Source organism: Equus asinus, chromosome 2 (assembly GCF_041296235.1).
Source record: "Equus asinus isolate D_3611 breed Donkey chromosome 2, EquAss-T2T_v2, whole genome shotgun sequence".
Lineage (NCBI taxonomy): Eukaryota > Metazoa > Chordata > Mammalia > Perissodactyla > Equidae > Equus > Equus asinus.
The window spans coordinates 10999101-11287458 of NC_091791.1; the positions used below are offsets into that span (position 1 = coordinate 10999101).

Genomic DNA, 288358 nt, shown 5'->3' on the forward strand with positions numbered 1-288358 from the left:
CTTTCGAAGGTATTTTACCATTTTTTAGTTTGAGAACCGGTAAAATGCCACGGTGTAGATAGAACAGATGGTTAACAGAGAGTTCATTAGGAGAAAGTCAAGGAACCTTGTTGATTTTTGTTTGTCCTCTGTCCTCACCAAGAGTGGGATTGCCAGATGCGCATAAACCCCATTTGATCCCCCAATGATGGCTCAGGGAAACTAAGGCCGCAGATGGTGAGTGGCAGAACCACATCTCTCGTCTCCAAGTCCAGGGCTCGTCCTGCTCAATCAACCGCCCGAGCCTCTATCAAAAAACGCACTGCGTGCCCATGACGTTGCCAGCCCGTGATTGTGTGCTGGGGAACCAGAGACCCCGGGAAGGGGAAGGACCCCGGGGGACCAGACAACCAAGATTCTAACCCCTGTATAGTGTGAGTAGGGGGATCTTACTCCTGTCTACCAGCAGTCAGGGCCCCGCGGGGTCTCCCGTGCCGGCCCGCTCCGCCGCCCCGCCGCCGGCCTCCCGCCACAGGCGTCGCTGTGCGCTCGCGCGGCCCGGAGCCGCGTTCCGCCGGGAGCAGGCGCTCGCGCCGAGCAGGGCTTTCAGTTTCTGGCGCGAACTTCCGCCGTTCCGAAGTTGCGCGGCGAATTGGCGCGATGTCGGGGGACAGCAACGGCCGTCGGTCCGAGGGCGGGGGCCGGGGCCGGGGCCGCGACCCGCACCGGGATCGCACGCGCTCCCGCTCTCGCTCGCGGTCCCCGCTGTCGCCCGTGTCCCGCCGCGGCGCCGCGCCCGAGCGCAGGGAGGCCCCGAGCTTGGAGGACGCAGAGCCGTCGGATTCCGGGGACGAGCTGGTGGACCCCGCGAGCTTGGAGGCGGAGACCGACCACGGCCTGTGCCGCCAGATCCGCCATCAGTACCGGGCGCTCATCAACTCGGTCCAACGTAAGGCGGGGCGCGGGCCGGGCGGCGGGGCGGGGGCAGGGCGCAGGCCCCGCGCGGCCGGGTGGTCAGCGGCGCCCGAGGGCAGCCGCGCGCTGCCCGGCCCCGCCTCGGTTGGCTCGCTGAGTGCTCCCGCCTCCGTCGTGTCGATCGAGCTGCGCGACCTTGGCGGGGCGCGCAGGTTCCCGAGGGGCAGGACGGCACGGCTGGAGGACAGGCGCGGTCGGCGACTCACCGGAGCCTGGACGGCAGGAAAGGGGAGAGGCGGGACGCAGACCCCTGGCTCCTGTCCTTGCTGTCAGCGGGTGCCAGCCTGTGGTCGCCGGCCCAGCAGCCGCAGCGTCACCCGATAACTAAGAAATGTAAATCCCCGGACTGCACCCCAGACCTACCCACTCTGAAACTGTGAGGGTGGCCCGCCCATCTGTTGTTGGGGGGCTTCTGTGGCTTGCAGAGTTTGAGGACCCCTCTGTTAGGAGTGGAGCCCTTTGGGTGAAGGTTCCAGGGAGTCTGGTCGCCTTTTAAAGTTCATGCTACTTAAGGGGTGCAGTCACCTTTCTCTTCCCTTGCGGTTTAGTTAAAAAGATAAAGGTGTTTGAAGTAATGACCCAGGGAGCAGGGGGCGGGGCTTGCCTTTCCTGCAGGTGGTCGCTTTGTCAACGACTTGTCCGTGAATGATGCGCGCATTCCCCAAAGCTCCTATTTTTTAAATAGAAAACCGAGAGGATATACTGAATGCCAGCGACAAATTAACGGAGGTTCTTGAAGAGGCCAACACTCTGTTTAATGGAGGTAATTCTTTATTTTATGCATGGAAGCTTTTTGTTATAAGTTTTAGAATAATTTTAATTAGTTTTATGTAAGAGCCAAGTTACTGGCATCAAACAATTCCCACGTTTATAAGAGTGCTTTACTAGTTTTGGAAGCTTTTTCTTTGTAGCGATAATCCTGCATATAAGCATATGATGAGAGCTTTACGGGAAATTCTGGGGGTGGGGCTTGCACTCTGTTTTCACAAGCCCCCCGGGTGTTTCTGTTGCTTCTTCAGGTTAGGGAATTGTCAGGTGTTATTTTTTGTATTTACTGCTGTATCCCCAGGATATACGTGTTGAATGGATGAGTTGAAGAACTGAGCTGCTCTCTGACATCCTGTTTCTTTGCCTGTCCTCCTCCCAGTCACCCCTGCCCCCACGCCCCAGCTCCTTGCTGTTGGTCCACCTGTAACCCAGTGGGGGCGGCCATGTCTACAGGTGGACCTGTGTGTGTGTGTGAGAGAGAGAGAAATCTCAGAGCCCTGAGCTCTAGACCTTGGTGGGGAGGCTTTAAAGAATCATCTTGGTTTGAATTAAAAGCAGCAGCCGTGTTGCTGGTGGCAGTCTGTTCCATGACGGAGGATAAGTCAGGGGTACCACCTGATGTGGGCACTGGGTCACAGAGCCGTAGGACAAGTCTCCAGACCACTTTCCCCTCTGGGCCCCTCCCTAACAGTTGTGTGGGAACAGAAGCCGGGAATGCAGACAAATGCGGCAGTACGGAATCAACAGGACTTGCACTGCCGGACTGCAATTCCTCGCGTTCTTCCAGGACCAGAATATTTATTTCTAGTCATTCCCTAGTGTGGCTACTGGTTTAAATGTTGTCCCCTTTTAGCATTTTTCTGTCTGTCTGCTGTCAGGTTTGGGTCTGTCTTGCTCTGGCCGCAGCTTCCTGATCATTCCCCGACGTGGTCTGCCACATTCGATAAGTCCCATCAAACGCTTCCTGAACGGAGCCCTTCCTTTCACCGGGTTCCAGTCTTCCTCTCCCCGCTTCTGCTTTTTCTTCTCTCCCACGCCTGCGTCCCCAGCCAGTCTCCCCAAGGTTACTCTTGACTCATTCACTCCCATGATGTCTTACTGTGCATCTTATTCCTTCTGGATGTACAGATCGTTTCCCCCTCAGCTTTTTCCCCTGGGCTGACTGGGTCACCTCTTGAAGGCAGAATTATTCACTCAGCTGGGCTGTAAGAGGTGGTCAGCAGACACAGGATTCTAGGTCCTTGGCATTCATGGATTTGATGGTCTCAGTTTTAACTCGTTAGAGGCCTTAAAGCCATCCGTGACAGGTTTGCACTTTCTCACAGTTCGTGCTGTGAGGCTAATAAGTGACGGAGACCGAGGACACCCCGGGAGGGAGTCGTCAGCATCTGCCTCTGCTCCATTCGCTCACGCAGTGTCACTTCCGCAGTTACTCCTCCAAAATGAAATTGAGGAAAAAAATAGTGTCTAAAAACAAAACCTGGAGTCAACAAGTTCACCAGCCTGAAGAGTGTTCAGGAAATTGATGATTCAAATAAAATGGCTTCAAGGAGCAAGCCAGCGTTGGCGTTTCTGTACTTGAACTTTGCCGTGTTGGTCTCTTCTTGGCTTCCTTTTCACCTTTGCAGGTGTTCCCAGAGCACTCTTTCACACTCTCTGTTCCCTACTGGGTCTGATTGAGCCCCGTCCCCTTAGCCCTGCTGTTTCCTCCAGTGGGCCCTTCCCTCATCTTCCCAAACTTCATCCTCGGTTTTTCTGCCCCATTCTCTTCTTGTCTCTTATTTAAATCTTGTTCTCTTTATAGCTTCTCTTAAATCCCATGTCCTCTGTCAAACCTGTTTTTTTTTAAAGATTGGCACCTGAGCTAACAACTGTTGCCAGTCTTTTTTTTTTCCGCCTTTTTCTCCCCAAATCCCCCTAGTACGTAGTTGCATACTTTTCAGTTGTGGGTCCTTCTAGTTGTGGCACGTGGGACGCCACCTCAGCATGGCCTGATGAGCGGTGTCATGTCCGTGCCCAGGATCCAAACTGGTGAAACCCTGAGCCACTGAAGCGGAGCCCACGAACTTACCCACTCGGCCATGGGGCCGGCTCCTCAAACCTGTTTGGATCATCCATCCTCGGAGGTCACTTTCCTGCTGCCTGGAGACTGCTGATTTCGTGGTTTGTGCTGCCATGTGGAGGTGTGGACCTCCTGCTGCCTGCCTAGCGCATGACCAGCATTTCACTTGAGGCTCCTTGACAGCTGACCTATTGCTGGTCAACAAACCACCAGGCCAGGCACAGTGCCTTACACCGCGTGGCATTCAGTTTGACTTACCGTCAGCCCAGGTGATAATAGTGACTAGGATGGGTGACAGGAGTCAAGGGCAAAGCCAGTGTTCGAGGTGATAGAGGTTTTGTTAAACTGGGGTTAGAAGAGATTGTGGTTTGGTTCACAGGGTAGGAAAGCTGGAGAGGGAGCTGGCTTGGAGGAAGACTGGTCAGCCTCGAGTCCAGGTTTTGGTAAGTTGGGCAGGGAGCCAGTTTTTAGAGGGAGACGGGAATGTTTGCAATTGTTTTTGGAAATTTAGGGAAAATATCTGTGGATAATGTGTGTTTTGTAATGCCTGGATTTTCCTGCTTTTTTGAATAGTGTCCCGAGCAAGAGAAGCAGTCCTAGATGCCCATTTTCTCGTTTTGGCGTCAGATTTGGGCAAAGAGAAAGCAAAGCAGCTGCGTTCTGATCTGAACTCGTTTGATATGTTAAGATATGTTGAAACTCTAGTAAGTTCAAAGCTACAGAATCTTAAAAAATGTTTCATCTGTCACGTATCGTATAATTATCTACTTTGCTTATATCCGAATGTCAATGGGTTTTTGATTCGCTTTTCCTTTTTTGTTGGTCTCAGATTCCTCCAAAGGGATTTTACCAAATTAAACAGACAGTAGAGCTGTGTGGGGAAAATAGGGGGGGAGCTCAGAGCACTTTGAAAATCTCAGTGTTCTGAGACTCTGGGTGCTATGTTTATTTACAAATGGCCAGGTTTTCCTGAACTGTCAGTTGATAAGTGTGCTGTGACCCGGGACCTTTGTCCTGGCTGGGCAAAAGCCCACACTGCAGGTGGCAGAGCTCAGCTGAAGATGAGTTGGGCCTGGTGGGGGGAGCATGTTTTGGTCTGCCTTTGAGAATATTTCAGAAATATACAGATATGATTGGGGTTTTACTTTTTTGGGTTTTTTGTTGTTGTTGTTTTATTTGCCTCTTCATAAGTTTGGTTGTTACCGGAAATTTTTAAAACTTTTCCTTGATGGATTTACCAAAAAAGTACCATGACACTGACCTCGTATCTTACTCTGTTGGCATTTTTTTTTCTTGGTTCTACACTGAGCCAACCTCTCTTCTAGCATTTCTGCTAGGACATTGAATTTCTGACTGGATGTTTGTTAAATGGTTACTAAAATGATTTAGTACCATGAGGTCTGACCAGATAAATTCATTATTTTGTAAAGGTATGAGGCTGATGAGATTTTTGTTGTTTTTAAAACCTTAAAAATTTTTTAATTTAAATTTAACACCTTAAAATTTTCTATCTTTTTAAAACTTTTTTATTGTGAAGTATAATGCATTTAGAAAAAGGCACACTAATGTACAGCTCAATAAATAAAGTGACTGTATATTGGGTTATCTTTTTTAAAATTACTTTTATTTATCAGGGTAAGTTCTGTACTTTAAATAGCATATCAAAATACATTCCAGAAGTCTTAAAGCATTCAGTGTAAAACCCTAAATTAAAAGCTGTCTAGTCTCTGGGTGGGAAGCCCTTTCCAGATGTAACACTAAATATAGAGACTATGGAGAAAAGATTGACAGTTTTGACCAGACAAAAACTGAAATAAGCATGTCGTAGGATGGGGCGGCCGGGGAACGGAGCGGGGCTGACCGCACCTCTGATTGGGATCTTGTAGCCTCTCTTTTCTTCAAAGTTTGATTACCTTTCATAGGGTTAAGTTCTCTGAGGGCTTTTTGATTATTGTTTATATGTGATACTCCCATTTTAATTTGCTAACTTGTAGGTATTGTATAGTTTTATAATGTAATAAAAGTGTACCTTCATAAAAGTAAATTTAATAGAATACATTTTCTGTGAGACAGTTTAAGAGAATTATTAGACTTCTGCCACCTCTTCCCAGGAAGGCAATTTTAAGATGAACGATTGTCTCACTGATGCCAGGCCACTGCTCCCTGGATATACTGAGACACAAGCTGACCAGCGGTCTCTGGGAAGTTGGCTGAAAATGGAAACCTGAAAGCTAGCTAAACTTCCCCATTCTGTCTGGAATTTTTGATTTGGGATGTGATTTTATATTTTTATGCTAGTACAGTTTTCCTAATACTTTAAAAATGAACTACTTGTGATCCAGAAATCCCCAGTGGGCTTGGTTCTTTTGGCATACCTAAACCCCTCAGCCTGCCGACGGGCTAGAGCAGGGTTTCCCAGCCTCGGCACTATGGACATTTTGGGCTGGGTGAGTCTTTGCTGTGGGGGCCTGTACTGTGTGTTGTAGGATGTCGAGCAGCATCCTGGCCTCTACCCACTAGAGGCCAGGAGCACCCTCCTAGCCAGTTGTGACAACCAAAATGTCCCCAGATGTTTCCAGAAGACCCTGGGGAGCAGAATTGGGCTGGATGAGAACCAGTGGTCTAGGTCATCTCAGTTTTTCACCAAAAGGTTCTAAGTGCATTGAGGAATATTTTCTGCCAGAAGAAGTTACCTTTGAAAATAGGAATTTATATATAAAATTATCTTTATAATAAGAAATTTAGCCAACATGTTAGGACACTGAAAACTGGCTTTGTCTCCGGTCTGTTAAAGTTTAGTGATACAAATTATTGGATGTGGTGAATGATTGCTTGTGGCTTAACTGGGGTTTTTTGTTTCCCTTCATTTTTGTAGCTGACACATATGGGTGTAAATCCGCTAGAAGCTGAAGAACTCATCCGTGATGAAGATAGTTCTGATTTTGAATTCATAGTCTATGACTCCTGGAAAATATCAGGCAAAACAGCAGAAAACACCTTTAATAAAACCCATACATTCCACTTTCTGTAAGATTATTTTAAAAATCTGACAGACCAGTCATTTGTAAACCTTAAATTGTTCTTTATTATAGGGACAAAAATTATTTGGTGTTGTCAAGGTGACAATCATGATGCCATTGTTTGGAGACTTTCTAAACTTTTAATTCAAAAGTTCATGAAATCTTGATGTAGATGGAACCTCATCCTGCTTAATTTAAGCAGGAAAGGCCATGGGCAAGAACCTCCCTACCAAGGCCCTCTGCTGGCTCCTTTGCTTTCTAGAATGTGAGACTTGGGTCTGTGGCATAAAGTTGGGCTTTGTTTTGTCATCTTTAAAATCCTTATCATGTAGGAGGATGATACCTCCTATGGATGGTATTGTAAGATTCTACCAATAGATGTAAAGTGCCATTTATTATAATTCCCTGTTGGATGGATGATCATTGACCTATATTTGAAGACTACTTGACTTCAAATATAGTCACATAAACTGCCAGTTCATTTTTTGGATACAACTCTAATTTTGAAAAGTTTTCCTTTATACTCAAATGAAACTGGCTTCTGTCTTAATTTCCAAGCTCAGTCCTATGGAGAAACTAAGAACAGCTCTTAGTGGTTCTTTTGTAAGACAGCCTCAAACACATTGGTCATATTCCCCAGAAGACTCTTTCTCTAGGGTGACCCCCCAGGTTACTTCCTCCTCTTCTGATTCGCCCTTCTAAACCTCCTGAGATTGGTGACATCTCGGTTAGAGGGCTTGGGAAATGCAGATATAGTAGGTCTGTGGCGTGGGGCCAGCCGTCTATTTTTAACAAGGCTTTGGGTAACTCAGATGCCCAGAACCACTAAATATAATACAGCATAGAGATCAGACTTCTTTATTATAGGATAAAGTCCAAATCTTTGTTTTTTTGCTGTTCTAGGCTCTATCATAAACCCTAGGATCTAAAGATAGCCTTTTGTGGTGTGACTTACTAAACTTTGTCTCATCATCCAGCTCCACTTCCAGCCACAGTGAATTACTCACAACTTTGTGCACTTGCACTTGCTGTTCCCTTGGCCTACAATGTCCTTTCCCCTACCTTTTTCCGTCTGGTAAGGGGTACTTGTACATAGGTTCCGACTTGGAAGCCCCCAGTAACTTCCCCAGACAGGTATCAGTGTCGGATCAGATTTCCCAACTAGATCACTCCTGTAGCCAGGTAGCTATCTCCGGCCGAGTCTCTCACAGCACTTGAGTAATACTCTTGGTGCAGCACTGTAGGATCTACCATGTTACGCTGAAATGGATCTGTCTGCATGAAAATATATCTGTCCCTCTGCACTGTAGACTTTGATCTCCACATGGGTCCATATTTTGGGGGGCCTTGATCTTTACATGATGCGTATATTACTGTAGCTTTAGTCTACATTAGGGCTTCTTATGAGGGGTGGGGTACAGGAGGTCCAAAAGGGAAAGGAATCCCATGGCCGCTGCTTGACCTGTAATCCTAAGACAGGTGTGTTCTGTGAGCCTCTGCCCTGGCTCCTCCGGTCAGAAGGCTGTTAACTCCAGTGGAGCTGTTTGTTCCCCTTCCCCACATGCTCATCCTTACTCTGATCTCTGAAGTTGGCTTTGCAAAATAGATAGTAGGCTAGCTGGGGAGACCACAGGCATATTCACTCGCTTACTGTTCAAAGCAAAATATGAAGGTGTTTGAGGAGGTATTTGTGGCTGAGTAAAGCTCCTAGGAGTTCTTTTAGAAACACAAAGGGAGCAGAAGCGATGTCACAAACCTGACAAGAGTCTTGGTCTGATGTCAGCTCACACCATAACTGAGGCTTGGTCTGAATTTGCCCATACTATGGTAACTGCTTTCAGATAGTGAAATTTGTTTAAAAAATAAACAAAGACATGAAAACATATTTTTCATTAGGTTGGGTTCAATACAAGGAGAGTTCCCTGTGCCAAAGCCACGAACCGATCGCCCAAGAAAAGTTCCTATGATAGAACAACGTCGGGAAATGCCTGCCCAGGTTTGTTTTTTTAATGTTGCTTTGTAAAACACCTCCAGTTAAAATAGCCATTAATGTAGCGTACATGCAATTTGGCCATCTTTTCTAAGCTGTAGGGTCTGGAGTCAGGATCGGCCACTTCATCATTTCATTTAAGCCTTTAAACATTTTATTGGATTGCCCACTTGTCTTGGTTTTAACTCATTTCTGTAGTTTGGATCAGTTCTCCTAAACCAGGGCTTCTCAGTGCCAGCACTGTCAGCGTTTGGGGCTGGATAACTTGGTTGTGATAGGCTGTCTGGTGCACTGTAGGATGTTTAGCAGCTGGCTTGGCCTCTTCTCACTAGATGCCAGTGGCATCCCCCCTCCCCAAGTTGTGAAAACCAAATATTGGCAGATGTCCCTGGGGGGCAAAATCATTCCCAGTTGAGAACTACTGTTCTAAACTTCCCTTTCTGTATTTTGCTATTTTATGTTTAACCTGAAAATGATTGGTTTGGTAATGTTGCTCTTCTGTTAAAAATTTAACGTAAAAATCTTACTGAAACTAGAATTTTTTTTAACTATAAATTGTTTTCTTTTTGGGGAAGATTAGCCTTGAGCTAACATCTGCCGATCCTCCTCTTTTTGCTGAGGAAGACTGGCCCTGAGCTAACATCCGTGCCCATCTTCCTCTACTTTCTATGTGGGACGCCTACCACAGCATGGCTTTTGCCAAGTGGTGCCATGTCCGCACCCGGGATCCGAACTGGCAAACCCCGGGCCGCTGAAGCGGAACGTGCGCACTTAACCGCTGTGCCACCGGCCGGCCCCTAACTATAAATTTTAAGATGAGGATAAAAACTGCTAGCAATCCCCAATAAAAGACTTTTAGAGGAGTTTGGGTGTGTAAGAGAGCAGAAAAGGTTAACAGGCAAGCAAGTAGGTCAGTCTGCTTGATGACTACTTTATATTTTCAGCTAAAAAGAATGGAAGAATCTCATCAAGAAGCAACAGAAAAAGAAGTAGAAAGAATCTTGGGATTGTTGCAAACATATTTTCGAGAAGATCGTAAGTATGATACCAAGTTCAAAATGGAGAAGTTTGTATTTATCAGTTAGACGTGTCACTTTCAATGATAAATTATTTCTATTTCAAAGGCATTTTCAGGTATATTTGGTGTTTGAATTATTTTGGTTCTTTCTTGGCATATGTATTTAGTGAGGCTTCTCCCCGTTAGAAATCCCATGTGAGAACATTGGTGAAGTAACTTTGCATTGTTAGTTTTAAAAGATGGGGTACTTTCTCTGTTACAAAATAAAACAAGCCATAGAAGTGAGAAAAGTAAAAAGTCAAGTACCTATTCCACCTCGCCTCACTCCCCAGAGGTAGCCACTTGTAAAACGTGTATATTTGCAGATTATCTTATGTTTATGTCAGTCGCATAAATATATAAGTACTTGGGATTCCTTGTTTTTTTAAATGCTTTTTTGGAAAGCTAATCATAATACACATTTAACAAATCCTCTATTAGTCGATGAGGAAGTTCTTTGTAGCATTTTACTCTCGTATAAACGGCTGAAGTGAAAAATCTCATACACAGCTTTGTGCACTTGTATCGATACTTCTGGAGGACAGCTTTTAGAAGAGGGTTGCAGGTCAGTGGGCACACGTATTTTTAATAGACATGCCAAATTGCCCTCCACAAGGGTTGTATTGGCTTACATTCCCACAACAGGATAAGTCCCATTACCTTTCTCTGGCTAACACTAGAGAGTATTGGTCTTATTGATAAGCAAAAATTGCTTTTCCCGTTTTGAAGAATTTCTTCCTCTTTCGTCCATAGCGGATACTCCTATGTCCTTCTTTGACTTTGTGATTGATCCACATTCTTTCCCCCGCACAGTGGAGAACATCTTTCATGTTTCCTTCATTATAAGGGTAAGATTTAAGATTATTTCTTTGTTTTTATATGCGTTTAAAAGGATAAATAATAAATCTATAGATGGGAGCTGGCAAAGGTGTTTGTCCTAACCAGTATATATTTTAGACCCATTGTGGCAAAACATTAATTGACGTGTAGGCAGAAGAAATGAGCTAAAACAAGAAACAAGCGAAAAAATTGTGTGCTTGCTTTTATGTTTTAGAAATTATTTAGTGAAAGAATTGGCAAAATTTGAATATGGAACTATAGATTAGCTAACTTTCTGGTAAAATGTTAAATTTCCTGGATTTAATAGTTGTCATGTTATGTAAGAGAATATCCCTGTTCTCAAGAAACAGACACTGAGGTATCAGGGGACAGGGACAGGTTGCCTGTGGTTACCCTCATACAAATTAATAGTATAATTTATTTATAGAGAGAGTGGTAAAGTAATGTGGCAAACTCGAACAATTGGTGAAGTTGGGTGAAGGATGTATAACAGGTCTTTACAGTAGTCTTGTAACTCTTGAAGTTTGAAATGATTTCTTAATAGAAGTTTCAGAAAAAATGTACTATGGAAATTTGCTCTGTCTTTAGTCATATATCAGGTTGCATTCCTGCACACGTAAGATGAATTTGATTTTACACTTAGGCAAAAATCTTATATTGACCGAAGTATTTTCCTAGAAATGATAAAAAGGCATATTTTGCCAACAGTAAATGATATAATTATGCATAATAAAATGTGGAGTATTCAGAAATATGTCTGAATCAGTTAAAGAGGCAAAACATTTAGAGATCTCAGGATGGAGGCTATGTCTGGGTGAAAAGCTGATTTAGAAACCTGATAGATAAAGAAAGTAAAGATGTTAGAGAAGTCTTGTCCTTGTAATCTCCTCATTATTGTTATGATACATCCTGATTGTCTGAAATATAGAATTTTCTAATTAAGTAATATGTTTCATCCCATGGCAATAGGTTTTGAATCTAAATTTTAGTCTTCTCCTAAAATCATGTCTGTGTTTTAGGATGGTTTTGCAAGAATAAGACTTGACCAAGACCGACTGCCAATCATAGGTAAATGATACTATGTTCAGAAAAATTACTTTTAGAGAAAATATATTTGTTTTTAGAGTTTCTGAAATGTTTTTTACTAAATGTAAATAACCTTTCATTTTAGGTAACAAACTTTTACAATGCTGTGCCTTGCTCAGCTGAAAATACTGAAAATGTGGTCATAGTTTAAAACCAATGGATTCATCTATGTCATTGACTCAACATCTACTGCTGTAAAGATTAATAAGAAATAATATAATTTCCCTCAAATGTTAATATAGAAAGTTTGTAATTGCAGTTATTTTTGTAGTTTCCTTCTTTCTGTTTTTCCTGAAGACAGCTCTGTCTCCTCTCCCTGAGAGAATCTTTAATTCTTAGTTAATAGTTTCACACTCTCCATCACTCTTTTCCTTCTAAGGTCTCCTGCAGAGAATGAAGTATTGCATTGCCATTCTTGTTACTTTAAAAATCCTTAATTTCATATTGGACTCACTAAGGCATAGCTAGTGCAGAGGTTTTCAAATGATTAGAATGTGTTACTCTCCTACAACAACTCAGTGATGCATGAAATCCTGATAAGTATGTCATATGATAAGTATCGTTTCGATACAGGTTTCATTCCTATTATCAGTTTCTGTTCAGATTACCTCTTCCGATTTGATAACCTTTGAAAATTTGTCTTTTAAACAGAGCCTGTTAATATTAACGAAGAAAGTGAGGGCATTGACCAAAACACCCAAATTAGGAATCAAGGAATTATAGCTTTGAGTTATCGAGACTGGGAGGTAAAGCTCTGCTTGTTGCTCCGGGCTAGTTCTGTCCCTGACGTCATTTGCTGTAACCCAGTGACCACATCTTCTTTGTTGTCTTCCAGGAGATTGTGAAGACCTTTGAGATCTCGGAGCCTGTGATTGCTTCAGGCCAGAGCCAGCAGAGGCTAAGTGCTTGACGCTAGCTGAAGGTAACATTTCCTATGGGACAGCTGCACATTTTTATTAAACTTGACTTGGCATTCCAAACCATCCTACTTTTTCACATTCTGGTGAAATTTGGATTTTGCCTCCCTCTAGTGCCCCATTCTTAGAACTGTGTGTACTGGTGATAAAGGCAGAGCAGGACCTAGTTGTTGCAAATTTCCTTCTTTGGATTAATTACCTTGGAGTTATTAAGATTTGCCGTTGATAGAGGCAGAGCAGGAGTTTGTTCTTGGTTTGGCTCCCCCCACCCAACAAAGTGATAAATTAGATAAGTGGAATATTGAATCCTCCCATCAATTTTGTTCTCTGTCCTATTAGATTTGCTTATTTTATAGGTACAAAGTGGAAAAGGAGGATTAGGACAGAATTACCTTGGAATGATGTTACTAAATGGGCAATTCCGAAACTTGAGTTATGCTATGAAATAATGCTTCATTTTTGTGAAGGAGAACATTGCTAAAAGAAAATCTTAGTAATGGTCTGACATTCTCTACTACACACAGCTATGGATGGGAATCAGGAGCCCTGGATTCTGTTGGCTCTGCCCCTGACTTTAAAACATTGGGCAAGGCACCTAATTTCACTTAGCTTCATTTTCTTTATCTATAAATCTACCTATAAAATGGGGGGCTTTTGAATTAGATTATTGCTAAGGGTTTTTTTCTTTTTCCTAGCTTAAATTTTCTATGATTTTGATATTAAAATTAGCTTTTTAGTACTTAATGTAAACGCTTAACGTGCCTCACTTAATTGAGCTTCTTTTGTCCCAAGATAATTGAGGGAAAGAGAACAGACATAAGATACGTAATGTGGGTTAACCTGGGCCCTACTCCCTAAGGAAGGACTAGTTAGATTTCATTTATGTATATTAAATGAACTTTTGATTTATCATTTATCAACTGTTAACCAGCTATTTTTTTTTCCCTTTTTAGGACTCAAAATGGATAGTGAGATCCAAAAAGGAAAGCAGCATGTATTGTATATATTGTATGATTAAACATTTTTAAAGACAGATTGTTTTTAGTAAAATGTAGCTTTTGATAGTTAATCAATTTGTCCTGGTTGTCTTTGATTAAAGGAAATTCACTGCCATATTCACAAATAATTGTAGTTACTCTTTATTTTCTGATCATGGGAGGGTTTCTCCTTTCCCTAGTCGTGTCCCATTGGAAGTTTTTTAGTTAGGTTGTTAATGGTTTATAGATTATCGTTCTTTTGACATCTCTTTAGTTGTAAAGTAGTCAAGTCAACAAATTATGGTTACGTTGAACCACATGAAATTGTTGTTTTTCTAAGTAAAACATCAAATATCAGCAATTTCCTATGACTCAGCCTGTGATTTACACACCGGAAAGTATTGAGTCCTCTGCCGAGCCAGGCTGGACTACTTTCCTAGCAGCGCCCCCTGGATCCATTTCACCAGCAGTCCTCTCTTTGCACACACAGCTGCTCATCGCCACAGAGGAAACCATATAACGGAGTGGAGCAATGCTACACCCATACTTCTCGTCTTTGCTGAGCCTTCAGGTCTGTCCTTGATGTTTTCTGAGTCCTTAGTTGCTTCCTTTTCCCATTCCGCAACTTTCTACATCCATCTTTTCTCACTTCTCCTCTCTGGGATCAAGAGGTGGAGATGTCTCTTGTGTGGAAGGCTCTGGATTCTAGCTCTTCCTGCATCCTCAGGTCTCTGCTCTGTCAGTCATCCCCCCTCCGTATCTATTGCTTTCCCTTCAACTATGCTCATTTCTCATCTGAAAAAAATCGTTGTGACCCTTCTCAAGTGACTGTTCTGTCTTTTCTTGAACAAAGAATCACATGCTATCTCCCCTTTTGTCAGTCCTGAAACCATGCAGTGCAGCACCTTCTTTGCCACCATTCTGCTGAGGCTGTTTTATGCCAAATTTATTAGCAGTTCTTTTGCGACCTGTTAAATCCAATGGATAAATGCTGTGCATTAGAAAATTTACTCCTTGAAAACTGTACATCCTGATGTCCTATGCTTTCCCTGGTTTGTCTTCCACCATCTTACTCTTATGATTTATGCTACATCTGTATCCTGAACATTCCTAAAACTTTGACTAAACTTCTCTAAAAGGCTCCAGATATATGGAACCAATGGCTTATTTGACAGCATATTAAACATATGTGTAACTCAGCCCCCAAATCTGTCCTCCCTGTAATCCCTATGCTGGTACTTTTACTACTTTATATTGCTCAGAAAGAAACCTAGGATTTCTTTTCTCTTTTCCCTTCAACAACCTCTACCTTAATCAGTCACTGATTCCTATTTGGTCTTGATTCTTTCCATTTTTCCTGGGTTTCTGCCACAGACCCATTTGGTGTCCCCACTTCCTGTGCTTCAGATGTCTTCCACATCTTCAACAGTTTCTCAGTGATTCCCCACTACCTTCGAGATTTGAAAAGCCTGAGCTCTTCAGTGATTCAAAGCCTTGCATGATCAGGCTCTTTGCTTACATTTCTAGGCTCACTTTGTCCCCTCTAAACTCCAGCCATTTCTTTCATTTTGGTTAAACAACTTTATTGAGATGTACTTCACAGACCATACTCTTCACCCATTTGCAGTGTACAACTCATTGTTTTTTAGTCTATTCACAGGGTTGTGCAACCGTCACCACAATCTAATCTTAGAACATTCTTGCCTCCCCCAACCCCATACCCAGTAGCAGCCACTCGCCCTTACCTACTCCCCTCACCCTTAGCCCTAACCAACCGATAACCTACTTTCTAAATTTGCCTGTTTCTATCTCTATAAATTGCCTCTTCTGGACATTTCACATAAATGGAATCACACAACATGTGGTCTTAACATTAAGTTTTCAAGCTTGTGTGTTTAACAGAGTGCCTTCCTCTTTCATTTGTCTACTTTCTTCTTGTGTCAGTTTCTCCTTATGTAAGAAACTTAAAAGTGGTTACCTTTTACAAACCAAGGTGACAAAGCTGTTACTTTGCATTTTGTACCTTTCTGTAATTATTTGAATTTTCTAATCGTGCACTTTTTCATTATTTTTAAAAATTGTCAACAGAAGTTATCTGGACAGGGAGATCATGGGCCACTTTTTCTTTAAACTTTTCCATAATAAAAAAAAGTACCTAATACATGTTATCTTTAAAAAATCAAACTCATGTCACATCCCCAAGCCTTTCTTCTCTTCCAAAACTTTGTGTTTTCATAGCACCTTGTTCTTACCACAGTCATCCTGTGTGTGCTCCTCACGTTGTTTACTTGCTCGTGTTTTCCTGTGGAGTCCCCCCAGGGCCAGGTTGTGCCTCATTTCCCGTGCTGATGGTGGCTGGCAGGAGGTAGGCATTAGTGTTGAGTTTGGGCCATGCTTTCCTTCTAACTGCTCTGCCTGCCTAAGGAGTTATCCTCTGAGGTGCCTCCTCGGGCTCCACATCCCCCATAAATTGCCACCCTGCTCTCTAGTCCGTACTCTCAATATTGCTTTTATCCTATGGAATTGGACATGTGCTGCTTTGTTTTATTTCTTCCATTGTTCTTTTCCCCTTGAGGGGCTACATGCTAGAGTCCTGGATCTCTAGCAGGGCTAGAGCTTAGGCTTAGGTCTCTGACGTCTGTTACATTTTAGGTGAACTGGAGACAACACAAGACAATGTGTTCTTTGCATAATAGTGGTAACAGGCTTTCACATCCTCTGTCTATGTTTACCTCTGCAGAGAGGCAGCCAGGCTCTGTAGACAAGATCAATTCAGGAGCTGTGAAACTGCAGGCTTTGTTCCTTATAAAAATACTTTAGTTTTTAAGAGCAGTTTTAACATAAAAGAACAATGAAAATTATAATGAAGGATAGAGGTGTGTGATAGACTTTTCAGAGTCTTGGAGTGCTAGATTAAAAAATGGCTGCAAACGTTTTTGAAAGGAAGAGTGTTGAATTTGCGCTGACTTGGTGACTTGTTTGAGCGATAGAATGTGGCAGCAGTGATGTTGGCTAGGGACTTCTGAGGCGAGGTCATAAGAAGCCTTGTGGTGTCTGACAGGTCTCTTGAAGCCCTGAGTCACCATGTAATAAGTCCAACTACCACATGGCTCTGAAACCACATGGGGAGGGGAGGCAGAGAGAGGGACCAGCTAAGTCCAGCCTTTAGTCGACGCTGTCAAGGGCATGTAGGGGAGGAGATCTTTGGACTCTCCAGAATAGCCCAGCCATCACCTGAATATCCCCAAGCAGCTCCACTGGTGCCATGTGGGGCAGAAAAATTGCCCAGCTGAGTTCTGCCTGAATTCCTGGCACAGAATTGTGAGATATAATAAAAAGGTGGTAGTTTTAAGCCACTAAGTTTTGAGGTAGTTACACAGGTAGGTGAAATACTTCTGAACGCTGTGCTTGTGGTTTAACTTTTTTTCTTTCCAGTTTGATGTACTGAGAAAGAAAATTAGGGGGTATAGGATTTTACTGCACTAACAACTATGAAAGTATGCTAAAAAAGAAATACAATAATCTAGAAAACAATTTAAACTTTATTTTTTTCTAGTTGACTTCTCAAAAACGGTGGCATACTCAAGACCTCTCTTCGGAGTGGTTTTTTAATTTGATCCTCTTCTTTTGACTTTTCCATCAGAACAGTCACTTCTAGAAGTTCTTCCTGGTAAGGCTGGGCAATTGGATAGGCTGTGACCCATTCAAATTCTTTCACTTCCTCTTTCTCTGCTTGAGATTTTCGGAAAGGAGGACCCCAGGTAGAGAGTTTCTGAGCGGCTCCTTTATCATTTCTTTGCTCTGTGAGTTCTCTCCCTCGAATCATTCGCTCTCGATGTCCCTTTATCTGTTTCTTTGCCCACGCTATCTTGTGCTTTTTGATTTTAGTTTTGGGTGTTTTCTGGATAGTTTCAGTCTTTTTGTCCTTCTCGAGTGTTAATATTTTGGGGAGAAGTGTTTCACTTGGAATTCTTTGAGGGAGTAGTCGATACTTGTGGTCCCTGAGGCCTCTGGCTCGTTCGGCTCGGTGTATGTGTTTCTCTATCTGGTTCAGCTCCCTCTCAGGCACTACACTGTCCCATTTTTTAGCATCTTTTGTTTTTTTACTTTGTGGTCTCTTTTCCTCTTTTTTAATTTCCCATTTTGGAATCATGTTGTATTTCCATGGGTTTTCCAGCATCATTTCTTGGTATCGTTGATAGTAGTATGCCTCTGCTCTGGCAAACCGGAAGTCAAAAGACATGGCCTTAAGTTTATGAAGTGTTTCATTCTCCTTTTGAAACTTTTGGGCTAACAGTTTCCTCACTTCTGAAGAATGGACACCACCTAAACTCTTGTCAAAGGAAAGTATTAGAACTTTTTAAGTTGGATGTCCTTTATTATATATAGTCCATGGCACAGATATCAAGTGGCTGTCAGCCCTGCCTGGCACCCCTGCACCATGCCCCACTTTGGGTCTCTTAACAGTGTTTCATGTCTTCCTTTTCAAACCTCCTGCAGTCCCCTCCCCCCAGCATTCCCTCCTTGTTGAAGACTTTGCCTTAGGTTTCCTTGAGAAAACAGAAGCAGTCACTCAGGAGCACCCTCCTCTTCCCACTGCCAGGACAACCACGGTGCATCATCCTGGACTCTGCCTTCCTGCCTTTAGGAGGGAAACGTTGCCCCTTCATCTGTCAAAAGCTGATTTTTCCACCTGTGCTTTTTGAGTTTTAAGAACGTCAGTTTGCAATTATCAGATTCCCTTTCCTGCTTCATCACAATTCCCTGTCTGCTGGATCCACTCCATCAGCATAAATATGTGCTTCAGTATATGTCATCTTTAAAGAGAAAAGGAAAACTCTTCCTTTACTGCACATCCCTCTCTAGCTTCTAGCCATTTTTCGCTCCCATTCACAGTGTAACTTGAAGCAGTTACCCATAACTCCACTCTACTTTCTCACCTCACATTTTCCCCTCAATCCTCTTCTATTGGGTTTCTGTCCCCCCTCCTTCTCTGAGTGCTCTCGTGTGGGTCATGAGTGATCTCCATAGTGACAGATGCAGTGGTCCCATCTCTGTCCCTGTCATACTTGACCTCTCAACATCCTACAGAGGTGACCACTCTCTCCTCTTTGAAATAACTTTCCTTCTGGCTTCCAGGCTATGGCCAGGGGCATGTGACTAAGGCTATCTTGGAACCCCTAGACTATTCCAGCCACTAGCTGAATATCCAAAGTGAATGAATATCCCCTCATTCTCTTCCTACCTCACGCCCACAACCTTCACCTGCTTTGCTGGTTCTGTCTTTTAAATATAATGCAGGAAAATATTGCAGAGAAATTGTCACTTAAGATAGAGTGCAGTTACATTTAGGCTTCCTTGGACACCGACAGTCTCAATCATTCAACAAGGTGACCTCCCATGTGCCAGCACTGCTCTAGAGAGTGGGAATAAGAGATGAGCAAGACAGTCGAGGCACACAAGGCTACCCTGTGCACACCTCTCAAATTCAGACCTAGATACTGTCTACCAGACAGCTCCACTTGGCTCTTGCTCCTAAGTGTTTTCTTCAGTTTCCTCCTTCTCAATCCTGTCACTTCTAACTTCAAAATGCCCCGACCCTAGGGGAGCAGCCTAACCAGCTTCCCTGAATCCACACTTTTCTCCCTTTGCCCTCAGCCCCATCAGACCAGTCACACAGCAGCCAGAGTGATCTTTGTATTACATAAATCTGAGCACATCACTTTCCTGTATGGAAACTTGGGATAGCATCCTATCGCTTTTAGAAGAAAATCCCAAATTCCAGTATGGCATACATAATGTGGTTCCTGATTGCCTCTTCAGATAACCTTCTCAGCTCCACTGCTTGCTCACCCTGCTGCAGCCACACTGACTTCTGTTCCTCAAAAACCATATTCTCTTCCCCACCTGAGTATTTTCATGTGCTCTTCCTTCAAATACTCCCAAACACACAATGTAGCAGCTCTATGGTCCTTATGTATATAATTTTTAGGTTTCAGCTTAAACATCACTTCCTCAGACCTTCCACATACTCATTAAAAAAAATCCCATCCTTTCATGACACTGTCACAATCTCTGGTAATTGTTTAATGTCCAGGTCCTTCAGTGGACTAAGCCCTGTGAGGGCACGGGCTGTGTTTATTTTGTTCAGTGCTATCCGGCCAGCACCACTGGTGGTCAGTGAACCAAATGCTGAACTAAACACAACAGGCAAAGCACTCTCCCTTGAAACACTCAGGCCCTTTACACCTTGGTGGTAAACTTTTTATGACTGTATTACTGGCTCCAAAGTTCATGGTAAATGTATTTCCTCACCTGAATCTTCTTTTCTAGTGGGGACTGGGAACCTACTGCAATCCGAGGGTCTTGAGTCTTTTTGGCCCAGGCCAGTCTGGAAGGTCAAAAAGAGAAATGATACTAGGATTTGGAGAAAAGTTGCAGGAAACATGCTCTGGTGTGAATTGTATTAGGGAGGTGCTTTGGGACTCACTTTTCATATGTAGAAAAGGCGTTTCTCTGTGCCAATTGGCAGGACCCTACGATGTGTTCAACGTCCTCCAACTTTCCTTGAAGCAAAGAAGGAATGCTCTCTGATACAAGTATAAACTAAGAGCCACACTGCGTTTGAGGTTGAGACTGTCAGAAGCACCTTTATTTTAACACTGGAGAGGGGAGGCTGAGTTGCTATTTCAAATTCCACAAACCGCTGTTTGTGTATATTGTTGGTAGAACAAAGAACTTTGATGAGAAAATAAGTTTTCAAAGTTGGTAAGTCCATTTTAAGTTGTTATCCATAAAATTATTAACAATAAATATAATTTATAAGCTATCAATTTCCAACAACTATAACATGTTTCATGATTCTTCTCAAAGGCTTACATTGTAGATAATGAAACAATTTGATAGCAAAAAAGTTCCTTTTTTGTGTGTGTATGAGGAAGACTGGCCTTGAGCTAACATCTATGGCCAATCTTTCTCTATTTTATGTGGGATGCCACCACAGCATTGCCTGATGAGTGGTACTAGGTCCGCACCTGGGATCTGAACTTGTGAACCCCAGGCCACCGAAGCGGAGCGTGCAAACTCAACCACTACAACACTGGGCCAGCCCCAAAAGTTTCTTTGTTATTTAACTTAGAGAAATTTGTCACTTAAGATAGAGCACATTCCCATTTAGGCATCCACAAAACTTCTTATTTCTTAACCTGCTTAGTTAGCAAATAGGTTCTATGTTTAGCAATTTAGGTTGTAAATACTCTTTCTCTGACTTTCCTTAGCAGCAAAAGAGAAGGATTTTTACAACAGAACTGGAAAAAACAAAACTATATTTGCCTTTTAAATAATTTTTAAGCTAATTTCTTTAAAAGACATTTCTGCTTTTATATTTTTCTTCCCTACAATGTTCTTACATTATTTCCATAGCAACATTTATTGAGTTTACTATCCACTAGGCACTGTGCTAGGAACTTAAATGGATTCTTTTACATAATCTTCTGAACAAGCATTTCAGGCAGTTACTCATTAGCTCCCATTTCTTGGCAAGAAGGACTGAGGCCAAGAGAGGTTCAGTGATTTGTCAAAGGTCCCAGGGTTAGTTTCAGCGGCAGGATATGTGCCTGCATGACTCCAAAGCACAGAGTTTTCATTCCTGTGCTACACTTGTTCCAGATACATGAACATTCTCCTGCCTTTACAAAAAATGGAAAGAAAATAATACCTACTGTTCTTCTGCACTCAGATCCAACCATTCTGAGTCTGTCACCGAAGGAGGGTGTGAGGGTGGGGTCTGGACTGCTGGTTGATCCTTCCATAGACCCCCACTGCCTCCTCTCCTCACAGCACTTTTGGTCACTTCCACTGTTCTTGTAGCCTCCTGCTGTTTCTCTTCGGTGTCTTTTGTTTTAGCCATTGCCCTATCTATTGCCAGCTTTATGAACAACATCGTTGCCGTTCACTCTTTTCCTTTGATCATCTGCTCTCAGTTCTACCCTCTAATCTCTCACTCTCAGAACTGCAAAGTACTGTTTTCCAGCCATTAAGCTTTCTGGCCTTCTTTCAGACTTTCAACTATCTACTGTTGAGCCTCTGGGATGCCTTGGTTGATTTCTAGGGCAACGAGAAGCAGTCACAAGCTTTTCTGTGTCATCACTGTCCTAGATTAAGACTACTGTGAGGTGGTAGGTGAAGACATCGTCTGGTTGGCAGGGAATGAACTTCAGTGTAAGCTCAGTTGAATGGCCACAGACAGAAGGTAGAAGGAGCTATGTTTCACAGACATAGGCATCCCATCTCAGTGCGGTTAGAAGCACCGTTCAAGGCAAAGGAGCATCTTTTTCATTTTTGTTCTTTTTTGGAATATATATTGAATATCTTCCATGGAAATGCAATCGGTGAACCTCACAGTGGACCCGGCACACACACTCACAGTAGTTGGTGGAGGTCTGACAAGTGTGTGGATGGCCCAGTCACGTGATCTCCTCCTCATTTAGCTGGTGTGTCATAGCTAAATACTGCTGCTGCTATGGAGGTATTGAGCTTTAATACTGTTCAATAGACTTTTAGTTACATATTGTTTAATTATGTTCATTACTGGTCATTAGTTAAAGAAGGAGAAAATACACCAAGGTTGAAATACAAATTAATGAAAATGATTCTGCATATTCACTTCAAGATACTCTTTACCCTATATGTAAGCTGCGTCCATCCGAAGTCCTCATGTAGCCCACTAAGATGTCTTGGGTTCTTTAAAAAAATGTGAAAAGGAGACAATATAATGATTAATTACAACCTGGCTTCTTATTTATTAGAAATAAAATCTATCCTTTCCAAAATGTGCTGTTTGTAAAGATGTGCTTGAAACTGTAGCCCCAAACATATTCAGAAATAAAACAGAATTATAAAAGTAAATACGGGTATTTTATGGTTAAAAAAAATCAGAATATCAAACAGCAAGTCGTGGTAGTTTCTATTTTCATAACAAAGCACTTAATTAAATTTCAGTCTACACTTTAATATTCATTTTCTTCCCAAACCAAACAAGATACCATTTTAAAACCAACAAAAAGTCACGCTGCTCAGATGTCAAACTCATGTGATATTAATTCAGGCAAAATTTTTATAGCATCTGTGACCTGACAGCATTGTATTACCACTACAAATTCCTAATATTTATTGAATATGAACCAGGCACTGTGTGAAGTGCTAAAAGGCAATATCTATTTATCCCACTGTGAAAAAAGAATAATAGAAGACTCTTTTTGGATAAAGAAAAATATGCAGTTCTTAATATGAGCCTCTCTTTAAGTAAGCAGTCAATTAAAATAAAACATAAAGACAATCACGTGGACCTAAAAGTACTTTTAATTTAAGTACTATGTTGTAAATTATTTCTCTTTCCTGATAAGAGAAACTGGGGGGATAAAGAATATTTATAAGCCAGGGAGATAGAACCTTTTTGATAGCAAATCATTTTGAAACAACCTATGAGCAAGACTATATTTTGCCCTAACATAAGCAAAAGATGGCCTGAGTTGTGTTTTTCTGTGATAAATATAAAAACAAAAGGACTTTGCTAATGAGTATTTTATCATATAGCTAAATTTTAATCCTTTGTCAAAATCATGAAATATGTTCAAATAGTTATGAGAATTCCTAGCTGGGGAAGGAGATGATGATGTTTCCTGAACCAAAATTATTGTTAACCACTTAGATTACTGAACTTGAAATAAACTTCATAGTGTTATCACAGGTCAACTTCTGGCATTGGAAACAGCACATTGCCTGCTGTCTCCATTTTGCAGGAGTTTGAAAACAAACAAATAACAAAGAAAAATGCCTCTGAGAGTATCTAAACATAGACCACTGACACTCCAACCACCCTATGAGGTATTGTTATTACTCTCCCCATTTTCCGTATGAGGCAATGGTGCTAAGAGAGTTAAGTGATTTGTTCAAGGTCACATAGCTGCCAAGTGGGAGACTGAAAATTGAACACGGATGTCTAAAAGCAAAGCTCGTGATCTTAAGCACGTGCCATCTCACCTAACCTTGGAATACTGGAGGAGTGGAAGCATTGTCCTTACCTTTGAGGAGCTTAGTACTACTAGGGAGACAAGAAATGTATGCAGGTGCACACATGACATAAAGGTACAAATGGGATGCTTAAGTATGGGGGCGGGGAAACAAAGGGCAGGAGTCATTAGTGTGAGGTGGGACTGAACAAGGAGGACATCTTGGGGAGCACATTTCGAGCAGAGTGGCAGAAACGTCAGAGACTCCCCTGAGACCAGCCAAACAAGAGGTGACTCAATCAGAGTAGTTGTTAAGTAGAGAAGTTGCACATGCGGAGTACTATACAGAGGGAGGGATGCTGGAGGCCAGAATATAGAGGACAGTATGTGAGGAAGGGCACTGGAGACAGAATGTGACCCAGAGGAATTTCTATGACTTCCCCAAACAAATAGAGAACCATGAAATGTTGTTAATAGGAAAGTGATTAAAAAGAAGTGGCACTAGAGAAAAGATCCCAAAACTGTAGGGCCTAGAAGAGAGATAAGTAGAGAACTGGAGTTGTAAGAATTTGGTTCTGGACCAGCATTGTTCCACAAAAGTATAGTGTGAGTCACAGATGTAATTTAAATTTTTCTAAGAGCTACATTTAAAAAACTAAAAAACAAATCAGGTCATATTAATTTTAGTGATATATTTTATCAGGACAAATTATATCCAGGATATACAAAATATTATCATTCCAACATGTAATCAATTAAAAAATTTCACACTTTTTAAATAATTTTTTAAGAGCAGCTATAGGTTTATAGAAATATTGATCAAAAAGTACTCTCTCCCTCAAAGTTCCCCTACTTATATTTTGTATTAGTGTGGTACATTTGTTATAATTGACGAACGAATATTAATACATTACTATTAACCAAAGTCCATAGTTTACATTGTTTCACTCTTTCATTGTTGTACATTCCATGGGTCTTCACAAATGTATGACAGGTGTTAATCATTACTACATCATACAGAATGGTATCACTGCCCTGAAAAACCCACATATTCTGGCTATTTGTCCCTCCCTCACTCTGTGCCCTAAACCCCTAGCAACCACTGCTCTTTTTACTGTCTCCATAGTTCTGCCATTTTCAGAATGTCATATGGTTGGAATCATACAGTATGGCTTTTTCATACTGAAAAGGCTTTTTCAGATTGGCTTACTTCACTCAGTAAATATGCTTTTAATGTTCCCTATGTCTTTTCATGGCTTAATAGGTCATTTCTCCTTATTGCTGAATAATACTCCATTGTCTGGATGTTCCACTATTGGTTTATCCATTCACCAATTCAAGGCCATCTTGGTTGCTTCCAACTTTTGGCAATTATGAATAAAGCTAGTATAAACATTTGTGTGCAGGTTTTTGTGTGGACCTAAGTTTTCAAGTCATTTGGGTATATACCAAGGAGCACAATTACTGGACAGTATGGTAAGAGATATTTAGTTTTGTTAAGAAACCACCAAACTGTCTTCCAAATCGGCTGTACATTTTGCATTCCCACTAGCAATGAATGAGTTCCTATTGTTCCACATCCTTGATAGTATTTTGTGTTGTCAGTGTTATAAATTTTAACCATCCTAATAGGTGTGTAACGGTATTTTATTATTGTTTTAATTTGCAATGCACTAATGACATATGATGCTGAGCATCTTTTTGTAGGCTTATTTGCCATCTGCTTATCTTATTTGGGAGGCATCTGTTCAGATTTTTTGCTCATTTTTACTGGGTTGTTTTTCTTATTGCTGAAAAATTTAAGAGTTCTGTGTATGTTTTAGATAGTAGTCCTTTATTAGATATGTTTTGCTAAGATTTTCTTCCAGTCTGTGTCTTGTCTTGTCTTTTCATTCTTGTAAGTGTCTTTTGCATAACAGAAGTTTTTTTTTGTTTCGGGTTTTTTTTTTGACCCTGAGCTAACATCTGTGCCAATCTTCCTGTATTTTATGTGGGATGCTGCCACAGCATGGCCCGACGAGCAGTGCTAGGTCCACACCTGGATCCGAACCTGCGAACCTCAGGCTACCAAAGTGGAGTGGGTGAACTTAACCACTATGCCAGTGGGCTGGCCCCAGAAGTTTTAAATTTCAATTAAGTACAACTCAATTTTTTATTTCATAGATCATGCTTTTAGTGTGCTACCTAAAAAGTCATTGCTAAACCCAAGATCATCTAGATTTTCTACATTATCTTCTCAGAGTTTTTAGTTTTGTGTTTTACATTTAGGCTTAGGATCCATTTTGAGTTAGTTTCTGTGAAAGGCATAAGGTCTGTGTCTAGATTTATGTGTTTTGAACGTGGATGCCCAGTTCCAGAACCCTTTGTTGAAAAGACTATCCTTTCTCCATTGAATTGCCTTTGTTCCTTTGTCAAAGGTCAGTTGACTGTATTTGTGTGAGTCTACTTCTGGGCTTTCTACTCTGTTCTATTGATCTTTTTGTTTGTTCTTTAGCCAATACCACGTTGTCTTGACTGCTGTAGCTTTATAGTAAGTCTGAAAGTCTAGGAGTGTCAGTGCTCTTTGTTGTTCTCCTTTAATACTGTTTAGGTTATTCTGAGTCTTTTGCCTTGCCATATAAACTTTAGAATTAGTTTGTTGATATCAACAAAACAACCTGCTGGGATTTTGACTGGGATTACGTTGAATCTAAAGTTGGGAAGAAATATCTTAAGAATATTCATCTTCCCATCAATGAACATGCATCATCTCTCCACTAACTTAGATCTTCTTTCATTTTTTTGATCTGAGGTTTGTTTTCCTCATATAGATCTTGAACATATTTTGTTAGATTTATACCTAAGTATTTCACTTTTTTTTTCATGGTGCTAATGTAAATGGTATTGTGTTTTTAACTTCAAATTCCAATTGTTCACTTCTTGTATATAGGAAAGCGATGGACTCTTGCCTAGTAATCTTATGTCCTGCAACCTTGCTACTATTGGTTATTAATTCCAGGAGATTTTTGTTGTTGTTATTGATTCTTTGGAATTTTCCATTTGGCCAATCACATCCTTTGAGAACAAAGACAGTTTTACTTATGCCTTCCCAATCTGTATACTTTTTATTCCTTTTCTTTTTTATTGCATTAGCTAGGATTTCCAGTATCATCTTGAATAGGAGTGGTGAGACGGGACATCCTTGCTTGTTGCTGATTTTATTGAGAAAGCATCTGGTTTCTCATCAAGTACAATGTTAGTTGTAAATTTTTTTAGACATTCTTTATCAAGTTGAGGAAGTTCTTCTCTACTCCTAGTCTGCTGAGTTTTTATCATGAGTGGGTGTTAGATTTTGTCAAATGCTTTTCCTGCATCTATTGATATGATCACCTGATTTTTCTTCTTTAGCCGGTTGATGTGATGAATTACATTAATTGCTTTTGTAATGTTGAACCAGCCTTGCATACTTGGAATAAATCTTAGTTGTTGGTGGTGTATAATTCTTTTTATACATTGTTGGATTCCATTTACTAGTAGTTTGTTCAGGATTTTCCCATCTATGTTTATTAGAGATGTTGATCTGTACTTTTCCTTTCTTGTAATGTCTTTGTCTGGTTTTGGTATATAGGTAATGCTGGCCTCATAGAATGAGTTACAAAATTCCCTTTGCTTCTATTTTCTGGAAGAGACTTTTGAGAGTTGGTATAATTTCTTCCTTAAACATTTGGTAAAATTCACCAGTAAACTCATCTGGGCCTGGTGCTTTCTAGTTTCAAAGCTCATTAATTATTGATTCCATTTCTTTACATATAGGCTTATTCAGATGATCTATTTCTTGAGTTTTGGTATTTGTGTCTTTCAAAGAATCAATGCATTTTCTCTAGGCTATCAGATTTGTTCACAACATTCCTTTATTATCCTTTTAATGTCCATGGGATCAGTAGTGATGATCCTTCTTTCATTTCTGATATTGGTAATTTGTCTTCTTTTTTTCTTAATTAGTCTCACTAGAGGTTTAGCTCTTTTATTAATCTTTTCAAAGAACTAGCTTTTAGGTTTGTTTTTTCTATTGATTTCTTATATTCAATTTATTTATTTTTGCTTTAATTTTTGTTATTCCCTCTTTCTCCTTATTGTGGATTTAATGTGCTCCTCTTTTTCTAGTTTCTTGAGGTAGCAGCTTAGATTATTGATTAAAGAGCTTTTTTCTAATATATGCATTCAATGCTATAAATTTCCCTCTAAGCACTGCTTTTGCTGCATCCCACAAATTTTAATAAACTGTATTTTCACTTAGTTCAAAATATTTCTAAATTTCTCTTAAAATGTCTTCTTTGACCCAAGTGCTATTTAGAAGTGTGTAGTTGGGGCTGGCCCAGAGGCACAGTGGTCAAGTTCAGCACACTTCACTTTGGCTGCCCAAGGTTCGCAGGTTTGGATCCAGGGCGTGGACCTAGACCACTCATCAAACCATGCTGTGGTGGTGTCCCACATACAAACTAGAGGAAGATGGGCACAGATGTTAGCTCAGGGCTGCTCTTCCTCAAACCAAAAAAAAAAAAAAAAAAAAAAGAGGAAGATTAGCAACAGGTGTTAGCTCAGGGCCAATATTCCTTACCAAGAAAATAAAATAGAAGTGTGATGTTTAATCTCTGAGTATTTTTAAATTCTCCAGCTACCTTTCTGTCATTGATTTCTAGTTTAATTCCACTGTGGTTTGAGAGAATACTTTGCATGACTCCTATTCTTTTAAATTTGTTAAGGTGTTCTTTTATGGCCCAAAATGTTGTCTGTTTTGTGAATGTTCCACGTGAGCTTCAAAGAATGTGTATTCTGCCACTGTTGAATGTATTCTATACATATCACTTAGATCCAGTTGATTGATGGTGTTGAGTTAAATTATGTCCTTTCTGATTTTCTGCCTGATGGATCTGTCAATTACTGATAAAGGGGTGTTGAAGTCTCTAACTATAATAGTTTATTCATCTATTTCTCTTTGCAGTTCTCAGTGTTTACCTCATATATTTTACCACTCTGTGCCAGATCCATACACATTAAGGACTATTATGTCTTCTTGGAGAACTGACCCTTTTATCACTAAGTAATGCCCCTCTTTATCCCTAATTTTCCTCACTCTGAAGTTTACTTTGTCTGAAATTAATGTAGCTACTCCAGCTTTCTTTTGATTAGTGCTATCAACAACACACCTTTCTCCATCCCTTTAATCTGTTTTTATATTTAAAGTGGGGTTTTGGGGTAGATAATATAAAGTTAGGTTTTATTTTTTTTATCCAGTCTGACAGTCTCTGTCCTTTAATTGGTATATTTAGACCACTGACACTTAAAGAGATTATTGATACAACTGGATGAATATCTACCATATTTGTTATTGCTTTCTAGTCATTGCTTATGTCTTTGTTTGTCTTCCACTCTTTTTCTGCCTTCTCTGGTTTTTTTTTTAATTGAGTTATTGATAGGTTACAATCTTGTGAAATTTCAATTGCACATTAACGTTTGTCAGTCATGTTGTAGGTGCACCACTTCACCCTTTGTGCCCACCCCCCACCCCACCTTTCCCCTGGTATCCACTAAACTGTTCTTAGTCCATAATTTTAAATTCCTCATATGAGTGGAGTCATACACAGATTATCTTTCTCTCGCTGGCTTATTTCACTTAACATAATTTTCTCAAGGTCCATCCATGTTATTGCAAATGGAATGATTTTGTTCTGTTTTGCAGCTGAGTAGTATTCCATTGTATATATGTACCACATCTTCTTCATCCATTCGTCTGTTGCTGGGCACTTAGGTTGCTTCCACATCTTGGCTATTGTAAACAGTGCTGCAATAAACATTGGGGTGCATAGGACTTTGGGGATTGCTGACTTCAAGCTCTTTGGATAGATACCCAGTAGTGGGATGGCTGGATTGTATGGTAGTTCTATTTTTAATTTTTTGAGGAATCTCCATACTGTTTTCCACAGTGGCTGCACCAGTTTGCATTCCCACCAGCAGTGTATGAGGGTTCCTTTTTCTCCGCAACCTCTCCAACATTTGTTGCTATTAGTTTTAGATATTTTTGTCATATACGGGTGTAAGGTGATATCTTAGTGTAGTTTTGACTTGCATTTCCCTGATGATCAGCAATAATGAGCATCTTTTCATGTGCCTATTGGCCATCAGTATATCTTCTTTGGAGAAATGTTTGTTCATGTCTCCAGCCCATTTTTTGATTGGGTTGCTTGATGTTTTGTTGTTGAGTTGAGAGAGTTCTTTATATATTATGGATATTAAGCCTTTCTCAGATATATGACTTGCAAATATTTTTTCCCAGTTAGTGGGTTGTTTTTTCGTTTCAATCCTGTTTTCATTTGCCCTGAAGAAGCTCTTTAATCTGATGAAGTCCCATTTGTTTATTCTTTCTATTGTTTCCCTTCTCTGAGAAGGCATGGTGTCTGAAAAGATCCTTTTAACACTGATGTCAAAGAGTGTACTGCCTACATTTTCTTCCAGAAGCCCTATGGTTTCAGGTCTCACCTTTAGGTCTTTAATCCATTTTGAGTTTATTTTGGTGAATGGTGAAAAAGAATGGTCAATTTTCATTCTTTTACATGTGGCTGTCCAGTTTTCCCAGCACCATTTGTTGAAAAGACTTTCTTTTCTCCATTGTATGCCCTCAGCTCCTTTGTCAAAGATAAGCTGTCCATAGATGTGTGGTTTTATTTCTGGGCTTTCAATTCTGTTCCATTGATATGTGCACCTGTTTTTGTACCAGTACCATGCTGTTTTGATTACTGTAGCTTTGTAGTATGTTTTGAAGTCAGGGATTGTGATGCCTCCCGTTTTGTTCTTTCTTCTCAGGATTGCTTTAGAAATTCGGGGTCTTTTGTTGCCCCAGATGAATTTTAGGATTCTTTGTTCTAATTCTGTAAAGAATGTCATTGGGATTCTGATTGGGATGGCGTTGAATCTGTAGATTGCTTTAGGTAGAATGGACATTTTAACTATGTTTATTCTTCTAATCCATATACATGGAATGTCTTTCCATCTCCTTATGTTGTCATCCAATTCTCTCAGAAAGGCCTTGTAATTTTCATTATATAGGTCCTTCACTTCCTTAGTTAAATTTACCCCAAGGTATTTTATTCTTTTTGTTGCGATTGCGAATGGTATTGTATTCTTGAGTTCTTTTTCTGTTGGTTCATTACTGGAGTATAGAAATGCTACTGATTTATGCAAATTGATTTTATACCCTGCAACTTTGCTGTAGTTGTTGATTACTTCTAACAGTTTTCCAATGGATTCTTTGGGGTTTTCTATATATAAGCTCATGTCGTCTGCAAACAGCGAGAGTTTCACTTCTTCCCTCCCTATTTGGATTCCTTTTATTCCTTTTTCTTGCCTGACTGCTCTGGCCAGGACCTCCAGTACTATGTTAAATAAGAGTGGTGATAGAGGGCATCCTTGTCTCGTTCCTGTTTTCAGGGGGATGGGGTTCAGTTTTTGCCCATTGAGTATGATGTTGGCTATGGGTTTGTCGTCTATGGCCTTTATTATGTTGAGGTAGTTTCCTTCTATGCCCATTTTCTTCCGAGTTTTTATCATAAATGGCTGTTGGATCTTGTCAAATGCCTTCTCTGCATCTATTGAGATGATCATGTGGTTTTTATTCCTCAGTTTGTTGATGTGGTGTATCGCGTTGATTGATTTGCGGATGTTGAACCATCCCTGTGTCCCTGGTATGAATCCCACCCGATCCTGATGTATGATTCTTTTGATGAATTGCTCAATTCTGGTTGCCAAAATTTTGTTTAGAATTTTTGCATCTATGTTCATCAGTGATACTGGCCTGTAGTTCTCTTTTTTCGTGGTGTCCTTGTCAGGTTTTGGGATCAGCATGATGTTGGCCTCATAGAATGTGTTAGGAAGTGTTCCATCTTCCCTAAATTTTTGGAATAGCTTGAAAAGGATAGGTATTAAATCTTCTCTGAAAGTTTGGTAGAATTCCCCAGGAAAGCCATCTGGTCCTGGGGTTTTATTCTTTGGGATGTTTTTGATTGCTGTTTCAATCTCTTTCCTTGTGATTGGTCTGTTCAAATTGTCTGCCTCTTCTTGAGTGAGCTTTGGGAGATCGTAGGAGTCCAAGAATTTATCCATTTCCTCTAGGTTATCCATTCTGTTGGCATATAGTTTTTTGTAGTATTCTCTTATAATCTGTTGTATTTCTGCAGAGTCTGTTGTTATTTCTCCTCGCTCATTTCTGATTTTGTTTATTTGAGCTTTCTCCCTCTTTTTCTTTGTACGTCTGGCTAGTGGTTTGTCAATTTTATTTATCTTCTCAAAAAACCAGCTCTTTGTCTCATTGATCCTTTCTACTGCCTTTTTCGTTTCAACAGTATTTATTTCTGCTCTGATTTTTATTATTTCTCTCCTTCTGCTGACTTTGGGCTTCATTTGTTCTTTTTTCTCTAGTTCAGTTAGGTGTGCTTTAAGGTTGCTTATTTGGGATTTTTCTTGTTTGTTAAGATGTGCCTGTATTGCAATGAATTTTCCTCTTAATACAGCTTTTGCTGTATCCCATATGAGTTGGTATGGCATGATATCATTTTCATTTGTTTCCAGGTATTTTTTTATTTCTTCTTTAATTTCTTCAATGATCCATTGCTTGTTCAGTAGTGTGTTGTTTCATCTCCACATCTTTGTGCCTTTCTCTTTTTTTTTTTTCTTGTAATTAACTACTAGCCTTATAGCACTATGATCTGAGAAGATGCTTGTTATTATTTCAATTTTTTTAAATTTGTAGAGGCTTGCCTTGTTTCCCAACATATGGTCTATCCTAGAGAATGTTCCATGTGCACTTGAGAAGAATGTGTATTCAGCTCTTTCAGGGTGGAGTGATCTATATATGTCTATTAAGTCCAATTGTTTTAGTTTTTCATTTAGCTCCACTATTTCCTTGTTGATTTTCTGTCTGGATGATCTGTCCATTGATGTGAGTGGGGTGTTGAGGTCCCCTACTATTATTGTGTTGTTTTCAACATCTTCCTTTAGGTCTGTTAATAGTTGCTTTATGAATCTTGGTGCTCCTGTGTTGGGTGCATAGATATTTATAAGCGTTATTTCTTCTTGATGAAGTGTCCCTTTGATCATTATATATTGTCCCTCTGTGTCTCTCTTGACCTGTCTTATTTTGAAATCCACTTGGTCTGATATGAGAATTGCAACATCTGCCTTTTTTTCCTTGCTATTTGCTTGAAGTATTGTCCTCCACCCCTTCACCCTGAGTCTGTGTTTGTCCTTGGGGCTGAGGTGTGTTTCCTGGAGGCAACAAATTGTTGGATCATGTTCTTTAATCCATTTTGCCACTCTGTGTCTTTTTATTGGAGAGTTCAATCCGTTCACATTGAGAGTTATTATTGATGCATGTGGACTTAATGCTGTTAATCTGTCACTCATTATCTTGTTTTCCCGTGTTTCTGTTCCTGTGTGCTTTAGACTACCCATTTAATACTGCAATTTCTTATGCTGGGTTTCTTAGATTTTTCCTTATTTATGATTTGTGACTCTGTTCTGTACTTTATTTTAGTGTCTACCTTGAAGTTTGTATTTAGAATCTCGTGTATAATATAGTCTATTCTCTGGTGGTCTCTTACCTACTTGACCAATACTGATTTAGACCCTTTGCTCTTCCCCTCCTAAATAATTATTTTCATTTTTTATTCCAACTCGTCTTATTCATTTATAGTTAAGAGTGCTAAGATCGTCCTTGTTTTGGTAGTTTCCTTACCTTTACCCTAATGCTATAATTGAATATTCGCTATCCTTTTCTGGTTCTATCCATTGGTCTCCCTAGTCTGTGGATTGTGTCCCCTTTCTCCCTTTTTTCTTTTTTCAAGTATGAGAGCCTTCTTGAGGATTTCTTGTAATGGAGGGCTTTTAGTTACAAATTCCCTTAACTTTTGTTTGTCTGGAAAATATTTAATTTCTCCCTCATATCTGAAGGAAATTCTTGCTGGATAGAGTATTCTTGGCTGAAGGTTTTTATCCTTTAAAGCTTTGAATATATCACTCCATTCTCTCCTAGCTTGTAGGGTTTCTGTAGAGAAATCTGCTGACAGTCTGATAGGGGCTCCTTTATAGGTTATTCTCTTTTTTTTCCTTACTTCCTTGAGTATTCTCTCCTTATCATTCCTACTTGCCAACTTTACTACTATGTGCCTTGCAGTAGGTCTTTTTACATTGACAAATCTAGGAGATCTAAAGCCCTCCTCTACACACATTTCTCCGTTGATCCCTAGATTTGGGAAGTTCTCTTCAATAATTTCATTAAGCACACTTTCTGCTCCATTTTCCTTTTCCATATTCTCGGGAATTCCTATGATCCTTATGTTCTTACTCCTCATTGAATCCATTATCTCTCGGAGATTTTCCTCATTTTTTTTTTTTAATAATGTTATGATAGATTACAACCTTGTGAGATTTCAGTTGTACATTATTGTTAGTCATGTTGTGGGTACACCACTTCCCCCTTTGTGCCCTCCCCCCACCCCCCCTTTCCCTGGTAACCACCGATCAGATCTCCTTGTCAATATATTAACTTCCACCTATGAGTGGAGTCATATAGAGTTCGTCTTTCTCTGACTGGCTTATTTCGCTTAACATAATACCCTCGAGGTCCATCCACGTTGCTGCGAATGGGCCAATTTTGTCTTTTTTTATGGCTGAGTAGTATTCCATTGTGTATATATACCATATCTTCTTTATCCAATCATCAGTTTCTGGGCATGTAGGCTGGTTCCACGTCTTGGCTATTGGAAATAATGCTGCGATGAACATAGGGGTGCAAGAGACTCTTGGGATTTCTGATTTCAGGTTCTTAGGATAGATTCCCAGTGATGGGATGGCTGGGTCATAGGGTATTTCTATTTTTAACTTTTTGAGAAATCTCCATACTGTTTTCCATAGTGGCTGTACCAGTTTGCATTCCCACCAACAGTGTATGAGGGTTCCTTTTTCTCCACAACCTCTCCAACATTTGTCGCTCTTGGTTTTGGATGTTTTTGCCAATTTAACAGGTGTAAGGTGATATCTTAGTGTAGTTTTGATTTTCATTTCCCTGATGATTAGTGATGATGAATATCTTTTCATGTGTCTATTGGCCATATTTATATCTTCTTTTGAGAAATGTCTGTTCATGTCCTCTGCCCATTTTTTGATCGGGTTGTTTGTTTTTTTTGTTGTTAAGCCGTGTGAGTTCTTTGTATATTATGGAGATTAACCCTTTGTCGGATAAGTGGCTTGTAAATATTTTTTCCCAATTAGTGAGCTGTTTTTTTGTTTCAATCCTGTTTTCCCTTGCCTTAAAGAAGCTCTTTAGTCTGATGAAGTCCCATTTGTTTATTCTTTCTATTGTTTCCCTCAACTGAGGAGATATAGTGTCCGAAAAGATTCTTTTGAAACTGATGTCAAAGAGTGTACTGCCTATATTCTCTTCTAGAAGACTTATTGTTTCAGGCCTAATCTTTAGGTCTTTGATCCATTTTGAGTTTATTTTGGTGTGTGGTGAAAAAGACTGGTCAATTTTCAATCTTTTGCATGTGGCTGTCCAGTTTTCCCAGCACCATTTGTTGAAGTGACTTTCTTTTCTCCATTATAGGCCCTCTGCTCCTTTGTCAAAGATTAGCTGTCCATAGATGTGTGGTTTTATCTCTGGGCTTTCAATTCTGTTCCATTGATCTGTGGACCTGTTTTTGTACCAGTACCATGCTCTTTTGATCACTGTGGCTTTGTAGTATGTTTTGAAATTGGGGATTGTGATTCCGCCGGCTTTGTTTTTCTTGCTCAGGATTGCTTTAGCAATTCGCGGTCTTTTGTTGCCCCATATGAATTTTAGGATTCTTTGTTCAATTTCTTTGAAGAATGTTCTGGGGATTCTGATTGGGATAGCATTGAATCTGTAGATTGCTTTAGGTAGTATGGACGTTTTAACTATGTTTATTCTTCCAATCCATGTGCATGGAATGTCTTTCCATCTCTTTACGTCGTCATCAATTTCTTTCAAGAAAGTCTTGTAGTTTTCATTGTATAGATCCTTCACTTCCTTGGTTAAGTTTATCCCAAGGTATTTTATTCTTTTCGTTGTGATTGTGAATGGGATTGAGTTCTTGAGTTCTTTTTCTGTTAGTTCATTGTTAGTGTATAGAAATGCTACTGATTTATGTATGTTGATTTTATACCCTTCTATTTTGCTGTAGCTGTTGATTATTTCTAATAGTTTTTCTATGGATTCTTTGGGGTTTTCTATATATAAGATCATGTCGTCTGCAAACAGCGAGAGTTTTACTTCTTCATTACCTATTTGGATTCCTTTTATTTCTTTTTCCTGCCGAATTGCTCTGGCCAACACCTCCAGTACTATGTTGAATAGGAGTGGTGAAAGTGCCTATTCAAGGCACCCTTGTCTTGTTCCTGTCCTCAGTGGGATGGCTTTCAGTTTTTGTCCATTGAGTATGATGTTGGCTGTAGGTCTGTCATATATGGCCTTTATTATGTTGAGGTACTTTCCTTCTATACCCATTTTATTGAGGGTTTTTATCATAAATGGGTTTTGGATCTTGTCGAATGCTTTCTCTGCATCTATTGAGATGATCATGTGGTTTCTGTTTTTCATTTTGATTTTCCTCATTTTTTTAAATTCTTAGTTCTCTTTCTTCCTCTGTCTGGCGCCATTCAGCCTGTCCGTCCTTGATTATGCTAATTTTCTCCTCTATGTTGTCTACACGGGCATTCAGGGAATCCGTATTCTGTTTTATCTGGTCCATTGTGTTTTTCATCTCAAGTGATTCTGTTTGATTCTTCTTTATGATTTTAATCTCTTTTGTGAAGTAACTCCAGAACTCAGCTTGTTTCTCTTTCTCTCTACCTCATTAAGTTTTTTGATTATAGCTGCTCTGAATTCATTATCACTTAGTTTACCTAATTCCAAGTCCTCAGGACTTAATTCTGTGTTTTTATTGTTTTCCTTCTGGTCTGGGGCTTTTATAAATTGCTGGATGGTAGAGGAGCGGTGTTTTCTCATGGTGGTAGAATTCAGTTGCAGTTACAGCCTGTCGCCACTAGATGGGGGTCGAGAGTGGCATGTTATGAGCTCTCCGCCTTGGGGCAAGATGGCTGCGCCCACTGGCTTTGCAGGGGGGAGGGGCTGTTACACATGCCGGTCTGGGTTCAGATCAGTTCTGTTCTCTGGTCTCCCAAGGCCCTTGATTTATGGGGTCCCCGCGGACGGAAGCTTTCCCCCAGTCAGCGGGTCTCCACTGAATCAGTGGCAGGAGTCCTGGATGATCCTCCGGTCACGCGGCCCCTCCCCCGCTCCTTCCCGACCCGCGCCGAAGCAATTGCAGACTCTAGGGGAGGGAGCGATGTTCTCTCCTACGTTCCAGCGCCTCCGAAGGTGTAAAGCTAGGTGTATGATCTCTGCCTTCTCGGTATTGTAGGTCTCTAACGAGCTGGCATTATGTTTGTTCTCTGAAATTCAGTTCTTCCAATCTTTTGTTGTATTTTGGAGGGGAGAGAATCCCGGGTCAGCTCACCCTGCCATTTTGCTCCGCCCCCTCTCCTGCCTTCTCTGGTTTTAATTAAGCATTTCATGATTCTACTTGTTTTCTCCTCTCTTAGCCCAGCAATTATACTTCTTTTTTTGCTTTTTTAAATGGTTGTTCTTCAGTTTGCAGTATACATATACAACTAACCCAAGTTCTTTCCAATAACACTATACCACTTCACAGGCAGTGCAAGTATCTTATAACAGAGAATTTCCAGCTCAGTTCCTCTCTCCCATCCCTTATAACATTGCTGTTATTCATGTCAATTATCCATAAACTATAATTACTCTATACAAGTTGCTATTATTATTTGGAACCATCTGTTATCTGTTAGATCAATTAAGACTTTAAAAAACAAAAAATTTGATTTTACCTCCATTTATTCCTTCTCTAACACTCTTCCTTCTTTATGCAGCTCTGAGTTACAGACCTATATTATTTTCCTTCTTTCTGAAGAATTTCTTTAACATTTCTTGAAAAGCAGAATTACTGGCAACAAATTCCCTCCGTTTTTATTTGTCTGAGTCCTCTCTTTCACTTTTGAAGGATAATTTAGCTGGATACAGAATTCCAGGTTGGTGGTTTTCTTCCTTGCAACACTTTAAATATTTCACTTCCGGGGCTGGCCTGGTGGCGCAGTGGTTAAGTTCACATGTTCTGCTTCTCAGTGGCCCGGGGTTCGCCAGTTCGGATCCTGGGTGTGGACATGGTACTGCTTGGCACACCATGCTGTGGTAGGCGTCCCACATATAAAGTAGAGGAAGATGGGCACAGATGTTAGCTCAGGGCCAGGATTCCTCAGCAAAAAGAGGAGGACTGGCAGTAGTTGGCTCAGGTCTAATCTTCCTCAAAAAAAAAAAAAAGTAAATATTTCACTTCCCTCTCTTGCTTGCATGGTTTTTAAAGAGAAATCTGATGTAATTCTTATCTTTGCTCCTCTATAGGTAGTGCTTTTTTTCCCCTCTGGCTTTTTCTCAAGATCTTCCTGTTGGTCTTTGATTTTCTGCAGGCTGAATATGATATGCCTACAAGTAGATTTTTTGGCATTTATCTTGCATGGTGTTCTATACTGCTGCAATTAAAAAATTCAAATACACTTAAAGAAAATAAAATAAAAAGTACAGCACCCCTGTAGCACTAACCACATTTTAGGTGCTCAATAGGTACATGTGGCTAGTGGCTACTAAATTGCAGAGTGCAGGTCTAGATGGTGGAAGGTAGGGGTCTAACCTGAGGCCTCTTGGCAGTGAGTGGCCCACCTTCTAGGAAAACATCTTCTAGGACTCCATCACCACCAGCACCTGAGAACACTGGTGTTCCTATCCACCTCCTTGCCTCTGCTCATACCATACCTCCTCTCTAAACTGCCCCTCTTCTCTGTATTTTACTTTTTTCCCTGGCTTAACTGAGGTCCTAGCTACTCACAACACTTTCTTTGGAAGGAAAGAATAATGTGTTTCACTTCATTCCCTTTAATTCAAGAAACATGACTGGGCATATCACCATACAGATTCTTTCACATCATCAGGGCCTAGTATTGAGCCTCACTCTTAGGCTTTGCAGATTGATTTCACATTCAGTGATACAAAAAGATGTTAATGGGACCAAACATGCTAGTGTTGTCAGCATTTTATTCCGTCAAGTAAGAAAATTAAAAAAGACAACTCTCTATTGTTGGCAATTTCACAACTAAAAGCACATTCTAATAGCGCCCTCCCTTCCATCTTCCTCACAAAGTGGGCAATTAAATGAAGCTTTGCATTATTTTTCTGATTTGGGCCTGGAACATGAAAACTTTGTCTCTGACCGTCAGCAAAGTAAAGACATCTAGGAACCACTGCCCTACATAAGTCCAAACCTGATCCAAACTTGTTGATCTCTTTTCCTCTTCAATTTATCTGATTTTTGTCACCTTTTCCTGTTCCTATATGTCTCTTACTAGTTGTGTGACCTTCGGCATGCTATTTAGCCTCTCTGGTCTTTGTTTCCTATGTTGTGAAGTTGCTGTAAGGATTAAATGAGTTAACCCATATGCCCAGAACTTTGGACATCCTCATTGTTGTTCAAGGCGGGTATGCCCTGGAGTGTCCTGGCTGCAGTTGGTGTAGGGCTTGGGATAGGGTTGGGGCTTCAAAGGGACAGAAGTGAAGTGTGACAAGGCTATAAGACTGAAAAGCCTCCTACTCTCTGTCCTGAGAATGGCATTCTGCTGTCTCATTTCACAGGCCCTTATTTTCATCCAAAATGAGAACCCGGCTGGGGTAAAGACCACGAACGGTCAAATCTGCCACAATGAACAAAATGGATGAAATCTGTCTTAAGGACATGAGTACTGAGATCTACCAAGGATTCTTCAGGTCTAAGGAGTTGGAGGAGCTGGAGAAACCTACAGGGGCCCTAAAAACCTCCTGCATGTTACATAGCTATCCTTTAGGTTCTTTCCCATCCTGTGAGGCACTTAACTAGGCACACCTCCAGAGCAGTCGACCTTGGGGTCAAGAATGTTGAACTTGACCACAAAAGTTTACCTCTGTTTCTCCAAGTTTCATGATTTCACTTTTTTTAAACACTGCAAAAAGATAATCAGCTTTATTGCTGCCTGGTAAAGACAGGCTTAAATTATGTGTGCACACAGAAGTAAAGGTTAAGGAATACTACCTTGATGCAGGTATCCATTTTTGTACTTTGCCTCAGACTATTACTCTTTAAGAAATCCTCTTAAAATTAGTGCTCACAAACTGGAGGCTCATGGGCTGAATTCAGCCTATATAAATGTTTTGTTTGGACTGTACATTAAAAAAGTTCTTTCAAAGTAACGTTTAAAAATGATACTTTAAAAAACAAGAGCTTCTCTTTAAAAGTTATAAGATATGACGGCACCGGGTTTACAGTGGCACGAGGCAGCAACTGGCTCTGACAGTTGTTTCGTTCAAAAGCGTTAAATGGTCTTCAATTCGCCAATGCCAGCCATGCACAGAGGACCTGCACGTGCACTTGAACCTCTGGGCACTTAAGTGAGCGCTTGCTGGTTTGGAAGAAACCTGAGCTGGCTACCCACAAGGGGGTCAGGGGCGGCCTGAGATGGTAACTTTTAAACTGAGACCTGCAGAAATGAGTGAGTGATCACAACCTCCGTGCCTCAGTTTCCTTGTCTGTAAAATGGGGCTGACAACATGCAGTTGAGGGAAGAGCTGGCCCTAACTCGGGGCCCGGGGGCACCATTACCATCCATGCTAACGTTCTGGGAAGCCCCCGACCCCAACGCGGCCCGGGCCCGAGCAGGGGCTGGGGGCTGGGGCCTCGCTCTCCACTCCTCCCATCCATGGGCCCCGCGCTCCGCCGAGGTCGGCCCCCGGGCGCCGAGAGGCGTGGCCGGCCCGCGCGGACCCGGCGGCGGCCATGGGCTCGGTGGTGGAGTACAAGGGGCTCAAGGCCGGCTACCACTGCGGCTACTGCGACTGCGAGGAGGGCAAGGCGTCCTGCGGTGAGTGTCCCGGTTGACGGGGCCGCCGCCGCCGCCCGCGTCCACCCCCAGCCCGTCCGCCCGCCCGGCACGGCCGGGCCAGCCACTCGCGGGAAGCCCCCAAGCCCTGCTCCCCTGCTCCCGCTTCCCTTTCCCACTCGTTTCTTCCCCGACCGTTTCCCTTCACGCTCCGTCTCGGCGCCTCCCCCTCACCGAACATGGTGGTCCCTCTTGGAGAAGGAGCGGAAATAGTGGAAGGCTGCCCTCGGTCAAGATGGCGCGGGCGGCGTCGGCGCCGGGGACTCGCGGCGAGGCCCGGCTGGCGGGCGCCGAGCGGCTTCGCGCGCGCCTCAGGGCGCCCGGGCGGCGCGGGGCATTGTGGGGTGGCGGCGGCGGCAGCGGCGCTGGTGGTCTCGGGCTGGGCCGCGTCGCTTTTAGGGCCGGGGCCATGGCTTTCTGGGCCGCTCTCTCGCCTAGCATCGTGGAGTATTTCGAGGGCGAGGACTTCTACCGCTGCGGCTACTGCAAGAACGAGTCGGGCAGTCGCTCCAATGGTGAGCGGGCCGGGCCGGGCCGGCGGGCGGGGAGGGCGCCGCGGCCTCGGGGGCTCCGCGCAGGGCCGGCTGCCTTGGGGGTCGCGGCGCCCGGCCCGGGCCGACCGGCTCGAGGGACCGCGGCGGCTGGAGCCCTTGCCCGGCCCCTGTCTCGCGGAGAGAGTGCGGAACGGGGCTCCCCCGCAGGGGCCGTGACTGACAGACTCAAAACGGACCTCACCTCTGATTCAGCAGGGAAGCTTCTAGGCGCTTATTCCTCACACAGGGGTAGAGAGGGTCCTGCAGTCGCTAAAGGTGTGGAAGCAGGTGTCCATCATCAATGGGAGACGATAAATAGATGATGGCATGCCGAGCCGGGGAGCACTGTAGTGTGGTCCTTCGCGCCTGGGGTTGATCTATAAGTGCTGATGGTGATGTAGGAGCATCCCCGATAAGAAGTACGGAACGAGGGCTGTAGGACTGAGTGTCGGGTGGTGTTATTTATGTAGGAAAAGGTAGGTGTGCACGTGGGCATGGGCATCCTTGGATAAACGTCTCTGAAAGAGTATACAAGAGCCTGGTGACCATAGTCGCTGCTGGCGAGGGAGCCTGTTTGTATTGATGTGTTTGAGAATTTTACCAGGTGCTTATATGCCCTGTCATTCCTCCACCCACCTCGATGACGACGACAACAAAGCCAGCCTACAGCCCCTCCTGCCCCCGCATCATGATTCAGGGTTCTTTCGGAAGATTTGTTGCTTTAAACAAAACTGTGTTTATTTTCTGCTGTCATTCATTGGCAAATGTAGAATTTCTTCTTTTAAAGAATAAGGCAGCATTGTGGAAAATGGGATATCCATTGAAGATATAAATTTAGGTAGTTTCCATTTAAAAAAAAATTTCACATGCCCTGTAGGGGAATGATTTGGACGATTATGGTGTGTCCATTTACTCGTTAATTAAAAGTGTTTATTAGGTGTTTTTGTGGCTAAGAGGGAGTAGAATGTAATATGCAATTACATTAGGAGTGAGGATTACAAAGATGAGGTAAGCGGAGAAATGTTCAGAGGGTAGAGTTAAAGGGAGAAAATAAAGAGGATGCAATTGACATTTGTGACATGATTACAGGTCTGGGAGGGAAAAAAAGCCTGGTGAAACACACCAGATGGTGACATTGGTTGCCTTAGGGTGGTAGATATTCCTCTCCTATTTTTGGAATTTTAGCATTGTGAAAAATGCTAATATGTAAGTAAGTAATAAATTATATTAAACATTTCTAAAATTAATATTTGCGTAGATCTGTAATTATTTTTTCCGGTAATTTTAGTAAGAGAAAATTGATTAATATAGATATCTTTTGTCTAAAGTCGTGTAAAAGAAACCTGTTTTCAACCTTTTCATCTAAAGAGAGAACTGAATTTCTATCATCTTGATTTTAATTCTAATAATAATCTTTGCTGTAGGGCACCCACCTATTGGGTGTGTAGGTTTTATTATGCCTATTGTACCGATGATGAAATTGAGTGTCATTGAGAAACTTGGTGTTAATGGCCCCCACCAGGCTTCTGGACTTTTCTATTGTACTCTAGTGTTTGTGCTTTTCTCACTACATCCTGCTCTGCCAAGCCCACCTCTAATCTTTACATACCTCTGCTGCAGTTTACTCTTTATCAGAGGAAGAAATCATTTTTCTTTTAACATTAACTCAAATATACCTTTTAATGTTTTCCCATAGGCTTCATTTTTTTCATGGTTGCATAATTATTCCATCATATTGATAAATGATAGTCCCTGTAATCACTTGTCTGTTCCTGAGTATTTGGGTAACTTTCAGTTTTTATGGGTAACTTTTAAAACTGAAAAGGAATATTGCTGTATACTTTTGTCCTATTTTCACTGTTCAAGACTATGCTGTAAACATATATTAAAATCAGGAGAATTTATATGCACAGGAAAACATGTGCTTCCTAATTCTGTTGAAGAGACTAACTTATTAAATTATTGGAGATATTATGGTTTAAAGATGCAATGTAATCCAATTGCAGCGAGGACCTAAATTTATGATGTCATGGAGACTATTGACTAATCCTGAATTAAATGTAATCACTTTGATGTGTTTGGTTTTCTGAACTAAGATAAATCTCTCTCTTCATTTGTGTTGTGTATTATGTGAAACTAACAAGTGTGAAGTGTGTGCAAACTTTCGTTTCTCCAATGTGAATTAAATTTTTTTTTGCCTCAAGATTCACATTTAAAAAATAATGCTTTGCGTTAAAAAAAAGTGAAAAGTTAAACCTGCTATAGTTAACATGGCAGTTATTTTTTCAGGCATGTGGGCACATTCCATGACAGTACAGGATTATCAGGATCTTATCGACCGAGGATGGCGAAGGTAAAGCTCTGATACAAAAGCACTTTTCTTATTACTCAGGTGCTGCTTATAATGGAAAAATATTATTTGCCTTTAAAATGTTTTCCTGTTGTTGGAAAGGGGTTTAAGAAATTTTTTATTATATTCTTTTGTATAGTGATTTTGCGCTCTCTCCTTTTAAAGATATTTACTAGGAAAACTTCAAATATGCACAAATGTAGAGAGTACATTATAATAAACCTCATGTACCTATTACTAAGCTTTAACAGTTGTTAACATTTCACCAGTCTTGTTTCATCAGTTCTCCTTGCTCCTTGTGATGGGTTGAATGTTGTGTCCCCCCAAAGTTCGTATGTTAAATCCTAATTCCCAGTATGATGGTATTTGGAAGGGGGGTCTTTAGGAGATGATTTAGTTATGAAGATGGAGCCTTGGTGAATGGGATTAGTGCCCTTATAAAAGAGACCATAGGGAGCTCCCTTGGCCCTTTTGCATGTGAGAATACAAGGAAGAGATGAACCAGGAACCTTGTCTTCACCCAACACCAAATCTGCCAGCGCCTTGATCTTGGACTCTCCAGCCTCCAGAACGAAGAGGAATAAGTTTCTGTTGTTTATAAGCCCCTTAGTCTATTGCCTTTTGTTATAGCAGCATGAACAGACTAAGATACTCCTTTTCTCCCCCCCAAAATAATTTAAAGCAAATTTCAGATATCATGTCAGTATACCTGTAATAAGTATATGTTTCTAAGAGAGAAGGATTCTTTTTTCCTTTTTAGCATATCCGTAATACCATCATCATACTTTACAAAATCAATAATAATTTTTTGATGTCACCTGTTACCTAGCTTTGATTAGGTTTTCTGTTTTTCTCAAAAAAAAGTCTTTGTCGTCTTGTTATTTTTATAGTTGGTTTATTTGAATCAGGATTCCATTAAGATTCATACGTAGCCTTTGATGGCTAAGTTTTTTTGGTAGTTATTTTTATGTAGATGATTTAAAAGTAACTATTGGGTAAAATTCCTTACGTAAATATAAGCATTGTTGAGTACCCTGTGCCAATACTCCCCGAAAGACATGGGATTGAGCATAGCAAATGAATCTTCATAACTTTCCTTAAACTTAATAATGAGGCCTGAGAGGTAGATAGAGGTGAGATGTTGAAGGACTTCGTATGCCATGATAGGGACTTCTGTTTTTTAAAGGCAGAGGCGAGCTGTTAAAGGCTTCTATGTTAGAGAGAAATGTGATGGAATTTGTGTTTTGGAAATAATCATTCAGGCAGCAGAGAGGTATTTGAGGGGGTGATCCTGGAGGCAGGAGCCTAGTTCCGGAGATTATTGCAGTGTCCGAACGTGAGGTGGTGAGGACTACTGTCATAGGCAGTAGCAGCGGTGGTAGGTTAGGCGATAGACAGGAGGGGACAGATTGAAGATACATTTTAGAAGTAGAAAGCTTGCTGACAGGATATGGATGTGCATTAGAGAGAGGAGTTTGAGAGGACTTCCAGGTTTCTGGCTTGGGAACTGAACTCGTGTATGTTTGCTTGGGTGCCATAAAATGCTATAGATTGGGTGGTTTAAACAACAGAAATGTGTTTTCTTACTGTCTGAGGCTGGAAATCCAAAATCAAGGTGTCGGCAGCTTTGGCTTCTTCTGAGGCCTCTCTCCTTGGCTTGCACGCAGCTGCCTTCTCACTTTGTCCTCACGTGGTCCTTCCCCTTTGTGTGCACATCCCTAGTGCCTAGTGTCTCATTGTGTGTATCATTTCCTTTTCTTATAAGGACACTGGTCAGATTTGATTAGGGCTCAACAGCTTCGTTTTAACTTAATCACCTCTTTAAAGGGCTTATTTCCAAATGTCACATCTTGAAGTACTGGGGATTAGGGCTTCAACATATGAATTTTGGGGGAACAAAATTCATCCCATAATATCATGTTCTGCCATTAACTGAGATCCAGAAAGCATGGAAAGGATCAGGTTAGTTTTGGGGTACTTTGTGCTGGTGCACGTGGAACTCCCAAGTGTGAATGTCTAGGCAGCAGCATACGTTAGTCCCACAGCATCGGGGCATTTTTTTCTGATTGTCTTTGTGGTATTGAGGATTGGTGGTAGGTTGAGGGATTGCAGATCCTGATGTGAGGATAATTGAGATGATTCACCTTGGGGTACATATGTAAAGGTTTAGGAGAGAAAGCTGGGCGCTGGTCCTTGGTACACCCCCATTTCAAGATTACTTAGTTTACGAAGAGTAGCTAAACCTGAATGCATTATTACACAATTGATTAGATTTTACTGTAATTAATTTTGTGCTCTTGTACTAATCTACTTTGGCACATGTGAAAAATGTGTAAGAAATTAACAAAACTATTTTATAATTTTAGAAGCGGGAAATATGTGTACAAACCTGTCATGAACCAAACATGTTGTCCTCAGTACACAATACGGTAAGAATTTTGATTTCTAGAAAGAGTTTTAGTATTTTAGAAAGAGTATTTAGTATTAATGTTTTAGTAGAAACTTGCTTTTCTTAAATGTTAATTTTTGTTCTAGGTCAACATGTTTTATAGGGAAGAGCAAATGAGTTATGTCTTTCTACATACTGATGCTAATTCGTTTGTTGACCGGTAGCTTTTTATAATGTTTAATTGGTTTGGATATAAATAGTGATATGAAAAAATGCCCTTTTTACTTAGCAGTCTAGTCAGTGATACCATGAAATGTTCAGAAAATATTGGAAAATACTCAAATTACTTTTAGATATCAAATTTTTATAAGTTTTAGCTTGGGGCTTTCCCCATTCTGGTGTGTTACTTGGCACAGTGCTTACATTCAGACAATGCTATAGGATCCTGTATGGGGAGGAGGAGGGCTGACACTTAACGGCTATGTGTATTGTGTCCAGTTTTCTTCATTGGAAAAACACGCTAAAAAGTCTATTTTCCTACAAAGTGTTTGCTTAATTTTTCATGATCTTTTCGGTTTCCCTTGTGCCCGGCTCACCCCGCCCTAACATGAAAGGATTTTCCCTCCTTCTTTGATTATAAAGGTTCTCCTCCCCTTCCCCTTGTCCTCTTCCTCCTCATTGTTCTCTTCCCCCCCTTCCCCTTCTTCTGGTAGAAAATAAGGAAATTAACATTGTGAAGCATTTGTCTACAGTTTCAATGTATATATATACTCTAGATAAAAAAGGAAACATCGCTTTTTGGCTGGTCCACACAGCTGTCTCCTTTAGTTGATCTTAACTTGTTTTTGGGTTGTAGACTCTTTTGAGAATTTGATGAAAGTTATAGATCCTCTCTGCAACAAAACAACACAACAAGGGAGGGGGCATATAGACAAAAATATGTAACATTTGACGTGTTAATTTTAGAATAATCACAGACTCCCAAAGTTGCACTGATTCCTGGTTAAGAGTCTCTTATGGAACTGGTCGTAGGACTGGGACAGTAAGGAGAAAAGATGGGTGTCTGGTTTGGTGACACCATCTTATTTATTATACAAAGAGTAAAATGACAGAGCAGCTGTGCTGTCCTCTTTCAACTTTAGTGGTTATGAAGTGGTGACATCTTCAAAGGCACAGGTCATTTTCCTTCAGATGGTAATTTATTATTGGATTATGGTCAGGATTCTGTTCAGATAAGTCTGAAGTTGATTGGCCTGAACCCTGAGAATCTCTGATCAGGAAAGACCTATTTGAGTGCGTTAAAGGAAAAGTTAAAGTATCTATAATTTATTGGATGCCTGTTACATGCAAAGCATTGTTCCAGGTATATTGCTTTGAAGAAAAGGGATTCAGTTAATACTGCAAATCAAAGTAATTATAAAATGTGGTTTTTTTGCATTTTGTAATTTTGCATGGAATCAAATGTTTCCTGAGTTGTTATTCTTTCCACAACTTCATTATATATATTGGTCTTAGGGAGTCATTTTGCATATATATACTCTTTTGGTTATTTCACTTTGTTTACTGTGGTAGTTATAATGAGACCTAATGTAAAGGCAGGGCAAGTATAGCCTACAGTTTAGCTTCTTGTTAGGCAGACGTTAGGGGCCGCCCAGTACATGAGTGTAAATGAGGATGAACTTCGCTGGCTATGAATTTTTTTTTTTTAGTTTTAATTTTTATATAGAATTATTTATGCTAATAATTTAAAGAACCAAAGAGTTGTGTAAAGCTTATTTTGCAAGATAGCAGTCTCCCGAACCCCCATCCCATTTCCTCATACCCGGTGCAGTCGCTTTCAAATCTTTTAACTGATTCTTTTGCTTTTTCATCTCCCTATCTTTAAGTAACATGCTTATATTATTATAATCCTTTTTGTTTGTTTGTTTTCTCCATTATCTCAGCTTCTTTCTTTGAAAGATAAAGATTTAGCTTTATTTCTCCCCAGTTCCCCCATCACATTCAAGTTCCTTTTTGTCCTCATTCTTAACTTTACAACTTAGTATTGTTATTTTGGATACATATAGCCGCATCATTATGACCATCTAACTGTGCTTCACAACTGAGTCATGTTGTAAAGCTTTTCTGCACAAGTTTTTGCTTTCCTTGGAGTTCATAACTGTCTTTTGTTTGCGTAGTTTTCTAAGTACCTATCACCACCTTATTTAGAAATGTTCCCCTAGCTGTGTAAATTTCCTCTTGGTATGTTTAGATGCTTCCGATACTCTTATCACTTTTATCTTCTTAATGAAGATCTCTTGTGGAGTCTTCTGACCTGCTCTCATCTGGACAGGTTGCCTCTAGACCTGATGCATCACTGTCATCCTGGGATCTCTTTTCATTGTCATCTTGGGGGTTTTCTTTGGCTCTCAAGTTGGATCGCTTTTCCTCTCTCCTTTGCCCTCTTTCTTGGATCATTCCCTCATTTTAGTGAAGCACATCTTCTAAGAGCTTCCTGAGAAAAAGTGCCTGAGAGGTAAATTTTTTGAGACTTTGTGTGTCTGAGAATGTTTTAATTCACTGCTCCAACTTAACTTATAGTTTGGCTGAGTATATAAGTGTAGATTGGAAATAATTTTCCTTTAGAATTTTGAAGGCTTTGCTCCATTGTTGTCTTATTGCTGTTGAGAAGTCCAGTGGCATTCTGATTCTAGTTCCCTTGTCTGAAACACGTTCTTTCTCTTTGGAAGCGTTTTTGTCCTTAGTGTTCTGATATTTCATAATACGTTTGGTGGAGTGTCTGTTTTCATCCACTGCATATGGACTTGAGGGGCCTGTCTTATCTGCGAGCACTTCCCATCGTATCCTTCAGTTCAGGGAAATTTTTGTAGTATTTTGATCTTTTCTCCATTTTCTTTCTTCTCTTCTTCTCTAATGCCTTTATTCAGATATTGGACCTTTTAGACTGGTCCTCTAATTTTTTCTTTTCTATTCAATTTTCCATCTCTTTTTGCAGAATCTTTTGGGAGATTTCCTCAATTTTATTTTCCATGTCTTCTATTTAATTTTTTATTTCTTCTATTATATTTTTACTTCTGATAGGGCTTTTTGTTCTTGAGCTGTTTTATTTTGTGACATCCTGTTACTGTATGGCTGTAATAATTTAAGAGAAATAAGAGAGTTCTCTGAGGATAATTTTATTTTTATTTTTTTAGATTCTCTTCTTCCTATTTACTTGATATCCTCCAAGTTACTTTCTGTAGTATTTTTGACACCTTTCTTTGTAGTAGAGGCCCTCCCCAAGTGTCTGGTGATTCCACTTTCCAGTGTTCCTTTGGAAGTTCTGTGTACCAGGGCAGGTCTTGTTTACTGTGGGCTTTGAGTCGGGTGATCTGGCTGGGCTGTTCTGTTGGGGAATCTCTGATGTGAGTATTTTTATGTCTGATCACATTCTGGGGAGAAAGTATCATCTGTTGGTGTTTTGGGGCTGGGTTGGGGAAGTGGGTTGCAGGTGTCAACATTCAGTCTGTAGACTTCCTTTAAGCTTCCTCTTTCCTGTGCGTTTCCATTGCCTTCACATGTGCCTGTATCCCTCACATAAGAGGCTCTGTTTTGGGCCCAGCCCTGTGGCCGAGTGGTTAAGTTCTTGGGCTCTACTCCAGTAGGCCAGGGTTTTGCCAGTTTGGATCCTGGGGACAGACATGGCACTGCTTGCTCATCAGGCCATGCTGAGGTGGTGTCCTGCATGCTACAACTAGAAGGACCCACAACTAAAAATATACAACTATGTATTGGGGGGTTTTGGGGAGAAAAAGGAAAAATAAAATTTAAAAAAAAGAGGCTCTGTTTTTGCCTCTTTCCTGAAAGTTTGCATTTTTCTGTTGGGTTGTGTGGGAGTCATCTTTGCAGAGTTGGGAAGGGTATCTGACATTCAACTGCTTCCAAAACAGACTTTCAAGGGATCTTGCTGTTTTTAGACCTGCCTTCACTCATATCTCTCGAGGTATCAGATATCACCAGTCCTTAAGACTTTTAGGGGGGATGTAGAGAAAGTTGGATTTCTTTTTGGCTTGTCTCACTGTTGGCTTAGGATTCAGCTTTCTTTGGTTGGTCTGCTAAGTCAGTTACCACTTGTACATCTGCTTTCTAGCTTCTAACATTTCTCCCATTCTCTTTTTCCAATTGGTTTATGTGTTTTTCTTTTTTTCTAATCCCTTAAGTGTAGTTTTTGCGAGATTTGGGGTGGGATTAGAGGCTACATTAAGCTCCATCCTCACCCAGAAATCCCGGACATGAGCTTTGCCTCGTTGTACTAAATACTATTCAGAACTGAGTTTATTTCTTCAAAGTTTGTTTACTTTTTAAATATTTATTTTGCTTTTCTAGGTGTCGACCTTTACAGTTTCAACCATCAAAATCTCACAAGAAGGTTTTGAAAAAAATGTTGAAATTTCTGGCTAAAGGGGAAATTTCCAGAGGAAATTGTGAGGGTAAGATGAGATGAGGGTCTAAAAACTATTTACCTTAAATTGATGTATCTTTCCAAGGTTCTCACTTTCAACCATTTCTTAAGTTAGCTGGGAGAAGGGGTCCTTACTGCATCATACTCCTGTTACTACAGTGATGACAATTGCTCTTGGCACTCCTGTTACTGTTACTACTGGCCCCCAAATCCAGGATATGGGGAATATATGCCAGGGAAAATCTAGTTTGGGAAGAAGATTGAGGACTGTTTTAAAGATGCTGTGATTTCCTGGAGTTTATTGAAATTTTAGTTTTCACAGTGCTTTGACAACTCTTATCTTATGTGATCCTAATAATATCCTTATGAAGTAAATAGAAAGTGGTATCATCTCTGGAGAAACAGATGCTTATATGCAGCCTACACAAGATTGCACAATCGCTTTTAATGCTGAGTAAAGCTCAGATTTTTCTGTGTTTGGTAAGGCTTACTTCAGTAAATTATATTGCCTGAAATTCTATTTCTTCTTTGATAAATTTTGAATTATGAGTGAATTTCCTAAAAGATAATTAGTCACATTTAATTTGGTTACAGATACTTTGCTTTTTCAGTTTTTCAGTATTTTTACTTTTTTCTTTTTAAAGTTGTCCTGTAAGCAGTGCCTAATACATGCACATAAGAATTGGGAATGCCACCCGTTTTTAGAGCTCTCCCTCACTCTGCCGTAGGAAACGCCAAATCCTGGGAGCCTCCCACCCCAGTCTTAGCTTGTTACTTCATTCCCTAAGTATGTTTTGAGTGCCTGTAATGTCCCAGTCCCTGTTTTAAGCACTGGAGATACAGTGGCCAGCAAGACAGGTAAGTTCTTTGCCCTCACGCACTGTCTTTAACCGACCAGGACTCAGGACAGCTTGGCACAGACTTGGCAGAACTGAGGACAACAAAGAGACTGGAATGCTCAGGATCATAGAGGTTCATGGGCAGTTGGAGCATTGGGAACATCAGAATTTTGGTGCAGCTCTGATTAGTATTGTTGGTACATAGTCTTTTTTTTGTTTTTGTTTAAGTGAGGAATATTGGCCCTGAGCTGACATCTGTTGCCAATCTTCCTCTTTTTACTTGAGGAAGATTGTCCGTGAGCTAACATTTGTGCCAGTCTTCCTTTATTTTGTATGTGGGACGCCACCACAGCATGGCTTGATGAGTGGTGTGTAGGTCCTCCCCCCAGGATCAGACGCTGTGAACCCTGGTCCACCAAAGCAAAGCATGTGAACTTAACCACTACATCACCAGGCCAGCCCCTGTTGGTACATAATCTTAAAAGTTAAATAGATTTTCTTGGTTAGTCAGTATAAAATGTTGTAGGTTTTTTTTTGGTGTGTGTGAGGAAGATTCGCCCTGAGCTAACATCAGTGCCAACCTTCCTCTACATTTTATGTGTGATGCCTCCACAGCATTGGCTGATAAGTGGAGTAGGTCTGTATCTGGGATCCTAATCCACAAACCCCGGGCCACCAAAGTGGAGCCTGTGGAACTTTAACCACTTGGCCACAGGGCCAGCCCCAATATAAATTTGTTTTCCATGGCCAGGAATCATGTTTTGAGTTTCAGAAATTAATGTTCAGATCAGCTTCGAGGATGCTGTCCATTTGTAAATTGACAGTTGCCTGTCTTTTTATGTAGCTTTTACTTTTGGTTCTTTGACTTAGTACAGTGTTCTGAATTGTTTATGTCTGCAACTGAATTCATAGGAGCGATGTACTCATTAGCATAAAAGGCTAAACAGCTGTAAATGAGAGACACCAAAATGCAATGACTAGAAAAGTGATAGAAGTCTGTTTCTTTCCTCATGTGACAGTCCAGTGTGGGTGCTCCAGGTTGGCCTGCAGCACTGCTCCCTCCAAGCCGTTCTGGGACTCTCTTAAACATGTGATTTCCAAGGTTGCTCTGGTTATTACTGATCTAGCCAGTAGGGAGGGGGAAAGGGTAGAAGTTCAGGGTCACAAATTTCCTTTAAGACGAGAGGCAAAATTGGGCATACCAGTTTGGTTATATTCCATTAGTGGGAGCTTGGTCACAGCTTGCAAAGGGACTGGCAGTGCATTCCCTTGCGTGGGGGCCACAGTCTCAAGTCTCAACTGCAGCTCTGTGACTTTGGCAGACGGAGAATGGATTTGGTGGACACACAGTAGTCTCTGCCACATTGGATAAAAGGGACCTTTTTTTACCTTTATATATCTTCACTGTGTCAGTTGGCCTGGCTGATGGACTTTGATTTCTTCTGATTTGTAGATGAGCCCATGGAGCCCGCCATGGAGGACGCCGTTGCTGGTGACTTTGGGTTAATAAATAAATTGGATATCCAATGTGACCTTAAAACGCTCAGTGATGACCTCAAAGAGAGCTTAGAGAGTGAAGAGAAGAAGAAAGGAAAGAGCTCAAAGAAAGAAGAATCTAATGAATTAAGTCGGTCACAAGACATAGAAGAGAAGTTGGGCTCTGGTGAACCATCGCATTCAGTTAAAGTGCATACAGCTCCTAAGCCAGGTAGTGAGAGTTTGTCATCATGCCGTGTTAAAGTCATATTAAGTTATTTCTTTGTGCCTGAGACCTTGTAACCCCTGGGCCCTCTCATCAGCTAAAAAGCTGAATTACTTATGAAATCTGTAAAATAGGTCCCTGTTTTATACAACTTATTATTACCTGGATTTAGATGGTCAAATCACCTTTTTTAAAAACTGTTATATTTAAAAATCCTGAAATAATAGTCTTATTATCCCCAAATACGGACATTTTAAAATAGTTCCATTTCTTCTTACTACCTTAGGGCCCTAGAAGTTTGAGAACCAAATTTTTGTCGGTGAAAATGTATGGTGGTAAACATTTTTATTTTTGGTGTTAAGTGAGATAAAGTAAATTTTAGGTATTATGTCCCAAAATACAGACATTGTAAAATTCTTTAGTTTATTATCAGATTTCTTTCTGTAATCATAATAAATTTTAGTTTAAAATTTCCAGATTTTGATGTTTAACTTTACCTTTAATAAGGTAAGATTTTTTCCTATATTTTCACTTATAAAAGAATTAGGTTGAAAAAATTTGTTCAGCATTAAATGGATTTGTTATATATACGTATGTGTGTGTGCATGTGTGTGTATGATTCTTTTAAAATTATTTCATAAGATATCAGTTTGGATGGTTCATATGCTTCAGTTCTTGAATTTCTTCTTAGATTTATTTATACAAAATGATCCAAAGGAGAGATTTTTAGTACAAAACTATTTTAGTTTTCTTGTTTGTGTTACATGTGTTAAAGCACAGAAAACTTTCTGTTTGCATTTTTATTGAATAGGTTTTTTTCATAGAGCTTTCATGGCATTTAAATTGATGTTGGTCTGAGATTTCGTCCTAGTTAATAAGAATAGTCCAATAAAATATTTTGAGGGGCTGGCCCCGTGGCTGACTGGTTAAGTTCGCACGTTCTGCTTCAGCAGCCCAGGGTTCTGCTGGTTTGGATCCTGGGTGCGGACATGGCACTGCTCATCAGCCCACGTTGAGGTGGTGTCCCACATGCCACAACTAGAAGGACCCACAACTAAAGTATACAACTATATACTCGGGGGATTTGGGGAGAAAAAAGCAGGAAAAAAATATTTTGAATGATTTAGATAATTTCTTTCAACTCTTACTTTCTTGGGTGATAGAATCAGTTCTTTTACTACTTTTATTTTTTATTATAAAAATTACTTGCAGTTTATCAAATCTAAAAAAACCTTTAAATTCTCATTTTGGAGAGTTTCAAACATAGACAAATAGAGACTGAATATTATAATGAACTTCTATGTACCCTACCTTCATTTGAAACAATTGTTGACTCACATGGGCACTCTTGTTTCATCTATATTCATGTCTAGTTCGCCACTTCAAGTGTTATACTGAAGCTAATTCCAGGCATTGTATCATCCTGTATTTCAGAATGCATCTCTAAAAGATAAGAACTTTAAAAAGCATATTCACAATATCATTATTACATCTAAATAAAATTCCTTAATGTTACTGAATATTAGGTGTCTAAATTTCCAGGTTTTTTTTTTTTAAAGATTTTATTTTTCCTTTTTCTCCCCTAAGCCCCCCGGTACATAGTTGTATATTTTTAGTTGTGGGTCCTTCCAGTTGTGGCATTTGGGATGCCGCCCCAGCATGGCTTGACGAGTGGTGCCGTGTCTGTGCCCAGGATCCGAACCGGCAAAACCCTGGGTGGCCAAAGCAGAGCACATGAACCCAACCACTCGGCCACGGGGCTGGCCCCATAAGTTTCCAGTTTTTAAACATTTGTTTGCATCAGGATCCAAATAATGTCCACGTACTGCAGTTGGTTGATATATTTAAAGAATCTCTAGATTTATAGGTTCCCCTTTCATCACTCTCACACTTTTATTTGCAATTTATTTTGTTGAAGGAACTGGATGGGTGGTTCTGAGTTGTTGGTTTTGCTCTCTCTGTTTGACCAGTAACATCTGCAGTGCAGTTTAACGTGTTTTCTGCCCACCTGTAAGTTGATGGTTGATCTAGAGCCTTGATCAGATTCAGAATTAATCTTTTTTTTTTTTTTTTTTTTTTTTTGCATTTTGGAGAGGAGCAAGTCTTAATCAGATTTAGGTTCAAATTATTTATTTGAGGATGGGTAAGGTTACTTTGTGCATGGTGGGGTCTTCTTTCAGTGGACACACAAAATGTGGTGTGTGTCTTTTAGTGCCAGTAGCCACAGATGCTCGATGCCTAAATCCGTTGATCCATGAGATATTCTATCATTCATTGACTGGAATACTTCTCTAAAGAGAACTTCCCCCTCATCTGTGTTTCCCTTAAGAACTTATAGCACAAGCAGGATAAATTCTTGATTCTTGCATTTTATTTTCCATTCTTCAAAATAACATCTTCTAACACTGACCAATTTATTCTTTTTTCATTTGATACCGTTGTGAACTCATGGATCTAAACACATTTGCTGTTACAGTTCTTTGCTCCTGTGGGAGCCTCTATAAGTTGGCTTCTGAGCCCTCTTGATACAATTGTAGTAGTCTTTTTTTTTTTTAAAAGATTGGCACCTGAGCTAACAACTGTTGCCAATCTTTTTTTTTTCCCCTGCTTTTTCTCCCCAAATCCCCCCAGTACATAGTTGCATATTTAGTTGTGGGTCTTTCTAGTTGTGGCATGTGGGACACCTCCTCAGCATGGCCTGATGAGCAGTGCTGTGTCTGCACCCAGAATCCAAACTGCCGAAATCCTGGGCCGCCAGAGTGGAGCGTGGGAACTTAACCACTCGGCCACAGGGCCGGCCCCTGCAATAGTCTTGATGACTTCTTTGCTATCTGATCTGACATGATGCTCCTGGATTATCTTGTCCAGCCATTTCTCCAGGGAATCCTGGTTCCTTTTAGTGGGAAATAGTATTTGGAGACCACAAACTAGAGGCCATTATTGCTGCTGGCTTGGTCATTGTTTTCTAGGCCTTTTCAATAAACGGACTTAAGGGATCATGAGGTCATATTGATAGTTTCAATTTAAATTCAGACTGTGGTATTTTTACCTTTTATTTGTTTTACATTTGTATCTTCTTTCTTCCACACTGAGAAACCTGGTTCTTGAGGACATCGGGGATGGTAGAATTAGATTAGAACATCACAGTTACCCACTGGCTTTATCCCACATTGCACAGCAGTTTTGGTCATTTTTTTTTTTTTTTTTTAAAGATTTTATTTTTTCCTTTTTCTCCCCAAAGCCCCCCTGGTACGTAGTTGGGTATTCTTCGTTGTGGGTCCTTCTAGTTGTGGCATGTGGGATGCTGCCTCAGCGTGGTCTGATGAGCAGTGCCATGTCCGCGCCCAGGATTCGAACCAACAAAACACTGGGCCGCCTGCAGCAGAGCGCGCGAACTTAACCACTCGGCCACGGGGCCAGCCCCTGCACAGCAGTTTTGGAATGATGATACTGGCCTTACCCCCAGCAGTATGACTACTGAAATGTTACACAATTTGTTTTAGTTTTTTTTTTCCCTTAGTATATCTCTCACTAAGAGTGCGAAACTATTCTTTTAACATGTGGGAATCTTTGGATTTTCTCTGGAAACCTGTATTTCCACTTTATTTTAAAAAATACTAAAAGTATATTCCTGGGGCAAGCCCAGTGGTGCAGTGGTTAAGTTCTCACTTTCTGCTTTGGCAGCCCAGGGTTCACCGGTTCGGATCCCAGATGTGGACATGGCGCCGCTCAGAATGCCATGCTGTGGTAGGCGTCCCACATAGAAAGTAGAGGAAGATGGGCACGGATATTAGCTCAGGGCCAGTCTTCCTCAGCAAAAAGAGGAGGATTGGCAGCAGATGTTAGCTCAGGGCTAATCTCCCCATCCCCCCAAAAGTATATTCCCTTGAACTTAATTAGAACTGAAATGAATTCTATTCAAAACACTTGGACCTAAGACTTCTTGAGTGAGTGACTTCTTGAACCTCTGAGGGTGCAGTCTAGGTGTGGTGTACTGATTTTATATTGGTGATCTGTTTTCATTCTGCTGAAGGAATTTATTGATCTGAATATTTATTATATCCCCTAAATAAGCTGATTAAATCCCCTAATTTGCTGTCCATTGCAGTTGGTAATGTGATAGTACATAAATGTAGAGTAAAACAACCATGATAAAGGATTGCTCAGTCCAATGAATTAATTGGTGTAAAGATGACATAGGTAGTCTTTCATAAAAATACTGAGAAGTTGTTTCTCTGCTCACTCTGGTTTTGTAATTTATTCATAATTTTAAAACTTTGGTAGGGAATGTAAATTTGAGTAACTATTAGAAAGTGCAGTTTTTTTTTTCTTACTACCATTTATGGAATACCTCTATAGGTAAAACGTTATTTTAGGTATTAGTGATACATATAATAGCTGATAATAATAGATAACCCTAGTTGAATGTAGATACTGTTTTATGAGTTTCACATGCATGAACTCATTTACTCCTTACAGGTGCTCTGTAGGTGGGACTGGTTATTATCTTTCTTGTACAGACAAGGAAACTTGCCCAAAGTCATCTAGCCAAGTGACAGAGCTGACCTCAGGCAGCCTACGTCAGAGTGTGTGCTCTTAACCAATATTCTGTTGTGCCTCTAGAATAAATTTGAGAAAAGACACATTTCCTGGCCAAAGAAAATGAATTCTCTGAGGCAATAGAGTAATGGCTGATTATAGAATCAGTCTTCTGTTACCTAGTTATTAGCCTTATTCAAAGTCTTTTTTTATAGGTAAACTATTTTTAGTTGGAAAAAGTGTTAGTGAGTATTAGTAATGTGGTCTCCGTATTAGTGAACTCATTATTTTCTCATCAAGTATCTTTTGTTTTGACAAGCTCTTGGTCTCTGGCAAGTCCCTTAACACCCTAGGTCTTAATTTTCTTCTCTATACAATTGAACTTGCTAGTGTTATAAACCTTCCTATTGCTGACTTTTATATAACTTGTGAATACTATGTTTCAGCATCTTAAAAAAAAGCGTATTTCTTTATTTCATTAATAGCTTTTTAAAAAGAATTACAAAGTTATGTTCGTTGTTAGAAAATTTGGAGAAAAGAGAATACTACAAAAAAGAGGAAGATTCTCTGTTTCTAAACCCAAGTAAAATGACTGTTAACATGGTGGTATATTTCTTTCCAGGCTTTTTTCTAAATATTTTTGAGGTGTATGTTTATACATGATTGGAATTATTTTTTTAACATTGGATAATGACAAATCCCCTAAAATTTCTAAAGCATTTTTAATGACTGTATGCTATTGTCGCTTAGTTGTTTTAAAAATTGTATAATTATTCTTTTATTGGGCATTTAGATTATTTTGAGGTTTTCATTTGTTATTTGCCTCTATCTCATGATTTTCTCAGGATAGATTCTTTGATGATAACTTACTAGATTAAAGGATACTAACGGTAATTTGTGGTTTATAATAATAGTTAACATTTTTATATTTCAAAGGGCTGTTTGATATTTGCTGTTTTAATTAAAGTAAAACTGATTAACTAGAGCTGAACTAATGGGGCTCCTCAGTTAGATGGAGAGAGACACAAATCTTTCAACTAAGCACCCATATTTTTTATTAAAAAACGTGTCAGAGTATGTTCTGGGATCAATACTCATTTACACTCAATTCCTAAGCTTATATCTATGTCACCACTGCTTTCAGAGAAATGTCCCTCAGAAATACGGGTTGGAGACAGCAGTGTCCTGAAGCAGCAGATATTTGATTATGTTCTTTCTACTTACAAAAGCAGAGAAGTAGATGAATATTTAAAAAAAGAAAGAGATTTTCAACAATAAGAGCTGTCTGAAAAGTTCGGTGGCTTACTTTCTCTGGCAGTTCCTGCTTCTAAGGTAGAATTTTAAGGTCAACTTGGGGTTCTAAACCAGGAACCTCTGAAACATCTACCCAAAAGCTAACCTAACAGAACACTTTGGACTTATTCTGTAAAATCTTTGAGAGCTTTGAAAAAATATTTCTAGAGCCAAATGTGACTGGTCTAATATTTTGAAATTCTTTTTAGGCAAAGGGGCAGATTTGAGTAAGCCTCCGTGTCGAAAAGCAAAGGAGATCCGGAAAGAAAGGAAGAGGTTAAAACTCATGCAGCAGAACCCGGATGGAGAACTTGGGGGTTTGCAGGCTCGACGGGAACCATCTTTCTGCCCACCGAAGGCTAAATCCAACCAGCCCAAATCCCTTGAAGATTTGATTTTTGAATCTTTACCAGAGAACGCATCACACAAGCTAGAGGTACTTTGGAGGGGGTTGGTTGGTTTTATTTTTTGTTGAGTACCTTATGTATTTTCATTTGAGGTTATACTAATCAGTTGATGTGTTGCTGTTTAAATAATGGGAAATTAAAGTAAACTGGGATTGATAATGTTCGTATTTACTAAATTAAATGCTACGTGAGAGAAACTTTTCTCTTTTGGAGATTAAAAAAAATAGGCAGTTTGACTACTAAAGTTCTGAAAACAGTTCCAGTTTTAGCCTGTTATTATGTAAGTTACTCTGATTTTTTTGGTATCCCTTGATTGAAATTTATTAGTTAAAGTGAAAGAGAAAAAATACTATTTAAAATTTCACTTTTGGCAGTTTTGGTTTAGATGGAGAATAGATCACACTAGGCAAATCACTGTTTTATTCATCCTAATATTCTGATCTTGATCAAGGCAGCAGATGGTATTACATATGTAAGCCAGCTGTTAGGAATTAACTAAATAGTACTAAATTATACTACTGCAATCCTCTTATTAATTCCACCAAACCAATTTAGGCATAGTATTATTTTTCCAAATTTAATTTACCTTCCAGATAAGGTCTAGAGTTTTCAGTATTAGTTTGATATTATAAAATTTTTTTCTAAAACATTAGCCATAATGATTTTATCATATACTCATACCTGATTAGTAACTGGTCAGCCTTTGAATTTATAGCTTAATATCATCTGAGATCATCACTTATCATGAAAGACTTGATTTTAAAAATTAACTTTGACACAGTCTGAATCTGAGACTATAGAAATATACATTATCAGACATAAGTTTTAATAACTTTGACTATTATAATTTCTTGGCTACTCGGATTTTGCTGTTGCCTTTCTCCTTCCTAAATTATAAAGAGAATTGAACACACTACTTAAAATATTTTATGAGGAGTCTTTTATCATTTGATCATAAATAGTAATGTATCCAGGGCACCGGGCACAGCTAACATAACACTTCTACAGTTGGCAGCTTTTCCTTTTTAGTGTAATGATATCTAGGTGGATAGAGATTTGTTGTCCACTGGGTGTCACTCTTTCTTCATGGAAGAATCACTTCCCATGGCATACATGAAAAGTTTCCAATTATGCCTTTTTATTATATTGCATTTGATTTCGTGTTACTGTTCTATTTTGCTAACACATTTTAACTGGCTAGTAACTAATTAATGTTAAAAGAAATATTAGCCGTTACTGTGTGCAATTACTCTCTTTAACTCTTCTTCATTTTGCATATGAGGAAACTAAGGCACAGAGAGGTTAATTTATTTACTTGACCAAGGTAGTGACATTGAGATGTGAGTAAAGGAAATCTCACTTTAGAGTCTTCATTCTTAACTATGCTATGAAGTAGGAACACTTTGTGAGGGTTGTCTTTTATACTTATAGAAAAAGTTGTAAGTTTAGAGTTAGTAGTAATGCATGAAAGAGTATCCAAGAAATATATTCACATTTTTAGTCCTTCTGACTTACTGAGGGTGAGTTGCATTCAACTAAAAATAAAGAACATTTATTTGTGTTTGTGTCTTGAGTGTCAGAAGTATTCTGCATTTTACGATAGAGGCAGGCTTACATAATTTGTTCATAGAGCTTAGTCTTAGAATTTAGACAGGATCCTCTGCCTTCATAATGTTGGAGAAATAATTTTTTTCTTTATTAACTGGTTGATTTTTAATGTTAAAATATGTTTATGCTTTAACATTTGTATTGAAACTTTTGGTTCTTTTTGGGTGGGAGTAACTGTTAATGCATATTCCATAGAATAATTAAATGAATTAATGAATATTGTTTTTTAACTCCTTCTGAAGGTGAGGGTGGTGAGATCATCTCCACCAAGTTCTCAGTTCAAAGCCACATTTCAGGAGTCTTACCAGGTCTATAAACGTTACCAGATGGTTATTCACAAGGACCCACCTGATAAACCAACTGTGAGCCAGGTCAGCAGGCCGAGTGTCATTTTCCTGTGCAATTGGAACTTCCCCTCCATTTAATATCATTGTATGGATTCTTGGTTTATTTGTGGTACCTTTTATTTATATTCAGTTTGCAGCATGTCTGCAAAGAGATAGGACTGTGGATTAATGGACATTCTGAAAGTGCAGATTTTACCTAGTGCCGTGTTAAGTGCCAGTAATGTATAATTTCAATGTGGACAGTAACACAAAAAAGAAATTATCTTTGTTTAAAGTCACTCTGTTTAGATGCATTTATCTAAAAGTTAGTAATAAGTAAAGCTTTAAGTTAAAATATTTGGGAGAAAAAAGCAAAAAACCTATATTTTCATGGTAGGCGTACTTTGCATAACATGGTTATTATGCTTTATTCCCATTTAAAAGTCATGTGTAGAGAGTTCGTAACAGCTAATCACTCTGTTGATGTATTACCCATACGCAACTGAGTGGAACTAGAAAAGTAAGACAGTAGAATGCTTTCATAGAAGTGCTTGTATGCTTGTAATTTTATAGATCAAATTACCCAAGAAAAATCTGGAAGGGGAGGAGGTTATAAGACTTAATTGAAGTAGAGGGGACAAAAGTAGTGGCCTAATGGCCGTTAGCAACACTATTGACTCTAGTGTATGCAGAGAACCACAGTAGGTAGATGGAGAAAAACCAAAATAAAATCAATTGTCCTGGCCCATATGAGTTTAAAATTTTCATATTAGTATAAAGTTAGCACTCCGGGCTCTGCCAGTCAGCCCGTTCCAGGGTTTATTCATTTCGTGAGAAATCCCAGTTCTGAGCTTTGGAAGTGGATTTGCGGAGATCTTACTCTAGCCTCACCTTCAGAAGCCTGTCGTCAGGTGGAGATGTTTCACTAGCATTTGCTTGTATTTTCCTTGCTCTGAAGGTGAGGTTAGTGCCTGTCTCCTTTGAGGACCCAGAGTTCAAGTCGTCCTTCAGCCAGTCATTTTCTTTATATGTCAAGTATCAAATGGCCATACACCAGGATCCGCCTGATGAATGTGGGAAGACTGAGGTACCTTTTGTTAAACGTTCTTTCCTATGTTGATGAGCTTGTCGATGAAGAAGCATAATACATAACTTTCTTATACCGTTTTCTTATCTATTAAGTAGAGCTCATGATCCTTTCAGTGTGTATTACTGAACTTTTGTGAAAACAAGTCATACATGTGAGCATTTTAAATCCCTCAGAAAAAGGTTATGTTCTTATTCAGTGTTCTCTCCAGGAATCTGAATGTAGTGTGTTTATATGTTCAGCCGTGGGGCTAAGTCAGCAGACATCACTAATGTCTGCTTGTTATGTGCCATCCTGTGTGCCATAGCACAAAGGAAAGAGTCTGTCTTCAAGGAATTGATAATCAAATAGGAAGGATGGACCAATAAACAAGCGTATCTAAACAAGAAGCAAATGAGAAAGAATAAGTTGAGGTTATATAGAGCATCATTTAACAAGCATTTATTGATTTTCCCAGGCTGCAGTTATTTAGATGAACAAGAGATTGCATGGATGTCACAATGGGACAGTGATGTGTTGGAAGAAAGATGCCAACAGATACAGAAGAATTAAAGATTTGATTTTTTGTTTTTTTAATGACACAGAATGTGTTTGCTTAAAACAGATGGTCAGTAAGGCAGGAGTTAAGGCTGCATGTTCCGTAAGAGAGGGGTGACTTCCAGGTCTCCCGGAGCCATTCTGGTTAAAGTGTGGTCTGCTGACCAACAGCATCTCGAACGCAGAATGTCAGGCCCCACCTCAGACCTACTGAATCAGAATCTGCCTTTTGAACGAGGTCTGCAGGCGATTCATGTGCACATTCTCATTTGAGAAGCGCTTCCATAAGTTCTCGTTAAGACATGCAGCTGTGGATGATAGTATTTACAGATAGGATTCTGCCAGGTGCAAGAAGCTCCCTTTGATATTCTCGGGGAATCTTATTCCTTTCTGAACGGTACTCTTTCCTGCTACCCTGGAGATTCTGGTTTTGTGCCTGCTTGCTTACCAGGTATGAGTACCTGGGCCAAAACACTCTGACATGATCTGGTATGTTTACTGGGTAAAGTAGAGATCACTTTCCCAGGAAGTGCACCCTCCGAGCCCCGCCTTAGGCTTCGGGCCTCTATGGAGTCTGTTCCTGCAGACTTAGTTCATTGCTGTGGGGACTCACAGTCTAACTGGGGTGACAGATGGGTGAACAGTTCCAGCGCTCTTGGAGTTAGCTATTGGATTAGTATGGAAAGCATCTAAGTGTGGGACTGGAGGTTAGGAAGGTTCTTCTGAAGGAGGTGATACCTGAGCCAAGTCTGAAAAGATGAGGAAGTGTTAGGGCAAAAAGGGAGAAGGGCATTCTTGGTAACGAGACTATAGTTATGTGTTGCTTAACGATGAGGATACGTTCTGAGAAATGCATCCTTAGGTGATTTCATGGTTGTGGGGACATCATAGGGTATACCTAGATGGTAGAGCCTACCACACACCTAGACTATATGGTACTAATCTTCTGGGACCACCGTCATAGACGCCATCTGTCACTGACTGAAATGTTGTTACGTGGCACATGACTGTAAATGTGAGAAGTATAAAGCACCACCTATGGAATATTCTTGCTAGAAAAGTTGAACCTGAATCTACAAGCTTCTAGATGTAATAATCAGTTTACAAAAAAATATGAGAGATAAAGGAATGTATTAAAATAACACCTGGGCAATTCTATAAGACAAATGACTTCATTTCTTTAGTAAACAAACCCTGTTTAAAACAAGAGAGGGAAATCTACTCTAGACTAAAAGTTATAAACTTCAAAAAAATATATAACTATAATAGTATAATCACACTCAGCAAAATTAACAGTAATTATGTTATCTAATGCCTAGTGCATGTTTGATTTTGTTTTGTTGTCTTCAATATGTCTTTAAAGTTGGTTTGTTTGAATCAGGATTCCTGTAAGGTCTGTACATCCTAGTTGATTGATATTCTCTTGAACATCTTTTAATTTAGAACAGATTTCCCTCGTTTTTAATAGCATTTTTTAAAAGAACCTGGGTCGTTTATCTTGGAATTAATTTTGCTTCCTGTTGATTCTTTTTGAAAATGTAAGCGAATATGTGTGTGGTATCTGTGGGTGTGTGATGTCTCTCTGTATATGATGTGTGTGTGTATCTCTATATGCATGTTTATACTTCATATACGTATAGGTACATGTGCATGAACACGTTTCGCCCTCTTTCGTATAAAGAGGTGCTATATCAGACTTGTTTATATCTTGGCGATCACTGCATAACAATATATGGAGAGATCCTCATCATTCCATTTTCTAGCTGCATAGTACTCTTTTCATGGAATTAATCATAATTTTTTTAGTCATATCTTTATTGATGGCCATTTGGCTATTTCCAGGTTTTACTCTTGCATAGTGTTGCAGTGAGTACCCTGGTGCGTAGAATTTTTAAAATTTTTGTCAATGTGTCTTTGTTATAGGTTTCCAGGTTACTCGGTCAAAGGTAAATTCCTCTCCAGAGAGGCTCCTCACCGTAGGGATTGTACCCTTTTGTAGGTAGCAAACTATGAGAATGCCTGTTCCACCATGGCCTTGGTCACAGAGGATTTTGTAAGAATTTTTAATTTTTGCCATGTACATAGGAACAAAATTTCTGTGTGGTTTTAATTTTCATTTTTTTAATCATAAGTGACGTCGAGCATATTTTCTTATGTTTAAAATCCATTTGAATTTTTTCTTCTATGAACCATTTGGTCATATTTTTGCTTGCTTTTCCAGGGGTACTGGTTTTTTTCTTTTCATTTTAGAAACTCTATGTTAAGGACATTAGCTCTTTGTGATAAAAGCTGCAGGTATTCTCTTTTAGTTTGACATGTATCTTATTACTTAGCTTATGATATTTTGCAATGCAAATATTGATTTTTATGCCATGAAATAATTGAGGGGCCAGAATTTGTAGGCCTCTATATGCAAGGTCTTTGGATTTTAACCTTAGTGTAATAGGGAATTATTGAAGGATTTTAAACAATGGAGCTATAGAATTCAGTTTTGTTGTTAAGAAATATATTAGTTGTGACTTGATAGGCAACAGAAACCAAAGTTGAATTGATTTTTTTAAAGAAAGGATTTATTTGCATATGTAATAAAGAAGTTCTGACTTGTTAGATCCTGGGCAGATACTGTCAGGGCTGTGTCTCCTGCTTGTTGTCTCCTAGCTCCAATTTTTCTCTGTAATCGTTTAATCTCAGGTAGGCACATGATGGCAGAGATGAATACTGCCAGTTTAAGGTATATCATTCTCGTAGCTAGTGATCTTAGCAGAAAATATCGTATGCTTCTTTTCTGATGGTTTCAGTAAAAAGTCCCAAGGAAGGTACTGATGGGCCCAACTTGAGATACATCCTTATCCCTGAACCATTCGCTGTGGCTGGGGCTGGAGAACTCTGGTCATGTCTGGATCACATGCCCCACCCGGGAGCTTAGGTGGAGGAGGGTCCTTATCTCAACTGCATGTTTTGAAAAGAGTAGAGGAGTGATTCCCACAGTAATATTCGACATTCCAAAATCTTGCATGGTACTGAATGTTGCTTTGATGGCAGGGTTGTGTGGGAGGTTTTTAATCACAAGTGATGATACTTGAGGCAGAGCCCAGGTTGAGTTATGATGGACCTTGAAGTAAGCCATGGTAGGAGGAGGATGGTAAGGATACACCAGATACTTTGGAGGTAAAATTGATGAGTATTTGCTGTTTGACTTGAAGGGTATTTGGGGAGTTGGAAATGGAGGAGAGGGAAGTCCAGAGTGATTTTTCAACTTTCTGGCTTGGGTGACTGGATAGATCGTGGCAACTTTATCTGAGATAAGAAATAACAAGGGGAAGAAGAAACTGTGTACTTAGGAACAGAAAATGAGTTCTGTGTTGGGTAGGTTGAGTTTGTGAAGCTTGTGGGACAACAGAAGATGTGAAGATAACAAATCAGAAATCAGCACCTGGGACTTAGCGTCTGCAGAGGCTCTAGGGCAGTGTTCTATGTTTAGACACAAGGTGTGATTGAGGCTTTTAAAAAAAGGCTTTGTATTCTTCTGTCTTGGTGCTAGGTTGCATATTCTCGGTTTTATTTTAGATTATGGTACAACTCTAATGTGTTACTTAAATGATGATCGTATTGTAGATTAGTAATCTATACTATAAAAGTGGTTTTTTTTTTTGAGGAAGATTAGCCCTGAGCTAACTGCTGCCAATCCTTCTCTTTTTGCTGAGGAAGACTGGCCCTTAGCTAACATCCGTGCCCATCTTCCTCTACTTTATATGTGGGACGCTTGCCACAGCATGGCTTGCCGAGCAGTGCTGTGTCCGTACCTGGGATCCGAACTGGTGAACCCCGGGCCCGCGAAGTGGAATGTGCACACTTAACCGCTGTGCCACCAGGCTGGCCCCTGAAAGTGGTTTTTTTTTAAAGAAAGGTGAACATAGCATTTAATTAAAACTCTTTTACATTAAATTTTATTGTGAGCCATTCAGATTTTTATTTCCTTTTGTATGCAGTTACTGTACATTTTTTATTTACATTCATTACCATCAGTAGTACTGAACTCGGAACTCAGGACTGAAATCAGTACTGATTTGACCTTGTGTTTAAATAGAAATGTATAATGGATTTCTTTGTTGTAGCCAAATAGTTTTTTCTTAGTGATCCATTTCATAGGGTCACGTACTTAGAGTAAATTTGTACTGGTGGAAAAGTTTTTGACAGTACAGTAGTCCCCACCATCTGTGATTTTGCTTTCCACAGTTTCTGTAGTCAACCCCATTCCAAAAATATTAAATGGAAAATTTCAGAAATAAACGACTTGTAAGTTTTAAGTTCTGTGCCATTTTGAGTAGCGTGATGACGTCTCACACTCTCCTGCTCCATCCCACCCTGGGCTGAATCATCCCTTTGTTCAGCCGTATCCACACTGTGTACTGCTACCCACCTGTTAGTCATTTAGTAGTCATCTCGGTTATCAGGTTATCAGATTGACTGTTGTGGTATCACAGTGTTTGCTTAAGTAACCCTTGTTTTACTTAATAATGGCCTTAAGTGCAAGAGTAGTGATGCTAGCAATTCACACATACCAAAGAGAAGCTGTCAGGTGCTTCCTTTAAGTGAAAAGGTGAAAGTTCTAGACTTAATAGGGAAAGAGAAAAAAATTGTGTACTGAGGCTGCTAAGATCTATGGTAACTTTTATTACAGTGTATTGTTATAATTATTCTATTTTATTATTAGTTATTGTTGTTACTCTCTTACTATGCCTAATTTATAAATTAAGCTTTATCATAAGTATGTACATATAAGAAAAAACATACTAGTAATACTTAGGGTTCTGTACTATTTGAGGTTTCAGGACTCCACTGGAGGTCTTGGAACATATGCCCCAGATAAGATGAGACTACTGTATAGTATTATGATTTTGTACAAATGGATATATTTGGCTTTGATAAATCCTCTGACTTCAAGATCACTCTTAGCATTTTATTTACCTGACATCTAACTGAATTCATATGGAGTTTTCAGAGACGTTTGGAACGGTATTGTTTTTCGTGTGGGCTAGTTTGTCATCTCTCTCAAGATAGTTTAAAGAAATAACATGAAATAACATTTTGCAAGTCAGGTCTGCGCTGTGCTTTTTTCTTTAATAGCTTTGTTAAGATTTAATTCACACATCATACAATTCACCCATTTAAAGTATATGATTCAGTAGTTTTTAGTATATTCACGGTCTTGTGCAAACGTCATCAGTAATTCTGGGACATTCTTTTCACCCCAGAATAAACTCCATACCCATTAGTAGTCACTCCTCATTTTCCCCCAAACACACCAGCCCTAGGCAAGCACTACTCTACTTTCTGTCTCTGGATTTACCTAATCTGGACTTTTTTTCTTTTTGAGGACGATTAGCCCTGAGCTGACATCTGCTGCCAATCCTCCTCTTTTTGCTGAGGAAGACTGGCCCTGAGCTAACATCCGTGCCATCTTCCTTTACTTTATATGTGGGATGCCTACCACAGCATGGCTTGACAAGCGGAGAATGGCTTGACAAGCGGAGCATGGGTCCACACCTGGGATCTGAACTGGCAAACCCCGGGCTGCCGAAGCAGAATGTGTGAACTTAACTGCTGTGCCACCAGGAAAGCCCCCTGGACATTTCATGTAAATGAAGTCATACAGTATGTGTATGTATAGGATGTTCATTGCAGCGTTATTTACAATAGCCAAGATATGGAAGCCACCTAAGTGTCCATTGATAGATGAATGAATAAAGAAATTGTGTGTCTACATATATAAAAAAAGTCCACATACACACACACACAATGGAATATTACCCAGCCATAAAAAATAATGAAATCTTGCCGTTTGTGACAACATGGATGGACCTTAAGGACATTATGCTAAGTGAAATAAGTCAGAGAAAGACAAATGGAGGCATCCCTCTGTATCCAAGAAAGAATGGTTCTGGGACCCTCTGCTCATACCAGGATCCAGGGATGCTCAAGCCTTTAGTTGGCCCTCTGTATCCGTGGATGCAGAACCCATGGATACGGAGGGCCAACTGTACTGTATGATCTCTCTTATATGTGGAATCTAAAAAAACCATATGTATACACCCACACATACACACACACACCCCCACACCCCCCCACCCACTCCCACCCCCCCCCCCCCCCAACTCATAGATATGGAGAACAGATTGGTGGTTGCCAGAGGCAATGGGTAGAGAGGGAGAGAAATGAGTGAACTGTTTTTTTCTTTTTAGTTTAAGTAAATAGAAAAATAATTATTGCTTTATATCATTTTATGTCTTTTTGAAGCTGAGAAGAGGAATAAGAACGGTATCTATTTATAATTTATTATAATTAGCCTTCTTATTTAACATTTCTGGTTCTCTTCATTTGTTCCTGTGGATTTGAGTTACCATCTAGTATAGTTTTCTTACAGTAACACAGCTTTGTCTCATCCACCTTCTTTATGATGTTGTTGTCAAATATATTACTTTTCTATGTTATAGTCCCAACAATCCAATTATATACATATTGTTTTATACAGTTGTTTTTAAAATCAGTCAAGAGAAGAAAGGAGAATATGCATTTTCATATGAGAAGCCTCTGATGTCACTCCCAGGGCCCAGCCTTGGGCGTTGCAGTTACCCTGGATGACAGTGGTCTTAGAAGTGTCCTCTTTGTCTCCTTCCCTGATCTCCCTGTAAAGATGTTTGCCTCTGTGGGTATCCCTGTCTCTTAGGCCCCACTAATTGCTGGCTGATTGCTCTGTTGTTTTCAACAGTGCCCTGGGACATAAATTGCTCCATAGTCTGATTTAATTAAATTTGGGCCTTTTTGCAGGATCATTTTTTGAGGCCAGTTTTTGAGGTTTGTTTTGACCCCAAGAGGGCTCTTTTTAGCTGTCTCTTTTCCTGTTGCTCTCTGGTAAACCAACTGGCCTACAGTTTAGCTTGTCCTCATGGAACTGCTGGCCTCCTCTTTGTTTCTTCCCACCAAAATCTCCATTGTTTTCAAGAGCACCCTTTGGCAAGCTCTGTTCTGAATACAGTCACTTCCCTTGGGGGCTGCTGAGGAGCTCTTGTCCTTCGGGCCTGCCCCTTCGGCCCCATCTGCCACTGCTGTGCTGCGCATTTCTCTTTGAGGTCCTCCCTGCTTTATTAGCAGGGCACTTGTCAGGAGCAGTGCCTCTGGTATTCTCTAGGTAAGGAAATTAAATTTTTGGCTCTTTAACAGGGATTTCAAGCCTGTGAACTGCCCTGGCAATACTTCTGTGTAAGGAGCTGGTCACTGCTGCGGATGAGCTTCTTCACCTGCTGTGTTCTCATCTGGAAATTCTTACTTCCCTTGGCAAACCGTTGCCTGCAGAGAGAGAGTAAGCACACTCTACCTGTGGGGCTAGCTGCCTGGAGAAACTGATTTGGACATACCACCTTGCTTCCCAGTCTTAAAGTGTGGCGTTTTATATTGAAGGAACCGAATTTCTGTCATCGAGTGCAGAAGTGATTTCCCTTTTGACACAGCTAGTTTTCAACATGAGCAAATGGCCAGTGTTCCTGTGCTCAGAGGCAGCAGGAGAAGCCAGAAAAGCTCTCCTTAAAAGAGTGTTGTGTTCTCCTGACCGGCTTCAGGGGCTCCTGCAGCAGCTCACTGTGCTGTGGTTTTGTTAATTTATTGGGCGAAGCTGATTTAATTATATTCAAGAAAATACATTTTTTGCTCCTGTAAAACATTTAGAGTAAATAACATACTAACTTGGGCACTTGAAGCAGCCATAGCAGTTTATAAAATCCACTTTGCCTCTGTTGGTAACTGTAAAACAATCATTTAAACAGTCTGAAAAGTAGGTTATTTTTTGAGAGATTTGATGAGAAGATAAATAAATGTAGATTGCTTTGATATCCAAAATAGCAAGTCAATTCTTTTTAGTAACATCTTTAGAAAAGTAGCACATAATTGAAGATAGTGAGATTGTATAGGACTTCATGAATTACTCCAGTATGTTTGTTTCCATTATTATTTTCAATCATTCAGGTGAATACCAGATTTTCAGAAAATAGTACTATATAAATAAAACGGGAGTTATTTGTGGCCTATCTTTTGTATAATACAATATAAGACCAGCCTTTAAGAATCTTTGTTTTTCAAAATACCAGTAATTCCATATGATATAAACACAGAACTTAGCTGAAATTGTATTAATGTTATATTATAGAAAATACCATTATCTAGTAATATTTAATATGTACCATTGGTTCCTTAGAATAACTAAAGTTGCTCTCAGCTCTTTTAAACTATTTGAACAACATACTGTAGTCATACCCCTAGCAGTCTCCTCATGCTTCTGAGGCACTCACTAAATTATTTTCCCAATTTTGTGAACTTTCAAACAAAGGAAAATTGAAAGAATAAATATTGATCACCTGCATACCCATCATCTAGACTCAACAATGGTTAGTTTCTCTGCCTTTTTTGTGTGTGAGTCATTTTAACTTACATTATACATCATGACCTTTTACTCCTAAATTCTTTAGCATGCATCTCTGAAAAACACAGTGTGCTTCTTCAAAACACAGTGTCATTATCACATAAGAAAATTAACAATTATTTATAAATATCATTTAATATCTAGTCCTTATGTACATTTTCTGTTTTTTTAAAAATTAGTATCCATTCTGGGTTCATATGTTATATTTATTTTTTAAATTCTAGAATAGCTTCTATCTTTTAAATAGTTTCTGTGATATTCACTTCTTTTCCTTGACTTTTTACTTTGAAACTTTTGAAATTTATGAATAGAAAAGTTGAAAGAATATAGTGGACAACCACAAAATGTTCACCAAGGTTCACCAGTTGTTGACGACTTTGTCAGACTTGCTTTCTTTCTCTCCTTTACTTACCTGAACCATTTGAAGGTAGTTTGTGAATAACATTTCATCTGCAAATACTAAGTGTGCTTCTCCTAAGAGAAAATATATTCTCCTACATAACCACAATATTTATCATTCCTGAAAAGTTAACAGAAGTTCTGTAACATCACAATCCATGTTCAAAAGTTCCAAATTATACCAGAAATACCTTTTATAGCTTTTTTCCTTTTAATATAGGATCCAGTCAAGATTCATGCATTGCATGAGCTATTACGTTTATGCTGTCTTGATAATACTGCCAAGTTTCCTTAGTCTTTTTTGATTTTCTTCTTGCTTGTGACTGACGTTTTTAGTGTCTAAACTCGTTGTCTTTAGAATGTCCTATATTCAGGATTTGTGTGTTTCCTAATGATTATTCAGCTTCACTGTTGTTAGATGTAGGTGATGTGTACTGTTTAAGAAAACTTTTTATTGAAGTATGATGTTCATACAGAAAAATACACATTAGCTTTCAGATAGATGAATATTCATGAATTGAACTCGCTCGGTGACTGGCTGTCAGATCGAGAAATTGACTACTACCGGCCAGCCCCCAGAAGTCCCCTCTCATCCTTTTCCAGTCACTGCCACTGCTCTCTTGACTTGTAAGAGTACATCTTAGCTTGCCTGTTTCGTACTTTATGGAAGTAGCATCGTCTGTGTACTCTTTTGCTTGTGGTGTCTTTTGCTCAACATTATGTTAGTGCAATTCATCTATATTAGTGTGTGTTGTAGATTGTTCAATCTCAAGGCTGTGTAGTATTCTACTTATGAACATAACATAATTTATCCGTTTCTACTGTTGATGGGAATTTGATTAGTTCCTGGTTTGGGGCTGCCGTGGCTAGTGCTGCGTCCGTACATCCTTGTACATGTCCTTCGTTAAGCACACGGGCGCGTTTTTGTTGGGTGTATACTTAGGGTAGAATTGCTGTATCGTAGGGTGTGCAGATGTTTAGCTTTTAGATATTGCCAAACAGTTTTCTCTCGGGATTGTGAGTTTTTTTGTTCTGCTGTATCACATCAGGCAGCACATGATATCAGGTTATCCCTTATTTGTGATGCTAGGTCTGCTCACGTGGTTGGATGGCCATCAGATCTCTTTATTGTTAAGTGACATTTTTACCTCTGTAATTAGATTTTTCCAATGTAAAGGCACATTATACCCTTAGTGTTTAAAAAGTAACCTGTGGGATGATAGTTTTGAGATATTTTGAATAACCTCTTCCCCAACACCCTGTCATCTGATTGTTTTAACATCCTTTGGTGTTCCTTACCTGAATCAGTTACTATGGGAATGTAGGAGGGGCTGCAAAATGGTAATTTATATCATTGTATTATTTTCTTCTATATTTATTATCTGAAATTGCATATCTTCTATAAAGAAGAGCTTTCTCTCTCCATTCACCTCCCACCCACCACCTTTTTTTCCTTTTGGTATCACTATGGGCCCATGGACCTAAAAAATTTTCAAAGTATTATAATCCATTGCCAATTTTTTTACGTGCTTAAATTGTCCCAAATTTGGCCAGTAGGAGTCCCTTCAAACAAGCTTCTATGTCTTTTTTTTTTTTTTTTTGCTGAGGAAAATTCACCAATCTTCCTCTTTTTTTTTAAACTTGAGGAAGATGTGCCCTGAACTAACATCTGTGCCAGTCTTCCTCTGTTTTGTATGTGGGTTGCCACCACAGCATGGCTGCCGACAAATGGTGTAAGTCTGTGCCTGAGAACTGAACCTGGGCTGCTGAAGTGGAGTGTATCGAACTTAACCACTAGGCCACAGGGCCGGCCCCTTCTATATCCTTTTGATACGACCCCATTAGTCTTTAAATTTTCCCTTTTTATCTGGCATGAAATGATGTTCCAGATTAATGTTATATTTTTCTTTTTCCAGATTTGGAATCAGCCTTTTGTCCAAGGAGTCCTGATTTCTTTTAGTGGAGGGTGGTATTTTGTGCTTAAACAGGATGCTAGTTAGGCTCATTACTCCTGTGGTACGTGACACTGGCTTTTGAAAGTTCAGGCCAGTTGCCGTATAGAATATTCCACATTGTGTATTTGTCTGAATCTTTCTTCCTAGTCTACTTTAACTTACTCATCTGTTCCCCAAATTTCCTGTAGACTGAAAATTAAGTCTAAATCTTAGTAAGGTTCAGGTTAAACAATTCTTGGCAAATATGCTTCATAGTTGATTTTGTCTACATCGTATCGTAGTATGACAAGATATATAATAATGGGTTTTCCCAGTATTGGTGATGCTAACTTTGAACACTGTTAAAGTGGTGACCTCAGTATTTCTTCACTGTAAGGATGAGAGTTTCCCCTTGTGATTAGCATGTAATCTGCAGAGGTGCTTCAGCACAGATGAACAGCCCTTTCCTCAGCAGCCTTACCTCTAGTGGTTTTAGTGTCCACTGATGATCTTCGGATCACTCATTTCACTGGTGGTTGTGGAATAATGATTTGTTTAGCTTTTCTTTTTTAAGAAAATGCATTTTTAATAGCCATTCTTTGTTAAGGAGGCAAGGTAAATGCTGAATTTTTTCCCCTTAGTTACAAATTTTAGAGTAACGAGTTGGTGGCAAATTAATATCCCTCCCGTTCTTTGTTTTGTACTGTCACTGTGAAGCTCATGGATGTTTTTTATTCAATACTTTATAATCACAGTCACAATTGTTTTTGGTGCTCAGATTGTCCCAAATTTGGCCAGTGCAAAGTCCTTCAAGATGTCCCTTCTGCCTTTTGATAGTCTCCTTTTAGTCTTGAGAGCCTTCCTGCTTTGCGGAACAGAAAGATGCCTCAGTCTCATCTTGTGCATTTCCCAGCCCAGTCTTGGAACCTGCCAGCTATTTTTCCAGGAAGCCTTGGGTCCTTATAATGGAGATTGAATTTAGAGACCAAGAGGAGTTGGGCAGTATGAGTTTATGTTGATATTTCCAGTTCAAATTTAGCATTGTGGAGTTGTCTTAACTTTTCTGATTTTACGTTTGTTTCTCTTTGTGTGTTTCTTGGTCACATTAGCATCTTTATGAACTTACTTTATATTATGATATACATAGAACAGATTCAGTATTACAATGTCACTAACAATAGTGACAACTGATGAATGAAATGTATGATTCTTTTTTGTCCCTAGAATATATCCCACAGAATACTTTGTTCAGAAGTCATGTGGAATAATTATTTTTTCTTATGTAGTTATGTTACTAAATTGACTTACGTTCAGTTATTTCAGTTTGTTTTCAGTTTTGGGGTTTGCTTCTTAATTTAATTTAGTTTTTAGTAGGTGATTCATTTATGTAGTTCAAAAGTCAAAACTATGTCAAGCCAGCCTCAGTGGCCTAGTGGTTAAGTTTGGCATCCTCTGCTTTGGTGGCCTGGGTTCGGTTTCTGGGCACAGACCTACACCACTTGTTGGTGGCCATGCTGTGGTGGCAGCTCGCATACAAAAAAAGAGAAGATTGGCATCAGGTATTAGTTCAGAGTGAATCTCCCTCAGCAAAAAAAAAAAAAAAAAAAGTCAAAACTATGTAAAAAGAGATACACTCGGAGAAGCCTCCTTTCCGTATCTCCTCCACCCTGTTCCCTGCCCTCTATTAACCATTTGATTGTTGTCGGGTTTATCCTTCTAAGAGTTTTGTTTGTTTTTGCAAAAATAAGCAAGTATGCATAATCTTATTTTTATTCTTTTTTTTGTGAAGAGAAACATTCTTCTTTGGTAGCTGTCTTCTTTTTTCCCCTAAAAACATATTCTGGGGATTACTCTTGTATCATATCAGAGAGATCTTTCTCATTCTTTGTTTTTTCAGCCACATGTTCTTCCTTGAGTGGACATACTGTAGTTATTCAAGCAGTGTCCTATTCATGAGCATTCGGGGTGTTTCTAACCTTTTGCTGTTACAGGTAGTATAATTTTGTCACTTTGCATTTGTGGGAAAATAAACTTTTATGGTTGATTTCAGATAGTGCATCAAAGGGCAAAAGTTCATCTAATTTTGTTACATAATGCGAAATTCCCTCCGTAGATTTTGTACCTTTTGCGCTCCAGTATGTGAGTGCCTTTCTCCACAGCATTCCCAAAAGAGTGTGGTATCAAACGTTTGGTTTTTTGACAGTGGGTGAGAAATGTATCCCTGATTAATTTTTAAATTATTGACAAGATATTAGGAAGAAGTGTCTTATTTTGAATAACTTCTATCATCATAGACTGAAATGTTTAGAAAGAATTTTGTTTTGCATTGCAACTTTAGATACTTTTATGAAACAAGTGAGAGACTGATGCTGATGGCAACAGTAAAATGAAAGGGAGCAAGCAATAGCACTCTAGGGATGATGAAAATGATGATACAGTTATTGTCCCTAATAACTAGGAATGTTATTAACTATGTAAATTATGAGGTTTAAAAATTCTAACAAACACCGTCTTTGATGATTCACAACATTTTTCTCAGAGAGAATATGAATCTGCCCTGTTAAATTTAGTAATTGAATCCAGGTTATTGCCTTAATAAAATACTTAAGCAGCAAGAAATTAGACCTTGTCCAACTGGTCCCATAAAAAGTGTTCTTTTTGCACTAAAGAAGAAGATTTACATTGTGCCCCCATCTCCCCTCATTGTAGGATAAGCATATGATGTCATTTTTATATATATATATGTGTATGTATATAATATCATAGTTGCATTATTATAGAATTAAAGGAAATTTTATTTAAATTTTTGAAAGGAATATATATTCCTCTCCCTCCTTTTTTGTGAGGTCAAGTCTTCTACCTGAAGTACAGTTATGTGGATAGAAAGTAAGCCTGGCCTGAGTGGTTTGCTTATAAGTCATTGTGTGGCTGTGAATTGGGGCATATCCAGTGTCAAGCAGGGAAGGCTCCCTGGTGGCATCATTGTCACGTACCACTCGTCATTGCCTACAATCCCTGGGGTGGAGTCAGAGGTTGGGCAGCTGCTTCCCTTGGATTGTGACTCCTCTGACTCTTCTCCTCCCATGGTGTTGACCAGAACCCTTCTTGAACTTCTGGTCCCATGGCTTTGTTATCCACAGTGGACACCTGCCTGCTTTTGATAAGTTCCTATTAAACATCTGTACGACAGAAGGATTTCCTTTTGTGAGCCTGCCGTTCCGTCTAATTAAACAGAGGAAGGTTCTTAACTTCGTGGTCATCCCTGTTCCATGTTTTCGTTCTTCCTTCTACTATGTCACACATTCACAAGTTAGTAACAAGTAAAACATAGTAGTGGAAGATGCAAATGGCTGATCATCAGCTGGCTGTCTCCGTCAGCACCAGAGCCGCTCTGCTGTGTGGATTACAGAGCACATCAGCTGTGCTTCTGTTCAGATTGTTTAAAGCACAGTGCTCTTTGAATCCATGCATGAAGCTAGTGGAAATGTTATGCTAGGCCACAACGACTCAATTGAATAACGTCAGGACAGTTTTCTCTATTTGTAGATAATCATGAGGTTCACAATGTTTCTTATCATTTATTGTTTTTTAAAGAAATCTTTAAAAGCCTCTTTAAAAAAATGATTAATCAACTTTTTAGAGAAGTTTTATGCTTTTTTAGAAAGAAGTTCACTTATTATTTGATGTGTGGATTAATAAGTCTGAATCATATATTTTTACTTTAATTTAAAAAATCTTTGAAAATATCAGCCATGCACAGGGTAAAGGTAATGGTGTAGTGAGTGAACTCCTGTGTGCCCATTGCTCAGCTTCACCACTGTCTGCACTTGGGCAGCCTCGTTTCCCCTTGCCACTTCGGGGGTTATCTAAAGACAAGTCCCTGAAGTTATGCCCTTTTACCTGTAAATATTCCTTGTTCTTTACTGATTCTGTTAGATGATCTTGTATAAATTGAAACCTATGATAATTGAAATTATTTCAGACTATTGTACTTTCCCAGAAAGCGCTGTTTTCTAAATTAGTTCAAAGGACTTCCTATGAGAGACTCAAATGTAAGGAGACCTCCACTTCTGATGGAGGCTTGTTTTGGGGAAAGTTACGTTATATTTCAGTTGTATATGATTAGACAGTAAGTGTGGGGAAGAAAAGGGGAAAAGGACACGATGGTTCCATTCTGACCCCGTGGAGCAATGGAAGGAGATGGCAGAGCGCTGCATGGTTGTCCTGCTCCAGCCACCAGGTGGTGGTCTAGATCGAGAGCAGCTCTGCTCTGTCCTCCTGGCTCGGCTCTGTCCCTGTGTGGGAGGTGGAAGGTGTGTGTGCTCAGCCCATGAAGGACGAATAAATGCTTTTCTTCTGCCCCTGGTTAGAAGTAATTTGCTTTGAGACATTGAATATGATAATTACGAATGATTCTTGTTAAAGATAAATATTTTCTGGGACTTTAACCTAGAGAACCTTTCAGCTTCATTTTTCTTTCTTAATAGTGTTACTCTTTGTATACGAAAATAATAGCATATTTAGAAAATTGTTCACTGTATCAGACTGACATTTTCCTTCACTTATGCAAAGAAACCAATCTCATACACATGTACTATTTTATAAATACCTAACTTTGGTATATAATTAGTAGAATTTGAATGATGGCAAGCTCTGAGCATTTTGAAATATTTTTTAGTCCAGGTTTAACTTACTTGAATAAAGTAGAGTGCTTAGGCAATTATTTGTAAAATTCAATCAACAAAGCCACTTTTTATGAGTAGCCCCTGAGTTAGGGCACTTTTATATTGTAGTCTGTCATAAGGTGTGTTGCAAGATATTTGTTACTAATAGTAGTTAAATTACCCAAGTTCTTGAATCATTTACTTAAATAAGAGTGGAAGCATGATTGTATCCCTAGCTGTGAGATAATAGACAATGTGTATATTGGTCTCTGCCACCCGGTTCCTGGCACGAGCTCCTGAGACCCTTGTAATTTCCTAAGTGAGAAGAGCACTGGGAGCATCTCTTGCTCTCATGAGGCGACTCTAGATGAGCTCCTGGATGGGGCTCCTCACCAGAGAGACCAAGCCATGATTAGAAGCTTGGAATTTTCAGCCCCACCCCTGATTCTCCAGACAGGGGAGAGGGGTGAGGGGCTGGAAATGGAGTTAATAGTTAATTATACCTATGTGAGGAAGCTTCCAAGTGGGCAAACATATCCACCCTGGGAGGATGACGTACCTCAATTCCATGGGGACAGAAGCTCCTGGTCTTGGGATCCTCCCAGACCTCGCCCTATGGATCTCTTCATCTGACTGTTCATGTCTATCCTTTACCATATCGTTTAATAAAATGGTAATCATAAGTAAGTGTTTCACTGAGTTCTGTGAGCCGCTCTAGCAAATTAATTGAACCTGAGGAGGAAGAGCTTGTTGGAACCTCTCATTTATAACTGGTAGGTCAGAAGCACAGATAATAACCTGGGCTTGCCACTGGTCTCTGAAGCACGTGTGTGTATGAAGGGATCAATCCTGTGGGACTGAGTCCTTAACCTGTGGGATCTGATGCTGTCTCTAGGTAGACAGTGTCAGAACTGAGTTAAATTATGGGACACCCAGCTGGTGTCACAGAATTGCTTGTGGGGAGAAGCCTCCACATTTGGTGACCAGAAGTGTCAGAAGTGAAGTGTTCTCTGTGAGTAGTAAAGGAGACTCACAGAGAAGAAAGACATAGTAAAGAAGAACTGGCTTTTTCCCTACACAGGTGGAAAATTGAGTTTTTCCATTACACTGGCACGATGTTAATTTTGGGGGAGAGGCAAAGCGGTAGAATGAAAGCTAGCACTTGGAATGTTTTTCCTTAAAGTTTCTTTTGGTCAATAATTTCCAAAAACTTAAAATATGAAGTCATAGCATCATACAGTGTTAGAGATGGAAAGACTGTAGTGATTGTGTAAATTAACTTCTCTTATTTAGAGAATTAAAGTAATTTGTCCAAGATAGCATGGTGGTTAGTGGCAGAGCAATATCTACAAATTTCAGTGCTTTTTATGCTAGGCCGCAGTGTTGCTGTATGAAAAAGTTAAAGAGGGCCTAAATGATTGACGTAGAATAAGTGACATCACTGTGAAATGTTCAACAGAAGCAAATTTTCCAGATAATTGAAACATTTTTATTGCTAAGATTTTATGTGCTGTAATGATTTAAAATGACAGGCTTTCTCAAATGTATTGTGTTCTTCCCTGCCTTCTCAAACAGAATACCGAGCAGGACTTGCCTGTTGATAGTGGCGCTCATGTCCCTCAGGAGTGTTTGCTCTTGCTGTATTTCGGTGTGCCACATGCCCTCAGACTACTGCTTTTTTCTCTAAAGTTGCTCTATTTTAATCTTTTTTCCTTTCTCTTTTTGCTGTCAATTCTTGCTATGTTATTCCTTTCTCTTTTTGCTGTCAGTTCTTGCTATGTTAATTGTCTAGTTTTGGCATTCTTTCCCTTTCTAATTTGTGGTTTCTTATGTTTGTTAAAATATTTATTTAGCACATACTATGTGCCAGGTACTGTTCGAGAGGCATTTGGTACAGTTAACGAATGAGAGAGTAAGTCAGATAAAGATCCCTTGCTCTTGTGGAGCTCCCATCCTGGGGTGGGAGGGAGCGGTCAGAGATAGTCATTAAAGGATAAGCATAATAAATTTGTGAATTATGTAATAGGTTAGCAGGGGATAAGTGTTAAGGAAAAGTAGAGCAGGTGTAAGGGAGGAGTGGAAGTATTAGTCATTGGCTTGAAAACTAGATCACCAAGTTTATTGTTAGTAAAGTAACAGTGAAGAGGAACATGGGAAAAGGAGCTTGAGCAATTCTCCTGTGAGTTGGAGACATAAGCATTAGGAAATGCCATTTAATTGATTAAATGCCTGAAATTCTGGAGTAACTTGATAATTGACCTCTAGTTAAGGTATAACTCAATACAGGAATGACTATTATAGTTAATATGTACATATATTTTCTGAAAGCTGAGAAATGAGACAATGAAATGAAAAGTTAGCTGTGGAATGGAATGTTTGGCATGAAGTAGATGTTGATTCTTGATTCACCACCTGTGTTAGGACACATGTGCCCAGTGATAAATTATTTGGGTTGAATGGTGTGAAGATAATGCCAGTACTTCTCAACAGCATTTGTTATGTTTATAGTTCCATAGATTTTGGGTAAAAATATTGATGCCACAAGGCTGAAGAGCATCAGGGGTGGCAGTGAGCTCTGATCAGACCTTGCTGCCCTAAAGCTCGGCTTCCCCATTTGTTATGTGTGGCTGTGAGCCAGTTCTGATTCCTCAGCTTTCTTCTTCCGGTTCCTCGTTTTTGAACGTGGGGGGAAAATAGTACAGCAGGGTTTTTGTGAGGATTCAATAAAAGTGAAGGTGCTTGGCTAAAGAACCGTTGACTCAGCTTTAGAGCTGGGATGTGGGTGATGATAAACTGTGAGGAACCATCAGAGATTCTGAGGTCAGGGGCAGATTAGTGATTCTTCTGGTCTATCCAGCCAGCGTTTGCAAATAAAATTGTATTTTTTTCTTGTTGTTTTTTGTTTTAATTCAAATATTTGTTTGACTTAAAAGATCACGTTTTAAATTTTCATACTAGTACTAGTCCTTTCAAAGGAAAAAAGTAATAATGTTCAAAACCATTCAGTTTGGTTCATCAAGATGTCTTTAGAATCCTGTTATACCACATAAAACTTATAAAAGGTATCATTGAGTGAGGATTTCTGTTTCTTAATTGTTACTTAGAACTGGACACAAAGTAACTGGGTCTTCTTTTACTCTGGTGATAGAGCTTCTTGCCTATTCTTAGAGTAGGTCTCTCCATTTGAAAAATTAGCTGTATTAGACTACCGTAACCTATAGCATTCTTTGTGTGTTACACCAACTTACAAAGATACTTTTCCAGTCAGAAGTAGTCTACAATGACCAGCAGAGTGCCTGGAATGGAGTAGAAGCCCAGGGAACATTCATTGATGAGTGAGCAGCTGAGCTGACTATGCTTAAGAAACAGCTGGATGGAGAACTCTCTTGTTGACAAATGGGAAACTACTCAGAAAGAAAATAGTGTTGTTGAAACTTGTGACATGAAGCAAAAAAGAAAATTCAAATGATGTCAAAAGCTCTTGACAGTTGTCCTTCTATGATAAGTAAAAGCTGCTTTTAATTTCCTCAGAGGGAGTGTTGATAAATTTACCCACGAGTTAAGCACATTTTAGTGGATGCAAAGCTCATGTGATAGGAATAATCTTGTGAGCGCCATTAGTCTTTAGTTTTGTGTTTTAGGTCTGCTTTTTCCATTAAATCTGAGGAGCCTCAAGTTTTCCGACCTCCTGGTAATGACTTGACAAGTGAACGATACTACCTATTGATGACTAGTCTAAAGGAGGAAAGTTTGTGGTTTTGCTGTGGTAATTCATTTGATATGCCAAATAATTTTAGGTAACTGCTTGCATGATTAAAAAGCAGTTCATTTTTTTCTAGTCAATAGTTATAAAAGTAAAATATATCTATTATATACATGATTATTTATCCAGAGCGTAATTCTGCCTTTAAGAATGTGTAAAACTTGGGAATATATTTGTGTAGGTCTGTAAATATTGATAAATATATATATGTTAGCTTTTCTGTGACAGTCATTCTAGAAATAGCTCAAAATTTTATACTTAGAAAGGCTTCCATTTTTTTCTCCTGTGCTCTGGAGAAGTATGATTCTTCTATTCAACCGGTCATATAAATATTTAATTCCTAGCCTGTTGCAGTCACTGTGGTAGGTCCTTGGGATGCATAAATGAATAAGATATAGTCCTTTGCACATTTTAGCTAACAAATAAAATGAATTATAAAATACTTGTAAAAACTTCTTTTCATAGGTGTGTGTTAATGTTGAAAATGTTAAAATACTACTGCTATTAAAAATTATTGGACATATATATGCCTGGCGTGTTTGGAGGTTGATCTTGCTTGGAATCAGTTGGTCTGATAAGTATGCAAGCAGTATCTTTAATCATTGTTAATATGTTTGTTAATATAATCAAATATTAGTTTTTAGTGTTAACTAAATTGCCAGTAATAGATTCTATTTCTTAGTTCTTTGACTAGAGGGCTTTTAAAATAAATTTTGTCTTGACTGTAGTTTCCTGCTAATATTTTTTTTGCCAGCCTTGTTTCATCCATTGTCTTCATCCCTCCCCACCCCTTCACTTTTTCCCTGGAATTTTTTTTTTCAATTGAGTTCATAATAGTTTACATCATTGTGAAATTTCAATTGTACGTTATTTCTTGTCCGTCACCATATGTGTGCTCCCCTTCACCCCCTGTGCCCACCCCCGACCCTTCTTCCCCTGGTAACCACTGAACTGTTTTCTTTGTCCATGTGTTTGTTTATATTCCATGTTTTCGTGTTATTTTAGAACACTGAGGCTTGGTATCTGTGGGTTTTATTGCCTTCTTGGTGAGTTCTGATGAAGGATAGTGTTAAGTCCTTTGTATAATGAAGGGAACCATGGATTGGAAAAGGCTTCTAGGTTTTAACCCCAGTTTTCCTGCCAACTGTAACATAATGAAAGATTTCTGGACATCAGCTTATCTAGATGTAAACTAAAGAAATTGGACTAGATAATTGCCAAGATTGCTTTTAGCTATGAAATTCTGTGCTTTCAATGATTTTAGGAAAAATCCCCAGGAGGAACTCAGTAGTTTTTTTCTCCTTTTTATCTCCTTTTTTAAAATTAATTTTTATATTTATGTATAGTAAAGTACACAGATCTTAGGTATACAGCTTGTTGAATTTTTTTTAATATGTATTTTTTTCCCCAAGATTTCTTTTTTTCTTTTTTGCAGAAGATCTTTAGCTCTGAGCTAACATCTGTTGCCAATCTTCTGGTTTTCTTGCTTGAGGAAGATTAGCCCTGAGCTAACATCTGTTCCAGTCTTCCTCTACTTTATACGTGGGTTGCCACCACAGCATAGCTGACAAATGGTGTAGGTCCGTGCCTGGGATCTGAACCTGTGAACCCAGGCTGCTGAAGTGGGGTGCTCTGGACTTAACCACTATGCCATGGGGCTGGCGCAAGCTTTTTGAATTTTTACATGTGTATATACTCTTTATGGTCATTACTCAGATTAAGAGGTAGAACATTTTCAGCAGGCTAGAAGGCTCTGTCATGCCCCTTCCCAGTCAGTACTCTCCCACCCAGAGGGAACTATTGTTCTGACTTCTATCACCATAGATTAATTTTGCCTGTTCTTGAGCTTCATATAAATGTGTTCATACAGTTTATACTCTTCAGTTTTTTCCTTATACTCAACATTCTGCCTTTGAGAGTTATCCACATTGCATGCAGTAGTAGTTTCCTTTCAATCCTGTGTCACATTCCATTATATGCATATGGCTCAGGTGGTTCCTTTTCCTACTGATGGGCATGGGAGTTGTTTCTAGTTTTTGGCTATTATGAATAAAGCTACTGTGAACATTCTTGTACATGTCTTTTGACAGACATAACACACATTTCTCTTGGATATATACCTAGGAGTTACCTAGGGTAAACATATCTTAGCTTTTGTAAATACTGCCACTTTTCCATATTGGTTGCACCATATGAAAATTCTCACTATCCCACATCCTTACTAACACTTAGTAGTGTCTGACATTTTAATTTTAGCTGTTCTGGTAGGTATATAGTGGTATCATGTTGGGGTTTTGATGCGTTTCTGAACCCTTAGCTTGGAGATTAAGAAAGTCAGAAAAAGATTTAAAGATTTCTCTTACATGAAATTTAGGTCCCAATGTTGACTTAAAAAAAGTCTTAAGGTATTGTATTATTTCCACATTTCTTATGAGATATTTTAGTATGTTGTGCTAGTCCTTAACTTACTTAATGTTGTAAACAAGCATGTCTTTAGGTCGGCAGGGTCCTGTGGCAAAATGACTCTCCCATTAGTGAAGCAAAGATTCTGGACTCAGCACATCATGTCACCAGCACTTGAGACTTTCTTTAGTGGTTGTTCCTTTTGGTCACTTTGCCAAGAACTTCTTTTTCTTTGCATTTTGATGGGAACTCTGTTTAAGGTAGTATTGTTTCCTGCTGGTAATGTTGAAAAGCAACAAAATTCTTTTAGACTCCATTCTCTTTGAGTATAGCTCTTCAGGCTATAGTTATTATATTCTTATCTGGATTTGTAGATTCATGTTGCAAAATTAACCATTTAATTTTAGAAATAAAACCGCCAGAATTGGAAGTAGTAAATAGTAAATGAACTTTTAATAAGTTCAGATTATACTATTTATGTTAATAGATAAAAAGCCACTGTTTATAAAACATGCAACTGTTATTATGGAGAACACATGAGGTAGGTGTTAGTGATTGGCTTAATGATAGCCCAAATCCATGTTGCTCTTAGAAATTGGGGAGGGAGTTGCAAGTAGTAAAAAGATATGCATAGAAGTAGCTCACTAATGAGGATGTGTATTAGCAAACTGTGGACAAATGTTTCAAGGAAAACATTTATATCTAGCTCTGTGTATTAGTGTTACAGGCTCTTGTGATTCTGGGTAGATATCACAATCTTTTAGGAGGCATTTTATTACAGTTCCTTCCATGGTGTTGGGGTGAGCATTAACTCATTCACCAATCCAAAGTGCTAAATCTTGCAAAGATCTCCTTGAGGGGTGTTCTAGGATAGGAACCATAACTCTTAAAGGGGGAGAAAAGAGCCAGTGATTTTTCTGACTGTGTAAACAGCCATACTGAGTATTTTCAGTGAGCATTTTTATTAAGTACAGATTGGGGAAAATGAGTCAGAGCTGGCAGGGATTGGTGTTTCCTAGAATGAATTTTGTAGAAAACTGGTTTTGTGGAACGTTAATCAATGTTACGTGAAATTAAAAACAAGCAAAACTCCCTGACCGTGTAACTTTGGAAGGCACTAGATTGAGTGAAGTTGAAGGGTTTTTTGTTTTTCTGCCTTTACTCAGATATAATTGACATACATAAGGTCTACAACATGTTGATTTGATACACTCATGTATTGCAGTATAGTTACCACCATGGCGTTGGCTAACACCTCCATCATATCACAAAATTACCGTTTCTCTTGTGTGGTAAGAACATTTAAGATCTGTCTATGCAACTGTCCAGTACACAGTACAGTATTGTTATCTGTAATCGTGGCACTGTGCTTTAGATCCCCAGAACTGATTCATCTTCTAGGGTTTTTTGTTTTTAACTGTAGGAATTCTCTGAGCCTTTAATTTACCAGTGTACCTTGTAATTCTCTAAGATGAGGAAGGAGAAGTGAGATAGCAACAGTCTGCAGCATTTCCCAAGCTTATTTGGCCATGGAGTCAGTTTTTAGAGGGTTTCTCAGGAGCCTGGCATTTGGCCATGGAATAATTTTATAGAGAGGGTCTCAGGAACCTGGTGTACGATAGAATACTAATTGGTGAAAGTAGCCAGGCTGAAATCATTTTACAGATAGAAAACTAAGGCCCAAATACTTGGTTACTGAAGTAGATAGAGCTAGTGAGATTCCAGACTGTCTCTTAGATCACCGTTCTTTCCCACGGCAAAAAAGGAGACTTAATGGCTCAGAAGACAGGGTTAAGTATATTAGAATGGAAATAAGATCTTCCTTGTCGTCAAGCTTAACATCTTATCCAGGGTTCTAGCTCTAAATAAAAGAGGCAGTGCGAGTGGTTAGTCCTTTCAGCTACATTGCTAACAAATGGAACAGAGAGTAGCTGTAAAAATAAATTTCACGAAGTACCTGAAATTGCTCTTTTCTCTCCCCATTAAAATTAGGATACACAGGATCTTAGTTCTCCTTAGTTCTCAAACTTTAGTTTTGACCCACTGTTAAGAACAGATTTAATTTTCATTGTATTGATGACATCATTTTAGATGGGAGTTAGCTGTGTTTTTAGGCTGCTTTTGAAGGTTCCATTTTTCTACAGTGAAATATGAAATAATGACTCTTTTGTGGAATCAATTTCTAAGAATTGTAGATTTATGAGAGACATTCTTAACATAAAACTTAGTTTTTACACCGCCTTAAAACAGTCAATTTAAAATAGTGTAAATTTATGTACCAGAAATTGTGGGGGGATGGGAAGGGAGTCTGAAACGTTATTTACCTTAACACAGTTTAGACGCTTAGCTGAATGAAAGCTTCCAGATTCCTGATAGGGAACTTAGTATTTTACACTGAGGTATGATTTAGATTGATAATTACAAAATTTTAAATAAAGATTTTATTAGAGTATAGCCTAAAATGGTGAGACCTGTCCCCTGACAATTATGTAAGATAGTATGTACTATGTGCTAGGGTGACAAACCAGAGAAATAGGACCAGAAGAGGAATTTTGTTAATACGAGAAAATTTTGGATAATCTTTATGACCACTTATAACACTTGGAATTCCACTTTGAGAAATAGATACACCTCATTGATTTTCCTTGGTTTAGAAAAAAATTTTGTGGCTTATCTTGCAAAAATTGCTGTTCACTGTACCTTTTTTCTTTAAAATGTAGGAATTTAACATTGTTCCTTGTTAAACAGAAAAGCCCTTTCCGGAACATAGTAGTCAAAATTACTTATGTGTTGAATTGTATTACAAAGATAAACAATTAATTATAGTTTTGCTGGGATATTTTGACAAAATTAGTAGTATGTATTCTTCTCTACTTTTCTCTGCCGGCCCCCCTCCCCCCCCCACACTTCGTGCCGCCCTACAAGTAACTGGCCTGGCTAGTAAGAAGTCTTGAAAACAGAAAGAATTTACTAATCATAACTGACAAGTGGTTTAACTACAATTTTGTGTGCTTAGAAAACTGTTTAGAAAATTTTGGTAAGCATTAAGCGCTTCCTGGAAGGAATGAGAAGATGTTAAGAGACAGGCTACCAGTGAGGAATAGAGTAATGGCACTAGGAGTGCTAAGTAAGATGCTTAAGACAAGCAAGGTCAGTACGTAGCTATGAAACACAAGCACTGACCTGTGTGTATTCTTTTTCTCTTTTTAGAGGTCCAAAAGATTTTGAAAATGGTACTGATGCCCTTTATGCCTGGATTCTAAATATAGAACATATAATCCTTGTGTTTTTTAAAAATTCAAGACTGCACAGAATATTTGACATTTAAAATTTTTATGAATTTTATCAAGTGAATCAGATTAATAATGTTATTAATATTGTTGTTGACAAGTAACTTACCTGTTTAAGTTTGAAAAGACAAATGTCAGGCAGGTTGTCCCATTTTCAACTATGTTAAATTGAGATATTTCCTAGAAGTAATCTTTAAAATAAATGCATAGAAAGATAGAGACTATGGCTATGTTTACCTCCAGTTGTTTCTAGAATAAGTATATTCCTATCTATAAAATCAATAAGATATTTTGTTAAAACATACTAAATTCTTTTCTCAATATTAGCCCTAAATATCTAGAATAAGATCTTTCTCTTAAACCTATTAATTAACTATACCCATTACACAGTATTTTTGAGCAGCCACATTAAAAAAGTGATATTAATGTGGGCTACCAGCTGTGGCCATAGTCTTTTTTGTTGTTATTATAATAGACTATTTTTTAGGGTAATTTTAGATTGACAGCAAAATTGAGCCATTTTTTATACTGAGCAGACATCATGGGGGTATTTGTTAAAAGGAATCTGTTTCTACTGTCAATTTCAGTGTATATGCAAAATGTATTTTGCAATTACATTTGCTTTTTTTATAATTGTTCTTTTTTAAAGTGTTAGCATTTGTACTGAATATGTGTAATTTCATTACAAAAGAGTTTACTAAGTAATTAAGTGAAGGGAAATAGCAGTGAGTTTTTCTGGTGCAATAATTGAGAAGCAGCAATTTTGGACCTTTTTCGTGTCCTGTGAATAGGAGCATGAATGTGTGTCTTATGGTTTGTTATTCTGTTTTTACTGCTCAGGGAATTGAGAACTTTTATTTATGTGTTTCATGTTTTGGCAGCTTCAAACAGGACAAGAATTTTTAGGTCTATTGAAAAAGCTGTGACAGGAGTGTTACGTATACACATGACAAAGACATATGTAAATTATTGGAGCTTAAAGGAGACATTAGTTTTCTTGGAAAGTGTTGATATGCTTCTCTTTATTGTTATTTAAAGTAACTTCCATTCTACTTGACGCATCAATTATTACTGAATCAGAACTACTTCTAAATTCCAAAGTATAATGTGTGTAATATGGTTAACATGTACCTGCTGGGGAAAAGCATAGGAACTCTACAACAGTAAATTTCTTACTTTAAAATAAAAATTCACCATGCCTCATTTTTCTCCACTGTTAAAACTGGCTAGTATTTCAACTATGACTTTTTACTCTTGGGAGGAAGGGTAGGGATTGTCTTATCTTGGCCTACTGTAAAAAGAATCTAAGGGGACAGCCCCATGGTGTAGTAGTTAAGTTCGGTGCACTCCACTTCTGCCACCCAGGTTCTCAGGTTTGGATCCCTGGCACGGACCTATAGTACTTGTCAGCCATGCTGTGGCAGCAACATACATATAAGATAGAGGAAGACTGGCACTGATATTACTCAGGGCGAATCTTCCTCAGCAGAAACAAAAAAAAGAATCCAAGACCACAAAGGTTGAACTTTAAATTTTAATAGAATTACTTGTTTCCTATTAGCATTATGAAAATTTTGGTATATCTTGCACTTTCAGAAAGTTCTCTTGACAGTTAATATAATTGAATTGCATATTGATATCGTTTAAATGAAGAAAAAATCTTACGGTTTTTGTGTTTTAGTACACTTCCATCATCTAGGGCCTAGATGATGCTAGTTAATTATGTGGCTTTCGTGTGCACTGGTAATATTTTAGGATTGTATTTGCTTTAGTTTTGGGGGAGGAAGTGTCTGATATCTTTTTTAAACTATAAACATTCACAAAGTAGAGAGAATGGTATAATGAATCCACATCTATCCACCTCCTGCTCTCACTAATTTAATCTAATGGCCAGTCTCGCTTTATTTACACACTTCCCTCCTGACCCCCCAGTGATTTTGAAAGAAATCCCAGACATCATGTAACTTCATTGAGAAATACTTCAATGTGTATCTCTAAAAGAGAGTCAAATTATTTGTATTCCCTGTGAGTACTAGTTGGCTTTGTTGTGGAGAGGAAGTTTAAGAGTTTGGAAACAGGCCTGCCGTTGCCTTTTATTCTAGTTACTTTGCATTTAGGAAGAACAAGAGTTTATACTCCTTGGGTATTTTATTATTACAGTGACCCTCAAAGGATTTGAAATGTTGACTTTGTAAATAACGTCTAAGAACACATTATGAACATGTGTGAAGTTACGTGGACAGTCCTCGTTTCAGAGCTAACCTGCGATTTGATTTGCCATTTTTTCATGGCTCCTCCTTCCACAAAATTTATGTTTATTTAAATACTGAGAAACAGCATATAACACTTAGTTCTAGATGAAATTCTGTAAGTCTCCATGTGTGTCAAAGAAACAGAAAGCAGAGAGAAAAAATAATGCATATGAGGCTGAGAGAAAGAGAAAGGGCAGAGCAGGGTAAACACCACAGCGCAGGTGCCACATGTGGAGGTGTGAGCTCCCTCACTCTCACCCAACCTCCTCTCTGGGTCTTGACTTTTATTTCTCTCTCCTCAGTTCCCCCTTGGGTTTATATCGTTTTCTTCTTTGGCATTTACTTAACTTGGCCTGTGACATTTCTGGTCAGGAAGATTGCTGATTCCTCCCTTAGAGGTTTTATTATATGGGGGTCGTGAGATAAAATTTTAAAAAATGAAATATTTCAGGACTAATTTGTTGTGCCTTACTTGCTTTTATCCAACTTTTAAAAAATGTTTGTTTAAACTAATTCAAATAGTTGGGTACCTACTATGGGCTAGATTGAACTTTTCTATACTCTGTGGATGAATTATACAATGTATGAAACATTTGTTTTATACAGACATTTAGGTTTACTTAGATGCTCTTATTGAAAAATTATGTAATAATTTTTCCTTTTTCTGTGTGTTCCCTTTTGCTGCCCATTTATTGGATGAAACTGATTCTATTCAAATGGGACTGCAGTTCACAAGATTCCTTTGCAACTCACCTTTGGAGGTAAGAGTTTACTCACTGACCTTAACATTAGAATTGCTAAGTTAACATCACTATTGGTATCTTTTGTGAGGCATTTATTTGATAATTTAAGAGTGATCATTTTGTTGTGACATATACATTCTTCAATAATAGTAGTGAGTTGAATGCAGACCTTTTTTTTGTTAAGAATTCTTGTAAGTTAGAGAGCTATACACCTTCATAACAGGTCATTGCCTCTTTTTAAGTACATTTCTTTTTTAATCGGTAGAGTGAAATCAGTCTTTCATTTTGAAGAGCCTTCTTGTATCTCCATTACTCTCATAACTGTTTAGCATCAGCCTTGTTCTCTATAAACTGCCCTGGTGTATGAAAAGAGCTAGAGAAGTCATAGGCGGAGGCTGTCATCAAGAAAGTTTCATTTGGTGCAAGAGATCGTTTTAAAATCGGTGGATTGATTAGGGAAAACCGAAGGACTTACCTTTACTGAGCTTCTTTGATAACAAAGGCACTACTGTAGGTGCTTCGTTCACTTTCTCATTTCACCTTCATAGCGGTTCTGCAGTACAGAACTGGGAATCCAGGGATAAAACTGTGAGATAAAGAAAAAATGTTAGGTATTCAGAGAAGCAGATATCATTGTGAGCCGCTGTTGATGCGGAACCACTTGTAGAAGATGGGCAGGACTTTGAGAAAGGAGTAGGAAAGGGGAAGCCGCGGAGTGTGTGGAGACAATGGGACCTGGGTTCCAGATCACATCTTCACTTATTAGCCACTTAACGCTGGGCAAATCACCAATTTCCTTGAGCCTCAGTTTTCTTTTTTTTTTTTTCTCTGCTTTTTATCCCCAAATTCCCCCCCCCCAATACATAGCTGAATATTTTAGTTGTGGGTCCTCCTTGTTGTGGCATGTGGGATGCTACCTCATCATGGCCTAATAAGTTGTGCGATGTCCGCGCCCAGGATCTGAACCCCGGGCCGCCGAAGCGGAGCGCGCAAACTTAACCACTCGGCCACGGGGCCAGCCCCCAGCCTCAGTTTTCTTATCTTTAAAATGCAAGTAATTCCTACCTCTCAAATGAGGCAGTGGACATGGGAACAGTAGATAAAGTGCTATTCAAATCTTAGTAATATTTTGTACTTAGGCTATACTTCAGCCGCACACAGTAAGACTGTTCCCGCCCTTTTGGTTGTCCTTCCTTTTGTCTCTGTTGTTTACCTCACTAATTTATATTCTCGTTCCTGTTCCCACCATGTTCAAATCATATCCCTCTTGAGGTTGAGCCTAGATACTATGTCCTCCGCGAGGCCCTCTCTGACCTGTCCACATGGAGGCAGTTGCTTCTTTTTCTGCTCCTATAACATTGTGTTCATGCTGTTAGGGAAACTATCATTGTTATGTAGTATAGCCCAGCCTGGAACAGCGAATACTCCTCATGGCCAGTTGGCCAGGTTAAATGATTGTCAGGGGAAACTGACCAGACCAGAGAGGCTAGTACCATGAAGGCTTGGTTACATTTTTTAACTATCCAGGATCAAGGCGGAAACAGAGCTATATTGTAGAAAGATTCTGGGCTTTGAAATGAGAGAGGCTTGGGTGGCCCATGAGCAAGTCTTTATAATAATCTAAAAATGGAGATAAGAATACTTACTTACAGGAGTATTACAATGAAATGAGTAATATGTGGCAAACACTGAACACAATGACTGTCACACAGAATTTTAAATAAAGTTTAGTGTAAAAACAATAAAAAACCAAGTCATAGAAACTTGAAGAAATATAAATTATATAACCAACTCTTTAGCTGATGAAGCAATTCTGGAGCATAGAAGAATGGGAAGTATCACAAGGAAAGGATGGGAAATTAGATTTGATTTTGTAAAAAATCCTGAATTTGTTCATGAAAACACGTATAGTTAGAAGGCAATTTTGGGAAAGTGTGATAAAAAGGTTATTATACTTAATATAATGATCTCCTAGAATCAATTTAAAAATGTACTATTTTCTTTTACATAATATTTGGTGGATTTCATCATAGTTGATGAGATGAAATACAAATGGTGTAATAAATGTTTTAAAAGTTTAACCTTCTAAGTAATCAAAGAAATGCAGTTTAAGACAGTAGTGATACACAGTTTTTTAGCTATCAAGATATCTTTTTTTTAAGTGAATGCTTGGGAAGATGTGATGAGATCAGATGTTTTTAAACTTCATCCTTTTCAGAAATCAGTTTGGTCATGTGTATTAAAGACCTTATATAAATTCATACCTTGTAGTTGAGTAATTCTAGTCTAAGGATCACTGCCAGAGAAATAATCAAAGATGGGAACAAAACTTGCATAAATATGTTTGTTACTGCACAAAGGGCACGATCTACTCGCCACGGGACAAAAGCCAATCGTAAAGAGACAATATAGTGGCAGAGAAAGGGCATTTTATTACAGCTTGCTAGCAAGAGGGAGGATGGCCGACTAATGTCTAAAAGAACCATCTTCAGGGGGGCACAGAATCTTGAAGCAGTTATATAAGCCTGTGGGTTACAGGGGAGGGGGTTAGGAATGTTGACCCTCTGGTGTTACAGACTGGGAGTTGCCATACCAGGTCTTTCACTTGTCACTGATGATGGCTATCAGCATACACTCTGTTTGGGAGGGTCATCACATTCCTAAGGAACTCGGTGAAGTTATCATCTTATCGCAGCTGGGAGGTATATGCCCTAGCCGGGGCGGGTGGGGGGGTGTCATAAAATCTACAGAACAGGTGGATCTCCTGGAGGGTGCAAATCTAGCTGGGTTAGTTAGTCAGAGGTCATTCAAAGTTACGACATGGTATCTTTTCTACAATATGGCTTCCCTATGTCAACCTTGTGTTGAACCGGTTGCATGTTTACTATAGCATTCTTATTAATGGCAAAAAATTTATAAATAACCTAATGTCCAACAATAGGAAAAGGTCAAATAAGTCATGGTACACCAGCCATGATAGAACACCCTATGGCCGTTAAAATGGGGATCATGCGTATATGTTCATGAGTACATATTGATGAACGGTAGCAGTGTGAAATACTTTTGCTATATTAAGAGAGAAAAGCAGGATGCAAAATTAAACATGCAGATCTCAATTTGTAAAGAATTTGAGCTTACAGAAATTAGTTAGGAAGGAGATACACAAAATGTTAACATTAACGACAAATTGTTAAATTGTTTAACCCCTTGCTCTTCCATGAAGGAGCCACAATGGGGAGAAGAGGTACCTTGGTAGTTTTTTGGTGATGGCTCTTGTAGTCAGTGTTTGAATAGGATGTACATCAGGGAAATCTCTGATTGATGTGGAAACAGAGTCTAGTCTTGAAAAAAAAAAAAAAGACTGGCAGGAGCCTAGATGAAGAGATAATGTTGATAATATTTAAGGCTGGACTCTCCTTTCAGCAAGAGCTTAGAGGATTAAACAGGAGTAAGTGTGCTGAGCAGAAGGCAGTTAGATTGGCCGTGGTTTACCTGCAAAGGGGTAAATATGGCGGCTGGAGTTTGATGTCCGCTTCACTGTAGCAATTATCAATTTGAAGATGCTACTAAACAATGGCAAAGATGCTTTTAAATAGACCTCACTGATAGACTTCTCTCAAATGTAAGCTCAGTGAGGGAAGATCCTGTTTTTACTGCTTCCTTGTGTTTCCATTCTTAGTATAGTAAGTAGTACGTAGGAGGCACCGAATAAATATTTGTTGAATGAATGAATGAACAAACAAATGAATCAGCTAGGTGAGGCTGATGCTGAGTGTGGTAGGCTTTTATTCCTAATTTAGCAGGACTCAGCTAAAAGCACACAGGTCTAAAATTTATGTTTCCCTGTGGTTAACTGTCTGTCTTCCCAGCTAGACTGTAGCTACTTAAGATCAGGAGCTTTGTCTTTTTCATTTTTGGATGCTCTCAGATGTAGCCAGGACTTGGAGTGTACCAACCATATACCTAGAGTTGTACCAAACAAATATGTATTTTTTAAATTACATCTTGCTACTCTGGTTGAATTGGGAATTGGTGTGTGGAAGGTTTACTCTTTGGGGAAGAACAGAAGGGAAAGTCTCATGATCAAAGTTTAGTGATAGTTTTGTCATTTTCTGTGTGATATGCTTTCTCCACTTAATGATCTGGAGTTGTATTTTTCCTGGGCTAAGCTGATGTTTTTCTGCTGGGCTTGTTGACATGAAGAGGGAAAAATCACAATTAAAGATGACCAATATGCTTTGCTTTTCTTGAAATATTTGGGAAATATTTTGAGGAACTTCTATTGATATTTTTCTAGCCCAGAATTTCCTGAGGGCGGTCACCTGATGGTGTGGTTAGTGGCTGCTACTCCTAAATCTCCAGCAGCACTGAGCCCATTTCAGTTCCTTTGCCACTGCACAGAGCCTGAGATCCGGAGCAAAGCCAAGGCAGGAGAATGCTGGGAGTCTCGAAATGTTTGATGTTGCCATTAAACTTATGTTTTAGCTGGAGAAGGAAGATTACAAATATGGTAAATACCCAAACACCTTCCCTAATTTTGAATAAAAGAAACATAATTTGGTAGAGACAATAAAATACCCGAGACTAGCAGTTGGAAATGAAGGAGACGTTAAATTTCACTTTATCCACAAAACTACTGTGAGTGAACCATGTCCCTTTGTTGTAAGTCCTAAACAGTTAACTGCCACATGAATCTAACAAAATTGTCAGGTTATAGTAGTTACATCAGTAATTTGATCTGCTGTCATTTGAATGGAGCCATGTGTGGAGAGTCAGTTACTTCCCTCTGTGGGGCTGACCCTTTTACATTCCTGTAAGCTGAAGACTAATAGAGCTCATTAAGCTTTATGGGAAAAGAGCTTTTATCACCTCGTCAAGTCAGGCAACATATTTTCACTATGTTCCTTATTTCGTGTGGCTCTGTAGCTGCCGATGTGCACTCCCCTGCTAGGTTTACATCAGACCTCTCCCTTACAGACATTTTTATTGACATTTCTAAGTCTCAGTTACATTTGGTGTGGCACCATCTACAGATGTCTTCAATTAAATGTAGGTAAATAAAAGGGATTACATATCAGAGGCTAAAAGATTCTTGAAATTCTCTTCTGAGTCAAACTTTGCCAGCCAGTCCAGTAGGGTGCAATCTCATCATCATTTTGGAGGTGGGAGCTGCAGGAGACGCATTTGTAAGAAAAGTTAAGCCATGTGGGCATGTAGGTTACTTTGGTTTCTCTTCAGGTATATCCTTCTATTTCATTTCAGATCAATTAAAATCTGCATTAACAGTTGTCATAATAACTTATCAAGAAGTTAGCACCTGTAGTGTCTGTAGGTACTATGCTAAGCTCTTTGCTTACATTATTTTAATTCTCACAGAATATCCATAAGGTAAATATTCCCAATTTTTTTATGAAGAAAATTGAGCTTAGAGAGGTGGATTTGTTGAGCTCAGTATTATAGCTACTGGTATGTGACCATAATATGCTGTAGGATTCTTACCTTACTTGAAGTGATAATATTATTTGAAGGAAGGCAGTGATAAGTTTGAGACGTCTTTTGTAAACCCAGAGTGTAGTTGCTCAACCTTGGCACTATTGACATTTTGGGTCAGTTAAATCTTTTTTGTGTGTGCTATCCTGTGCATTGTGTGATGGTTAGCAACATCTCTGGCCCTTACCTGATAGATGCAAGTGGCACCCTCCCCCTTGAGTTCAAACAAAATGTCTCCAGACGTTGCCAAATATTCAGAGGGGGTAAAAAGGCTTCCTGTTGAAAACTACTGCCTGAGAGCAGCCTTAAAATAAAAGAAGAAAGAGATAGAGTTAATAATCCAATAGTGAAGACAGTAGCAATGGTAACATATTTTCAGTCCCACAAAAGGTGGGCAAAAGAAGGAAAGGTGAACAAAGAACAAGTGAGACAAATAGAAAAGAAATAGCCAGATGGTCCACTTAAATCTAATCATATTGATTATTACATCAAATATAAATGATCTAAAGCAAAACTCTGCTGTTTGGAAATGTTCTACATCTGCACTGTCCAAAACACATATAAACAATTGTCGTACATAGCTACTGAGCTCTTTAGGAACTGAATTATTTTTTTAATTTTGGTTAACTTATGTAGCCACGTGTGGCCAGTGGCTATCCTATTGGATGGTATAGGTCCAAACACTCCAATTAAAAGACACAGATTGTCAGACTAGATAAAAGAAAAAAAGCAAGATCCACCTTAAATATGAAAATATGGATAGGTTAAAAGTAAAAGGCCAGAGTAAGACATACCATGTAAATATTAATCAGAAGAAAGTTTGGGTGGATGTATTCATATCTAGCAAAATAGACCAGGCAAAGAGTATTACTGGAACGAGAGACATTTCATAATGATAAAATAGTTATAGGAATAAATTAATATAATTATTAATTATAATAGGAATATAATATAATATAATTTTATGTGTCCTCATAGGAAGACACAGTAATCCGAAATGTGATACACTTACAAATAGAGCCTCAAAATACATGAAGCGAAAACTAATGGAACTGAAAGGAGAAATAGTCAAATTCACAGTTATAGTTGGAGACTTTAGGACTACTTTCTCAATGATTAATAGAAAAATTAGGTGAAATATAGTTTTGAACAATACTATCACACAATTTTACTTAGTTGACATCTATTGAACACTATACCCAATGACCCAAAATACGTATTTTTTTCAAGCACACCAAGACAGATCATATGCTGTACAAAAGGACTGAAGTCATCTCTGCTCCAAACGGAATTAAATTTGCATCAATAACAAAAAGAACTCTTACAACTCAGTAGTAATAAGACAACCTGGATAAAAAAATGGATAAAAGACCTGAAATTATATATTTCACCGGAGAAGACATACAAATGGCTAATAAGCATATGAAAAGATGTTCACCATCAGTAAGGGAAATGTGAATTAAAACCAAAATGAGATACCACCATAAACCCACTAGAATGTCTGTAATCAAAAGACAATACCAAGGGTTGGCGAGATGTGGAGAAATGGGAACCCTCATACTTTGCTGGTGGAAATATAAAATGGTATAGCCACAGGTTGGCAGTTCCTCAAAATATTAAAGATAGAATTACTGTATGGCTGAGAAATTCCACTTTTAAGAATATACCCAAGCAAAATGAAAACATACGTCCAAAGACTTGTATGTGAATGCTCATAGTAGCATTATTCATCATGGCCAAAAGCTGGAAACAATTCAAATGTCCATAAACTGGTGAATGGATAAGCAAAATGTAGTATTTCCATACTATGTAATACTATTCAGCAATAAGAAGGAACAAACTATGATACGTGCTGCCCGTGGATGAACCTTAAAGACGTTATGCTAGGTCAGCAAAGCCAGACACAGAAGACTACATGTTGTGTGTTTCCATTTGTATGCATTATCCAGAAAGGAAATTTATAGAGTCAGAGAGCAGATCAGTCTTTGCCTGGGATAAGAGGCAGGAGTAGAGAACTGACTGCAGATGGGCTTGTGGGAATTTTTGGGGTGATAGAAGTGTTCCCAAATTAGATTGTGGTGATGGTTTCACAATTCTATAAATTGTTAAAAATCACAGAATCCTACACTTACTTTAATTTCCCCAAATACTGTAGAAAAGATCTGACTCAGCTTGACATCTTGCTTCTCTACTACATCCCTAGTTGTGATATAGGTATTTGCAGAGTCTAACTGTTCACCAAGATAATATTGTGTATTGAAATAGGTGTATTTTAATTAATATTCAAATAGTAACTTTAGATAATACTCAATATTAATGTTAGCCATTAGGATTTTTTGCTAGCTTGTAAAACAATCTTTCCAAGGTTTTTTGGGGAGTTAGGAACTTCTTGCTTTTCTCTTGAAGCTGTGCGATAGCCTGGAATAAAATGTGTTTGGTAGTGTGTTTGTGTGTGTGTGTGTTTGTGTGTGCCCTGGATTTCAAGCTGAGGTAGCAGGAATGGGGAGCTACCGTAGTCGCTGGCTTTATAGCCACTGGTACCATTCAGTTTGCTGTCAGGAAAAAAAAAAAAGGACCATAAGAACTTAACCATCTCATCTCTTCAGTCTGTTGGCATATGAAATATCCTTGCCTGGGTGGCTCTCAGAGATCAAGATAGCTCCAATGGCCAGAATTTGGAAGAGAGAATGGCTGTTACTGAAACTGAGTCTTTTTTCTTTTTTTTTGCAGTAACATTGGTTTATAATATTATATAAAATCAGGTGTACATCATTATATTTTGATTTCTGTGTAGATTACATCATGGTCACCACCCAAAGACTAATTACAATCCATCACCATACCCTTGTGCCTCATCACCCCTTTCCCCCTTGTTCCTCCCTTTTTCCCCTCTGGTAACCACCAGTCCAATGTCTGTCTCTCTGTGATTGTTTGTTGTTGTTTTTATCTTCTATTTTGAGTAAGATCATACAGTATTTGACTTTCACCCTCTGACTTATTTCACTTAGCATAATACCCACAAGGTGCATCCATGTTGTCACAAATGGCCAGATTTCATAATTTCTTATGGCTGAGTAGTATTCCATTGTGTATAAATACCACATCTTCTTTATCCATTCGTCCCTTCATGGGCACCTATGTTGCTTCCAAGTCTTGGCTATTGTACATAATGCTGCAGTGAACATAGGGGTGCATATGTCTTTATGCATTCGTGTTTTCATATTCTTTGGATAAATACCCAGAAGTGGAAGAGCTGGATTGTATGGTTAATTCTATTCTTAATTGTTTTGAGGAATTTCCATACTGTTTTCCATAGGACTGCACCAGTTTGCACTCCCACCAGCAGCGTATGAGAGTTCCCTTCTCTCCATATCCTCTCCAACATTTGTTGTTTCCTGTGTTCTTAATTATAGCCATTCTGACGGGTGTGACGTGACATCTCATTATAGTTTTGATTTACATTTCCCTGATAGTTAATGATATTGAACATCTTTTCATTGGCCATCTGTATATCTTCTTTGGAGAAATGTCTATTCAGATCTTTTGCCCATTTTTTGTTTGTTAGTTTTTTTGTTCTTGAGATGTTGTTCTTTACATATTTTGGATATTAACCCCTTATTAGATATATGGCTTGCAAATATCTTCTCTCAGTTGTTAGATTGTCTTCTCATTTTGTTGATGGTTTCCTTTGCTGTACAGAAGCTTTTTAGTTTGATGGAGTCCCATTTGTTTATTTTTTCTTTTGTTTCCCTTGCCTGGTCAGACATGGTACTTAAAAATATGCTACTAAGACTGATGTCAAAGAGCATACTGCCTATGTTTTCTTTTAGAAGTTTCGAGGTTTCAGGTTTTACATTCAAATCTTTAATCCATTTTGAGTTAATTTTTGTGTATGGTGTAAGATAATGGTCTGCTTTCATTCTTTTTCATGTGGCTGTCCAGTTTTCCCAGCACCATTTATTAAAGAGACTTTCCTTTCTCCACTGTATGTTCTTGGCCCCCTTGTCAAAAATTAGCTGTCCATAGATGTGTGGGTTTATTTCTGGGCTCTCAGTTCTGTTCCATCAATCTTTGTGTCTGTTTTTGTGCCAGTACTGTGCTGTTTTGCTTACCTTTGTTTTGTAGTATATTTTGAAATCAAAGAGTGTGGTACCTCCAGCTTTATTCTTTTTCCTCAGGATTCCATTGGATATTCAGGGTCTTTTCTTGTTCCATATAAATTTTAGGATTCCTTGTTCTATTTATTTTTCTTGGAACCCTGGTAGGGATTACATTGAATCTAGATTGCTTTAGGAAGTATAGACATTTTAGCTATGTTAATTGTTCCAATCCAAGAGCATGGAATATCTTTCCATTTCTTTATGTCTTCTTCAGTTTCTTTAAACAGTGTTTTATAGTCTTCAGTGTACAGTCTTTCACCTCTTTGGTTAAATTTATTCTTAGGTATTTTATTCTTTTTGCTGCAATTGTAAATGGGATGATATTCTTAATTTCTCTTTCTGCTACTTCATTGTTAGTGTATAGAAATGCAACTGATTTTTGTATGTTGATTTTGTATCCTGCAACTTTACCGTATTCATTTATTATTTTTAAAAGTTTTTTGGTGGATTGTTTAGGATTTTATATAGGATTTATATATGTTAGGATTTATATAGATGACATATAAAATCATGTCGTCTGCAAATAGTGACAGTTTTACTTTTTCCTTTCCAATTTGGGTCTCTTTTATTTCTTTTACTTCCCTGATTGCTCTGGCTAGGACTTCCAGTACTGTGTTAAATATGAGTGGTGAGAATGGGCATCCTTGTCTGGTTACTGTTCTAAGAGGGATAGCTTTCAGTTTTTCTCCTTTGAGAATGATATTAGCTGTGGGTTGGTCATATATGGCCTTTATTATGTTGAGGTACCTTCCTTCTATACCCATTTTTATTCATAGTTATTATCATAAATGGATGCTCCATCTTGTCAGATGCTTTCTCTGCATCTATAGAGATGATCAGGTGATTTTTAGTCTTCATTTTGTTAATGTGGTGTATCACATTGATTGATTTGCAGATATTGAACCATCCCTGAATCCCTGGAGCAAGTACCATTTGATCGTGGTGTATCATCTTTTTAATGTATTGTTGTGTTCAGTTTGCTAGTATTTTGTTGAAGATTTTTGCATCGACGTTCATCAGTGATATCGGTCTGTAGTTTTCTTTTCTGTGTTGTCCTTGTCTGATTTTGGTATCGGGTAATGTTGGCTTTGTAGAATGAATTAGGAAGCTTCTCCTCTTCAGTTTTTTGGAAGAGTTTGAAAAGGATAGGTATTAAGTTTTCTTTGAATGTTTGGTAGAATTCACCAGGGAAGCCATCTGGTCCTGGACTGTTATTTTTTGGGAGGGTTTTGATTACTGTTTCGATCTCCTTACAGGTAATTGGTCTATTCAAATTCTCTGTTTCTTCTTGATTCAGTTTTAGAAGGTTATATGAGTCTAAGAATTTATCCATTTCTTCTAGATTGTCCAATTTGTTGGTGTATGGCTTTTTGTAGTATTCTCTTATAATCTTTTGTATTTCTGAGGTATCTGTTGTAATTTCTGCTCTTTCATTTCTGATTTTATTTATTTGAGACTTCTCTCTTTTTTCTTGGTGAGTCTGGCTAATGGTTTGTCAATTTTGTTTATCTTTTCAAAGAACCAGCTCTTGGTTTCATTGATTTTTTTTCTATTGTTTTTTAGTCTCTATTTCATTTATTTCTGCTCTGACTTGTATTATTTTCTTCCTTCTACTGATTTTCTTTTTCCACTTCCTTTAGGTGCACTGTTAGATTGTTTAATTGAGATTTTTTTGTTTATTGAGGTAGGCCTGTATTGCTATAAACCTCTTAGAACCACTTTTTCTGTATGCCATAAATTTTGAGGTGTTGTATTTTCATTTTCACTTGTCTCCAGGTATTTTTTGATTTCTCCTTTGATTTCTTCCTTGATCCAGTCATTGTTCAGTAGCATTTTTTTTTAATCTCCACATATTTTTGGCTTTTCCAATTTTCTTCCTGCAGTTGATTTTTAGTTTCATACTGTTGTGGTCAGAAAAGATGCTTGGTATTATTTCCGTCTCCTTAAATTTATTAAGACTTGTTTGGTGGCCTAACGTGTGATCTGTCCTGGAGAATGTTCCATGTTCATTTGAAAAGACTGTGTATTCTGCGGTTTTTGGATGGAATGTTCTGTATATATCTACTAAGTCCATCTGGTCTAATGTGTCATTTAAGGCCAGTGTTTCCTTATTGATCTTCTCTTTGGATGATCTGTCCATTGGTGTAAGTGGAATTTTAAAGTCCCCTCCTATTATTGTGTTGCTGTCTATTTATCCTGTTATGTCTGTTAATAATTGCTTTGTATATTTAGATGCTTCTATGTTGGGTGCATAGATATTTATAATCCTACAAGCATAGATATAACAATCCTCTTGGATTGTTCCCTTTATCATTATGTAGTGTCCTTCTTTGTCTCTTGTTACAGTTTTTGTTTTAAAGTCTGTTTTGTCTGATATAAGTATTGCTACTGCAGTTTTGCGTCATTTCCATTTGCTTGGAGTATCTTCTTCCATCCCTTCACTTTCAGTTTGTGAGTGTCTTTAGGTCTGAAGTGTGTCTCTTGTATGCAGCATGTACATGGGTCTTGTTTTTTTAATCCAAGCAGCCACCCTATGCCTTTTGATTGGAGTATTTATTCCATTGACATTTAAAGTAGTTACTGATAAGAATGTACTTATTGCCATTTTGTTACTTTTTTCTGGATGTTTTAGTAGTTCTTCTTTGTCCCTTTCTTCTTCTCTTGCTCTCTTCCCTTGTGCTTGATGACTTTCTTTCTTTTGTATTATGTTTGGGTTCCTTTCTCTGAATTTTTTGTGTATTTATTATAGGTTTCTTGTTTGTGATTACTATGAGGTTCATATATAATAGCCTATGTGTATAGAAATCTGTATTAAATTGATGGTCTCTTTAGTCTGACCTCTTGCTAAAAGCTCTGCTCTTTTGCTCCCCTTCTCTGACATTTTATGTTTTGGTTTTTTGTAATATTGGTACCTGAACTAACATCTGTTGCCAATCTTCTTTTTTCTCCTTCTTCTTCTCTCCAATCCCTCCAGTACATAGTTGTATATTCTAGTATTAGGTCCTTCTGGTTGTGCTATGTAGGCTGCCACTTCAGCATGGCTTGATGAGCATGCCATGTCTGCACCCAGGATCCGAACTGCTGATACCCTGGGCTGCCAAAGCAGAGTGCGCAAACTTAACCACTGGGCCATGGGGCTGGCTCCACATTTTATGTTTTTGATATCAAAACTAACCTCTTTTTTGTGTGTGTCTGTATCTGTTACCCTCTTATCATGAAGAGATCATTTTAGTACTTTTGTCTTTTGACTTTGTTGTTAGCTTCATATGTGGTTGATCTGCTTCCTTTAATGTATACTTGCTTTTACCAGTGATTATTGTTGCCATCTTGACACCACCCTCCAAAACTGGGTCTCATAGAAATAAAGGGGACTTGCAGAGGTAGCAGTAGAGGGGTGAGGTGGGCAGAAGGTTGTGTTGCTAAACTTGGGAAGGGAGTCCAAACAACTTTACTGAACAAGGAGAACACTGAGAATCAAGTCCCAAGAGCTGGCCTGAATTGGAGTGCTGTGAGAGAAGGTCAGAAGAGGTTGAGCTGGTGAGTTGGGGGAGGCTTTTACCTGTTCTCTGGTATAATACCTGGGAGGACCAGATATGTTTAAAGGGCCAGAACAGACAGGTAAGTAAAGGGGGGCTATATCCCCTCAGAGAATGGTTGTCAGTCTGTTATTGGTACTGAGTAATCAGAATTGGAAAGCTAGACAGTGGCTTGACCCATTGAGCAAAAGTTGGAATAGGTTGCTGTTCTTCTAGTTATGTGGTTTGGGAAACAGTCATGTTGTTTTCAGGCTGAGCCCCATACTGTGGAGTCACAGGTTGAGTAGGCAAGGTATTGTTGGCCAGGGGCACCAGTTAGAATCTGGAGCCAAATCTCCCAGATCATTGGGATTGTCATTTGATTGTTCTCCCCTCCATTTGGGTCTCAGGGTTCTTCGGCAGTTCTGGCAGGGGTGGGGCTGCCGACAAACAAGCAGTTTAACTGAAGACATTATTCCTTGCCCTCAATTCAGTTCAATAATACTTGAATGTCTTTTATATGGTTGTCAGGATGGTATTTCCTGGGCTCATAGAGGCACTCAGTAAATCTTGGTTGAGTTGATGAATCAACTTACTTCCAATTAATTTCTGAATATCATATAATAGTTGAGCCCATGTAAGTTGAAACCTTATGTTTCATAGTGAAATTATATCAACTGGAAGTCTTTTCCTGGAAACATTTCATATGATATTAAAACTGATTGGAAATAAAAGAAAGCACACTAGAACAGAAAACCAAACATTAAATAGAACAATGCCATAAATTTCCTTGCTAAAAAGTGTTTTGCATGGGGTTGGGTTAGCTTAGGCATCTTAAAATCTAAGTCCATTCAAGGTATCTTTTTGTCAAGTTAGTCCTCCTTTAGGAAGTAGTTGTATTCAGCATTACTCCAAGGATCTTTCATCTGTGTTCGAAATTAGGGTCATCTGCCTCGACAGTCCTCATTACCCATTAGATGTGCATGAATGCTTCAGAAAATGTTTGAATGGTAAATCCTGGGGTGGATTAGTTTCCATGGGGATGTCAGTCTTGTTTGATGTTGGCAGTCACTGAGTTCTAAATAAAAATATCAGTTTGGGTTGTCGCTGTGGGATGTTTTTCCCCTCATAAGAAAGACTGGGAAAGTAGGAGTCTTAAATTGAACTGACATTAGGTAAGGGTTCACATTAGGACAGTCATTCTTCATTCTCAGGTGTTTGTTGCAGTGCAATAAATGCTGACTGCTTGGTAGGAGTTTTGGGATTCTGTTACTTTTCCTTATGAGCTTCTAGATAATGCCTCACTAACAGTTTTGTTGGATAACTAGGATTTAAAATATGGGGAAGCATCAAAGTAAAGTAAACATTAACATCTAATTGACAGGTTAACATTTTAATTCTTATCTATTCTGTAGTAAAAATGCAGAAATAAATTCCTTTCTTACTCTAATCACACTTAGTAAAAACATTTACTATAAATCTTTCCTCAATTACCTAGGCTTTGTAAAGTTCAAAGTTTTATCATTACTGTGCTTCTAGTTTTAAGTTGTAAATGTTAGGGTAAACTTTTTAGCTTTCTTTGAATCATTTCAGTTTCTAAGAAATTTGTTGACTTATGTTAACGCAAATTTTAAAATTATGTAAGAATGTTAGAAATTATGTTTAAGCCAACACAAAACATAATAATATAAAAAAATGTTTGTCAGTTGCTCAACTTTACTAATCATTAGGGAAATGCTTATCAAAACCATAAGCAATTATCACCTTCATATCCATTAGGATGGCTGTTATCAACAAAACAAAACAATAAATGTTGTCATGGATGTAGAGAAATTGGAAGCCTTGTGTATTGCTGTCAGGCATGTAAAATGATACAGCCTCTATGGAAAACAGTGTGATAGTTCCTCAAAAAAATTAAAAATAGAATTACCATATGATCCAGCAGTTCCCCTCTTCTGGGTATACACACAAAGGAATTGAAGGTAGGGACTCAAACAGATATTGTACACCAGTGTTCATAGAAGCATTAGTCACAATGGCCGAAGTGTAGAAGCAACCCAGGTGTCCATGGACGGGTGAACGGATAAACAAAATGTGGTATATACATACGATGGAATATTATTCAGCTGTAAAAAGGAAGGAAACTGACACATGCTACAGCATGGTTGAACCTTGAGGACATTATGCTAAGTGAAATAAACCAGTCATGAAAGGGCAAATACTGTGTGATTCCACTTATCTGAAGTACCTAGTGCTGTCAGATTCGTGGAGATGGAAAGTAATGTTGCTTGGACTAGAGTGGCTCGAGGAAGGAAATAATGGAGAGTTATTATTTAACAGATACAAAGTTGCAGTATGAGGTGATGAAAACGTTCTGGGGATGGAGAGTGGTGATGGTTGCACAACTATGTAAATGTACTTAATGCTGCTGAGTTGATTACTCAGCAGTGGTTAAAGTGGTAAATTTTGTGTTATGTATAGTTTACCATGATGTAAAAAATATTTTAAAATGATGTCAGAATGATAATTCAATTTGGTTGAACACAAATTTACATTTTTCAAAATCTTAAGCGTTATGTAGAAATAATGTAAACTTTTTGATTAGTTAAACCAATGAGTAGTTTTGAAAGTTTAAACTATTCTCTTCTTTAGGAAACATATACTATTTTTAAAATCCCTTCATGTATTATACTTAATACTAGAGAAAAGACATGACTTTTTTCCTTTCTTAAATCAAAATTATTAAACCAGTTTGATTTATCTTTAAAATATTTCTAAGCTAGCTATTTCTGTAAGGAGTTTATTTTCTGTGAATTTTTGAGAATATTTGATTTATATAAATGCTTACTTATCTCTAAGTCAAATTTACAGAGCCCCTCTAATTAAGAGATGTAATAGTGTGATTTATTAATACCCTCTGGAGGCAGGAAAATATTTCACATAACAATGAGAGGTAAAGAACTTTTCTGAATTATAGATTCACAAACATGTATCGAGCTCTTGACTTCGGTTCTACAACTTCAGCTACACATTAGACGTAAACACAGAAACTCATTGCTTCGGATCTCAAAGAGCTATTCTCCTTAATTGATGGAATTCACAAAAAAAAACCAGACCAAAAAAACCTAACAAACCAGATTCTCTGTCTTCTCTCATCCAGCAGATAAAGCTCTCCATCATCTATCCAAAGAGACCATAAACCAAATCCAACCATTGCTGCCTCTGATGGGGATAACTAACTGGTTTTAAGAGAACCAGAAACAAAAACAAAGCACAAACTTAGTAGGGAGGGAGAAAAAGACAGAGAAATAGAGCAAAGTGAGAGCTGTGTTGCCACGCGAGACCCTCTTTTAGAATCAAGAAAAGACATGCTAGGCTTGACAGACTGTGAGGGCACTTCTAAGTTACTTAGCTCCGTTGAGTGAGTTCACTTGAGCTTCTTGGTGGATTACCTCAAAAACCGTTAAACTATAATTTTCAAAAAGGTAAAATCATGACTTTCATGCAAATAATGCTTGAACACATGTCATATCTTATTTGATACATTAATTGATGCATGAACCAGTAAGACATTAAAACTAGTGCAAGGAGCATTGAGAAAATATGGAGATATATCTATATCATAATCTATATATTTATTGATATCTATGTATATATATTGGGGGGTGTGTGTGTGTATATATATGCGTGCGGCTTAGTAAAAGGTTGAGATGAGATAGCTAAGTTAGATAAAAACAACTGGTTATTGTCTTACAGGGCATTAAACTATAACCATTTGGGTTATTTATTCCACTGGACAGAAATCTCTCAATTAACCTCAGCCCCAACCAAATTGTAAAATAACCCAGTCAATAGAAAATCAAGCCGAGAACTGCACTGAAAGAACACCCAATAATTATTTGTCCTTCGTCAAATTTCAGATACCTCCTATTTTATTTAGTACTTACTAGTAATTCTTCAACCTTGGTTTTTAAAACTCTACTTTGATTAAACATTAATGCATGTTTATTTAAAAATATGGGAAATAGAGAAAAGAATAAGAAAAAAATCACTTGTAAACTCTCTACTGACAATATTAGATGTTTTTCCCCATCTTTACAGGTTTATATGTATGTGTACATATCTCTATGTATACAGAGAGAAATTTTTCGTATGGTTGGGGGTCATACATCCCATTTTATGTTGTTTATTTTTACTTAACTTGGAGAAATGTTTATGTTATTAAAAAGTCTTGGTAAGAATAGTTTTTTAATTACTACATAATAGTTCCTCATTTGAATGTACTGTAATTAGCTTATTTTATTTCACAATTTTGTATAATTTGTTTTTTCTTACTAATTTTGCAAGTGAGTAGAAGTTGTCATGCTGTTGATGTCATGGCCTTATTTAATATGAGCTGATTAAAATTTTTAAGTCAGACACTACTGACTTAAAATTTTTATTGAGATTCTCAGCAGAAAGTGAGGCAGATGGTATAGTTTGTTCCTCTCTAATGACTAGACAATCTTCATCGACTCAGTGATCCTGATGAAATTGAGGCATTTCGATGCTTACCCAGCATAGAGTACGGTATAGCAACTTGAGAGAATTGTGTGAATAGGAACATTGAACGAATTCTTCCTTATCTTCAGGCTATAAAAATTGTCATTTATATTAGGTAGTAAAGTTAACATATGTATTTTCTGCGAGCAGAGAAAATGTTGCTTAAAATAGAATAACAGAAATTATTGTTACTTTTACATGTACTGTTTTTTTCTTTTATTAGGATTATTTAAACTTAATTGTCTTTGGATTGAAATATAGGTGGTAATTGGAAATAATCACATAGAAAAACCTGCATAGACTAATAATTTTGGTGCAGTCTTGTTACAGAGTTAACATTATTTAATTTGTAAATATATATAACTAAGTTAATTGAATGTTTTGAAGGCTGCGATCAATAAATTTGGCCCCTGTAGTATAAAATGGGCTATAAAATGCATGATATCAAATCAGAGTACTCACAATTTTTGTTACTATTAGAATAAGCAAAGAAAAAAGTAACCTTGAAATGTAAAATATCTCTTGTTGGTGGAGATTATAGTGAATATTGGTAGCTAAACCCATCAGGTAATGTTCCCAGCCTAGTTCAAGGTTATAGTTGTCTTTTCAGGAGGGGAGTTTCGCAGGAGAACAAGGACTCTTTGAGTAGCAGACCTTGTGGTAAGAACCATTCTCTCACCACCGGAAGAGTTGCCCTGCTGTCGTCTCAGTGAACAGAAGTGCATGGTTACGCAGATGTTCTTTTTGTGGACATTTAGAGGATTCTGATTAGAGCAAAATGGAATGTTCTTTGGGTGGAACTACATGTCCAACCACTTATTTCCTCAGAATTGGCCCTTTAAGTATTGTAATTTCATATACTGTGGACATTAACTGTAAACAGGGTTGGTGTCTTTTTCTGGGTAGATTGTCATTATATCTACCATGCAGTATAGCAGTGGAGCAGAAAGTGTGATAATCTGATGGCCATCTTTGGTGTACTGATTGTCTGCCAGAAAATTAGGAATTGGTTGCATTAGATTTTTAAATCACTATACAAAACTATGTGATATGTTAACCATGGGTATTGCTGTTTGCATTTTCCATATTAAATTTGTTTTCTTTTTCTTAATTATAGACTATATTATTTCAAATTTTCAAGTTTAGTTTTTGAGGTGTTTTTTTTTTAAGAAATCATGTAGAATTTGATGCAGAGTGGGTTTAGCACACCTTTGGGGTTCAGTTTTTAAAATGAATCTGAACTTTAGTGCAGTGTTTCATGAAACTGTTAATAAAAGGCAAAAGAGTTGCAGCAATAAGTTATTTTAAAACAATGCAGACTTTAATCAGGTGCTTAAAATGATTGCCTTTGGGGGGCTCCATAAACTTGTTTAAAAAAAATTCAGCACACCAGTTGTCTACTAGTAGATTTTTGTGTGAACAAGTGATTTGAGAGGGAGACTTTTGGATGCGTTGGAAGGGAGGAGAACACAGCTTCTGCTCTCTCCAGGCCCCTGAAGATGTCCCCTGTTGCTGTCTTTGAACCCCTGTTTAGGTCCCCCAAGTGCCACCCCTGGTGCCTGGGATATGACTCCCTCTTTATCTCTTGCTTTGAGTCTTAACAATGTTTGTTTTAAGCATAACTGAGGTACGTGGGGGCAGGTGGGTCAGAAGACAGGTGTACTTTATCAGAGTAAATATACACGCATTTTGGGAGCAGTTTGGCTGGAAGCCTAAATTGGCCTATTAATATCAATGTCGTTCTATATAGTGCCTTTGGTATTGTACTGCATAGCTCATTAATCACAGAAGCCATGCCATCCTTTCCCAACATTTAAGACGTTTTTTTCCTTTTGTATGCCTGGCAGTGAGCTTTATTATATTTTTCCTGTTATCAGCTAAATCCTTGAAATTGAGGAACTTCTGAAGAATAACTTTACTTATTAATTGTTTCACATATCCAAAACTGCAAACTGCAGGCATGAGAAAGATAAACTATTAAATATTGCTAATCACATCACTGACTTATTTATGAGGAAATTAAACATAGCTACTGTTAAAGTAACTTTGCTATTCAGTGAGCCACTGATGTAATTTCATAGACATAAAATGAAAATCAAAAGCAAAAACAAACCCAAATTTGCCCACAGTCTGCAAGGTGCTTTTGTTTGTACATTGTCGTTTGTTTCTCACAACTACCTTCGAAGGTGAGTAGTAGTATGATTCCTGCTTGAAAAATGCAGAAATTGATTCTTTTAAAAGAGGTTAAATTATTGTCTTGCTAAGGTAAAATAGTGAGAAAGTGTACAGTGGAGTTAGAGCGCGAATCCAGATGCTTTGATTCTGAATTCTGGACTCAAGTCTTTATAACCTGCTCGCTTTCTGTGGCAGTGTGCGGTTTATAGACTCTTCCTCTAACTATATTTTAAAAATATGTCTGTGTGAGTGGTTCTCAAATGTGTGGTCCTACAACCCCTGGTGGTCTCTGAGGCCTTTTCTCGGGGTCCTCAAGGTAAAAATTATTTTATTAGCCTTTTTCACTCTCATTCTCTTATGAGTGTATGGGGATGTCTTCCAGAGGCTGCATACTGGCAACAAATTAAATGCAGAGGCAAATATGAAAATTCACGTGTCCTCTGTTAAGCCAGATGTTCAAGAGATTTGCAAAAATATAAAACAGTGCCATTTTTCTCACTAGATCTTTTTGGGGCTTGGAAAATACAGTTTTTTTTTAACAAAGTATATTAACGTGTAATGGGTTTGTTTTTATTTTTAAGTGAATTACCAAATACATATTGTTAAAAGTCTCAGCTTTAATATCTAATACAATAAATATGTACAGATACAGTTGAATAAGCAGAACCTCTTTGGGGTCCTCAATAACTTTTTTAAGCATAAGGGGATTTTAAGACCAAGAAGTTGATTTACACTGTGCCGCTGATTTACACTGTGTCGTTGAGGCAGCACCTCTGTTACTTTCTCTTTCCCAAATAGTGTATTTTCCTGCATAATCTGTAATTATATCACCTTCTGTGTTTGTAAGTGACAGTTGAAGAGTGTTAGCGATTAAAAGGCCTTAACTAAATAAGAAGTTTAAGAAATGCAACAATCCCAAGTATTGAAGTAGGATTCTCAAGGCAGTAAGCAGAGAATAGTCAGTGACTTGAGGCCTCTGTAATACTGTGGGACTGAGCCTTTTGGAGAATTAAGATGCGGCCCTTTTTGACTTAGTGGAGGTGAGGGTGACAAATCTATGTAAGCTGATAGTTAATACATAAATTTGCAATAAAGATACTTTCTGGTTGCTGTTCATTTACGCATTTGTAATCAATGGGTATCCAAATAATAGCGTATTGAGGCATTTAGTATGATAAAATTCAATGAGTCTGCGTTTCAGGGATGTTACTGAACGACTGGGGGAGCCATACCGAGAGTTCGGTTGACTTCTGATTTCACAGATTTAATTATTGTTCTTTCTGTTTTTTTCTCCTATGCTGTGTCCCTCAAACTCCTGTGTTCTTTCTATGTTTTAAAGTGTTAAATAATTTGAATTAAGGGATTGTGTTTGAGGGAACGAAATTCTGTTATGGCAGTTTTGTGTCAGGTGGAAGGATAGACCTGATTTAACAAATGCGTGTGTGTATATAGACAAAAATCGGGGACGTTAGTTAAATCAGTTCAGGTTATGTTATTGGAAACATGTAGGCACTGAATTTTTTCCATCCAGCTGCACGGAGGGCCAAGAGAATCAATCTCTCAGGTTCACCTCCAGTCTGTTTTCCACAGCTGCTGGGTACCTGTTGAAAACCTGGAAAGTATTGATTGACCTCCTAACCAAATTGAGGACAACAGATCATTATTAAACAGTAGTGCTGAGACAACCAGATGTACTTTTAGGAAAATAGCTTCTTATCTGCGTTTACTTGGATCATCTTCCGTTTTTGAAATCTGTTTTTTAAAATTAGATCAGTGAGGGCCCCACTAGGGAGAAAAGGAAATCTTTCATATTTTAATTGTCAGAAAACATGTTGGAAAGAAAAGGAGTACAGCAAGGCAAGTTTTAAGAAAACTTTTTTTAAAAAACATGCATTGAAATACTTTGTTTTTCATGTTACTATGTTTACTGACTTGGATATGCTAGAGATATTCAAAAAATGAGTTTTAAAAAATGTATTTGGCTAGCTGATTTTCTTACATTACCATAAAACTAGCATTGAGCTGGGGGCTAGGAGGGGAGTTTGTGAGTCGTTTATAACCTCATGGTTTTATGATCATTGTGTTGCATCATTGACTCCTGGATTTCAGGTTTCCTCATCTGTGATGTGATGGGTGTCAGAATAGTTATGTGGCTTGTTCTTTCCTAAGTAATTATAAGCCAGCCCATATCTATATAAAGTGTGTTGTGGAAGGGGAAGACCCCCAACTTTTACATGAATTGAGAGTTGGAATAATGCCTGTGGTAGGACAAATTGGTCATGAGTGGACTCACAGGAGAACAAACCAATGAAGTAAATAGAATTAGGTTATTGAATGGGAGGTCCAGGGAATGAGAGAAATGATGAAAATTGGAAACTGAGAAGGTAATTGGAGTTTGAAAAAATATTTCAAGCTGGCACAACAAGTAGGACTGATTTATATTTAGAGTTAACAGAATATATTGGTTATTTATAGAGAATATACTTTTTGAGTTCATACTTATTATGTCCTTGATAAATACATTTTTGAATGAATGACTACGCACGTTAGATTTAATGAATCCCAGAATGACACACTAAACTGAAATCATGGAAGAATTTAGATTCATTTAAAAGTCATCCAATTAAGTTTTGACTTGGAGGTTTTCTGGCATTTGACAGGCTCCCCACCATACCTATCACAAACTGACAGCTTTTCTCTGTCTGTGTCACTGCAGGGGTTGCTCTCTTGCATGATTGTTTTTAAAGACAGGGAGCTTCATTCTTATGAGCTTCAGGGCTTACACTTAAAAAATGGATTTCAGAAAATTCAGTAATGTATAAGAATTTGTTTATTTCTTATAACATATTTGGAGCATTTCCGTTTCTCAGACAGGTGATTAGGCTTCAAGTCTATTAGCAATTTAGAGTATTGGTATCAACTCAGATGTAGTTATGACAGGTTAATATCCTTTTCTTTTTCCTTTTGGTTAATGCTTCTGTTTATCTGTTCTACTCTTCAAACTAGATCTGTTTCTAGAAAAATAGTAATGACTTTTTAAAGAGCAATCCTATATGTGACAGTGAATGCTAAAACCATGATGTGACAGAATTTATTATTATGGTTGGTGGAAGCTCTTAAAAGTTTAAAGATGTATTTATTGCCCAAACAACATTTTAACTACAGCAGTAGAAGTTTTAGAAGTCACCGATACTGCTAGTGCCTTACTAAATCCTCTCTTATTTGTTGTTATTGACCTTGACCACCTTTTTTACCCCTTTACCCCTCTCCATACTGCACTCTTAGGAAAGAAGTCACTGTCTGCAGCCCATACTTAAGTAGTAGGAAGTTAGGCTTTCCTACTCTTAGGACATCTACATAAACTTTTTGGAATTCTTCTGCATCGGAGATTTGTCTCTTCCTTATTTGTTTACTCAATCATTTATATCAGGACGGACTCCCAGATATTTATTTTATACTTTGGGTTATAATCCAGTACTGCTTTATTTTGTTGCTCAAATTGTTCCAGCTTTGGTCATGGGGAGCTCTTTCAGTTGACTCTTATGCCCCTTTGATGTACCTCTATCAGTGTGGGTTTTGTTTTTGTTTTTGCTTTTCAAGTACTTCCTTACTTTTGACTCTATAAGATGCTCTAGGCTCATCTTGTACATTTCCTGCCTTAGTCTTAGAATCAGCCATTTCTCCAAGGAGCCCTTGTTCCTTTTATTGCGGAATGATATTAGAAACCAAGATCTGGGTGCTAGATGAGCTTAGTGCTAATGGGATGTCATTCCTTTTAGTCTCCTCATCTGACAGAGCAAAGAAATATATGTATGTATACTAACCCTTGTATTGTATGAACATATCTATGATTATATACATACCTATAAATATTTCTATATGTAACCATTTTACTCATGTCTCCAACTCTAATCTGTTACCACATGGATCATTCTAGCCTGGTCTCCTTGCTTATCTGTGAATTTCCACTCCAACCGTGAGCAATCTTTTTTTACCATCCGTCATCCATTTACTTAATTGTTCAATTCCAGTATACATGTGTATCAGTATCTGAATTGTAGCCCATAGTCCTCGTGGGAAGCAACTTCATCAGGTAGGATGCAATGCTTATGTGCAGATTTCCTTTCGCCTTCATGGCCATAGATGCCAAAAGTTACTTAAGTCAACAACGTTCCCTCCCCAACCTCCTTCAGTGAGATTGTTTCGTACATTTGTAAGAGATTCTCTTGTCGTCATCTGCATTCCTTCCTGGGATCCTTTAATCTAAATGATTTTCTTTTATTTTGAATACATTAAAGTTTACTCTTTGTGTTGTAAAGTTCTGTGAGTTTTGACAAATGCATAATGTCGCATATCCGGTACTACAGTGTTATATAGAATAGTTTCACCCTGAAAGTCTGCTCTGCTTCCTCTGTTCATCCCTCCCCAGACCCCTCAAATTCTTGGCAACCACTGATCTTTTTACTGTCTCAATAGTTTTGCCTTTTACAGAATGTAATTGGAAGCATACAGTACGTAGCATTTTCAGACTGGTTTCTTTTATTTAACAGTATGCATTTAAGGTTTCTCCATTTTGTGTGAGGTTTGATAGCTTATTTCTTTTTATTGATGAATAATTTTCTATTGTATGGATGCATCACGGTTTATCACCTATTGAAGAATATCTTGGTTGCTTCCATTTTGGAGCAATTATGAATGGAACTATTATAAACATTTGCATGCAGGCCTTTTGGTTTTTGTGACCTAAGTTTTCAAACTAACTGCATAAATACCTAGGAGCGTGATTGCTGATTTGTATGGTAGGACTGTTTAGCTTTGTAAAAAAAAACCTCCCAAACTGTCCTCCACAGTTTCTATACCATTTTACATTCCTATCGTCAATGAAGGAGAGTTCCTGTTGCTCTGCATCCTCACCAGCATTTGGTATTCAGGTTTTTGGATTTCAGCCATTGTGATAGTTGTACAGTACTCTTCATTGTTTTTTAATTTCCATTTCCTAACAGCAAACGATGTTGAGTGTCTTTTCATATACTTATTTGCCATCTCTGCATCATCATTGGTGAAGTGTCTGCTCAAATGTTTTGCCCGTTTTCAATTGGGTTATTTTCTTGTTGAATTTTAAGAGTCTTTGTATTTTTGAATACCAGTCCTTTATTAGGTGTATGTTTTGCAAGATTTTCTCAAGTCAGTGGCTTGACTTTTTATTCTTTAAACAATGTGTTTTGCAGAGCAGAAGTTTTTAATGTTAATGCAGTTCAGCTTATCAATTATTTCTTTCATGGATTGTGCTGTGTTGTATCTAAAAACTCATAACCAAACCCAAGGTCACCTAGATTTTCTCATGTTATCATTTGGAAATTTTAGAGTTTTGCATTTTATGTTTTGGTATGTGATCCATTTTGAGTTAACTTTTTTTTTTGAGTTAATTTTTTAAAGATGTGAGGTCTGTGTCTAGCTTTTGCCTTTTTTGCATTTGAATGTCCACTTGTCCATTTGTTGTAAAGACTATCCTTTCTCTCTTGAATTGTCTTTACTCCTTTGTCAAAGGTCAGTTGACTGTATTTTTGTCGGTCTATTTCTGGGTTCTCTATTCTGTTACGTTGTTCTATTTATTCTTCACCAATATCACACTATCTTGATTATTGTAGCTTTATAGTAAGTCTTGATATCGGGTAATGTCAGTCCTCCAACTTTGTTCTTCTTCAGTATTGTGTTGGCTCTTCTGGGTCTTTTGCCTTTCCATATAAACATTAGAATCAGTTTGTTGATATCTACAAAATAACGTGTTAGGATTTTGATTGGGATTGCATTAAATCTGTAGACCCAACTTGGGAAGAATGAACATCTTAACAATAGTTGAGTCTTTCAATCTATATTTTTCCTTGTATTTACATCACCTTCAATCAGAGTTTTGTAGTTTTCTATATATAGATTCTGTACATATTTTGTTAGATTTATACTTAGGTATGTAATTCATTTGGTGGTTTTATAAAGGTATTGTGTTTTTAATTTCAAATTCCAGTCATTATTGGTATTTCGGAAAACAATTGAATTTTGTATATTGACCTTGTATCCTGTGACCTTGCTATAATTTCTTTTTGGTTCCATTTTTTGTTGTTGATTCTTTACAATTTTCTATACAGTAAGTCATATCATTTGCAAACAAAGACAGTTTCTTTTTTCCTTCCCAATCTGTATGTATACCTTTTATTTCCTTTTCTTGTTTTATTACACTAGCTAGGATTTCCAGTATGGTGTTGAATAGGAATGATGAGAGGATATCATTGCCTTGTTCCCAGTCTTAGGGAGGAAAGCGTCCAGCTTCCTACCATTAAGTATAATGTCAGCTGTAGATTTTTTGTGTATATTCTTTATCCTGTTGATAAAGTGCCCCTTCTACTTCTAGTTTGTTGAGAGTTTTTAGTCATGAATGGGTGTTGGATTTTGTCAAATGTTTTTTCTGCAGCAATTGGTAATGATCATGATTTTTTTCTTTTAGCGTGCTTTTATAGTGATTATACAATTGCTTTTCTTTTTTAAATTACTTTTCTAATGTTGAACCAGCCTTGCATGCCTAGTATTAATCTCACTTTGTCATGGTGTATAATTCTTTTTATATGTTGTTGGATTTGATTTGCTAATATTTTGGTGAGGATTTTTGTATCTATGTTTATGAGATATTGATCTGTAGATTTGCTATCTTGTACTGTCTTTTTATGGTTTTAATATTAGCAAATCTGGCTTTTTTATTTTTCTTCATTCCCTTCTAGCTTTTTTCCGTACACATTCTCTAATTTTAACTGTGTGAAAATGATACACAAGTTTTTTTGCATTTGTTCAACTTAAATTTTTAATCTCCAACATCCATTTAATCTCTAGCAAACATTTTTTATGCTGCTTCATAATTTTCATTATACAATTTTCATTTAATAGCAGTTATATTTAAAATCAGGTTGGATTTTATTTTATTTATTGTTTTAAAGATTGGCACCTGAGCTAACAAGTGTTGCCAATCTTTCTTTCTTTTTTCTTCTTTTTCTCCCCAAATCCCCCCAGTACATAGTTGTATATTGTTGTGGGTCCTGCTAGTTGTGGCACATGGGACGCCACCTCAATGTGGCCTGATGAGCGGTGCCATGTCCGCGCCCAGGATCTGAACAAGCAACCCTTGGCTGCTGAAGCAGAGCACACAACTTAACTGCTTGGCCATGGGGCCTGCCCCATCATTCTGGATTTTACAATGAGAAATATCACTCAGCTAACTATTTACAGAAAAATGATTATACTCTTAAATCTCGAAATTTTTTCTCTGGGTATAGTTACAGTAAGATGACAAGGAAATAACTTAATTTCCCTATGGCTAATAGGGAGAAAAGTCATAGCCCTGTGTTCGTACACAGAAACTCTTACCTAGAACGAATAATGGAATCACATATCTTACTAGTGCAGCGTAGTCATAGATCAGGCCTGGCTGGCAGTGTGGGCAAGTTCTCCTATTCTCAGCCAGCCCTCTCTTTTTATGTTCTCCATCTTTCTCTCGTTCACATTTCTTTCCCAACTTTTGTGTGGAACAGAGACACACAATTTTGTGTGTGTGTGTGAGGAAGGTTAGCCCTGAGCTAACTGCTGCCAGTCCTTCTCTTTTCACTGAGGAAGACTGGCCTTGAGCTAACATCCATGCCCATCTTCCTCTACTTTATATATGGGATGCCTGCCACAGAATGGTGTGCCAAGCAGTGCCATGTCTGCACCCGAGATCTGAACCTGCGAACTCCAAGCTGCTGAAGCGGAACGTGTGCACTTGACTGCTGCACCACCGGGCCAGCCCGAGAAGAACACAATTTAATTGCTTTTTACTTACCCTATAAAATTTATATTTTCTACTGCCAAATTTTAAAACGAGTTGAAAAAAATCTTAAGTTGATTTTCTTTTTCATTCTTTTATTTGCTCAGTGTTTCTACACGTAAAAATTTTTGCAGACTGTGATTACAGAAAATAAGGGGCAACTAAAAGGAAATTTTAGGACTTGATAATCTGAATAAAATAAATCTATAATAGGTTAATTATTGAGATTTTTAATATAAAGAGAAAAATGACAAATTGTTCATATTTGCGTGTCTGCTTTTTCACAGGCAGAGAATCCCCCTAATGGACCAGATTGTGGTTATGGCTCCTTTCACCAGCAGTATTGGCTTGATGGAAAGATCATTGCTGTGGGAGTGATTGACATCCTTCCATACTGTGTATCATCTGTGTATTTGTATTACGATCCTGATTATTCATTTCTGTCTTTGGGTGTCTACTCTGCACTCCGGTAAGATTGCTTTTGACAGTTGTAATGAGTCATATGAAACATCAAATAATTCCTTATTTGATTATATTTCATCATATAACAGTAGAAATCCTGTTTGATAGTACATAGTAATTTGTTTCTATAGTAGTCTCTTATATATTGATATTTAGAAATATCACTTTTAGAACTGAAGCCAATGTCTGATAGTAGTTCCCTTGCTTTTTAAGGTATCCATCTAGTCTAGTGTATGGGAAGTCATTGTATTTGTAGGATGCTTTTGTTGTTTAGTTTATGCATTTATTTAAGCTCCCCATTCAGAACCACTTAATGTTCCATAAATGTTATGTTCTAGTGGCCTAGTGGTTAAGTTCAGCACGCTCCGCTTTGGCAGCCCAGGTTCAGCTCCTGAGCCTGGACCTACACCACTTGTCTGTCAATGGCCATGCTGTGGTGGTGGCTTACATACAAAAAGAGGAAGATTGCCAGCAGATGTTAGCTCAGGGCAAATCTTCCTCAGCAATAAAAAGTTATATTCTTTATATATTTTTTCTTGTCATTGCTATCATATTTTTTTTTATAACTAAAGGTTAAATGAATCTGGTGTAATGAATTAAAGCAATGTGAGTCTGTCGGAAGAAATACACAGTTACATAAAATATATAGAACAGGACTGAGGAGTCCCTGACTGTCCATCTGACTCTGACCCTCACCAAAAGATGATTTCTCTTTTATGTCTGTGGCTGAAAATATATGCAACACAGCACAAATATTTTTACGTGCATTATTGTAATGGTAAAAGGATTGGGGTCTTATTCCATGAAAATATTTGTTTCTATTTTTATTCCTGCTTATCTGTGTATATAAGTGAAAGAGGAGGGAAGGAGGATTGAGAATTATTTTTCTATTATTTGTCTGGAACTTGAGTCTCTGTTTTTCTCCCTCTATCATTATGTCTTTTTTTTTTTTTAAAGATTGGCACCTGAACTAACAACTGTTGCCAATCTTCTTTTTTTTTTTCCCCTGCTTTTTCTCCCCACATACCCCCAGTACATAGTCCTTCTAGTTGTGGCATGTGGGACACCACCTCAACGTGGCCTGACGAGCCGTGCCATGTCCGTGCCCAGGATCCTAACAAGCGAAACCCTGGGCTGCTGCAGTGAAGTGCACAAACTTAACCGCTTGGCCACGGGGCCGGCCCCCATTGTGTCATTTTTTTCTTTACTTTTCCCAGTCTTTTTGTCTGATGGTCACATTTTCACATCATGGTAAAATGTATTTTGCGATTATTTTATTTATTGTGTATGTGCTATTTTCTGGCTCATAAAAGTAGAAGAGTTGATATTTTTCTTTGATCACCATTTGATTTTTTTTTCAGTCTGATCCAGAATTGTTTTTTTTTTTTCTTTCAATGTCCCACGGTATAAAGAAGTTCCCTATTGTTGTATTTTCAACCTGAAGTCTCTCTTAATGCCAAGTTATAACAAATTCACAATTATACAGTGTTTACAACTGATCTTTGTAATAATGTTTTATTTTTCTTAGGTATTTGATTTTACATTTTATGTAAACTAATTAAAAATATTTATGACTCTTGGTGATATCACTCAAATTGGAACTAAGTTAAAGCATTGACGTTTTGTCAGTTTAGAAGTATATATTTCAGAAAAGATACATTTTCTTGGCACCAAAATCAGTCAGTACTCCAAAATTGTTGCCATTTTCTTTCTTGTTTTATTTTTATATCTATCACTTTACAATGTGTGGCTATGGATTTTTTTTCTATACTTCTCATAAATATTAAGAATGATACTTATTCCTACATAATAAGTCCCAGCCTATGTATGAAATATCATTTCATGTCTCAGTAAACTAAGAGAGAGCTTCGAGATCATACTGCATTTGAGATAGTAACTAATCAATTCCCAGCAAAATTTGAAAGAGTTCCACTTATTGCTTGGTATATCTTTTGAAAAATTCTAGAGTTGGAGAGCCTTGAGGAAGTAGCAGAGGAGCCCGAGAGCAGGAAAGAGGTTGTCATTTGAGAGTGAGGAGATTGAGACTGCATTGGAGGCTTGTCACTTCCTGTTAGTGCCCTTGAGAATGCGAGTCACGGAATTTATAGAAGAGGAAAGGCAGCCAGGAGATTGACATTTCAAAGCAAAGTTGAGGAGAGTAGGTTACAAGTTGCCAATTCCATTATTGATTTTAATGTATTTTGGTGAAACCTGTTTAGGTTATTTTCCCTCCATTTCTTATCAATGTAGAGTTTTAACATTTTAACTTAGAATCACTGTAGATTTTTATGTAATATAGTCTGCAGATTTTAAAAAATGTTTGAGTTGGGGATCATGGGCATGGCATTTATTTACCTTTTCTTTTTAGCAATGTAAGTAATTTGCTTAACAGATGTTTATTTGAGCACAATCTATATGTCCTGGTATCATTCATTCGCTGAGTGGGGGAAGGGTTTGGGCAGGTTACCTGATCTGATTAACATTATAAAAGACTACTAAGATTCCCCTTTGGGGTTATGGAGGGGCAAGAGTGGAAACAGGAAAACCAGCTGGGAGGCTACTGCTGTTGTCCAGGGAGCCATAATGGTGGGTTGGACCAGGATATCAAGATGGAGGTGTCTCTGTAGAAAACTCATCTTACAGTGTTTTTATAATTGTTCATCTCCCAACACTTGGATTTTTTTTGATTGCTTAATATCAGATTTTGTCAAACATTTGTCATCAAATTACTAGTACTTTGAATATTGGAACTGGACTTAACTATACCTTCATCTTTATTCTTCTTTTGGCAGAGAAATTGCTTTTACTAGGCAACTTCATGAGAAAACATCTCAACTCAACTATTACTATATGGGTTTCTACATTCATTCATGTCCTAAGATGAAATATAAGGTAAAGTTGATTTTTCACACATGTCTGCTGTAGATTCATTATGAAAGTTAGTGCTTTCATAGTTTCTTGTCATATTAATTTAACTTGCCAAATGTAAATCATGAATTATTTTAAAATATGTTTTAAACTTTTCATAGAATCTAGTTTGTTCATTGCCTAGAACAGTGCCTGACACATAGGCACTTAATATTTGTTTAATTTAGGTTAATATGTAGAAAGAACCTGAATACGTAGAAATCCCAGCTATTCTTGAACTTTCAGTGGGGTCCTCCTTACTTGGGGCAGCACAGTATGCCCACTAAGAAATCTGCCTTCTCTGGGTGCACTCTAACTCTCCTCTGCCCTCCGTTCTTTCTCGTCCATTTAGTTTTGGCTTTGTTTCCTTTGGACCCAGTCACAGTCCAGAAAAACTTGAGCTCGATGCAAGCAGCAAGATATTTTCAATAATATAATATTTGCAAATATTTGTATGGTTTTTATCGTAGAAAAAATGAATCCCTAATATGATTTTTGTCTCATGGCACAGGCTTTTGAGCTTTGAAGGGGGGACAAATGGGTTAATTAAGGAAATCTCCTTCCTGCCTCAGAAATGAAGCTTTCTATAGTGAGAACCATAGTGTCTATTGCTCTTACTTTGTAATTCATTGTATAATTATGAGATTTAAGTATATTTCAGAATTTCCCTTTCAAAAAGTTTTAGCTTTTATGACTGTCTTTAATGAACCTCTTCGATGTTTTGTAAGTATTGGTACCCCACTGTAAAAACTCTGGAAAGTCCACAGCAGTGTAAAGGAGCAGACTCCCTCCATCCCGCCCACTGTCGCAGCAGTAACCAAGTGCCTCTGCTCCACTTAGAGCACTGCTTTAACCTCTGAAGATGCGGAAAGATGTAAATATGAATCTTCCTCTTAAAACTTGTAATCTCAGTGAAGATTAGGGGTATTTTTCATAAAACCAGGTCAGTACAGTGGTCTGGTGAGTGGCATAGGAGGCAGTGGGGGTTTTCTACACAAGGTGTGAAAGAGGAAAAGGTTTAACTAAGAGGGAGGAGAGGCCCCCGAAAAGAGTAGATATAATGGAGAAGTACATTTCAAGGAGGAGCATATAGGGATTCAGAGGTGACCCTGCTCATGACATATTCATGTAAAAAGGTAACCAAAGGGCTGTGAAAGCTAGACTAAGGTAGGTAGGCAGTTGGGAGTCTTTGAAAATTTTAGAGCCAAGAGCATGGCATGTATAAATCAAAAAATATGAATATATTCATATGTATAAATTATTATTTTTTTAAATTATGGGACTTTTTAAACATAAGCCAAATTAAAAAGTGTAATTGAACCCCTGTATACCCATTACTCAGCTTCAGCAATTATTAGTACTTCTTATTTCATCTATTCCTTCATCCTGATTCCCACCTCCATCATCTTTTGAATTGTTTTGAAACAAATCTAGGGTATCATTTCATCTGTGCATATTTTAGTATGTATTTCTAAAAGATAAGAGCACTTTGAAAAAATAACCACATTTTCATCATCACACCTCAAAAGTATTAGTATTTCTAAGTATCATCCTATATCTAGTCAGTGTTCATGTTTCCCCAATTGTCTCATAATCTTTTTTTTGAGGAAGACTAGCCCTGAGCTAACATCTGCCAATCCTCCTCTTTTTGCTGAGGAAGACTGGCCCTGAGCTAACATCTGTGCCCATCTTCCTCTATTTTATATGTGGGACACCTACCACAGCATGGCTTGCCAAGCGGTGCCATGTCTGCATCCGGGATTCAAACCCTGGGCCGCTAAAGTGGAACGTGTGCACTTAACCGCTACACCACCGGGCCAGCCCCCTCTTAATATTTCTTTTTACGGTTAATTTGTTTGACTTAGGACCCAAACTCGTGAGGTCCATACATAGTATTTCGTTGCTTTGTCTCTTAAATCTTTTTAATCCATAAATTTCCCCTCCCTCTTTTTTTTTGTCCCCTCTTACAAAGGAATAATCCACAGAAGTTGGTGATTAACTAAATGTGGGAATGATCAAGAATGATTCCAAAGCTTTGAGGTTAAGTACTGAATGGCTGGGGAAGTGATGAGTCCATTGTTAGAAATTGTGGATTCTAAAAGTAGAACTGGCTTTGAGAGAAGGGTGATTCTCGTTACCTTGCTGGTTTTATGTTGACAGCCCAGATAGTCTGGTCAAGGTGTCCTGCTGGCCTTTGGAGTTTCTTGTTTGATCTCATACTTAAGTGTACACTGTAGATAACTTCTGAATTTGGTCATCAAAAATTTTCTTTATGGCTGAATTAATAATTTACTTGATAGGTCTAAAGATATATTCTGTGCAGAAGGAAAAGCGTGAACGTATTTTTCTTTTCCTAAAATACTTATTTGGTACTGTTTTTATTAGCATTTTCTCCTTCTAGCTCATTTTTCTGGTACTAGATCTGAATTAGGTCAGGGTAGGAAACTCAAGTACTCAAGATAATGTAATACAATTAAACACTCAAAACTCTGACCACCCTATCTATTCATCTTCCTCTGTGTGCTTTTGTATGACCCATTCTAAACAGAAGTGTTTTTATACCAGTCTTAGGCTCTTGTAGAAATTACACTTTTACTTCCTATCTTTAATAGCCATTCCAGTGTCACAGCATTTTTCTTGGTGAGTTTTTCCTTATGCCTAAGCTAAAATCTAAATGCCTCTATATTTTAACCCGTTTCTTCTGTTTTTGGTCATTAGTGGAAATATTGACCATAGTTTCGTCAGCTCTTTCCTCTGCATGAAGACTTTTAATCATACCTTTACTGACCCCAGTCCAGACTAAATATTGCATGTTCTTCAGTCTCCTTTCTAGGTAGAGCTCTGCTTGGAAACGGAAGTCTGGCTCATATCTAGTTTTTAGTTAAGGATTTTAAAAATGTCCTCCATGTAGCTCAATTTGACTTAATCATATTCAGTCTAAATCTGTCAGAATTATAGCTTCAGAATATTATTTTTTAAATTCCATTTACATGAGAGATGCCCCCACGCCTACTTGTCTTCTGGCCTAGTATGTTCCTTCCTCTCTGTGATATTTATTGAGTTCCTACTGCAAATACAGCAGTGAACAGTACAGGCAAGATCCCTAGTTTCATGGAACTTCCATTCTAGTGGATGACCTACGATAAATTAATAGAGCCGACAGATGTCAGATGGGGTAAGTACTGTGTGAGGTGGTAAACATTTAGTAGGTATGGCTACTTTAGATTGGGGTAAAGGTGGGCCTCTCTGAGGAGTAATGTTTAGGCTAAGAGTTGATTGACAAGAAGTGAGCCAGTGGGAAGACAAAGGGTCATTTCAGGAAGAGGCTGAGGGGACAGCCAGTGCGGTGCTTAGCTTTTGAGTTGCTGCCGTCATCAGTTTTGGCTGAACTTTAGAATGACCTGGGGAACTTCTTAAAAATACCGATGGTCAGGTCCATTTTAAGAGATTGTGATTAATTGGTTGGGCTTCAGCCATGGGCATGAGAGTTCTTTTTCATGCTCAGAAGATTCTAATGTGAAGTGAGGCTTGGGAACCCCTGCACCAGATTGATTTTTCACATCTTAGAGCCTAATGATAACTGGAAAGATGGCTATTTCTCATTGTAAAGTTTGCTATTTTCTGTTTGTTAAATTCAGAATCACTCTTACTGAAGAAGCTCATATCTACAGGTGACCTCCTTTCAGCTGGGTTTTCCCACCTGAGGGCCCTTACCCGTACTGTTCTCTTGTTTTTCTCCCTTCCTCTGCCCATCCTCCGTGCTTACAAACTCCTCATCCATCGTTTGTCAGCCTAGGAGTCACTTTCTCCAGTAATCTGTACTGGACCCTAAGACTAGATTGGACCACCCAGCCTCCCCACCCCCAGCTCCTGTAGCATTCTCCATTTCTTCCTAAAACTCAAGTCCTGTGCATACATTTGTGAGAATCTGTTGATGTTTATCTTCATTATGTATACCAGGTGCCTAACAGTGTGCCTGCTACACAGTAGATCTTTAATTCTTAATAGACATTTGTTGAATTAATGAGTAGAAATCCTAATGCTGAGGGTCAAAAGTATGTAGAATAGTGAGAAACTCTTTGATTTAACAAATATATACTGAGTGTGAATAGGACAACTTCTACTTTGTAAATAGGTTATAGCTTAGACACACAGACAGTCTTAATAGAATGTGACTAGATATCATGGAGTATGATAAGTACTGATAGCAAAGGGAGCTGATGACACAGAACTGTGCAACGGTTTGGAGAAGTTGGCTTAACTACAGCTAATCTTGGTTTTTGCAACTGTAAGATGGGAATGATGTAGAAATGAGATAATTCTGTATTTTTAATCTCAATTTGATTATAGAGCTACTTGTCCTAATAGGATAGAGCCTACCTAGTAGGCTAACATTCACAAAATCATTACCTGTGCTTTTTTGGGGACCTATGAAGGTTCTGTGTATGTATGCTGACAGATGGCACCCAAACTTCTAAATGGCCTGCTTGTGCTATTAGCCAGACTTCTTAGTTTAGTTCAGATGCTGGGGAAAAGGAGAGGTTTATGCTAGTGTATACCAGTGCTGCCTCCCTTTTTGAAAATTCACAGCATCGTGCACACTTGTCCTTTGCTGGGAGGAAAGTGGCACTGAACTCTGTTGGGGTTGGTGCTACAACACAGTGAACCTCTCAGTAATAAATCCTGCATTGTGCCACAGGGTGTCTGTTGATTTTTCCTTATCCATTCAGTGCAGAAAAAGTCTCAGAGCTCAGATGTTTGATGGTGGAGTAAAATGGCTATTTTTCTCCACTGAAGTGAGGAGAATTTGGTATGTTTGTGCCAGATCTCCAAGCTGCATGTCATCATTGAGGGCAGTCTGACTAATGTTCAGTTCAAGCCCATTTATGTCAGAAAAGAGCATCTACATATCCCACTGACTGAGCCATTGAATTTGGGGAGAACTAGTCAGAGGATGTGACAGAATACCATGTCACTCTGTTCCACACGTTGTATCAGAAACTAAGACTCTGATTTCTCTTTACTTAAGGATAAAGATAGGCAGTAATTTATGGTCATGATAGATTAAAGCCGTTTCATACCTGTTTTTAAAATAGTAAAAACTATGTCTGGGAGAGCCACATTGTAAAATATACTTGGAAGAATCTACGAAAGTGTTTTCTATCTGGTATTAAAGAGAAAAGGAATATATTTCAAAATAGGGGAATATTTTTGATAACTGAGAAGAAGCAGTCTCTTAGGTGCCCGGTACACACTAGACACTGGGAATATAGTTGTAAGCAGTGTAGGTGTGGGCCTTGCCCTGATACAGCTTACAGCTGAAGGGGCAGGTAGACAATTATAGTATAGTGCATAAAGTGACAACAAGTGACATTTAACTGTATCTGAAACTAGAGTAATGTTTCACTTGGATTTTCTTGTGTAGATTTAGACATGTTAAGTTACATTAATACATTTATTGTATGACATAGAGCAAGTTAAGGTATTTGACAGCAGGTCTGAGATACACAAAAGAGCTGGTTTTACCTGCTTTCTTTTATTGAGTAATGAGCTGTCATGGAGGCATGCTGAAATGGCGAGTCTATCTTTATGTGTAGGGAGGACCATGGTTTGATAGATGCTTTCCGAGGGTGTCCATCATCAGTTCCTCTTACCCTGGGTGTGCATGCTGCTCCATCCATCAGAAGTAGAGTCTGTTTCCCTCTCCCTGGGTAGACTGGCCTTGTGACTTGCACTGACTGATAGTATACCATGGAAGTAGCTGTCTGGGACTTCAGGCCTAGGCCTTAAGAGGGCTGGCAGCTTTCCCTTCCTCTGTCTTTGGAGCCAGCCATCATGTAAAAGGTCCAACTACCCTGCTGGATAGAGAGGCCACTTGGGAGGCCTGAAGCCATCCTGCGTGTTTCAGCCCCATCCAAACACTCCTGGCTGAATGCAGCTATGTGATTGAGCCTGAGGGAGGCTGGCAGAAGAACCACTTCGTGAACTGTAGCCAGCTCTCAGAATCATGAGGAATAATAAATTATTGTTGTTTTAAGCCACTAAGTTTTGGAGTGGTTTGTTACTCACGATGACTGAAACGCATGGTCTGGGACGGAAATCAGTAGATATAGATGTAGATTTTTATGTACATAGAAATCATTCTGTGTTGAGCTGTGCAGACTCATGTCCTCAATTGAGCTGAACTGATCTGGGAAGTTTCTGATGGTTCAATGTGAGCGAGTTTTGGCAGAGTCACTTAATTTCCATAGAGATATGCCCATTTGGCTTATGAGAATTCATCTCTATAAGGAGTTTCATTTAATACCCTGACTTGAGCCTACAAGGCATTTCTTAATATGACAGATTTTGATTTTACTTGTCTTGCAAATGGTGAGCGCTGCAAGAGGAAAATCACTATGTGGTCATCTTCATAGTTACATCAGGGGCGTGTGCTGGCAATAAATTCTCCTCCCAAAGTCCTCATGGTTTGCTAATTTATAACAGTTATATTCTTGTACATCATATTTCCTAAAATGCATTTTTACTGAATTGTTTTGGTTTTACTGAATTGTTTTGGTTTTACTGGTCTTCATGTGTATACGTGTGTGTATGCATTAAAGATTGATTTACATAAACATTATGTGGTTAGATATGTTTTGTCTGTGGCCATAGTCTTAGATGTAAGACTCAGGATAATCACAGTAGAACTTAAAGAGAGCTGGAAACTAGAGTCATCAGTGAAAGGAAATTGTCTGATATATTGTGTTATCATTGCTCACATTAACTGTTATAAAAATTGTGGCCATTTTAACAGGACTTGGTACTGTTTTAGCATAAATCAGTACCAATTTTGGAACTCAGAAACTGGCTGAAATGAATGGAAATTATATTTTCAACTTAGAAGAGTTTCTCCTTGGAGGAGTTATCCTACTAAAATGAGAGGGGATGGTCTGGTTTTCTGGCTGCCATCCTCAGTGATGCTCTTCCTCTTGGTCTGCTCCTCTCGCAGTTCCAGGGTGATTGCTACCTATTCAGGCATCACAGGCCATCAGCAGTGGCTAGAATCAGAAAAGAACAGTGTCCTCTCCTGTGTCTCTTTTTAAAAAAACACTTTTAATTGTGGTAAAATATACATAAAATTTATGATCTTAACCATTTTAAGTATACAGTTCAGAGGTATTAAGTGTATTTATATTGCTGTATAACCTTCGCAACTATCCATCTCCAGAACTCTTTTCATCTTGTACAACTGAAATTCTGTACCCATTACACAATAGCACCCATTCCCCCTGCCCCCAGCCTCTGGCAACCACCATTCTACTTTTTCTCTATGAATTTGACTATTCTAGGTACCTCATATAAGTGGAATCATACAGTGTCTATTTTTTTTTGTTACTGATTTATTTCACTTAGCATAATGTCCTCAAGGTTCATCCATGTTGTAGCAGGTGTCAGAATTTCATTCCTTTTTAAGGCTGAATAATATTCCATTGTATGTGTATGCCACATTTTGTTTATCCATTCCTCCGTTGGTAGACGCTTGGGTTGCTTCCACCTTTTGGCTATTGAGAATAATGCTAATATGAACATGGATGTTCAAGTCCCCACTTTCATTTCTTTTGTGTATAAATCCAGAAGTGGAATTGTGGATCATATGGTAATTTTATGTTTCATTTTTTTAAGAACTGCCATACTGTTTTCCATAGTGGCTGTACCATTTTACATTCTCACCAACAGCGAAATGGGTTCTAATTTCTCCACATACTTGTCAATACTTGTTATTTTTTTGTTTTTGTTTGTTTGTTTTTGAGGAAGATTAGCCCTGAGCTAACTGCTGCCAATACTCCTCTTTTCGCTGAGGAAGACTGGCCCTGAGCTAACATCCGTGCCCATCTTCCTCTACTTTGTACATGGGATGCCTATCACAGCATGGCGTGCCAAGTGGTGCCATGTCCGCACCCGGGATCAGAACTGGTGAACCCCTGGCCGCCGAAGCGGAACGTGCGCACTTAACCGCTGCACCACCGGGCCGGCCCCCTGGTTTTGTTTGTTTTGACAGTAGCTATCCTAATATGTGTGAGGTGGTCTATATCTCTTTTTAAGATCAAGAAAAATTATACCAAGAAGCCTCCTAGCCTCCTTCACTTGTTTCATTTGTCAGAGTTGTACCTCTAATCTATGCCTGAGTTATCATTGGCAAAGGGAGTGGAATTAACTTAGGGCAGCTATGATTGATGATGGGGAGAGTCACTTCCTGAAGCAGCGGGTGAACAACTGAACAGGTGTTTTTTTTCATTCTGCCAACAGCCAGTATTTTTTTTTAACTGAACTGTTGGTTTATATTTTTTTAAAATATAAATGTTATATGCTTTATATATATCATTATTGTATATACTTTTTAAAATTGAGCTGTTGGTTTAAATATATTTAGTTTTCTGAGCCTTTTTAAAAAATGAATTTTCCTTTGCTTTCAAAATGTTTAATATTTGCAGGTAAAGCTTAGTTTATATTCTCTATTTTGGCTCCTTCCCATACATTTCAAAAGTATTCAGTTTCCTTTGAAAGTGGAATTGGAGTATGTAGAAATGGTGTTAGGTATAATTTAAAAATGTGCTTTCATGTTGTCCCTGAGAGTGCTGCTGTAAGCCGTTCTGAGATGGCAAGGAGGTGCTCTGATGCAGTTCTTTATCCAGACTTATGTGGGGGCCAAAGGAAACAGTGATTGTGGGCAGGCTACATGGTATCATGACATGGCCGGACATCAGATAGTTGAAACATCAGAAAGGGTTCGGAAATGTCAGAAAAGAAACAAAAGGCTAATTTATCTGTGATTAATCATTCTTAAACTCAGTGCCTCAGCTTGATTGTGGTCAAACAGTACCCCTGCGATTCTGTAGGCGTTTGCCCAAAAGAACATAGTTGGCCTTACTGTTAGAAATGCACTTACAAAAAAATTCGAGTTAATAGAGCTAAATCTGCAAAATCATGTGCTACTGAAATCCCGAAGCTCCCAGGCTTTTCAGTTTCCTGACCAGACAAATTAGCAAATGTGATTTTACTGCAATCTTGCAGCCCAGGGTGATGCATTTGGGTACACGTGGTATTGATTTTGCTACTGCTGATCTGAAAGAAATACAGATGATCTCATCAGTTAGCCACAGCACAAAACACTGGAGTTTTTGATTCAGCGTCTATTTTTCTTGATGTTAAATGTCCAGTGAATTAGACATAGTCAGTAGAAAAAATTTCCACAGAATAATTTTAGTAAGGGATTTTTGATACCTCCTACAGGCAGTGGGAGGTAGAAGAATTCACATACTCATCACAAATTCTTGTTTCTAAAATTGTCACAGATGGAATTTTGCCACATCATAATCAAAGGCAGTTCCTTAAGGATCATGTATTCTAAGCTTCTTAGTACACATGAGAAAATTGAAGCTCCATATGATTAACTTGCCCAGAGTTTGCGTCAACTCACATTTAATTTTAGTAACGTGAAGGAGAGTTTGAAAAATTGAAATTCATATAAATGACATTATTTGTCAGATTTATGATGAGATGTATATAACTTAATTTTGGAGAATCATAAAATACTTGCATATTAATTAAAGGTAAATGTTAACTGGGGAATAAAAACAAATTTAATTACATGTCTTATTTTTCCCACCTTTCTTCTTTCTCTCTCCTCAATGAAATAGAAAACTTGGTATAGTACGTGATTCCTAAACTTTGAAAAATATCAATCATCTTTGGAGCTTTTGAAGTAGACTTATGTCCGAGCTCTGTCCTGACCTACTGAGGAAGAAAGTTTGCTTCCCTCGTCTCCACAGCCCTATTCTCTGACTGCCAGGCACTATTTTGTGTACTCTTGAACTTCCCTCCCTCTGTGCTGTGTGCTGTCTCTCTCACCTGAGAGGGCTTTCCCTTATCCCTGCACCTGTAAGTCACAGCTTGCTTTCCGGACCAAGCTCACGCACCTGTCTTCAGTGACGCCATTCTCTGATCTCTGACCTCAGCCCTCACCTACTCCGTGTGCTACTCCTACTCTGTGTGCTGAAGCTGGAAGTCACCACTCCGATTCTGTGAACGCTTGTCATTTCTAAGTGCTTTATCAGTAGCTCTCCTCGTGCTCTAGCTGTTTGTAGGCATATGTGATCAGTCAGTGTTTATGGAAGGCCTACTCTGTATAAAATATCGTGCTAGATGCCAAGGCAAGAAGATGATCAGACAAGGTCCCTGCTTGGCAGTTCCTTGAGCAAACCATGTCTTATCTGTCATTGTCCCCAGTGCCCAGCAAATTAATTGGCAAATAGGAGGTACTCGGTGAGTTTACTGACATGCATTGCATGTGGAACGCGGGCATCTGTCTGCGTGGATAAAACTAGGAAGTGAAGGAAAGTAGTGAGTGAGAACTGCCGGGACCTGGCCGCCTTCACGGGCCGTTCTAATTCAAACGTTGGGCCTAGAAAAAATTTTGAAGTACCATCTCATTGGTACAGTGTATATTTTCTGTGAATTCTTTTTCTCTTCTACCTACCTGTATTTCTTTTTAAGTAAACTTGTTATTAAAATGTGATGTATATACAGAAAAGTACACTGGTGTTTTTTTCCCCAGATGGATAATTGGTTTCTTAAGGGCACTGCCCTGCACATATCAGTTTAATGAGTATTACAATTAAATTATTTCTATGTCATTATATTTGTGTTATGATAAAATTTCCCAGCTTTCCCCTTTTCAGAGCTATCCTTAAATGAGCAAATTAATCATTTAATTTTAGGTTTCTCTCTATAGAATGATATTGGCTAGTCTAATCTATAATGAATGTTTGATTTAAGTACTGAAGGGTGTGCAAATAAGTCACTTGCTCTTGTACATTTCCTTCAAATAACTTAAAAGAATAAAAGCTACGGAGAACCTCTTTAATTAAAACAGGATGATAAGTTTTATGGAAATTCAGTTAAGAGAATGATTAAAACACAATGAAGAGTTTTTTATGTATTGTTGTGATATCAAGCACTTGTCTTTTGCCAGTCATATCCCATTTTGTCATTTACCTTATCTCGTTGTTTACCGTGTGTATATTTGTTTAAGTATATGAAGTTTTCAATTTTAATGTAGCCCTATTAATCTTTCCCTTTATGGCTCCTGGCTTCTGTATCATGCTTTTTTTTTCTCTTAAAGATTGGCACCTGAGCTAACAACTGTTGCCAATCTTTTTTTTTTTTTTTTTTTTTTCTGCTTTATCTCCCCAAATCCCCCCTGGTACATAGTTGTATATCTTAGTTGCAGGTCCTTCTAGTTGTGGCATGTGGGAGGGCGCTTCAGCATGGCTTGATGAGCAGTGCCGTGTCCATGCCCAGAATCCAAACCAGTGAAACCTTGGGCCGCCACAGCAGAGCTGGAGAACTTAACCACTTGGCCACGGGCCTGGCCCCCTGTATCACGCTTTTAAAAGACCTTCTCTACTCTCATAGTAGAAGAGTAATCGTCCCTTTGCTCATTTTCTCCTTGCAAGATTAGTCTCAGGTTTGCTTCCACTGTAAGACCTTGCTTGACTCTCCTGGACACAAGTATATGTTTTCATTGCTGCTTATATGCTGGTATCTAACATTTACTGCATTGTATCACAACTGCTTGTTTTCCCCTCTGACTGTCTGTTTAGACTCTCACCTTTTTGAGAGATGGAGTTTGAGCTCATTTATTATTTATTTTGGCAGCAATCTCTGATTTATAGTAAATGTGGAGGGATGGATGGAGGTATGAGAATAATGAATCATTTGATCATTGGTTAAAGTGCATATCTATGCCAAATAAAGTGGCATCATTTGGCATTCCTACAGGATAAATCTTTTTATACTTTTGGCAATATTAATTGAAGATAAGTTTATTAAAAAGAATGTTTTCTTTTAAAGTAATGAGAAAGTTACATTTTAATTGTCAGATGAACAGTGAGGATACTCTTGCATTTGCATTTTTCTTCAAATTGAAAAAGCATTGCAAATAATTTAGAACACTTACAAATCTGAAATGATAGTCCTATGTAATATTATATGTGGTTTATATTTGAATTAATGATTTATTTTTAAATAAGTTGATTTCGAAATGTGTCTAATTGAATAAAGTTCATTATATAAAACCCTTTAAATAACAGGGTACAGTATAAATATTTTTTTCTAGGGAGTATGATTTTAAATGTAATACTTAGATTGTAATGTAAGTTTGTAACCTAAACACTATTTTAACTAACATTAATTTGTTTCATGATCTAACATATTAGCTGTAGTAGGACAATGAAGGAGTTTCCCACTCTGACTTCCTATTCCTGCTTGCCTTAAAACTGCAATTTTCTATCAGGAGCATTTTTGCCCCCCACCCCCACCCCATATCTGGAGACCCTTTGGATTGTCACAACTGGGGCCATGGGGGAGGGGTGCATGTGCTACTGGTATCTAGTGGGTAGAGGCCAGGGATGCTGCTAAACATCCTATAATACACAGGGCAGCCCCCCTCAATAAAGAATTCTCTAGCCCAAAATGTCAATAGTGCCAAGGTTGAGAAACTCTGTTTAAAGGGTTACTTATCCACTTGCCATTGAAGTCTGTAGGGCTTTATGGTTGCTGAGTTACCATGGGTAATTTGACTACTGCTGTCAAACGGGAACTGCCAGAAAGATTAATTTTGGGTTCACCATAATAATCGTGAAATAAACTATCTTGTATGACACACCAGAGAGAAGTTTCTCGTGTCTAATTCATGACCCTATACAGCCATAAACTCACTGATGACCACAGGACTGTCTTAAATTTTCTTTGGGGGGCTTATGTGTGACCTTCATGTCAACTTAAGGATAATTTAATGCTTCTGAACTTTGTACATTGCACTCGTTCTGTACAATGAGATACATCTAGCAAATGATGAGGTCTCTTAGAAGGAAGAGCAGCAACAACAAATAAGGTTAAAATTTCCAAAATGTGATGTTTTCTTTTTCTAGTTCTTATGTACATGGTAGGGTCTGTCTTTAGTATTTATAACTCATTCTGTTTTCCTGTTGTTACAGAAATGAAAAGAAACTTGACAGCTTCATAATAACCAAGTGAATTGAATTACTCTTACCTTTCAGCTGAGTTCAGTTCATCTTTTTTATACAGAGAAAACAGTGTTGGCATATACATTTTACGTTGGGAGGTTATACTTATTTTCTGCCTTACTGGGACAGAGATGTCTGGCACATCCTATGCTCACATTCTTCAACTTAGCATGGTCGGAACTAAGCTGTTTTAGAGAAGCACATATGTACATGTGTTTAAGTATTGTTTTTCTTGCCTGGTATTCTACCTTGGTGTAGTTGTGAGAATGAAATCAGTTCCCACCCTTCTGCCACCGCTCTGGGACTCTCCATCACAGCTCAGGTCTTCGTTCCTGCTTCTATCTATACATGTTGTCTTGGTTCTTATATCTTCATTCTGTAGAAATAAGGCAACTGTAAGATTTCATGCCTGACACTTTCAAAAGCCTTATTGTCTAAGTTTGTGGCGTTAGCGAAAGGAAAGCAGCCTTGAGTGGTGTAATTATCTTAGATATAGAACAGTAAGTTGAAAATAACGATGCTGAAAGCAGAGGAAGCCCGGTGTCCACTGCTGGAGGATGTTCCCTGTCGTTGTCGCTTCACTTCCGTCTGTCCTGTGTCCAGCCTCAACCACAGAACTGTTCAAGGATGATTTACGTTGTGTGAGAATCGTTTTGCTAGAAAATCTGTGGTGTCTCACACAGTTCTCTTAAACCCAGATTCCTCTGCTTGGTTCTTCAGGGGTTCCCTTTTCTTCCTGATTGCTCACTGTCTGCCTTTAGACATGCCTTTGCCCATCAGGATGTGCTTCATTTCAATCTGTTCATTTCTCTTCTCTTTGTAAAATACAATTTAAATTTAAGACTCCAATAGTCTATCTTACCCCACGTTTACCATCCTTTTTTGGCATTCCTTCAGCCATTACTTAGTCAGATATATATATATATATATATATATATATATATATATATATATAAAACATATAATTTATAATTTCGTCTGTGGCCCATGTGGTGATTTGCAGTTATCCTCTCGTTCTTTTTCATTTATATTTGTCTTATACAGAGAAGTCCATTGTACTCAGATGCCTGTCATACCCATACCCCTTTTCTGAGGGAAGTTGCTATTCCTGTAGACTCTGCCAAAGGAAATGCGGCCTTTGAGTTTAGGTCATTATGCTTAATGCCATGTGACCCTGCTAGCTTAACCACTGTTAATTGGACTAGACCTTTGGGTACCTGACCAAAGGTGGTTCAATCCAGAGTAGATTCGCATTACATGAAGCTCAACATCAAAGCTTTGCCCACTGAATAGTGGATGACCAAACCAATCAGATCCTCTTTTTTAAGGAAGTTTGGATTGACACTATAGGAAAGATCAATGGTTAGTGGGGGTATTCATACAGAGAACCACCCAAAGAAATAGTAACAAAAGCTCAGAGGCAGATTAGGGCTTCGTAAACACAGGTCCCTAAGGTTTGAATTGTAGGCAAACTTTTGTATACATGCACATTTATCTTGAGGCTGTTTCTTTCATCTGGTTTTCCAAGGGGTCTCTGCCTCAAAAGATATGAAGATGAGAGAGTGGTGAGAAGCTGGGGTAGCATAAGCAGAGACAGCAAAGAGTAGGTGAAAGTGCAGATTGGAGCCTCCTGCTGCCGAAGGGACAGAGGCAACCTCCTGTCAGACCTGCCTGCCAGTTCTGGAATTAGGATCTCTTATCTGGAGGCCTTCATCTCACCTGGCTTTCCTCCTCTCCCTGGGTAGCCTGGAATTCAGCCTGACCCTGCGTGGATAATATTTCTGCCCTCATTTTCTTATGTGCCTCCCTGAAATGTTGTGTTTCCCTCCACCATTAGTACCAGCCACTTACCAGATCACCTGAGTGAATGTCTTTGTTTCTTCAACCCAAAGAGCCAAACCGATAAGTCCATCTGCCGGCAAACACCATTTCGCTGGTGCTCAGTACTCTGATCAGTACTTGCACAAGCGTGTCCACATAGATGAACCACTTGCCCACCCAAGATTGAGAAGGAGGGAAAGAGCTGGTAAAATATTTTGGATAAACAGGACTTCATAAAATCCCATATCATGAAAAGTTTTTTATTTTTAGTCTTTCCCATGAGTGAAACATTTCATCCTTTATTTCCAAGATGTTGTCCTTAGGATTGTGATGGAGGGTTCAGAAGAGTGGTTCTTCAACCATGTTTATATCTGGGCTTGTAGTATTGAGTGAGATAAATGCCACATAAAAAGCACTGACTTAAAAATCAATGTGAGTGGATGATAGAGAATGTTATCTGAAGTTTCAAAATACTGAAATAAATTACTGAGGTTGAGAATTTTCCTCCCTGAGAATTTTAAAAAACAAAATGATGGTAAACAGATCTTCATTGTCACGAAAGAGATACATGACCTTCATACCTTAGAGACAGAGAAAGGACCATCTCAGCTCTTTTGGCCCAAGTCTATGAAAACTGAGACCAAGGTGGTGATAACGAGTTTATGGCTTTTCCTAGGGCATGTAATAGTTGCTGTTGTGACTTGGAACTACTCAAGTGTAACTTAATTTGAGCAGTAGTTTTTCCAGGGATCTGCTGCTGCTTAATTGCATGTTTGGCTAGGCAAAGTTTTAAACTTGTTTTTCAAACCAAGTTGTGGTCAAGGATTGAAGAGAAAGGAAAGGGCATTGTCATAGAAAAATCAAATAGAAATTTTTTTCACTAATTCCCCAATAAAGTTTTTATTCTTTTCATTAATAATTTTCTTATAGAACACAATAATAAGTTGAAACAATGAAAATCAGAAATGTATAACTTTTTTAAACTAGCTGCATTTGTTTGAATTTCAAGGTGGGAAAAGTTCTAAAGTGCTGCATGGCCACCTTGATGGACCAGGAATCATAAATACCTAGAGGGAGATTTAGAAAAATAAGACCTTCGTTGTCTAGATCCATTCTCCCTTCCTAGTTATCATTGATTGATTTACTTTTTAATTTTCTTCCCATCAATTTTGGGTGAACTGAGGAGAAATTACAAAGGATGCCCTGAGATGCTTGTATGCCTCTGCTGTTACCATGAAGTCACATAGACTGTAGCTGCATATTTTAATTAATAATTTGGAATAAGGCTCATAGAAGGGAAATTTCCTCCCTCTCTGTGTTCAAGGTCCCATATTCCAGTACAGCAACATATAGTTCCACTTCTCCTGGCTCACAAGGAAACAACATCATGAGAATGATAAACATTGCTTCATATTTTTGGATATAGAATCATAGAAAGAAGAATCTAGAGAGATGCTAAGTATTTTTATTGCTTTAATTCAGATTAGATCTAATAAACTCATTCCCAGAGACTTTGTTAAATTCTTTGTTGGGGTCAGCTTAGTGGGATTGGTGAGTCTTAAATGAGAGTCTGGCAAGCAGTTTTACTTGTTTTCTGAGCATGGGAAAATGTGTAGTTTTGTTAACCCAGCTCTGCTTTGGAAACCTTGCCATTTCCAGACATGGCTCAAGGCCCTTAGTTAATATTCTAAGTGAGATGGTAAAACCAGAGGGCTCTGTTCTGTACTGTTGTGTTATAATTAATAGTCAAATAGTAGGCTTTCTTTTTATTTAACTGTTTATTTGGAAATATTTTCAAGCTTTCAGAAAAGTTGCCAGAATAAACATGATACAGAGAATACTTGTTTGTATCCCCTTCACTCAGCTTCACCTATTGGTGACATTTTACCCCATTTGCTGCGTCTGTTGTTCCTTCTCTATCCCTACTCCCCCCATATATAAATAGATATGTGAATGTGTGTGTTTATACACTTATACACACTGACACACACACGCACGCACACACACCCATTTGACAGCAAGTTGATTGTGTTGTGTGATTCTGTATTCCAAAATACTTTGCTTACTATGTGCCAGGTGCATTTTATAAATAAACGTTTTATAGTTATTAGCTCAAGTAATTCTCATAACACTCCTAGACATGAGTGTTTTTTTCCACCATTTTATAGATGAGAAGCCCGGGATGCAGGAGGGGTAAATACCTTGGCCAGGGGCATACAACTAGTGAATGTTGGAGGGTTTGCATGCGGTTCCACTGAGGCTGAAGCCGCGCCCTGCTCTGCTGCTTCCCTTGTAGGAACTTCCAGTGTGAGCTCGGTCTTTTAGGTGTAAAGGCACTCTGAGTTTTCACAGGCCGTGTACGTCCATATTTCATCTATTCTAAGACATGCGTTTTTTTCTCATTTCCACGTTTTAAAATCCCGGATGTGTGTCTCACACTGGGTGGTGATGTAATTGTCGTTAAATACATGCGTCTGCAAACTTGGTGGTTATTTTTGGTGGCGTGCTTGGACAACCAATGTTATGTTTTCCGTTTCCCGCTTGAAAGGGAAAATAGTATTCTGGATTACCAGCTCCAAGGGGTGGAGGGCTGTTGCATTTTATTTAACGTTGTAGACCTGCGTGAAGACCAGATAGGCTACGTTTTTATAAGTGAAATATGTAAATATTTCTGAAAGGACATCTAAAACCTTAACTGAATTTGTATCACTTCTGGGGTTGTGAGAATTATTAAAGTTGATTGACCAGAATAACCTGTGCAATTGCAGAATTACCTTCCTTGAAATGATTTTTTCCTTCTGTCTTCTATTTGCCTTTCCCCCATTCTATTCTTTTGTTTCTTTTAATTTTAAAAATAATTTATCTTGTGGAAAAGGGAATAAATAAGGGCAGTATTAAGAATAAAAATCGCCTGAAATTCTCTCACCCAGGGCTAATCACTGTTGACATTTTGCTGTGTTTCCTTAGGCTTTAGTAAAAATAAATGCATTTCTTTTTTTCTAACAGTTGTTATTAGATGATATATTCAATTTTCTTTTCTGCTTTTCCACTTGTTTCATGAGTATTTTCCTGTTTCCCTTTAATATATTGTATACCCCTGATTTTAAGTGACTATAAATGTTGTGATATAATGTGCCAAATTTATTGAGCTATTACTGTACATTTAAGATCTTTCCACTTTATTACGTAATGTGTGGCAAACATCTTTTTGTATTATTTCTTTTTGAGACATTATCGCAGAATTAGTTGTTTTGCACATTCAAGTTAAATGTAAGGAATCCATCCATATAGTGTCTATTCACTTGGGAAATTCTCTTCCCAGGAGGGTAGAGGAACGTCAGATACTAGAGCTACTGGAAGTTAGACTGGGGAACAAACACAGGAACATAACAAAGGATACTTCCTGTTTCAGGGAAATAGACCAGCTGATTTTCTACTTTAGTCTTTCTGTTTCTCTTAAAATTTAAACTAAAAATTCACTTAACTTTCCTGCCTTTAGTTCTTTATAAATTGATAACGTGTAAGTTTATCTCCCTGTTTCTACAGTTTTTTGGAATTACTGAGGTACTACCTTTTAGGAGTCAGTTGTGCTGGTCTCTGGTGGCTGTTTTAATTTCGAGTGGACGTTCTAAACAGTGACTGTTGTTCTCTCAGTGCTTCCCTACCTTCGTGTTCAGGTTCGCAAGAGGGTTATGAGGAAAGTCGAAGAAGTCAGTGATGTCAGCCTCCTTTGTAATAAGGGAAATGAAAGTCCTCTTTTTAAATTTATTTCTCTTAAGAGGACAGTTTGGCAGGAAAAATGAGGAATACCTCAAATAATTTGAAAATAGATAATTGTCTTTTGCCGTTTTTGTTCTTTTTCCCTTTCTTCAGCTTATTTTCCTCTTAGGCCATCTACAATGCAACAGTGGCTCTGTCTTTCCACTTTTTTCTTTAAACGCCTGAGTAGGGTCACCCAGTCTTCCTGCAGTTGCACCTTTTCAGCTGTCGCCCTCAGTCCCTGGAACGTAAGAACTCTGTAACTCTGGTGTGCTAGATCAGCACTGTGTCCTGGTTTAATAGCCTGCTCTCTGGCTGCGTCTCCCTGCCCAGTGTCTCGAATCTGTTCCTTGTCTTTTCAGTTTACCTATTGATGTCTTCCATTTCCTCCCTAAAACTTAACCCAGCGATGCCCATGGTGGTCTGAATGTTTGTGGCTGTAGACTGCTCTTGAGTATACATTCATGTATGTTTTGATGAGTCTTTTTATGCCAGTTTTTCTTGTTATTGTGGTGATATAATTTAATTAAATATTAAGTAAACTGATGAATGATGTTTCAAAAATTGGTTATTTGCGTTAAATTTAATTTGAATGCTTTGGATAGACTCAAAGATGAGTCGTAAAAAAATTGCTGCCAAATTAGTTGTGGATAAGATAGCTAAAAGAATTTCGGGTAAAAAAAATCCATAAAAATCTGGAAAGATTCTACGCTTTTCTAAGTATCTTAAGTTCTCACTGCACTTTAAAGAGCCAATAACTGAAAGTCATAGTGATGCATCCTCAAAGAATAGGCTTGGTCCTAAATCAAAGGTGGGTAATGAATGTGCAGGTATATATTTTAAGTTAAAGTGTTTAAGATATGCATGTTTGTATGAATTCCCCTCCCCCCCCAACACGCTGTAATGGGCATTTTCAGTTAACTCACCACTAGTCCTATTCACTGTAGATAAGATGGTAACATTTATAGTTGAAAATACTGAAACAAATTGTGATTAAATAGGTCCAACAAGTAAATATTGCTGAAAGATTTGCAAGCCTTCCATCTTGGCATCTTAGTAGGATTTGAGAGTAGTTGAAATGGCTTTATGCTTGTCCACTTGCGTAGTTGCCACTTAAGTGTTAAATCAAAGCTGTGTTAATTTGCCTCTCTCTTGCAGCCCTCCTAGACCCTGGAATCTTGCTGTTAAACCCCAGTCTGTGTTCGTGTGTCTGTTAAATTGAGTTGGATCCTGCCGTTACTGTCTGTTTGCCTGGGTTGCTTTTAGTTTTCTGGAACCTTCTCTGAATGACTTGCTCGAGTTGATTTCTGTAGTTTCCATATCTGGCCATCCATAGTCTGGACTTTTGTCAAAATCAAACCCTGGTTCTGACAACAGCTTTAAAAAAATCACTATTTTACATGTTTAATTTTGGAAACCTTATCAGAATGTTCTCTCTCATATATCCTTAAATTTGCAATAGTAGGGTTTTTTAAAAGAGAAACCGTTTTGTTTAGGCATACTATAAAGGAAAGTGCACAAAAGAGTAGAGTCCTGTGAATATCACAAGATAAACGTACCCATGGGTTCTCGCCTACTGGAAATTGGAATTTCTTTCCCTGGCAGTCATTCTGTAAAGGACCACATAGTAAATATTTTAGGTTTACAGGCCATCTGGTCTACCATTGCAGTGAAAGCAGCCATGGAAATATGTAAACAAATGGGCATGGCTGTGCTCAAGTAAAACTTTACTTATGGACACTGAAAGTTGAATGTCATATAATTTTCATGTGTCACAAAGTATTATTCTTCTTTTGATTTATTTTCAACAATTGAAAAATGTAAAAACCATTCTTATGTTGTGGACCGTACATAAATGAGCAGCACACCAAATGTGGCCCATGTCCATAGTTTGCTGACCCCCCCTCCTTTCCAGCATGCCAGTAACCTACTTTTAGCTCACTGTCCTGCTAATCTAGCCTGTACACGTCTAAATTAACATCGTTATCATCTAGCACATTATAGTCGTTCTCTTACAGTCACAAATTGTCCAACTATTAGGACAATTTGCCATGTGAGGTTCAATGATAAAATTGCTCTGGTGTCTCAAGAATACGTATTACCAACTTGGGATACAAATTTTAAAATGGATTCTCACCTACATGAATTTGAACTTACACTGTATGAGGTAACAAACTATGAGTTATTCCATAGTGGTGTACAGACCAAACATAATGGTGATTGGTTGATTACCTTTGTTTACTTTTCCTTTCTCTTTTTTAACTTCCCAGATACTTAACAGTTTAAAAATTATTCTGAGTTTAAAGGATTATGTACTATAGTTTATCAGTCATGAAATAACTCTGTTGTGGTGCTTTGCAGTATTGTTAATAAGCGTTTATTGTCACCCACATAGTGGTGTCTTGGAAAAATCAAATATTTAATTCAACCAGCACTTACTAAACCTGGTCTAAATGAGGCACTTTGAGGACCTGTGTAAGTCACTCTACTGATGCTGATGCATTAGACATGGGCCCTGTCCACAGGGAGCTCTTGGACAGGCTAAACATTTGTAAGACTATCCTGCAAGGTAGAATGTGATAAGGGTAAAAGGGAAACAGAAAAAGGGAACAGACTACTGTGAGATCACAGATGCATGGTAGAAAGAAATATGTGTTTGTTAAATCTGATTTTTCCCCCAAACTTTGAAAATTTCAAACCTACAGAAAAGTTGAAAGAAGAATGCAGTGAATACCCATAAACCTTCATCTTGAGTCACCAGTTATCAACATCTTGCCACATTTATCTCTTTGTATGTATATACATATAATTATATGTATGTATGTGTGTGGTTTTTTCCTGCTAAACTGTTTGAAAGTAAATTTCAGAGACCGTGACATTTCACCCTAGTAAGTACTTCACATGGATCTCCTAAGAACAAGGAAGCTCTCATACTTAACTATAATACCACTGTCACTCAAGAAATTTCATATTCTTACAGTAATACAATTATATATACAATCAGTACTCAGATTTCCCAGTTGTCTCAATATTGTCTATTTTTTCCCCTCAATCTGAGATCTTATCAAAGATTGTTTCATTTAGTTTTATAGTTTTTTAAGTATCATTTAATCTAGAATTGAAACTTTGATTTTTTCTGTTTATAACATTGACGTTTTTGAAGAGTTCAGTGTCTCATAAGTTAAATTTGATTATTTCTTCATAATTTTATTCAGGTAAAACTTTTTTGGTCAAAGTGCTACCCAGGTGATGCAGTGTGAGTCTCAGGACATTACATCTGAAGTCCCTTAAAGTCACTTCGTCCCCTTATTATAGGTGATGATAAGTTTGCTCACTTGGTTCAGGTGGAATCTACCAGATCTCTCCGCTTAGAGCTGCTTGTTTCCTTTGCAATTAGTAAGTAATTTGTGGAGTCATACTGTGAGACTGTGAATACCCTGTTCCCCCAACCTTTTACCCAGTGGGAGAATATTTTTCTTTTTCACCATTTCTTCTGAACGTTAGGATCTTAAAAAGATATTCCATAATTCCAGTTGTTTACAAACATTTAAAATTTAAATATTTATGCATTCACTTAGTGAAATGCTGTTTAAAGTTGGACTATAAATATATTTCCTAATAGAATTTAAACATTAATTACCATTTTCATCAGGAGAAAGCATAGTTAAGATTGAGCTCCCAAAGACGAAAGAGCTAAGTTCAAATCCTGGTTTCATGCCTTCATTATATTGCAGACTTTGTAAACCTCAGTATCTTTACCTGTAAAATGAGGATGCTAATCACCACTCCTTAGAGGATGATTGTAAAGATTCATGAGGTAGCGCATGTGTAAAGCGGTTACTGTGGTGCCCAGCTTATAGTAACCATTCAATAAATGTTAGCTTATGTTGTTATTTTTATTAATACTGAAATTATTTATTTCGTTATATATGTATACATAGTCTTTACTAAACATTAGTGACTTCAAGTTATAGAAAGAAAAAATTAAGTGTTTATTTAGTTCTTTTATTCAAGTTTGATTTGAAAATATACTTTCCCTTTTTTGCTCCCAAAGACTTGATTTTTTCTAGTTTTTAGATGTCTTTTTGTATGCCCTTCAGTTGAGGCTAGATGTTTTGCTAAAAGTGCTTTGGAAAGCTTACATTTGATTCTGTCTTGTGTGGTTCTTTGCAGTCTTCTTGTAAGTGCTTCATGCTGCTATTACAGGAAGAAGACTCAGATGCTCAGACTATACTGTTCCCCAAGACTGAAGTTAAATAACTACGTGAAAGCTTAATTTAGTGATAGATTTTCCAATCCATCGCTCAGAAACACACACTGAAATTTGAGGATAGTTAAAACTCCTTTAATAAGCAGTCTATGTGAAGATAAAATGAAGCTAGCAAGCATGGAAGCCATCACAAACTACTAGGGTTATGTCAGAAGCTCTCAGGAGCCAACTTAAATTGACTCCCACTGGCCAAAATATGGGCTATTTGAGCATTATAAGGATAACTGCAGTGAATTGAAACACATGAAATACCTTTAGACCGAGAGCTCATAATGATAAAGAAGAATCGTTGCTAGAGTTTGTGCTGTGTACCACACTGTGTTACTTAGATACTCCGGCACCAGAAGCCTACACAGCCTGTAGATGACAGCTTCCAAACACACTCAGTGCCCCACACATTTAGGCTCAAAACCATTCACATACCGTAATTTCAGGCTCTGCTAATAGTCACTTGTCAAAATTACACCTTCCCACATCTGGAAGTTGTAGATTTCAGCTTCAATTTTATTTATACTATTTCTAGAGAGTTCTGACACAGTAAACTGATGAGATAATTAGCTATTTTGATTTCTTCAAACTGTTTATTGAATGGAAAGGTGATGATTGGGTTCTTAAAATTTTAGGATAATATATTTTTTGTGGAAAATCAAAGATAGGTACCATTATAGAAGAACTTTATTTTAATGATGTACCCATTGAAAACTTTTCCTTTATAGACATATATTTTAAAGTTAAGTCCTAAATAACTTTGCAACTATGTATGAAAATATTAGAAATCCTTACATCATAAAGTTTTTTTTGTTTGGTACATGTGGTTTTGTAGTGGGCTAAAAAATGGATAAAATCATAACATTTACCGAGACATTAATGATTACTATGATCCTGAAGCTCTTTATAACTCTAAGTTCTATTCTATTGACATGGTTGAGTTTGGACCAATATGACATTGTAGGCTTTATGCCTTACAAGGAATGAAGAAGTAAGATTTCTCAAATTGTCATCCAAGATTATTTGGTGTTTGTAACAGAAATTCTTCACAGTAATTTACCTAAAATTCTGTAGACTTGATTTGCTCACCCTGTGGTTAACTATGTTTAAGTTAAAAGTGGTTCTATTCTTTATAATTGCGTAACTGATCATTTATAAAGGGAGGAAATAATCTATTAGGTATTTTTTGAGCTTGTTGACATGTAGGCACTCCACAAAGCCACGTTAACCTTCTACCAAGTCCCTCGTCGAAGAGAGACACAAAATCCTGATGACATCCAAGGGGATAGGATGTAAATTCTACCAGGACTCCTACTGCTACACAGTTGAGGGGGGTGAAGATTATCTTTAACTTGAAGCATTTAAGTCATATGTGATGAATTTTCCATCAGGCAGAAAAAGAGGCATGATTACCAAAGATCACACCCCTGGGAGGCATATGAGATTATAGCTAACTTCTTATTTCCCTCAGGGGTGTAATTAAACAGGCTTTTACGATTAAGATTTTCAGGCATTGAAAAATGTTTACTGGAAAAAAATAATATCTCCAGTTAGAGACATGATCAATCAGAGACAGCTTACTGACTTTATTAAAGCTGTGTTTTGTCGTGAACTGTTTTTAACATTTGTTTGACTCATGGCATATCAATTTTAAAAAGAATGTTGAAAAATAAAGCCAATAATGTTTCTAAAGGGTCCAAATCCTGAATGATTCTAATTTGGCATATTTTCATAAAAAAAGAACAGAGGATGTTGCTAACACACTTAAGATGTTCATACTTATGTCTGGTTTTAGCTTGGAAATTTTAAGAGAAGAAGAATTTGAGATTGAGCTAAACTTGGCTTACTGGTAATTGGCCTTAAAATTACTTAACTTTTCTGTCTCCCTCCCCCTGACTTTCTTAATATTAAAATGAAACTGGATACTAACTATGGAGTTCTAAGGCCCTTTTAGTTTGAAAATTATATGATTCTCTATTTTTAAGGAATGCAGTTTGACACAATTTAGTTTAATTCAGCAAGTATTTATTGAGAACTCAGTCCATACAAGAAATTTCACCTAGGTACAAGGAATGCAAAGAAATGATGTATTCTCAGCTCTTTGGAAACTCCAAATTGGGATTGTGGTGGAGGGGGAGGGGTGATGTTGTGGAAGTAAGAGAAGCACAGCATGTAAACAGACAACTCCAGTAGATTGTATTGTATTAAGTCCTAGAATAGATTTCTTTAGAAACCCAGGTATTCCCCTAACGATGCCAGCTCTGACCCTTCCAGTCTAAATTAGGCTTCCCTATTGTACTGATGTGCTTTTTTTTTTTTAAAGGAAGATTATGCCTGAGCTAACTACTGCCAATCCTCCTCTTTTTGCTGAGGAAGACTGGCCCTGAGCTAACATGCATGCCCATCTTCGTCTCCTTTATATATGGGACGCCTACCACAGCATGGCTTTTGACAAGCTGTGCCATGTCCGCACCCAGGATCTGAACTGGCGAACCCCGGGCCGCTGAAGCGGAATGTGCACACTTAACTGCTATGCCACCAAGCCAGCCCTTGATGTGGTTTTTCTTCATGGTATTTGCCATACTTTGTAATGATAGTTTCTGTATGGTTATTTCTTTAAAGTCGTCTGCCCTTTTGGACTTGGAAGTCCCTGAGGACTGAAACTGGCAGTGTAATTGTTCGCTATGGCATGCCCAGGACCTTAGCATGGAGCCTGGCAGATGGTAGGCATTTAATAATTACCTTTTGACTCACGGGAACGAGAGCACAGGGGATGATTCTGCCTGGGGATGGGAGCAGTTGGTGTTGAGGTGAAGCGGAGTCCAGGGAAAGCTTGGTTGAAGAAAGAGGAGGCAGCGTTTAGGTTTGGTTTCAGAAGTGCGGTAGGCGTTTAGACTAAATGAGTAGTCATCCCAGGCAGAAGAGCAGCCTGTACCTAGATGTGAGTGCCCTGGGGTGAATGTGCTAGGGGTAAGAAAGTAGGCTGAAAGCGGATATTGGGCCATACACTCAAAATATGTGGTATCTCTAAACCAGAGAGCAAGAAGCTATAAAACCATATGCACATTGTGGGTATAGACTAATAAGCATGTGAGTACTGTGCTTTTGTTTTACAAACATATATAGGTTCTGTCATTATTAGCAAAATTTAAAGTCATTTAAAAGCATTAATGAATTTATTATTGTTAGTGCCGTCAAGTGGATTTCCTAGTAACCTTGTGCACAGCAGAGCCAAACCCTGCCCCATCTTCTTGCATCATTCTCTCACCTTTTGGCACTGTATCGGACAATGCTTCATAGGGTTTTCATGGGCAATTTCTTGGGAGTGGATGGCTGTGTCCGTCTTCATAGTCTGTCTAGTCTGGAAGCTCTGCTGAAACCTCTCCACTACGGGTGACACTGCTGATTTTTGAAATACTGGGGGCATAGCTTTCTGGCATCACAGCAACAGACAGCTGCCACAGTATGACAACAGACGGGTGGTGTGGTTCCCTGAGCAGAAACTAACCCAGGCCACAGCGGTGAGAGCACCGAATCTTAACCACTAGACCACAAGAGCTGTCTAATAAATTTGTAGTGGCTTTTATCTTGTGTGATTTCTCATCAGCTGTAACTACAATTACAACACTATTTTATAATGGCCTGTGAAATCATTTTATGTTTAAAAGGGATCATCTTACGTTACTATAGACATTGGAGAGCCAGTAAGGGGTTTTAAATGGAGGATTTACACAATCACTTCTCTCTGATGGCTGTAGGAGGATGGATTCAAGGGGGAGAACTTAGAATCAGCCCCTCTCACTGCCCTCCAGGTAAGGATGGCTTCACCTAGGGCGATGGCAGAACCAGTGGTTTTAAATGCTGTTTTCCAAGCAATAGCATAAAAAAGCACACACATAAGCTGTTCTTCTTACGAATATGGTGATGGCCAAGTTTAATATACACATACATGAATATTTAATTTTTAACAGAGATTAAAGAAGCTTTGAGTTTTGCTTTTTTATTTTCTCGTATATTATTTTCTGTATCTTCATCTTTCGTTCTGTTTCTTTTTTTTTTTTTTTCCCTTCATCCACTTCAACTTATGACCCTTCAGTTTGAAATTAAATTTGGTCTGTAAGTTGACTCCCTGAATCTTTTCTTTACAAGCTTTCTTTGTATTTTCTTGAAGAAAAAAGATTAACCCAGGGTTTCCAAAATAAAAGCAAAGATTGTGATTAAAACTAAATTAGAATCTTTATTCTCTATTATTTGCTAATAGTAAAATAAATAGCCCAGTCTTAAGGAAGCTTTAAAGTAAGTCCTGGAGCCTTTATGAACCCTTAGATTTTAATTAAAGAAACACAGAATACCATCACTTTCTGTTTGTCAGTGGAAAAAATATGTATTTTTAAATTTTCAAAGCTTAGCCTAGCAGCACATGGAGTACATCTGTCGGCTTTCAGAGTTTGGGGAACACAAATGGATTCAGATGTTTAGGCCCTTTGTCTTCAGTGGTCTCAGCTCACCTCGCCAACTGAGCGTGGCACAGTCCAAACACAGTTTCTGAAAACAGAGCAGCTAGAGTTACTTCTCAAGCACTCTCTTGGGGACTGATAAAGTCAATCTCTGTTTATGTAATGAAGTCAGGGAGCAAGGGGTCTGCTGCAGACTGTGTGGATGGGATTCCATTGGCGTTGCCTTTCAGGGAGAAGACTGCACTTAATAAGCCCTCATTCTTGCTCTCTTTCTCTCGAGGTACAGCTCACTCTAATGGATTATTTTGAACTATTTTTGTTTATATAGTATTAGAGCTTCTATTTAAGCAATTGGTTTTAGTAAAATCAGTAGGTTTATTGTGGAAAAAATGGGATATTGATATCAACTGTTAAAAAGACTGATAAAACACTTAAATGTCTAGTTAATCTTTCTTTTTCAGTGCTACTGGTGTTCACTCTGTGTGTATATGTGTATGTATTTAAATAATATTGTCTTTTTAGTGTTCTTATGTTTTAATTTAACTTGAACTTTCAAAACAAACTCTGCTAGTTTATCCTCTTATCAAATACTCACGAAATCCTTCATATTTTTCAAAATATTTATAAAGTATTCTTGAGAGTAAAATCTCATAAAGATCTTTGCTTCAGGACCAGAGTTCAAAGGAAAGTCCGTTTGGTTTTAATTTGAAGACTGTAAAAACAAAATACCCTCAAAATGGCAGAGTGTGAATTGGTAACTTCAGTTTTATTGAAATCTGCCAAGCCCATCCCCAGATGTTTCCAATTAAAAGCCAAGAATGCTAACTTGGGTGAATATCATAAGAAAGCATTTCTTTACTTTTCTCTGATTTTTTTTTTCTGAGAAAAATAAGTCTCAAATCCTTTAACTTTAATTAAAGAAATAACTTCTCATCTGCATATTGTTTAAACTCATACAAAGAAAAATGTAATATGCAAAGAGAATTCTATATGCCAGATTTGCGAACATATGTAGTCCTGAATGCAGAAGGGTTCACATGTCTTCTTATAAAGGCCAAAAAAAGAATTTTTAAAAGATGTTAAGCCTTTTAGAAATTAAAATCATATATTTCTGGATTTAGTATGATCACAGGATGGACCTTTTAACACTGTGAATTTGTTTAAAAAGGGATAGTTAGTAATTTCAGTGCTTTCTTCAGGATTGTTAAATGAATTTTCCATTATAATATAGGTAGTAACATTTTCTTTTGTTTTTCATCACTTGTGCATTCAGTTGTAAGAAGTGCTTCTATAGTAGTATAGGAAGATATAATAAGATAAAGGAAACCAGAATGGGGCCGGCCCCAGGGCCAAGTGGCTAAAGTTCTGTGGGCTCTGCTTGGGCTGCCCAGGTTCACAGGTTCAGATCCCAGGTGCAGACCTACTCCACTGATCAGCCATGCTGTGGAGGCATCCCACATATAAAGAGGAAGACTGGCACAGATGTTATCTCAGGGCTAATCTTCCTCAAGCAAAAAAAGAAGAGGATTGGTAACAGATGTTAGCTCAGGGGTTCAGGGTGAATCTTCCTCACACACAAAGAAAAAAGAAACCAGAATGTATTTTTAAAAGTATAGATTTCATAATATTTCTCCAGATAATACCAGGTTACAGTAGGATCCATTCACGAACTTGAAAGTTACTTCAAGTATGTAATTCTGTATTAAAAAGAAAGATACCTACTGGTAATAAATTTGAATTTATGGAAATTGGCATTTGTTCAGTGGAAAGATGGAGTTGCTCTTTATAACTGACCTAGCCTTAACACTTTGAATGTAAGGCTAAAGATACATTTATTTTTGAAGCTTCCACAAACCGTATAGACGTAGGACCACATACCAATCTGTGGAGCTGAAATAGTTGTTTCTCAGTTCATTTCCTATTCGATGAAGTTTTGACGAGAATGTATTTGGGAGCTCAGGGGGAGACAGCTATGTAAGTCTGGGATCTGTATTTGCTTTTGATAAGTGCCTATTTTTTTCCAAACATGGTGCTACTTAGACTTTAAGACATGCTGCAGAAAGGGTCTCTGCTGTGGAATCGCCAGAGAAAGCTGTTGTTTGACCTTTGTGTTCCACCAGCAGCAGGTCCTGGTTGCTCATTGCAGTCTTGCGACTGTTGTCTTCTGCTGCTGCGGCTCCTTTGTGCTTCCATAGCACCTTGTACCCCCAACCCTGCATTTACCTCTGGCTACAAAAGTCCTTGGAGCAGAACAGCCTCCGTTTCCCCCGGCAGGTGATAAGGGCCTCACGAGGCTCCTTTCGTCTTTTCACCCCTGCTACTGAGCAGAGTCCTTTGTGCATATTGAACTGAGTTGTGATTTTTAGGATTTTTGGAAGTTACTTTGAAAATACTTACTTAAAGAATTGTGAGTATTTTTAACTTTAAGTATAGAAAGAGAATGGGAATCAGGAGTCTGGTTCTGAGTTCATCACTGCCAGTACATGATCTTTCATTGTTTTATCTGTACAATAGAAATAATGTTTGTTTTTATTACCATTTTACCCTACTAGGAGATTTAACTCAAATGATACGCAAAATTGTTGAGGACTACGTTCTTAACAAATGGAGACTTCATTATTATTGTTACTGTCATTACCACAATGACACTGCTCAAGTCTGAAGAGATGAAGAAGCCTTTCTCAGATCACGTTTCCCCCTCCTTTTTTAAAAATGAAACTTAATATGAAAATCTATGCTTTTCTTTAAGAGAAAGTATATGCCAATAAAATAAGGAAAGAAATATTTTCAACTTTGAGGGGGAAAAAAACTAAATTGACATAAACCAGTAGATTCTAACATTCCTGAGCATGAGAATCCCGTTTGTAATTTTGGTAACTCTTACAGATCCTCTTATGATAAAGTACTTATACTTTTAGTATTCGATGATAATTTGCTGAATTCCCAAAGGTTGGGAGCTGTTCTTATACAATAAAAATATGGTGGAGCTGCATCATAAAAACAAGTTCAGCCAATGTTGATTGATTCACATGTGCCGTGTTAATGTCCGAGACAGAGCATGCTAAAGTAACATCTGCTGTGCTCAGAAAAGGAAGTAGAAAAGGGAGGAAGAATGGACTGGATCATGGTTCATTCATCCGAGTTATTCACTGAGCAGGTGTTGGGATATGTCAGTGAACAAGTCCTGCTAAAACCCACTGACCCTGCATTCCAGCAGGAGTTTCTCATAGATATACTAAATAAGTAAATTAAGAGTGTTAGGAGGTGATAAGTCCTATGGAAGAAAAATAGTAGAGGTGATAGGTGGGCTTCATTGGGAAGGTAACATGTGAGCAAGGACTTGAAGTCGTTGACAGAGTTGTCATGGGAGCATCCATAAGACCAGAAGAGAGAACAGTCAGTGAGAAGCCCTGAGGTGGGAGCAGCCTTGATGTGTTCCAGGAGCAACAGGAAGCCAGTGTGGCCTGTGTGCAGTGATGGAGGAGGGGAAAGTAGTAGCAGACAGGCCAGAAAGGGAGCGTGGGCCGCGTCACTTAGGGCCTCGTAGGCTGTGTCGTTGCTTTGGCTTGTCCTGTGCCTCAAATAGGAAGGTGGCAATGTAAACAAATAATCCATTTGAAAACAGATGGCCGTTTGATGTAGTGGTTGCCAGGGACTTGGGGAAGAGAGAATGGGAAGTGACTGCTAATGGGTAGAGGGTTTCTTCTTAGAATGATGAAAATGTTACGGAATTAGGTAGTGGTGTTGATTGTACAACCTTACCGATATACTAAGCACAATGAATTGTGTACTTTAAAAGGATTAATTTTATGGTATGCGAATTACATCTCAAAAATAATTTGGTTGCCAGGGCTTGCCAGAACCATTTTTTCCCCCTCTTGCATCTACTTAATGTAGCTTTTGCCTTTAAAAATTCAGATTTCTAACTAGTTATACCTTAACTGAGGGAAAGTCTCTTAGTGTTCTTGGCTGTGTTTTCATTAGAAGTAAAGAATGTTAATCTATTTTCAAGTACCCTTGCTGAAAATGTTAATGATTGTGAAATCAAACTTTTCTAGATAGTCACCCTTTTTATGTGCCTTTAGATACCTGTGTTCACTGTTATTCAGTAAGAAATGACAGTGAGATGTTTTTAACATCTGGCTATCAAAATGAATGTAATTTTTAGGCCAAGTTCTATTATGTTTTACTAAACTAAAATATTCTCCATATAATTTATTTTGTGATTCTTGTATAGGGTAGAAAATTAGATCAATATGATAATGCTCTTCAAATTATGATCTAAAAGCATGCAAGTGAAAAGAATGCCTATTCATTCCATAGACCAAAAACCAAAATTGTGTGGTCTCCTCTACCAGAAGAAGAGGTTATTTTTAATAGAAATAGAGCAGGAAATGTATTTAGCTAGGGTTTTTCCCCCAATGTTTTAGATTTAACTTTGGCATTTCCTCAAATTTCAATCTGTGACAGCCTAGTAAAGTTGATTGAAATATTATGACCATATTTTACCTTTTTTTTCTTTTTTTTTCCATGAGGGGAGTGTAGTATAATTTGGGTTTTACAGATAGTCTAAATGGTTTTCTTTAAAGAAAATAAAACCATTAAATACTACAGTCATAATCTGAGCAAAACATTGACTCTTCTGTGGCAACTCAAAATATACAAAGCTACAGAAGTTATAACCGTTGGTGAAGTTATGGATCACAGAGTTTGCTCGACTGACTTCTCTTTGATGATTTTGAGTTGAGTGGTTATCCCTCACCAGAAATGCTTAATTAATAATGAAAAATATGCATGCCCTCTCTGTTTTTAGGCTTTTTAGAAGATAGCCTTTAACTTTTCCAGGCATCTTACCTTCAACTACATTATCCTCTCCTGTAGCCTCCCCTCTTGAAATTGGTGCCCTTGCCTGGTAAGAGCTCATTGGGCTGCTGTCCTTGTTGGGTGGTTTTTCTGAGACAGTGTTGGGGAGTCTAGAGCTCATCTTCTAACATGTAGATCAAATAGAAAAAAATGCTCTAAAAAATTGTAAGATAAGCCTTGTCACACCAGTTACATTTTCAAAATTTTGAGTACTTTAGAAATACATAGTAACTCAGATTTCTTATTTACAAAAAGTCAGCACCCTAGGAAAGAGATAATCTGCTTTTACCTCATTGATCCAATATGAATGAATGTACTTAGAGGTTGATTAAATATTTTTTCTTCTGACCACGTCCAAATCCTTAAGTAATTACATTCTTAATACAGACATTTCTCATTTTCTTGCACTAGCTGAAAAGGCAGGTGGCTCTCCAGACCCCGCGTTTCTTGTTTGTGTGATGGCAAATTTACATGGAGCTGTAAGCATTTTGGTCAGTTAACTCGCAACTAGCTCAGTTTAGAAGGCGAAACATTTCAAAATGGTTTATTTCATAAAACTCTTTGCAGTCTTTGATGGCTTAAGAGAATGTTTGAAGCACTGAAATAAGCCTGTACTTTGGAGAAAAATAATGTTTTAATCTAATCTAAAAATTTGATTTTGGATGATGAACAGAAGTTAAAATGTGTACATTTATGGTTTTTCATTGAGATAAACTAAGTATTTAAAGAGTTAGAAATAAAATATCTGACCCATTGTTATGAGCAAGTATTGCCTTAGAAGAACGTTGTGAAAATTTAGGAACTTTGGACAGTTGTACATGATTGCACTTAATATATTCTTATGTGTACTTCATCTTTGTCCAGCGCTGTTGCTCCCAGTAGATTGTGAATTATCTAGAAGCATACATTTGTAAATCTTTTTCTCCCAGCACCTAGTGCCTGTCACATAGTCAGGAGTCATTTAATGTTCATTGACTGAGTATTTTTGATTGTCAGCATCATGTTAAATCCAGGCTCTGGGTTCAGGTGGCTGTTGATGAATCTGCATGGACTATGTCTGTTTTAACCTTAAAGATTCAAAGTTGATGCCTAATCCTCCCTCCCAAATATTTGATCTGTACGTCTTAGCCAGTCACCTTTCAGGTCCACCTTAAATTAGAAAATGATATCATTAGTATGTTTGGGGTTTTAGTTTGGCTTTTTTGTATTTTAACTTAAGATGATACATATATTTTCTTTTTACTGGACATGCTTGAGACTGGGATTCTCTTATGTTCTGCCATCGCAATAGACGAGATACAGCATTCCATTTTGATTGCCTGTTTCCTTGTTCATATTGGTAATATTTTTGTACTAAATACAGAATCCTAGAATAATTAAGCAAGAAGAGCCAGAAAATTCTACAAATGAAGAGCGAGGAGGGGAGAAGGGTAGATCTATCAAATATTAAAATATAGTATAAAGCTTTAATAGTTAAAACTATGTGGCAGTGGTACGTGAATAGACAGGCAGATCGGTATAACAGAATAAATACGAAGTCCAGAAAGAGATCTAAACGTATATGGAAACTTAGTATGTTATCAAAAAGACATTGTAAATCAGTAGCGAAAGTGACAATTGTTAAAAAAAATGATGTTGAAACCACTTGGTAGACATCTGAAAGAAATTAGGTTGAATCCTTTTATTCTACCTTACACCAAAATAAATCCCAGATGCAGCATAAATGTAAATGTAAAATTATGATATCATAAAAGTGCTAGGAAAAAACATGAAAATATTGTTATAATCTTCGAGTGATGGTAGCCTTTTTTAATTATATTGCAAAACCCAGATGCCATTTTTTAAAAATGATAAATTTGACCACTTATCAGATTTCCACATGGCAACAAAAAGCAAGGCATACAGAGTCAAAAGAAGACAGATAAACTAGAAAATACAACATATTTTACAAACTAAGGGTTAATTTCCTTAATAGACAAATTAATAATCAGAAATCTAACAACAAAATGGACTAACTTTACGGAGAAGGATTTTAACTTCTGTAATAAAATTTTGAATTTTAAAGTTTAGAGAAGAGACATTTGGAATTTTAATTAACTTTGATATTTCTGAAAATTTTCACTAAATGATTTCACATAATCTGTACCATCCTCTGTTAATTGTCTACCAAATTAACCTTAGGTGAATGATTTTTTCTTCAGCCTCTATTGTATAATCTTTGTTTTAGATTTGGGGTGCATAATTGGGTTATAAATATGTAAAAGAAACTTTATAGGATTATTATCATAGCTATTTCCCTGAATAAACTTATCTTTATTTGCATTTATCAGGTTAGATTGCTCATGGAAGCATATGGACAAGACAGTATTTTGTAATACATTAGAATGGAATGAATATTATCAACTGAGTCTCCAAAATTAAAAAATCGTTACTAAGGATAGTGAAATTCCATTGCAGAAAATAAGTTCATGTCATATATAAATTACAGTGCTTTCATACATGAAAAGAAATTTCACTTTGTTATTAACTAGCATTTAAAAAACAATGAGATTTTGAAACTGGGTATTCTTAGTAATCACCTCAACAAGAATCATATGTTAAATATTTTTTCCAAAAGAAAGTAGAAACTCGGATCTTCCAGATCAACACAGGCATCCCAAGTGGTGATGTGTGACTTGTAGAGAGCCTTTGAATCGCACGTGCATTCTTGAGGTGGGAAAGCGATTACTAACAGAGTAGCTTAGTATTTACAATAGAGCTGTTTCTGGTTTACTTGATTTAAATTTGTGATTAAAACCTTTCCTGGAACTATAGAGCCATGTAACCAGGAAGTTACTGGTTAGTAATGCCTATGCCTTTTTTCTTTACTTCTCCTTAGGGTCAGTATAGACCTTCTGATTTGCTGTGTCCTGAGACATATGTTTGGGTCCCCATTGAGCAGTGCCTGCCTTCACTTGAGAACTCGAAGTACTGCCGTTTCAACCAGGACCCACAAGCAGGTATGTGTGAAGCACAGCTCAGACGGAAATAGTTGGCTTTGGTTTTAGAATCCATGCGTGTGTGGCTGTGCTCTTAATAGGGTCCAGGTGGCTTTTTATATATTGTGGAGTGTGCATGAGTGCATGTGTGTGTGTGTGTGTTTGTAAGATAGAGGGAGATACCACATGTGCCCACACACAACACTCACACTCACAGTTTTGCACATAAATGCAGAAACCTCATGTGCTTACTGACCAAGCTTCTCCCATTAGATTAGTGGCGTTTTTTTATTTGAGTTCATAATAGTTTACATCATTGTGAAATTTGACTTGTACATTATTTCTTGTCTGTCACCATGTAGGTGCTCCCCTCCACCCCTTGTGCCCAACTCCCAACCCCCTTCCCCTGGTAACCACTGAACTGTTTTCTTTGTCCATGTGCTTGTTTATATTCTACATATGAGTGAAATCGTCTGGTGTTTGTCTTTCTCAGTCTGGCTTATTTTGCTAAGCATAATTCCCTCCAGGTCTTTCTATGTTGTTGCAAATGGCATGGATTTGTCTTTTTTTCCTGGCTGAGTAGTATTCCATTGTGTGTATATACCGCATCTTCTTTATCCAATCATCAGTCGATCGGCACTTGGACAGTTTCCATGTCTTAGCTATTGTGAATACTGCTGCGATGAACGTAGGGGTGCATATGTTACTTCAGATTGTTGATTTCAAGTTGTTTGCATAGATACCCAGTAGTAGGATAGCTGGGTCTCATGGTAGTTCTATTTTTAGTTTTTTGAGGAATCTCCATATTGTTTTCCTTAGTGGCTGCACCAGTTTGCATTCCCACCACCAGTGTTTGAGGGTTCCCTTCTCTCTACACCCTCTCCAACGTTTGTTGTTTTTGGTCTTAGTGGTTATAGCCATTTTAACAGGTGTAAGGTAGTATCTTAGTGTAGTTTGGTTTTGCATTTCCCTGATGATTAGTGATGTTGAACATCTTTTCATGTGTTTATTGGCCATCTGTATATCCTCTTTGGGGAAATGTCTGTTCATATCCTCTGCCCATCTTTTGATCGGGCTGTTTGTTTTTTTGTTGTTCAGTTGTGTGAGTTCCTTATATATTACGGAGCTTAACCCCTTATCGGATATATGATTTGCAAAAATTTTCTCCCATTTGCTGTGTTGTCTTTTGGTTTTGATCCTAGTTTCCTTTGCCTTGCAGAAGCTCTTTAGTCTGATGAACTCCCACTTGTTTATTTTTTCTTTTGTTTCCCTTGTCTGAGAAGACATGGTATTCAAAAAGATCCTTTTAAGTTTGATGTCAAAGAGTGTACTTCCTATATTATCTTCCAGGAGTTTTATGGTTTCATGACTTATCTTCAAGTCTTTGATCCATTTTGAGTTTATTTTTGTATATGGCGTGAGATAATGGTCTACTTTCATTCTTTTGCATGTGACTGTCCAGTTTTCCCACCACCATTTATTGAAGAGTCTGTCTTTTCTCCATTGTGTTTTCTTGGCACTTTTGTCGAAGATTAGCTGTCCATGTATGTGTGGTTTCATTTCTGGGCTTTCAGTTCTGTTCCATTGGTCTGTGTGCCTGTTTTTGTACCAGTACCATGCTGTTTTGATTACTGTGGCTTTGTAGTACATTTTGAAGTCAGGGATTGTGATGCCTCCAGCTTTTTTCTTTTTTCTCAGTATTGCTTTAGCAATTCGGGCTCTTTGGTTTCCCCCTATGAATTTTAGGATTCTTTTATTCCTTTCTCTTGCCTAATTGCTCTGGCCAAAGCCTTCAATACTATGTCGAATAAGAGTGGTGATAGTGGGCATCCTTGTCTTGTTCCTGTTCTCAAGGGGATGGTGTTCAGTTTTTTCCCCATTGAGTATGATGTTGGCTGTGGGTTGTCATATGTGGCCTTTATTATGTTGAGGTACTTTCCTTCTATCCCCATTTTGTTAAGAGTTTTTATTATAAATGGCTGTTGGATCTTGTCAAATGCTTTCTCTGCATCTATTGAGATGATCATGTGGTTTTTATTCCTCATTTTGTTAATATGGTATATTACATTGATTTGCAGATGTTGAACCATCCCTGTGTCCCTGGAGTAAATCCCACTTGATCACGACGTGTGATCTTTGTGATGTATTGCTGTATTCGGTTGGCCAATATTTTGTTGAGGATTTTTGCACCTATGTTCATCAGCGATATTGGCCTCTAGTTTTCCTTTTTTGTGTTGTCCTTGTCAGGCTTTGGTATCAGAGTGATGTTGGCCTCCTAGGATGTGTTAGGAAGCGTTCCATCTTCCCTAATCTTTTGCAGTAGCTTGAGAAGGATAGGTGTTAAATCCTCTCTGAAAGTTTGGTAGAATTCCCCAGGGAAGCCCTCTGGTCCTTGGCTTTTATTCTTTGGGATGCTTTTGATTACTGTTTCAATCTGTTTACTTGTGATTGGTCTATTCAGATTCTCTATTTCTTCTTGATTCAGCTTTGGGAGATTGTAAGTCTAAGAAATTATCCTTTTCCTCTAGATTGTCCATTTTCTTGGCATATAGTTTTCCATAGTATCCTGTTATAATCCATTGTATTTCTGTGGTATCTGTTGTTCTTTCTCCTCTTTCATTTCTAGTTTTATCTATCTGAGCTTTCTTTCTTTTTTTCTTTATGAGACTGGCTAGGGGTTTTCCAATTTCATTTATCTTCTCAAAGAACCAGCTCTTTGTTTCATTTATTCTTTCTACTGCCTTTTTTGTTTCAATAGCATTAATTTTTGCTCTGATTTTCGTTATTCTCTCCTGCTTACTTTGGGCTTTGTTTGTTCTTCATTTTCTAATTCAGTGAGGTGTAGTTTAAGATTGCTTATTTGGGTTTTTCTTGTTTGTTACGGTGAGCCTGTATTGTGATGAATTTCCCTGTTAATACAGCTTTTGCTGCCTCCCATATGAGTTGGTATGGTATGTTTTCATTTTCATTTGTCTTCAGATATTTTTTGATTTCTCCTTTAATTTCTTCAATGATCCACAGCTCATTCAATAGCATGTTGTTTAGTCTCCACATCTTTGTCCTTTTCTCAGCTTTTTTCTTGTAACTAATTTCTAGCTTTATGGCCTTGTCATTGGAAAAGATGCTTGTTATTATTTTAGTCTTCTTAAATTTATGGAGGCTTGCCTTGTTTCCCAACATATGGTCTATTCTTGAGAACATTCCATGCACACTTTAGAATTTTGGATGGAGTGTTCTATATATGTCTATTAAGTCCATCCAGTCTAGCTTTTCTTTTAATTCCACTGTTTCCTTGTTAATTTTCTGTCTGGATAATCTATCCAATGATGTGAGTGGAGTGTTCAGGTCCCCTACTATTATGATGTTATTAATGTCTTCTTTTAGGTTTGTTAATAGTTGCTTTATGAACTTTGGTGCTCCTGTGTTGGGTGCATAGATATTTATAAGTGTTATTTCTTCTTGATGGAATGTCCCTTTGGTCATTATATATTCCCCTCTTTGTCTTTCTTTACCTATCTTATCTTGAAGTCTACTTTGTCTGATATAAGTATTGCAACACCTGCTTTCTTTTGTTTGCTATTAGCTTGGAGTATCATCTTCCATCCCTTCCCTCTGAGCCTGTATTTGTCATTGGAGCTGAGATGTGTTTCCTGGAGGCAGCATATTGTTGGGTCTTGTTCTTTAATCTATCTCGCCACTCTGTATCTTTTTATTGGAGAATTCAATCCGTTCATGTTTAGGGTGATTATCAGTATATGAGGACTTAATGCTGCCATTTTATCAATCATTTTTCCAGTTCTCTTGGTTTCCTTTGTTTCTTGTCCTGTGTATTTTAGTCTACCAATTGAGTTGGTAGTTTTTTATGTTGTATTTCTTTGTTTTCTCCTTATTTATTATTTGTGTCTCTGTTCTGTTTTTTTGTTTAGTGGTTACCCTGAGGTTTGTATTCAAGATCTTGTGGATAAGATAGTCCATTTTCTGATGGCCTCTGATTTCCTTAGACTAAACCGATTCAGTCCCTTTCCTTTTCCCTCTTAAGTTGTTTTTCTCACATCTTATTCCATCTTGTGTTATGGTTTTTGGTTAAAATGACAGGATTATCTGTGTTTTTGGTGTTTTCCTTCCCTTTGTTTTTAATGCCTTACTTGAGTATTTGCTGTTCTGCTCTGATTCTGTCTACCTATTTAACTCCTTACACTGTGCTTTGTAATCCCTTTTTCCTCCCCCTTTTTTTTCCAAGTATGAGGGCCTTCTTGAGGATTTCTTGTAGGGGGGGCAGTCTTGTGGCTACGAACTCCCTTAGCTTATGTTTGTCTGGGAAAGTTTTTATTTCTCCATCATATCTGAAGGATATTTTCACTGGATAGAGTATTCTTGGCTAAAAGTTTTTGTCCTTCACTGATTTGAATATGTCATTCCAGTCTGTCCTAGCCTGTGAGGTTTCTGCAGAGAAATCCCCTGAAAGCCTGATGGGGGTTCCTTTGTAGGTTATTTTCTTCTGCCTTGCTGCCCTTAGTATTCTTTCTTTGTCATTCAGTTTTGCCAGTTTCACTACTGCCTTGCAGTAGGTCTTTTTACATTGTTATATTTAGGAGATCTGGCAGCCTCTTTCATATGGATTTCCTTCCCTAGGTTTGGGAAATTCTCTGCTATTATTTCTTTGAACAAACTTTCTGCTCCATTCTCCTTCTCCTCTCCTTCTGTAATACCTATAATTCTTATGTTGCATTTCCTAATTGAGTCAGCTATTTTTTGGAGACTTTCTTCATTTCTTTTTAGTCTTAGTTCTCTCTCCTCCTCTATCTGGAGCATTTCAACATGTCTATCTTCGATTATGGTGATACACTCCTCTATGGTGTCTACTTGAGCGTTCAGGGAATCCATATTTTGTTTTATTTCTTCCATTGTGTCTTTCATCTCTAACATTTCTGATTGATTCTTCTTTGTAGTTTCAATTTCTTTTGTGAAGTAGCTCCTGAGCTCATTGAATTGTTTGTCTGCATTCTCTTTTACCTCATTGAGTTTTTTGATGATAGCTGTTTTGAATTCTTCGTCATTTAGACTACATATTTCTGCATCCTCAGGAGACTGATTTCTGGGGTACTTGTCATTTTCTCTCTGGTCTGGAGATCTAATATAGTGTTTGATATTGGTAGAGGAGGTGGCTTGGTTCTTACGCATCCTGATATTGTTTGGTTGCAGTTACCGTCTCTCACCACTGGGCAGGGGCCAAGAGCTGCATATTCTGAGTCCTCTGCCTTCAGCCAAGATCCTGGGGCCTGGAGCTGGGGTTGGGCTAGTGGGGGGAGGGGCACTTTCTCCTGCATATTCTCGGTGTTTTCTCCCTCTGCTCTCCTGGGGTATTGGCTTGATAAGGTCAACCCCCATGAAAGCTTTCGCCCTGGTAGGAGGTTTCCCTCTAGGCTGAAAAGGCCCTTGAGAGTCCTTGAAGTTCCCGGGAATGAACATCCCCTCCCCCGTTCCTTCCCTCTTGGAGCCTCCTTCTGTCTTTAGGGGAGGGAGCAAAGATTTCTCTTACCTTGTTCCGCCTCTTCCCAGGGAGGCTCTAGCCTCTCCGCCCTCTGTCCTATCGCTGCGTGGATCTCTCTGACATTTTTTGTGTTGAGTTTGGATGTCCTCTGTTGAAGTATGGATGTTTTTATTTTATATTGGAGGGGGAAGATTTCTGAGAGACCTCACTCTGCCATGATTCTGACATCACTCTTACGTTACTTTTTACATGCTTTGAGGGCTAACACCATTATCCATTTCTTTTACAACTATCACAGTGAATAAAAACTGTTCACTAGATTATTTAGCCAATGTAGAGAAGATGGAAATATTGACCAGTTGGAGTGAATAAAGTTGGGGAGTGATTTCCTGGGGGCTAACAGGCTGTGATGGGTTTTGTGACAATACTTTCTTGACTTTCTTCTTACATTTCTGGTGTTCCTCCTTTTCTTTCCCTTCTTCCGTCTCCTACCCAGTGTGGTCCCAGACATATTTTTATCTCTTAGTGTTCTCCCTCAGATACTCTGTGCTCAAGTAGTGTGTACAGCCGCTGAAAGTGCAGCCCTGGAGTCAGACTTCTGCATTCAGACCCTGGTTCCATCATCAGCTGGTAAACGCTGTGCTCTTAGTCAATTTAATAATCTCCCTGGCCTCAGCTTCCTGGCCTTCAAAATTAAAGTAATAATAGGACCTACCATATTGAGCTGTAATGAGGATTAAATAAGACAGACAGGCTGAGACCAGCCCCCTGTTATTGGAATGCTGCATCCCATATATGCCTCAGGCTTTCATCTGCATATGCCTTTATTTGCTATGATCCTTCTCTCGGAAAAAACGGCAGTTCTCTGCACCTCCCTGTTGTGTAGACCCCACGCCCTCTTCACAGCAGTCCTCCTCCACAGAGCCCTCCTCATCCTCGCTGCGTTCCACTGTTTGGGAATCAAGTGCCGTGTGAAGCTCTTGTGATGGTTGCATTCCGTTGTCATGTGTGTCTCCCCAACACAGAAGTTCCTGGATGTTCCATGTGCACTTCACTGACCTTTGGGTCCTCGCAGCCCACCAGAGGAGATGCCCAAGGCACACTTCTTAAGAACAGAAACATTTTTCTATTAGGCACCGTGGTCTAAGTTTGGGAAAAAAGAAGGAAAGAGACATGGGGAGGCTGGGGGATGGGAAGAGAGTAAATGGAAAAGGCAAATAGTAAGACGAAGAGGGTAAGGAAAGAAATGCAGTAGTTTCTTCTGTTCTAAGGTGTGCATTTTTCCCCCCACAAATCAGGTTTTTTCTTACTAAAAAAATTAATCTACCATTGTATTATGTTATCTTGAAAAGCTGTTATGAAATCAAGGGTGGGCACTTCTTACATGTGATGACCTTAGATCTGAGGAAGAGTGGCCCTAGGCACCTGAGTTTAGCCGCAGGTTTTCTAGATATTTAGGTTTTGTAGAACAACCAGGGCTTTATAGTTCCCTGCACCTGAAATTGTTAATCAGAATTTCATCATTTCCTTAAAAGTTACACCTCATTAATGAAACAAACAGATACGTTGCTTAAAAACAAACACATTGAATTTGTCAGTGAGTTTTGGTGTCAGGCTCAAAGCAAAAGGCAATAGGATTTTAGAGGAAAGCATATACTTATGCATTCTTCCCTCAAAAAATTTTTTTTCCATTTAGCTTTTCTCAAGGTCAGGTCAGAGCCAGTCTCTTATGAACTGAGCATCTCACTGCATTATTTCATGTCCACATATAAAAATTTCTCTTTATAAGCTCCTCCCAACTGAATAATAATATGATCTTAAATTGGTGTCTGACTCCCAAACTTAACGACACAATTTCACTTTCCATTTTTCTTTCTTGGTCCATTTTAAAGGTTGCTTCTTTTCCTATATAATACTTGGAGATTAAAGCAATCACAGGCTCTCCCTGTTTTATAAAATTGAAAAAGTGACTGAATAATCTCCATGCACTGAGTGGATATTCAAGTAAAGATTCATTCATGTTAATAGATTTTAAATTCATTTTCCAAAATAAGCACTAATGAGCATTTCATGGCAAAGAATATGTAGTCTCATGTGGACCAGTTTGTCAAGTGCGTCCTCCACCCCGGTGAGTGAGAAATATAGAGCATGTGCTTTCCCTGTAATCTGAGTTACATTTCTTCTGGCAAGAGCTTTAGCTCTTCACACGCATTGTTTACCATTCATTTACAAAAATCAGAGGAGTGAATTTCTTTGAGAATGGTGCTTTGAAGAAAATGAAGATCCTTTTCCATATACTGAATCTTTGGAACTTTCCAGAGAACACCATACAGTTTTATCAGTATTGAATATCACAGTCCAGACACTATTTGAAATCAGACTTACATCCTGTGGTTTTAGGAAATTAAAATGCAGTTACATGCTGGAATGTATTCAGCATGCTGTGAAACATGGTCATTTGAGATTTAAACGGCAATCTGTGAGAAACTGTTCTCTTCTCTGGGGCCAGTTTTACTTTTACATGACCCATACTCTGACTCAGAGAAAATACAGAGCTTAATATGGGCAATATTGTTATTCGGCATGGTGCTTTTTTCACAAAATCTCGTTTCTCCTCCCAGCTGTTCAGTAGTTAAATTACTCTGCCAAAGGCACTGCTGATCACCATAGGTCTCTGTAAAACAGTGTGGCCACAAGGTGCATCAGTGGCCACTTGTAAGAAAAATTACATTTTCCACTATCCTGAATTGCTGTAAGCCTCTGGAAATCCTATTCCACGCCCCCCCCCCCACCTTGTATGCTTATTTGTTCAACTAGGAAGTCTGCAGAACAATAAAAACCTACTGTATTTACTGCTTTACCGTACTATGGGGAGAGGGGCTGACAAACTGAAGTAACCTGGAAAATTCTAAAGAAATCCTTTTGTTCATCAATGCAGAGTCTCTGCCTACTCTAAAAAAGGGATTTCAAAAGTTTCTCAAATGGTTTTTTAAGTAGAAGATTGCTTTTTAAATTGGTAGTTGGATATGCGTAAATTTCAAAAATTCTGCATCACAGTTACATTGTACCTTTATTGATTAAATTAGGTTTTAAAAATATTTACTGGAAACACTAGTAGAAAATTAGTCCAAATGCATAAAACCACTACTAAGAAGAAAATTAAGATGAACCCATAGTCTCATCATACATCGATAATCATTGTTAATATTTTTATGCATTCCTTCTGATCCTTTTTTGTGTGTATATATCTGTATTTTTTTTTTTTAAAAATGAGAATCATGCTTTGCACTTTTATTGAGGTAACACTGGTTTATAGCATTATGTAAATTTCAGTTGTCCGTCATTCTATTTCAGTTTCTGTGTGGATTACATCATGGTCACGACCCAGAGACTAAGTACCGTCCATCACCACACACATGCGCCCTGTCACCCCTTTCGCCCTCCTCCCTCCCAACTTCCCCTCTGGTAAACACCACTCTCATCTCTGTATGTATGTGTTTGTTGGTTGTCAGTGTTTGTTGTTTTATCTTCCACTTATGAGTGAAATCATACAGTATTTGACTTTCTCTGTCTGAATTATTTTGCTTAAATGCTTCACACTTTTGTTGTTGTTTTTACTTAATACTTTGTGTTGCTTCTTACTTTTAGTAAGGTAAAAACTCCTTGACTGTTAATTTGGTCATTCAGCAAACTTACATGATACAGGCAGTTTGTAATATAGACATTTTACAAGCGTCACTGAAAGAGTAAACCAGATGCTTTGGAGTTGGTATTAAAGCCATGATAAGCTATGATCTGATTTGACTCTTAATGTTGACAAATACTGTATTATTTATTGTTGGTAGTAAAATCTTTTTGGTTTTAAATTTGCAAAAAATTCAAACTTTATTGAGCATGTGCTATTTCCCAAGCAGCATCCTATGGTTTCCCCTGTGTTACTTCAATTTATCCTCAGAACATCATTGAATGTTTTGACATTGACCCCTCAGATATTATTTGTTGCAATAATAACAGCTAATATTTGTTTTTAATCAGAGATTTAAAATAATTTTAATTCAAATATTGCTCTATAGTTTTTATAAGTACTTATTTTTAGTATTTATTTTGAAGAAGCTAATTAGAATGGTCTTTATTTCTGTTTCTACCTATAATTACAGTAGTATACATCTTACCAGAGATTAGCCTAGCTTTCACTCTCTCTTTTCTGTATGTATTTTGCAATGTTTGCAAGAACTTTCCTAATTTTTCTTTAATGTAACTAAAGTCATAAGTTGTTAGTGAGAGTATTGAATTTAAATTTGCTATAACAGCATCAAATTTTGGCTTAGGCCTTTATGCATTTATCCAGGTTAGAGAATTTCTAGGACACCTTAATTCTTCCCAGGTGTTGCTGAAAATCTAAACTATAATGAGAAGGGTTTCCTAGTTTAATCCTGTGAAACTCTGAGGCTCTTATCTGTGTTATTTTATGTTGTTTCCTTTGTCTGTTTTCTTCTCTCTTTATTCCACTCTTCTTGTTGACGTGGTTCCCTGGCATTTTCTTTACTTCTGCAGTTTCTATCACACATGCCCAGAGAAAAAGCAAGTCTCACTCTGACCAGGGCTGTGTGTGTGACATAACCAGGTTCAGAAAGAGCTCTGTCCTGTGTTTGCTTGCAAGTTTCTCCAAGCCTGGTGTCACTTCCTGCGTGTTGTGTTTGTGGTCCCTCACAAGGGTGTACCTTGGCCAAAATGTTGTCTTACTCAGTAGGAAACAATGGCTGATGAGAAAGCAAATCCACCAGAACTTCCCTGGGCCCCTAGAAATGCGCTGCAGCGATCGTTTAGCGTTAAGCAGACAGTGTCTCTTTTACTTATTTTGGATATAGAATTAAGCTGTTCTTTTAATACTTCTGGGTAAAATTTTTTTCAAATCTAGATTTGAGGTTGACCTATGCAATTGAAGTTGCAAAATGCATGATGTTGATTGTTGGATACTTAATAAATGTATATTCTTTGTTGCCGATAACCTCAGTGGTGCCATGGTGCTTGGATGTAGCCAGCTGGAGAGAGAACCAGTTGTAGCCTACTTAGTACATGTCGTAAAGGAGAACGCATCAAACTAAGAAAACGTCTTTGGAAATTCGGCTGTTATATTTGGTGAATCTGGAGAATGTGTTTCAATAGGGAAAATGTAGAAAGAAATGAAAAAATACCACTTTATTATTTTATTACTATCTTTTCTCACTTACCTCCTTTTCAGAGATATCTTTTCTTATCCAAATGTTAGTGTAGGGCTAATACGACTCCTGGTTTACAAATTAGTAACTAAATTTCCCTAGTTTGTGTGGTCTTTTAATGAAGACACCAAGGAGTCAAAAAACAGCTCTTACCTATGTTTGTGCATAAGACTGAAGTATTATAACTTTATTATTTGCATTTTCTATTAAAAAATGTGAAACTAAGGCTTATTAAGGTAAACTTCAACAGTTCTCAATGACTGTTCTCATCCTTAAAGGGTATTTTAAAGGCAGTCTTGCAGAGAAATTTTACAAATACTGTTTTACAAATTTTTACCAGCCAATCTTTGCTCCCTAAGCCGTGCGTGAGCAGTGAGCCAGTGACTGAAAACAGCGCCCTGGCCAGAGACAGACCGAAACGCCTCGTAAAACGTTGAAAAGCAGACAGGATTTCCATTTTCCTATTAAAGAAATATTTCTCTGATCCCTTTCTCTTTTCTTACAGAATAGATAAAAATTTTTAAATAAACAGTTCCTTTTACAATCACTCAGCTTTTGATTTAATTAATCCTGTAATAAATAATAAAAGATCATTTCCGTATCATTCCAGCAGCCTCCGAACTATCATGATGCTTCACACCTGTCCGTAAATGCCAGTTCTGCCAGTTCTGACCTGTGGCCTCTTACAGGGCTACTTCATTTGTTTGAATGAAAACTCATAGTTTTTATATAATAAAGAGGTTGTCCAAATGTCAGTTAAAGAGTAAAAATAAAGCCCATATCTGCTGTTTAAGTGCTGGCTGAACTATGATATTCTATTGAATATGAGACATCATCAATTTTAAGTCCTTTATTTTATGTATCACTAAGAAAGAAAGAATGTTGCCAATTAGACCCAGACTCCACACTTGTAAGATGCACCCAAGTTTCAGAAATGTCAAACTGTAAAAATGTGAATCTTTAACATAGAGGTTCAGTCTCTGGACCATAATACCTGGCAGAACTGTAGAGTGTTACTTCTTTTTATGTTAGGGAGCTTTGTGGCATCTTAATTCTAGTCATTAAAAAATAATATGGATGGAATATGCACTTATGTATCAGAGTTGGAAGGCATTGATTTCCGGTACTTTCATATAAAAATAAGATTACTATGTTTGAGGATAATAATAGAATTCTTTTAATACTCTGATCTAGCTACTTTTTAAAAAATTTGAGAAGATATGTAACTACTTTACAAGGATACTTTATTGTAATGAGAGTAAAAACTTTTTACTACCCAAAAAGTATTGAAATTCTGTAAGCATTGATGATCTGCATGCATTCTAGTTTTAAACAAATTTAAAAGTTTTTAAAACTTTGCCTGATGTTGGAAGTAGGCAATAAAAGTAGAGAATTTAAAAACTTTGCTTAGCCAATAAATTCAGTCATCTCTGACAATTGATGGAACAAAGATGAAATAAATAAAGAAGGGGCAAAAGGTGGTATCCCACAGGATGTCATCAAGCTCGTCCTCAGCCTTAAAATAATCTGCAATTGATTCAACATTTTCCTACCTTGTGGATTATCAGTAAATATTCTTGGTTTAACTTGTATGCCTCTATAGTAACAGAACATGAATCATTAGCATAATTGAGAAAAATTCTTAAAGAATACTTGATGATGTATTTTGGAACCTACATCATTTGATACTCAATACAATGTCTATTAGTTTTTGGAGGAACTGACCCAAAGACAAATATAACAGTCCAAAGATTTCTTAAATCATTTACACCCAACTTCAGTGTGAGAATAGAGTCTACATTTGTTTGCAAGGTATTTTTAAACTGTTTCAATTCTCTTTTGTGGATCTTAATATTCAGTCTCTCTGCAGAAAAATAAGCTATAACATGAAGGTATGAGAAGGTCTGTTTATGAGTACTCTTTTATGTGATGCTAGCAAAATGTTTTTAATATAAACATGGAAACAGGGGTAGAATTCCTTTTCTTGTAAGAAATATATTTTCCTAGCTGCCATTCATTTGAAACAGACGTCATTAGGAGACACTTGTTCATACTTCTATGGCGTGTTCACTTATAGTAAAGTGAAATTTTCTGAAAATAGGAAGGACATGTTGACATTAGAGAAAGAGTTAAAGTTACCTGCTTTACTAACCTCTATCAAAATAAGAAAACAAGAATAAAAAACTAAGCACTTCTAATGCTAAAAAGACTGTCTTAGCCTGCTTTCTTTCCAGAAGCAGACCTGAAACATGGACTTGCATTCAGGTAATTTATTTGGGACGTGGTCTCAGGGAGCAGGAGTGGGGCACTGGGGAAAGTGAACTCCAGAAGGAGGAAAAGACAATGTAGAGATGTGTTACTGTGTGATCCACCACTTTAAGGACTAGAGTTCAATCCTTTGAGAAACCTTCTGATGTGTATCTCAGAATTGGCCGCCTGATAGATCAAAGGAAGAAGTACATGTCCTTTGGCTTCTGTTCTCTGCTGGCCACTGATTGTCTCATTGGGTGTTAATGCCCCTGCATTTTGAATTTATACATATACAAAACTCCTACAGGCACAGCAGGCTGCTGCAGGCAGGAAGCAAGAGAGAGAGAGACCTTGCCGATCTATCCTTCCCTGAACCATACATGATAGTCATGGCGTAAGTTGGAGATGAGGCTAAGGGGGTAAGAGGCAATGGCCAGGAGGTATCTAATATATTTAAAAACTACAGAATGAGGTGGCATGTCCCTGATGTCAGCTGACCATGTCAGTTGCATTGGGGCAGAGAGAGTAAGGACCACAAACATGAGAAAGTAGTATTCTCCTTAAAAAAAAAAAAAAAAGCTGGCTCAATTTGAAATAGTCGGAGAAGTCAACCAAGAATTAGAAACCTAAATTTGAAGAATTTTTAAAATCATTCATTCAACAAATATTTATTAAGCCAGGTATTATGCTTTATGATAGGGGTGTAAATTACTCATTCCAGCCCTCAGGGAACTTAACAGAGGACACAGTTATCAAGCACTTTCAGTGAAGTGTGGTAAGTAGTATATTGGGGGAAATAGGAGATACAGTTAGTCCTCATAGGAAGGTTTTCAACCCACGGTTTGGATGGGTGTGTGAGAGCCAGGAATGCTTCTTGCATGAAGTGATCTAAGTTAGAGTTTAAAAGGGAGGGAATGCAAGAGCTCCAGGCAGAAAGGAGCCCGTTCAGAAGGCCTAGGGCAGGGGGCACAGAGAGAGCTTAGGCTGGGAGGAGGCTAGGTGAGGGGAGATGCAGCTGGTTAGTAGAGGACTTTGTAAATCATGATAAGGAGTTTAGATTTTTCTCCTGAAAGCACTGGAAGGCCATGAAAGTGTTTTAAGCACTGGAGTGACATCAGCAGATTGGTCTTTTCTACTCCACATGTGGAGAATGAATGGGACTTAGTTAAGACTGAAGATAAGAAGACCTAATTAGGAGAGTTTTGCATACAGTACTCTAAGCAAAAGATGACAGTGGCTGGTGGCCTGGACCAGGAAGGCAACAGTTGGGAATAGAGAGGGAGTGAAAGGATATTAAAGATATTCGGGAGGTGGGATCCACAGAACTGAATAGTTAATTGTGCATGGCAAAGGTGAACGGGAGCAGATTTTGTGGAGAAGGAGAAGAATGGTGAGTTCTGCTTTGGACATACTGAATTAAAGGTGTTTGGAGACATCCAGTAGAGGTGTCGAGGAGGCGGCTGGACATACAGCCTGAAACTCTGATAAACAGAGATTTGGGAGGCACTAGGACGTGTCCGAGGGCCTTACCAGTGAATGCAATTGCCCAGAGTGAAGAACAGAGGTCCTAGGAGAGAACTCTGAGGAACCGCGACATGTAATGACTGAGTAGATGAAGAAGAGCCCCGTTAGAGGCCAAGGCTCTAATTAGAGCGTGGGGTAAGAAAGCCACAAGAATCGTTTTCAAGAAGTGGAGAGCAATAGCAGTGTCAGATTCTGCTAAGAATTGAGAACCATCCTTGGAGGGTCCTGGCAAAGACCTGTTATAGTTTTGCTAAGAATGAAACAGGGTCATAGCTTAGAAATTGAGTGGAAATTAAGAAAGTGACCATATCAAATTTAGCTTTTGAAGACACTAGCTAGAGAGATAAGTCTGATGGAGGAAGGCCTTTAAAAAAAAGGGGAGTGGTTTGAGCATTTTTTAAAGCTGACGAGAGTTAAGAGAGAGAACGATTAAGGCTGTAGAATAGAGGTGAAAATCGATATATCGGGGTCTCTGAGATGAAGCATGGGAAAGATCAAGAGCGCAGACGGCAAGGTTAGCCTTGGATAATAAGGACTCTTCCTCTGTCGTAGGAGAGGACGGGGAAGGCTCAGTGCAAGTGAAGACGAGGATATGTTGGTGTGGGGATAGTACATCGAGAGCTTTCTCACCTCATGCCTTTTCTTTTCATTTGAAGTTGATGCTGGTGAAGTGAAGACAAGGATATGTTGGTGTGGGGATAGTACATTGAGAGCTTTCTCACCTCATGCCTTTTCTTTTCATTTGAAGTTGATGCTGGTGAAGTGAAGACGAGGATATGTTGGTGTGAGGATAGTACATCGAGAGCCTTCTCACCTCATGCCTTTTCTTTTCATTTGAAGTTGATGCTGGTGAAGTGAAGACAAGGATATGTTGGTGTGAGGATAGTACATTGAGAGCTTTCTCACCTCATGCCTTTTCTTTTCATTTGAAGTTGATGCTGGTGAAGTGAAGACAAGGATATGTTGGTGTGGGGATAGTACATTGAGAGCTTTCTCACCTCATGCCTTTTCTTTTCATTTGAAGTTGATGCTGGTGAATGGCGAGGTAACAGGATGACAGAAGAGCAGGAGATCAGCTGATTGCCAGTCCTTGTTAAAATCGGTGCTGGTGAAGTTGTGTAGATGTCATGCTCCTTGTGCCGCTGGAGAAGGCAGACAAGTTGTACTGTTTCCAGAGTGAGGACTTGTCAGGCTTTTGCAGTGGAAGAGCAAGAATTTAAGGCTGTTGACAAATAATGGTTGAAATGTGGTAATGGCATCTGAATTCAGTTAGAAAGGAACTGAAGATAGGATAAAGAGAGGAAAATTGTCATAGAAAAGGTCAAAAGATTGGAAGTCTCTGTGAGAACTAGGATAGTGGAGTAACTGAACTGGCTGGAAGGATAGGGAATGGTGTGCAGAGAGAGTATCCGATTTTACTATTTCAGAGATATGACAAGCTGTGGCCTTGGGTTTAGGAAGCTAAGGTAGAATTAAGATGCAGGTTCCTGAAGAAGACTGAAGGAGCCAAGATGACAGCCACGTTGTTTAGCGGAAGATGGACCTGTCAGAGATTTTCATTCCTTGGTGCCACTTAGATCTAAGAGTGGTGGTGTCCTTAAGTGAAGCTTCTTCTGGCTTACCAAGTAGCTCTAATGCTGCTAACCCCCGAACATAAACGCAGGGTAAAGTGTCTCCTGTGTATATTGATATATGATAGAGAATAGATAGAATACTGTTTTTTTAGAAAACACTCATTTTGTATAGATGATGATCCTCAAGGTATCTAAAGGTGTTTTTCAAACAGCTTTAACTACAACTCATAGAAAGAAATACAATTTATATCTCCACCTAGTACACAGTACTTGCACACAAGCATGTGTGTAAATATTGTATATATATGTATAGATAGAAAATTGATGGCTGGCCCAGTGCTGCAGTAGTTAAGTGCACATGTTCCGCTTTGGCGGCCTGGTGTTTGCTGGTTCGGATCCCGGGTGCGGACACAACACCGCTTGGCAAGCCATCCTGTGGTAGGCGTCCCACATATAAAGTAGAGGAAGATGGGCACAGATGTTAGCTCAGGGCCAGTCTTCCTCAGCACTCAGCAAAAAGAGGAGGATTGGCAGATGTTAGCTCAGGGCTAATCTTCCTCAAAAAAAGAACAAAAAGAAAATTGAAATCAAAGTTTCTTGAAATAGCGTTTATCCTCTTTAGATGTGATGTGCTCCATTTTCTTTGCTATTCTATCAGAAAGAAAATGGCTGTCTTGACCCACTACATTGATTTCACAACCCACTAGAAGATCACAGTCTGCCATGTTTAAAGATGCTGGTTTATCTGAACTTGTAAAGCTATATATTAGGTTTTCAAATTTGTGGGCATATAGATATTAACTGTTCAATGTTAAGTTTTTGGTGCCCATGAGCATGATTTTCATTTGCAGGAAAGGCAATTCCAAGGTTCACTTTAATTTCAGAAATTATTATTCAATTCATTAAAGTAGCAGTCTGTTAAAGTAACATCTGTTTCTTCTTTAAACATTTAAATTCACTTTACAAATCTTATTGTCAATGTATAAGTCTTGCAGTCATTTTTAAGGGGCTTGTGAATAAGGTTTGATTGTATTTACAAAATGCTAATTAAATTTCTTTAAACATTTTAAAACTTCTTTTATAAATGTAATGTCCTCAATTTCCCTCTTAATTCAATTGTCTGACAAAGTACTTTTATAAATCTAATAAATTTATAGATGTAATGAACCTAAATTTTTACTTAGTTTGAAATCACAAGTCTAAATCAGTTATTTAATTATGCACTTCCTGTTGGAGATACAAATTGTTATTTAGATAGAAAATTTCCAGAAGTCTACTAAACAACTACTGGAACTAATAAGTGAATTTTAGCAAGGTCACAGGATACAAGTTTAATATACAAAAATCAATTGTATTTTTACATACTAGCAGCAAACAATTGGAAAATGAATTTTTTTTTAATCCACTTAGGGTAGCATAAAAGAACATACAGTAGTTAGAAATTTATCAAGACCAAGTACACTGGAAACTACAAAGCAATGCTCAGAGCCCTAAACAGTGGAGAAATTTATCATGTTCATGGGCTGAAGACTTAATATTGTTAAGATGACAAATGAAATCACAAGAGTGACCTGTTGTTATTCTAATGGGCCCAGTTCTGTCAAGCGTCACAAGTACAAAAAGTAGCAAATATGCTCAGATTTCTTGACACCATTATTAATACCATGATGTTTATTCCCAAACATTTTCCTTCTTAATTCAGAGTTTTCCCAAGTTGAAAGACACACACTGAAGCCTACTTACAGTGCCTTGTCAGTGACTCCATGTCCCAAATAGATGGTCACATAGCCTTTGACCAAGTGTTCCCTTACCTAATTATTTGGCCTACTCACTAAAGTTTGCATCCTTTAAGCCCAGAAGGTTTATCTTGACTGGCATTTGCATTGCATTTAGGTCTTAAGATATGTCATCGATTCCCATCTAACTGAAGATCTTTGAACTTGATGGAATCCTGAATTGTCATATTCTTGAGATCACTCAAATTAAGATTTGAGTGATATTATATCCAGTTGAATTTTAGGTATCTTTCATAGCATTTTCTGGCTACTCATTCACAACTTCCAAAATCAGCCTGTTAACTTTATTTGTACTTAATATTTAATCATTACTACTATTTAATAGCAGGTAACCATAGCATGAATGCCAAGAAACATTATTTTCATATTTAAACTAGAAATCTAAAGACAAAGGTTCTGGTTTAGTTACACATCAGCTTTGTGACTTTAGGCAGGTCACAAGTCTCAGCCCCAGTTTCGTTATCTGTGAAGTGGGAAATTAGACTCTGTGAAGTTAAGATCTTAGTAAATTTTATGACCACTGAACCTTTAAGACTTTTTGTGAGGATCAAAATGCTTAAAAACTAGCATGCATTACACCAACATAAGGTATATGATTCTGAAGCACTCAAGTTAATATGCTCCTAGATATGAACATTTTCCATAGTTGTGCTGAATTTCTCTACCCTGATCCCTTTCATTCGCCTTCTCTCTTCCTCACTATTGTGATCAGAAGATTCAAGTTGTAGTTTTAGGAGACGCCAACTAGTTTAAGGTAATGTTTTCCAGACTCTCAGCTGTGGTCCACTGTAAGAAATGCCTTTTACCTTGTGTCACAGTACACATTTCCATGAGCACCTGCTGCACACACACGCACGCACACACACCTGAAACAAGAATGTGCTGAACAATACTCATGTGATGCACTCTAGTATTTTTGAATTTTTTCCACATTTTTATTTTTTAAGAAGTGCTGGTCACGATCCATTACATTGATTTCATAACCACTACCACCCACAATCGGAAAAACACTAGTATGGGAGAACTGAGGTGGGAGGGCTGGATTCTCACTCCAGCTCTGCCACTGCTTCTGTTTGGTAGATATAGCAGCGGTGGCAGTGATTGCTGTGATGAGTATTTGTTCGTCCAAGCACTGTGCTTCACGCATATCCTGTATCATTTTATCTCATCCTCACAGTGGCTCTAAATCAGCGCTTATGGGGTTAACAACTGCTTAGCAATAGAAGGGGTTGGGATGGAGGGGTGCACTAGAGTGTTCCTGTCGCTGGCAGGATCTATATACATTACTAAATAGACGTCTCACAGGTGTAGTCAGCGAGAATCCTTTGCTGAGTGGTGGGTATTGTCTGTGGATAATAGGTACATCCAGCCCCTGGCCCTGAAAGCTGAGGTCAGACTGAGGAATGTGCCAACACAGCCAAGTTACTGTCCTGGGTGGCTGTGTTTGAATGACCAGTTTCTACCCTAGACAGCTTCAGTGGAGGGCTCCAGATCAGATATTGTGAGTCTGTGTGATGAAATTCGGGTGTTTGAAATAATGGAGCCATTCATCAAACGCCTGAGGAAGGTTTTGGCTTTAGGCAAGCAAGTAATAGTACAAGTTTAAATCCATCTATATTTAATAGTAATTGGACCTTCCTGGGCTTTCCTTGCCTGTTGCTAACAGGCCTCTTCTCTGTTTCTTAATTCTAGCGATGACTAATAACTAAGATAGCAATTTTGCACATGGTTTTCATTTTGTGTTCTATTCTCATGTAAATACACATATGGGCTTTGGGTAAGAAATGTCACTTGTAAATTGGTGAGGTGACAAATTGATTCTTTTCCTCCTCTCCTCTGCTACACTAGATTTAGACTTAGGACTGTAGCATGGATTTTTATGTTCTTGTAAAGGGGTCTACTGTCAATCTTGGTCAAGGTTTTAATATTTTTAAATTTTACTGGAGTTTAATTTTGTGATTTTATTGATCAGATATTCCAAAGATTATGTCTCTAACTAGATATTTAACTGAGAACTGTCTAAAACTAAACAAAATTCTATTCTATGGTATCCCACAATAACGTCGTTGTTTATCATGTATGTTTCAGCAAACACACTCAGATACCTTATTTTTAAAATAACTCTATTTTGCTTTGTTTGCAATGTAACTGTCCTTGTCTACCAAGTGTCTGGATTCTCCAAATGTGTCTGCCTTTTGAGAAAGGTGTGACTTTATAGGCTTATCTCCTTGGACAATCTCTGGACTGAAATATCATGTCTGTTAACTTTATTATGCAGTCAAAGAAGCTTTTTAAAAAATATTTTACTCTAAAGAAGCATTGTATGACTATGCTAGGGAAAATTTAAATAAATACAATTTGTTTTCCTCTTTTAATTTCTTTTTACTGTATGTAATGTCTGATTAGATAATTTAACTTAAGCTGATAGATAATTTCTTTGACCAGATGGCAGCAGAGAAGGTTAGTGCAGTTGTTTGAGCCTTGGTGTCAAGAACTCTGAGTTCGAATTTCACGTTTAGATCTAAGTTAAGTTCCTTTCGTAAAGAAGAAGCTCTCTCCCTTTTCTGAAGAGTAGCTTGTGACATGTGGCAGTTGCTTGTGAGAGAAGGTAATGAAGGTGCTCGGTAGAGCTCTGTGATAATGCTGGTGCTGTTTGAACCTTCTCTTCAGCGTTTTTCTCCCCTGCCGTGTGGGCAGACCTTATCAATCCTGAGCTAATTATTGTTCTTATGGGAGCTTTGATCTTCATTTTAAAGTAATGCCAGGTAATTCCTCAAACCTCTGAATTAAACCAAAAACAAATTTTCAGGTTAATGAAATTATAGGGTTTGAGGAGGGAGGGGATTAGATACTGTGATACACTGACTAAATGTAAATAAGTATATTTGAACTAGTTTACTAAATTTGCATAATCCTTGTCCTTTAAAATAATGTTTTTAGAAAAGTCCCATGGAGTCCAGTGATTATAAATTGAACTATATTTTTAATGTACCTTTTAAAAAACACCCTATTGTTAAATCTCTTATTGTGAATCCTTTGATAAAACAAAAGCCCTTTTGCAGAATAGCTAGTCAGTCACCATGTTTGTTGTCATTTTAAAAATGGGAATTTTTGGAGCCAGCCCTGATGGTCTAGTGGTTAAAGTTCAATGTGCTCTGCTTTGACAGCCTAGGTTCAGTCACCAGGCACAGAACCACACTACTCGTCCGTCAGTTGTCATGCTGTGATGGCGGCTCACATAGAACCAGAAGAACTTACAACTATAATATACAACTATGTACTGGGGCTTTAGGGAGGGGAAAAAAAAGAGGAAGGAGAGAGGAAGATTGGCAACAGATGTTAGCTCGGTGAATCTTCCCCAGCAAAAAAAAAATTACTGAAAAAAAAATAAGGATTTTTTTTTTTTTAAAGATTTTATTTTTTCCTTTTTCTCCCCAACGCCCCCTGGTACATAGTTGTGTATTCTTCGTTGTGGGTTCTTCTAGTTGTGGCATGTGGGACGCTGCCTCAGCGTGGTCTGATGAGCAGTGCCATGTCTGCGCCCAGGGTTCGAACCAACGAAACACTGGGCCGCCTGCAGCTGAGCGCGCGAACTTAACCACTCGGCCACGGGGCCAGCCCCCAAAATAAGGATTTTTGAATGTGTTTTCTTAAAGCACTCAATCCTCATTCAAGAAGGCAAGAAAAACTGGAAGGGACCATTCTAGTTTATTTGCACTTTTGAATTTGCAGGTGGCGCTAGAGTTTACTTTGGGAGTGTAGTCCTGGCTAACTACAAACTGCAGCCATTTCTTTCATAACTACATACTTTTGAAAGTATTTTTGAAAACACATTGTGATTTTCAAGGAGAATGGAGTGTTCATAGATTTAAAAAACAGTGCTTTGTGATGCTGCTTTGTTTTTAATCACAATACTTAGTTCATTCTGTTTTTTAGAATACATTAAAGGAATAGTTGAGATTTTTTAAAAATATGTAACAGAAACATGTTTCTATTAAAAGGACTGAGCAAAACCGCTCTGCAAAAGGCCTCTGATTCTGCACTTTTGTGTTGTTGCCCTGAAGAGTTGTATAACAGGCTCGAGACTTAGAAGAAGTACTTGGGACATAGAAAGAGTTCAGCTTTAAAAAACTGGAATTTACTGTACAAAGTCTCAACTTTTGGAGTCTTGTGAATAAATTGTGTTGATGAGCAATGTGAAGATGAGGACGTGGGTTCTGTGTCAGAATCTGTCAGAGCTGAGGGGGACACAGGGGAGCGTCCCAGGAGTGGCCGGAACAAAACGGAGTCTCTTCTTTGCTGCTGTTGTCCAAAAGTTCTGTGTATTGATGATAAAATTTTGCCTTAACTAACTTGGTTGCTGGTTAGCTTGCTAATTTAATGACAAAAAAGGGGGTTAATGTTCTTATTATGTCCCCCACGCATTTTCATTGTTAAAACATTTTGCTACAAAGTAGACATCTTCAGTCCACTGTAATGAAGTGAAAATGAAAACCAATAGCATTAGGTCATTTGGAAAGATTCGAGTCAGCAGGTGAAAAATGGATTCCACTGTAAGCAAATGTAAACTAATGAAAGCACAGCAGAAATTCTGGAAGTACATGGAACATTCCACTGAACTGGTGGCACAAAAAAGGGTTGGGAGGGTCAAATAAAAATTAAAGCAAAAACACCAAAATCTCAGTAGCTGTAAGAGGTTAAGAAAAACCATTTCTTCCTCAGAGCAAGAGAATAATATACCATAAGAAACAGGCAAAGCTTATCCAGTTTAGCACTGTTTGTTTATCACCTTGGGGAACCGAGTTTGCTTTGTAGAGTGGGTTGCAGGTTCCAGTCTAGCATCCAAATATCATGGAATCAAAACCCTCAGGTGATTATGTGTGCTGGATTGGGCGCCAGTAAAAGCAGGGCTTTTGAGCAGCAACAAAGCATTTCGCAGCTTATGACCATCTCAGAAGTATCTGTAAGTTCTGCTCAAGCGGGGACTTTGGCTGTGACTCATTGTTGGGTTCGGACCCAAATTCTTCTCTTCATACAAATCGTTAGTTGAGATTTACCAGTTACTGAAAGATCTGGGTATTCTGCATGCAGTGTCTTTGTTTCTGGAATTCTCAGCCTCTCTGGAGAAGCAGATGTAGACTAGTCCAGGAAGAGAGGCTTGAGACAGAGCCTTTCATTCCAAAGAAGCCTAGGGCATTTTTGATGGGTTGTTTGCATTAGCATCATTTTCTTACATTTTATTGTGGTTAATTAACGGGAGTTTTATGAAGATATTCAGATACCATTCTTCTTCTAAAAATGGCTCAACACAGAGCACAGTTTAAAGCTATTGTGACCTAATTAATTTTAACATTTATAACACATTCAGAAACGAAGGAAAATAATCCAAGAATGATTTAATTTGAGAATTCAGACATTGACTAATAAACATGTGGTACTAATTAACAAGACAGTTGATAAACGCCTGATAGTTGCTCTGAAGATTTGTCTTCTGTTGCTTGTCTCCGAAGAGTGTAAGATTAAGATCAGCACCACAAGCAACAAGCAATTGCTGGATGCCTACTTGGCACTGCCCCTTATATATTCCCAATGTCTAAGGCATGAGGTGTCTGGGCACTGGGAGGGAGATACAAAGATAAGATAAGAAGTATCACTTCCCACAATCAGGCATTTACTGTCAGGCTGAGAAGGTTGTCCACATATAAAATGATAGAGAGCGACCAGAATATTGTTCCTATAAATAGCAGGTTTTTCTGCATTAAAAAGCACTATTTTTGATGGATGTGTTCATTAACTTGATTCTGATAATCATTTCACAATGTATATGTATATCAAAATGTCATGTCATACACCCTAAAATTCTACAATTTTAATATTTATTTGTCAAGCATACCTTAAAGCTGAACAGAAAAGCACTATTTCTAAGTGGTTGTGATAAAAGAGAAGAAACTAAGTTGACAGTGAGATGGCTTACAGGGACAAAATTGATGAAATTTTTTTTTTTTTTAATGTTATGATAGATTACAACCTTGTGAGATTTCAGTTGTACATTTTTGTTAGTCATGTTGTGGGTACACCACTTCCCCCTCTGTGCCCTCCCCCCACCTCCCCTTTTCCCTGGTAACCACCGATCAGATCTCCTTATCAATATACTAATTTCCACCTATGAGTGGAGTCATATAGAGTTCGTCTTTCTCTGACTGGCTTATTTCGCTTAACATAATACCCTCGAGGTCCATCCACGTTGTTGTGAATGGGCCAATTTTGTCTTTTTTTATGGCTGAGTAGTATTCCATTGTGTATATATACTACATCTTCTTTATCCAATCATCAGTTTCTGGGCATGTAGGCTGGTTCCACGTCTTGGCTATTGTAAATAATGCTGCGATGAACATAGGGGTGCAACGGACTCTTGAGATTTCTGATATCAGGTTCTTAGGATAGATTCCCAGTGATGGGATGGCTGGGTCATAGGGTATTTCTATTTTTAACTTTTTGAGAAGTCTCCATACTGTTTTCCATAGTGGCTGTACCAGTTTGCATTCCCACCAACAGTGTATGAGGGTTCCTTTTTCTCCACAACCTCTCCAACATTTGTCACTCTTGGTTTTGGATGTTTTTGCCAATCTAACGGGTGTAAGGTGATATCTTAGTGTAGTTTTGATTTGCATTTCCCTAATGATTAGCGATGATGAACATCTTTTCATGTGTCTATTGGCCATATTCATATCTTCTTTTGAGAAATGTCTGTTCATGTCCTCTGCCCATTTTTTGATCGGGTTGTTTTTTTGTTGTTAAGCCGTGTGAGTTCTTTGTATATTATGGAGATTAACCCTTTGTCGGATAAGTGGCTTGTAAATATTTTTTCCCAATTAGTGAGCTGTTTTTTTGTTTCAATCCTGTTTTCCCTTGCCTTGAAGAAGCTCTTTAGTCTGATGAAGTCCCATTTGTTTATTCTTTCTATTGTTTCCCTCAACTGAGGAGTTACAGTGTCCGAAAAGATTCTTTTGAAACTGATGTCAAAGAGTGTACTGCCTATATTCTCTTCTAGAAGACTTATTGTTTCAGGCCTAATCTTTAGGTCTTTGATCCATTTTGAGTTTATTTTGGTGTGTGGTGAAAAAGACTGGTCAATTTTCAATCTTTTGCATGTGGCTGTCCAGTTTTCCCAGCACCATTTGTTGAAGAGACTTTCTTTTCTCCATTGTAGGCCCTCTGCTCCTTTATCGAAGATTAGCTGTCCATAGATGTGTGGTTTTATCTCTGGGCTTTCAATTCTGTTCCATTGATCTGTGGACCTGTTTTTGTACCAGTACCATGCTGTTTTGATCACTGTAGCTTTGTAGTATGTTTTGAAATTGGGGATTGTGATTCCACCGGCTTTGTTTTTCTTGCTCAGGATTGCTTTAGCAATTCGCGGTCTTTTGTTGCCCCATATGAATTTTAGGATTGTTTGTTCAATTTCTGTGAAGAATGTTCTTGGGATTCTGATTGGGATAGCATTGAATCTGTATATTGCTTTAGGTAGTATGGACATTTTAACTATGTTTATTCTTCCAATCCATGTGCAAGGAATGTCTTTCCATCTCTTTATGTCATCGTCAATTTCTTTCAAGAAAGTCTTGTAGTTTTCATTGTATACATCCTTCACTTCCTTGGTTAAGTTTATCCCAAGGTATTTTATTCTTTTCATTGCGATTGTGAATGGGATTGAGTTCTTGAGTTCTTTTTCTGTTAGTTCATTGTTAGTGTATAGAAATGCTACTGATTTATGCACGTTAATTTTATACCCTGCTACTTTGCTGTAGTTGTTGATTATTTCTAATAGTTTTTCTGTGGATTCTTTGGGGTTTTCTATATATAAGATCATGTCGTCTGCAAACAACGAGAGTTTTACTTCTTCGTTACCTATTTGAATTCCTTTTATTTCTTTTTCCTGCCGAATTGCTCTGGCCAGCACCTCCAGTACTATGTTGAATAGGAGTGGTGAAAGTGGGCACCCTTGTCTTGTTCCTGTCCTCAGTGGGATGGCTTTCAGTTTTTGTCCATTGAGTATGATGTTGGCTGTGGGTCTATCATATACGGCCTTTATTATGTTGAGGTACTTTCCTTCTATACCCATTTTACTGAGGGTTTTTATCATAAATGGGTGTTGGATCTTGTCGAATGCTTTCTCTGCATCTATTGAGATGATCGTGTGGTTTTTGTTTTTCATTTTGTTGATGTAGTGTATCATGTTGATTGACTTGCGGATGTTGAACCATCCCTGTGTCCCTGGTATAAATCCCACTTGATCATGGTGTATAATCTTTTTGATGTATTGCTGTAATCGGTTTGCCAAAATTTTGTTGAGGTTTTTTGCATCTATGTTCATCAGTGATATCGGCCTGTAGTTCTCCTTCTTTGTGTTGTCCTTGTCAGGTTTGGGGATCAGAGTGATGTTGGCTTCATAGAATGTGTTAGGGAGTTCTCCATCTTTCTCAATTTTCTGGAACAGTTTGAGGAGAATAGGTATTAAGTCTTCTTTGAATGTTTGGTAGAATTCTCCAGAGAAGCCGTCTGGTCCTGGACTCTTATTTTTGGGGAGGTTTTTGATTACCGTTTCTATTTCCTTACTTGTGATTGGCCTATTCAGATTCTCCATTTCTTCCTGATTCAGTTTGGGAAGATTGTAGGAGTCTAGGAATTTGTCCATTTCTTCCAGGTTGTTCAATTTGTTGGCATATAGTTTTTCATAGTATTCTCTTATGATCTCTTGTATTTCATTGGTATCTGTTGTGATTTCTCCCCTGTCATTCTTAATTTTATTAATTTGCGATTTCTCTCTTCTTTTCTTGGTGAGTCTGGCTAGGGGTTTGTCAATTTTGTTAATTCTTTCGAAGAACCAACTCTTTGTTTCATTGATCCTTTCTATTGTCTTTTTTGTTTCAATATCGTTTATTTCTGCTCTTATTTTTATTATTTCCCTCCTTCTACTGACTCTGGGCTTTGTTCTTCTTTTTCTAGTTCCGTTAGGCGTCGTTTGAGGTTGCTTATGTGAGCTTTTTCTTGTTTAGTGAGGTGAGCCTGTATTGCGATGAATTTCCCTCTTAGGACTGCTTTTGCTGCATCCCAAATGATTTGGTATGTCGTGTTCTCATTTTCATTAGTCTCCAGATAAAATTTGATTTCTTCTTTAATTTCTTCAATGATCCATTGTTTGTTGAGAAGTGTGTTGTTTAGTCTCCACATTTTTGCACCTTTCTCTGCTTTTTTCTTGTAGTTGATTTCTAGTTTAATAGCATTATGATCAGAAAAGATGCTTGATATTATTTCAACTCTCTTGTATTTATTGATGTTTGCTTTGGTTCCCAAAATATGGTCAATCCTTGAGAATGTTCCATGTGCACTTGAGAAGAATGTGTATCCTGCTGTTTTTGGATGCAGTGTTCTATATATATCTATTAAGTCCATCTGGTCTAATTTTTCATTTAATTCTATTATTTCCTTGTTGATTTTCTGTCTCGATGTTCTGTCCATTGGTGTTAATGGTGTGTTGAGGTCCCCTACTATTATTGTATTGTTGTTGATGTCTTCTTTTAGTTCTGTTAAGAGTTGCTTTACAAATTTTGGTGCTCCTGTGTTGGGTGCGTATATATTTATAAGTGTTATGTCTTCTTGGTGGAGAGTCCCTTTTATCATTATATACTGTCCCTCTTTATCTTTCTTTATCTGTTTTGCTTTGAAATCTACCTTGTCTGATATTAGTATAGCGACACCTGCTTTCTTTTGTTCATTATTAGCTTGGAGTATTGTTCTCCATCCCTTCACTCTGAGTCTGTGTTTGTCTTTGGGGCTGAGGTGTGTTTCCTGGAGGCAGCATATTGTTGGATCTTGTTCTTTGATCCATCCTGCCACTCTGTGTCTTTTGATTGGGGAGTTCAATCCATTTACATTTTGAGTGATTATTGAGACGTGGGGGCCTACCACTACCATTTTGTGTCTTGTTTTCTGGTTTTCTTCAGTTTCCTTTGTTTCTCGTCCCATGGTTTAATCTGTTCTGATGTAGAGCTGCTACTCTCTGTTGTTGTCCTTCTACTTATCTCCTCTGCTCTTGGTTTTGTAGCCCCTTTCCTTTTTTGGATTTTTCAGGAATGAGGGTTTTCCTGAGGATTTCCTGAAGAGGAGGTTTTGTGGCAATGAACTCCCTTAATTTTTGTTTATCTGGGAAAGTTTTTATTTCTCCATCATATTTGAAGGATATTTTCGCTGGGTAGAGAATTCTCGGCTGTAGGTTTTTGTCCTTCAGATTTTTGAATATATCATTCCACTCTCTTCTAGCCTGTAAAGTTTCTGCTGAGAAATCTGCTGATAGCCTGATGGGGGTTCCTTTGTAGGTTAGTTTCTTTTGCCTGGCTGTCCTTAGTATTTTCTCCTTGTCGTTGACTTTTGCTAGCTCCACTACTATATGCCGTGGAGTTGGTCTTCTTGCATTGATAAAGTTTGGAGATCTATTGGCTTCTGTCACCTGAAGATCCATCTCCCTCACCAGATTTGGGAAGTTCTCAGCCATTATTTCTTTGAATAGGCTTTCTGCCCCTTTCTCCTTCTCTTCTCCCTCTGGTATACCTATAATCCTTACGTTGCATCTCCAAATTGTGTCTGATAATTCTCAGAGAGTTTCTTCATTTCTTTTTAGTCTTGCTTCTCTCTCCTCCTCTGCCTGCAGCAATTCTATATTGCCATCTTCCAAATTGCTAATTCTTTCCTCCATATTATCGGCCCTACTGTTCAGAGCATCTAGATTTTTCTTAATCTCCTCTATTGTGTTCTTCATTTCCAATATTTCTGTTTGGTTCTTCTTTATCGTATCAAACTCTTTTGTGACAGCTTCTGAACTCGTTGAGTTGTCGGTCAGAATTCTCTCTTAACTCATTGAGAATTTTAATGATGGCTGTTTTGAAGTCATCATCATTTAGGTTATATATCTCATTTTCTTTGGGATTGTTTTCTGTGTATTTGTTACTTTCTTTCTGTTCTGGAGATTTAATGTATTTTTTCATATTGCTTGATGTTGTTGATTTGTGCCTCCGCATGGAGATAGAGTTTAGTTGCTCCTTTCACTTGTTTCAGCTGCTGTGGTAGGGGAGCAGCTGTTTATACTGCACCAACCAGGAACTCTGTCCGCAGTTGCTAACTGGGCCTGGGCCCCTCCTCGTAGCCACAGTGGCCCTTTGGATTCCCTCCTCTGCCGTGGGTGCCGTCACAGGGGGGCTTCAGGCTGCTGGTGCCTACTGTTGCAGCCCACCTAGATGTGCTCTCTCCTTGGGGTCTGCAACGGTGTTATGGGCTTTTCCAGCGGCCAGGGGTGGGATCACTTATATTTGTCTCTCCGTTGCTGTCGGCACCCACAAAATCTCACTTGTCCTCTATGGGTCGCAGGAGAGCTATTGGCATCTTCTACAGTCTGTGGTTAGTTCACCTAGCTATGCTGCTTTTGCCCTGGGGTCTTCCAGCCTTATGGCTGGCGGCTGGGTGCCTTCTACTGGTGCTGAGCAGAGGCTTTCCCTAAGGCTGCTGTGAGCCTGTAGGGTTTCCCCCTAGGCTACGAAGCTGGGTCTCTGGAACTCCCCCCAGCCCCAGTCCTCTCCGAGATCTCCGGCTATCCCTAGTCCCACGGGGCGGGCAACAGCTGGGGGTCGCCCCTCCCTCTGGGATTCTCTCCGGGCCTCTCCCGGAGCCTTGAATGCTGGGCGTGGCCCCTCTGCTAATGGCAGACAGAGAGTTTTGTCTGCTGCCCGGGCGGAACTCCGGCGCTTCCCCTCCGGGTCGCAGAGCCGGCCTTTGAAACTTCCCCCAGCCCCGGTCCTCTCCGAGATCTCCGGCAATCCCTAGTCCCACGGGGCAGGCAACGGCAGCTGGGGGTCGCCCCGCCCTCTGGGATTCTCTCCGGACCTCTCCCGGAGCCGTGAATGCTGTGCGTGTCCCCTCTGCTAATGGCAGACAGAGAGTTTTGTCTGCTGCCCGGGCGGAACTCCGGCGCTTCCCCTCCGGGTCGCAGAGCCGGCCTTTGAAACTTCCCCCAGCCCCGGTCCTCTCCGAGATCTCCGGCAATCCCTACTCCCTCAGGGCGGGCAATGGCAGCTGGGAGCCCTCCGTACCCTCAGCGACTCTCTCTGGGACCCTCCGGGCGCCGCGAACACCAGGCGGGGTCTCCCCGCGGGCTCAGGTGTGCATCTCCAAAGTTTCCCTCTGCGTTTAGGAGTAATTGCGGGGGGTTTAGGTAGGGTTCTGGTCACCTGTTTCCACCGTCGCTCCTCTGTTGTGTGCTCGCTCCTGCCCTAGATGTGTGTAGATCCTCTGGGGGCGTCCGTTGGAAGAAAGCCGCTTGTGGGTACTAGGCTGCTCGTCGGGGTTGGAGAGTTTTCACCTATTTCCACATCCTCCTGGAGGAAAGTCTGTCCGCCTTCCGATGTATAGTCGCGTCGGTATCTCAGACGTCCTGAGATGCTGTCTGGATATCCTTTGTCAAGCAATAAGTGTCCAAATAATTGTAGACTCGAAGGGGGAGAGACAAAGAGGACTACTCACGGCGCCATCTTGGATCTTTTCCCTCCAAAATTGATGAAATTTTAAGCTGCGTTTTTCCAAGCAACGTTGACTGATATGTAAAATGAATAATGATGTTTACATTTCCCTTGTTGCTAATTCTTCTCAAATATTGAGCTTATTGTTTATTCCATTTTAGTCCCTAAATTGTGAGAACAGGTAGAAATTAATGGAAATGTAAAATCTGCGTTTTTTTAAAAAGGACGTAAGAGTTACATATTCTCTAATTTGTCTGCATAAAGATCTTGGAAACTTTGACTGTTGTCCTTGAGTCTCTTCACTGGCCTTTGCACTCCTGCTGTTTGGGATTAAAAATAAAACCTAAAGTATGTTTCATGTCTGAGTACGAAAAGCTTTAGGATCCTAGAATAAGATGGATTATGGCTGGTGAATCTGGGGCTAGACGAGGAGCTCCCTCTAACCTTTCTTCTTAGGTAAGTAGTACCCATATTTGCATGGGATATGGGTTATAGCTTAACACAGCAGACTGTCAGTATTTTGATGTTCAGAAAATCATTCTTTAAAGTGGAGAGAGATGGCTGTGTCTAACTTTGCCTTCGCTTGTCGCAGCCTTTTGTGAAAGTTTTTCAGGGATCTAATTTAAGGTTTTGTTTTGGCTGGGTTTTGGGGTTTTTTTTCTGACAGCCTTGATTTCATTTGCTTGTGTTAAATGTTCCTTTATTTAAAATCTTTTGCAAGCTTAAACTGGTTAAGTGCCATTCTTGTAGATAGCCAGGTTTGCTTTAAGGCTTATGTGTGTAAGAAGTTTTAGACTTTCATTCATTCATTTAAGATACTTTAATACAGTGAATGTGCAAAGTGTCATTTTGAAATTGCTCTTAGAGTGAATAATGAAAGGTCCTGATAAGATTGGGTTTGTTTTTTTTTTTTTTTCAGTTAAGGAGGAATCTTATAAATCCCCCACTCATCTTGAATAATAAATTATTAAAAATAAATCACAATGAGTTATTGTTTAATTAAGTCAGATCAGACTTATTAAAATTTGGCTTTATTGATCAAAGTATTTGGTTATAGCATTGTTTGAATTTTAAGCACAAAGAAGTAATTGATCTTCATGTTCAAAAGCAGACAGGTAGTTTTAAAGAACATATACATAATAAAACCCGAAAATATTTTAAATTTTGCATAAGATACTAGAGTTTTGCTTTTGCTTATGAAAATCAGTAAAATCCTGAAATAATACCTTTGCTAATCTCAGAGATTATTAGGGATTTTTATGGTAAAATAACTAAACTGCAAAGACGTGCCCCAATAAAAATATCCTAGATATTTTACTGTATTTCCTTTGTGAGTTCCCCTTCTCATTGTGGTTTCAATTTGCATTTCCCAAATGATTAGTGATATTGAGCATCTTTTTGTGTGCTTATTGGCTAGTTGTATATCTTTTTTGGAGAAATGTCTATTCAGGTCTTTTGCCTGTTTCTGAAAATCAAGTTCTTTGGGTTTTTTGTTGTTGAGTTTTAGGAGTTCTCTGGATATTAATGCCTCATCAGATAGTGATTTGCAATGCAGTTGATTTTTGTATGTTGATCTTGTATCCTGTGACTTTGCTGAACTCACTTATAGTTCTTGTTTTGTAGAGTCCTTGAGACTTTTCTACTTAGACTATTATGTCATAAGCAAATAACAACAGTTTTATTTCTTCTTTTCCAATCTGTATGCCTTAGTTCCTTTTCCTGCCTTGTTGCATTGGCTAGAACTTCCAGCACTATTTTGAATGTAAACTGTAAGAGCAGGCATCCTTGCCTCATTTCTAATCTTAGGGGGGATAGCATTCATTCTTTACTCAGTTGAGGAAGTTCCCCCCATTCCTAGTTTTCTGAGAGTTTTTATCATGCATGGTTGTTGAATTTGTCAGGTGCATTTTCTGCATCAATTGGTGTGATAATGTGATTTTTCACCTCTAAACTGTTAATAGTGTAGTAGATTACATTGATTGGTTTTCAAATACTGAATTAGCCTTCCCTCCCTGGCAGAAACTCATCTGTTAAATTCTGTTTGCTAATGTTTTGGAAAGAATTTTTGTATCCATATTCATAAAGGATACTAGTTTGTATCTTGTAGAATTGGTATTAATTCTTCTTTAAATGTTTGGTAGAATTCTCCAGTGAAACCATCTGAGCCTGGAGATTTCTGTTTCTGAAATTAATTGTCAATTCAGTTTATTCACTAATTATAGGGCTATTTAACCTTATCTGTTCCAAATTAAGTTGTGGCAGTTTGTGCTTTTTGAGGTTATAATCTAAAAGTTTTCTTTCTTACTAGGCTGTCCCTTTCCTGGTCCTTTGGTTAGAGGGAGAAGGCTTTTCTTGGTACTTGGTTTTGGTCCCGTGTGTGTTGGCTTTTTAAGGTTGCCGGTTCTCCAGTATTCCATCTGGAATCCATGAGGCCAAGAGAAAACCCAAGGAGCTCACCACTGTGTCCTCCTCAGGCCTCAGAGTCCCTGGTGGGCTGCCGCCTTCTCTCCCCTCTCAGCATCGTCTTAGGTTTGTTTTATATCTGATACCCAGGATTTTCTGTTGGACTTAGTGGGAGAGTAGGGGAAAGTAGGAAGGTCTGACTCATCTTCCTCGAGGTAGAAGCCCTCCTGTCTTGTCTTTTCTTAATTTAAAAAAATGTCCAAAGAACTATTTTTTGCTAGTTAGGAGTGTGTAAACTCTTGTTTTAGCTGTACATTCTGACAATACCATGAAGAATATTGAACGTGTTACAGGTGGTTAATATGTGGTAAATGAGTGATTGTGTTAAAGTTACTAAACTTTAGTAAACTAAACTCTAAAGTTAATTTACTGCCTAGTAAAAATCAAATTTGATAAAATCTGGTCCAAGTTTTATAAAAGACTTATTTATGTCACTCTAATATTACTACTATATTAACTTTCAGAGAGATTAGGGCAACCAGTTTTAAAAATCCAGAAAAGCAAACCAAATTTTAAAAGACTAAATCTGTGACAATAACAAAGCACAATGATGATAGGTGATACCAACACGATAGCCCCTTACTCCCGAGTTTTTGATGTTCTTAAATTGTTTGTTTATTTGGTGAGGAAGATTGGCCCTGAGCTAATATCTGTTGCCAGTCTTCTTGTTTTTGCTTGAGGAAGATTGGCCATAAGCTATCATCTGTGCCATTCTTCCTTTATTTTGTATATGGGATGCTGCCACAGCGTGGTTTGATGAGTGGTGTGTAGGTCTGTGCTGGGGATCTGAACTTGTGAACCATGGAGTGCACACACTTAACCACTATGCCACCAGCCTAGCCCCTTAAATTGGTTTTTTAAGGGACCATCAGTATCTCCCTCCCTCATCTTTTAGTTTTTCAGTCTCTGCAGATTCACTTTATCAAATACAAATAAAATTACATGGTAGTCTGGGTCCTGCGGACATTTTAATTTTTAATTATATCATGTAACATAGAATTTATTTGTATAAATTAAGTCATTCTAAAAATATTCTGTGGCTTGTGTTTACATTAAAGTTAGGGTATCCTGAAAATCTTTATTATTATATAAAGAACATCCTCATTCTTTTTTTTAAATAAACTATATTTTAGAATAGTTGTAGATTTACAGGAAAATTACAAAGATATTGTAGAGCATTCTTGTATACCCCACACCCAATTTCCCTTATTGTTAATATATTACGTTTTCTCATTCTTCTTTTTTTTATTAATAGACTTTATTTTTTGAGCAGTTTTAGGTCTATAGGAAAATTATGCGGACAGTACAGAGAGTTCTTGTATTCTCTCCAGCCCTCCACCCCCAGTTTCTCGTTATTAACATTGTGCATTTGTGTGATATATTTGTTACAATTGATAAGCCAATATTGATCCATTATCATTAACTAAACTCCATAGTTTACATTAGGATCCACTCTTTGTGTTGTACATTCTATGAGTTTTGACAAATGTATGATGACATCTATTACCATTATAGGATCGTACAGAATGGTTTCATTGCCCTAAAAATGCCCTGTGCTGCACCTGTTCATTCCTTACCCTCTCCCCCTGCATTTCTGGCAACCACTGATCTTTTTACTATCTCCATAGTTTTGCCTTTTCCAGAAAGTCGTATATTCGAATCATGAAGTCTGTACGCCTTTTCAAATTGGCTCCTTTCACTTAGTAATATGCATTTAAGGTTCCTCCGTGTCTTTCATGGCTTGATAAATCATTTCTTTCATCAGTGAATAATAGTTGAATGTACCACAGTTTATTCATTCACCTGTCAAAGGACATCTTGGTTGCTTCCACATTTTAGCAATTATAAATAAAGCTGCTATAAACATTCGTTTACAGGTTTTTGTGTGGAAATAAGTTTTCAGCCTCCTTCGGGTAAATACCAAGAAGCACAATGACTAGATCATATGGTATAACTATGTTTACCTGTTCTTTTTTAGTGGTTGCATACTTTGATATTATTGGTAATAACTTCCCCCAACCGATGGATATTTAAGTTTTACATTTTTTGCTATTACAAATAATACTACAATGTACATTTAAATATACATCTTTTTGCACACATACTAATATTTCTGTAGGATAGATTCCTAAAAGAAGGATTGTTCTGACCAAGATAATGTGAATTTGCTCTCCAAAAGGCACATTGTGTACTACAGCTGTCTACCCTCTGTTGTACATAATATTATCAAGTCTCCTGAGGCTCAGAAGAAAGATTGAGGCTGGACCTGAGGGTTTGGAGTTCAGACTTAAAGATGGTAATTGAATTCACGGACATGAATGATATTTCCTAGGGAGAAAGTAGAGCGAGAAGAGAGGACGACCTAGAACAGAATACTGCGTAACTCGCAACATATCAGGAACACGTAAAGGATTACCAGAGCAGCAAGAGAAGAAGCAGGATAGGTGGGGTCAGGAAAGCCTAAGGCAGCGTGGATTTCAGGGAGGAGAAGTGGTCCTCTGAGTTCATACTTTGCTGAGGGTGATGAACACTGAAATGTGTTCATTATACTCAAGAACAAGGAGACCCTTTGACCTTAGTGAAGAGAGTGAAGGGGACTGAGCTGAAATACACATTGAAATAGATTGTGGTGTGGGTGGGAGATGAGGAAATGGCCATTCAATAAATACTTTTTAAAGAAGGAAAGAAAAGTAGAATAAGGTAACTGGAGGGTAAGTAGGGGTCCCAGAGAGTTTTGTTTGTTTGTGCAGATGGCAGAGCCTAAGCTTTTGTAAAAGTTAGTGGAATGGATCTAGTAGAGAGAAAAATTGATCACAGGAGTATTGTGATCTACAGAGATTATATACACATTGGACTGAGTCCAAGAATGGGAAAGAGGCCAGACTTCTGGATTGACGCCTTTGGCAAAGAAAAGTGAATTTGTATTTGCCTCTGAGGTAGATACTGTAGTTTCTAATTTGATTTTATGCCCGAGGAAATTCTCAAAGGTTTTGCTGCTTGAAGGTACCCTTGGAAGTCTCTCGTTTAATTCTCTTGGAAGGCATCAAAGTCAACCCAATGCCAGATTCGCTCTTTGGAAGTGAGGATTGTAGCTAGCTTTCATTGTAAATGGGAATTTGCCTTTGTCACCTGATGAGTTACCTATCAATGAGGTTATCAGTGAGGTTACCAATGAGATTACCTATTACCCTCATGGTAATAACTTTCGTGAGCTGTAGAATATGGTGGAATTTAAAGCTATTGATTTAAAAAAATAATAATTTGTCAAACCAACTGAATATCGTGGACCCTAAAATAAACTGATTCAATATATTTGGTAATAAAAAAATTATCAGCTATCCATGTATTGACTTAGATTAAATATAGTACTACCCTTGCTCTTTTTTCGGGACTCTGCTTACGGTTTTTATTCTTATCGTGATAGCTAAATTTTCAGATACTTTAACATGTAAGGATCTCTAACATGTGAGAAGAAGCTAAACAATATGAAATTATCTCAATAGGCTGGAGTGGTGGGAATCGGTCAGAACAAAGTTTAACAGTGAAAGAAGTACAGGTGTAATGCTTGGGTTCCAGAAACACACAGATATGAGGGAACCTGATGGGAGGCTGAAGAACAGTTTACCATTAGTATTCATTAATTTTTTATTTTGAAGTAATTTCAAATTTACAGAACAATTTTAAGAATAATACAAAGAACTGCATACCCTTCACCCAGATCCCCCGGTTGTTAACGTGTTACCACATTTGCCTTATCATTTCCTCCCTTTTACTCTGTATTTTTTTCCTGAACCACTTGAGAATAAGTCGCAGATACATTGCATCATTATCCTTAAATATTTCAGTGTGCTGCCTGAAAACAAGGACATTTTCCTATATAACCAGAGCACAGCCTTCAAAACCTGGAGAGTAGCCTTGATATGTTATTCCGGTCTAACCACAGACTCTCTTCAGGTGTCAGGTTTTCCCAGGAGTGTCCTTTATAAAGCAGAAACGCACACACACCTGCTTTCCTCTCTCCTTCTTTCCTTTCTGATTCAGAGTTCAAGTCCGGATGGTGCCGTGCATTTACTGTCGTATCTCGTTAGTCTCCTTTTATCTGGAACTGTTCCTTCATATACCCTTGTCTTTTATTTCCTTGACATTTTTGAAGAATACAGTCCAGTTACTTGGCAGAATATGCCTTAATCTGTATTCATCAGATGTTTCTTGGTAATTAGATTCACGTTGTGTGGTTTTCACAAGAATACCATAGAAGTGATGCTGTGTTCTTATTGCATCATCTGAGGAGATGCACTGTGAGTTCATCTCACTGATTTATATCACTTGGTAAAGTGATATTTGCCAAGTGTCTCCACTATAAAGTTACTAAGTATTTTGTATCTGTTAATAAGTAATTAATAAGTATTTTGTAGGGAGGTACTTGAGACTATGTAAATATCCTATTTTTTTCAAACTTACATCTACTAGTTTTTACGTCCATTGATGATTCTTGTTTGGAATCATATATTACTCAGATGGCTGCCAAGTGACAATTTTCCAATTCCATCATTCCTTCTACTTTTATTAGTTGGCCTTCTACTGTAAGAAAGAGCAGTCCCTTCTCCCTGTTTGTTTATATCAGTGTGGATCCATAGAATCCTATTTTAGCCAATGTATTATAATTCATTACTCTCATTATTTATTTTGAATTCTCAAGTTGTCTCAGATTTGGCCAGTGAAAACCTTTTCAAGGTGACTCCTGTGTTCTTTCAACATATTCTCATCATTCTTTGAGCATTTACTTACTTTCTGACACAAAATAGTCGGCTCATCTTGTGCCTTCTTTGACCCAGCTCTGCATTTAGGCACTTCTCCAGGGAGCTCTAGTTCCTTTTCATGAAGAGTAATATTTAGAAAACAAGATCTGGGCAGTAAGTATGCTCATTGCTACTAGAGTTTCATTGATTCCAAGCCCTCTCAGTAGACAGATCTAGGAAATACATGTGTATATACACAAACAAAGACACTTTTATATCTATATGTCTATGCAATATATAAAAGCCATGAGTTTCACCAGTACCTCCAATTGTAATCCAACACAGCAGAATTTATTCTAGTCTTCTCCTTTTTATCCCTTCTTTGACAGAGAACTCTGAGCTCCCATTTTTTTTCAACATATTTATTTATATGATCAAGTCCCTTGTATGTAACTAATCTCTTGACCACACAGGCCAGATATGGCCGGGCCTGCCACCCTTGAACTCGCAGACTGCCTCTTTGGCCCCAGCACACAACAGCAGATGTGCAAACCAACTTCCCCTTTATCTTTGAGAAATTCTGTAATGGCGTGTTTTGGTTGTTTTAATTTATATGTCTTTTATTATATTGTTGTCCATTTTTAAATGTGGCCTTTATTAAGTTAGACATTGATGGTGAAATAGGAAGTATTTAAGAGAGTATTTAAGGGTCAAAATACCCTTAGAGTAGAAATTTGAGAGACTATCCACCCTTATTCATCATCAGAAGAGGGTTTTTATTAGCATTTTACTTAGCTAACCAGTCTTTACTAATCCTACCAGCAGTATGCTGAGGCAGGAGATAAAACTGTTGTGATCTTTGCATGCAGTTGACAGTGTCTGGCATTATTCAGCTTTCGTCTGGTGACCTTTTACAGGACCTTGATACCAAATGACCATAATATCAGAACTAAACTGAAGTTCTTTCTGGTTGGAACATCTAGATGAATTTTGTTTTGTTTTGTTTTGTTTTGTTTTTTATGTTTTGTTTTTTATTACATGATTTCTGCAAGCCAAGAGTTATTTCAAGTCAACATCACATTGTGAGTTTAACAAGATTACATAGTTTTTTTTTTTTCCCCTTAAAAAATGCTGTTCTCAGGTCCGGCCTAGTGGCGTAGCAGTGAAGTTCGCACACTCTGCTTCAGCAACCTGGGGTTTGCCAGTTTGGATCCCAGGCTCGGACCTACACACTACTTATGAAGCCATACTGTGATAGGTGTCCCGCAGAGAAAGTAGAGGAAGATGGTCACAGATATTAGCTCAAGGCCAATCTACCTCAGCAAAAAGAGGAGGATTGGTGGCAGATGTTAACTCAGGGCTAATCTTCCTAAAAAAAAAATGATATTTTCACCAGGGCAATTAGGCAAGAAAATGAAATAAAAGGAATCTTGATTGGAAAGGAAGAAGTAAAACTGTCTTTATTTGCAGATGACATGATCTTGTATATAGAAATCCTAAAGAATATATTAGAAAACCATCAGAACTGATAAATAAGTTTAGCAGGGTTGCTGGATAAATGACCAACACACAAAAATCGATTTTATTTTTATATACTTGTAATGAACAATCTAAAAATAAAATTAAGTAATTTCATTTATAATATCATCAAAAAGAATAGAATTGTTAGGAATAAATTTAACAGAGCAGTTTAAAACTTATATCCTGAAAAATATGAAGCATTGTTGAAAGAAATTATGGAAGGAAATAAATGGAAAAAAAATTCCATGTTCATGGACTGGAAGAGTTAATATTAAGATGGCAGTACTCCTCAAATTGATCTATAGATTAAATACAATCTGTATGAAAATAACTGGCTGGCTTCTTTGCAGAAATTGACAGTCGATCCAAAACTTCACATGAAAATTGAAGGAACCCAGAAAAACCAAAACAGTTTTGAAAAAGAATAAAGTTAAGACTGTGTGTTTCTGGCGTATAGATAGACGTATGTATCTATACATATGGACTAGAATTGAGAGTCCAGAAATAAACTCTCATATTTATGGTCAATTGATTTTCAAAAATGATACAGAGACAATTCAGTGGGGGAAAGGTCCTGGGTCAACTGGATATCCACATAAAAAAGAATGAAGTTGACTCTCTATTTCATGCCATCTACGAAAGTTAACTCAAAATGGATTAGACTCAAATGTAAAAGCTAAAACCATAAAACTCAGGAAAAATTTAGGAGTAAGTTTTTGTGACCTTGGATTAGGCGATGGTTGCTTAGATATGATACCTAAAGCACAAGCAGCAAAAGAAAATAAATAAAGTAGATGTCGTCAAAATTAAAAACTCTTATATTTCCAAAGACACTGTCAACCAAGTAAAAAGATGATCCATAAAATAAAAGGATGTATTTGCAGATTACTTATCTGAGAAGGATCTAGTATCCAGAATTTATAAAGAACTCTTAAATTCAGTAAAAGATAACCCAGTTTAAAAATGGGCAAATTATTTGAATAGATATTTCTTCAAAGAAGATATATGAATGGCCAATAAGCACATGAGAAGAAACTCAACATCATTAGCCATTAGGGAAATGCAAAATCAAAACCACAATAGATACCATTTCACATCCACTAGGATGGCTATAATCAAAAAGTCAGATAATAACAAGTGTTGATGAGGATGTGAAGAAATTGGAACTTTGATACCCTGCTCGTACGAATGTAAGATGGTGCAGCCACTCTGGAAAACAGTGTGGTAGTTCTTCAGTAGGTTCAGCATAGACTTATCATGTGACACAGCAGTTTCATTCCTGGGCATATATCCAAGAGAGAGGAAGACACACAAAAACCAATGCATGAGTGTTCATAACATTGTTTGTAATAGTTTAAAAGTGTAAATAACCCATATGTCCATCAACTGCTGAATGGATAAATAAAGCGTGATATGTCCTTATAATAGTACATTATTTGGCAATAAAAATTAATGAAGTGCTGATACATTGCTACAATATAGATGAACCTTGAAAACATTGTGCTAAATGAAAGGAATTCAGTCACAAAAGATCACACATCTTGTGATTCCACAGAGATAGAAAGTAGATTGATGTTGCTTAGGGCTAAGAAAGTTGGGAGGAAATGGAGAGTGAATGCTCCTAGGTGAAGGCTTCTTTCTAGGATGCTGAAAATGCTCTAAAATTGGTTGTTGTGATGATTGCACAACACTGTGAATACACTGAAAACCATTGATTTGTACACTTTAAATGCGTGAATTGTATGGTATGAGAATTATATCTCAATAAAGCTGTACTAAGTGGTATTTTACAAATAAGCTAAGTTTAGATTTGTTTTCTTAGTTTTCATTTTTACTGAAAAATATTGAGTGAAATGACTCTCAACAATATTCCTTATAGAATATGAAAATGTGTAATTCTCCCTGATGGGTTCCCAAAGCAGTTTTTGAGCCTCACACAAAATGGGTTGAAGAACTAGCTGGTTGAGCTCAGTTGTTTCTGTCATAACTACTATGCCTTCCCTTCCCTAGCCCTTTGCTATCCCAGACTAAAAAGCTTCTTGTCACAATTTCTCCCCACCTTCCCCACCCCACCCCCTCCCCCATAGTGATTAAAACATTTGTTAATACCTCCTGTCACTTTAGAATAGTCTAAATCATATTTGACTTTGAACTTTTGAGAGTTGTTTAGTTTCAGAGTTGAGTTCTATCATGTATTTGTTCCAAATTTCAGATTCTTCTTTTCCATCACACTTTTGCCCAACTATATTTAGCTTCATTAACGTTACCAAGTCTGCCATTTATACAGCTGTCTTCATGAGAAACTGTAAAGGATGTAGCTTGTTTTCATGTTTATGTAATAATGCTGTAGCAGTAACTAAAGGAGTTCAGAAAAAAACTGTTTCATCGTTTTCTGGAAAGCCCAGAAGTGGTAAAGTCTCTTTAAGAATAACGAATGAGTTAAATCCCCATAAGAAGCAGAAGGAAAGCTTTGATCTCTAGATTCTGCTCCTTTGAAAGCACCTACAACGTACAGCTCATCTCCTGTGAATAAACAGTGGGGGCGGGGTGGGGGGGGGATCAAGCAGTTATTGCCCACCAGACTTTTTCTTGGAGATTAAAATATCATAGAGTTGACAGCATATTTGTATCACTAGTGATCAAATGCTCATCTCAGAAAAGAGTTAGCAAATTGCCTTTGGTTTCTGTATTATGAAATTAAACTGTGATATGTTAGAGAAAGGAAAGATGGAAAAGACTGTTGTTGGCACACATTTCCATGACATCTCAATAAAATGACAGTTTCCCTTAGAGGAGATGGCAAATCATCTTTAATCTCAGAATGGCTTATTTTTCTAATATCTACAAGGTCCTCTCAGGAAGAGCCCTTTTCTGCTTTGTGGAGTCAGATAGATTTTTGTCTACAAACACTGATGACCTTTATCAGGCAAGCACTACAAGATGATTAAAAAAGGATTTTGTGAGGATTTGAGATGCCTTTTTTACTTTAGTAAATATAATAATAGTTATTTTCAGTGTTTTAAGTATCTGGTAGAATTTTTGTTTAGGTTTTAAATTGGTTTTAATACTAACTAATACAGCATGTGCCAAGAATCAGAATCTGCCTACATTGTGAATGTCACTAATGATTGTAAAGCTGCAGACTGTTAAGCCTAGAAAGCAGAACTGTGTTTTGTCTCTGCTAATCAATGGTTTCTGACGTTAATACACTATACCCATTGAAATGGGGATTGATTTGATTGTTTGACCTTAATTTAAGGTATGGCTATGATGTGATTCAAAACTTTGCATTCAAATATTTAAATGAATCTTATGAAATTGTTAAACACTGGTAATTTGGAAGCTTGGTGGGACGAGGAGATTAGTAGGAGAAAGGATTATATATGGGGGCTGAGATCACTCACTGTTTATTTCTTATTATTTGAGTTTTTACAACAAACATTACTTTTATGACTAAAAAAGATATAAAATAAAAAATTAGTGTGCTTATTATTGAGTGTTCAGTAATTTCATTGACAACTAATTCCCAGAAAATTTCTTGTTAGTTCAAGTTAGTGAAAGATCCAGTTTTTAAAAATTTATATTGTATCTTTCCTTTGTTTCTCTTAGTATATGTCTTGTTGGTCTGTGTTCTCTTTTCCTAAAGTCCTGGCAGCTTTAGATTAATATCTTTGGGTAAGCAGAATTCTAAGTTTATGTTCTAAGCTAGAGTTGCAATTTAAGTTTGTTTAAGTGGGAAAAATAAGTTTTGGTGCAACTTTTTATCTATATGACTTTTCACTGCCTTTTTTATAGTCAAAATGTATAATGGGAGAATTGAAGAATTTGGGGCAATTAAGAAAACTAATTTTTATTTCAGTAAATTAAAAAAAATTTCAGTTAAGTCTCAACATAATCTGGTGAGTTGGTGATAGAATTAGTACCACATTATTTGAAATATTAAACACTAACAGTAATAGCAATGCCGTGAACTTCCAGAGTATTTGAACACTAAGACCAAATGCATTTGCCATCTTCAGATGACTTGGATACATTAACATTAAAGAAAACAAGGAGAGGATTTTAAAATTTATTATTACCACTTTTTTACAATTATGTATGATGTTAAAAAGTGAATACCTGGGTTCTGGCCTGGTGCCATAGTGGTTAATTGCGTGCACTCCACTTTGGAGGCCCCGGGTTCCCAGGTTCAGATCCTGGGCACAGACCTACACACTCATCAAGCTGTGCTGTGGCAGCATCCCACATACAAAATAGAGGAAGATGGGCACAGATGTTAACTCAGGGCCAATCTTCCTCACCAAAAAAAAAAAAAAGTGAATAGCTGGTTGATTCTACCTTATAAGTGTGTTATGCATTTGACTACTTTGATCCAGAACAAAGGCCTCAAAAGTATTTGGAGTAAAAATAATTGTTGAGCCTGAGTGATTTCTATGCTGTTAGGCTCTCTAAAGATGCTGTAAATTAATTTACAAGCTTTATGAGACTTCATTAGATATATATGTTAAACAATAGACAGCAGCAGCATCACAAGCCAGTCTGGAATTCAGTGTTTGAAACTTGCACATTGTAGTATTTCCCCCAAATTTGATATGCGTATAATTTTAAAACTGTTCCTGTTATCTTAATAAATAGAAATGAAGTCTATATTTTGACAAGTGAAAGAATACAAAATTTCCTACTCTCTAGGAGGAATATATTTTGAAATAGTGGATGTAAATTATACATAATGATGGATTTTTCCTAATCTTCTGTTTTTATTTTTATAGGTCATACTAGAAAAGAGAAATTAGAGGGTGGAATTTCATTCTAGATAAAATAAGATGATAGCATATCAAGTTTTATGTTTTTATTTGCTGGGGTGTTCCATTCATTTGAATCTTAAAGTGTGTCTGTCCTGAAATATTTTAGGATAAAGGTTTAAACTGTTAAACATCATTCTCTATAGTTAAATATAGTCTTACTTTAAAATTCCAATTTTAAAAATCCAGTGTTTTAGATTTAGAAGTTTCGTGCAATTTTGCCAATGTTCTTGCTTCTCTTCTCTGCTGTTCTCACTGTTCTTTGCTAGTTTTCTGTTTGTGTTAGACTCCAAACACACTTGACTCTACCTGCCTCCTGCTGGTGGCATTTATAGCCGGGTACGGGAGCTAGTTGCCGTGTGGTAGCATGCATACATTAAAATGTCTGCCTTTTCCTTTGCTTATCACTTGCCCTGGTAAGGGATGAGGTAACCTAGTAAATGGTCAATATTGGTTTTACATACATGGATTTTCTGCTCTAGTTGGATAAAGTGATTTGTAAGAAGCAAACAACAACAATATTTTGAAGTTGATACATCCAGCCAGGAACACCAGAAGCACTCCAGATATTTACAGCATAGTACATTTAATGCAGAAAATGGGTGAAAATGGGCAGTGGTGTTCCTGAGAGCCAGGCAAGGCAGAGAGGTGACCCAGAGATTACCAACAGCAGGAAGCCACTGCCACCCCTGGGCTGCAGAGAAGGGGCCCAGGGGCCAGGGCTCCCAACAGAAGCTGGAACCTTGACAACTCAAGAGCAGCTGGAGCTGCTGCCAAAAAGCAGAGCCAGGGAAGTGAGAGGAGAGGTTTGGGGAGAAACATCCTGGCTTCTGTGTCCCCTAGCTCTAGCCTCCTGCAGCGTAGAGCAGAGCAGAAGGCGGGGAATGGGCTGAGGACAGAAGGGCCCAGGAACAGCCCTGGGGGTAAAACAGCAGTGCTGAAGAGATCCCTTCTCCTGCCAGTTTCTATCCTTCTTCACCTGATCTCCTCTGAATATGTCCTGGATAAAGTGAAAATCTCAAACTACGCTGGCGTTCACTTCTGTGGATGTGAGAACCCTCTGGCTGGTGTCCTTGGTGTTCCCTTTCTCCTCATCCCTCCGTGCCTTCCCAATCTGGGATCTAAGTGGAAGGATGTGGTCTTCCTGACAGTGGATGACTTCTTTTTGGGTAATAGTACATGATGAACTGGCATCCCCGTTAGAAACTTGTAAACAGGCATAGAGTGTAGTCCGTTTTGGGATGCTCTAACTCACTTTCTCATACGATGATTGAGATCAGCTGGCCTATGAGTCCATAAAATGGGATCTCTCTTTCTCTTTTAGAAATTAGAAGAATAGTGTTACTTCTCTCTCTTCTGAAACTGATCTTAGATGATTTATCCTGATTAATTAGTGAATATCCCATAGAGAAAACAACGTCAGTTGAGGAAGAATAAATGTTTAATATTTCTTGCTTCCACTGCAAAATAATAAAGGATGTAACCCAACTTAAGTATTCAAAGCACAGTGTGAGGTAGGCATCCAATGAATGTTTAATGTATAGCGACTCTATTGTGAAAAGTTGGTTGTTGGCTTTAAGAAAGAAGTTCATAGCTGGAGGGCCCTGAGAAGTCTAAAACAGTTCTCTTCATTTGTAGAAAAGGAAACTGGCATTTCCACTTTTCATTTTCAGAAGATGCAAATTTAGCAAAGAAAATGCCTAAATCAACCTTAAAAACAACTTTTTAAAAATTCTAAAAGCCTTATGCTAATTATAGAAAAACCCAAAAATGATGAGTCTGTGTGTGTGTCCCACAGTGAAAGTTTCTTGTCATACTGCTCCCAGAGATGGATTTGTTCATTCAGCAAACATTTATGGAGCACCCACTGTGTGTCTGACATTGTACTAGACACTGGGGAAATAGTAGTGGGCAGAACAGTCATAAATAAAATTTTTTATTTTATTTTCATTCTCTTAGCACTTTCTAGTGGAAATGGAAACAAGCAGTAAGTAAATGTGTATGTCAGATGATGGTAAGTGCTGTGAAGGAAGATGAAGGAGAGCAAGGGAGAGGGGGGACACTGCTTTAAACAGGACCACGGAGGCCCTCTGAGGAGCTGGCATTTACAATGATCCGGAGAAGCAAGAAGGTGAGCCACACGGCTCTCTGGGGGAGCAGAGGCAGTTCTAGCAAAGGGAGCAGTCAGAGACGAGTACTGGTAACACGTCAGTGTGTTTGTCCAGATTTCTTCCTTTGCATACACTAGGCTTTTAATAGAAAGAACAATTTTGGGGGGCCGGCCCCAATGGCCGAGCGGTTAAGTTTGCGTGCTCTGCTTCGGCAGCCCAGGGTTGGGGGGGTTCAGATCCTGGGCGCGGACCTCTGCACTGTTCATTAAGCCACGCTGAGGTAATGTCCCACATGGAAGAACTAGAATGACCTACAACTAGAATATACAACTGTGTACTGGGGCTTTGGGGAGGAAGAAAAGGAAGAAGATTGGCAACAGCTCAGGACCAATCTTCCTCACCAAAAAAGCATTAAAAAAAAAATTTGTTTATACTGTACCTACTTTTTTGTCATTTAATAATCTACCTTCGGATGCCGGCTCGGCGAGCCAAGGAGTGGAAAGAAGGATTTCTTGGACTCTCAAGGTCTGGTAGTAGTGCTCCTTTATTCAGAGAATAGCATGGAGTAGCATGGAGACAGGACCCATGGGCAGAGAAGAGCTACAGCATGGGGACAGGACCCACGGGCAGTGAAGAGCTGCAGACACGGGGAAAGGACCCATGGGCAGTAAAGAGCTGCAGGCATGGCGACAGGACCCATGTGCAGTCAAGAGCTGTAGCATGGGGAAAGGACCCGTGGGCGGTGAAGAGCTGCAGGCATGGGTTGAGGGCAGGGCTAAATTTATAAGGCAGAGATATGTGAGTTATTTCTTTACAAGACAAAGGAAAGATTATGTAAAGTTATTAAAATGGTATCAGTGCAGGTGGGGTCTGGTTATTGGGTGGTCCTATAACTTTGGGTACGAATCAGGTCGAATCCGGTCAGGACCTCCCAGAGGATGATATAGATCAGTATGTAGGGAAGGACACCTTGGGCTCCTCTGCCTGGTGCAGCCTTGATCCTCATGGTCTGTCTTCCTTTGTCCTTTTAATAGCCGTATAACATTTTATTATATGCATTTACCTTAGCATATGTAACGGGTTCTCCACTGATGGACATGTAGGTTGTTTCTGGTTTTTCAGTAATGCAGAGAGTAGTGCTGTAAACATCCTTGTACATATATGGGAACACTGCTGTGTGTGTTTTTCTAAGACAGTGGTTCTCAACCCACTTTAAAAGGCTTAAGGAAATACTGATGCTCAGGGTCCATTCAGACCAGTTTTTAAATCAAGATCTCTGGGGACGGGATCTAGACTTTGGTATTTTTTAGAAGCTCCTCAGGGGCCAGCCCCGTGGTGCAGCGGTTAAGCGTGCGTGTTCCTCTTCAGCGGCCCGGCGTTCACCGGCTCAGATCTCAGGTGTGGACATGGCACCGCTTGGCAGGCCATGCTGTGGTAGGTGTCCCACATATAAAGTAGAGAAAGATGGCCACGGATGTTAGCTCAGGGCCAGTCTTCCTCAGCAAAAAGAGGAGGATTGGCAGCAGTTAGCTCAGGGCTGATCTTCCTTAAAAAAAAAAAGAAGTTCCTAAGATGATTCCCATCCATAGTCAGGGTTGCGAACCACAGCTGTTGCATGATTCGTAGCAGTGGCCTTGCTGAGTCAATGAAACAGAGGTACATTTTAGTAGATACTGTAACATTGTTGTCTATATTAGGATTAGCAGCAACTGCCAATAATAGAAACCTAAAATAATTTGGCATAAACAAGATAGTTTATTTCTGTTTTATGTGAAATTCTGTACATAGGCAGTCCAGGGCTGGTGTGGCAGTTTTGTTCCACAAAGTCCTCAGGTACCCGGATTCCTTCCAGCTTTTGTTTTTGCTGAACTGAGGGAAAGCTCTTAGCCTCGGTCTCCAAGATGGAGGTTAGAGCTTTTGCCACGGCGACCGTGTTCCAGGCAGCAGAATGAAGGAAGGGTTGAAGACTGAAAGAGGCAAAGGGCGTGGGCCCCCTGTCCTTCTAAAAGATTCCTGGGAATCACCACAAACACGTCTGCTTGTATCCTGTTGGCCAAACTTGGTCACAAGGCCACACCAAGCTGCAAGGAAGGCTAGGAAACAGGCTTTCCTCTGGGTGACCAGTGTGTCCTGCTAAAAACCAGGGGTTCTTTTATGTGGAAGAGGAGGAAAACTGGTAGAGGCAGCCACTTGCTGTCTCCGCCCTGTCCTCTGTGAAAGCTGTCAGACCTGCCCCCTGCCCGTTGTCCGCACCTGCCCAGCTCAAGTCAGCCTGAGCTGGCGAGTCTGCAGAAAGCTTTGTTGCAGAGATGAAGACTTCGGACGGGATGTTGGCTTGGGGAGAGGCACACAGTAAGTTGACATCAGAGGAAGAAACTTTATCATGTATGAGAAAGTAATCAAGGTGTCGAAGGCCAGTTGTTTTTTTTTTTCAAGATTTTATTTTTTCCTTTTTCTCCCCAAAGCCCCCCCGGTACGTAGTTGGGTGTTCTTCGTTGTGGGTCCTTCTAGTTGTGGCATGTGGGACGCTGCCTCAGCGTGGTTTGATGAGCAGTGCCATGTCCGCGCCCAGGATTCGAACCAACGAAACACTGGGCCGCTGCAGCGGAGCGTGCGAACTTAACCACTCGGCCACGGGGCCAGCCCCTGAAGGCCAGTTTTTAAATGTACCGTTCTTCCTCTCCCCAACGTTTCAGCTCTCTTCATAGAGGGAATGTATTACCTTTCAGCAGGGCCTTTGTTAGTTATTTATTAACATATTCAAGTTAGTCTTTTTTTTTTTTTTTTTTTTTAAAGATTTTATTTTTTCCTTTTTCTTCCCAAAGCCCCCCGGTACATAGTTGTATATTCTTTGTTGTGGGTCCTGCTAGTTGTGGCATGTGGAACGCTGCCTCAGCGTGGTTTGATGAGCAGTGTCATGTCCGCGCCCAGGATTCGAACCAACGAAACACTGGGCCGCCTGCAGCGGAGCGCGCGAACTTAACCGCTCGGCCACGGGGCCAGCCCCTATTCAAGTTAGTCTTAATGCTGCACACGCTTGTTTGAACATATTGCTCAAAGAGGACATCTTAATACATAATTTTCACATTTCAAAGTAAATATTTTTAAATTAGGAAATGAAAAGTAGATTGATATGTGACTTTTTTAACCAGTACTTTTTGTTATTGCAGTGGATGAAGGTCGCAGTCGGGAACCTGACCGATTGCAGGTGCTTTACAAGAAAGTCGTCATGCCTTATGGTGTTTATAGGAAACAGCAGAAAGACCCCAGCGAGGAGGCGGCCGTGCTGCAGTATGCCCGCCTGGTGGGGCAGGCGTGCTCCGAGCGCATGCTGCTGTTCAGGAACTGAGACCGCTCTTGCGCCCCTCTGCCCAGCGCCCACGCGGTGCTGAGGAGGTGTGCCCGGCACAGATTTATTACTGTGGGGAAATTCCAAAACCATCCACAAATGAGACTTCTTTATTTTAACTGTTATATGGCTTTTCTAAAATATTTTGTGGCAGTGTATTTGTGAGAATCTCATGATTAAAGATTTTTAAAATGTTATGACCTAGCCTCACAATTGGGGTTTATCATTTTGGAAGTTTGTTCTATCAACAAGATGTGGTAAACTTCTCTTAATATTTTGGAAAGTAAAATTAATATGTGACTCATAAGTGATTTAAATCACAGTTGTGCTTTTTTGTTCTGTTAGGGAAATTAAAACAGACTGTTTCCTCAGATCTATTTAAAACATCACTTTATGCAAAAAACCATAAGTGTGGGGAAGAAGGTGGGAAGTCCGTTTCATCACTTAGAAAATGTCTTCTCAAGAGAACAAAGCTCTGCTGTTACTCCATGTTCAATATTAAATTACTGCCAAATGTTATGTTGTGTAGTTTAATAGAAAACTCAAAAAGAGAAAATATGAACATTAAAAAAAGGATGTCATGTTAACATGGGACGTCTGTTTACCCAGGACAGTCCTTTTCATGTCTATTGTCTTGGCGTGATTATTTTTCTTAGAATAATTATTAATAGTACTCCCTTTCACTCTCAAAAGTATCCCAGCATTGGCAATAAATATACATTATATATTTTATTGTATGTAAAACATATTACCCTAGTTATATATTATGTTATTTGCCCAGTTTCTAAAAATCTTAAGAAATTGAGTTTTTTAAGAAAAATTTTGGCTCCTGCTTTGACCTAAGCCCCATCAAAAGTAAACATGCACTTATTTTTCATTCCTTAGAACTCAGGACACTTGTCTTTGGTTATTGATTAAAAATTTGTTAATATCTGACTGCTTTTATAACTACGTTACAAATCACATTTAATGAAGTAGGCATCATTTGACCTCCCTTCCAAGGGCGTGAGGTGAGACAATCCATTTCTTGCCCTTTGATTTGGAAGAAGAGGAGATGCTACACTTAGTAATTTGAAGCAGAGGGTAGCACCTTCTTTCCTTCTCTCTCTCTTTTGTTTGGTCCTTCACCCATTCAGCAAGTGTCCCTTGTCCACCACTGTCAAGGTGGCAGGCACTGTGCTGGGAGGAAGGAAGAGAGCCAGATGTGTCGGTTCACAGTTACGCTTGAGTTGTGCTGGAGACCGGGGAGAAGGGAGGAGAGTTATCTTCTTGTGCTCGTTCTCAGCTGATCTCCATCTTCTGCCAGCTGCTTGGCCACTGAGTCCGTTTCATTCCTTGTTTTGCCCGTTTTTCTCTTTTCTGTTGATTGATCTTTTTAAAAACCATAGTATAAAACTTGTAGTCTGAATCCCACTACTGATTTTAAATTTTACTCCTAAATGCTCTGAATTTAGATAAAACATTATAAAATAATTTCAGCTAGCTAGAATGAAAGGATCATACATAAAACAATAATTTTAAAAATCAAATGTCTAGAAATTGAATGTCCAAATAAACTGTGCATTTGTTCACTCAGAGTGTGTGTGTGTGTGTGTAACGCCTGCGTGTGCAGGTGCTTGCTCACTGGGGATAGAGTACTGAGCAAAGCCATATTCTCTGATTGTGTGGATTTCACATTCCTTTGGAATTTTGTCCTTGAAGATAGTTTCCCAAGAGCATTTGATCGACTTTTATTTACAACTTCCTTCAGAATGGGTGGAACATTTTCTTTTTTCCCCTTCTAAAATGAAGATAGCTTAATTTGTTTATTATTACAGAAATGATACTGTAAGCAGTTAGCATGTTAAGAAAAGTATAAATAAGAAAAATCATCTGAAATTCCACCATACCAGAGAAAGAATTGTTATATATCTATATATACACACACACACAATTTTAATGTAAATCGAATTACACTCTACATGTGTCCTCAACAGTAAGTTATGGACTTATATATCTGAATTTTGAAAGAAATTCCAAAATACGATTTCAGAAGTGTTGAGGGTGATGTCAGTATTCTCAGAGTAGTAGGCTACGTTGGTACTTGGTACGTTTGGCATTTTAAATGCCCACGTTGATGTCACCAGCTGCATTCCACCTACTTAGTGATGAGCGTAGAATGGTCTCCATAAAGATCACAACTTCGGAGTATTGAATGAGAGAAAACTTTAATTTTACATCTTACCACAATTCTGGTTTCCTCCTGCAGAATTCAGTTTAGGGTTCCTTCAGAGGACAATGATTCGTCACTCCTGTGTCGGAACCATGGCACTCTTCCTGAGGGTGGCATTCTAGGTTGGCTCCAGTGGGGCTGCAGAGAGAGTTGGGCCTGAAGATTCTCCTTTCCTGTTGCTATATTCATGCGCTGTTTTTTTGTGAGTAGGTCGTATATTGATCCCAGTGAGCAAAGTGTTTTCAAAAGACAATTATTTGTTCTTTTGAGCCCTAGCTGAGTGAATATCAATAGTGGGCCAGGAAAGGACAGTCAAAAAAAGTGACCAGGCTTTGTCAGTTGACGGGCAACCTAGTTAAGAAATCTGATTTTATGTTAATGGCTTTCCTCTAAAGAAAGACACCTGAGGACATTTCAAAGCGTTTATACTTTTTCAAGGCTGGAAGCTTTGCATTTACTATCTTAGTGTTGTAGTCCCTTTCTGATTTCAGATAAATTCACACCTCCCTCCTTGTCTTGGGAGCAAAAATTTAATAGAGATTCCCCATGCTACCGTCTTTATTTAAATTATTTCAGTTCTGTGAGATTTTCGTTATCTTATTTTTAAAAAACGCAATCAGAGCACTTTTTTTTATATTCTAAAAGATAGAGGCTGTTATCAGATGAATATATTATTCATTTGATTAAAATTATTTAGATAAGAAATTATTACTGTTTGTGTTTGCTTTCAAACAACTTTTTATCCATTTTCCAAAATATCAGTTGTGTGTAGTTTCTTACCGTAGGAGAATCTACTATGTTAATGAGCCATTTCAGCTTTCTGAACAGTATATGGGTTGATTGTATAGGTTTTCTATTGTTTCAGTATGAATAAAGATGAGAAAGAATATGATGACCAGTTACCTAAAATGTATCTATTAGTGCTAATGTTGAAGAAAGAAGGAAATGAAATGGAAACAATTGGGAAATGTTTGAAGTAGAAGTTACTCAAATGTGTATTCTCTTCCAAAAGGAAACCAGTGACTAAGGCAAAACAAGTTTGATTGCACGTGATGTTTTTTGCTCTTGTGTATGCTTTTTGAACAGTCCATTTGATAAAGCTTGAATGGAGAAAATAAAGCTGCTTCTGTCTGCAGTGGCTCTTGCTGGTCAGTACTTAAAAGACATATAACTTTATCTTTTAAATTCTCAAATACATTACCTGTAATGAATATGCAGAAAACATTGGTTATATGAGTCATAATATTTTCTATAATTGAATTCCAGATCATTTGGTTACCTCAATCAAAGCATAATGGATTCCTTTCTCTGAAATAAATAAAAGCAAAATAGATCTCACTTTAAGCAAAAAGTCTGGACTTTTGTAAGATAAATTAGGGAATAGACATTCCTTTTCCCAAAGGGATTCAAAATAAGATTTAAGTAGCAAACTCGAATATAATTTCTCTTAGAAATTTAGTTTACAGAGAAATTTCCAGAAATATCTCATAAAGTGTGCTTTAATCATTCATAGTAGTCCACACCATATTTATGGAATACATTTACAAGTATTTTGCCTTTTTTTACAGTAAAGAGAATCGTGATAGGTTTATGGTAGGTGAATCCTATTTTCCAAGTGATTTAAATATTAATTATGATTCCCACTGATGTTTTTTTCCAGAATGGAAATAGCTTTGTTGTTTTTCTTATTTGAAGTGTTCAGTGTTCACCAGAGAACATTTAGAGGATATAGAAAAGGATACCAAAGAAAATAAAAATCACTTCTAATCCCCTCACTGATCACTACTACCATCTCTGCCATTCACATTTTGGTGTATATCCTTTCAAACTTTTTTCCACTTACATGAATGTATATGTTTTGTTTTATTTTTAAATAAAAATGTAATGCTGTGTATACTGTTTCATAATTTTTAAAATATATTTCAACATCCTAGTATATTGTGAACATGAAAATGACGGAAAATAGAATTGTTTTAATGGCTGCATAGTATTCCACTGTGTCTATCTTTTGAGAAAGGAAGCTTAAGCCTTTAGCCCCTCCTTATGGGTAACAGGAGTTGTTGACCAGCATTGATGTTTTTTATCAATTCTTTGTAAGACTTGGTAACATTGTTCTTATTCCCTTTTTTCTCACTTCTCTGCCTTTCACTAAACAGTAGGAACTTTCTCCTTCCTTGAAGGTTCAGAAAATGTGTAGCTTTTAAAACTTGGTGCCCCTGCTCTCATTGTCCCTCAACTAAATACTTTCTGGGAGATCTACACTACCTTTTTTTTTTTTTTTTTTTGAGGAAGATTAGCCCTGAGCTAACTGCTGCCAATCCTCTTTTTGCTGAGGAAGACTGGCCCTGAGCTAACATCCATGCCCATCTTCCTAGTCTACTACACTACTATTTTTACAGTTTGCACACCTCAAAAATTTCCAGTTAGAAATTGTCTTCTTAAGGTTCTTTACAGAACAAAGGTCTTTCTTTAAAATGGGTGCCTGGGAAGAGTGGGTAACCATACCACTATTATTAATTGAGCTGTTTTTGACTTTTATCAATATCTTGGTTGGGGCTGGCCCTGTGACCTAGTGGTTAAGTTTGGCACACTCTGCTTCGGTGCCCCAGGTTCGTGGCTTTGGATCCCAGGCACTGACCTACACCACTCATCAGCCATGCTGTGGTGGCAACCCACATACAGAATAGAGGAAGATTGGCAGAGATGTTAGCTCAGGGCAAGTCTTCCTCAGCAAAACAAACAAAACTTTAAGATTTAATTCTAAGAAAAATTTCATTTTTATATCCAATTGGTTGTCAGAGTTCATATCTTCAATTCAGTCCTATCCAGGAAGTATTTTCTTAGTAACTGTTTCAGTTAGACCAAGAAGTAAAGTTGTTGAATAGTTTTACATGCCAAGTTTTTATTCTTTTAGAATTTTAAAATGGCTTGCAGATTTTTATAGCTTGATTTCCTCATCACATCTCTTCACCTGCAATATGAAGAAATAATTCCAACAGAAATGCTGTTGAAAACAAAAAAACCTGGCATTGCAAATCTTAATGTTATGTGGCATTTGTGATATTTAATAGTTAATTACCCTTTAACATGGCGCTCCAAAGTAAACGTTTCAGCCGTCCTGGAGGAGGAGAGAGACGTCCTTCACTTGTCTGGCATGCATAAAACAGACTATTATTAACTAGCACAAAAATCTTCATTTCTTTGATCATTATATGTGATTAAAGCCAGTGTACAAAGAGTGGTTTTTAAATTTTATCTATTTATTTATATGCTGCAAGCTAGAGATGTTATACCAAAAAGGTATAAACACTGTGCTTCTAACTTGCGTAATTCAACTATGTGATTTTGGATCATGTTTTCCCCTGAACCTTAGTTTTTCCTGCTTTCGTCATTCTGTGCCAGGGTCTTAAAATCATTTAACATAGGCCCCCTTTTTTTTTTAATTAGCGTTAAATGAGAACTCATGAATACTTCATGAAGTCCAATTCATCACACTTTGTTAATTCAGTATTCAGTGAGTCTGAATAGCATCTCTCGACTAATGGAGCTTTTTGATCAGGAAACAAGAAAACAGCATTTCAGGTTTGTGAATTCAGAGCTTAAGGCTCTCAGCTCAGTTGTGTATGGACAGTTCTCTGTACTTGTCCAGCATATTTTAGAATATTGAAAGATAGCCAGACTGTAATTTGGAAACTATTGCTGGTGTAATTTTATTGACTATTAAAGATTATATATATAATCTATATATTATATACACACACAGCGAGAGAGATCATGCACTTAATTAAAGCTTGCTAATAACAATATGATTCATTGTCAGTTTTCATTCACCCTTGATAAAGTGTTTAGATTTATAAGCCCGTTGTAGAAGTCGGGCAAACCGAAAGCTCCCCTTTCCAATAAGGTAGCCACTAGCCGTCTGTCTCTATTCAGTTTAATTGAAACTTAGTTCCTCAGCCTCACCAGCCACGTTTCAAGTGCTCGGTAGCCACATGTGGCCCACGGCTGCCGTTTTAGTTTTCTGGGGCTGCCATAATAAGTTGCCACAACCTGGGTGGCTAAAACGACAGGAATTTATTCGCTCATGGTTCTGGAGGCTAGACATCCCAAATCAAGGTCTCCTCAGGGCCGTGCTCCCTCTGATGGGCCCCTTCCGGCTTCTGGTGGTTACCAGAAATTGGTGTTCCTTGTCTGGAAGCTGCATCACTCCCAATTTCTCTCTGCGTGTTCACATGGCTGTCTTCCCTCTGGGTCTGTTTCTCTGTGTCGTCTTCTCATCTTACAAGGACTCCAGTCATACTGGATTTAGAGCCCACCCTAATCTAGCATGACCTCATCTTAACATTTGCAGACCCTAATTCCAAAGAAGGTCACGTTCGCGGGCACCTGGGGTTAGGACGTGGGCACATCTTCAGGGGGCAGGTAATTCATCCCGGAAGAGCTGCGGTGTTGGGCTAGTGCAGGCAGAGAACACCTCCACCTTTGCAGCAAGTTCTGTTAGTGGTGCATAAGGTGATTTTAAAAAACTAAAATATGCCATGGTTTGATACATCTTTTAGGTTTCTATATGGCAAAATACCATGGAACTATTACAGCAGAACATTTGGGGCAACTTATTGTGACCTTTTCTGGTTTCTCGTAATTTGCATGGTGCAGCCTATTTCCAGCTTTGAGGTAAGTGCAGCCGTGCGTACGTGTGGATTACCACGGGGCTCTGTCAGTTTCCTAAGATAACGGCCATGTCATTATGATTTAAACTGTGTACAGAGATAATGTTTCTTTAAAGAACAATTTGAATGAATGAAAGATTAATTTGGAAATATTTACACAAGATTCCTCCTGTTTATGATATCCATTTTAATGTTACATCTTGAATTTTCTTTCAGGTTTCTAGGTGTTCTAGTTAAGTGTTTATTTGGGATCAAATGGAAAATTTTTTTATACGTTTATCAATAAAAATCTCTGAACCTATAGCATTAAAAGAATTTAAATGTATCTCCCAAAAGAGTGACCTTTGGGAGTGACCTGACTTTGCAAAAAAATGTGGGAAAAATAAATCCTCCTTACAACATCTCTCTTGTCCTGTTTAATATAGAGCTGGTGGCTGCCTCGTGAGTCAGTCAGTCCAGAAGACAGATTAGGTTGGTTTACAGCTCTGCTTTTCTTTTTCTCCCCAAAGCCCCAGTACATAGCTAGCTATCCCAGTTGTAAGTCCTTCTAGTTCTTCTATGTGGGACGCTGCCACAGCACAGCTTGATGAGCAGTGTGTAGGTCTGCGCCCAGGGTCGGACCCAGCAAACCCTGGGCCACCGAAGCAGAGCGCTCGAACCCAACCACTACGCCACCAGGCCAGCCCCCTCCAGCTCTGCTTTTAAAACAATTTTTATTCCTTTACTATTGTATTTTTAAGTGTAATTTTGATTACTGTTTTTTTCCTAGAATGGCCTATTTCTAACCAAAACTGCATATCAATGTCCTTAACATGGACATCTTACAGAATTTCACTAGAAACATGCTATTTGGATACAGAGAAGTTAGTTTGGATTTGCTTCCCCAAAATTGGTTGCAGACATCCGTGAGCAAAGCTGGCGGTGGGAGAGCCAGAGGAGCCTTCGATGTCGGTCAGTGGCCACTAGGAGCTCTGCACAATGTGAGGGACAATGTCCCTGCAGTTAAGAACTACTATCTTGAGGCCGGCCCGGTGGCTTAGTGGTTAAGTTTGCACACTGCTTCATTGGCCTGGAGTTTGCATGTTTGGATCCTGGACACAGACCTACACACCACTCGTCAAGCCATGCTGTGGCAGCATCCCAGGTATAAAATAGAGGAAGACTGGCACAGATGTTAGCTCAGGGCCAATCTTCCTCACACACACACACTCACAAAATTTTAAAAAAAGAATTGCTATCTCTAGCCTCCCTGGTTCGCTGCCTATTCTTGAGAGCCACGTTGTGATTTACTTAATATTTTTCCATCTGCTATTTTATTAAGAAGGCCAGGGAAACATCACTGTGCGGCCAACTGTGTGTAATTAGAAGTTCTGCATCTGCAACAACTGGTGGTTGATGCTTGAGGTAATTAATATTTCTGGTAGTGTCACCAAAGGTTCTGTTGGGAGAGTTTGGAAATAAAGGAACCAAGTTTAGAGAAAAAAATCTGGAGGACAGTTTGAGCTTATTATAACACGAGTGTTACTCATTTCTCTTCCCCTTTTATTGCCTCCGTCAAGACGGGGCGAAACTGTTAGACGTCAGCGTTATCGGTGAGTGACGATGAGCCGTGGGCTTCGCTTATCTGCAGGTTGCTTATCTGGCCACTTCACCATCTGGAACGTAAATGGAGTAACAAAAAGTAATGTAAAAGAAGGAAAGAAAGGAACTTGTCTCTAAGCAGCTAAAATGGGCTGAATCCAGGCACTAAAGCTCATGCCTTCCTCGTGGGAAAGCCACTTGGGCCGTGAGGCATAAGGAGAAGAAATTTTTGGTGCCAAAGTAAAAAACTAAAATGAACTGGAAATGACTTGTTAATGGAAGGGTGCCCTTCATCTGGCCAGGCCTGCTGTCTGCATGGCCGACAGGCAACGCTGCCCTGGTGGACAACTGTCCTGGGCGGCCAGACTCTAGCACGGAAGGAGGACTGTCGGAGGGGAGTGCTGCCGTCAGACCAAGAGCAACCTTCTGACCGCTTCCACTAGCAAGCAGATCCTTCTAGGTTAAAAAAGAGTGAGGGCAACCTGGACTCCACAGGCAAGCTGAACTGGGTTCAAGTCCCAGGATCACTTACTAATTGTGTGACCTTCAGCAAGGGCACAAGGTCAGCAGACCTCAGCTTCCTCATCAGGAGTGGTGACCTGTGCAGGCCAGGGCCCAGCTGGTAGGACTCGCTGAGATTTGCCCACGTGGTAGGCTTAGCACGGGGCCTCCTGGCTCCACTGGTCGTTGGCCGGTCACACTTTGCCCAAAGCAGGTGTCAGCAAAAAGAAAGGCCACAGAAATAAAGTTTTAACAAAATGTTAGAAAAGAAAGGGTAAGCGCTACTAATCCAAGGCCTGGAACCCTACACATCTCCACAGCCTCTGAGCACACAGCAGGTTCAGGGCAGTGACAGCTGACCCTGGTCATGATGATGCTGAATTGTCCGGGAAATGGTTAAAGTACATTCAGTCTGCTCTAATATAGGAAAATGTATAATCCATTTTAAATACTTCATTCAAAACTGTTTAAGTGATGAAAAGATTCTATTACTGAATAAGTTAGTTACCTGCAAAATTCGCAATGTTGGAACAGGTCTTCAAGACCATGGAATTAGAATCCACTTTAAATGCCTGTTCACAAAGGACACTCTACTGTTAGAAGGGTGAAAACTTTCTAATGGCTGCCTTTCTCTAATAGGATGTGGATGAACAATTATTCATAGGAACCCACGGAGAGAGCCTCGCTCCAGTGGCACCACCATTCAGCATTTCCTTGGTATAATGGGAGAATAAAATGGGTTTTGAGGCCTGGTACAATTATGCACATTTTTGTTTGTTTTGTTTGAGACAAAACTAAACAACAGGATATCTGGAAAACCAGAAGCATTTCGTGGGCTCCGCTGATTGCTGTGCGCAGCAGGCCGCCATATCCAGTTACAGCTGAACTGATAATGACCGGGCTCTTCTCATCGTGCCCCCAACCGCTCCAGCTTTTCTTCATCCTTCTCCTGCATTATTCTTCTGCATGAAGGCAAATTCTGCAGGAGGCATCACATCAGAAAACTGGCTTTTCACAGAGTCACAGGTTAGCTGAAGAGCGTTGTCAAATAGGTCAGGAAACCAAGCGCACATTTTTTAGGATGGAAAAGCAGTTGCTCCATTGTGTGGGATGTGGAATACTGTCTGAGCCGGGAAACAAGCACGAGGTGGAAGATGACACTTGGAAATAGATTTGTAGCTTTTACCAAAGAGAAACAAGGATCTATATATGAACAGCAATTTTCTCCAGCCTGATTAAGAGTGGATTCTGTTGTGTGTGGAGCGGGGTGCCTGGCCCCTGGACCAGCTCCATTTGACACAGGGGCCGGAGGAGCGGTCCTGGGCATTGTCAGAAACGCTCTGCTCATAGGCCACATTCTAGCAACTGCGCCAAGAGCCCAGGTGGAAGCGGACTTAGAATCTCAGCCGCTGACCCTCCTGTCCAGCTGGGAGGTGGGCAGAGCCACCTGCTCACACTCAGCAGAGGACACTGGCGGTGGCCCGACCTTGACTCGCCCACCTCAGGCAGAGAGCGAGCGGTGGTGGGAAAGCCTGAAATGTCGAAATGTCTGAAATGTCTTCATTATTGTTTAGAGGGGTGTTTGCTCAGCTGACATCGAGTGCCCAGTGGAGAAACTGGTCCCTTCCCTCTTTCTGCCCTTTCAGTTAAATTTTCCCAAAGGCCACCAGGGGGCAGGAAGAAGCTGCCTTGACTTTTTTTTTTTTTACTCTGACTAAATTTATATGGAAAGGTATATTTCTTTTGGTCCATTTGGGCCAATATTTTTGACATAAATTATACTTCCCATTTCCCATATCTTTGATTTTTTTCGGATTCGGGTTGTCCTTGAATTGATTCTTCCTTCTGAAATAAAGCAATTGTGAGGGGGAAGCTGCATATATGCAGCACTGTACGTTAATTAATGATTTAGTTACGCGATGCCCAGGCCAGAGACAGCATCCGGGTCTCTCCTGTGTTATCCTCCATGTTGCCAGCCTCGCTGGGCCGGCACAGGCCCCCAGCGCCTCGTATGGGGATTACTGCAAAAGCCTTTCACCAAGTCTCCACCCGGCTCCCCCTGCCAGTTTAATCTGCCCAGTGCACCACCCCTCTGACCCGTCTCTCCTGGACCGACATCAGACAGCTCCTCATCCCCTCCTGAAGGCCATCTAAACTGCCCACCTGGCGTGCCCAACTTCTTTCTTAGCCTTTTTTCCTACGTCTCTGTTCCATAAACGTCAGTCTCAGCTCTTTCTTTCCTGTTCGCTGATCTCCACTGAGTCTGTTCCCTCACCTGTCATCTCCAACCCCTTCCAACTCCGCTGGTGCAAATCTGCAAGGTCCAGATCAGGCGCCCCCTCCTAGTTAGCACTTTGTCTACAATAGCGGAATTCTTCATTTGGCAGTTCTTTATTAAGGTTCAGAGAAAATCAGCACAACTGGGGCCATGGGAATGAGGCACATTGCTCTCAGAAAAGCCAGCCGAAGACTGGGCTCATTTGCGAAGGCTCCCTGGAGAAAGTATGTGTGCGTCGTGTGGGTGCCGAGACCCAGCGTCGGGGACCCCAGGCTGGGGCTGCTCCTCAGACTGAGTTTCACAGCACTGGGTGGAAATGTTCAGGATGCATTCCTGAGAAGCGAGTCCAAAGTGGACCATATTGAACGTTGCAGGCTAACTCATATGAACAGTGAGTGAAAGGAACAAGTAAGGGACCCCATGAACAAGCGGGGGTTGACATGCCTCAGCAAGGAAGGGCACATGTGGGGAGGAATTGTCTGGGGACACGTGGCTGTTGGTGGAATAGTTGCTTTGCATAATGAATTCCTGGCCTGATGGGTAATGTGGTCCCAGTACTTGGGGCAGGCCTGGTTTTGGTTTACTGCTCACACACCAAAAAAAAAAAAAAAAAAAAAAATAGAATGCACCAATATGAATTGAAAATTCTTAAAGGGGATCAGTGTAATCCCTATTTAATTTGAACTTTTCCTCTTAAATTCATTTCACATATGGTGACATTCTTGCAGTGGATGCAAAGGCATTTTTGCACGTGCTGAACATACTCCTCACCCTGGGAACAGTCCACTTGCACCTAATTGAGGTTCTAAGAGGAGAAAAACCTTGCAAATAAATTTCTGCAAGTGCAGAAAAGAGCTCCACCACTATCCGAGTGGCATTTGTCACACAATGTCACCTTCCCTTCAGGAGCTCCCATCCATGGATGCCTTGATAGTGTTCAGGCAGGGGTGCTGAAGTGAAGCTAAACATTAATTGTAAAGATTCCATTGTTATTTCTTTTACTTGGTCTTACATTCTGACTCTTCCTAAATTTAATGAGGCCACTGCTTTTCCTTGATGCTCAGAAGGCACTCAAGAACAGGCCCAGCTGTGTGAGATGTGTTGTCCAACTAGCTTGGATCATGACCCTCTCGCAGAGACGAGTACACAGTGACTTTGCAGAGAACCACCACATCACCCGGTAGCAGAGCATGCCCGTTACAACTGGCTGGCAAGGAGCGGTGGTTCCAGGGCAAACAGCCTTGATACTAATCCAGCACATCTTGGGGCTGCAGACAACATGCCTTCTAGAGGTGTGGGGCTCTCAACCGGCTCGCTCTTGGAAAGCTCTATGCCAAACCCAAGTCCCACATATACCATTCGTTTATTTGTTTCTTGATGTTTCATCCAACAAGTATCTGAGCACCTGTCCTGTGCCAAGTGTTGTGCTTGGTACTGAGGTGAACAAGAGATTGAGTCCCCATCTTCTTGGAATTATATTCTAGGGAGAGAGACAGACAATGCACAAGTAAACGAATTAGCTGGATTGTGCTCAGTAGTACAAACGCCCACGTGGGATAGTGTGGTCAGGGAAGGGCTTTGCGAAGGAGTGACCATAAATGTGTGGTGAGTGAATGAAGCTGTGAAGACATGAACCCACGGAGTTGATGGAGATTCAGAGACGGACAGTCAGTCATGTTCATCGCTCTTTAGCAGTTCGTAGTCTTGGAGCATGGACTCAAAATCATGGGTGGCGTGAGAACTCGTCTAAGTATAGATGAAACCCAGTGGATGTTCTAGGGAGAAAAGCTTGCCTCTAATTGAAGGCAATCAAAGCGATTTCTTGAGAGAGTTGATCTTTGACCTACAGTTGATTTTAGGAAAGGAGGGTCAGGGCATTCCAAGCAGAAGGAATGGTGAAGACCTTGCATGGAGGCAGAAATACAGGGCGTGTTTAGGGAGGAGCACACTGTTTAATTCTGCTGAAATATAGAGAACTTGCAGGACAGTCATGGGTGCTGCAGCCGCACCGGCCGAGTGGGGCATGTCCCGGAAGTTAGGCTTGTGTAGCTGGCATGACGTTGCGGCACAAGCAGGGTTCTCTCTGGCAGCCCCGGGAATCCCTGGTGGGGAGTAGCCATGGCTGGATGGACGGATGGCCTGTGAGGAGTCTCCTGGCCAGAGAGGGGAGGAAGCCACATCCTCATCTCCCAGGATAGAAATGGAGCATGCCCGGCACAAAATCAGCAAGCCTTCATTATTTCTTACCATCAGCTAAATGGGTTTGTTGCTTTCACCAGGAGGCCTGGGGTGGAAGATGGCAGAATCCTACACCTGTCTCATAGGGAACATCCAGTGTAAGAGGGAGGCTGAGAGGAAAGGCAGAGGCCTCCACAAGAACAGGCCCCAGGAGGACACAACCAGGTGCATTGCCAACTGTGGTGCCCAATGTGGCTGGTGAATCAAGAAATTACGGTACGAGAACTATGTGAGAAAAACATTTGAAAGTCGTTGAGATGAGTACTTCCCCAGTTTTCCTAGGGGATTTCTAACCTGTAACCTCCACAGAGTCATGGGCTTCAGGAGCTTGCCCTCCGAGCCAGGGAACAAGCTGCTGCTTTGGTGAATTTACTGAAAGTCACACTTGTTTCTCCATCAACTGCCGTTTTCCTTTCTGGAATGCCACTTCCTGGCTTAACTATAAAAACACACAATTAATGTGATGCCAATGCAAGAAAGAAATGGTCTTCTACAGACCTTCATGAGGGGTGTGCCAAAATCAAGAGGAAGAGCAGAATGCCACAGTCCCCAAGGTGACCGAGGGGTGTGCATGCCGACCTTGCTGTCCAGTGGGTCCAAGGGGTGGACTTGATGACTCCGCACTCCAGGGCTTTCGCACCGAGGAGACCCCTCCTCACAAGTCAGTTCAGTGCTCGTAACCTCATGCATAGAGGAGAGGACCGGGGACCAGGGCCCGGATTTAATCCTGATGCGAGCCATTCACTGGCTTTATGCCGTGAAGGTTGTCCCCTGCCCTCTTTACCCCTCAATGTCCCAGTCCCTAAAGAGGGTGCCGTAATGCCTGCCCTTCTCCTTCTCAGAGGACGGGCACAGAGGACAAGTGAGTAGATACGTCGAAGGAAAGGGCCACGTATTCCGAAGTGGAGTCTGACCGGGTGAAAGCCACGTGGACCTGGTCTTCTCCAGCATTCGCAACAACAGCATGTAGTCATCTGTATCTGGAAAATGGGAGAAATTAGACCGATTAACTTTTAGTATACAGATTGACGCTGACACCCACACTCTGCCGAGATATCAGACCATCAGCCAGAAAACACGGCATATGAGGTCTCCTGAGGCCCCTCTGCGCCAGGGTAAGAGGATTTACACTTTTAACTGGATGAACACTCACAAAACGACAAGTGATTTAAAAAGAGTAATAAACACGCACAAAGACTAAAAATGAAGTGGTGCCAGCATAAGCAAACAAAAAAATGACTGTGGAGGCTTCTGTCCCTGGGACGGGCTCCTCGTCCAGTCGCATCGTGAGGGAAAAACAACTTATCTGACAAGAAGACCCCCAGATTTCAAAATAATGAGCCCACCTGGAGGATTAACCTCATGCTACGTGTACCTTGGGCCTTGCTATGGCCTGGTGAGAGTGGTACCCGCATTTCCTGTATGAATAAATGACTGTGTATATTGCAGAGAGCAGGCTTACCGTAGATCAGGTTTCCAGGGTGCAGAACCAGACGGGGCTCCTTGGAAGAGGGTGTATGGAGGGTGTCCTCTGAGGAAAGGGGAGGGCAGTTAGCAAGGCTGTGGTCTCAGCTGATGGCGGGGGCTCAGGTGGGGGTCAATAACCTCCAGGTGAGATGGTTTCTGCTCAGCTGAGGGCGGTGTTCCACCAAGGGGACAGCAGTGAGCTGTTAGTGGCCAACCTTCACAGCCGCTGGGGTCTGGACAGCATGACAGTGGCCAGTGTAGCGCTCCAAAAGATTTGCTGCTGGGGCCTGTGAACAAATGTTCCAAGCCCACTGATAAACGAATGTCAGCCTGGGGAGGGAGGGGCGGGTGCTTTCTGCAGATGAGATGCTGAAAACCCAGAAACAGCTGCCATGTCCACACCAACTTCATGTTCCCACCTTGCTGGAGGCATGGCCCCCCCGAGCCCTCCTCTTCCTGGGGTCAGTAATCGCCATGACTGCAGTCGGTCGCCATTGTGGTCATACCCTCGCACTGTCACTTGTGTGTTCTTGGGTGAAGAGTCCATAGAACAGTGCATTGGATTGTTAAGAGCTAGAAGCGCATGTTGATACTAGCAGGATGAGCGATCTGGAAAGATTTCAAGAATGGCTTGAAAGGAGATATAGGGCATTACAGGAGGTAAGAAAGAAGGCAAGCCTCAGAAAATTGACTTGATAGGAAAAAGACAATATGTGTGTGCACGCACACAGGAGAATGGATAAAGGCAGCGAGCCACTTGGGGCCAATGGGGGGAGTCGGGGAACCCTAGTTCTCATTCTGGCTCTGTAACCATGGGGCTTGCACAAATGTCCCACCCTCTCCAGACCCCGCCTAAAGAAGAACATGATACCCGCCCCCCGCATTGGGTCCTGGCTGCCCATCCAACCCAGCATGTTCTTCTCCATGCTCCAGCTCTGCTGGCTTCTCCTGAGCTTGCTTGTCCATCCCCCCTATTAAATTAGTGCCCAACCATCTTCTTTCAACACAAACATTGTTTGCGTGCTCACATAGCCTTGCTCTCTATAGACCATCTTTCCTGTTTCTTTCACTGTCTGTCTGTCTCCCCCCATGACTCTTAGCTCTCTCTGTGAGAAGGGCCACCCTGGCTGCCCAGTGCTCCATGGCCAGGCCCTAAACAGCACTCAGCCCCTCGTAAGATCTCAGTAAGCACTTTCTGAATGATTGAAGACGATTCGCTAGAGGAAAAAAGATAAAAATGAGAAAGGACAGGGGAAAAATGTGAAATTCTACATATGCCGGGCATTAATAATATAGGCATTTCAGCTAAGGTCATGCCGTATTTTTCTTTGGGAATATATATGGATATTCAGTTTTAGATCATTTTGTCTTCCTTTAGCAGTGTGGAAACATGATAATCAAGGCGATTGGTTCGTATCTCAAATGATAAAGAAAAAGCAAATATTCGTTTTATTTAAATTATGGCTTTGGTTTCTTCCCCTTCCATTTGTAAGAGGGAAGCTGGAAAATCCCCACCCATACCTTTCTTATGCATAAGGTGACTCTTGTCTACTGGCCGGGCCTTAATTGTCCCTGAACCTGTTTGGAGGAGCTGACGCTGGGGAGTTCCGAGCCTCTCCCTGCTCTGTCCGCCCACCCCGCAGGGCCCTCCAGCTCCAGTGCACCCAGACAGATGCTCTTCCTCCTCATCCTCCCCTTCCCCCCAGCTCTTTGCTGTGCTCCCTTCAAATACATGATCGACTGGCAAGGTCTTTGGGGAATGGCCCGTCTAGTAAGTCACCAACAGCAAGACTGCTGGGACCTGGACTGGAATAAGACACCTTGTTTTGTGTTGTTCTGGCTACTAAATCTGGTTTCAGACCCCATTTCCTCAGGGAGTTTTGGGGCCACACATTCCCAGACCCACACACGGCGCCCACAGACTTTGATAGGAGACAAGCAACTGAGATCCCGTGCTGGGCTTGGAAAATGTCTGGGCTGACCCACATAGCATCTCCAGGGAAAGGAGATCTCTTACTACTCCCTGAGGCAGGCAAGGAGGATGAAAAGCAAATGTGTCCGCGTTGCATGCGAGGCCACGTAGATATATTAAAACACACACACACATTTTGCAAATATTCGTTATCTGTGATAGGTTACAGGTAGTTACTGTGGTTGAAATGTAAGCTGGTTGATGGTTCTGTGGCAGGCAGCGTGCTCAGGACTTGAATATGTTTTGTACACCCTGTTCTTTCCTCCTGCTAAGGCTGAGAAACACTGACTTTATGGCCAATTATCTTCCGTGGGAGAACAGCTGGTTCCATGTTCAGTTGAGAAAATGTTGTTGCATCTAAGGGAGCGTGCACTTCCAACTTTGCCAAGGCGCTTCAAATTTTCTTACCTGTCACCTCCGTGACTTGTAATCATTGCTCTGCTGTTGGAGGATGTGCGGGGCTTCCTTTGTCCCCCACAGGAAGGCGGGCAGTAGCAGGAGACTCGAATTGGCCTGCGGCTCCCCTGTGACGGGCGGATTTCATCTTGTAAAATGGAGAGCTGAGAGTCCCGTGCCGGCTGTGGCCGGGGAGTGAAGAGGTTGGAGAGGTGCTCATTAGCCAGCCCAGGCTCGAGCCTATCGTCGTACGTGCCTTTGCTGGAATGTTTTGGCCAAAGTCGGGCAAGGTTTTTGGCTCTGCTCAGGGTGAAATAGTCGGCAGTATGCTCTATGTGGGACAGCTTAATAAATCTTCCTTTATTCTCGCAACAGCCCCCTGATTTCTGTCTATCTCCTTCAGTGGTGCCCTCCACATTCATGGGGGTGGCCCGTCATCCTCTCACCGCTGCTCTGAGTTCCACTTGCTAGTACCTTCATACTTGAGCTCCTTCATTGCAGCTGGGTCCTCCACCACCAGCTCCTGCTCCTTCACTCGGGGTCTGGAAGTGGCATCAACTCCCCTGGTTATATGCCTTGCAGCCTCAGTGCCATGGTTGACTCTTTTCTCTCTTCTGTATCCAGCAGAGAGTCACTTGAAAAGCCTTGTCAGTTCCACCTCTAGTGGTTCTAGCATCTTTATCCTTTTGTTCCCTTGACACTGGTTAAGTTCACCCACCCATTAACTATCCACTCAACTAGTGCAATAGGCTCCCTCCTCAGCTGGTTAGCTTCAGTATTTTCTCTTCAATCCAGGCAAAATCTTACTAAATAATAGGCAAAGGACACTGCTTCCTAAAATAAGATAATTAATGCCTCCCATGCCTTTTCATTGATTCCAGATATTTCTTTGACTGAGGCAGCCTTTTATTGTGCAATTAAATGATAAGTTTGGGGCGGGCCCCTGGCTGAGTGGTTGAGTTAGCGTGCTCCACTTCAGCAGCCCAGGGTGCTGCTGATTCGTATCCTGGGCATGGACATGGCACCACTCATCAGGCCATGCTGAGGCAGTGTCCCACATGCCACAACCAGAGGGACCTACAATTAGAGTATACAACTGTGTACTGGGGAGCCTTGGGGAGAATAAGAGGGGCAAAAAAGATTGGCAATAGATGTTAGCTCAGGTGCCAATCTTAAAAAAAAACCCCACAAAATTAAATAAACACTAAACTTAAAATGTTAACCTCACACTCATTAGGATGGCTACTAACAAAAAAACAGAAAATAACAAGTGTTGGCAAGGATGTGGAGAAGTTGGAACCCTCATGCACTGTTGGTGGGAATGTAAAATGGTGTAGCTGCTATGTTTAAAAATGGAATTGCCATATAATCCAGCAGTTCCACTTCTGGGGAAATATCCAAAAAAATTGAAAGCAGGGTCTCAAGAGACATTTTTGCACCCATGTCCATGGCAGCATGGCAGAAAGTGATGAAAGTCCAGGTGTCCATCCACAGAGGAATGGATGAATAAAATGGGAATACATAAAATGGAATGTTATTCAGCCTTCAAAAGGAAGGAAATGCTAACTCATGTCTCAACATGAATGAACCTTCAGGACGTTATGCTGAGTGAAATAAGCCAGTTACAAAAAGACAAATACTGTGTGAGTCCACTTACATACCTAGAGTAGTCAAATTCATGGAGACAGAGAGTAGAATGGTGGTCGCCAGACTAGGGGAAGGGGGATCGGGGAGCTGTTTTGTGGGTACAGAGTTTCAGTTTAACAAGATGAAAAAGTTCCGGACATTGGTTGCACAACAAGGTGAACATACCTCACACTACTGACCTGTACGCCTAAAATTGGTTAAGACAGTAACTTTTGTGTTACATGTATTTTACCACAATTAAATTTTTTTAATTTTAAAATTAAGCTTGTATTATGACACAGCAGCCTGTTGTCTTTTGTGCTGTTTCACGAAGATGAATTTCAGTATTTGGAAGAAGTTCGCTTTGAAAACTGTGTGGAACATAGAGTAACAAAACGTAAATTCTAAGCGCAGACACTGTACCTCTCTCCTCAGAAGGATGAACTAGATCATGTTGTAAATTTGTAACGTTTACAAGATTCTTTTGGACAAAGCTCTCCATTTGAAATTTTGTTTTGTTGTTGACATGATGAAGGATCCTTGCGCTCTGTTCCCCCCAGCATCTTCGGCAAATACAGGTGGCTGAGAACCTAGGATCTCAAGAGGGTGAGGTGCAAGAGTACATTCTGGTGTTGGAGCACAAAAGGATCTGAGGGTAGTTGGTTGCACAGATCTGGACCGTGCCTCTGCCCATTTATCAAGAGACTTTCCATCCCCATTTCAAAGAGAGAGAAAGAATAACAAGAACCAGTGTCCAGATCATTTTAATAAATACAAAGTTCCCCAAAAGGCCCACCGTTCCAGACCTTACGGCTCCTGCCAAATCCTGTAAAAATAAAGATTAAACCGTACAGAATATTTGTTTTGTTCTGATTGCTATATTTTGTTTTGGTAATAAAAATTCCCAGGCATCTGGCCTAAGAGGGTGCTGACGGCGCAAGCTTTTGAACCAGGCCTCACCCGCCCCTTAAAAGGCCTCATTTCTTCCTTGGCGGCGTAATACTCTCTTCTCCTGGAACAACACGCGCCGCGTTACTCCCAGGGAGCTGGACAGGGCTGGGCAGCACACGCAGTGCGGGCTCCAGTGCTGGCGGGCCCTGGGGCTCAGATTCTCCATTGTTTCTTAAAATTTTCTATTTTTAAATAATTTCAAGCTTATGGAAACTTGCAAGAATAGTACAAAGAGACCACTGGAAACCTTTTACCCTGGTTCATCAAATGTTAATACTTTACCCTTCTCTCTTTCTGTCTCATATAATCACAGTGCAATGATCAGAATCAGGAAATTAAACACTGGCACAACAGTGTTATCTACAGTATATCTAATTTCACCAATTTTCCCAATAATGTCTTCTACACTTATTTCTTTTTCAGGCTAGGACTGCTCATTGAGTGCATCTAGGCAGGAGGGACTCATTCGTTTCTGATCGCCAATTAAACAAGTCAGCCCTTCCCCCCCTTTCCCACTTTCCAATAGAAAAAGGAGCGAGTGATCACAAAGAATTGGAGAACAATGCAATTAACTTATTTCCAGCCTATATGAGTCAATTATAATTTACCCTTTAAAATAAGATGAATTTATGTTGTCAATATATTATATTACCCTATAATAATTGAAAGTAGCCTAAGATAAATGGGAATGTTCGTTTGTTTCTATGTTGCAAACTATTTAAATGGTACAGCAGCATCACCAAAAAAGTGTTGTCTGCCGAAAGTTCATAGAGTGGAAGGGAGGCCTCTGATGATTGCTGTGTATGCCAAGGCACCTCATCTGACACATCCAGGTGAAGGCTGGATTAAACCTCTAGAAAATATCGTCTGTGCTATTATTCTGTGAAATATGCATTCCTTTCTCTAGGAATGAAGACTCCCAAAGGAGGAAATGTTGAGTTTTCAGAGTTTGATGGTAGAAAGGAGGGGGTTGGGCTTCAATAATTGTCATTATAATGCTCTTCCCCCCCCCCCCCACCTGCCACCCAGTCCTAGAGGCATGTGTGAGTGTGTGTGTGTAGGGGGTCCTTCTGAGGGTATCTTTGGCCAGGGGGTATTTCGTATCTCTTTATGTCAAAGAGACTTTTGTGTAAGAGCGAATGACAATAGTCCATCACATTGTAGGAATGGTGACCTTACTAGCGTTGTGCCTAGAAGTTTCAGATGTTATTAATTTACGGGGATCACTGAAAGGTGTCAGTGGGGTCATTCAGGGTGCTCAGTGTCAGATCAGAAAATAGAGATGAGCACCTTGGAACTGCTAATTATCCCATTAAAAAAAAAGAAAGTTTTTATTATGGAAAATCTCAAACATACGAATTAGAATAATATAGTGAAGCCCCCACGTACCTATCATACAGCCTCAACAGCAGTCACGTTTGGTATTTCATCTATTACACCCTACCCTGACTCCCCTCCCCTATCTTGAATTATTTTGAATAAAACTCTGACATCGTATCATTTCATCAATAAATATTGCAGTATGTATCTTTAAAAATATAAGCTCTTAAAATAATTAACCATAATGCATTCCTCATCACATCTCCATTTTTGCGATCATCAATAATTCTTTAACCTTGTTGAATAGCTGTTCAGTGTTCACACTTCCTGAATTATCTTATAAATTGTTTTGTAAATTGTTTGTTCAAATTAGGACCCAAATTAAGTCCATACATTGCAATCAACTGCTCACAACATTGCAATCACCATCTCAAGTTTACTTTAATTTGTAACTCCCCTCTGCATACTTCTTTTTCCTTGGAAGTTATTTGTTGAAGTTATTTGTTGAAGAAAGCTAGTCATTGGTCCTGCAAAGTTTCTCCGAGTCCAGATTTGGTTTGCGGCTGTCCTAGTAGCACAGTGGTTAAGTTAGCATGTTCTGCTTCGGCGGTCCGGGGTTCGCTGGTTCGGATCCCGGGTGCGGACATGGCCCCGCTTGGCAAGCCATGCTGTGGCAGGCATCCCACATATAAAGTAGAGGAAGATGGGCACAGATGTTAGCTCAGGGCCAGTCTTCCTCAAAAAAAGTCCAGATTTGGTTGATTATGTCCCCCTGGTGTAATTTAACGTGTTCCTCTTTCCCCTATTTTTCTTGTAAATTGCTAGTTCTATCTCAAGTCTTAATTAAATCCAGGTTCAACTTTTTAAGTAAAACTCTTTCATAGGTGATGGTATGTTTTCCCAATAAGAGTAAAAAAATGTCTGGTTGTTTCTCTTTTCTGATATTAGCAGCCCTTAATGATCATTGCCTAGATCCATTATTTAATTAGGGGTTGAAAATAGTGCTATTCTGGAGCTGGCCCCGTGGCCGAGTGGTTAAGTTCGCACACTCTGCTGTAGGCGGCCCAGTGTTTCGTCGGTTCGAATCCTGGGCGCAGACGTGGCTCTGCTCATCAGACCACGCTGAGGTGGCGTCCCACATGCCACAACTACAAGGACCCACAACGAAGAATATACAACTATGTACTGGGGGGCTTTGGGGAGAAAAAGGAAAAATAAAATCTTTAAAAAAAAAGAAAACGGTGATATTCTAATTTTATCATCCTATCTTCAGTTGTTATCTATAGAGATAACTTACCCTCATCAACTATTTGATCCCCAAGTACAGTTCATATGGAAAAGCTAAGCCTTTCATTTTTGCTCTTTATTTAGCAACATTCAAAATAAGGGGTTGGTTTCCTAGCATATTCCAAAAGTAACCAGTGAGTTTCTTTTAAAGTATCATATGAACTCGTGGATTTAAACAGTGTTGGTGGGTTTTAATCCATTACAGTTCTCATTCTTAAGTGGTTGCTCAATTATCCTATCTTTGGGCAATGGGAGCCTTTTCAGGTCTGTTGCTGTGGCCCTTTGACAGAATCCCAGAAGTCTTTGATGACTCCTTTGCTTTTTGGTGTGACAAGTCGTTTCAAGCTCATCTTGGGAATTTCTGCCCACTCCTGCAACCAGCCACTTCTCTAAGGAGTCCTGGAGCTTTGTAGTGGGAAATGGTGTTGAGAGACCACAAACCGGGTACTAAGGATGTTCATTGCTACTGGGCTGGAGATTACTTTAGGCCTTTTCAAGGGACAGACCTAGGAAATACTTTTTTTAAAAAAAAACTATGTCATGAGTTCATAAAGATATTTCCAATTCAAATTTAGGAATCTAGGGATTTTGCTTAACCAGACCAACCTTGTATCTACCTACATCTCTTTTCTCCATCTTAAAAAAAATCCCAGTTCCCAAAGAGACCAACATCATCACTCATTTACTTTATCCAGCAACACACACACAACAGCCTCAGAATAATAATACCAACACAATCGCCAACAATATCCTTGCTGGAATGGTTTTGGGTTTAAGAGCGCGCTGTGGGGGAGCTGCTTCAGTGACTTCGACTCTCAACTGATATTTGGGGCGATTGCATGCGCTGAAGGCATTAGGCTCTCACTTAGGATTCAGCAAACAAAGGAAGGATCCCGTGAAGCCTCAGTGGCCTCGTCCAAGAATACAGAGGAGGCTTGGGGAACTGTGAAGTCCAGATGGACTTCAGTCAGTCTACAAGTATCTTTCTTATATGTCCCTTGCTATAAGACTAATGGCAAGAATCCAGGCCACCTGTTGTCAGATTTTCATGTTAAATGTCATTCTCTGTCCACATGGCCTGGCTTCCTTTTAGGCCTAAACTAACTCAGCCCTCCTGGTTGTAGGCCTGGCTTCATAGGATGCTGGATCTAACGGGACCTGCAGCTTCAGGGACCATCTGTCCAACCCTCTGATATCACAGGCGGGGAAGTTGGGTCTCCGAGGGATGTGGTGTGCTCATGATATGTTTTTAGTGAACGCAAGATAGTAGGAAGTGCTCATTTCATCACCTTTTGCTGGATTTTCGAGGAGGGAAGCTTAAATCCAAATAATTTGCATAATGACAAAATTATTAGGAATTAGGTTACATTTTATCATGGCTAATGAAATGTCAGAAACTGTTGAAAATGGATAAGAAAGTGTAATGACTCGTTCTCTCATGTTGTCTGACCACCCTGAGTAACAGTAAACATTTCAGAGTGACCACATTTTAAAATAGAGAAGCTAACGCTATACCAAATGAGGTTAATCCTTTTGTCAGTAATAAGAAAGGACAATATGTTTACAGGCAACTGAGTCAGTATTCTAGGTTTCGGATCCCGTTAAGAATAAATGTAAGTCTGATATTTAAAAAAAAATGTACAAAGGATTTGAACATGTAATCCACAGGAAAAAATGAACGTTACCAATAAGCACATGAAATAACCCACTTCACTCACAGTTGAAGAAATACAAGTCAAATCATCTTTCACTTATTAAATTGTCAAAAATGTAAATGAGTGGTGCTAAGCAGTGCTGTGAATGATACAGGGCAATAGGCATGAAACAATTGTTGCTAGGAGTATAAAACAGTGTGAAAATGGAGAGGGCATTTTGATGTTATCTTTCAAAATTCAAAATGCGCCTGTCTTTGACCTACCGATTCAGTTGCTGAGAAATCCACCCTATGGATGTCCTTGCAAAGCTATATCACAATCTCTGTCCAGGGATGTTCACTTCAGTATGCTTATGGTGGCACAAAATTGCAGGAACCTAAGTGAATATCAATAAAAGATTGGCTAAATAAATTATGGAATGGATACACATTCAACCATTAAAACGAATGGGATAAAGCTACATGTGCTAAAATAGAAATTTTCCCCAAATATATTATTAAGTGACAAATGCGAGGTAAAGACCAATCTGCACTCTGTATGCAATTTGTGTAAAAATAATTCTAAGGACTGCACATATATTTATGCATTTACTACATGTATGTATGTGCATAAATTATTTTTTGGAGGTGCACACGTGGAGCCACAATAGTTATGATTTAGGGGTGGAGAAACTGGAAACAGCCTTTCATTTTCATTTTATATCTTTTTCTTTTTTTATTGTTTGGATTTTTCACCATTTGCATGAATTAATTTTATTTCAATTCTTTTTCAAAGACGATTAGATCCTCAGATTTGAATAGGAAGTAGTCGGTAAAGGTAAATGAATATTATCTTAAATGAATATTAAATCAGGTTATTTGATGATAAATAAGTATCCTGGTAGAGTCTTCCAGGCTGACTTTAGTATTTTCACTCTCATGGTAAGATAGAATGACTATGACCAAGCACCATGGGCAACTGGGAGAAGAGAGTGTGGATGGAGAGGGAAATGCAGGACATGGAAGAAGTGTGATTTAGTAGGAGTTCTGAACTTGAGTGTTCCCATCTGTAAAATGCTGGGCCTGCGCTAGATCTAACCAGACTCTGAGCTTCCTTCTTGATTCTAGGTTGAGACTGGCCAAGGGGACATGGCCAATTTGGTGTCCTTTCCATAGGCAGCACAGCCATGGAGAGACAATCATGACACCTTGCATGATCCTCATATATGGGGAAGTCACTTACAAGTGCATCTCTTAAAAAAAAAAACAGCTTAATAAACTATAATAAGGCAGACATCCCTATAAATCCCTGCAGGTCAAGAAATAGAACCTTGCTGGTTACCCTAGAAGCCTGTTCTCTACCCTGTCCGAGTCACAAATGCCTTCGTCCTCCAAAAGTAACGAGTATTTCAACTTTTTCTTTTTTTTGCTGAGGAAGATTCGCCCTGAGCTAACACCTGTGCCAATCTCCCTCTATTTTGTATGTGGGTCACCACCACAGCATGGCTGACGAGTGGTGTAGGTCCACATCTGGGATCTGAAACTGTGAACCCAAGCTGCTGAAGTGGAGTGCGTTGAACTTAATCACTAAGCCATGGGGCCGGCCCCTAAACTTTCACAGTACTCCGTTCCCTGCCTTCCTATACTGTTGTTTAGACTGCCCTCCATTACTTCCTTTAATCTACAGATTTCCCCTCCATCCCTTCTTTTTCTTACAATTTATCTGTTGAAGAATGTGACTTGTTTGACAGTCAGTAGAGTTTTCCTCAGTCAGGATTTTTGCCAGTGGCACACACACAGTGCAATTCAATCTGTCCCTCTGTGCCCTGTATTTGCCCTGGCCTGGCAGCTGGATCCAGAGGCTTCATCAGACTCAGATTCAATCCCAGGAGACACGTCTTCTTGTTTCTACGTCCGTGGTGTTGGCAGCCTTTAATGCTCTATGCCTGGGTCCATTGATTCACTGGGGGAGAGGTTGCAAAATGGTGATATTCTAATTCTATCATTTATTGGCTAGAATGATATTATAAGGAAATGCTTCTCTTCGTTTGCTATTTGGTTACCCCTGTGAAACAGGTCATACAGGAAATGAAGAATAAATGTCTTGTCCTTTCCTTTTATTTACCAGTTTTCCTGATAATGAATTTGCTTCTTATTCTTTGAATGTGAACCCATTAGGTATATATATGGAATTCTCTGAAGGTGATCAATTAAGGGTCTGTGTGTGTGTGTGTGTATAATGATCCTGTGGATTATCTTTGGCCAGTGGGAGTTTAGTGAGTAATTCTTGATAATAAATCTTTCATTAACTGTTTATTTTTTTTAAAGATTGGCCCAGAGCTAACATCTGTTGTCAATGTTTTTCTTCTTCTTCTTCTTCTTCCCAAAGCCCCCCAATATGTAGTTGTATATTCTAGTTGTAGGTCCTTCTAGTTCTGCCATGTGGGACACTGCCTCAGCATGGCTTGATGAGTGGTGATAAATCTGTGCCCAAAATCCAAACTGGTGAAACCCTGGGCCACCAAAATGGAGCACATGAACTTACCCACTCAGTCACAGGGCCATGCCCCTTATTCATTAATTCTTTTGCTCATTCATTTAACTGAGAATTTTGTGTAACCTTTTATAGACAAGACACGGAACTAGACAAGGTAAAGAGTATAAAAATAAATAAGATTTGGCCCCTGTCCACAAGGAGCTCACAGTCTACTATGATAAATAACACAAATACAGATTGCAGCTAGAAGGTGGTATCACAAAAGATATAAATAAAGATGTGTTGTAGTGATTTGGAGGTAAAGCTGGAGTGATAAGTTGCACAATTGTTGGGTATCTATGCCTCTTCTGCCATCCTCAGCATGGGGATTCCATTATATGACCTAAGACGGCTACTCCATCTCCTGCCCCAGCACTCATATTCAGCTGGCTAGAAAAGGGAAGAGGCAAGGGGCAGGCAGGCTCCTGCCCTTTAAAATCAGCATCTGGAAGTTGTACATATCACTTCTTCTCACCTACCAGTGGCCAGAACCTAGTCACATGGCCACATCTAGCTGCAAGGGAGGCTGGGAAATGTAGTCTTTAACTGGGGGACCATGTGCCTTTCACTCCGCTATGTGCAAACCCTGTGTAGACCATCAATTGTCCAAGTTTGATGTGCATGTTAACACCCAGGGATCTCGTTAAAATGGAGATTCTGATTCAGTAGGCATGGGTGGGTGGGAGTGTCGAAATTTTGTATTTTCAACACCTCCCAGGTGACGCAGATGCTGTTGGTTCTTGGACCACACTTAAGTACCCCACTTCAAGGGTGCAGATGACCACTTGGGAGGAGTGTCTGCTTTCAGGGTGACCCAGTCTTGCAGGCCCCTGTCATCTTCATTAATCTGTCACTGCTGCTCCTGCACCTATTTGGGTAAACACCTTTGGAGGATGTTGCATATTTATATTAAATACCCAGGTAATGACCCAGTGTACAAAGTGTAATTAGAAGGCTCTTTGCCCAAAGTAATTTGCATATTAGGTTTTGTTTAGAATTTAGAGTTTTCCCTTAGGATTAAAAAATTTGGGTAATAGTGTTACTAGCATAATAATTTTAAAAATGAGTTATTTTCTAAATAGAAAACAAATCACAGTAGCCCACAGGCTTGGTGGTATTATAAATATTTAGATTTGTGGCCTTGGTCCAATTTTCTTCAAACACTTTTGAAAGTGTGAATAATTATACTTTATGCCAGTATAAATAACATTTTTATTTCCTAGAGAAATCTAAGCACTTCAAGGCCCTTTAAGTATGTTCTCTTTTTAATTTTGTTAGTAAAAATAGAAAGAGCATTCCTGGGAAGGGTTCCTTGCCTCTTTGGGCGCGGGGAAGCCAGCCCTGCTCTGCACTCCCACTGTACCCTCCACCTGTCCAGCGTGGCGCTGAACTGTCGGGATGGCAGGACTGTCTCCCTCTTGTTCACCCCTGTATCCCATAGCCTGGAACATTCCCCGTCCCAAGGGCTCAATTTTGAAGTTTGATTTCTCAGCTTGTTTTGTCCAGCCACTGGCCTTTTCTGCTTGACCTGGCAGTGCCTGGGGCAGGGGCTTTGATCTCCCTCCAGGCAACACTGGGGCTTATCAGGACAGCCCAGGGTCCTTAGGAGATTACGAGAGGAAAGGAAAGGGGAAGCCCTCTGTGAATCGTAGAGCGCTATATAAACGTAATGGAGCATCACTCTGTATAATGACAATAATAATTGTTATAATTTTTGAGCATTTACCATGTGCCAGGAAGTAAATGCTTTACACAATTCTCTCCTTTAATTCTCATCTCCACTTCGTGAATGGAGAAACTAAGGGCCCAAGAGATTCAGTACCTTCCTGAGGTCCTACAGCCGAGCTGTGGAGCCCGGACTCCAGCCCAGGCCATCAGACTCCAGAGTCGATGCTCTTAAGTTGGGTACATTTAAATCTGGTTCCAATATAAGGTTAGGACATATTTTTGGGTGTGTTCAGGCTTTAGTCAGGATTCTTTAATCACAATCATATTTAGTTTTTCTTCATGTTCCAAAATATGCCTTTACCCACAGGGAACGTCTCCTGGCAACTTTTAGTCCATGGTCCCTGAAGCGTAGTCTGTATCATCCTCCCTTCTGTGAGCATCAGAGGCTCAGGCTGCGGGTAAGCCTAGTGTCTCAGCACCATCTTTGTGGGGGATCGGAACCTCCGTACTTTTGGTTTACCTACCGGGAGGAGAGGAGGCCAGGAACACGGTCGTGAAAGAAGCCCTGGGGGACTCACGAGGCCTCCCACCCGCCCATCTGGGATCCTGCAGTCTGTCAGGGCTGTTAGCCCACCTTGTTCTGCATGCTTTAGTCTGGATAATGTTTATTCCAGCCCCCCAACTTTGAAAATCACTTACCCTACACTGTGTAAAATAGGAATGCTGTGTGCTTTAGAAAGATGCACAAAAATGGAAAGGGAATTTACCTTACCCCCTCTGGGCATCTCAATGAGCATTTTTAAAGATGCTTAATGAAGCATGGGGCTTCTTTGGAGCAGACTTACATTCAAGCTCCAAGTTTTGGGTTTTTTCTTCCCCGTCTCCTGAACGGGAGTGACAGCAGATCTCATCTCTCTCTCCCCACCCCCAGCTCCAAACAGCTCCCTTCTGCCACCCCCTCACCGGTCAGTAAATATCCTGTGGCTCCCTTCCCCAAAGCAGCCTGAAAATAGCGCTCCCAGGGAGAGAAAGCAGCTTTGGGGAGTGTGACCTGAGCAGTCAGCTTAGGAGAAATGTGCACAATAAACTTCTCTCTGGACTGAATTGTTCTGTAAAGTGGCAATCACTTCCCAGACAGACAGGCCCTGGAGGACCCGCCATTCTGCATCTTTTAATCACCGTTGCTATGGAGAAAGCCACTATTTCATTAGAGAAAGCGCCTTAACGCAATTAACACACAGTTCACTTGTTCCCCATCCCTTTTGGGCCCCCGAGATGGAGGGGGTGATAGGCGATAGGGTATCGCTTTCCCTGGGGGCCCGCAGGAGACAGCAGGCCCGCAGAGCAGGGAGGGTTCCCAGGAAGTAAACTGTGAGTTGTTCAGGACTGGGTTGTGGATTAAGGGATGTCAAAAGGAGGAACGGGCTTGAAATTAACGAAATCTCAGCACGAGGGTTGACTCAGTGATTCAGAGCAAAACGACATAAAACAAAGAAAAAGTCTTCCCTGGCTACTTTTTGAGTTTGGAAATAGACTGAAAATCCGTACACATCCTCTGTTGAAATCAATGTTTCTATTTCTTATTTCAAGTTTTGTACAAACCAGTACCAGGCCAAGTGTGCGTAGACACAACCACTGCCACCCCTGCCTCTGGGCTCCCCATGACCGCCCCTCTGCCTGGCTGCTGTTTTAAACTCCCTTCCACAAGCTCATATGCAAAACAGGGAAGATAATATTTCCTACTTAATTGGGTCATCATAAGAAACTTTCGCCAGGGTGCCTGCCTGGCTAGAAAAGGGGAATGCTAATAAAAATGATGCGTTTGGATGGTTATGAAATGAGGGTTTGGGGAAGAGTTTAGTTGCTAAATTCTGGGCATTTCCCAAGAGCTGGGCTGCAATTTGGTGCCCCTGTCCTCGCCTTCCTCTGGCTGCAGAAGACTCAAGCAACAAAGTAACTCTCAGTTAACAGTATTAAAAGAGGAAGAAGGTACACTCATCCGTCTTCTTCTAAGAAATCTGCCTGGAAAGAGAAGGGCAGTGGAGAAGTTGGCCTGCGAAACAAGGAAGCAGCGTATATATCTTGTATGTAGATGTTTTGTATCGTCTCTAATTAGCTAATGTATTTCTTTCCTCTGTACTCTTGCAGGAATTCTCAAGCGTGTCCCCCTGCCGCTCCTGGAGACCGCAGAAAAGCAAATGACACCGAATTTTCCCTTCTTAATTAAAATGTTAAACAGGGTTAAGATGCCAAGTTTCATCAGACGTATTTGTTCCCCTGCTGAACTCTTCAGTCCGGCTGGGGTGCTGTTCAATGGGAATTATTTGAGTCAACACATGTTATTAAGTTTCCAAATGTAATCAGCCCAGATATTTTAATGGAAACTTTCTCCTTTCTTTTAATAAGCATGTGGTTTGGTTAAAAGAGCTCTTGGGTTAGGTGCCCCGCGCTGCCCTTCCGTACCAAATCGCCATAGCAACAGGCAGCTGGTCTGTACAAAGCCGCGGGCGCTGCGAGGGGGCGACGGCGGGAACCCAGCCCCCAGCGGCCGTGTTTGGCCAGGCATAAATATCCTCAATGGGATTAGAATGTTTAAGGGCTAAAGGCTGTGGGAAAACTTTTGTCTGCCATATTTATCTCTTCTGCTGTTGTGTCTTAACATTTCCACTCAGGGGACAATGGGGTTAAAAGTAAGAGCAAATGTTTTGATGGGTTTATTTTGAATTATGAATTCATGGGTCCGCATAATCGCCTGTCAACGTCAACCTGCTGAGGGTCAGAGATGGGCTGGGGTGGGGAAGGCAGTGGGAATCTACACCAGGGAATAGCTTTAGCGTGGAGAATTAATTACATGGGGTGAGGGGAGACGCTTTTCTCCCTGGATGGACACTTCGTATCTTAGAGACAGGTCTCAGGCTCACAGCCGTGCTCCTGGGGTAAGGATGAGGCAAAGAACAAACCTTTTATTCTGACCAGTTGATTATTATGGGGAAAGAAAGAACTGGGAGGCAGGTGTTTCCGTCTGCTTGTCCTCATACTCTACGTAAGTTGGATAGGATGCTATGTTCAGGGCTGTGGAGAGTATTTTCTGTTATGGGCTGAAATGTGTCCCCCACTCCCCATTTGTTTGCTGAAGTCCTAACACCCAGCACCTCAGCATGTGACTGAATTTGGAGACAGGGTCTCTAAAGAGATGACTAAGTTCAAATGAGGCCAACAGGATGGGCCTCAGTCCAATCTGACTGGTGTCCTTATAAAAGCAGGAAATTTGGACACACAGAGACATCAGACACGCATGTGCACAGGAAAAAGACCATGTGAGGACACAGTGAGAAGGGGGCCATCTGTGAGCCAAGGAGAGAGGCCTCAGGAGAAGCCATACCTGCTGACACCTTGGCTTAGACTCCAGCCTCCAGAACTGTGAAAAAATACATTTCTGTTGTTCAAGCCACCCGATTTGTGGCATTTTGTTATGACAGCCCTAGCGAACTAACACATTCCCCCCCCAAGGATTTTCCAACTCTGCTAGAGTTGCTGACAACCATGCATCAGAAGAAGCAGATATGAAGACTCTGCAAAGACAACGTAGGCCACAGACCAAAATCTCTGTCTCCCTCTCTCTCTGGAGAGAAGTAAATGTCGCAATCCCAAACCAAAGACCCTGCCATTGAAGCAAATTTAGCACGCACATCTGTCAACTCCCTTCCAGGTGGCCCACCTTTTTCCACTCCACTAATATCCCTCTTCCGTGTTATGTGTTATTGGCAAGTTTAATGGAACCGATGTTGAATTATTTACACTATTGTATAAAACGTCTGTGCTAAATACCACAAGATGATACACTCATTCTTATCATGTATCCTGGGAACCCCAGGGCTTGAGGATCCAGGAACATCCCCATATGGATCCTTTGCTACCGTCCACCCAGCCGCTCCCACCCCACCCTGCACAAGTGAGCAAGGAAAGTCCTTGTTCCCTCTGCCCTGGGGGATGGGCAAGGCTTGAAGTGGAAGGGGGTAGGCATGCCCTAATTTGATGCAGAACTGATGTATCAAACCTGGATTTGAAAACAGACAAATTTAAGGTTTACATTTCTATAACGTGCGCTTTGCAAAAGTATAAGTGAAGGATCCATGAAATAAGAGACTCCTTCTGTGCATTTAGAGTTGGATCCAATGTAGAAAAGTCTGATTTGGAGGGGATTTCTTTCAGAACACTTGCATGCAGCAAGGCCCACCTGCTAGCAGGAGAAGGCACTGATGAGTAACCAAGAGTGCTTTCTTAAGCTGCTTCTGGTCAGGAATGGGGGTGGTATAGCCAGACTGGAGGGCAAGTACAACTTAATAGACAAATATATATACACGCATTAGTTATATACATATCTCCGTATATTCATATAGGGATGGATATATCATTATACGCACATATACATGTATGTGTGTATATGTATGATTACACACGCACACACAATTTCTTGTAGTTGATGCCTTCATTCAAGAACCATTTATCGGGTGCTTGCTGTTTGATATTGTGCTTGGTGCTTAGAACACAAAGACAGCACATGGCTTCTGCTCTGCTCTCAAGAAACTCACAGTCTGCTAGAGGAGTGAGATATGGAAATAAACAATTATAACAGACAAATTATAACATGATAGAAGTTCATGCAGCCACAGGAGATGTGTGCCAGGCGCATATTCCCAGGGCTACGGGCCATTGTATTTTCACACCCACCACTTGGGAAGTTCAGCCCAGTGTGTCAGGGTCACCAACCACTTCTGCCCTCGGCTTTAGGGAGGAAGAAAAGAGAATGCTGTGCCAAGATGTGGTCATGTAGGTACTTATCCCGTATGTTATAGGTGATAAAAACATGGAAAATTAATGAAATATATTGCAAATTTGTCTTAGGACAGTAGTATAAGTTTTTCTTACCTGAAATTGGTCTCAAAAGAGAGTCTAGAAACCAAACAGGAAATAGTTCGGTTTTATTTTCAGCCCTTACAACCCAAAGCTTTTGCTGGCCTCCTGTTTTAGAGTTTGGGTTCACAATATTTGTATGGCTCCATGGAGAAGGTCTGGCTTTTCCCTCGTCTGTGTTCTTCCTTCTCCCTGCCCCCTGCACCTGCCATCCTTCAGAGTCCCCTTACCTGCCCTGTGGATGTGGTAGGAACCTACGTGCCCCCTGTCACCCCACCTTGCACAACTGCCTGAATCACGGTTCTAAAGCACGGTTGCACTTATGTCACTCTTCTGGTCAAAAGCCTTCAGCATCTTCCCATTCAGGTGTATTTAACATCGACTAGCTGCCATCCGTATGCTAAAGAGTGTGCATATATGTAGTTTACAGAACAAAGTCCTGACCCCAAACCAGGCCTTCAGGGAGCTCCATGGGGGTGCCCACCTGGCTCTCCGATGCTCGGGGCAAGCCTCTCTGGTGTTCTGGGTCCAGTGCTCCATCTCTGCTTTGTCCACCCCCATCCACACACACGTCTTTCCTCTCAGCTCCCCTCACCCGTGTGCTCTCCCCACCTGGAACAGATTACAGTAAATGAAAAAACAAAGTCATGAACACATTCATTTAAAAGAACAATACCTGTTTCATAAACAAACAAACAGAAGCTCTTATTCAGAAAAAAATTGTTGAAGAAAAGACACGAAAGTAGAGTGGTAGTTTCTGGGCAATGGGGTCATGCATACTTTTTTTTTTGTTCCTTCTACCTTCTGTGTTTCCTGAATTTTAAATATCAAATATATTTTGCTTTAATACGGGGTAAAAACAAAAAAAGATTTCAAAAATAAAACCTACATATTCTTTAAGACCTGGCTTGGGGTGATAGAAAATTCCTCTTGCCATGGTAGAAAAGCATGAGCTTTTAGCTATTCAAACTTCAATTCAGACTCTGCTTCCACTAGCTGATAGCTAGTATTGGCAGTGTGAGCCTCAGTATAAATATCTGTAAAATGGGATGGTGTCTTTCTTATAAGATGTGGGGATGAAATATAATGTCCATAAATGGCTTAGCACATTGCTACGTAGTCGGAGGTTAAAACATTTTAATTGCCTTCCTTTTCTTGACCTCCATGAAGTCTGAAGACCCACCAGGAGGCGCTCTCTTCTACTTTTGAGTGTCTGTGATGGCCTGGCTGTGTGCTATGATGATCTGGATGCATTGTACCTCCCAGACCTGACGGAGAACTCGAGAACAGGAAAGGTATTTAGTCACCTCTGTGTCTCCTGCAGCCTTTCTTCCCATAAAAAGCACTTAACGAATATTTTTTTGAGCAGAAGGAAATAGTCAACCTCTGTATTGAAATAAAGAATCCGCCCAAATAGTTCTGAGAATCCAAGATACAATGGCAGACAGACTCAACCAGAACAAGCAAATGAAAAAGAGTAGCCATTTTAAACTCACGTTAAAGTCATAACTATCAGAAAATTCAGAATTATAACTCCCTGTCCCGCTATAACCTTTTCACATCACACATATGTAATAGAGACCATAAAAGTTAACACGGCATTCGGTAGTACACATTACAAACAGATCGCGTGATGTGGGTGACTTACTGTGGCGATGGGAATCGTAACTTCGAATTTCCTCACTTTTATGCGTTTGTAATAGCATCAGCCATTACTGTGCATTAGCAGCCTGGTTTACACGCAGAACACAAACTGGATTTACAACTGGATTAGAGGGCGAAGAAGCTACTCTTCACGAGGCCCTGAGACTACCCTGGATCTCTTGGGGTTTACGGGTCTTTATGCAAGTTTTCCAAGTGACCATTTTCAGAGAGATATTGGAATAAATGGGATATTTTCCCCTTTACATGGCATTTTGCTGGAGTTTACCAAACAGTATTTATTTTCCATTACAATAAATGCTTTCAGGCAAGGGCTGCATCAGTGTGGCCACAGGACTGGCAGTAGGTAGCTCTCGGCTTGGGTAAAACTGTGACTTCACAGACCCTAGATGATGCTCGGTGCTCATTCCATGCCTGTCCCACATGCTTTCAGAGGCCTCACAAATGTCACGTCAAGAAGAAGCCACCCACTGAGGAGGTGCAGGACGGGAAATCTTGGGCTGGGAGGTGAACCGGTTTTTCTGTTGCCGCGCCACAAGCGGAGGCGTCATACAGGGTCCTCGGCTCTGTGCGTGGGGAGTGGCTTCCGTTCTTTAAAAGATGTGCAGAGAAGGTTCCAGGCCTGCCTTTCTCAGTGGCCTGTCCCTCAACTAATGATTCTGCTGGTTAGGGAATCAGGCCTTTGTCATCATCTTAATCCTTCATTCTTGCTCCCAGTCTTTTCCCGGGAATGTCTTCTCCCAAGGCGGAGAACAGACAAGGACTGTCTTTCCAGGACCCTTCATAAGCCTGCAGGGTGTTATTAAGGTCCTCTTCACTCTGTCTTCTCCAGTCCAAATCAACCCGGCACAACCTGAGCCTTTCCTCCTAGCCCTTGATTTCCTTTTATCGGCATTGTCATTTCCTCCCAGAGGCTCCAAAGAGTCCGCTCTCCGGGCGTAAAAGCAGTCACCAGATGAGTAAGTGTGAGCTTAAGGACCAACTCTTAAGTCATTCTGAATCCAGGCAGAACTTGTAATAGCTCCCAGGAAAGCTTTTTTAAAACGCTCATCCAAATTCATATCAACAAAACAAAAACAGCATCACACACACGCACCTACAGAGATGCACACGCACACACACGCCCGGGTATTTCGTGATGGTGCAGAGATTGTGTGTACTCAGAGCTCTTTCTGCGCTTGTTTCTTCCGAGGAGAGTCAGTTCGTGATAAACGGTCACGGCGCTTGGAATGTTTGAAGCTCCTGCGTTTTATTTTCTATTTAGTTTACTTTGGTGAATGGCTTTTGGTAATTCCCGTCAGGGTCGCAGTTGGGAAAATGGCAAGCACCTCTTGGCGATACTTCAGAGGAACAATCTAGGCGTGCGTCGGGGTGAAGGCCTGGCCGCCAGTCCCTGAGAACGAGACAGTGAAGTCAGTGTGAGGTGGTTTTTTACGGGCGGGGGCAGGAAGGGTAAAATTCTTTGTTAAAATAAAATGCCCTCATTGTTTGTATGAACTTTCGGAAGCACAGAAATTCTTTCAGTAATCCAAAAACGAAAGGGAAATGCTGAGAGTTTTACTCCTCTTTCGGGTACATCCGGATACTTGGTTGTTTTGCGAGAGGTCTCGGGAGGGGTGACCCTGGGAGAAAGCTGGGGATTTCAGTCCACCAGTAAAGCTCCCTGACACTCAGCCTTACTTCGTTCTCAGGTGGTGGCGCAAGCTGCGAGGGAGTCTTTTCCATAGGGTTTAGGAAGATGGAAGAACCTCAAGGTTCCCATTCAGTGCATTGGGGATCTTTAAAGTACAAACACTGGATCCTCCAACACTGTCTAAGCTTCCTGGCTCAGGTGATTCGGCTCTGGCTGGGGACATAGTGATTATTCTTAATAGGCTCTACTTGATTCACTTATTCCGGAGAAACCGTGGAAACCTCTGAGCTAAGAGGGCTTAAGCTCTTGTACCCAAGAGCCGTAGTAAATGGACGCCACTTGCATTTAAGTATCTCCAATGCTATTTCTTTTAAGACCACAAAAATCTCTGAAGGAGTTTACTATGGGGCACTCAGGATAAAGGATTATGTTACTGCTGTGTGGGTTTACCATTTATATACTGTTTCCAGAGTTCGACGTCTTGAAATGAGGCACGCGAGAGACATTAAAAAAATAAAGTCAGAGAGAGATCACCAGACACATAAGGGGAAAAGGGGTCATCGTGGTTGGAAATGGTTCTATCAGGAATATGTAGAAAGATGGAGCAGGATTGGATTTGGCTGTGACAGAAAACCCAAAGTAATATGGGCTTATATGAGAGAGGAGTTTATTCTTCTGCAAAGGCCCAAGGGTGGGCAGTCTAGGCTGAGATGGTGGCTGCATGATCATCTTGGCTCCTTGTGTGTTGCCTCTCTGCCAGCCTTAGCTTGCACTTCATGATCCAAAATCGCTGCTGTAACTCCAGCCATCACATTCACCTACCCATCAGCAGAAAGCAGGAAGAATGGGAAAAACTGCACGTTGCTTCCTCTTACATCCTATTTGCCAGAAGCTAGTTTATAGCTATACTTGTTTGCAGGCAAATCGGGGAGCGATAGTTTCTATTCAGAAAAGCTATGTGCCTAGGTAAAAATCACTTCTATTTTTAAAATGAGGGACAAGAGGTAACCTGGATATCCATTCTTCCTTCCTTCTTTCCTTTCTTTCTTTCTTCCTTTCTTTCTTGCCTTTTTTTTCTTTTTGAGGAAGATTAGCCCTGAGCTGACATCTGCCACCAATCCTCCTCTTTTTGCTGAGGAAGACTGGCCCTGAGCTAATATCCGTGCCCATCTTCTTCTACTTTTTATGTGGGATGCCTACCACAGCATGGCTTGACAAGAGGCACGTAGGTCCATACCCGAGATTCCAACTGGGGAACCCTGGGCCACTGAAGTGGAACATGCGAATTTAACCACTGTGCCACCAGGCTGGCCCCCTGGATACCCATTCTTAAGGAGAGAGAAATACTGAGAATACAGAGAAGCTGTTCTGTGGGCTGGGAACCCAAAGGCCTCCATTCTCCACTGCTCCCCATTGGCCCCTCCCCTGTACTGTGAGGCTTCCAGCCGACCCTCCTTGCTGTTGGAACCTCAGTTTCCTCCTCATAAAAAGTTCACAGTAATGCCAACCTCAAAGGTGAAATTTCAAGTGCGCTCGAGGGACCTGTGAATGTGACTGTCACTGCCCTGAGCCCTCATGTCACCCTCAGCCTGATGCATGCAGAGCCCACAATAACAACAACCACTGGGAGCTCCTCGCGGGGTCTGTGGGAAGCCCTCCGCAGAATCCACAGGATGGTCCACATTTGCTGGAAGAGGAGCCTGCCCATGAGAGAGGCTAAGAAATGTGCCCAAGTCCCCCAGCTGGGCAGTGGCAGCCAGGACCTTGGCCCAGTTCCGGAGATTTCTGAAGCCTGAGAATTGAAGCTTGTTGTTGGGCTAAAAATAACAAGCTTGGGGTAAAAGTGTCCTCTCACTTTTCAAACTTGTAAAAAATTTCAAAACTTTCATCATTTTCTCAGCTCAACTTGGAGGCGATAAAGAAGAAAGTCTTATTGTCTTCTAGAGCATATGGTGGTACTTGTTAACGGCTCAGGATGGTGTATTTATAGATTTGACGTGGGGGAATAGACAAGGATAATTACTGCTTCCTTTTGTTTGTGCTTTAAAATACTAATTAAGGATATGGAAACATTTTTAAAGAAAACCTGAGTCTGGCGCAGCCATTTTTTTCAGCTCCACTGGCGTTTACTCACATGAATCAGGGAATGCAGGTTTTGCTCATGACCGGAAATCTGCCTGAATGGGCCATGGTACCAGCGTGCCTGTGAGCAACCCCGGGCTGCAGGGCCTGCTTTCCTGCACGCTGCCCTTACGTGGCAGGCACTGGGCGGATTCATTCCCTGTGTGGTGCTGTTTCTCCGACTCAGAGCACATCAAGGCATCTCTTTCTCCTTTGATCTTTGGCATCTTGCTATGACCTGAAGCCCCGGAGGGAAGCATTTCTCCCCACACCCATCTCCGTCTAGGCACGTAATTCCAATCAATCTCAGAGAGAGAAGCTGACTGTAGAGAGAGAATGTGAGCCTTAGGGCAATGGCCAGGGGCAAAGATAAAAGGCACCCAAGTTTGCAGGAATGAGTTCATGATGCAGAATCTGCTTGCTTGTGCCAGGTCAGGCGGCTGCTTATTGCACCTCCTTTCAGAGATGCTAAGCCCCAAAGGCCACAGGGTTCTTAGGAAGGGTCATCTCAGCTGGTGCCCTTTAGCTGAGTTTTTTGCCTGAATACAGGAAAATAAGACAAAGAGAAGAATTTTTTTTTTGCTTTCTTTGTATAGGATCGGCCCCATGGCTTCTTTAGATACATTTTGGAAATAATGTCATGCAGGCTCCAAGGACACGTCAGCACCCCTGCCTTCTGACCACTGCCAATTCTTAGGTTCTACTTTTCTGATAATTGGAGAGAAGGGGCTCACCCGGCACAATGCCCAGGTCGCACACATGATGCCTGGTAAATGTGGGTACCACGAAGATGGAGGTAGAGGGGTTGATAGTAGGCCACACCCCATGGAGGTGAGCTGTGTGGCTTTCACCCGGGCTGACCCTCTATCTCAGATTTTGTGAGTTTCTCTGTGTGGGATTCTAGACATCTCGCCCTCCACCCAGACCCCAGTTTCTGCACAAAGGCCACCATGCCTTAACACTTGGGCTGGATTTCTGCCTGGAAACTTTTGGCTTCAGAGGAAGATCTGCTTCATTACCCCTGGGATTTTGATAAGAGGACTGTCTCATCTTAAGAGTCCCATGAGAGCCTCATCCTCCAGCCCAATCTCAAGTCCTTAAGGAGCAAGACCTGGGAGCGATGGGGGACCATGCTCAGTGCTGATAAAACCAGTGGAGGGCTTTCTCAGGCTCTGAGGCAGGAGGAAGGATCATCTCCCGTTCCCTGCAGAGCTGCTGACCCGCCTCACTGCCCAACTTTGCCAATCGCTAGCCGAGTGACCTTGGGCAAGTTAGTGACTCTCTCCCACTCCCGGTCCTGGTCTGTAAAAGTACTAGTACCCGTCTCGTAGGGTTGTAAAGAGGATTAAGCGAGTTGATACAAATAAAGGGCTGACGAAAGTGCTTGGCCCCTAGATGCCCGTAATAGATGTCCATTCGAACTACCCTGAGAGCCTCTGATCCATCAGCTAGAGATGTGCTCAGCGTTGAGCGTGCTTCCTTAGGAATTAACGACACGCTTGAGTAAATCGGGCAGACTCTAGGGCTTGAATCCTGAGTCCCTACTAAGGACCAGAGGGGGTCTTCTGTGAGAGAGAAAGTAGCATAATAGTGTGCCTCTGGGTGACGAGAGGGTAAAGATTAGGAGCAGGACGCTGGGCTTTGAGGCCTTACCCGCAAAACTTGTATGACTTCTGTCATTCATTCATTTGTTCATTCACGCAACAAGCACTTACTAAGTGCATACTGGGGACCAGGCACTGTGCCAAGTACTGGGATCTGTGATGAACAAGACGGATAAGTTCGTGGAACTCATGTCCTAATGGAAGGGTTGGGGGAAGGGGAGGCTGGTCATGGAAAATAAATAAACACATGAACAAGATCATCTCAGATAGCTGTTGGTTACCCATCACTGTGTAGCCAGCCACTCTAAAACAAAATGGCTTAAAACAACTACCACCATTTATTTGCTCAGGATTCTGCAGTTTGGGCAGAGGTTGGTCAGAAAAGCTTGTCTTTGCTCCATACGCCATCAACTGGTTCACTCCCTTGACTGGCGAGCTGTTGCTGTCTGTTGGCTCTTGGCTTTTGGCTAGGGGCTAAGTTCTCCTCCAAGTGGCCTCTCCGTGCTCTCGGCTGGGCTTCTCACAGAGCAGTGGCCGAGGCTGGCGCAGGAGCACTGAGAAAACACCAGAGGACCAGGCAGGGCAGGGATGCAGTCTTGTTGGGCAACCGCAAAACCTCCCTGACCCTCTATTGTTCATTCACAAAATGAGAAGCCTGCCTGAGTTGCCTCTCGGGTCTCTCCCAGCCAATTTGCCCAGGAGAGCCCCAGCTCTTTGGTGGCTGCAGTGTCTGGATGCGGGCTTTCTGTACTGCGCTTTCTCCCCTGAAGAGCAACGAAGAAGCAGAAGTAGGCTTCCTGGGTGCTTTATGAGAAAAGACACAGACCCGTTAACGGAGGGTCCTCAGTACGGTCCCCAGGTTCCTCTGTGGGCCTCCTCATCACGTACACACTGCATGCAAATGGGTGCGAAAGGCAGATGCTTAAGTAAGGGCTCCTTTGAGCAAGAAGGGGGAATATCAGTGAGCAAAGAATTTCAGAAGATACGGTTCTTCTAGTCTAGACAAGACCAACACATAAACCAAATTCCAGTGATCTTGTTATCTCATGCTCATTGTCTGGGAGGCCACTGGAACAGAAGTTTCCTTTGGAATTTAATTAGATAGAGATGGTTGATATGCTCCTTAAGGAGGGAGCTGAGCATTTAAAATTATACCAAAGATATTTTTCCCTGACTACCTGTAAGGGGAGCCGCGAACCTATCAAAATGTGTGATAGGAAAGCTACATGTGTCATTTTAAACTAGTTCAAACCAGCTGGGCTGCTCCCTGCTCTGAGCTGCTGGCTATTAGCTGTCATCCAGCCTGGATGGGAGACAAGCAGGTGGATAAGAAAGACATCATCTCGTCAGGACCTGCAGGAGCAGGCAAGCAGGATGCCTATCACCAACACACATCTCCGAGGCAGGCTCAGCCTCCAGCACAAAGCACTGTGCTAGATGGGCTTTTTCATTTAAATGACATTTTTTTGGAAAGGTTAGAATTTAATCCTCTCCCAGGATAGAGTTATTTCAGTTGCCACTGATCCTTCCGATAAGTGAGACAGGGTTTCATTTTTTTCTTGCTACCAAGGTACCTAGTTTTATAAAAGCCTTCAACAATGTAATAACTTATTGTAGCAACAGGATGGCTACATGTAATGACTCGTCTACTTTCTATTAATTTTCTAAATGAATCTTTTCCCCTCACCACTGAGAAGCTGTTCATGCTTTTCTTTGCGGGTTTCGTTAAGACTGTTTGAAGTCATGATGGGAAGATCGTTATGATGCTTTTGCAAGATAGTGGGTTTCAAAGAGTTGTACATAGGAGACTTAAAAAGCTTCGTCATCTTAATTCCTGTCCTTAGCCACTTTTTCAGATTATGATCTGGACATGCGGTAATTGGTGTTATTTCCCTCACAATCTCACCCCCAACTTTTGTTGTTCTCATTACTCTTTCTCCTATTCTGAAATGACACATGTAATAAGAAATTAAAAAATAAGTCCAAGCCAAGAATCCTCCAAGGAATCAAAACCAATATAGAAACGGCTGCATCCATATGCACAAAAAAATGGGGGTGTTGTACACATCCTTACAGAGGGGGAAACTGAGGCGGAAGATCTTTGTGATAAGCAGTCTAGCTTAGATAACCATTTCTTACAGTCACGCCATGGCCATGCCAGGGGTGGGGCCGGTGTGGTCATAAACTAGACATCAGTACGTGAGTTAGTAAAAACATTTGGAAATGTCTCCAGCTCCAAAGAATGGAGACTAAAGGGAAGAAGGGAAAAGAAGTTCTATTCTGAGCCTTAGAGGAAGGATTAGAGCTTTCTGCTAAGAAGAAGGTTGGGGGAGGCAGGTTGGAGCAAAGAAATAATTTTTAAGAATAACGTTTTAGGAATAAAGAAATAATTCTCACAAGTTCCCAAGCTTGACCTTGGTTTACAAGGTTCTATTACATTTGCAGTATAATAATTTCGTTCTGTAACTGAAACATCTAAGTCCTCCATTTTGCAGAGAAGTTAAGTCAGGACCCAAAGATGTCAATTAACTTCTCTGAGCTCATAAAGAAAGACCACAAATTAGAATGAAAGTCGCGATATTCCTAGTCCTTGGCTTAACCAAGTCTTTCTGCCTGTCCTGGTTGGTGCTAGGGGAGAAAAGGTGGACGGTGTGCATTTCATGACCCCGGGGCCTTCTGCCATATTGGGCAACATGTTTATTCCATCCAGGTATTCTTTAGCAAATATGTTGTTGGTGAGCCAAATTTCAAACCCATTCAGGATACATCACTTTAAAGGCTTGAACTAAACCTGGGACTTTCGATAGTGGAGTGGATATGGCTCCCCTGGGAGGGGGCGGGCCAACATGGGGGACACAGTACAAGAGATCAGCTTTTTTTGGAAAAACAGTATTTCTGACAAAGTGCAAATCAATCAGAGATATTACAGGCAAATTTCCTTTTTGCTGCTTGGGAAATTTTTTAAAACTTGAAACTGGGGGAACGCTATAGGAAATATAGTTGAGGAGGACTGTCCCCCCACTGTGCAGGCTGCCTTAACAGTGTCTTGGGCCCCTTCTGACCTACAACCTGTTGATGTTGCTAAATTCACTCACCTCAGCCTGATTGACTGCTCTTCCACCTAAACTCCCCCCGAGGCAGTGTTTCCTTTGGATGTGCAATGTGGCAGTGCCCTGTGGTGCTGCTTTTGTAACTGCCTTTTTGCAATCTGCTTTCAGAGCCTGCCACTCCCTAGTCAGAGCTCTCTGTTCAGTGCAGTGGTCTGGGATTGTCCCCCCTCAAGTTGGTAGCCATATTCGTTTCCCTTGGAGCACTGGAAGTTTCCGCTGCAAGGAGTTCCCTTATTTAAGATGATAGGATCTGGAAAGGATTTTTTGAATGAGAGAGAGAAGTAAAAGGTACTGTGTTGTGCAGTGTTATTTTCACTTTTTAAAACACACACTCTCAGATGCACACAGCATACCGTTCTGGAAACATGTGAACTGGAGTCATAGCCAAGCTCACTGCTGGTAGAAGCCCTTCCTACCCGAAAGGGACCACTTGTTAATAACTGCATTCATGGAACTTAAATTTAAATTTCTGTGTGTTGCTGTAAAGCCAGCTTTCCCCTCAGGGCTATTTATTTTAAAAATCTAAAATAGTAAGGGGTCCCCAGCATATGCTATCACGTAAGCGAATGGGGGTGTGCTCTGAGCAAAGCCTTCTTTGTGTCCGCCTCTGCGATTTAATGCCCTCCAGGAGGGACCTGGCAGCAGGCTGGCTTCCCCTCCAACACGTGGCAAGCTCAGGCAGTTTTCAGACTTGCCTACAAGAGCAGTTGTTCAAGATTTTCATACCTGGAGGTACAGGCTGTAATAAACAGTGCTGTCGCTCATATGCCACCTTAGGACGGGGGTGGCGGAGGGCGTGGTCATGGCAGAATTAGTCCTGTGTGTGGGGTGGCTTTTCCTGCAGGGTCCAAAGCTGGGACTGATGCTGTGCTTAAAATTTTTTTGAATTAAAAAATTAAAAGTAAATATTAAAAAGCAAAAGGAGAGGCCATTTATAATAATGCCAATGAGCAAAGCTGGGAAGTGGACATACTCTTATAAAGGCAAAGGTTTAAAATCTAGATGTTTAATAATAAGATGAAGTAAAAGGCAGTAATCATAGTAAGAAGTACCGAAAAAAGGCATTTGTCCTCTCAGCTCCTTTGATTGGAGTTAAAGGAATAAAACTCCTTAAAATGGCTTGGAAAGATCCAAAAACCCTTCAGTTATTGAATAAATAGTGCCAGCAGTGTGGGAGGCAGGATGAGTCTAGCACAGACCCCATCTGTGCAAGCCAGCCACCCCCCACCCCACGTGGTTGCAGGATACCTTTCAGACTTGATTCTCACTTGATTTCTAACACTCGGACTTTTAATTTTTACCCAGAAGAAACTCAGACCGATAATGAGAAGACTTGCTCCTCTCCCTTCTCAGAAGCAAGTCATGTTTATTTCTCCCTTTGCGAATGTTAGTTAAGAAATTTAACAGATGAAGTATGGAGCATCAGGCAGTATGAGAAGAAAATATTAAGGAGGGAGTGTGAAGTGACTCTTCCTGTTGGTGAGAAGCGTGTTTCACTTTTTCTTGAAGGATGTATGGAATTTTAACAGTCCTAGTAATAACTAAATGCTATCTACCTCTCGATTGTATCAGTTGCTTAGAGTGGGGATTTCTATATGATCGCCCATGGCATCTCCCTAAACCCCTCTAGCGATGCGCGCATGTGGAGGAATTGCGTTTGCACAGACTGTCAGCAGAATCTTCAGCCTGCAGCCTGGGCAAAGATACGCAAGAAGGAAAAAGACTCTCCTTGGGTGAGAGCCTCCACAAACCCAGGTTTGTTGTTCCAGGACTCTTGAGCTGGGGGCGGAAAGAAGCAGCCCTTTTGGCGGCTGGGTTTTCCCCTCCTTTGTGCCTCCCTTGGGATCCGTGAGTAATCAGCGCATTGTATGTGAGAGCGACCTCCGCTTCTTTGGGTAAATTGAACCAAGTTGGAGTTGTAAAAGCAGGACCATAAATCAGCTCCACTACAATGGCAAAGTTCTTGAAGGCACCTAAAAGCACCGTGCGCATTCCTCCTAGTTAATGAGCAACAAGGTAGGGCCCAAGTCGCCGGCTTGGTGGAGGCCAAGTTAGAAGCAGAAGATGGATACGTGAAAACCGGTCACCCAGAAAAACCTAAGCCACCCAGAGAAACACAACCAACTTCAAAGGCCTGCTGCGCCTTCTCCTGTGCAAGGCTTTCCTGGCTGAATGATTTGTCTAAAGGGGCAGCTGGGTCTTCCCTGACACCAGCTGTTAGAGCACATTCTGTGCACACTCCATCAAAGGGGACTTCTTAAAAATTGTCTTCACATCTAACCCTTGAAGGCTTGTCCGGATTCCCTGGCATGTGATGGAAAATGGGGGATGGCCTCCTCTTCTCGCGGTTTGGAGGCCCTGACATTCTCTTGCTCGCTCGTGTTCTGTGACTCCGGGTGTGTTCGTAGCAACCTGCTTCCTTCTTCAGCCGTCCAGGTGGGGTGAGACCCCACAGGCTTTCACGGGAGAGAAAAAGAAAATAGATTCTTGCTGATGCACTGAAAGTCTCTAGGAGTTTTTCCTTCCCTGTAAGATGATATGCCCCAAGCCCCTGAAATAGCAGAAAAAGGGAAAATCAAGTTAAAAGGCAAGAGCACAATCCATTCGATCTTCATGTGAATGTGTATAATTCTGGTTTATTGATCTTATTGCATTTTTTGTGGGCTTATATATGAACCATGTAAGTTTAAATTCTTTCACTCTTCTTTTTAGAATGAATCCTCATGCACTAAGGGATGTCCGGGCACACCACGCACCACACTAGTGCCCCTGACGCCGTCACTAACATCCGGGTACACATTAAACAATAACTGAAGGTCCATATAGGTTTTTTTGACTCCTCAGAAAAACAAAACAACCCCCCACCCAAAAGTGTGTATCGTGTTTGAGAAAAAATGTTACCTAGAGTGGTATTGATTTAATAACATAAAATGTGTTCAGTAGTGGTACCTTTTAAAATGTGTAACTCCCATCACGTCTTCCTGTTTACTAAAGTTATAAGCTTTTGCTCCCTTCGCCACAGAAAGTGCTCCTGTGCAGTTTTGTGTTGCAGGGGACGTGTACAGCCGTCTGGCAAGGGTCCCTTAGCATCTTCAGTTGCAAGCCGCGATGTTTCTCTTCGTGCCCCGCCCCCACCCCCCAGCTAGCAAGTACTGATGGTTTGAGCCAGTGCTGCTGCCGCCGCCACCGCTGTGGGCTATTCTCTGAGCTTCCCATGGCTAATCCTCAGAGTAAAAAGTGTCTGCTCCTCCTCTTTCAACCCTCCTGTAAATCATTCTCAAAACCTTCTATAAAGAATCCAGCTTGGCTCTCACAGGCATTCAGGAAAGGTTAGTTCCCCCACAAAGGGATGCTTAACCTGGAGTCCCCGGACTCTAGAAAGTCCATGAATGGGGTTTAGAGTTGCAAACCATCCCTGAGACCCCACGCACGGCTTTGTAGGGCAGAGATTTCTTCTGGTGGGGAGCGGGCTTAGAGGTCTCAATGGACTCTCGGAGGAGTCTGCGACCCGCCCGAAGTTCCTTGCCATCGCTCTAACTGGTTTCCTGCCTCCAATTTTGTTCTCTTTCCTGTCCATCCTGTGTATTATATTAGTGTAATCCGTCTAAAACCAGCTTTTCATGTCTTGTATCACAACCAAAATCTTCCCACGGCTCCCTCACCTGCAGCAGAGTGTGCACCCCTGCCCAGGCTGCTCTCCTCATTCCACCTCCCACCGTCCTTCTCCGCGCCTCTTCCTCCAGACTGTTCTGCTTATTGTCTCGCAAAGTGCATGCTTGTTTCCATCCTCACATGCCTTCTCTCATCCCCACCCCAAATTCTGATCCTGTGACTCCTTTAAAGTCAAACTCTTCCATTAAGACTTTCTTCCATCAGCCAACAGCATCGCTCCTGTCTACAAGCTTGTACCATCTACACACGCTTTGACTCAAATCCTAAACTCCCTCTTTCGATGTTACTTATTTCCTATAATTAACCTTTCATGTGTATGTTTTGCCATCCAAAATTGTGAATTGTGGATTGTGAATTTCTTGAAGACAAAGATTCATTCATTCATTCATTTGTTCAGCACACATTTATTCAGTGTCTGCTGTTTATGGGGCACTGATTCTGGTGCTGGCTCTGGGCCCCCCTGCAGCCGGATCAGTTCTACAGACAGAGAACGTACTCCCTGAACACTGAATGAATGAATGGATGGATGGATGGATGGATGGATGGATGGATTTGGGTTAAACCATGCCATTTCAGGAGTGCTTGAGAACCTCTGAGAAGAACACACAGCCAGTTTCTCTAGGTTTCTGAAGCCAAACCAGAACATTCATACATGGTGTTTCTTAACATGTAAGCTTCTGGAAGGACTCAGTAAGTCCCAAGAAACCATTTCTTTCCACATCCAGGAGCCCGCTTTCTGCTGACTCTGCACCATTCATGGCAGGTTCCTGGCTCTGCTGGCCCTCTTTGGCTTTTCCTTTCCTGCGGATGGCTGAGTGAGAGTGGGATCAAAGTCCACCCTTTCATCAGAGCTTGTACACCCACTTCTCCCCCCACTACAGTGGGGGAGAAAAAGAAAACATGAATCCTTTCTACCCATCAGAGCTTTCCAGCCTTCTCGCCCCTTAGGCCCATCAGCTAAACTAATATTTCTGAGTGTTCCTTCCCGATGAAGCCCACCTCTGGGGGCCGTGGGGAGTGGCATCTATGCAGGTGGTGGATGGAGTTCGCACGCCTTCAGGTGGGCACGGGAACCGGGTGCTGGGTGCACAGGCCTTAGAGATGGTTTGAAAGCCTCTGAGTGTTTGTCTTGGCCGGCTCCATGGGCACTTGAGCATCTGCCAGGAGAGCTGGCCAGGCTGTGAGCTTGGTTTCCTTGGCCTTGCATCTTGGTGTGGGATGGATTCTGCTGCTCTGCCCCCTTCAAGGAAGAGGGAGCATAGCCCCTGCGACTTACAGGCTGTGGCACACCTCTGCTCTAGAAGCCACATCCTGGAGGTTTCAGGGCTGGCCTCCATCACCCAGGATTCTGTTCTCCTCTTTGCTACAAACCAGAATGCTGGCTCTGCTCAAAAGGCCCCTGAAGTCTGCCGTGATTCCTTTCCACCTCCTGCTCTCTCCTGCCAGTAAAAATAAGAGAGTGAAACGACTTTGATGCTGGACCTCCCTCCAGGCAACTTTGTGTGTGCCGGCAAAGAGAGAGAGAGATTGTGTGTATGCATTTCAACATATCTTTTACTCCTTGGGGTTTATTTCTCTTGAATTTTTTGCAGGAGTCCCCTGCAGAAGTACTGAGCAGCTACCTTCAGAATAACATATTTAAAATACACTGCGACACTGTCGGGTTGGGACCACCGGCTGCATGTTCTGTGCTGGGATGGAGAAAAGTCACCTTTTACTCATTAGAAATTGGATCGATGTGAACACACGCTCAGCGACCTTTTTATTTTATTGTGGTAAAATGCGTACACTATAAAATTTACCATCTCAACCATTTTAAACTGAAAAATTCTGTGGTATTTAGTACATTCACAGTGTTGGGCAGCTATCACCACTATCTACTCCCAGAATATTTTTATCGCTCCCATTAAGCAGGCCCTCCCCACGCCCCCTCCTCCAGCCCCTGGCAACCACTAGTCAGCTTTCTGTCTCTAGGGATTTCCCTGTTCTGGACATTTCATATAAATGGAATCAGACAACATACGCCCTTATGGGTCTGGCTTCTTTCACTTAGCATCATGTTTCCAGGGATTATCCTTGTTGTGGCGTGTATCAGAATTTCATTCCTTTTTATGAATGAATAATCACCCTGTGTTTGGGGTTGAAGTTATTTTCTTTCCCTTGAACTTCTATTTCCATTCCCGCCTTCACTCTGGTTCGAGATCATCTGACGTTTTGACTCATCTGAACCTGATTCCTCCTGACTTGCTACCCTCCAATCTGGCCAACAGCCCCCAAACCACACCTGACAACCGCCCGCACAGGGATCCCCCGAAAGGCTGGTCGAAGTCGCAGCTTCCCAGCCGCACTGCACACCTCCTGAGCCGCACTCGCTGGGGACAGAGCCGGGGAATCTGCATCTCCAACAGGCTGCCCGTCACTCTGATATGCACACGAGAGCACAGGGGATGTGACACGGAGCTGGCATACTCTTCTCAAACCCTAGCCCTGGGACTTCTTAGCCGACTCCCCGTGGCTGGGCTTCCTCTCCGTCCACACCCACTGGAACCCCAGCTCAAATGCCACATCTGTCGTGATTCATGAAACCTACCTCAGCTCTTGGCCAGAAACCATCTCTCCTAGGCTGCGGGCTCCCTGAGAGCAGGGTCCAGGCTCCCCTTTGTGTCTCTTGAGTAATATTCATTCCCAAAGTGAGAACATCCATTGACTCTTACATGCAGGCACTGTCCTAGGTGCTTCTAATTAATCACTCATTTAATCCTCATGGTACAGGCAAAGGCAATACCATTATCCCCAAACATGTGGAAGAACCACCTTTTCCAGGAAGTGCCAGAGTGTTTCTGCTCAGTGACAGACAGAGGTTGACTGCTCCACCTAAATCGTGGTGCAGAATGAGTGAAGTTTGTGAAAAAGGCCGTCCTAAACTCGTAAAAATAAAAAAGTGCCAGATGGTGCTGGTAGGATAATAATCCTTTTAAAACAAATGTTGGTAACTTCTAAGGCAAAGATGTGTCCGCGCTGAGCTGGGCTTTCCATCCTTGGCAGGAAAACCACCTTTGTGCCCCCCATACCCTGAGTGCCTGGGCGAGCTCCTCTGTGCCTGAGGCTTCCTGCATGGAAGGTGTACGTCTCCGCCTCCCGCCTGGCTTTGTTCACTTTCTCAGCCATCCTGCGATCAAAGCACGGGTATGTGCCATTTACCACAACAAAGGCGCAAGTCAGTTCATGGGATTGAGCTCCAGCGACAAGGCCTGCGTGACATGCAGCCCACATGGCTCCTCTCCGGTGGGCTAGGTCAGGCCTCAGCCAGGAAGGTAAAACTTTGAAACAAAACTGTAGCTTTTCTTACCACGTGATGCAGTAATTCCACTCTTGGTGTATACCCCAAAGAATTGAAAACAGGGACTCAGACAGACGCTCTTACCTCTGGGTTCACAGCAGCAGCATTATTCACAAGCGCCGAAAGGTGGGAACGACCCAGAGTCCCTCAACAAATGAATGGATAAAATGTGATGTGTCTGTGCAATAAAATATTATTCAGCCCTAAAAGGAAGCATTGAGACATGCTACAACATGTGTGAGTCTTGAAAACGTTATGCCAAGTGAAATAATTCAGACGAAAAGGACAACTATCGTATGACTTCACTTACATGAAATATCTGGAGTGGGCAAATTCACAGAGGCAGCACGTAGATTCGAGTTCACCAGGGACTAGCGTGAGGGAGGAGTGGAGAATTACTGCCTCATGGGTATGGCGTTTCTGTTGGAGGTGATGAAAAAGATTTGGAAATAAATAGTGGCGATGTTTGCACGACATTGTGGCTATAATTAATGCCACTAAACTGTACATTCAAAAATGGGCAACATGCTAAAATTTGTGTTACATACATTTTACCACAATAAAAAAAAGTCTCAGCTTTCCTTTCAACCACTGTAATAAAATAAAGAACTGTGGATTTGCCAGATTCTGTTGCGGAATCCTTGGGTCTTAGCTCCCTTCGACTAGGGTCTTTTAGGGGCTCCCTGCTGTTGAGCACATAATCTGTTTAGCCTCCCATTTCCCTGGGCCAGCTGCTGTGGTCTGGGGAGACGAGGGTTTCTGGCTTTCTCCGAAGGGCCCCAGGAGAGTGGAGCCCAGCTGAGAGGACACCCCTGCCTTAGTGGCCTTTCCAGCAAGTCCCAATAAGCAGATGTGCCCAATGGCATCACCCATGCTGGGATCAGAATTCTGGCTGATTGTCCTGACAATGGCCGCTAATAGGGACCCTCATTGCACTGTTAGAAATTCCCCAAGAATGTTCTGCCTGTGTCCTTTTCAGGCCGTGTGGACTTTCTAGCAATGAAAATTCGAAAGTATTGAATAAATATCGAGATTCGCCTCAGCTCTGTGGACATACCTATGGTGACTATGGACCCGGCACGGTTAGGTCTTGCTAATCCCACAAGGGAGGAGGGCAGGGACCAGGACTCGGGAGACAAACGTCACTGGCCACCAAGGCCGTGGTGGGGTTGACAGTCCTTCTCAGATACAACCACTATTCAGAGCATGTGGTTGATAATCTCTAGTCAACTCCAGTTTATTTGCATATCCAATTGATTTTACACTCAAAAACCATCCCCCATAGAAATTAAATGATCTGTCAAAGAGCCCCCTGCTTCCCCAGAGCCTCACGCAGTCCGGGCCATTTGGAAAAAACTGAGCACTAGCCTAGTGCTCCGGAACGTCATTTATGGATATTTTATTCCAGTGTAAGTTTTGCTATTAAGTTATTAAGCACATCTGTAGGTTTATCATGTGCCAGGCATGTTCCAAGCTCTTTACAATTATCCCCTCATTGAATCGTCCTTAGAATCCCATGAGGTGGGTCCTATGAGTCTCCCCATTTTACGGATGAGAAAACAGAGGCACAGGCTACTCCAGCGTTGATGGCACAGACTGTGAGGGGGCAGGTAGGAGACTAAACAAGCCCCTTGTCATGAGGTTCGGCAACCCATCTCCTCCTGTCCGTCGTGTTCGTAGAAGGCACAGGACGGTCCACTAACGGACAGGGCGAGAACAGGGCCCCTGCCTGGCTCTGTCTCTGATTTCCCCTCATCTCCCTGTCCACTGCTCTCTTCGGCTTCCAGTGACACTGAGGGAAGGAGGGAGGGGCCCACATCTCCTTCCACCTGCCGGAGGGGCTCTTGTCGGGAGTGGATGGCACAGGGGAGGCGAGGGTGTTCTGAACAACCACGGCACTGAGACCATAAACGCGAGCGTCAAATCATTTTTGAGAGCAGTACTGAAATTCCTGGAAGTATAGTAATTGAGAGCCTTGTTAAGAGGTGACTAAAAGGCCATTGTTTAAATCGGAATCAGGGCTGTGGATTGTCCCAGTGTGGGTTTCCTGGTTTTGACTTTGTCCTTTAGGGATGCGAGATGTTGTCGTGAGGGGAAACGGGGTGCTGGGCACACGGGCCCTCTCTGCACTATTTTTGCAACTTCCTGTGTATCTATAATTATTTCAAAATAAAAAAGTTTTAAAAACGCCATTGTTTAAGAGGCCAGGGGACTGTAGCGACCTCTCCAGCCTCACTGTGTGCTTCTGGGTGTGAGAGCTCACGGCCAGCTGACTTTCACGATGGAACCTATTGTGAGCCTCAGGGCTGTGCTCGTCTCTTTCCGAGGCTGACCCTTCTTTTGGCACCAGACCCCTTTTCCCGTAGACTGGGGTGCTCTTTTCTGCTCTGGACCTGGGACATTTTAACTGGCTTCCTCGGGCGCCCCCGGAGCCCTCTGTGCTTTCCCATATATCTCAGGCACACTCAGCCCTGAGCATCCAACGGCTCCAGCTCTAAGCCTGCTGCATCTCCCCCACCCCCAGGTGCCTGGAAATCCACCCTTAGAGTCCTCTGAAGGGCACTTTACAGATGCTATTGCATGCAGTTCTCAGTGCCAGGGAAGGATTCTGACTGGGGGAGGTGGGTGTCTGTGGGGGAGGGAAGCGCGGGAGCAGAGGGGTGGAGGCAGGACCTGGTGGGCCAGTGTGAAGCACAGACCCTCCGCAGGCTGGCACAGAAAGGCTTCAGGGGACGCTGAGGTCTGCCCCTCATGCCGAGGGTGCGGTTGTGGCAAAGCCCAGAGTAACAGCCTCACGGTAAATGTGGAAATGAGGAAAACAGTCTGCGGTCCTTCAAGCTCCAGATGCAAGGGGCTGTCATCTTCTGCAGCTTCTGGGAAGCCTGTGAAATATCTTCTCCTATGTATGTGGCCAGCCTGCAGGAGGTGTGTTTACAGTCCTGGTCTTCCAGCCTTGAACTAGCCCAGGCTCTGGCTCCGAATTGTTTCTCTCCCCAGGTCCTGGCATTCGGAGCTGGGCCTCTTTGAGGGGCAGCAAAGCACCACCGCACGTTTTGACACCAGTAACGAAATGCCTAAACCTGCAGAGCAGAGAGTCTGTGTGGATTAGATTTGGCTACACTGCCTTGGAGGTTAGAGGCGATTTGTCACAGTCGGGGCTGGATTAGGCCCCCGACGGACCCAGAAGATGAGCCTAGGAATTCCGAAGCTGGAGGCCAGATTAGGAGGCCTGTGTCCACATCCTGCGGCATCTCTTCTCTTCATCTCACTTGATTTGGCTTCAGAGTTGAGGGCTGGCTATTGCCTTGGAAAACCAACCTGATGCCCAGGTTCCATAACTGCACGCCCGGGGGTCCCGAGGGGCCGGGATAACTTTGTCCCCAAAGGAACGGCAGGGATCCCTCCCAGCGGCCCACCTGCCCTCTCCACTCGAGCCTGTTTCCTTGTCTTCGTCTTCCCTCTGTCCTTTGATCAAATGGTGATGAGGAGCCTCCCTCCACCCCCACCTCCAGCCTATTCTACCTTTTGGGATTCCCTCCGCACAGATGGCCGGGCAGCTTTTCACAGGCTCTGTTTCTCAGTTTTGGCCTCCAGTCTGAGCTGACGGCCATGGCTGCACTGGGGATAAAGATTGGGCTCTAGCTTCCCCCTAGGAGGCCCCTGTCTTGGCCTATGAGCTCCCTAGATGCAGGGACGCCAGGGTTCGCTTGAGAGGAGGGCGCCTGTCAGGGCCTGCAGCCCGACTTCCCTCACTCGGTCACCACTGGCCTTGTTCTAACACACCCTCCGAGTCCCAGTGGACGCGGGCCTCTGGAGCGCATGCCACGTCCCCCCCGGGACCAGGAGGCCCTGGCTGTCGACAGCGGCCCCCACAGCCCCAGAAAGCTGAAGGGGCTAAGCAGCCCACCTTCCCTTTAGAAGTAGCGAGAGAGAAGGGAGACACCACGCGTGTTTCGTGTTGAGATGGTGAAGGTGACATCGCAGGTGAGAGCAGGTCTCCTGCTAAGACCCTGTGTGGCTTCACTCTCAGGAGGAGCAGCACCAGGATTAGTGACACAGCCAACTCTTAGCTAGCACTTTGCTCCAGCACTGTTCTGAGTGCTTGTTGCACAGTAGCTCATTTAACCCTCACACCAACCCCGTTTTACAGATGTGAAAACTGAGATGTAACCACTAGGAGATTTGAGCCTGTGCTGTTGGGCCCCAGCATCCTGGCTCTTAGCCACTATGTAGCGGTTAATTATTTAACAATAATGAAACATTTGCTCAGCCCTTCCTAAGTGCCAGGCACGGTGCTACGAAGTCCGCCACCCTGTTAACTCTCAGCCGCTTCTGGGGGGAGGTGTGTTTATGCCCTTTGCATGGGGCGGGAACTGAGGCTCGGAGAGGCCGGCCAGGCCAGCGGCAGTGCAGGATTCAGCCTCAGGCTTCTCTGCTTCCATCTCCCGCTCCTTCTTTGGGGTTGTCCAGGTGGAAGGGAGGCTGTGAGATGCGGCCTGGGGAGGGAATCGTGTGGTGGGCCCCCTCTGTCCCTGGTGGCACCGTGCTGGTGCTCGCTGCACGCCCCCTCCTAGGGGCTCAGCCCCTGCCTGTCAAGGTGGCCTCTGGGCAGCTGCCTTTGCTTTTCTGATTCTTCCCCTGATCCTCCTGACTCACCCAGCATGTTAACCCAACCTTCGCAGCCACTCCCACGTCCCATCTCCCATCCACCCTCCGTCCCCAGGACTCCAGCACTTTCTTCTGCTGCCCCTCCTGTCACCCTCCCCCAGTTCTCTGGGTCAAGGCTTTGAAACCTTGGGGTCATCTTTGACTCCTTTTTTCCACTTGCCCTGAACCCCAAGAGCTGCCGAGTCAGAGAAGAGCAAGCCCCTCTGGGACACCCTAGTGACCATCCAGGGAAAATCCTATAATGGCCAAATGAGATCCTAGGTCTCTGGGTCTTTTCTCCCAAGTCCATAATACCATCTGATAAACCCCAATCCTCACGCCCTGAGGGTAGATTGCTCTCTGAGGCATGCCAAAGTTGAGTCTCTCTCTTTCCAGCCTTTATGGACTTCGAGGGGCCCACCCTGTTATGGACTGAACGTTGGTGTCGCCCTAAAAGTCACATGTTGAAGCCCTGAGCCCCAAGGCGGTGGTATTTGGAGATGGGGCCTTTGGGAGGCGATGAGGTTTAGATGAGGCCGAGAGGGGATTAGCGTCCTTGTAAGAAGAGGAAGAGACCCCGGAACTGGCTCTCTCGTCACCATGTGAGGACACAGAGAGAAGGTGGCCAGGAACCGAACCTGCTCTCACCAGGAACTGAGTCTGCTGGCACCTTCATCTCAGACTTCCACCCTTCAGAACGGTGAGAAAGAACTGTCTAGTGTTTAAGCTGCCCAGTCTATGGCATTTTCTTAGCGCAGACAGACTCTCTCGGGGCCTCGATGGAGGAAGGGACCCTAGTGCCGGGTTGGAGAGCAGCAGCAGGTCCCTGGTCTGGAGCTCACGCTGGGTGCTCCCAGGCCTCGCTGAGTGAGCAGCCAGCTCTGCTGGCCACCAAGGGCTGGGGGAGGTGAGGGAGCAAGGGACCCGAGGAAGGGAGGCCAGTGGGACAACAGGGCTTTCTCTGTCAGCTCAGATGCCAAAGCGGGAGCTACAGTTCGTGGTCACAACAACACGAAGCAGCCCTCCGGGGTTAGGGAGGGGCCCAGCCCATCCCCAGGACGACCCTGCAGGTTTGGGGGCGATTCTCTCTGAATGCCCCAGCTCAAATCCTGTGTGGATTTGGAAAATACAAGAGATTATGTTTCACCCTCCAGCCCCAACTGCTTTAGAAAGTTGGCTTCACAATGACTGGGCAAGAGTTTAACGAGAAACTTCCATCTGGTCGCGAGGCAGTTGGCTTCTGCATGCCCCCCTGCCAGAAGTCATATTAAGCAAGCAGAGTTTTGGTGCAGACTTGATTTTGGTGTACATTTATAGGCATTGTGTCATATTTATTTTGTCGGCCAAAAAAACCCCAGCATTTCTTCTTTTGAAATCTAGCTCTGCTTTCCATTCTACTGCTATAGATTAACATATTTAAATTGCTCAGGTCCAGCCATCCAACACAATCGGATAAAGATTTTCAAAGCAGAAACCCAAGAGGTACCAAAGGGAATGCAGACCCTGGATCCGGTTCACTTCCCCACAGGCATCCACTCCTCCTTGTTGACTTGGTGGGAATGTTCCAGAGAGGTTTCAGTCACACGTGTAAACACTCTCCTCTGCCTTTCTACCTGCACGGTAACATGCTATACTCACTGTCTCGCACTTGATCTGTTAGACAAATGCCTCAGATATCACTCCCCTCATTCTTTTTAATGGTCTGCATGACCCGTGAGGGGTCTAACCAGCCTCCTAATAATGGACATTTAGGTTGTCTCCATTTTTGAGTGTTGCTAATGTGGAAGGTGAAATTTGGTATCTAACGAGATTTAAAGTGTACCGTTTTTTTTTCATGAGCAAGGTTGAGCATCTCTCCATATTTAAGTCGTTTGTATGTCGTTTTCTGTGCACTCGCTGAGTAAGTCTTTGCTCTCAGGTTTTGGGGGCTCCATGTTAAGGAAACACGCTTAAGACCATTCATGTTAACACCGAAAACTCGCTGCTCAAGGTGTGTGTTAACGAGGGCTTGAGGGAGGGCTGGCAGAGTCCCCTCTGAGTTAAAAGATGGTACTCAGGGGAGCAGGGAGGGATGACCCCTGGCAGGATTGTAAAATTGGTAGCCCGTGTTCCAGGGAAGAAAATTATTTCCGTTAGCCTGGGAATCTCTCAAATTCTCTAATATAACAGTAACAAAAGTAGCAGCCAATTTTCTTTTTTTTTTTTTAGTATTTACTGTGTGCCAAGCAGTATGCTAAGCATGTTAAATGCATTATTTCCTTTAATACACACAACATCCTGTCAGGTCAGTACTACTGCTGCCTCTGTTTTATGGATGATCAACCCAAGACACAGAGGGGTCAAGTAAGTTGTCTGGGGTCACACAGCAGCGGTCAGGATTTGAACCCAGGCTGTAACTTCCATGCTGTACGGCCTCCCACATGGGTAAGCAAGTGCTTCTCAGGCTGGTGAGCATACAAGTAGCCTCGACCTGGATTATGGACATTTTGGAGAACCTGGGCAGGAAGAACATTCTGACTTCTCCGTGGTCACAGTCACCCTTGCAGCAATGTTCTTCAAAGGGGCAGTTGTATCTTGCTCAGTGACTGCAAAAACTGTCGCATTAAGGCTGGTGAGAAGCCCCTTCTCTCAGGGCTGAGATTCGTCTCCACTCCCTCAGATTTGTTTCTGCATGAGCAGACTGGGGGCTTGACTGTCCTATAAAAGTCACAGAGATACCCCTAAAAGGGGGCCTTTTTCTCCTGCAGCCCTCTGGTGCCCTGGTGTCCTGCCGAAGCAGCATGTGAATTCCCAGCTCCTCTGAGCAGCCCGTGTGGGAGGGGGAGCCCCCATGGCTCCTCCTGGGGGGCCCTGACTGGCGACAGCTCTCCAGAAGGATGGAGAGGGCCCTGCTCCTCCTCTGCCTTGGCCGTGTCCGGGGAGACTTTCCGACTCCACCCAGGTGGCACGATGACTCAGGCTACACTCTGCTGGGTTTGGGGCACATCCTTGGACTGAGGCACTGTTTCCGCCATGGGCTCCTGGCACGCTGGGCCACCTCAGAGCCTGAGGACGGGTGGCCCCAGTACGTGCCTTTAGCTCAGACCTGTCTGCTTCTGGCGTCCCTTCTCTCCCTTTCAGGTGTGTGTCCCACCGCTCACCTCAGGCTGCTATGGGCACAGGGCCATCACTGGAAGCCTTCATCTCGCCCTCTCCTCATGCTGCCTGGCTGAGCACCCGCCTCGCTCGGGCCACCCCTGGACTGGGAGGGGACACAGCATCAGGAGCCTGGTCCCTACTGAAGCGGGGCAGCGCCCGTTCCTGCCCTGCTGGCTGCGTTCTTTGTCTGTCTTCACTTACCACAATTTCTATAATAAATTACTGCTGGTGGCTGAGCTCCAAGAGAGCCGTCAGGAGTCGGCAGTCTGTCTGCAGGCCCCACATCCAGGCCGGTAAAGGCACCTTCTGCTCTCCAAGTTATCAGCAGTGTGCGTGTGTGTGTGCATGGGTGTGTGTGTACATAGAGAGAGAGAGGGAAGGGTGGAGGGTAATAAACTCCCTAGAGAGATTATTCCCATAGAATATTCCTTCTCTCTCTCCTAAGTATGCACCTTCAGGAGGAATATTACAGTGAATGAGGCCAGGGGGTGTTTTCCATCCAGGATATACAGTGAACGGCTAAAAGAGTGAACAAGTCGTCAAGTTCAGTCATGAAGCAAAAGGCAGTTCTCCTGCAAGCTGTGGGCTGGGAGTCTGGTGGAGCTGGCTCTGGGAAGCCCCCAGGTCCCCATTTCTAGTCTGGTGAATTAGGGTTTAGAAGGGCCGCAGCCTTCCTGGTTGGTCCCAACCTTCTGTCTCACTACCCTGTGGTGGATCCACACCAAACTCTTTACCAGGCCCCCCACCCCGACCCCTTCTTTCCCACCTCCACGCCTTTGCCCATGCTGTTCTCTCCCCGGATGTCCTTCCCTTTGTCTCCGGGTGTTCCCACGTTGTGTGTGCTTCAGCTCTCAGCCACAGGCCACGCCCTCCTCTAGGCCGGCTCCCACGCTGCTCAGGGAGTGAGCACAGGGACCATCAGGCACCATAGACGTGGAGAGCCGTGGCAGACACTGCTCATTGTCTACCGTTTTGTTCAGGGAGGCAACAAGCCGGGCTAAAAACCTCCAGTGTCTGGCTGCCTTGCAGCTAGAGGAAGCCACGAGTCCCGGTTCCAGCCAGTAAGATGGAAATACAAGCTTGGGCCAGGGGCTATCGGTGTTATGTGAATTCAGTTAACCACTTAAGGCTCTCCGAGCTGCTTCACCATCTATAAAATGAGAATAAGAATCCGCTATATATGTAAATCTTTTCAAGGAAAAATCACTGAATTATATTTTGTCTAAATTCCTTCCCTGGGGCCGATGTGATGATATGGACCTGTGCATTTGATCAATCATTTCTCTGGTTGTGGGACAGCCTGGCTGGCTCCTTCCTCCTCTAGGTTTCTGGTGCCAGGAGAACACGGCCAAGTGGAATCGCAGATCACCCCGTCCGTGTGTTAGCTGATGGATCCAGTTTTCCCCGCTGAGCCCCTCTTTCTCACCCGTGGCTTAGGGGGTTCGAGTCCAGTCTCTCCCCTGCAGGCCTGGTCATTCTCTGCTGCAGCAATCAATGCATTGTGGGGATCGTGAAGAAGAAAGGCAAGCCAGAGGCTTGGCCAGCTGAGACTAAGAGGGGCAGGCAGGCCTAGCATCCTCAGCAAAGACTCTGTTCTTCAGGCTGCATCCTATTAGCGTCCCTCTGGACTTGATTCTCTGAACTGGTTTCTGCTCAGGCACTGGAGACCCAGGGAAGCAGATTACGGCCACCTTGGCAGAGGCGCTAGCTTCAGAGGGCAAGGCTCGGCTTCCTTCTGAAAAAGACCCAGGTGTGCCCAGGGGCGTTCTGCCGTAAATGTCTCCTTGGCAGAAAGCCTGCGGCAAAGGCAAGTGGTTGTTTCAGCAAGAGATTCACAATTAACAGATATTTCGTTGAACCTAGCCCATGGATTGCAGCAGCAAACTTTCGCTAAAGATCATACTGACCCCAACATTTGGCATTTACTTATTTGGGCTGGCCTGGAGCCATCCGGCTGCTGGACACTGAGGCAGCCCAAGCAGCCCGCTGTCCGTTTGCAATGGGCTTTCCTTACTTCTAGGTGGAGAGACAGCAGCATTTAGAGACCCATTGAAGCCTTTTTCTGGAAGAAGCAATTCTAAATATTTCCATGACTTCAAGCAGAGAGGTGCCTTCAGCTGCTTCCTGCCTTGACCGCTGTAAAAGTGATACACAAAAGACTCAAATGTGCTATCTTCTGGCAAGATGAGATGTTGTTACACGTTACTAAGGAAGGATGCCCAAAGTTGGGGGAGAGGGTGGGGTAGGCGGGCCCGGGTTTGCCACCTGTGGGGACAAGCAGCGAAGCCTTGGAAAGTGGAAATTTCGGTGCTCTAGCAGGGTCAAGCGCAGTGAGTGGGCATCCCGGTGTGGAGGGCAAGGGGGCCATTCATTGTAAGCTGCTCTTTAGAACCACGGTGGACTCTTGGCTGGCCACCACGGGACACTGTGGACACACCAGTGCCTTCAAGGGCTGCTTCAAGGAAGCACTTGGGGCAAACTGAAGGTAATGCCCTTACCTTCCCTTGCTCCTTCTGGCGGCCAGGTGGGAGCAGACTACTAGCAGTTTCTTGGAAACTCTTGACTGTTTGGTTCTCTCAACCAGTGCCTGCTGTGGGCCTACCTTGAACTGGGCTAGGCAGGGCCACCCACAAGGAAGGACCTCCAGTTGGAGAGCCAGGTGGGCGGCACCTCAGCAGACTGCTGGAGATGAAGGATGTAGCCTGCGCCTCTTCTCTCCTTTTCCTGCCAAATCTGTCACCAAATCAGCCACCTTCTAAATCACAGTTTGAGCATGTGACTCCCTCACCCAGAGCCTCTCCAGGGACCCCCACTTCTGAATCCTGGGTTGCAAGGACCCACAGGATCCAGCTCTACCATGTTTCCACCTTTTATCCCTCTAGGAGCCTTACCTCCGCCTGGAGCGCCAGGTGGCCTGGAATCCCCCAGCCTTTCCAGCTGCCCTCTGCCCTTGGTCCTCTCCTGCCTTGGGATTTGCCTGTGGCATGCTCTCTGCCTGGAAACCCATCCACACTCTCAGCCCACTGCAACCCGGGAGCTCCCAAGTCAAGGCTGCCTCCAAATCCTGCTCTGCCCTGACCCTCGAATGCAGCCGGGCCTTCCTCTCCTCTCCTCCGCGGCCCTGGCGTCTCCTGCCTGGACAAATGATCCCAGACCACTTTACAAAGTTGTATCTCAGATCCCTCTGTCCCATTTAGCATTGAGTTCGCAAGCAGCAGTGGCCATATGCTAAGCCTCTGGCTCTCAAACTGACTGCATATTAGAACTCCCCAAGTGGCTTTAAAAAAACCCTCCTGTCTGGGGTCCCCCACCCAGACATTCTGACGTGATTAGTTTGGGTGCAGCCAAGCAGGGGAGTTTTAAGTGTTTGACGGTCAATTCCAACATGAGCAACGCTTTGAGAACATCTGTGCATCCTCAGTGGTGTCCTGCGCCTCCGGCATTTGGTGAGTTGAACAGAATCATGGTAACTTCGAGATGGAGGTGATGAATAAGGCTACAGACCAGCAGTGACCAGTGGACATACAATGTGAGCCACATACGTAATCTCCAACTTTCTCCTTATCACACTTAAGAAAGTAAAAAGAAACACTGAAGTTAATGTTAATAGCTTTTATTAATCCATTTTCATTTCAGTCTGTAATCAATACAAAAATTATTTTTTTCCTGTTATTTATTTCTTTATTATTTGTGTAAGGAAGATTGGCCCTGAGCTAACGTCTGTTGCCAATCCTCCTGTTTTTGCTTGAGGAAGATTGTCGCTGAACTAACATCTATGCCAATCCTCCTTTCTTTTATGTGGGATGCTGCCACAGTGTGGCTTGACGAGTGGTGCTAGGTCCATGCCTGGGATCCGAACCTGCGACCCTCGGGCCGCCGAAAAAGAGCACACAAACATAACCACCAGGCCACCAGGCCGGCCCCCCAAAATTATTAGATACTGTACATTTTTTTTCACACTAGCTCTTTGAAATCTGATGTGTATTTTACACTGATGGTACATCTCAATTTGGAAGAGCTACATTTCAAGTGCTCTTTAGCCATGTGTGGCTAGTGGCTGCTGTATTTGCTAGGGTAGTTGCAGACCATAGACCAATTGAATCATGATGTTCCTGTGCCGAGCTGGCGTGGAGCACATATGCAGGTTGTGCTGTCAGAAGGAAAAGTGGCTTCTGCAGCTGTGATGAGAGAGATCTAACACTCTTAGCCCCAAACACCCCCCTCCCTCCCTTTCTAGTTAAATCATAGCATCTTCTTATCTTGCCTCGCTCTCCTCTCCCCGAAATGCCCCCACCCCATGTGGGTCCCATATCCAAAACAAATTTCCTCCCATCCTCAGCCTCCTGTGGGCCAGCTTTCCAGCACCCAGCTGTGGACCTGCTGCATTTCCTCTTCTTGTTGATCTTTGGAGAGCTGGCTGCCAGTTCCCCCAGGAGGGAGGCGTGGGGGCGGGGCCCCAGCCCGAGATCCGGAGAGTTCCAGGAGACGGTTTGGAGTGTGTTCTCTCTCCTGCTCTCTTGGTTTCTCTTGCTCTTGCTCTGGGCCAGATGCTAAGCCACTGACCACCCCTCCCTGCCAGGCCCGAGGGCCCTCCCCAGCCCTTAAGAAGCCCCATAAGATGAGCGGGTCTCCAAATGAGATTCACCTGGCTATTTGCTAACCTCCCCAGCAGCAACCCCTCGTGGGGACGTTTTGATGCCAAAATGTGCAGAGCTAGCAAGAACAGGGCTATTATTAGGCTTTCCCCACCATTCCAGTTACCAGCCTCAGGACTCGGCCCTTTGATGTCACGGTGGCAGCTGCGGCCCTGCTCTCGGCGACGACTAATATGGTATTTCTGAAAATGCTGTCCCTCTGGCACGTACTATCACTGTGCTCTCAATGATTATCTTTTATTTCCAAAAGCAATTAATCTTCTTGTCGTCTTTTTTTCTTTCTGCATGTGGCCGGTTCCCAGTCTTTGTTGCTGTTTCAAATCTGTGAATTGTTTGGGAGCATGTGGTAAATTGGCTTTTATGCTCTAAGTTTTTGCTGAAAGCTGAGATGGCAGGGATGGCTAATGAGATATATATATTTTTTAAACTGCTGTAATTCTTAGGCACGAAGCCTGGGGTTTCACATGGACTCTTGGAGAGGTTAATTGTCGATGACCCAGTTTCATGGCATTATAGAGTGCTTCCACCTGACTGGTCCAGCAGCTCCATCACAGGAGACTGACTGAACGGCAGCGGGGCCGGGGCATGCGGTAGGCTCCTGGGGAGGTGCTACAGGGACAGACAACACAGTCCCTGGCTAGTTGAGGAATAAGAGTGTGTGCAGGTAGACGGAGGGAATAAAGGTGGCGAGGTCATACGTGCTAAGTGGAAGTTCAGGAAAGCCATGCTACAGACCTAAATGTGGGTGGCCAGAAGAGGAGGGGTGATCAGTAAGGGCTTCCCATAGGAGGTGGGGGGTTGGGCTGAACAAAAAGGATGGGCTAGTCACAGACACAGCAGCCAGGGAGGGCATCCAGCAACTCCAGCAGGAGGTTTCATACAAGTTCAGAGAGTCAGTATCAGACTTTACGATGCTCGTGGCTTGGAAGCTGCTCCATTTCATGGCAAAAGTGGTGATTCTTGGAATTAAGAACATTAAGTTCTCGTTCCAGCTCTGCTGCTCACATCCTCTGATGACTTTGACCAATCACAAAACCACCTCAGGACCCCTTGTTGGATTGACGGTGCTTGTCACTGCCCTTCCTTTGATCTGCTGGTCAGGAAAGATCAGAGATTGCCCATTCATCCATCATCCACCCATTCAAACATCCATCCACCCATCCACCCATCCACCTGTGCATCCATCTATCCAAAAATACATACCCATCCAATCATACACTTATCCATCCATCCATCTGTCCATCCATATACCCGTCCACCATCCAACTGTCCATGCACCAATCCATTCAACCATCCACCCATCCAATCACCTATCTATCCATAAAACAGTCCATTCATGCATCCATCCATTTATCCAACCTTCCATTTATTGATCTCTGCAGTAAATCAGCTGTGTATTTATTCATTCATTCAGTCCTTGTTTTTTGAGAACTTACTCTATGACCAACACTATACTAAGTGCTAAGAAATGCAGAGCAAAAAAACGTGATTCCTGCCATCAAGGCAAGTCAAGGAGGGCAATGACACACACATGTGATGAAGTGGCTGCCATAATACAGGAACGAGTAGAGGATTGCCAGTGAGAGGAAGAATAGGCCCTGAGTGAGCAGGAACAGTGTGGGCTCACCTCTGCCTGAGCACTGACCTCATGGGATTATGCTGATCTGGGCATCTTTTCCGTTAGACCCAAAGCTCTTGAACACAGAGACCATCTTTTCAGTACCACCCTTAGACTTAGGCAAGAGGATCCTTGTTCTGGGGCCCCTGCTCTGGCCCTCCTTCAACTGCACCTCTCTCCACAGGGTGAGGAGTATGTGGCGTCACAGGGACATGCCTACCTGGAGCCCATGCTTCCCACTCTTTAGGTCATGCTACGGATAGCCAGAGCCCAGAATTCTTGGCCCAAAGGGAGCCGAGGAGGCCTCTTCCCTGAGAGTGGGTCATGTCACTGGTGTGAGCACTCCTGAGCCCAAGCAGTAGTCTGAGGGCAGCCATTTGTGGGTGTGGATTGAGCTTGGAAATGCACACGGGGGTGTCCACCTATGTGCATGCAAGGCCCCTAATGACGTGGGGCAGAGCTGGGATGGGAAGGGAAGGGGGACAGGCCCCTGGCCAGGACAGGAATCTGCTCTTCCCCAGTCAACACTTCTAGCACGGAACCCCAGGAGTCCAAGAACCCTACACTGTTGCCTGGACCTCCCCGTTGTTAGGAAGGCGTATGTGTCAAGGGAGGAGAAGAGAGCATTCTAACTAATAGTTTTTAAAAAAAATAATCTTTAAATAGTTAGATGGTACGTGGGTCTCCTTCACGGCTCTTGCCTGGGTCCTGTAAGTGTTAGGGACAGGACTCCATGCCCTGTTTGTGGTTGAATCATAAGTTCCTAAGCACACGTGACAACTATATGCAGTGTGTGATTCTGGACTGGATTCTGGATGGGAGGAAAAAGGCTGTAAGAGACATAATTGGCACAATGGACAAAATTGGAATATGGCCTGCAGATTAAAGTATTATATCAGTGTTGCATTCCCAAATTTGAGAACTGTGCTGTGGTTACCTAAGAGAATATCTTTGTTCTTAAAAAATACAAATGGAGGTGTAAGGGGTAAAGGGGCATGTTGTCTGCAACCTTTATCAAATGATTCAGAAAAAAAAGCCACAAATGTGGCAAATGTTAGAACTGGCGAAGGTGAGCCAGCCCTGATGGCCGAGTGGTCGAAGTTCGCTGCGCTCCACTTTGGCAGTTTGGGTTCGGTTCCTGGGCGTGGAGCCACACTAGCCATCTGTCAGAGCCAGGCTGTGGCAGCTGCTCACATAGAAGACCCAGAAGGACTTACAACTAGAATATCCAACTATGTCCTGGGGCTTTGGGGAGGAAAAAAAGAGAGGAAGACTGGCAACAGATGTTAGCTCACACCAAATCTTTAAAAAAAAAAAGAGTCCCTTGATTTGAAAAAAAAATACTGATGAAGATGGGTAAGGGGCATGCTGGGGACCTCTGTGCTATTCCTGTAACTTTTTTTCCAACTGTGAGCTTGAAATGATTTCAAAATAAAACGTTTAAAAACAAAGCGGCACACTGCCCTGGGCAGAGCAGGCGTTGAGTAAGTTTTTTCCTGGGAGGACATTTCAGCTGGCCCTCGAGGAGGCCCTGGTTCTGACAGTCAGCACCAGGAGAGAAAAGAGCAGCAACAACAACTACTAACAACCGCCAACAAGTGCGCAGCGCCGACTCGCGCCCGCACGGGGCTGCGGGCTTTGCTGTGTGACCTCACTTAATCCCCACGACGGCCCTGTGCAGTGGGTACTATTATTCTCCCCATTGTACAGATGGGAAAGCTGCAGCCCCGAGAAGTGAGATAAACTGCCCAGGCCCTGCAGGCGTTAGCAGCAGAGCAGGGTCTGAACCTGGACATCTGGCTCCAGGACTGGACTCTCAGCCCTTATTTACTGCTGCTGATGATATTAGCTGATACTTAAGGAGTGCTCAGTGTGAAAAGTCATGGTCCTAGAACTTTTACATAGAAATGGCTTTGCAAGCCCTTATGGGCTCCCTCACTTGGCACTCTCAGTGGAGGTCAAGGGACCCAAGAAGACCATTCATCCAAGATGTGTCATTCTTCTCTCCCTCTGACCCACAGCCCCGGGTCAGGGTTCCTCCTAAGGCGGCTTCGCCTCTCTCTGGCCTGAATCAGGCCTGACCAGATGGTCTTAAGAGACATCGTGAAGTCAAGATCCACTGGTTCTCGTAACTGAGATTCCCCAGAGCTGAGCTGGCTCCAATCTTTTCCAAGATTCGAATCTACAGCATTTCCTTCAGTCGGTTAGCACCTCCATCCCTTAAATTCTACAAATTCCCATGAGGTTATTATTATTCCCATGTCACGGATGGGGAACCTGCAGCCCAGAGAGGGTAAGCACCCAGGTAGCTGGAGCCCTGGCCTCTGCTGGAAGAGTGTTCCCAGGAGACTTGTTTGAATCCAGGCCCAGAAAGGGGAAGGCAGGTGGTGTGTCGGGAGGGTACCGGTGACGGGGCCTGCCTGGATTGGAGGGCATCCGTGGGAGCAGGCTGCAGTGGAGGAGCGAGGGCTTGGTGATGGGACAGTGAGCTGGACCTCCACCTGGTGGATACCCAGGTGTTGGGTGGTCTTGAGGGGGTTCCAGCGACTTTCTTCCAGGGCCTGTGTTGGCCACATCCTGTTTGACATCCTCAATGGGACTCCCACAGCATGTGCGCATCCCAGGTGGGTGAGGTGTGGCCGGGAGCAGGGGTGGAGAGACTGCAGGACCATGTGAGGATCCAGGAAGAGCCAGACGTGCGGAGCAAGGCCGCCCCAGCTAGCAAGGCAACGTTTAATATGGATGCCTTCTGGGCCAAAAACCTACCCGTGCCGATGTAGGAATGAAATGACAAGGCTCAGACGCAGCCTGTGTGCCCAGGACTGGGCGTTGCGCAGACAGCACAGAGGAGAGGTCAAGCCTGTCCATGCTGGGCAGACCACTCGGGTCACTACATTCTCTTTGGGATGCTACCATCTTAGGGACACACAGACTGTTATATTGTTATGGGCTGAATCGTGTCCCCTCAAAATTCATAAGTTGCAGTCCTAACCCCCAGGACCTCAGCATGTGACTATATTTGGAGATAGTTCTTTCAAGAGGTGATGAAGTTAGAATGAGGCCGTTAGGGTGGGCCCTAACCCATCTGACTGGAGTCCTTATAAGAAGAGGCAATTAGGACACAGAGAGAGACACCAGGATGTTCTGCACAGAGGAATGACCATGTGAGGACACAGTGAGAGGACAGCCATTGGCCAGCCAAGGAGAAGACATCAACCCTGCCGACACCTTGATCTTGGACTTCCAGCCTCCAGAACTGTGAGAAAATAAATTTCTGTTGTTTAGGCCCCAAGTCTGTGGCCCTAGAAAAGCCACACAGCGTGTCAGTGGAGAGGGGCCAGCGTGAAAAGGGACTTAAGACCATTTCATAAGAGACAGTTGACGGAGGCCATGTCTAGCCTGGAGACTCGTGGCCATGTCTAGAAGATTAGTGGGAGACGTGATCGCTGCCTTCCACCAGGAAGGGGAAGGGGCCTTGTTCCTTACAGCCCAGGGGGCAGAACCCCACAGTGTGCTGACTCTTCAGAGAGACAGGTGTGAGCTGGGGAGGAGTGAGGTCCATGTCAATGAAGGCAATCAAGCAGAGCTTGGACAATTGCCTGGCAGAAATGCAGAGGAATCACGTAGAGGTGGCAGAATTCAGTGGCCTGATCCCTTCCAGCTCTAACACCTGTGACTCTCCCTGCTGGTGCTGACAAGGCCCACTGGGCACAGGTTGTGGATGGCCTTGAAAGTCAGGCTAAGTTGTCTGAGGTTTATCCTTAGGCTCTGGAGAGTCACTGGCAGGGTCCCAGCAGGGGAGAGCCAAGATCAGAGCACAGCATAGGATGGTCACTGGGGAGTTCGGGGCAGCGTGGGTTGCAGGGGGAGGAGGAGAATGGGCAGGGCAGTGGTCTAGGAGACCCAGCGAGATGCTTAATGGGACATGACAGTGGGATAGGCATGAAGGGGGTCAATGAAGGGGACATTTCAGAGGCCATGGACAAGATCTTCCCACTCACGAGCAGAGGGATGAGCAGGCTGGCAGTTTCCAACACAACTCCGAGGTTCAAGGCTGCGACGATGTGGCAGCACTGTCTCGGCCAGTCCCTCCCCTCCACTCGTGGGCTCAAATCTCACCTCATTTTCCCGAAGAGACCTAACCTGCTGTGCTCCTCAGGTCCTCCAGAAAGCAGATGCTGAGACTGGATTAGCTGGGTGAGGGATTTCTCAGGAGCAACTCCAATGAGGGAAAACGAGGCCGGAGCAAGGAGAGGCTGGGAGAGGCCTCAGACCTCCGTGGGGCTCTGACCCTGGTGAAGGAGGGCAGGCAGGCTGGAGCGGGGTATCTGAATCTCAGTGCAGCCCCAAGAAAGCTCAGCAAGGCCGTGGGGAGTCCTCGCTGAAGTTGCCTTTGGAGGACCTCGTGTCTCCCAGGAAGGGGCCTTATCTGCCTGCTGCCCTGAGAGCATCCTGGGGGGATGGGTGGTGGGGAGGGGCGCTGTCCTCAGGCGGGGGTTTCAGAGCCCACTTCCAGATGCCTGCCTACCCCGTTTGCTACTCCAACTTGCCCTCTCCCCATCGACCCCAGTACCCCATCCCCTCGCCTGGCTCTACTTCATTCCCCCATAGCATATATCATCTTTTAACTTGCTGTATAAATCATTTATTTCTTATGTTTACTGTTTATTTCCTGTCTCCCCAGTAACCCCCTCCAGCTGGAATGCAGGCGCCATTGAAGCGGGCTGTTTCTCTATGGTGTTCCCTGATGTATCTCAAAAGTCACGACACTCCTTGTTACATGGTGGGTGCCCAACAAATATTGGTTAAATTGAACTGAATTAACAGAGTTGGGGCATCAGGAAGAGGGACCAGTTTGGGAGGAGGTTTTATGAGGCCGAAGAGAAGCCTGTGACTTTCTAGAGGGCGTGGGTTATAAAGTGCCTCCCCCTGACCCCCTCCCATTCCTCTGCTGAGCTTGGCTCTGTGAAACGTCCCAGGACCAAGATGCGGGCAGGTGCGTTCCCGTGAGTTCCCGTTGCCTCTGCCCTACACAGAAGGACCCGAACTAGCATGTTCTTCAGCATGAAGACATCGGAGGAGGAGTCAATGTTACGATTATTGGAAGGAATCATTTCTCAATTGAATCAGACCAACAGGTGTAGCGTTTTGTACTATAAAACAACTTTTCCCTTGAAAATATGTTTTCCCCGAGATGGCTGGCGACGTTGGTGCCTGTGCGCCCTGACAAACAGCACGGCTCTGGAAGTGTACAAAGACGGTGCTATTCTCAGGAAGGGGAGCTGTACAAGCTGCACGGTGCGTGGGCCCCGTGGATGTGGGTTTTTGCTCTCCCCTCGGGAGCCCCAGTGTCCCCTTCCTGCTATCGCTTCCACCGCTGTTGTTGCTGACCTGTGGCCAGGCCCCCTGGGCCAAGTGTTGATTCCGATGCTCCTCTGGGTCACTCTGTCAGTGCCGCACCTGGCGCCGTGCTCCCTGGCTGCCCAGACGGTTGGAAGAGACGCTTCGAGGGCTGCTTCCACACTTGGCTCTCCCCACGGAAACTCTGGGCTGCCTCATACCACCACGCAGGCTGGCTGCCCGCCGGCCTCCCAGCACAGCACCTTCCTGCCCTGGGAGCCCTCGTTCACCGGAGCGGGTCCTTTGCCTGTGCTGTCTCGGAGGCTGCAGTGGGCGTGGGCACCAACACACTCCTCGTCTGGGCTTGGAAGTCGAGTCTGAAGATAGGAACCATCTGGAGAGTCAAGGAGACTGGCGCTTGGAGGTCCACCATGCAATAAACTGGCTACCCTCCGCTGGAGAAAAGCCAGGGCCAGGGTCAGCCAACAGAACTTCTAGAGCCCTGCACAGGATTCTGGGCACTTTTTCCAGGCTCCACTAAAACCTTCCAGAAACCAGCCTCCACCTCTGTACCCATATCCCCCACCGCTCCCCTGAGAGCTCCCCACAGAAGCTGCCTGCACGGCGCCCAGCACGTAGTGGGCACCAGCCACAAGATGCTGACTGAATGCATTCCTTCCAGCTGGGGTGAACGCTTTCAGCCTCTCCGAATCCCAATCGCCTTCAAAGGCCAGGCCCAGCCCTCCTCCCATGTGAAGATTTCTCGAAGTTCTTCCCCCAGGAACTGCTCCCTGCTCTAAAGCCTGGAAGCACATGTCTGAACCCTTGATCTGCCACACAGTGCAGACTCCTCATTCACTGTTTTCATGTATTCATCTCAGGGTTATCAGAGCAACAAGGTGAGAATTCTGCCAGTTCCTGCCCTCAGAGAAGGCCCCACAGCATGGTTAGAGTGATGGCTAGTTTTATATGTCAACTTGGTCAGGCCACAGTGGCAAGATATGTGGTCAAACATCATTCTGGATGTTTCTGTAACAGTGTTTTCTGGATGAGATTTACCTGCAAATCAATGGATTTTGGGTAAAGCAGATTACCCTCCATAATGTGGGTGGGCCTCATCCAATCAGTTGAAGGTCTGAATAGAACCAAGACGGACTCCCCTGTGCCAGAGGGATTCTGTAGCAGCCAGCCTTTAGACCTGAACTGGAACATGGGCTCTTCCTGGGTCTCCATCCTGAGGGCCCACTTGGCAGACTTTAGACTTGCCAGTGAGTGTGAGTAATTGTGTGAGCCAATTTCTTAAAATAAATCTCTCTCTCTATATGTACACATTCTATTGGTTCTCTGGAGAACCCTGACTAACGTGGCGAGGGAGCCAGGTCCATCAACAGAAATGGTACAACATGAAGAGTGAGGGAAGGCAGAGGACCCTCTAACCCAGCTGGGGTCAGAGATGGCCTCACAGAGGAGGTGCGGTGAGCCAGGTCAGAAGGACACCTTGCCGTCTTGCCTAGGTATGAGCTACTTCCAGGAAGAGTGTTTCTTTGCTCCCCTGAGGGCCCTGCAGGGAGCCCCGTAGTGCTGGCTGCATGTGGTCATATTTATTGATGACTGGTCACTTCTGTCACCAAGTTGTTTCCCACCCTGCTGTAGACAGACGTGGACAGCAGCCAGCCTGCCTGTGGTCATCATTTGGATCTTCTAAGGGAAGTCAAGATCCACTGGTTCTCGTGACTGAGATTCCCCAGAGCTGACCTTGTTCCAGTCTTTTCTAAGATTTGAATCTTCAGCCTTGGCTTCAGTCTGTTAGCACCTCCATCCTTTAAATCAATTGGAGTTGGTTTCTGTTGCTTGCAACCAAAGAATCACATCCATGTTTCTTTGTGAACAGGGATACGGGCGAGGTGAGAACAGGACAACCCAGGGGGAGAGGAGCCACATGCGTATAGACTGTTCCTCCAGGCGGGGCAACATCCCAAGCCTCATATTTCATAGGTTCGAATGTGCACACTCCCCAACACACTCACAAAATCAGCCTGATTTTATCCTAGCTGTGGGTCACAGAGCCAGCTGCACACGTTACTACCTGTGCGTGAACCTCAATACTTGCAGGGTCAGCGGCTTAGACAAAAATCCCAGAGGGAACGAAGAGCATTCTTTTAGTAAAAGCCACATACTACCAGATCGAGGCTTTTAAGAAATGCCATGTCTCCAACAGGCACAGAGGACAAGACTGTGTGGAAAACCTTGGATGGTGACAACTCTTGGTTAAAAAGATAACTGAGAAGAGTAGGGCCCTGAACGAGAAGAAGGTTAAGGAATAGTTTGGTCAATTTAATTCGCTTATATTTCTCATTTCATCAAGAATGCAATAGAGTAATATACAATAAAAAAAAAATCTCTGTCCAAATAAGTCATAAAGAGTTCTCTTAATAACTATAAAATTCTAAGTATAAAATTCTATTCTAAGCCAGAGATTGGCAACGCTTTTCTACAAAGGGCCAGATAGTAAATATTTTAGGTTTTGTGGGCCAGACGGTCTCTGTTGCAACTACTCCACTCTGCCGTTGTAGCCCAGAGCGCCACAGACAACCTGGAAACGAATGGGCAGGACTGTGTTCCTATACAACTTTACTTACGGACTCTGAAATTTGAATTTCATATAATTTTCATGTGTCACAAAATACGATTGTTTTCTTGTGGGTTTTTTGAGGAACCATTTACAAAAACAAAAAGCCATTCTTAGCACATGGGCCATACAAAAATAGATGGCAGGTCAGTAGTGCCAAACCCTGTCCTCAGTGATAAGAAAGCTTTGCGTTATGGTCTGACAGCGTCTTTTTTTTTTCTTAGCTCACTAACGGTTCAATAGTGATGCAGCTTAGAGTCAAAGGAATAAACTTGACAGCAATCCTATGAAGTAGGTGACATTCCCGGATGGTGACAAGGCACAGAGAGGTTTTGTTGCTCCAGATCATAAAGTTGGTAGGTGGTAGAGTTGAGGTTCAACCCTAGGTCTGATTAACTGAAAAAAAAAAAAGAAATGTTTCTTTGAAGATAGCAAGCCAAATTTTATAATTGACATTACGTCTACAGGTAAAATCGGGAATGGAGCTGAAGACTCAGGCTGCCTGTCATTGGAATGTGCCTCATCTAGACAGAAGATCCCAGGAATTTAGATCTAGCTTTCCAGTAACTGCAGCACCACGGGCCGGGTGAGTCATCTCTCTAACTGGAAGCTGTGATTGACACATATTTTGGAGGGCTAAAATGTTGATAAGATTTATCAGGCTCACTGTCCTATCTACCTCTCACTGTTAAGAAATACATTTTCATGCAGAGAGAAAAATGCAGAGAAAAAGAATGGAATTAAATGTGACTTGTAACATGTGCAATTGGCCTCAGCCGCCTCCGTGGTCTGTCCATACATTCACTGTTTCTGAAACACGGACAGGGAATCGACTGCCCCACTTGGGCCCCCCGGAGGCCTGGAGGAGCGGAGATGTGGAATGAGCCCCTTAGTCGATGGAGCAGGAGTTGGCATGGCCTGGTGGCCCCAGAGCCGCAGAAGGAATTAAAGAGTGTTCTGCTTCATTTTTCCAGGCGCCGTGCTGAGGACAGGCCTCCCGGATGAACCCTCAATGAGTTCTGCAAATAGGCTTCCAAAATCAATAGGCTGCAAAACCTGTCTGGCCTGCAAAATCTCCTTGGTTTCCTTCGCATTTATCAACGCCTCTCTCTCCCCAGCGTTCACACTTCCCCCTACCCCGCGCTGCCTGGTGGGCGTGGCACGCGTCCGGGGCTCTGGCAGGTCAGAGCGCAGCTTAAAACATGGGGGCCTGCGAAATGACACCGTGAATAAGGGGGAAAAAAGACTGAACAAATGCGTCTCGTTGGGAATAGTTCTAGGCTTGCTCGTGTTTGTGGCTGTCCTAACTGAGACCCTGCCTTCCACTCTTTGGGTGTGGCCCTGGAGTGTAGACTGTCTCCCAGTTACCGTTTGGGTCTTGCTTTACCATTGTAATAGTTAACATTTATTGAGTGACAGTTGTGTGCCAGGCACGGTTCTCCGAGTGTCAGAACTGTTTATTCCTCTCCTTTCTTCTCGTACCAGCCCTTAAAGTGTTCTCTCTCTTTTACAAAGGAGGAAACTGAGGGTCAGAGAGGTAACAAACGTGCCCGGGTCAAAAAGTGGCCTAGTGCCTCAGCTGGGATTTGAATTTGATTCGGTATTCCCCAGAAGCCTGAGCTGATTTCACTTTACAGAAGCAGAGAGTACAGAGTACACAAGCCAATCAGAACCACTGTGTGAAGTCAGAAACACGGCACCTGTCATGTCTCCAGGATCGCTTCTCATGGCCAGGTTCTCCCTGAAGCTCTTATCCATTGCCCAACTAGAAGCTGGCGACTGTCTATACCTCCACAGGGCACACGGAAGCAGGGGTTGGTGAGTGTCTCTCATCTCCTGGACTAGAGTTTGGGTAAATTGAAGAGAGAGCAAACCAGTGTTTGTTGCAGCTGCCCCACTCCCAACACGGGCACAACTTGTCTTTAAGAGCCTCATAAATGTTTGTCGAATGTGTCCACCATTCCAGTTTCCCTCTGCCTCTGTCAGACGAGTTCAGATCACCAGGGGAGAGCATCTCTCAGTTTACCACAACTGGGGAGCTGTTGTGACGTTATCGCATCCGTAATCCTTGGAAGCTGCTTGATTTCCGTGCTGAATTTGTGTGTGCATAGCTGCCTCAGAGCTTGGTGGACACTTGGGATGGGAGTTTTTATTATATAAACAGAATGTTTTTTTGAACTTACAGGTTCTCTTGAAGGCATTCCTGTTCTTAGGTTGCATTTTACCATGAAAATAGTAGTGGATTGTTGAGAGCAAGCCGCACATTTCTAATCTGGCAGGCAATTGGAAATATCCGTGCTGAGACTGCAAAGCGTGTTGCAATGTTTATGCGAAACAGAAACACATTTGTGTTTAAACACTGCTACATGAAACTAATTGCCAGGATTGTGTGCTGTGGTTGAGCAGACGAAACGAAACCAACAGCTCTAGAGACGTACAGAACCACCTATCCCGCTCCTTACCACAAGGGAACCACAGACGTGGAGGCATAGCTTTAAAAGGAAATACCCATTTTGTCTTGTCAATGCAACCTGGAAACTAGTTAAGAAATTCCGTCAAAGCTCTACGCTGGTTTTGCATCCTTCTGTACAGCTAATGGACCTCCGTGGTGAGTTTTCTGATTAAAATGTCTTAAAAGAATTCCAGAACTTCATAGCTACCTTAAAATGTCACCTTTCATAGTAATTCAACTAGTTTTTAACTAACGGTTCAAGTTGGGAGACTACCAAGCAAAGCTTTCAAAGCCAATGACTCCAGCTGTTGGAAGAACCAAGGACGCTCAGGGATTAATTGTGGATCAACATCTGAGATGCATCAAGACTCGCCCTGGAGCGCCTTCCGTGTGCACCACGCTCTACTGAGCACTGCGGGGGACACCAGGACTGGAGGGGCCACTGCTGCCCCTGAAGGGCTGACACCACTTGGAGAGAGGATGCCAGCAAAGCAGCAGGATGTGCCATTGCCAAATGAGGGGACCGAGCTAGTGTAGGGTTTCAGAGGAATGAGGATCTGCAGGAAGTCTGCATGCAAGAGGTGGGGTTTTCCTGGGCCTTGATGTGGGATTCGGAGGATTGGGGTAGTCAAGACGAGAGTGGAGTGGGAGACAGTGAGTGCCTAGGAGGGGCAGGGCAAGCAGACACATCTGGCTGGGTCACAGTCTTCGCCTTGACGAGCAGAGCAGGATGAAGATGGGCATGGAGGTTGGGCCCAGGTGGGATTTAAGGCCAGTGACAGAGTTTGGAGTTTTCCCCTGGGTGCAGTCAGGAGCAGAGCTCCAGGGGCCCACGCCGCCCTGACTAGCTTCTCGGTCTTGGTCCTGCCATCCACCCAGTTGCCAGGGCCCCAAGCCGGGGAGTTGCCTCAGCTCTGCTTTTCCAGCCCTCCTCCTCCTGTCCTCTGTGGTTTCCAAATATTCCACATCCAACCACTCCCCACCCCCTCTCCAGCTCCCATGCTGATCCCAAGCTCCACAACTTCTCGGCTGGATGAAAACAATGACTTCTTCACTAGCCCGTTTCCATCTGCCCATGGCAGCCAGAGTGTTCTTTTCAGCTATAAATGAGATTGGGAGACGTCTCTGCTTTTTACTGTCACATGTCCAGATGCGCCCCATTATGCTTGGGATGAAACCGGAGCAGCTTGTCCTGCTTGCAGAGTTCTGCGGGATTGGCCCAGCCAACCACCCTTCTCTATCTCCATCGCCGCCTGGCCTCTTCCAGCCACACAGCAACATGTCCCTCTCAGGGCTGCCTCAGGGCCTTTGCATTTGCTGTCACCTCTGCCCAGATCACTGTCCCCCAGCTCTTTGTATGCTCTAGTTTCATCTTTCAGGACTCTGATCAAACATCCGGGCCTCGGGGAGCCTTTGCTGACTGAACCATCGAAAGAGTCCCTCCTCCCCACCCAGTCATTTCCTTCATAGCGGTTCTCACAGTGTGAAATCGTACTATTTCTTCATTTGAGCATGTGTTTGCTCTGTCCCACCCCCTGGAGCACAGCTCTGTGGGGGACTCCTTTGCTCTTGGTCATTGTCACAGATGCGCATCCTAGAGGATTCAGGAGCTCCTCGGGCCATCTGAGGACCTTCTCAGAATAAGGCCTTTAAATGCGTAAAATAAAATACATAAAATTACAAAGAAAACCAAGTGTATTGAAATATAATTGACATGGCTATCAAAATATTACAGATGTGTGGGATAATAATGTATATGCTTCTTTATTAATACATTAAATAATGAATTTCCGTATGGGTATAGTACCCACTGTAATAACCTCATTTCCGGGTAATAATGAGGGTAAATGCTATTGTGCAACATCTGCAACAATTATAACACAAGATGAAACGATCTGAGATCTCTATTGGTGACAAAAGTCACAGAGACTGACGCTACTGTAGCTTGGGGCCTGTGTCCACCGTTGATGGAATGCTGAATGTTACCTCGAGGCTAGTAAAATGAAAGATGCCATTGTTTCCATCTAAGTTCACCGTCTCCCTGAGTTCACCGACCTCAGGTGAAGACACCGTTGTGACTGCTCAGTAACCACCTGTTGGAGGAACCAACGAACGAGAGAATGCAGATTTTGGAGCAGAGCAGGCGTGAGGTCTGAGCTTAGTGCACATGGGGAAAGATTTATGCTGCTTTGGAGGCACAGGCTCTGTGCCAGGTGCTGGGGATAATGAGATGGGAAAGACACAGCCCTGCCCGCGAGGAGGTTCCAGTCTAGTTGGACAAAACCATTGTGCATAAGCAGATCATTTCAGTCCAGTATGGCGAATCCGACGGCCTGTACTGAGGTCCTGAGCCCGCCGTGGGGCTGCAGAGCGAGGGCCTGGAGGAGAAATCCCTTGAGCTGAATGCCGGAGAATAAATGACACTTGTCCAGATAAATGAGGAGTTAGAAGTGGTTGGAAGTGTGTTCTAGACCCAGGGAACAGCATGAGCAGAGCTCAGAGTTTTAAGGGGGAGAGGAGAGCGAAATGCAGTGTGGGAAATAGTGAGAGATTCCTTCCTTCCTTCCACAGATATTTACAGAGCACCTACGAAGTGCCAGGCCCTGTTCCAGGGGCCGGGAATTCTGTGCTAAACCACACAAATTCTTTGCTTCCAATGAGTTTGCATTTGAGTAGAGTCAGACAACAAACAAATGAGTATATAGTATGGTGTCCAACAGTGATAAGTTCTGAGAAAAATAGAACAGGAGGCAAGATTGAGGTGGCCCATGAGGGCTGTGGTGTGAGGAACTCTATAGGCCATGCCTGGAAGCTGTGGGGAGGTGACAAGAACCGCTGGTGAGGCAGAGAGATGTTGTTTTGACTGAACTGTGTTTCCCCAAAATGCATGTGTTGGAGCCCTAACCCTCAATCTGACTATATTTAAAGACAGGGCCTTGAAAAGGCAATTAAGGTTACATGAGGTCGTAAAGATGGGGCCCTGATCCAATAGGACTGATGTCCCTGTCAGAAGAGGAAGGGGCACCAGAGATGCTGTCACACAGAGAAAAGGCGCCATCTGCACGCCAAAGAGAGAGGCCTCAGGAGAAACCAACCCTGCTGACACCTTCATCTTGGACGTCCAGCCTCCAGAACTGTGAGAATAGAGGTCTGTGTGTAAGTGCCCAGTCCAGTCTGGGGTACTTGTTACAGCGCCTGAGCTGACTGACACATTTGTGCGCTGTTAGAAAGACCATGTTGGCTGCAGGTAGAGAACAGACCATGTTGGCAGGAGGTGGAGCAAGATGGGAGAGAGGGAAAGCCAGAGGGACGGTGAGCACACAGCTGGGAGGCCGCAGAGGAGTCCAGACAGGAGATGAAGCCGGTGTCAGGTGGGGGCGTGGAGAGGAGGGAACTGCTGAGGAGGTGCAGTTGGCGGGACCAGGAAATTGGACAGACGTGGGGTAAGGAGGTGGCCTGACAGCCACAGTTTCAGAGGTGATGACAACACATGGGTAAGAACTTGGGCCTGCCTGGGTCACTGAACCAGTGAGACTTCACAGCACTAGGATTTCTTCCATCCCCACATTTCCACGCAGACCAGGAAATGGGGGAAGGGAGATCATTGTCCTGAGACTTCCTCTCTCTGGCCGGTAGGGTTCTTGGGGGCCCCATTGTTCCCATACAAAGGGGCAGTGATAAGTTGGTTCTTTGCAGCCTCTGGTGCCACTGAGAGAGGCGCCTCCCTGCCCTCAGCCCCACCATGTGGGGCACAGATGATGCGAGGCTCTGAGCTCTCCAGTGGCTGCCGAGGAGGGGCTGGGCTTGCACCTGGATCACAAAAGAGGCATTCAGGGGCTGTGGCCGGGCTGGGGAGGCCGAGGACCCAGCTGCACCGCACTGGGCTGGCACAGGCTGCTCCTGGGTCTGTGAGGGGCACATCTAGCCTGTACTCCGGTCCCATCCTCCTTTCTTTCCTTTCTTTTCCTCTTTCTCTGCTTCCTCCCTTCCTCCCCTTTCTCTCTCCCTCCATCTCCTACCACTTCCCTTCCCCTTTTGTTATTCACAACCTTCTAGCCTGAACAGAGGTGTCTACTGCTCCCCATTGGCTCTCTCCTTCCCCCCAAGAGCCCTGAACCCTCCTGCCAGCTCCTCTCTGGCCAGGGCTCCCACCCTAGCACCCAGCACCCCTTGTCTTCAGATTAGTCCTCTGCTTCCTTCTCTGCCCCCTCTCCCGTGATTAAAGCCTGCCTGTCCTGCATCCCAGCGCCCTCAGAGCCCCGCTGGGTGGATGGATGGCTTGGGGCTTAGCCCAAGGATTTGTCTGTTGGTCTAAGTCACCTGGTTGGTCTGTGCTCTTTTGGGCCAATGCATCCACTGGAGTCAGTGACTTAATGTCCCCTTTCTCCCGTGTCACGCTGGCACTATCGGGTCTCTTCCTTGCCTTCATCATGTGGTTGCAGGTCTAGGGGGAGATGTCCCATGGTTTTCTGTCTGCCCCACTTCCTCATCGGGCTCAGCGCCCTTGCTCTCTAGGGACCCAGCAGGGGCTCTGCCTCCTTGAGCCCCGTGGGCCAGGGATGGACCTTGTATTCCGGCCCAGGCCTCCTGTTCTTTGCTCCCCCTCTTCCATGCACCTGGTGCCTACCTGCTTCTCACCTATCACTACCATTCTACTTTCTTGGGTTGACTAGTAGTCTGATAACTAGTTCACATCAAGGCTATGGCCTCTAGTTTCACAGAATCGCTGCATTTTAAGTGACACAGCCGGAGGGGACAATGCTCGTCTCAAAAGAGTGGCGAGAGGGGCAAGTGCATTGGGTGGTCATCTGGCTCTGATGAGCCCTTAGGTCCCTCCACGCCATCGCCCTGTGCTGCCCAGGGTGGGCCTGTCTTCTTTAAGTAGCACAGAGCCGTTGCTCCTGGGTGTTTGCCAGACAAAGGGGGGGAGACTGAAGTGAAGACGGAGCGGCGGGTTTGCACTGCACGCCAACCGCTCCCCCCTGGGATCAGAAGGTAGTTCCCACAAGGGCAGAGAGTTCTGTCCCTTTTGTTCTGTTTCTGCAGCACTTACGAGAGTGCTTGGCCAGATTTGGCAACCCAAAATACTCTTGGAATAAGTGAGTGCATCAGAGTCCCATAGCCTGGCATGGCCTTTGTTCTCAGCAGGCTGGGGGCTGGACCGAGTGGCTTCTTGGGGTCCCATAAAGCCAAGGTCACATAAACAGTGAGTGAACCCAGAAGCCAGACCCTGGCTTTCCTCCCCTCTTCCTGCCTTGGGGACATCTGTGATCATAAAGGTTATGACTTACTGAGGATGGTCTTCAGAGGGACTGAGGAGCCTAAGCCAGGAAGACGTTTCCACCTGAGGGGACAAACATCCTTTTTTTTTGAGGATGATTAGCCCTGAGCTGACATCTGCCACCAATCCTCCTCTTTTTGCTGAGGAAGACTGGCCCTGAGCTCACATCCATGCCCATCTTCCTCTACTTTATATGTGGGACTCCTGCCACAGCATGGCGTGCCAAGCGGTGCATAGGTCCACACCCCGGATCCTAGCCAGTGAACCCCGGGCCGCCAAAGCGGAGTGTGTAAACTTAACCGCTGTGCCACTGGGCCAGCCCCTCATTTTCTTTTTCTGTTGAGGTAAAACTCAACATAACATAAAAATAACCATGTTAAACTGTACGTTTCAGTGGCATTCAGTACCTTCACGATGTTGTGCTGTACCACACCTGTATCAGTTCTAAAATATTTTCCTCAACCCACAGATAACCCCTTACTTATCAGCAGTCAGTCCCAGCTCCTCCCCCCAGCCCCTGGCAACCATGAATCTGCTTTCTGTCTCCATGGATTTGCCTGTTCTGGGCATTTCATAGAAATGGGATCACGTAGCCTGTGGTCTCTGTGTCTGTCTTCTGTCACAGTGTAGTGTTCTCAGAGCTCACCCATACTGTAACGTGTATCAGTACTTCATACTCTTATGACTGGATCATATTCCTTTGCATGGATTTCCACATTTTGTTGACCCAGTCTAGTGGCACTTTAAGAAGGCGGTGTGAAGACACCTGACTTTCGTGGGACATCACATTCCTTGCAGACGCCCCTGGAGCGGATGCTCTGAGAGGTGGCTCTGCACCCGGCCTAGCGAAACTTCACTCCGCCTAAAGGAGCCCAGGGCACGGTCACTTCCCTCAAGGACGCTGAGAAGACCCCAGGAGGCAAACCGAAGGTCAGGAACAGGTGGAGATCCCATTTTACTGCCCACCCAGTGAGCCCAAATGAAACTGGACCCGAGAGGCCAGGAGGGGGACTCACAGGGATGGGAGCAGGAGACAGCACCCCGCCCAGCCCTGCCGCAAACCCACTGGCCACCTGGAGGAGAACTTTCCTCGCTGGGCTTCCCTCCCCTCTCTGTGCAGAGGAAGTTAGGCTAGGCCCCTGCCCCGCCTGCCTTTCGCGCCCGAGGTTTAATCTGCTCATTCTCGGGTGCTCATTCCTCCATGGTTAGTGCCAAGGTGGGTTCCCAGGTGGTTTTTCCCTCCACCTGCCACGTGGGACTTGTCCATGCTCTAATCACTGGGCTCGGCAGGGACCATCTGTGGGGTCACGGGTTCACGCGCCGGGGCTCCTGAGCAATTCCACTAGTTAATTACATAACGTTTCTGGCTCATGATAAGTTTTCGGGAACTGTAGCTGTAAAGACTGTGATGACAATAACAATAATTATTGATATCACAATTTAGTGCATTGGAAAAAGCAGGACAAAACTGACTGGCTTGCCTTGTCTGCTGGGTGAGTTTCCCGGTTTCCCCACGTGGATGTGAGTGGGACCCGTGGACCTGTCTGGTTTGGAGCTAAGCCTCGCCACCTGTGGCTACCTGGCCGCGAACCACACAGCATTCCCAACCTCTTTGTCAGCCCCAGACACAAAGAGGGGCTGGGCTCTGCACACCAGTCTGTGGTCTATATTTAACAGGATTCAAACCAGAGACAGCACTTCCTCCGCACCCCCCTCCCCACATCCTGTTCCCAAGTGGCTTTGAGGAGAGAGCCAACTTCTCA

At 41.0% G+C, this 288358-nt stretch overlaps 3 protein-coding genes across 11 annotated transcripts; 2 read left to right on the plus strand and 1 right to left on the minus strand.

The window, feature by feature from the left end:
- The first annotated feature begins 307 nt into the window (after window positions 1-307).
- NSMCE4A (NSE4 homolog A, SMC5-SMC6 complex component) lies at window positions 308-13820 on the plus strand. The gene is made up of 11 exons (XM_044749605.2): window positions 308-928; window positions 1640-1717; window positions 4358-4488; window positions 6660-6811; window positions 8701-8800; window positions 9739-9829; window positions 10605-10699; window positions 11711-11759; window positions 12429-12523; window positions 12613-12699; window positions 13648-13820. Exons 1-10 carry the CDS (start codon window positions 640-642, stop codon window positions 12685-12687), a joined length of 1155 nt encoding a protein of 384 aa, XP_044605540.1. The 5' UTR covers window positions 308-639; the 3' UTR covers window positions 12688-12699; window positions 13648-13820.
- Window positions 13821-14504: 684 nt separating this feature from the next.
- LOC106824439 (putative uncharacterized protein ZNRD1-AS1) lies at window positions 14505-41204 on the minus strand. 4 transcript variants are annotated; one of them, XR_006515002.2, is made up of 3 exons: window positions 20162-20300; window positions 19987-20062; window positions 14505-14639 (listed from the first exon to the last, which is right to left on the minus strand). XR_006515002.2 is itself a non-coding variant. In XM_070481999.1 (3 exons), the coding sequence occupies exons 1-3, from the start codon at window positions 41202-41204 to the stop codon at window positions 17207-17209; spliced, it is 1020 nt and encodes a 339-aa protein (XP_070338100.1). In that variant the 3' UTR covers window positions 17068-17206. The 4 variants fall into 4 exon arrangements, 1 of the variants encoding a protein (XP_070338100.1); XM_070481999.1 differs by lacking the exons at window positions 14505-14639; window positions 20162-20300 and adding exons at window positions 17068-17883; window positions 40938-41204; XR_006515003.2 differs by lacking the exon at window positions 14505-14639 and adding an exon at window positions 17759-17888.
- ATE1 (arginyltransferase 1) lies at window positions 40592-209790 on the plus strand. Of its 6 annotated transcripts, none has more exons than XM_044749574.2 (13): window positions 40592-40745; window positions 43586-43649; window positions 46013-46075; window positions 50401-50504; window positions 52769-53023; window positions 59059-59285; window positions 61107-61235; window positions 62149-62277; window positions 90721-90753; window positions 118751-118932; window positions 121718-121817; window positions 156939-157059; window positions 206265-209790. In XM_044749574.2, exons 1-13 carry the CDS (start codon window positions 40661-40663, stop codon window positions 206441-206443), a joined length of 1671 nt encoding a protein of 556 aa, XP_044605509.2. In that variant the 5' UTR covers window positions 40592-40660; the 3' UTR covers window positions 206444-209790. The 6 variants fall into 6 exon arrangements, with proteins under 6 accessions (XP_044605509.2, XP_070338097.1, XP_044605517.2 ...); XM_044749547.2 differs by lacking the exon at window positions 40592-40745 and adding an exon at window positions 41147-41278; XM_070481996.1 differs by lacking the exon at window positions 62149-62277 and having other exon boundaries at window positions 40593-40745.
- The last annotated feature ends 78568 nt before the right edge of the window (window positions 209791-288358 follow it).

What these genes read in the sequence shown, in the direction of transcription:
- LOC106824439 (XM_070481999.1), bottom strand. Translation starts at nt 41,204, where the DNA reads ATGCTAGGCGAGAGAGCGGCCCAGAAAGCCATGGCCCCGGCCCTAAAA. An exon ending in AAGAGGGACCACCATGTTCG is followed by an intron (nt 20,063 to 40,937) that starts GTGAGGGGGAGG and finishes TTGACCTTCCAG; the next exon opens with ACTGGCCTGGGCCAAAAAGA. An exon ending in CACTAGAAAAGAAGATTCAG is followed by an intron (nt 17,884 to 19,986) that starts GTGAGGAAATAC and finishes TTGCCAGAGCAG; the next exon opens with AGGCATACTACTATCAACGA.
- NSMCE4A (XM_044749605.2), top strand. Translation starts at nt 640, where the DNA reads ATGTCGGGGGACAGCAACGGCCGTCGGTCCGAGGGCGGGGGCCGGGGC. An exon ending in CAACACTCTGTTTAATGGAG is followed by an intron (nt 1,718 to 4,357) that starts GTAATTCTTTAT and finishes TTTTTTGAATAG; the next exon opens with TGTCCCGAGCAAGAGAAGCA. An exon ending in GTCGGGAAATGCCTGCCCAG is followed by an intron (nt 8,801 to 9,738) that starts GTTTGTTTTTTT and finishes TTATATTTTCAG; the next exon opens with CTAAAAAGAATGGAAGAATC.
- ATE1 (XM_044749547.2), top strand. Translation starts at nt 41,173, where the DNA reads ATGGCTTTCTGGGCCGCTCTCTCGCCTAGCATCGTGGAGTATTTCGAG. An exon ending in ACGCATCACACAAGCTAGAG is followed by an intron (nt 59,286 to 61,106) that starts GTACTTTGGAGG and finishes CTCCTTCTGAAG; the next exon opens with GTGAGGGTGGTGAGATCATC. An exon ending in GTCCTAAGATGAAATATAAG is followed by an intron (nt 121,818 to 156,938) that starts GTAAAGTTGATT and finishes ACTTCTCCTTAG; the next exon opens with GGTCAGTATAGACCTTCTGA.